This window comes from Tamandua tetradactyla, chromosome 7 (genome assembly GCF_023851605.1).
Source record: "Tamandua tetradactyla isolate mTamTet1 chromosome 7, mTamTet1.pri, whole genome shotgun sequence".
Classification (NCBI taxonomy): Eukaryota; Metazoa; Chordata; class Mammalia; order Pilosa; family Myrmecophagidae; genus Tamandua; species Tamandua tetradactyla.
In genome coordinates, this window is record NC_135333.1 from 64,761,198 (window position 1) to 64,996,559 (window position 235,362).

At 41.5% G+C, this 235,362-nt stretch overlaps 4 protein-coding genes, 1 long non-coding RNA gene and 3 pseudogenes across 17 annotated transcripts; 4 read left to right on the top strand and 4 right to left on the bottom strand.

Moving 5' to 3' along the window:
• Window positions 1-3,750: 3,750 nt before the first annotated feature.
• Window positions 3,751-184,608, bottom strand: LOC143691340 (maestro heat-like repeat-containing protein family member 1). Of its 10 annotated transcripts, none has more exons than XM_077169664.1 (42): window positions 184,376-184,608; window positions 181,849-181,994; window positions 94,377-94,511; window positions 93,990-94,112; window positions 92,894-93,056; window positions 91,829-91,921; window positions 91,257-91,411; window positions 90,836-90,976; window positions 80,374-80,472; window positions 79,802-79,880; window positions 79,141-79,251; window positions 77,620-77,693; window positions 76,560-76,676; window positions 76,310-76,354; window positions 75,322-75,466; window positions 74,676-74,719; window positions 73,774-73,933; window positions 73,221-73,273; window positions 72,554-72,661; window positions 70,489-70,605; window positions 63,392-63,514; window positions 62,888-63,040; window positions 61,982-62,104; window positions 61,569-61,648; window positions 60,766-60,901; window positions 60,162-60,251; window positions 30,227-30,331; window positions 29,678-29,813; window positions 29,114-29,211; window positions 28,413-28,562; window positions 27,182-27,336; window positions 26,782-26,917; window positions 25,877-26,115; window positions 24,877-25,014; window positions 24,565-24,712; window positions 24,029-24,169; window positions 23,499-23,672; window positions 13,576-13,734; window positions 13,076-13,198; window positions 11,908-12,013; window positions 10,686-10,751; window positions 3,751-4,397 (listed from the first exon to the last, which is right to left on the bottom strand). In XM_077169664.1, exons 3-42 carry the CDS (start codon window positions 94,500-94,502, stop codon window positions 4,033-4,035), a joined length of 5,097 nt encoding a protein of 1,698 aa, XP_077025779.1. In that variant the 5' UTR covers window positions 94,503-94,511; window positions 181,849-181,994; window positions 184,376-184,608; the 3' UTR covers window positions 3,751-4,032. The 10 variants fall into 10 exon arrangements, with proteins under 10 accessions (XP_077025779.1, XP_077025781.1, XP_077025780.1 ...); XM_077169671.1 differs by lacking the exons at window positions 181,849-181,994; window positions 184,376-184,608 and adding exons at window positions 6,000-6,091; window positions 166,279-166,717 and having other exon boundaries at window positions 4,270-4,397; XM_077169666.1 differs by lacking the exons at window positions 181,849-181,994; window positions 184,376-184,608 and adding an exon at window positions 166,279-166,717 and having other exon boundaries at window positions 25,877-26,070.
• LOC143689782 (GTP:AMP phosphotransferase AK3, mitochondrial pseudogene) lies at window positions 6,417-7,047 on the top strand (annotated as a pseudogene).
• LOC143690473 (protein SET-like) lies at window positions 99,803-100,687 on the top strand (annotated as a pseudogene).
• Window positions 121,263-122,968, bottom strand: LOC143691339 (elongation factor 1-alpha 1 pseudogene; annotated as a pseudogene).
• On the top strand, window positions 183,556-191,957 carry FKBP4 (FKBP prolyl isomerase 4). The gene is made up of 10 exons (XM_077169680.1): window positions 183,556-183,883; window positions 185,873-186,017; window positions 186,431-186,573; window positions 187,371-187,491; window positions 187,782-187,938; window positions 188,537-188,627; window positions 188,731-188,814; window positions 189,044-189,229; window positions 189,789-190,028; window positions 191,736-191,957. Exons 1-10 carry the CDS (start codon window positions 183,779-183,781, stop codon window positions 191,838-191,840), a joined length of 1,377 nt encoding a protein of 458 aa, XP_077025795.1. The 5' UTR covers window positions 183,556-183,778; the 3' UTR covers window positions 191,841-191,957.
• Window positions 191,958-194,014: 2,057 nt separating this feature from the next.
• Window positions 194,015-196,959, bottom strand: LOC143691348 (uncharacterized). Of its 2 annotated transcripts, none has more exons than XR_013179474.1 (3): window positions 196,814-196,959; window positions 195,389-195,516; window positions 194,015-194,278 (listed from the first exon to the last, which is right to left on the bottom strand). It is a non-coding gene; the product is annotated as an uncharacterized LOC143691348 (long non-coding RNA). The 2 variants fall into 2 exon arrangements; XR_013179473.1 differs by lacking the exon at window positions 196,814-196,959 and adding an exon at window positions 196,089-196,202.
• ITFG2 (integrin alpha FG-GAP repeat containing 2) lies at window positions 195,694-217,357 on the top strand. 3 transcript variants are annotated; one of them, XM_077169682.1, is made up of 12 exons: window positions 195,836-196,089; window positions 206,048-206,143; window positions 206,734-206,775; window positions 206,952-207,123; window positions 207,842-207,981; window positions 208,399-208,547; window positions 208,908-209,008; window positions 209,141-209,194; window positions 209,310-209,401; window positions 210,095-210,212; window positions 211,068-211,241; window positions 216,784-217,357. In XM_077169682.1, the coding sequence occupies exons 1-12, from the start codon at window positions 195,994-195,996 to the stop codon at window positions 216,831-216,833; spliced, it is 1,284 nt and encodes a 427-aa protein (XP_077025797.1). In that variant the 5' UTR covers window positions 195,836-195,993; the 3' UTR covers window positions 216,834-217,357. The 3 variants fall into 3 exon arrangements, with proteins under 3 accessions (XP_077025798.1, XP_077025797.1, XP_077025796.1); XM_077169681.1 differs by lacking the exon at window positions 216,784-217,357 and adding an exon at window positions 211,319-215,146 and having other exon boundaries at window positions 195,853-196,089; XM_077169683.1 differs by lacking the exons at window positions 206,048-206,143; window positions 216,784-217,357 and adding an exon at window positions 211,319-215,150 and having other exon boundaries at window positions 195,694-196,089.
• Window positions 212,911-220,869, bottom strand: NRIP2 (nuclear receptor interacting protein 2). The gene is given in 6 exon segments (XM_077169692.1): window positions 212,911-214,266; window positions 214,619-214,682; window positions 214,942-215,057; window positions 215,370-215,449; window positions 216,658-216,810; window positions 220,370-220,869. Coding segments are annotated over 6 exon segments (798 nt in total). The 5' UTR covers window positions 220,661-220,869; the 3' UTR covers window positions 212,911-214,172.
• Window positions 220,870-235,362: the final 14,493 nt, after the last annotated feature.

Here is a 235,362-nt window from a genome sequence, read left to right on the forward strand (position 1 = left end):
GCGTGAACACTAATTTCACGTACATGTCAGTGAATTCATTTATAAAGGAGCTGGTTCAAGTGTCTCTACCTGCTTGGGAAACCAAATGTGAATTGGAATATTGCTTGGTGAGCATAAGAATCACAACAAGGAAAACAGGAATTAGAATGAGACATGGGGGTTGGAAAATTCCATGAAATGTGCATGTCCTATAAAACACCTCCCTAGACACCAGATTGCTCCTTTCTCAGGACCCCATGTGCCTCTCCCTGAACAGCTCAGGATGCACCCTAATAATATTTGTTTCTCTGAACTCTATTTTCTTTGATTACCAGGTCCTCCCTATATCTAGATATATTACCATTGCTCATTGAGGCACAATCTAGTGAGCCTGGGATACATTCTGTTTCCTCAAAAGGTTGATGTAGTTAGTCAAGCCTGAAAATTCACTAGCCTGAAAATTGAATAACTACAAGCCGAATTTTACAGGCTTGCTGTGGCCTCTCTAAGCCAACTCAGCAGATGAACTCACTGCCCTCTCCTCTGCATGGTACATGACTCCTAGGAGTGTAAATCTCCCTGGCAATGTGGGACAGAACTCCTGGGATGAGCTGGTACCTGGCATCATGGGATTGAGAAAGCCTTGATCAAAAGGGGGAAGAGTGAAATGAGACAAAGTTTCAATGGCTGAGAGATTTCAAACAGAGTCAAGAGGTTAGTCATCCTGGAGGTTATTCTTATGCATTATGCGATATCCCTGTCTTGTTCATGGTGTATTGGAGTGGTGGAGGGAAGTACCTGATACTGTTGAGTTGTATTCCAGTGGCCTTGATTCTTGAAGATGATTTTATAAAGATATATCCTTTACAGTGTGTCTGTGGGATTGGGAAAACCTTGGGTCTGATGCTCCTTTTATCCAGGGTATGGACAGATGAGTAAAAAAATGTGGATGAAAATAAGTAGTGGGGGATAATCTGTTTAAATCAATGTTTGAGTTTATTCCCCCCCCCCATAATTATTCCCCCATTAACGAAGTTTGAATGTAAGTAGTCCAAAGCCGGCAAACAGCTCTCCTATCATACGTGGTTATAGATGCCTTCCAACTTCTTCCTCTGCCATCTTCAATAGAGTGCTTCCTCATGATGGTCCAAGATATGTATTAAAGTTCCAGCTATCATGTCCACATTCTTGTCACCAGGAAGATGGGTAGGACAAAAATGCACATGTTCCTGCCCTATAAGAACACTCCCTGGAAGACTCATATGCCATTTTCTCATGCACCTACTCGGTTAGAGTTTAGTTACATGGCCGCACCTAGCTGCAAGGGAGGCTAGAAAACATTTTTTATTCTGGGAAGCCAAACACACTGTTAAAAATGGGGGGTTCTCAAATGTCCACCAACAGATGAATGGCTAAATAAGCTGTGGTATATACATACAATGGAATATTATGCAGCTGTAAGACAGAATAAAGTTATGAAGCATATAACAACATGGATGGAGCTTGAGGACATTATGCTGAGTGAGATTAGCCAAAACCAAAAAGACAAATACTGTGTGGTCTCATTGATATGAACTAACATTAGTGAATGAACTTGGAGAATTCAAGCTAAGAACATAGACCATCAGGAGATAGAAATAAGATAGATATTGGATAATTGGCTCTGAAGGGATACTACCTAACCACACCGCACAATACTACCTAACCATAACACAATAATGTTAATACACTGAATGAAGGTGAATGTAAGAAATGCAAGAGGGAGGAGGCCTGAGGGCACAAATGAAATCAGAAGGAAAGATAGACAATAAAGACTAAGATGGTATAAGCTCAGAATGCCTAGAGTGTACAATGATAGTGACTAAATGTACAAATTAAAAAAATGTTTTTAAATGAAGAAGAACAAAGGAATCTCAATATTGCAGGATGTTGAAAATAGATGGTAATTCATATTTTAAAACTTTAACTTATGTTTAAGACTAAAGCAAAAAATGTTTATTTGGTACAAAATTTATAATTTGACTAGTGCATTTCCTAATATAACTTATGTGGACAGTTTAATTGAACACCATAAGTACATGGAACCCTGAGGAGGGCATAAGATTTTGTAGGTTTGTCCAGAGTGATTCCCCGATAAATCCCAGAGTGATTTGAATAGTGAATAAAAAAGTATTTGCAAAGTCCCCTTCGGGGAATAACAAGAAAGGGGGAAAATTAAATTTCCCCAGGTGGAGAATTCCTGATATTTTCACAGCAGTGGGGACAACCACAGCGATAGGCTGATCCTCAGTCTTGGAGTTTGTTCAGATGAAATTTATCACCACAAAGGATAGGCTAAGCCTACTTAAAATTAGGCCTAAGTGTCACCCCAGTAAACCTCTTTTGTTGCTCAGATGTGGCCTCTCTCTCTCAGGCAATATGACAAGCAAACTCACTGCCCTCCCTTTCTCTATGTGGGACATGACTCCAGGGGTGTAAACCTTCCTGGCAACCTGGGACAGAAATCCTAGAATGAGCTGGGACTCAGCATCAAGGAAATGAGAAAACCTTCTCTACCAAAAGGGGGAAGAGTGAAATGAGACAAAATTAAGTGTCAGTGGCTGAGAGATTTCAAACAGAGTCGAGGAGGTTATCCTGGAGGTTATTCTTATGCATTATATAGATATCACCTTTTTAGTTAAGGTATATTGGAGAGGCTAGAGGGAAGTGCCCGAAAATGTAGAGCTGTGTTTCAGTAGCCATGTTTCTTGAAGATGATTGTCTAATGATATAGCTTTCATAATGTGACTGTGTGATTGTGAAAATTTTGTGTCTGATGTGCCTTTTATCCACCTTATCGACAGACGAGTAAAACATTCGGATTAAAAATAAATAAATAATAGGGGTTACAAATGTTAAAACAAATTTATTAGATTGAAATGCTAGTGATCAATGAAAGGGAGAGATAAAGGGTATAAAAAAATAGGGGAAACAAAGACTCAAATATATTGGGTAGATGGAAATACTAGCAATCAATGAGAGGGAGGGGTAAGGGGTAGGGTATGTATGAGTTGTTTCCTTTTTTCCTTTTATTTCTTTTTCTGAATAGAAGCAAATGTTCTAAGAAATGATCATGGTGATGAATATACAACTATGTGATGATACTGTGAATTACTGATTATATACCAAGAATGGAATGATCATATGGTAATGTTCGTGTTTGTATGTTGTTATAAAAATTATTTTTAAAAGGGGGGGGGGTTCTGTTACAAAAGAAGAAGGGGAGAATGGTATGTTGGAGGACATCAACACAGGAGGTATTATAATTGCCATTTTGTAGATGAGGAATCAGGCACAGGGAAGCTAAGCACAGAGCTGTGCAGTGGCATACAAAGTTTTAGAATGATATTATTAAATAAATTAGAATGGACTCAAAATTTACCCCAACCATAATGTCAATCACTCTATGGCAATCTGACTTGCTTTCTTAAGTAGAGAGATAGGGCTGGAGCTCCATTGTATGTAACCCACAACCCACTTTTATTATGCTTTAACTGCTCTAATTTGTAACCTGAATACATCCACAGTAGTATGCCAAGCATGTGAATTTCACCCAACACCGCAGAAGAAAAGAAAAAAAAAAAAACAGGCACTATGCTACTCTGCTACCCTATTTCTCCCCTTTGTCATGTGAAACTTTCCTGCAAGTTGAAGGAGATGCTTCCAGAACTGTTACAGTCACTTGGACTTTATCCCCAATCCCCAGTAACTGGGACAGATGCCTGTGGCCTTAGAATGAGAAAAATAAGTTTTATTGACAAAAGGATATGCTGATGGATGACAGTCCCCTAGGGAGAAAAAGGACAAGAAACATACCGTGTCATAAAAAGTGAAAATTGCCTGCTTAGGTTTAATCCAAAGTAGCTCAGGCAGCTGAATGAAAGCCAAAAGAGATTACTGTGGAGTAGAGCCCTGACTTCTGAACAAACAACATGAAAAAGATTTCACCCCTAGTTCTAAATATTTGAGGTGAATCAGGAGTAACTTATGTTTTCAGACAGTTGCAACTTCTTTCTATATATTTTCAGTCCTTGATGGTTGTGAGCTTGCTGGCCTTTCAGGTAAATTACCTAACACAAGTGGAGTATTTTTCACTTTCCCCTGGTGCCAGGTGGACAATGAATTTACATGGAATTGGAGACAATTCCGGGGTTTCTTTTCCTTATAGTCATCAACTTCTTCTAGTTTGCCAATCTTGAAAAGTCGCTTCTTGCCTGCTGAGGTTTTGATGCCAGAGAATTTTAAGAAGTTACTGCTCAATCGGCTCAGCCTGGAACTATGGGAAGATTCAGGGTGAATATATGCTTCAATCTTTTTCAGGACAGTGTTGACCAAAGACTGGATCTGTTCCACAGGATCATTCCTCAGAGATTCAAGAACTGAAACAAGAAAGGACGTCAGCACAGATTCTGGTGGTTTCATTATTTTCTACTTTACAGGCCAGATCATTATCATATAATCTAATTCAGGGCAATTTTTGTCACTGTAATTGTAATCATTGTTTCGTTGCAGAAAAAATATTAAATATAAATTATTTTTTACAAAAGGAAATGAAGAAAAAAAAATCACTCATAACCCCATCCCCAGAGATAATACTGTTAATATTGTAGTCTCCATCCTTGCAGTATTTTTTAAAAATACGTAGAATGGACACAAATTTTTTTACAAAAGAATAACATTTTATCATTCCATAAAATATTCCTCTATACATATACTACCCCTTGTGTGATTTTATTACAATTTCTTTGATGAACCCCATTTGTGAATAATTAGATGTAATGTTTTTACTGTTATAAACAGTAATCATTCATTAATTCATTCAACAATATTTAAAGGAGTCTGCAGCAACCTTTCCTTTAACTTGCAGGAAAGGTTTCATATGACAAAGGGGAGAAATAGGGTAGCAGAGTAGCATGGTGCCTGTTTTTTTTTTTTTTTTCTTTTGCGTCACACACGTTGAAATTCACCCAACAATAAATAATAAGAAATAAAAACCATATTTAATAAATAAAAAAAGAAATAAAAACCATATTTATTGTGCACTTACTATCACGCGGCACTGAGCCAGGTGCTGGGATACAGTGGTGAACAAGAAAGACAAACTCCCCACCCTCAAGGAGTTACCATTCTTGGGAGAAAGGCAACATTTAAAAAGTGGACCCATATTAAATGCGAAGGAGGAAATGTGACGGAGTGGTGAGAGACGTAGTTGGGAAGAACTCCATTGACAGGCCGCTCCGGGACTGCCTCTCTGAGTTGGCATTTCTGCAAACATCCTCAGGGTAAGAGCCCACCGGAGAGCCTGCCCAGGAGCCTTCCCAGCAGTAGGGGGCGCCTGTTCTTGTAGAAAGTAGCCAGCATGGCAGAAGTTTCTAGCGTGTGGGGGCTGGAAAAATTGTTCTGGGGGCTAAGATTGGAAAGGTTGGCAGAATCCAGATGATGCAGGGCCTCGTGGACCAATGAAAGAGACCAAACTTTAACCCCAAGTGCAGTAGAAAATCGTTGAACGGCTTTAAGCAAAGGAGTAACATAATCTAATGTACAGGTTTTAAAGAGCATCCGTTTGCTGTATGGAGAATAGTACAGAGAGGAGTGGATATAGGGAGATGATGGTGTTGGGGGGAAAGTGGTCCAGCTAGGGGATGGTGGGAGCTTGGATTAGGGTGGGACAGAGGGGATGGAAACAGGAAATTCCTTAGCATGCAAAGGATAGGGAGAACAGGTGGAGTCTTGGAAAGACAGGCTCAACAAAATCAAAAGGGCCATCAAACCCAACTAAGTCTGCAGCAGTCATGCTGATCTCATCAAGTGTACTTGATAAAAGAGCTGGAATTAAGCTATAACAGAAAAGATGTTAATTATTTGAGGAAGCATTTCTTGACCATGAGGTTTATTAAGTATCAGATGAGTATGAGTGCAACTAGAATTACCTTCCCTGGGGAAAGTGTCATCCTCTCTAGGTAAGTTAGGTATTGTCCTACCTGGAGGCTGGGTGGGATGAGGAAGACAAGGTGAACTCTCAGAGACCTGGTAGATTGACGAGTCTTGGATCTCCATTCTAGATATAATTTCCCTGAACCCCACAGGGGGTGATTGGGATGGAAAGGGAGGGAAGCATTATTACAAACTAGAGACCTTAGTTGTAAAAACAAAGGGAAGGCAGCAGAGGTACAAAATGTCAGGGTCAGAACCGAAACCAGGGCTAGAGCCCTAAGTAGACAGGTACTACTGCCCAATTTGAGAAGCAAGCAACAAATTCATCTTTCTTTGACCATGGCTATAAATATATTTCCCACCTGCCACTCTTACTATCATCCCATGCCCCAGCCCAGAAGCCTGAATCAATTCAGCAAAAAAATGTATCATGGAACATCTTTGTGCCAAGCTAAGCATTTTTATTTAATACTTAAAACAACCTTTAATATAAGGATTATTTTCATCATGATACAGATGAAGAAACTGAGGTATGGAGTTTAAGTAACTTGCCCAAAGTCACAAGACAGCCAGGGTGTGAGCAATGGCCTGGCTGTTGAAATATCTCAGCCAGTGTAGCTGGCTGTTGGACAGTTTTCCAAGGACCCTTCCACAAGCCGAAGCCCTGGTCAGAATTTTTGGATAGACGTGATTAACCTGAACATACCCCTTGAGGTCATTAAACAACACCTCACTGCTTGCTGGATTCATCCATCCAGGGCGGTGTCTACAACATCGAATTCAACCCTCCCAAAACCGTGGGCCATGGTGATCTGACTAAAGAGCCTCTGGTTCAGTGTGTGGATGTTAGAGAGAGAGGGAAGGATTAGGAAGCCCCAAGGAACCAGTCCTGGAATATTACCAGAAAGAGGGGGTATTGGAAACATTCTCTGAAACAGAACCAATAAAATCTGACCCTATGTATATGCTTTCCTACAAACAAAAGTTCCACAAACAAACTAGAAAGCATCAGTTATTCCAGGAGGAAAAATGTGTATAATTAGTAAAATGATCAGAATCCTCCTCCTCCTTTCATTTAGAAGCTCCTTGTCCTAAGACTCTGGCATGTATGAATTCTTTGAAACCTAGTTTTATTTCCACTGATTTTATTCCAGATGCTAAGGATGAGCCAAATGAGTCAGATATTAAGATTTATTTTTTGAAATTGTCCGGTGTGTTTCAGCCAGTTATCCTCTATGACTGTGCAATTCAAAAACATCAGAGTTGTCTAAATTTAAAAAAATCTTTTAAGGCAAAATTAAAAGAGCAGGATTTCCAGGAAGATGGCAGAATAGGACAGGCTGAGTTCCCTGCTCCGTGGAACAACTAGAGAAATGACAGAAAAATGACTGGGACAATAGTTCCAGGGTGCAAGTGACCTGAGAGGGTCTTCTATAGTATAAAGGGAGGTCCTGGAAGAAAAAGCAGAGAAATTGGGGTGGAGAGAATGGAATGAGTTTAAATTCACCCTTTAAACTAAGAAACCTAAAAGCTGGCCATATACACTGTATTTATTTTGTCATTAAACATATGTTCAGTTTACACACAATTTTCATTTTGCTATAAAAATGAATCTAATAGCACCTAGGAAAATATTACTTTAATGTGACTCATTTTCTTTTCAAAGTACATGTGTACTGAAGGATATGATTTATGTCAGAAATTGACTTTATAAGAGATTGGATAAGCCCAATGTCAAATGAGTTTTCTTCAATGGGAAGTGCTATTAAAGCCTTAATATTTTCAGATGTTGAAAAAGGCAATAGTATAAAGTAACATGCATATAATGTATTGTTGGGCATATATATAACATATAGAAATTCATATATGTGTAATATATTTGCCAATGGCAGCATAAAGGTGTGCAAAGGAGCAAAGCTGTATTAAGCTAAGGAAATGACTACAGAAAGTAAAGTAATAATTATGACAATGTATCATTGGGTTTGTTATTAATTGATGTAATATATATATATATATAATACTATAGAAAAGAAGGAAAGAAAATAGAGCCATGTAAGATACAATGTTTCTATTTATCACTGGAAATAAGCTAGGATAAAAATGAAACTGATTATGATAAGTTAAGAGGTTTATAGTAAACCCCATGGGAACTACCAAAAAAAAAAAAAACCTCAAAAATGTAATAGTGAACAAATCACTAGAAAAATGTAAATGCTACATCATCGAATCATGAGAACCTTAAAGAAATAAAACTATTATAAAGAAAGCATGAACAACTGCTTGCCAATAATTTAGATAACTTGGATGAGATGGACAAATTCCTAAAAACACACAAACTACCAAAACTGATCCAAAAAGAAATAGACAATTGGAATCAACCATAACCAGTGAAGAGATTGAATTGGTGATTCAGAGAAGGAAAAAGAAAAAAACAAAAAATAACAAAGACTAGCCCAGGCCCAGATGGTTTCACGGCTGAAGACTACCAAACATTTAAAGAAAAATCAGTACCTAGGGCCACGGTGGCTCAACAGGTAAGAATGTTCGCCTGCCATGCCAGAGGACCTGAGTTCAGTTCCCGGTGCCTGCCCATGTAAAAAAAAACAAAAACAAAAACAAAACAAAACAAAAAAACAGAAAAGGAAGGAATACTTCCCAACTCATTTTACAAGACCAGTATTATCCAGATACAAAAAACATTATAAAGACATTACAAGAAAAGACAGAACAATATTTCTTATGAATACAGATGTAAAAATCCTCAAGAAAATACTAACAAACTAATCCAGCAACGTATAAAAAAGAATCATATGCCATGATCAAGCGGAATTTATCTCAAGCATGCAAAGATGGTTTAATATCCGAAAATCAATTTATGTAGTACCTAATATTTAAAAAAATAAAAATGCCAAATCAAATGATCAGTAGACACAGAAAAAGCATTTGACAAATCCAGCAACTTTTCCTGATAAAAACACTCAATAAAGTAGGATCAGAAGGAAACTTCCTCAACTTGATAAAGGGCATCGATGAAAAACATGCAACATCATGATTAATAGTGAATAACTGGATATTTTCCCACAAAGATCAGGAAAAAGAAAAAAGATGTTCTCCATTGCGATTTCTATTCAGTATTGTACTGGAGGCTCTAGCCAGAACAATTAGGCAAGAAAAAGAAATAAAAGGCATCCAGTTGGAAAGGAAGAAACAAATATCTACCTCTACTTACAGATGACATGATCTTCTACATAAACAAATCCTAAGGAGGCTACTAAAAAACTATTAGAATAAACATGGTTAGCAAGATTGCAGGATACAAGATCAATATACAAAAATCACTTATATGTCTATACATTTGCAGTATAAATGTGTAGTGTATATGCATAGTGTAAATGTATAGTACATACTGGGCATTTGCAGATTGTTCATTTGCAGAACAATCTGATATGAAATAAAGAAAACAACTCTATTTACTATAACACCAAAATAATGAAACAAAAATAAATTCAACCAAAAAGTACAAAACTTATCATTTGGAAACTACAAAATATCATTGAAAGAAAATCAAATAATTGGAAAAATGTCCCATATTCATGAACTGGAAGACAACATTCTTAAATGGCAATAATTCCCAAACTGGTCTACAGATTCAGTGCAACCCCTATCAGAATCCCAGCTGACTTCTTTTTGAAATTTGCAAGCTAATTCTAAAATGTATATGGAATTGCAAAGGAACCAGAATAGCCAACACAATCTAAAAGTAGGAGGACTCACTTACTTATTTCAAAGCTCACTACAAAGCAACAGTAATCAAGACACAAAAATACAGGTGCATGGAACAGAGGTAAGGGTCCAGAAATAACCCATTTGTTCTATGATCAACTGATTTTCGACAAGTGTGCCAAGACTATCCAATGGAGAAAGAACAGTTTTTTTCAACAAACGAAGCTGAAAGAATTCATAGATAAAGAGCACAAGCAACAAAAGAAAAATAGATAATTAGATCTTCACTGTACTTAAAAAAACGTATGTGTGCTTCAAAGGACACTATCAAGAAAGTAAAAGAAAAACCTACACAATGGAAGAAAATATTTGCAATTCATATACTGGATAAGGGTCTAGGATGAAGACTATATAAAGAACTCTTTCAACTCAATAATAAAAAATCAAAATAACCCAATTTTAAAAAGGCAAAAAGGCGAGGTGGTGGGATGTAAGGGTAGTTCAGTAGTAGAATCCTTGCTGCCATGCAGGAGACCCAGGCTCGGTTCTCAGCCCATGCACTTCCCAAAAAACAAACAAGTAAACAAAGAAAGAAAAACAAAACAAACAAAAATTCAACAAATGGCACTATAATAACGGGATATTCACATGGAAAAAGAATGAAATGTGACCCCCGCCACACAACATACAAAAAAAGGGGGAGAGGAGGAAAATCCTGCACGTCTTTTGGGAGGGAGGACCGTACGTCTCTTGAACACCACTGCAGCGTAAGTATCTGGGGCACATAATGTTCAGTGACTAGAATGTCAGCAGGTTTCTATCTAACTAGTAGGACAATGGATAAATTGCTTTCTTCTTCCTACTCTTCTCCTTTTCTACTTCTATGTAGTACATTTATAACAGGAAAAATAAACCTAACTTAAAATAATTAACCATTTCTTAAGGAATATCCCCATATCTTACCTGGCCCCCTGCATAACCCAGAACCCAGTTCCAAGGCCTGGACTCACCTTTCTGTAAGATGTCCACATCATCCTCATGTATCTGACTCAGGCTTAGCCTCTTAGCTGTTAATCCTAAAGGTAAGACAGATGTAAAGTCCTTCCACAATTCCTGGACCTTTGGCCCATCCCTCTCCCCAAGCCCAGTAGTGAACAAGGACCAGTTCCAGCAAGGAATGAATCTAGGAGGTGCCTTGCAGCCTAGATAATGGTGTCTAAGTAAAAGAGCAACTCTCAGAGCAGCTGTGAGCCAGAAATATATTGCTGGTAGGTGACAAATAGAGCATGAGCTGATGTTAAACTTCATGGGGTTCCTACACCAATTAGAAAGATGGGCGAATATTACCCAGGGTTGGCAAGTGTCTGGAGTATGGATATTCTCACACAGTACTGGTGAGAGGAAGAAAACGATTCAGCTATTTTAGAGGGCAGTTTGGCAATAAGCATAAAAATCCTTAACATTTTACATGCCCATTGGGCCCAGCAATTCCATTTAATTATCTTAACAAAATAATCATAATGGTGTATAGAGATTTAACCACTTGCGTCCCTGCTTATAAAAAAAGAACACAGTCTCAATGTTAAAAAATATGGAATGGTTAAATTCCATGAAATGGAATTAATATTATGCAGCCATTATAAATAAATGTTGAAGAATATGTAATGACATGAGACAGAAAGATGTCTTTTATGTCTTGCATTTTTGAAAATGCACATGTATGCATGTTGTATGTGTGTGTATATATATGTATGTGTGTCTAGTATATTTTTAGGAAAAGGACTCCAGAATATTAGCAGAGATTATATCCAAATGGTAGAATTGTTTCTAGTGATTTTTAATTTCTTCTTTTTTCCAATCTGAAATTTTCAAATTTTCTAACATTAACACATACTATTATTGCAATTAGAAACAAAAATGTTTTGGAAAATCCATAGGGTTCCAGTGAAAACTATACTTTTGTTCCCCATTCAGATGCAGATGGTTCTCTTCCATAAGTCCTGGCCACAGAAGGTTGAGGCAAAGAAACACAGCCTACTCTTCCTCCCCTGGCTTTCTAAAGCAGAATTTGAGGCCCAGTCACAGGGCAAACTCTCTAATCATGTCAAAGCTAGGAAAGGAGGTGACCTGCTTCTTATCACCATGGTCCCAGCTTAGCCCTTTAGCAGAAGGTCAACAGAGACACTCCTGCTGGAAGAAGGAGGGATGGGTCACCTGGAGGGCCAGCTTTACCTATGAAAGTGACTGAGGCTGCCCTTACGAAGGGCTGAGGGCTCTTCAGGAAGCCAAAGCTCTGGAACAGTAACTCCCCAACAAGCTGTGTTCTGCTGGTGCTCACCTGCAAAGCCAAAGAGGGTGGCACTTACCAGAGAGGTGGGGTCCTGGGAACTTTGTTGTATTACAGACCTCACAGCTGTGGCCCTCTCACCTGTCCACAGAAGCAGCATCTGTCCTCAACCTGCTTAAATTGCTTGAACCTGAAGACTCAGACACTTCAGCCTACACTACCCCACCCCTGGCAATAGTGTAGGCTCTGTAAGAAGTTCATAAAGAAACTTTTATTCCTTGGGATCAACTAGATAAGGCAGAAAACAACTGATATGGAGCCAAGAGACCCAAGTCTGAATACTGGCTCAGACACTTATCGGCTTCAATTTTCTCAACTGTAGAGTTGAAATAAAACCTGCCACTTCCCAACCCCTCCCTCATCCAAAAAAAAATAGAAAACCCACCCAATTTCCCTCATACAGTTGTAAGGCTCCAGTGAGATGTGAAAATGCTTTCTGAACTTTGACCTGTTAAGGGATTCATAAACTAGGATTACTGGGTTCTCATCCACACATTCTCATTTCCAATGACATAACTGGCCCAACATGTTGGATTCCTAACATGTGACTTATTTCTGATTTCTGAAGTTAAGATGCACCGAAATGTGGATCACTTAATGGCACTCCAGAACTCATGTCATTCTTAATCTCCTTGCTTAGCCTTTAATTTGTTACTTTTTTACAAGGGTTCCTGCTCTCTGGCTTTTCTTGACTTCACAGAAGCCATGATCTCAACACCATAACTATGTGCACAGTCCTGAAGGCTCCTGCCTACATCTCTTCCTACCAGCTCTAGCAAGAAGACCTCAGTCCTACTGCCATCTACTAGCCTGACATGACCTCCCTGGTCTCTGAAGGCAGAGATCGGGATCCTAGGAGGATCAAATATGGAAAGAAGCATGGATTGGCATCCCAAATGTGGGTTCTCAGAACTTGCTGATGATAAAGAATGAGAATCAAGGAATTAAAGGAATATATTCTCTGTTAGCCCTCCCTTCCTTGCCTACCTAGCCTACTGTTGAGTCTCTAGCATCAATATTGTGACCTGGCTTCCCCCAGAGACTCTCACTCACCAGGTGCTTGCATGTTTCTTCCAACACCTGGATATGATCGCTAAGGGTAGTATGCCGGAAGGTCTGTGTGAGCGACGACCAGCCAATCACATTAGTCCATTCAGTCAGGGCCCCTCCACAGGCCTATGGAATGGAGAAAAGGGAGTCCCCAAACCTTACTCCTATAACTCTTCAGAGCTAGGCCAGGAGGCTAAGTGAAGGATAATGAAACTAGTCCCCAAGGGGCTTGGTTGGGGTGTAGTGGCCAGGGTCAAGTGAAACAGGGGCCCTTATTCATGGTAAGGGACAAATATGGCTTCAAGAGCAGAAACATCAGGATGAGACAATGGCACCAAAGAGAAGGTAAAAGTGCTCAGAACCAACCCCAAAAGTTAGGTATAAAATGTACATCCAAGGGTGACAGCATGAAAAAACAATTAAAAAAAGAACCGAAGAGAAGGGGGCCTCGCAGAAAGGGAGGGGTGAAGGCCTGAGGCTGGCGGGACAGAGGTCATCAGTACCTTGACCACCTCAGTATTGTTGTCTTGAATGCTGAGCAACAGTGGGACTAGGAAAGTGTAGATCTCTCTTCGGACGGAGGGCCCAGGCTTGAATTTATCAATTCGACGTAGCATGTGGCCCAGGGCAGAGGTGGCCGAGATCCTCACCTGGTCCCTCTCCTGCCGTGAAGAGCAAAAGAGTGATGGGGAGGCTGTGGGTTCCCTCTGGCCCTGCCTGGCTGGCTTCCATCTCCCACATCTCATTTTCCATGTCAAAAGTACACTGATTGCGTTGTTTACATATGTAAAGACAACACAATTTGTGTATCTGAGTAATTCTTCCCTTTAGACCCCTAGAGCTAATCATCTTGTTAAGGCTTGGCACTAATGAAACCAAGGTCAGAGTTTCATTTTTGTCATGAGCCATATCTTCAGCTTATAATTTTATTGAAGAATGACAAATTTAAAAAGAATACATAACAGTTATCCTAGTGGTACTATAAATAAAATTGTTTAAAACTATTATTAGCTTGTGGTGATTAACAATGGTCACAAACAGCTAAACTTCGTACACTTTCAGGAGTATATTATATATTAATGCAACATATATTTATTGAGCACCTGTCGTGAGCTCAGCACAGTGCCAAATAATAGACAAAGTGTGACAAGACAGATAGTCCCTGCAAATGCCTGTAGGATATGGGAAACAGACATTTTAACATGTTGAATTAACACATTATTTTTTGCACAATGAGCACAATGGCTAAATTGATGATTCAGTGTCGGTGCTTTCATTTAAAAAACAAATGGAGGGGCAGTGCAATGGTGGCTCAGTGGCATAATTCTTGCCTGCCATGCTGGAGACCTGGGTTTGGTTCCTGGTGCCTGCCCATGTGAAAAAAAGAAAAAAGAAAAAAAACACAAATAGAAAACGTATCACATGCAGATTAGCTCAAGATGGGTCACTGAGCACTGCTCCAGCCATCACTTCTTGCTCCAGATTTCTAGAAGAAATTGTAGAGATAGATTTTTTTAAATCCATAATGACTCTAAAATATTAGAAAAGAGGATTAGGGTATCCCTGAAAGACAAACAGCAGATAGCACTGGCATTAACATAGAAACAACAGCCCAAAGTGTGGGCAAGAAAGAACTCTTGCAGAAGGTAGGGGTGCTTCCAAGGCTGCACCGTAAAAGAGAGCAGAAGAGGACTCTGGGCAACTTACATGGTGGTCCTTTGTGGTGTTGGAGTAGGAAGAGCCACACAGCTCAATTTCTCCCTGCACCCTGCTCTCCTAACATCCCCCTTACAAGTGGCAAGCAGCAGACACATGTACCTCCCAAACTGAGCAGGCCATGTGAGTGTTAAGCATAGGGAGCTATGACAGTGCCTTGAGTGTTTGGATATCACCCAAGAAGATTAGGGAGCCCTATACTCAAAAGACTGGCTACTGGCATATCCAGCTGTCCACAGATTTCTTGATAAGTACCCCCTTCCTCACCATTACTAAAGTCAGGCTGCAGTAATAGGCATAGCTTTCATGGAGGGCCAGCAGATAATCTCTAATCAAAAATTGCTACCAACAATCACCAAACATCTCAGAAAATCAGCAGCACAAAAGAGAGGAAGCACATTCAAGAAACAAATGAAAAACTCAGCATTCGTGTACACAGTTAATAATACAATCTGAACAAAACTTTAAAGACAGTACAACCAAACCCTTAGAAATGTTTTTAAAGATATTGAATACAATTTTTTAAATGCTTAGAAATTCAAACTTTGAAACCATAAATGAATGAATGAATGAAAGCAGGCAAAGATAGGGCAGTATTCACTTGCAATAATGTAATAGCTATTGAGATATCACACCATAAACCAAAAGAAAAAAAATAAAAAGCATGTGCTTCATAAAAACAATTAAAGTGCAAGGGATGGGTTGAGTAGCAGCTAACAGTGAGTTAGTAGGAGGAAAATCAGTCCAGGAATTCTTCCAAAGTGGATTATAAAAGAACAAAGAAATGGAAAGAAAAGTTAAGAAATATGGAAGATAAATCCAAAGACGTTCCAAAAGAATAGAACAGAAAGGAGAGAAAGGAGGGCATGCTAAACAAAATAACAGAAGACAATTTTACAAGTGACAAAGTCACAGAGGATAAAATTAGAGAGCTTAAGTAAACTGCAAAAGGTCATATGACCATATGATTAGTAAGGCAGCTCATGGAACAGGATCTTCTGTCCTCTGCTTCGGTGCTCTTTTCATGTCACTAGGCTCCCACTGTACAGATGATGACAATTTAATATCTCTTAATTACACTATAAATTCTGAGTTTCACTTCCAGGAATATGGTAGCCTAGATAACCTACAATCTTCTCACTACAAACAACTTCAGTGCTAGATAAATTATTTTAAAAAAATTTTTTTTCAAATATGTAGCTGAGCTTTCAAGAAAATAAGGAAAATTCCCAAGGGCCCAAAATGAAGAGATTGTTGATGCTTTGGCTACCTTGGGGAGAAAGGAGGTTACTGGTCTCAAGAAACCTCGGGGCAAGGGTTTTCATATATACCTTTATCCTCAGCCTGCATGCCTGTCGGCCAGAAACCCAGACATGAGCACTGAGGCACAGACAGAGAGAGCCCCTAGAGAAGCCCCCCACTCGTGGCTCAAGGAGTCAGATAGGGAATTCAAATGCTCAAAGAGTGGAGAAATCCCCCAATTCTTTTTCTTTTCTCCATCCTTCAATGTTGCAGCCCCCAAGCAGGCCCCAACAGGTGCATAGAGGAGCCAAAACTCAGAGACGGAGGTTTTGGGGTATGGCATGTACGAGTTCTTTTTATTTTTTTATGATTTCTTTTTCTGGAGTGATGCAAATGTTTTTAAAATGATCACGGTGAAGAATACACAACTATGTGATAATATTGTGAGCCATTGATTGTATGATATGGTTGGGCTGTACATGTGTGGATGTTTCTCAATAAAAATATAAATACTAAAAAAGAGGGGAAAATGCACAATAGAATACCATACAATATTTAAATATCCAATAAAGAGTTTTAAAAATAAATAGATGAATAAACAAATAAATAAATAAAGCAAGCCCGAGTTTTCTGGCCAGAACACCAGAAAAAGGGAGCCCCAGGGAGCTATAAAGTACTAGGGAGGCTGAGGAGAGGAAGACGCCCAGGAAATGATCCTATAAAGTATTTTATGAATTCCTGGGATCGCCCAAGCTGTGGATGCCTAAAGCTGGCCCTAACCAGCATAACAGAAACTTTGAGCACTAACCTACAAGATAGACAACTGTGCTGGTCCCAGACTGACCACTGAGTGCCACAACTCCAGAATAGCGAAGGCATTGATCTTGGAATTGACATTGAATCACAACTCATAAAAGGCTAGTCAGAAATTACAGCCTGAATTTAAGCAGGGCAATTATATGCTAAAATGAAATGTATAGGATTTAAATAAGACCTAGAGTCTCATAACATAATATTATTAATGCCCATGTACAACTCAAAATTACTCAGAATGCAAAGAAGCAGGAAAATCTCAGCTCACATGAGAAAAGATAATCGATATGCCAACAAGAGTACAGATGTTGAAACTATCTGATAAAACCTTTAAAGTAATTATTTTATAAAATGTTCCAAAAAGCAACGAGAAACACTCTGGAAATGAATACAAAACTAAAAAGTCTTAGGAAAGAGATAGAAGGCATAAAGAAGAACTACAGAAAATTTTAGAACCAAGAAGTACAAAATTGGATAGACTCAGTAGCAGAGTGTAGATGTCAGAGGAAAGAGTCAGTGAACATGAAGACAGATCAATAAAAATTATCCAATATGAATGTTGTGGGTTGAATTGTGTCCCCCAAAAATATACGTTGAAGCTTTTAACTCCAGTACTTCAGAATGTGACCTTATTTGGAAATAAGGTTGTTACAGATAGAATTGGTTAAGACAAGATGATCCTGGAGTGGGGTGGGCCCTTCATCCAATATGACAGGTGTCCTTACAAGAAGAGACAGCCACACAAAGGGAGAAGGCCACGTAAAGACGGGGGCAGAGACTGAAGTGCTGCGGCTGCAAACCAAGGAGCAGCAAGAATTACCAGCAAACCACCAGAAGCCAGAAGAGGCAAGGAAGGGTTCTCCCCTATAAGTATCATAGGAACAGGGCCCTGTAGACACCTCGATTTCAGACTTCTACCCTCCAGACCTGTGAGACAATAAATTTCTGTTGTTTTAAGCCACCGAGTCCACGGTGTTTTGTTACGACAGCCCCAAGAAATGAAGACACTGAACAACAGAGTGAAAAATGACTGAAGATGAACACAACTTCAGGATCTATGGGACAATAAAAGATCTAACATTTGTGTCATTGGAGTCCCAGAAAGAGAGGAGAAAGAATGTGGTTCTGAAAAAAATGCTTGAAGAAATAATGGCTAGAAATATTCCAAGTTTGGCGACAAATTTAGAGATCCAAGAAGCTCAGCAAAGCCCAAGTAGGTTAAACCCAAAGAAATTCATGCCCAGACACTTCATAAACTACTGAAAATTAGAGAACTATGACTGGGCAGAGTAAAGACATTTTCAAAGACTGAAACTGCTTGCTACTAACAGACCCTCACCGAAGGAAATATTATAAGAAGGGGGAAAATGAATCTAGAAGGGAGGAAAGAGCCACAGGAAGGAAAGGTGAGCAAAGAAACTTGCAAGCATATGGGAAACATAAGTATTGACTAAAGAATTATGATGGTTATTATGATATAAAGGCTAAATTTGAGAATTGAAAAAGAAGGTGGGAGATCAGCACACGGCAGGGCCCCATACCCCAGACCCTTGCATCTGCACAGTCACATCCTCCCTGCTGGGGCGTGCCCACGCTCACAGGTACCAACGTAGCATCACCAACCTGCGCCTATACCTGCGCTGCAATGCATCAGCGCTCTGTTATACCCCACCCCATGCCCTGCACCCTGCTCCACATCCATCCTGCAAACACAAGGCTTTAGACCACTGAAGGAAATCAACTTCCAAAGTAAACCAATCAAGATATTTACATGCCATGAAAGCAAGAGAAGATCACTAAGCATATCACAATGCAGACAGATACAGCCCTGCCTAATGACTAAATTAAAACACCAGAGACACAGACGTTGGAATAACTAATCAAAGATGTTCATACAACTCTACTAAATAAAATAAATGGCTAATGACATAAAGGAGATCAAGAAGACACTAGAAGAACATAAAGAGGAATTTGAAAGAATAAATAGAAAAATAGCAGATATCACAGAGATTAAAGATGCTGTAGAGCAAATAAAAAACATACTAGAGACACACAACAGCAGATTTGAAGAGGCAGAAGAAGGAATGAGTAAACTAAGGGACAGGACAACTGATTTCAAGCACTCAAAACAGCAAATGGCAAAAAAGATGGAAAAGTTTGAATTGGACCTCAGGGAAATGATGGACAAAACAAAGCGCACAAATATAAGAATCACTGGTGTCCCAGAAGGAGAAGAGAGGAGCAAAGGGCTAGGAAGAGTAGTTGAGGATACAATGGGGGGAAACTTCCCAACCCTTATAAAGGGTATAAAGGTACAAGTCAAAGAAGCTCTATGAACTCCAAATAGAACAAATCCAAATAAGCCTTCCCCAAGACACATAGTAATCAATCTGTCAAATATTAACGAGAAGCAGAAAATCCTGAAAATGGCAAGAGAAAAACAATCTTCTACATACAAGGGAAACCACATAAGACTAAATTCAGACGACTCAACTGGTGCTATGGAGGCGAGAAGGCAGTGATATGATATATTTAAGACCCTGAAAGAGAAAAACTTCCAGCAAAGAATTCTGTAACCAGCCAAATTGTCCTTCAAAACTGAGGGAGAGATTAAAATTTTCACAGACAAACAAATCCTGAAATAATTTGTCAACAAGAAATTAGCCTACAAGAAATACTAAAGGGAGTTCTGCCAGTTGGAAAAAAAAAAGATAGGAGGGGGAGGCCTGGAGGAGGGCACAGAACTGAAGATACCAGTAAGGGTAACTTAAAGGGTAAAAAGAGGAAGAGGGAAAAGAATATATAGATCTGACAAATAAAATCCAAAAGATAAGATGGTAGATTCAAGAAATGCCTTATTAGTAATGGACTAAACTTAGCAATTAAAAGATACAGATTGGCAGAAAGGAGTAAGAAATATAATCCAGCTATATGCTGTTTACAAGAGACTCATCTTAGACACAAGGATACAAATAGATTGAAAGTGAAAAGATGTTCCACGCAAGTTGTAATCAAAAGAAAGCAGGAGTAGCTATACTAATAGCAGACAAAATAGAATTTAAATGTAAAGACATCATAAGAGACAAAGAGGGACACTGCATATTAATTAAAGGAACAATTCACCAAGAAGATATAATAATCATAAATGTTTATGCTCCCAATCAAGGAGCTCCAAAGTACATGAGACAGACATTGGCAAAACTGAAGGGAGTGATAGATGTTTCAACAATAGTAGGAGACTTCAATATACCACTCTCCTCTATAGATAGAACAACCAGACAGTGGATCAACAAGGAAATAGAGAAGTTAAACAACTTAATAAATGAATTAGATCTAACAGACATATATAGGTCTTTACACCCCAAAACAGCAGGATATACATTCTTCTCTAGTGCTCATGGAACGTTCTCCAGGATATGCTGGGGCACAAAACAGGTCTTTAGAAATTTAAAAACATTGAAATTATTCAAATCACTTTCTCTGATCACAATGGAATAAAGCTGGATCTCAAAAACCACCAAAGAATGAGAACATTCACAAATATATGGAGATTAAACAACATACTCTTAACCAATGGGTCAAAGAAGAAATTGCGAGAGAAATCAGCAGCTATCTGGAGATGAATGAGAATGAGAATACAACATATCAGAACTTATGGGATGTGGCAAAGGCTGTGCTGAGAGGGGAATTTATTGCCCTAAATGCCTATATTAAAAAAATAATAAAGGGGGGTGTGAAGGTAGTTCAATGGTAGAATTCTCGCCTTCCATATGGGAGACCTGAGTTTGATTCCTGGCCATGCGCTTTCCAAAAAACAATCAATGAAGCCAACAAAAACAAACAATTCAAGAGGATGTGGAGAAAGAGGCACACTTATCCACTGTTGGTGGAAATGTCAAATGGTACAACCACTGTGGAAGGCAGTTTGGTGGTTCCTCAAAAAGCTAAATATGGAATTGCCATATGACCCGGCAACACCATTGCTAGGTATTTACTCAGAGGACGTGAGGGCAAGGACACAAACAGACATTTGTACACCAATGTTTATAGCAGCATTATTTACAATTGCCAAGAGATGGAAACAGCCGAAATGTACCTCAACAGATGAGTAGATAAACAAACTGTGGTATATACATGCAATGGAATATTATGCAGCTGTAAGACAGAATAAAATTATGAAGTATGTAACAACATGGATGGACCTTAAGAACATATTGCTGAGTGAGATTAGGCAGAAGCAAAAGGACAAATGCTGTGTCTCACTGATATGAACTGACATTAGTGAATGAACTTGAGAATTTCGTTGGTAACAGAGACCATCAGGAGATAGAAATAGGATAAGATATTGGGTAATTGGAGCTGAAGGGATACAGATTGTGCAACAGGACTGAATGTAAAAATTCAGAAATGGACAGCACAATACTACCTAACCGTAATACAATTATGTTAGAATGAAGCTGAATGTGAGAATGATGAGGGAGGAAGGCTGGGGGCACAAATGAAAGCAGAAAGAAAGATAGACGATAAAGATTGAGATGGTATAATCTAGGAATGCCTAGAGTGTATAATGATAGTGACTAAATATACAAATTTCAAAAATGTTTTTGCATGAGGAAGAACAAAGGAATGTCATTACTGCAGGTAATAATAGAAAATAGACAGTAATTCATATTTTAAAATTTCAACTTATGTGTGAGACTAAAGCAAAAAATATTTATTTGGTACAAAATTTATATTTTGACTAGAGCATTTCCTAATATAACTTATGTAGATAGTTTGATTGAACACCATAAGTACTTGGAATCTCAGGTAGGACATGAGATTTTGTTGGGTTGTCCAGAGTGATGCCCCGATGAATCCCAGAGTGATTTGATCACTGAGTGGAAAAGTATTTGCAAAGCCCCCTTCGGGGAATGGTGAGAACGGGGAGAAATTCAACTTTCCCAAGTTGAATTCTTGATATTCTCACAAGCAGTGTGGGCAACCAAAGCTATAGACTGAGCCCCCAGTCTTGGGGTTTGTTCATATGAAACTTAACCCCACAAAGGATAGGTCAAGTCTACTTAAAATTTAGGCCTAAGAGTCAACCCCAAGAGAGCCTCTTTTGTTGCTCAGATGTGGCCTCTCTCTCCAGGCAACACAACAAGCAATCTCACCACCCTCCCCCTGTCTACGTGGGATGTGACTCCCAGGGGTGTGGACCTTCCTGGCAATGTGGGACAGAAATCCTAGAATGAGCTGAGACTCAGCATCAAGGGATTGAGAAAAACCCTAGAATGAGCTGAGACTTAGCATCAAGGGATTGAGAAAACCTTCTTGACCAAAAGGGGGAAGAGTGAAATGAGACAAAATGTCAATGTCTGAAAGATTCCAGAGTTGAGAGGTTATCCTGGAGGTTATTCCTATGCATTAAGTAGATATCATCTTGTTATTCAAGATGTAATGGAGAGGCTGGAGGAAACTGCCTGAAAATGTAGAACTGTGTTCCAGTAGCCATGTTTCTTGAGGATGATTGAATAATGATACAGCTTTCACAATGCGACTGTGTGATTGTGAAAACCTTATGTCTGATGCTCCTTTTATCTACCTTGTCAACAAACGAGTAGAACACATGGAATAAAAATAAATAATAGGGGGAACAAATGCTAAAATAAATTTAGTTTGAAATGCTAGTGATCAATGAAAGCGAGGAGTAAGGGGTATCATAGGTATAATCTTTTTTTTCTTTTGTTTTCATTTTATTTCTTTTTCTATTGTCTTTTTATTTCTTTTTCTGAATTGATGCAAATGTTTTAAGAAATGATGAATATGCAACTAAGTGATGACATTGTGAATTACTGATCATATATTTTGATGTTTTAAAAAAATAAAAAATAAATAAAAAAAGAGACTGTGGAAAACTAAAAGGGGAATGTGTAAGGAAGAACTATGGAGGAATTTGCTTAACAATTATAACACTTGAAGTCCTTTTAGAGAAGAAATGAAAAAACAAAAGAACAATAACAAGGGAATTTACCAAATTAGTCTTTTTAAAAGGTGATGGGAAATTTTGCTTTCATGTTTTCTTTCAAAAAGAATTAAAACAGAAACGATGCTGTTAAAAAAAAATGAGAAAGCTATAAATGCCAGAATAGGTGTACTACAGGTATGTGTGGTGGTAACACCATGCCCCTTCCAGCTCTAAAAATCTACAATCTGTAAGGAGGATGAGATCTTGAGTACACTGGTACTGGTCTGGGAAATTCAAATTTCTGAGTCTTTGGGTTCTTGCCCCACAGTCCTAGCATTCTAAGACCCTTGTATTGTTTGGGAGGAGGGTGGAGTCATTAGTTCTCTTCTCACTCTTCACTAAGAGTTAGAACCAATGTCATATCAACACATCACCTCTTTTCCCAGTGGCCCCCTGAGGGGACTTCCGGTGAGAGATTAAGACAATGAAAGTGTGCTGCACATGCATGAAAGTGGTTAGACATTTGGGACATGGCTTAGGCACTACTTCAAGTAGCCAGGTATCCTTTTCTCTGCCCCTTCAGTTTCTTCAGCTTCAACCACAGTCTCTTAGTCCTATCATAATGCCTCTAGTTCAGCTTCCGCGGTTCATCTTCAGCCCCAGCCCACAGTGGTCCCAACTCATCCCAGGGATTCAGGCCCATACATCGTTGATGAGTGGACGCAGTTGCTTGGAGATGCCACAGAAGACCACCTTAATGTCCTGTCCCTGTCCGTGGCAGATGATGTTTCGCAGACTCTTCACTGCCTGCACGGTCACTCGCACCTCGTCCTTCAGGAAGACTTGCAAGAGTGGAACCAGGCTCTTAAGAATCTCTGACTATTTGGAAGAAGGCAGAAATCACTCACCACCCTGCAGATCACTCAGCACTCTGGGGAGAGGGGTCTGATAGGTGATAGGCGGTGCCTGAGAGAAACTGAGCATGGCGAATCTGGGGGCTGGACACACGAAGGAAGTAAAAGACTGGTGCTCAGGAGGTTTGAAGAGACTCATGAGAACAAGTCTATACAGTCCTAGAAACTGGATGTTGTAAAGCCTTGGGGTGGGGAGCTAGGGAATATACTAAGGCCCAGATGACTAAGAGACCCAAGAGAAGTAGAGTAAATGGTTCATCAGTGAACACTTAATACACATTCGGCCCTCACCTTCCCTGCACTGCCCCTCCCCACTCTTACTTGTCCTGGGTGTAGTGCCAGGTTACTGATTCCTCGAAGCCCGACTTCATTCATGATGAGGTTGGGTTCCTTGATCCACTTGATTAGATTTCCCAGAAAGTCTTGCCCCAAGGTCTGAGCCACTGATCGGTGCCAGAGGAGCTGTAGGGGCAAGGAAGATTATGGCTATGGATGGAGAAAAGGTCATGGGTACCCAAGTCCCCACCGCAGTCTTCCTTTAGGCCCCCCACACAGGTAAGAACTGTGCCCCATTGAGAACAGTGGTAAATCTGCACACCTGGAGTGGAGACTAAAGGTAAGGAGTTGGGTTGTAACACTGAGAAGGCTTGAATTTTTATCCAGGTGCTGGAATCCATGGATCATTCTGGGAAGACTAGAGTCACTATCCCCTCCCTAGGGTTTCCCTGACTCTTATAACCCTAGGATGGACATTTTAGATTACTTCATACTATTTTTTCTTTTCTTCTTTCTGGGACAAGTTCCTCTGCTACAAGAAATGATTGACTAGGGCTGCTGAGCACTCTTGAGGCATTCACCTGTGCATAGAAGGTCCTGGCCAGGATCTTCTGATGATCATCCAAGCTGTAGAGCAGGTTCCTGACATGGTTCAGGATTCGATGCAGAATGTAGGGTTCACAGTTCTTCACAATGCCACTGGGATGGGATATAGGAGGCCAGGGGTTGCTGGGGGAAAGTGGGAATCAGGAGACCAGAGGGAATCAGGAGATCAGAGAGCTGGGAGGTAGGGAAGGGAGGGTTGAAGGCGTCTATATTTGAGGGCTGGGACTTGGGAGATTTGGGGTCAGGCAGCTAGAGTGTTTCCAGGGGTGCCAGAGAAATGGTCCTACCTTGTCAGCTCCATGATCCCTATGTAGTAAAACTTGGGGCAGGACAGAAGGTCCCAGCAGCGATGCTCGTTTGCATAGGACACCACTTTATTATACTCAGCAGCCAATATCACCAGCTTCACTGCCTCCAGGGCACAGCTGAAGGTCACCACCATTGAGTTTGTGAGAAGAAAAGGATAGAAGGATGGGCACAGCATTACACCCTCGTTTGCACCCCTATGCTGGCAAACCAGGAGATAATGCCCCATTCTGTTAGCTGCGTTCTGCTTTTCTGCTAACAACAAGCCATGGCTCTATGGAACCCAGGTCTGAGTGCACATCCACTTGCCCCTTCAACCTGACCCTTGTACAACCACAGAATCCCCTGCAAGGACAAAATTTGGTTTCCAAATTCTGGTCTCAGAGGTACAAAAGCAGAATTAGGATCTCTATTCACCTTTATACCCATCAAATCAGAATCTCTCTGCTTGATTGATTTTATTTGTTTTCATTTTCATAGAAGATTGCAGTTGAATAAAGTGATCTGAGGTTAAAAAAATAAGAATATTGGTGATCACTTATTTGAAAGTCCAACCTCCATTTTACAGACAAGGACACTGAATTCCAGCAGTGACATACACAAGATGACACAAAGACAAAGCAGGACCAGAGGCCAGACTGATTGAAATGCCAAAATTGCAACTGAGAGAAGGACATGGACATGATCCTGTCCTTGTCATTGACCTTCTAATTGACCTTCTTTGTGTCTGGAGTCATGAACATGGATACAAGCAGGTGTGTGAGTCAGCATACAGCTGTGTGCACTACAAAGATTAGCAAAAAAACTATCATCATGAAAAAGTGAAAATATCCTAGAGCACAGTGCTGCGGCACCCACACCTGCATCCTATCCCTCCTCTTCCACTGTTCTCTTTCTCAGCATCCCCCTACAGCATGTAGTTGTCCAGGGACCTCAAGAATTGATTAATTTTGTTACTCTATCACCTGGAGATAGGCTTACCTAGTGGGGTCAAAGGGCTTGCTCTTGCTGCCTGGGACCCCCTCCTTACTGTATACCACCATCTTCTGGGGAGCATTCTGCTCAGTCACCCAGTAGAGATGACACAGCACAGATATCAGCAGCCGGGGGTAGAGTTCCTGGACAGCCTCTTGGCACAGGGACCCTGACAGCATCTCACACAAGGCACACGTCACCTGGGAGAGGACACAATGGAACGGGGGAAGCAGTATTGACTGAGCCTGGGAAAAGACAGAAAGCAACTCCAGGATCCCTCACTGAAAGACAGAGGCTGGAGTCCCCACCACAGTCCTTCCCTGTCACTGCCTGAAGGGCACAGTACACTCTAATTCAAGCTCGTGAGACATACCCAGAGACTGAAAACCCACAGCTCATCCCTAGGGAAGCGAGAAGGCCACACAAACATGTAAACTGCTTTCTCTTCTACTCCCCTGACATCAAAAATGAAAAGGGCATTGATTCTAAATCTTCAGCAGAGAGTGCTTTTTGGTGTACTTTATGTACCACAATTCCAGGCCACCAAATCTCCTTTTCCATCCTCCTTGCCACACACCCGACTCCTTCTTTTATAGAAAAATGAGTGCCAGTACCAGAATTGGGAGTTAGAGAAAGCTGATTAACTGCACATCAATTTCCTTGTCCATAAGACATAAAATTGATATCTGCCCTTGCTACATCATGCAGTTCTTGGGTATAAAAGTGCAAAAAAAAAAAAGAGATTAAAGTGCCCATCTAATGTACAGGGTAACTATGATTCTAGTGTTAACCCAATCCCCTTGGTCCCTCCTCAAAGCTTGCTCCCACCCCTCAGATACTCTTGATCTTCAGCTCTGGCCCCAAATTCCCAGAATGCTAAGTTCTCGGGACCCCTCCTCCCTGGTACTGACCGCCACAGGCTGGGAGGCCATTTCCTGGGATTCCAGTGTGGGGTGGTACTTTTCCAGGATGCCGATGAGCAGCTGCAGGACTTTGAGTGTGGTCTCTCGCTGGGTGCCAAAAGCCCTCCACAGGGCCAGATTGGTTCTGCAGGACCCAGGAACAGCTAAGGTCATAGACCCTGTGAGCATGCTCCCTAGGGCTAGTCTGATCTCTGGCCCATGAAAAGCCAGTTCTCAGGGGCTAGAGGGAATAAGACCAAGAGGAATTGGCCAGAGTTGGAGATGAAACTTGATTTGGACGAGGCCAGGGAGAGAAAGATACAGTATTCCCAGGCAGTGGTTTCTATGCTGGGCATGGGGTGGGTAGGGGGAAGGTTGAATGGGCTGGAGGACTGCTCCTGAGTGGCACCTATTCCATGGCAGAGGCCTGTTGAGCAGCATGGGCACCACAATTTCGGAGTTGTTGCCTGCCAGCGAGCACATGGCCTGCAGGGTCTCCTCCTTAGTGCTGGGCTCCAGCTGTGAGTTGAGCCGCTCAAGGATACCCTCCACAACTTCCTCGATCTACAAGGCAGAGCCAGAAGAAGCCTCAGTAACTTGTTCTCTGCTTCCTTTCCCTCCACTGCTCTCCTGACAACTCCCTACACCCAGGGGGCTGAGCTGCAATCCTGCCAGTGACTCCTCTATCAAGCCAAATTCTGAAGTGTCAGAAGCCAGACCCGTGGGGGCCATGGAAGGAACTCCAGAAGTTGGTGCCAAGGTTTCCTGCTCAAATGCCTTCCCACAACCCAAAAGTCTAGAGAGGAGTTCTTGGGCCAATCAGTAGGCATAGCACCCTCCGGGAGTGAAGAAAAAAGCCCTGGGGACAACTCAGGTCTTCTCTCCACTGGGATCAGCTTTCAATTCCTGAAACTACAGGGTCAGTTGGCATTGGATGCAGAGTACTTTAGGCTCTGCCTTCCCTGGGAAGTCCATTTAGGTGAAGTACCATTTCTGGTACCTGAGCCAGGCAAGTTACATAAATGAGTGAAGGTAATGAGTATTGGGGGATTCACATGGAGTGGGAGGATACAGAGAGTCCATGTCCCATGGGAAAAGGAAAATGACCACTCAGAGAGTTGTCCTAGGTGATCCCATTTAAAATTTTTTCCAGTGAAGTAGGAAATGTCAATTTTTATGCCAACTTTCCCATTTTTCATGTTAGCCTAAATTTAAAGCAAAAAACCAAAAAAAACTACCCAAAGGTCAGAGTCATTCCACAAGCTTGCTGGTTTGCTACCCACAGCCTTACCTTTCCCAGAGGTCTAAGCCCCCTGACACCCAGGGAAGCAGGGTGAGTCCCCCCAACAATGTTTCCTTGGGCTCTGGCTACTAGACCCTCCAACTACCTACACCCATGCTCATGGCTGTTGTCAACTAAGGAGCCAACCCTTAAAAGAGGAGGCATTGCAGTTATGAGCTCAGGTCTGCAAACCTCAGAGCTCAGGAGAACCACAGAGGAAGGCTAGCACAACCTGCATGTTAGAAGTGAGTAAGTCAAGGTCAACAGAGGAGAAGGAACTTGCCCAGGCAACCGCCTACCTACCACTGGTTAGTAATAGACCCAAGGCTCCTGGGCTGTTGTCACAACTACACTCTACCTTTATCATGTCCCTGCCCCGTTCTTTCATGACAGCACTCATCAGCTGGGCTGCAGCCAGGGACACCTTGGCCCTGCTGTCGGTCAAGCCTTCCATGGCTGTCAGCACCAGGGTGCTGACCTGGATCTGGGTGAAGTACTCTGCAAACGCCTGTAACGGGGTGGGATCAATTGGACATGCCCAGGTTCCTTCCCACCACCCCCAATCCCACCTGAGTAAGCCTGTGTCAGTCTTCCCGGTTAGGGCAGAGGACAGAGAGCATCTCTGGGGAGCCTACATTTGTCCTAGGCCTGGGCTGTCTGCTTCACTCCTAGAGGACACTTGAAATGGGAACAGATGGGAGGAAAGAACACTGATTCCAGGCGTCAGAGGAGAGCTGGGAGAGAAGGGCATGGGCTAACATCCTTCGTGACATCTCTGAGGCCTGGATTGAGTCTACACATGACTTATGAAGAATGATTAGCATGAAACAAATGCTCCTGGGGGAACGGGTGATAGGAAAGGATTAGGACTCATGCTATTCAAGGGGGAGCATGTGGCAGCTTCCTGGACTATGACTTCATCAGGCAGGATGTGACAAAGAAAACTGGCATGTCTTGCTATGGAGGGGGAAGAGATTTGGGATGGAAGAGTTCCACCCAAGGAGACTATAATCTTGAGGCCCTGGCTCTCCCCTCTTTCTCTCTGGCCCTACTTCTCACCTTGGCAATCTCGAAGGTGTTATTATAGAACACATTGGCACTGTAGACTTCACTCTTGCCCTCTTCTTCCCACAAGCCCTGTTTTTTCCTTCCCATCTCTGAAACAAAGACAATGATCCCATCTCTCAGATGTAGAAGGTTTCTTAGGCTCCCCTTTCCCACTTCCAGCAACCCTGTCCAAATCCAACACACCTGCTGAACTAAGCCCACTGGAGGAGATGTGCATCCCATAGGGTTAGGAATAGAGGAATGGACAGAAAGATAAGGAATGGTAAGATAATGTAGAAGGAGCTCCTACTTTGCCTGCCCCAGAGTGGAAAAAGAATTGGGCAAGAGTGTGGGGCTTAGCCAGAATGCAAGAAACAATTCAAAAGAGCTGTTTCCTGAGTCTGGTTTTTGTCCTATGAGGCTGTCAGTAGATGTCTGGGGGCAGGTTCCTCAATAGAAATGAGATGCTCAGGTGACTTTTTAGCTTTCACTTTTTTGGAATGGATGAAATGGGAGGGGATAGCCAGGCCTAAGTGCGAGGTTGGAGAGAGAGTGAGGAGAGAGGTTTCTCCATACTCTTTTGCAGCAGGAGGATGCAGTAGAGGTTGTAGACAGCCTGGGAAGACAGGAAGCAGATGTTGTCCACTGGGTCCTGGCAGCGTATGGCCAGGAGCCTTACCAGGCGTCCCAGCCGGGTGAACTCAATTTCTTTCTGGGGAGGAAAGTTGGAAGTCACATGTTATTCCAGCCATTCCCTTAGACTGTATTATCACAGGAAAAGAATGAGGAGGGGTTACATGTGTCAGAGGCATGCAGGGTGGTACTGGGTAAGGTTAATGAGAATGGAATTGTGCAGGTGAGTTGTGGACTGTAAAGGACATATGGGATCAGAGTTTGGGATTGACCTCAGTGAGTATTTATTGAGATAAACTGAATCAAATGGAACCATATAGGATGGAATTGAATTGGTGGGTGGAGAAAAGGATGGAACAGAGGTGGGGTAAGGGAGGAAGAAAAAGCCAAGGAGATATTGGGTGGTACTGAGTGATGAGATTGGGATAAAGGTATGGATGAGGACTGCCAGAGAGGGATCTGGCCCCAGATCCAAGGCAGGCTCCCGCTCACATGGAAGTTGTTCATTTTCACAGTGAAGCCAAGAATCCGGGCAGTACACCACATGGCCCGTTCCCGCTCATGGTCCTTCTGGGAATTCAGCCATGTGTCCAGATACTGGAGGAAGAAGAGAATGAAAGCAGAGGCCAGTTCAGCTGCTTCCCAGGGGGCAGTAAGATAACCTTGAACTTGGCTTCTGCAATGTATCAATGTCAGACTTCTGAGAATAGGATTTCTTTGGTCGAGAGGCAGGTTGTATATGGGTCTGGCACCAGAAGCTTGGCATTTTTATATGCTAGGAATCCTCCCATGCGTACTTCCTTCTTTCTATTGAAGGCAGTTGCTCTCAAACTGACTATGGTCTAGGCAGGCGGGCTGGGGTCAAATACCCCACAGTCCTCCTACACACCTCTTCCCACTCCTTTCTAGAAAGAGAACCTGTTGATAAGAAAGAAGCGTCACTCTATTTATAAATTCAAGGGTGAGTTATATATAAATGTGATTGAGAAATATACCTTATGATGATTCTATTTGAAAACCAAAGCATAAATTCCTCACAATTGGTAAATGACAGGCCCTAAATACCACCCATCCAAATATGCGTCACTGCAGGTCAACCTACAGAGCCCAATCTGCCAATGATGCAGTTAAACAAATAGCAAAATAGAATTGAAAAGGAAGAACAGAAGCAGGTGAAAAATCCATAACCAAACCAAAAAGAAAGTACTGATTCTGCATTGGTAAGCAAAAGCACTCTTCCTAAAGTTTGGGAATTCCAATTGTGCACACATGTGCTCTACATTTGACACTCAGACTCTGATTAAATGCCCCAGCACCAAAGCTGAGGTCTCTAAATTCCATTTTCTACCAAAAGGAAGCTGAGCTCCTCAGAGAAATGGTTCATTCCAGGACTCAGACAAGAAATATGAAAAATGAGCTGCATCTGTTTGTTATACTGAAGCTATTGGAGACTTTTGGGCTCATGTTAAAAGAATTCAGGTGCTGATGTGCAGAGACTCCCATTTGACAAAAGATGGAACAATTACATATCAATAAGAATAATAGTTGTAATTATTTAAAACAGATAAAATATCTTTAAATTCACTTTAAGTTCAAATTCTTTGAGAGAAATAACCCTCACTGGTCACCTTTGAAGGATGCTAGGAAATAATTCATTACTTTGAAAAATGGTAAAGGGAAAGGATCAAGTATTTTTATGTATCTTGTCTTTACTATATAAGCTCTACCTCAAGGCAACCAAATAGACAATGAAGTCAACTTCTTTTGTATAAGAATTTCAGCTAAAAACAAAGAAGTAATGACAGAATTACAATATCATTGTTTTGGATAAATACATTGAGATATGTTCATTCAATAGAATACATATCAATAAAAAAGAATGATCAAATGCTGCATGCAACAACATGGGTGGATATCAGAGATATAATGTTGAGTGATACTATATAATTCCATTCATGTGAAGTTCACAAACAGGCTAAATGAATCTGTGGTGATAGAAGTCATAACAGTGGTGACCATGGAGGGTGACATTCACTGGGAGAAGATACAAACAGAACATTTTGGAGTATTGAGAATGTTTTATATTCTGATATGACTGGTATTTACACAGATGCATATATATGTAAAAATGTATCTAAGTGTACACTTAAGATTTGCACACTTAATTGTAGCAAGTTATATCTCAACAAAAGGTAAAAAAAAAAAAAAAGAATACCACCAATTTGTGACCACGAATGAATTAATCAATCCAAGCAACCATCATCAAAGCCTCTGAACATCACAAATACAGAGACAACCAGACACTTTATGCTTCTTGGTATAGGAAGACAAGACTACCTATGAAGTAACCTTGCCAAAAATCGAACCTGAATCTAATCAATAGATATAACTATTAACTGACCTCAAAAGGATACAATAGCCACAATGTAGAACATGGGAATTTTACAGGACAAATGACTTGGTTACTTCAACATATAAAGTATAAGGGAAAAAAAATACAGAGAGGGAATATTTAGATTAAAAGAGACTCAAGAGAGAACTTTTAGTCAATGAATATGGTAGAGTAAGATGCTCCAGTGTGCCATTCCCACATAGAATCTTTGAACAACTAGCAAAAATGACAGTCATCTTCTTCAAAACTCCAGAAAATAGAAAAAGGATTGCAGTAACTTGATAAATGAATCAAGAAAGTGCAACTTTAAAAATGGTAGAAGCTAGTGGCAGCCTTTCTGGCCCCTCCCTCAGGCTTTCCCTAGCACAGGGCAGAGCCAGCCTGTGCTCCCATTGGGGGTCCCTGGCCCTATTCTGGTGGAAGCAGAGTAACCTCTACGTGCATACCGGGGTCCCTATATGTCACTGCCAATCTGTCTGGTGGTAACCAAAAGACCAAAATAGGAAATATGTCTCTGGCTCTCCCTCCCAGAACTTGCCCCACTAGCAGAAGCAGCTTGTGGACCACCAAAGCAGTGTAAGAGACAATTAAGCTGAGGCAGCCTGAGGCAAAGGATTACCTGCTACATGATATATGATAGTGCATGCTGGAGTGATGGAAAATCTACTGCATAAGGAGCAGAGAGGACATTCAGATTCCTACAAATAGGAGAATTCTTAAGGCCATGAATGAACCCAGGACAAGGCACAGATTCAGAAGACAGAGAGGACCTTGCATTTCACTATTGTTTCAGGCTGATCTTCATGAACAGGGCTAAACTCAGAAGGAAAGCACCAGCCAACACAGGGCCAATGTGTAAAGCCTGTGAAAGACCTTTCTGGTGTTGCTGGGTTTTTGTTTGGTTTTTTTAGCTCCTGGCGCTCAAGGATGGCTCTTCTCGTATCATTACCTGGATACAAATTTAGGAAGGGACAGGTCAGGGGCAAAATTCCAGATTTAACACATTAAAGTATTAAACTGTACAGTGTACAACAAAAAATTATAATATGAAGAAACGTGAAATGAAGGCCAATCGAATGGAACCAGATAAAAGTTCAAAAACCATTAATGAAGAAGATCAGATATTGATCATGCTGGACAAAGACTTTTAAAAAATGATCTTCAATATGCTCACAGATGTAAAACATAAAGAAAGAACAATAGGGTATCTGAGAAGCAATGAATGGACAATATGAGAATCTCAAAAAAGAGTGGAAATTTTTTAAGAAATCAAACAGAATACTGGAGCTAAAGACCACAATAATTGAAAAGAAAACCCCTATGGGGTTTCAACAGCTTCTGAAGAACTCTTGAGAGTTCTGACAGCTGAAGGAGAAAAGCAATGACTGTACAAGAGAATCCCAATAAGTTAAGTTCCAATTTTTCATGAGAAATCATGGAGGCAAAAAGGCAATAGGAGGAAATATTTAAGGTTCTGAAAAAAAATTGCCAAGCAAGAATTTTACATCCAGCAAGACTTTTCTTTTAAAAATGGGGTAGAGATGAAAACAATCCCAGATAAACTAAGGGGGTTCATTACCACTAGGCCTTCCCTACGAGCCATGCCAAAGGGGGTTCTTCAGACTGAAAGGAAATGATACCTAGACACTGAATCAAAGCAGCACAATGAAATAAAGGCCCCCAGTAAAGGCAACCATATGGGTAATTATAAATGCCAGTACTATCCTACTGTATTTGTTTGGGTATGTAGCTCTACTTCTTACTCCATTCAGGCACTGAAATGCAAATGCACAAAAGTAATGATAAATTGATGGTTCTTGATATACAATGTACCAAGACTTAAGTGATAACAAGTACAAAAAAGGGGAGAGGAAGAGGTAGAAGAACAGAGTATGTTTATGCTATTGAAGATAAGTTATTATCACATCAAATAGGAGTGTTATACATTTAGGATGTTAAATTTAAGCCCCATAGTAACCCATAAAAAAACACATTAAAATACATTCAGAAAGAAATGAGAGGAAACTCAAAATGGTATAACACACACACACAAAGAGAGGAAGAACTGAGGGTCAAAAATAGGTACAAGGCTTACAGAGGCAAAATAGCAAAATGGCAGAAGAAAGTCCTGCGTTATCAGTAGTGCCTTCAAATGAAAATGGATTAAACTGTCCACTCAAAAGGCAAATATTGGGCGGGCCGCGGTGGCTCAGCGGGCAAAGTGCTTGCCTGCTATGCCGGAGGACCTCGGTTCGATTCCCGGCCCCAGCCCATGTAACAAAAACGGAGAAACAGAATACAATAAAACAAGAAAATGTTTAAAAGATGTTTCCCTTTCTTCCTTCCTTCCTTCCTTCCTTCTCTCTGTCTTTCCTTTAAAAAAAAAAAAAAAAAAAGGCAAATATTGGCATGATACAACTTTATGCTGTTTACAGGAGACTCATCTTAGATTGAAAAACATAAGTAGGTTGAAAGTGAAATGATGGAAAAAGATACATCATATAAGTAGCAACCAAAAGAGAGCTGGAGTATTTATATGAATATCAGATAAAATAGACTTTAAGTTTAAAAAGTTCCTAGGGATAAAGAAGATCACCACATACTGACAAAAGGGCCAATTAAATAAGAAGAAATAACAATGAAAAATCTATATGAATTTAACAGCAGAACCCTCTGTTCTAGTTTGCAAGCTGCTGGAATGCATTATACCAGAAACAGAATGGCTTTTAAAAAGAGGAATTTATTAAGTTGCAAGTTTACAGTTCTAAGGCTGCGAAAATGTCCAAACTAAGGCAAGGCTTTCTCAGTTGGAAAGGCACATGGCAATGTCTGCTAGCTTCTCTCCAGAAATCTTGTTTCATGAAGCTCCCCCAAGGGCATTTTCCTTCTTCATCCCTAAAGGTCTCTGGCTCTATGGGCTCTCGTGGCTCTCTCCAAAATGATTCCCTTTTAAAGGGCTCCAGAAAGAAACCCCACCTTGAATGGGTGGAGACACATCTCCATGGAAACTATCTAATCAAAAGTTACCATCCACAATTGAGTGGGTCACATTTCCATGGAAACAATAAAAAAGGTCCCACCAGCAATACTGAACGAAGATTAAAGAACTTGGCTTTTCTGGGGTACACAACAGATTCAAACCATACATATCCAAACAGTTTGAAGCAAATATTGACAGTATTGAAGGGAGAAATAGATGGCTCTACATTAAAACAGGAGACTTTAATCTACAACTGTCAATAACGGATAAAGAGAAGTGGGGCAAGATGGTGGCACAGAGAGGTGTGGGATTTGGTATGTACTCTAGGACAGCTACTAAATAGCTAGGAACTGTCTGGAACAACTGTTGGAGGGACTCCATGACTGATACTCATCATACACCAGTCTGGGATGGCTGGAACGGCTGAGATCACAGCACAGAACTGTAAGTCTCCCAAGCCATGGAGGCTGGTGCCCCTTTCCCACTGGCATGGTGAGCTGTTTTACTTCCCCATGGGAAAAAGATGCAGTTTCTTCCAGGAGCAAGGACGGTAGCTCAACTAAGCTCCAACTGAAGAATTAATTAACAAATTCAGACTGCTGAATACAAACTCTGAGCACAGATATACTTGGAGCAAGCATGAAAGAAAACGGAGCTTTCTCCCCAGGAGAGAGGAGGGAGGGCTGACAAAAACAAAAACAAAGAAAAGGGTGGGCCGCGGTGGCTCAGCGGGCAAAGTGCTTGCCTGCTATGCCGGAGGACCTCGGTTCGATTCCCGGCCCCAGCCCATGTAACAAAAACGGAGAAACAGAATACAATAAAACAAGAAAATGTTTAAAAATGTTTCCCTTTCTTCCTTCCTTCCTTCCTTCTATCCTTCCTTCCTTCTCTCTGTCTTTCCTTTAAAAAAAAAAAAAAAAAAAACAAAGAAAAAAGAGGCTTTGGAGTTGACCAAGCTCACAAAACTGGAAAAGGGCTGTGCCCCAAGAAAAGGGGCACATAAAGCCTGGTGCCAACTCCAGCTCTTGGTTGGCAAACCCAGAGGACTTGAAAAATGATTTTTCCCCTTTCTTTTGTTCACTTTTAGCTGCCTGTTTTTAAGCTGTAGGCTTCAGCACTACCCCAGGCAAGGGCGGAGTTAAGGAATAGCTGAGAGGTAAAGTCAGGTAAAGAAGATAATCCCCTAAAGGGGGATATCTTCCCCCAAGAAAATGGGAGGTAGGGCAGGGTCCAGAACAAGTGGCAGCTCTCATTTAGAGAATTCAGACCCCAGGGCCTGGAAAACAGAAACAGTTTAGGCCAGCCTTCTGACTCACCTTCTGCACAACTATACCCCTGGCAGGGATAGGGTCTGCTGAGAACTAAAGACACTGCATCACTTTACACTGATGGGAGCTGTGGGCTGACACTCTACCTGCTGGACAGGACAGGAATAACACAGATTCAAGAGGAAAGACTGGAAGCCTACTGGGTCTTGTCCTCAAGGAAACTTAATACTGATTACACCCTCATCTTGAGTCCTGGACCTGTCTTGTCTGGGAAAATCTGATTAGGGTAGATCCTATCTGGCAGGGCAAGATCCAGAAAAACAAGAGGTGTAGAATTCTGATCAGTCAAACAGAAGCTAACCTAGAGGTCTAGAGTACATTGAACTGAATGTCAAAGAACAGATATGGAAGAAAGCCAACCAACAAGAAAACTCTAGGTAAGAGACAGAAAACAACCTCCAAAATAAACTAATTAAGGAAATCAGATGCCCAGACACCAACAAAATATCATGAGTCATACTAGGAAGAAAGAAGATATGGTCCAGTTAAAGGAACAAACTAACACTTCAAATGAGATGCAGGAGGTGAAACAATTAATTAACAATGTCCAAACAAATCTTCTAAATCAAATCAATGAGTTGAAGGAAGATATAGGATACAAAGATATAAAGAAGACATTGGATGATGATAAAGAAGAACTTGAGAGCTTGAAAAAACAAATGGCAGAACTTATGGGAATGAAAGGCACAATTTAAGAGATGAAAACCACAATGGAGGCAACAGCAGATTGAAGAGGAAGAAGAAAGGATTAGTGAACTAGAGGACAGGAAATGTGAAATCCTACATACAAAAGAACAGACAAGGAAAAATATGAGCAGAGTCTCAGGAAATTGAATGACAACATGAAGCACATTAATATACATGTTATGGGTGTCCCAGAAGGAGAAGAGAAAGAAAAAGGGGCAGAAAGACTAACGGAAGAAATAGTCACTGAAAATTTTGCATCTCTTATGAAAGACATAAAATTACAGATCCGAGAAGCACAGTGTAGCTCAAACAGACATTTTGTCAAATGTCAAAGACAAAGAGATAATCCTGGAAGCAGCAAAAGAAATGCAATCCACCACATACAAGGGAAGCTTGATAAGACTGTATGTTGATTTCTCAGCAGAAACCAGGAAGGCGAGAAGACAGTGGTATGAAAGAGAAAAACTGCCAATCAAGAATTCTATATCTAATTCTCACAAGCAGTGTGGACAACCAAAGCTATAGGCTGAGTCCCCAGTCTTGGGGTTTGTTCATATGAAACTTAACCCCACAAAGGATAGGTCAAGTCTACTTAAAATCTAGGCCTAAGAGTCACTCCCAAGAGAGCCTCTTTAGTTGCTCAGATGTGGCCTCTCTCTCCAGCCAACACGACGAGCAATCTCACCACCCTCCCCTTCTCTGCGTGGGACATGACTCGCAGGGATGTGGACCTTCCTGGCAACGTGGGACAGAGATCCTGGAATGAGCTGAGACTCAGCATCAAGGGATTGAGAAAAACCCTAGAATGAGCTGAGAATTAACATCAAGGGATTGAGAGAACCTTCTCGACCAAAGGGGGAAGAGTGAAATGAGACAAAGTGTCAATGGCTGAGAGATTCCAAACAGAGTCCAGAGGTTATCCTGGAGGTTATTCTTACGCATTAAATAGATATCACCTTGTTGTTCAAGATGTAGTGGAGAGGCTAGAGGGAACTGCCTGAAAATGTAGAGCTGTGTTCCAGTAGCCATGTTTCTTGATGATGATTGAACAATGATATAGCTCTTACAATGTGACTCTGTGATTGTGAAAACCTTGTGTCTGATGCTCCTTTTATCTACCTTGTTGACAGATAAGTAGAACATATGGAATAAAAATAAATAATAGGGGGAACAAATGTTAAAATAAATTTAGTTTGAAATGCTAGTGATCAATGAAAGCAAGGGGTAAGGGGTATGGTATGTATAATCTTTTTTTGTTCTGTTATCGTTTTATTTCTTTTTCTGTTGTCTTTTTATTTCTTTTTCTAAATCTATGCAAATGTTCTAAGAAATAATGAATATGCAACTATGTGATGGTATTGAGAATTGCTGATGGTATATGTAGAATGGAATGATATGTTAATATTTTTGTTTGTTGTTAATTTTTTAAATTAATAAATAAAAAAATTAAAAAAGAAAGAATTCTATATCTAGCAAAACTCCTTCAAAAGTGAGGGAGAGGGGCGGGCCACAGTGGATCAGCAGGCAGGTAGGGGTCTCGCCTGCCATGCTGGAGACCCAAGTTCGATTCCCGGTGCCTCTCCCCATGCAAAAAAAAAAAAGTGAGGGAGAGTTTAAAATATTTTCAGACATACAGACACCAAGAGAGTTTGTGAAAAAGAGACCCGCTCTGCAAGAAATACTAAAAGGAGTACTACAGGCAGATACACAGGGAAAGATAGGAAAGAGAGGATCTGGAGAAGAGTGTGAAAATGATGACTATCAGTAAGGGTAAAAGGAGAGAAAAATATTGTAAGGGTAATGAACAAAGCTCAGTATAAATGTGGTTGAAGGAGGAAGGCTGAGAACATGTATGACACCAGAAGGAAAGATAAAGGATAAAAACTGGGACTATATAACTTAGTGAAATCTAGAGTGGACAATCAAGGTGATTAAATGTTCAAATATAAGAAAGTTTTTACATGAGGGAGAACAAATGAATGGTAACATTGCAAGGTGTTGAAAATGGGATGGCATATGGAAAAAATACAATCAAGGCAAACTAGGGTCTATAGTGAACAGTAACATTGTAATATGCTTCCATTAATTGTAACAAGGCAATATAGCAAAGCTAAATGTCAATAAGAGGGGGATATAAGGGAGGGGTATGGGATTCTTGGTACCTTTGTGGTTTCTCCTTTATTTTTAAAATTTTTATCCTTCTTTGTCTTTTCTACTTGTCTTTCTTTGTGGGAGAAATGGAAATGTTTTCACATAGATTGTGGTGGTGAATGTGTGATTATGTGATTATACTGAGCCATTGAGCGTTTACTTAGGATGGATTGCATGGTATATGAACTAAACTGTTTAAAAAATAAAATGAAAGATACAGTGCTGGAGAAAATGTGGGGAGAGAGAGGTACCTATTCATTGTTGGTAGGGAAGCAGAATGGTGCAGCCCCTCTGGAGGGCACAGTGGTTCCACAGGAGGCTAGGTATAGGGTTGACATATGATACTGCAACCCCATTATTAGGTATATACTAATAATGAATTGAAAGCAGGGTCATGAGTGGACACTTGCACACTGGTGTTTATGGCTGTAGTATTCATGATTTATAATGGATAGAGGTGCCTAAGGGTACATCAACTGATGAACAGAAGAGTGAACTGTGATGTATACACACAATGGAATATTGCATGGCTTCAAGAAGGAATGAAGTTGTGAGGCAAGCAACTAGATGAATGAATCTTGAGGATATTATGTTGAGTGAGATAAACCAGAAATGAAAAGGTCTTACTGATGGGGACTGACTCTAATGTGCAAACTCTGAGAATTGAATGAGCATAGATTATCAGGCACTGGAACATGGGCATAAGTTGTATAATTGATGATTACGGAGTACAGAATGTTCAATATTGTAAACATTCCTAGATTGTAAGCTCTTACAGCAGTCACATCTAGTCTGGAGTTATAACTGTTATTTCCAAATTCTGAGATGCTGAGTTCTTTGTATATAACTTGGTCAATCCCTGAAACCTTGGGTATCTGTGTGACACCTGAGACTCAGAGTTCTGCAGCTCTAAAGGTCAGCATTATCTCATACAGCAACTGTTGAAGAAGCTGAAAAAGAGATCAAACTTCAATCAGAGATATGAATGAAGCTGATCTGTTTCAGGGAATTGTAACAAATGTACCACACTAATGCAAGGTGTTAATAATTGGGTGGTGTGCCAGTTTGAAGCCATGTTCTTTAATCCTCATTCAACATTGCTGGGTGGGATCTTTTTTATTGTTTCCATGTTGTGACCCATCCAATTGTGGGTGCTAACTTTTGATTAGATGGTTTCCATGGAGATGTGTCTCCACCCATTAAAGGTAGGGTTGCTCACTGGAGCCCTTTAAGAGAGAACTATTTTGGAAAAAACTTTAGTGCTGACAGAGCCCACACAAAGATCCAGAGATCTTTGGAGTTGCAGAAGGAAAACGCCCCAGGAAAGCCTTATGAAATGAGGAGAGAAAGCTATCAGAAGTTGCCATGTACCCTCCCATCTGACAGAAGTGTCCAGAAGCCAAAGACCCCAGCAGACACCAGCCAGGTGCCTTCCCAACTGACTGAGGTATTCCAGACACCATCAGCCTTTCTTGAGTGAAGGTACCTGTTGTTGGTGCCTTAATTTGGATATTTTCATGTCCTTAGAACTGTAAACTTGCAGCTTAATAAATTCCCTTGTTTAAAGCCATTCCATTTCTGGTGTATTGCATTCTGGCAGCTTAACAAACTAAAACAGGTGGTATATGGAAACTCTATAATTTATCCATGATTTTTTACAAAGCTACAACTTCTCTAATTAAAAAAAGTAATGATAAACAGACAACATTGTGAATGTAATCAACACTACTGAAGTATATATTTGAATGTGGTTAAAATGGGAAAATTTATGTTGTATACGTTATCACAATAAATCTTAAGAAGCAAACAGAACTATACAACACAAAGAGTGAACCCTAATGTAAACTATGGACTTTAATTAATAATATAATTATAAGTATATTGGTTCACAAATTGTAACAATTTTGTCACACTAATACAAAATGTTAATAATATGGAAAATTGTGTGCTTGAGGGGTGGTATATGGGAATTCTATACTTTCTGTATGATATTTCTGTAAACACACAATTGTTCTACAAAATAAAATCAGAATTAACAAAATGTTGTATATACATAAGATGGAATGTTATACAGCAATAAGACAAAATGATGTCCTGAAACACATGACAAGATGGGTGAGCATTGAGGACATAATGCTGAGTGAAATAAGCCAGACACAAAAGGATAGATACTGTATGATTCCACTTTTATGACCATGGTAAAGGTACAATCAGAGGCTTATAATACAGAATATAGGGGACTTAGAGATACATAGAAGCTAGAGATGGGTGAACGGTTAGCTAATGAGGTTGAACTCCAATGTAAGGCAATAGATACAAGTGAAGGCGGTTCACTAGTGAGTCTACAAGTAATATTATTATATTGAAGTGAACACGATTGAAAGGGGTTCTATAGACCTATGTGTCCCACTGATTAACTCTAGAAATATAAATTAATTCTTGTAAGATCGACTTCAAAGATATGATTTGTGTACAAAGAATGTTTAAGTCCAGGGTAAGGGGGAAAACTGCTATTGCATGCAATGGGCTATGTTTAAAAGGAAAATATCAGCACTACCACGGAAACAGCAGATGTAAATAATTGGGGGAGGGACAAGAGTTAAGAGGAGGTTTAGATTTCTTGTTTGCTGAGGGTGTGTTTATTGGTTATCTTTATCTTGGGAACAATGAAATTATCTAAAATTGAGAGTATTGCTGGACTGTGGACTTTGGGCACTTTACATGTTGCTCAATGAATGCAGGCAGCTGAAAGATGTACTGACTGAGAAGCAGATAGGTGAATGATAGTGTATACATACGAGCAAATGTGCTGCTACAAAAAGGAATGAAGTCGTGAGGCATGCAACCAGGTGAATGAAAGTGTGAAACATTTGGTGAGGCAAAATAAGCCAGAAATGAAAGAACAACTATGGTATGGTCTCCTTTAGAAAATGCTTATAAGAAAACAGGGGCCGAAATTGTAAGCTTTTATAGCAAATACCAGTCTGGACTGGTAATTATTACTTCTGGATTTCAAGAGGCTGATATATATATATATATATATATAACCTGGTTTTTAGAGATTACAACAAAGTCAGTCAGGTCAGGGATAAAGTAACTCAGAACACAGGGGTAACAAAGACATTGTCTATAGTTTAGAACCATACATACTCTTTGGGACTAAAAGAAGAAAGGTTTATTTGGTCTGGAATCTAAATTTTCTATAGCACATAATCTAACTCAACCTATCTGTATAGCTCATTTGAACAACTGAAACACAGGGGGCCAGAATAAGAACGAGGTCCTTTAATCCTGTATCGTTTAATGTAATGCGTGGATACATCCTAGAGTATATTAAGAAGATAATCAAAAAGTATTGGCAAAGCTCCTTGAGGGATGGGAGAAAAAATATGGAACTATTAAACTGTACCATCAAGGACTCTCCTGATTCTGTGTCAAACTTTAGGGAAACCCAAATCAATAGGCCAAGCCCTTGATCTTGAGGCTTACTCTTGTGAAGCTTATGTAGGTAGCAGAGAAGCTTAGCCTACCTATAGGTATGCCTAAGAGTGACTTCTGGAGGACTTCTGTTATTGCTCAGATGTGGCCTCACTCTCTCTAAGCCCAATTCTGAAAGTGAAATCATTGCCCTCCCCACTACATGGGACATGACATCCAGGGGTGAAAGTCTCCCTGGAGGCTTAGGAGATAACTTCCAGGGATGAGCCCAGCCCTGGAACCATGAGATCAACAATTTCATCCTGACCAAAAGGGGGAAAAGAAGTGTAACATACAGTATCAGTGGCAGAGAGAGTTCAAATAAAGCGAGTGGCTACTCTGGAACTTGGTCTTATGCAAGCTTCAGTTACTCATTGCTGCCTATCATAACCTGCCGAACACCAACCAGGACCATTCCAGCCAATCCTATAGAACACCCAGGGCAGTATAGGTGTTCCACAAGGGTTCCATGCACTAGAGTGGGTTTCTAGAAACCTATAACCTTCAGATGGGTCCCTGGACCAGATAAGTCCCTAAACCTAGAGGGCCCAGCCTCTCCAGGACATCAGATAGTTCCATCTCCCTACCCTATATTGTTGACAAACCCTTCCAACATGAAAAAGTTAGACTGGACATAGCCCAAACACCCCTAAAGAGAGGGACAAAAAGATCAAAGGTGATGAAGAATTATACAGAGAAGACAGGATTCAACAAATGAATATGCTTGCTGAGTCATTAAATTGATATCTCTTTTAGTCTCCAGAATCTTAGAACAGCTAGAGGTAAAAACCTAAAATTGTGGAATTACAACCCATACCAAACTCTGAAATATGTTCTACAATTAATTGTGTTGCTGTGTTTTGAAATTTATTGCTTTTTTTGTATAAATGTTATTTCACATTTTCACAGAAAAGAAAAAAAGAAAAGTCGATTGTGATGATGAATTATTTAAGCCCTCTAGCCTCCTATATTCTGGAGCAGCTAGAAGGGAAAATCTGAGAGGACTGTATGGTAGCCCATGACAAACTCTGGGATCTGTCCTGTAACTATTTATTGAAGAGTGCTTTGAAAACTATTGCTTTTTCCTTTCTTTGCTTTGTACATATGTTATGTTACACAATAAAATAGTTCAAAAAATATAAATGAAATCAGAATTTTTTAAGAACTCTGACACTATTTGAAAGGAAAAACTGAAAAACCAAAAATCATAGTTGGAGACCTCAACAATTGCTAGAACTAGACAAAAATAAATCAACAAGGTTACAGAAAACTCAACAACACCATCAACCAATAGCATCTAACGAACATGTATAGAACACCCCACTCAACAACAATAGAAAACAAGTGTCTGTAGAACATATTACAAGATAGACCATATCAAGAGTCATAAAGCAAATCTTAACAATTTAAAAGGCTTGAAATAATAGAATATGTCCTCTGACCAAAATGGAATTCGAGTAGAAATCAATAACTCAATGATGGTAGGAAATTCTCCAAAAACACTTGGCAATTAAACAACACACTTAATAATCCTTAGATCAAAAATAAATTCTTAAAAGAAATTATAAAATACTTTGAATTGAATTAAAATTAAAATACAACTTATCAGCATTTATAGTATGCTGCTAAAGCAGTGCTTAGACAGAAAGTTATAGGACTAAATGTTTGTACGAGAAAATAAATCACAAACTGTCTCCAACAAAAAGAGCAAAATAAATCCAAAGCTAGCAGAAAGAGATACTAGCAGAAAACAATGAAATTGAAAACAGAGAAACAATAGAGAAAAACAATGAAACAAAAAACTGTTATTTTTAAAAGACCAATAAAATTGATAAACCTCTAGCAAGTTTGACAAAGAAAAAAGAGAAATGACACAAATAACCAATACAAGGACTAAAAGAGGATTCATGCAAACATTCAAAGCATAATAAGGAAATAATAATATAAATTGCTTGCAAACTTTATGCATATAAATTCAACACTTTAAATGAAATGGACCAATTCTTGAAAAACCACAAACTGCCAAAACTCACCCAACATAAAACAGATAGCCTAAATAGTCCTATAACTATTTTAAAAATTGAATTTGTAGTTAAAAACCTTCCAAAAGACTTCTGGGTCAAGATGGCAGCTTAACAATGTGCGCATTTTAGTTCATCCTCCAGAACAACTACTAAATAACCAGAAACAGTACAGAACAGCTCCTGTGGCCACGTCAGTGACCGGACACACAGTGTACCCCAGTCTGGACCAGCTGGACCAGGTGTGAGCCTTGCCAGAACTGTGAGTTCCCCAAGCCACAGTAGCCGGAGCCCCCTCCCCACAGGCTGCTTCCCAGAGGGGAAAGGAAAGAGACTTTAACAGCAGCAGGGGCTGAGTCCAACCAAACACCAATTGTGGCATTAATTAACAAATTCTGACTACTAAAAATAGGCCCCCAGCTTAGGTGAACCTGGTCAAAGCAGAGGTAGCTCATTTTGCCCTGGCACCAAGGGGGCAGGGCTGATGGAAAAGGGGGGGGGGGGGGGAAGAGAAGGAAACAGAGGTTTTTGTGGCTGTGTTTCTACAAAGGTTTGACTGCCTTTGGAAATAGCAGCAGGACTTCTCAGGCTACAACTACCCCGGTCATAGGCAGAAGTGAGCTCTTTGGGGGGCTTGTCTGGAGCCTGCACCCTCCCCAGGGTGAAACCCAACTTAAGTGGAATCCCTCCCTCAAGGAATTCAGAGGGAAGTCATTAAAACCAGCCTGCAACCTCTCCTCAGTCTCCATCACTCCCCCAGCAGGGAGAGTGTGCCAAAGTTAAAGGTACCACATCATCTTACACTGGTGGGACCTGCAGGCAGACAGGCACCACATACTGTGCAGGATAAGAAAAACAGAGTCCAGTGACTTCACAGGAAAGTCTTTCAACCTGCTGGGTCTCACCCTCAGGGAAAACCGATGTAGGTGACTCTTTCCTCCTGATAGAAGGGTAGTTTGGTCTGGGAAAATCCGGCTGGGGTCTATAATACCTAAGTAGACCCTCCTAAGGGTGGGGGGAAAAGGCATCACACAAGCAGGGCAAGAAACAAGAAAGCAAGAACTAAAAAACTCTCCTCTGTTGAACAAAACTTAAGCTAGAGGTCCAGATAAAGCTGAACTGAATGTCAAAGAGCAGATAGACAAATTCATCCAGCAAGAAAACCCTAGAGGAGCTTCCTGGAAGATGGCGGCTTAGTAAGACGCGCGGATCTTAGTTTCTTCTCCAGGACACCTACTAGGGGAGTAGAAACGATACAGAAAGCGCCCAAAGCCACAACAGAGATAAAAAAGACAGCGTACCCCATCCTGGAACGGCTGGCTGGCTGAGAGAAGCAGCTCGGGTGAGATCGCCGAGGCGCGCGGGCCTTACCGGGCGGGGTGGCAAGCGGCCGGAGTTACTCCCTTCCCCCTTCCCGGGCCGGCTGGGAGAATTGGAGAGGTGGTCCCCTGAAACCAAGGCGACTGGCGCCAACACCACGCGCAGCCCCCGGACCAACTGAGAGAATTGGATCGGAAACCCCCAGGCCGCGGAGAACGGTGACCCCGTGACTCCCAGGGAACGTGCACTCTCTCGGGCGGGCCGCTGCCGCTGGCGCCCTCCCGCCACGCTTGTTGCCCAGGGCCGACTAGGAAATTCGGACGGGCTCTTTCCCTGGCTGCGGCGACCAGCAACCCTCCCTGCGTTCGGACACCCTCCCTGCGTTTGGACCCCGGGCCGGCTCAAGCCGCTTCGGCTAGCGAACCCCCAGGACAGCGAGAGTTTTCCAAAGTTTAAGGTCCCACAGCACCTTTTACTGGTGGGACCCGCAGACAAACGTGTGCCACGAGCGCCACCTACTGGGCAGGATAAGAAAAACAGAACCCAAAGATTTCACAGAAAAATATTACAACCTTGCTGGGTCCAACACCAAGAGAAATCTGAATAAATGCCCAGACACCAGCAGCAGAAGATAACTGTCCACGCTCAAAAGATTGAGAATATGGCTCAGTCAAAGGAACAAACCAATAGCTCAAATGAGACACAAGAGCTGAGACAACTAATCCTGAATATACGAACAGAAATGGAAAACCTCTTCAAAAATGAAATCGATAAATTGAGGGAGGACATGAAGAGGACATGGGCTGAACATAAAGAAGAAATAGAAAAACTGAAAAAACAAATCGCAGAACTTATGGAAGTGAAGGATAAAGTAGCAAACATAGAAAAAATAATGGATAGTTACAATGATAGATTTAAAGAGACAGAAGATAGAATTAGTGATTTGGAGGATGGAACATCTGAATTCCAAAAAGAAACAGAAACTATAGGGAAAAGAATGGAGAAATTTGAACAGGGTATCAGGGAACTCAAGGACAATATGAACCGCACAAATATACGTGTTGTGGGTGTCCCAGAAGGAGAAGAGAAGGGAAAAGGAGGAGAAAAACTAATGGAAGAAATTTTCACTGAAAATTTCCCAACTCTTATGAAAGACCTAAAATTACAGATCCAAGAAGTGCAGCGCACCCCAAAGAGATTAGACCCAAATAGGCGTTCTCCAAGACACTTACTAGTTAGAATGTCATAGGTCAAAGAGAAAGAGAAGTCCTTGAAAGCAGCAAGAGAAAAACAATCCATCACATACAAGGGAAACCCAATAAGACTTTGTGTAGATTTCTCAGCAGAAACCATGGAAGCTAGAAGACAGTGGGATGATATATTTAAAATACTAAAAGAGAAAAACTGCCAACCAAGACTCCTATATCCAGCAAAATTATCCTTCAAAAATGAGGGAGAAATTAAAACATTCTCAGACAAAAAGTCACTGAAAGAATTTGTGACCAAGAGACCAGCTCTGCAAGAAATACTAAAGGGAGCACTAGAGTCAGATACAAAAAGACAGAAGAGAGAGATATGGAAAAGAGTGTAGAAAGAAGAAAAATCAGATATGATATATATAATACAAAAGGCAGAATGTTAGAGGAAAATATTATCCAAACAGTAATAACACTAAATGTCAATGGACTGAATTCCCCAATCAAAAGACATAGATTGGCAGAATGGATTAAAAAACAGGATCCTTCGATATGCTGTCTACAGGAAACACATCTTAGACCCAAAGATAAACATAGGTTGAAAGTGAAAGGTTGGGAAAAGATATTTCATGCAAATAACAACCAGAAAAGAGCAGGAGTGGCTATACTAATATCCAACAAATTAGACTTCAAATGTAAAACAGTTAAAAGAGACAAAGAAGGACACTATATACTAATAAAAGGAACAATTAAACAAGAAGACATAACAATCATAAATATTTACGCACCGAATCAGAATGCCCCAAAATACGTGAGGAATATACTGCAAACACTGAAAAGGGAAATAGACTCATATACCATAATAGTTGGAGACTTCAATTCACCACTCTCATCAAGGGACAGAACATCTAGACAGAGGATCAACAAAGAAATAGAGAATCTGAATATTACTATAAATGAGCTAGACTTAACAGACATTTATAGGACATTACATCCCACAACAGCAGGATACACCTTTTTCTCAAGTGCTCATGGATCATTCTCAAAGATAGACCATATGCTGGGTCACAAAGCAAGTCTCAACAAATTTAAAAAGATTGAAATCTTACACAACACTTTCTCGGACCATAAAGGAATGATGTTGGAAATCAATAATAGGCAGAGTGCCAGAAAATTCACAAATACGTGGAGGCTCAACAACACACTCCTAAACAACGACTGGGTCAAAGAAGAAATTGCAAGAGAAATTAGCAAATACCTCGAGGCGAATGAAAATGAAGACACAACATATCAAAACTTATGGGACGCAGCAAAGGCAGTGCTAAGAGGGAAATTTATTGCTCTAAATGCCTATATCAGAAAAGAAGAAAAGGCAAAAATTCAGGAATTAACTATCCATTTGGAAGAACAGGAGAAAGAACAGCAAGCTAACCCCAAAGCAAGCAAAAGGAAAGAAATAACAAAGATTAGAGCAGAAATAAATGAAATTGAAAACATGAAAACAATAGAGAAAATCAATAAGGCCAGAAGTTGGTTCTATGAGAAAATCAATAAGATTGATGGGCCCTTAGCAAGATTGACAAAAAGAAGAAGAGAGAGGATGCAAATAAATAAGATCAGAAATGGAAGAGGAGACATAACTACTGACCTCACAGAAATAAAGGAGGTAATAACAGGATACTATGAACAACTTTACGCTAATAAATACAACAATTTAGAGGAAATGGACGGGTTCCTGGAAAGACATGAACAACCAACTTTGACTCAAGAAGACATAGATGACCTCAACAAACCAATCACAAGTAAAGAAATTGAATTAGTCATTCAAAAGCTTCCTAAAAAGAAAAGTCCAGGACCAGATGGCTTCACATGTGAATTCTACCAAACGTTCCAGAAAGAATTAGTACCAATTCTCTTCAAACTCTTCAAAAAAATCGAAGTGGAGGGAAAACTACCTAATTCATTCTATGAAGCCAACATCACCCTCATACCAAAACCAGGCAAAGATATTACAAAAAAAGAAAACTACAGACCAATCTCTCTAATGAATACAGATGCAAAAATCCTCAATAAAATTCTAGCAAATCGTATCCAACAACACATTAAAAGAATTATACATCATGACCAAGTAGGATTCATCCCAGGTATGCAAGGATGGTTCAACATAAGAAAATCAATTAATGTAATACACCATATCAACAAATCAAAGCAGAAAAATCACATGATCATCTCAATTGATGCAGAGAAGGCATTTGACAAGATTCAACATCCTTTCCTGTTGAAAACACTTCAAAAGATAGGAATACAAGGGAACTTCCTTACAATGATAGAGGGAATATATGAAAAACCCACAGCTAATATCATCCTCAATGGGGAAAAATTGAAAACTTTCCCCCTAAGATCAGGAACAAGACAAGGATGTCCACTATCACCACTATTATTCAACATTGTGTTGGAGGTTCTAGCCAGAGCAATTAGACAAGAAAAAGAAATACAAGGCATCAAAATTGGAAAGGAAGAAGTAAAACTATCACTGTTTGCAGACGATATGATACTATACGTCGAAAACCCGGAAAAATCCACAACAAAACTACTAGAGCTAATAAATGAGTACAGCAAAGTAGCAGGTTACAAGATCAACATTCAAAAATCTGTAGCATTTCTATACACTAGTAATGAACAAGCTGAGGGGGAAATCAAGAAACGAATCCCATTTACAATTGCAACTAAAAGAATAAAATACCTGGGAATAAATTTAACTAAAGAGACAAAAAACCTATATAAAGAAAACTACAAAAAACTGCTAAAAGAAATCACAGAAGACCTAAATAGATGGAAGGGCATACCGTGTTCATGGATTGGAAGACTAAATATAGTTAAGATGTCAATCCTACCTAAATTGATTTACAGATTCAATGCAATACCAATCAAAATCCCAACAACTTATTTTTCAGAAATAGAAAAACCAATAAGCAAATTTATCTGGAAGGGCAGGGTGCCCCGAATTGCTAAAAACATCTTGAGGAAAAAAAACGAAGCTGGAGGTCTCGCGCTGCCTGACTTTAAGGCATATTATGAAGCCACAGTGGTCAAAACAGCATGGTATTGGCATAAAGATAGATATATCGACCAATGGAATCGAATAGAGTGCTCAGATATAGACCCTCTCATCTATGGACATTTGATCTTTGATAAGGCAGTCAAGCCAACTCACCTGGGACAGAGCAGTCTCTTCAATAAATGGTGCCTAGAGAACTGGATATCCATATGCAAAAGAATGAAAGAAGACCCATCTCTCACACCCTATACAAAAGTTAACTCAAAATGGATCAAAGATCTAAACATTAGGTCTAAGACCATAAAACAGTTAGAGGAAAATGTTGGGAGATATCTTACGGATCTTACAACTGGAGGCGGTTTTATGGACCTTAAACCTAAAGCAAGAGCACTGAAGAAGGAAATAAATAAATGGGAACTCCTCAAAATTAAACACTTTTGTGCATCAAAGAACTTCATCAAGAAAGTAGAAAGACAGCCTTCACAATGGGAGACAATATTTGGAAATGATATATCAGATAAAGGTCTAGTATCCAGAATTTATAAAGAGATTGTTCATCTCAACAACAAAAAGACAGCCAACCCAATTACAAAATGGGAAAAAGACTTGAACAGACACCTCTCAGAAGAGGAAATACGGATGGCCAAGAGGCATATGAAGAGATGCTCAATGTCCCTGGCCATTAGAGAAATGCAAATCAAAACCACAATGAGATATCATCTCACACCCACCAGAATGGCCATTATCAACAAAACAGAAAATGACAAGTGCTGGAGAGGATGCGGAGAAAGAGGCACACTTATCCACTGTTGGTGGGAATGTCAAAGGGTGCAACCACTGTGGAAGGCAGTTTGGCGGTTCCTCAAAAAGCTGAATATAGAATTGCCATACGACCCAGCAATACCATTGCTAGGTATCTACTCAAAGGACTTAAGGGCAAAGACACAAACGGACATTTGCACACCAATGTTTATAGCAGCATTATTTACAATTGCAAAGAGATGGAAAGAGCCAAAATCTCCATCAACAGAAGAGTGGCTAAACAAACTGTGGTATATACATACGATGGAATATTATGCAGCTTTAAGACAAGATAAACTTATGAACCATGTAATAACATGGATGGACCTAGAGAACATTATGCTGAGTGAGTCTAGCCAAAAACTAAAGGACAAATACTGTATGGTCCCACTGATGTGAACGGACATTCGAGAATAAACTTGAAATATGTCATTGGTAACAGAGTTCAGCAGGAGTTAGAAACAGGGTAAGACAATGGGTAATTGAAGCTGAAGGGATACAGACTGTGCAACAGGACTAGATACAAAAACTCAAAAATGGACAGCACAATAATACCTAATTGTAAAGTAATCATGTTAAAACACTGAATGAAGCTGCATCTGAGCTATAGGTTTTTGTTTTGTTTTGTGTTGTTTTGTTTTGATTTTACTATTATTACTTTTATTTTTTTCTCTATATTAACATTCTATATCTTTTTCGGTTATGTTGCTAGTTCTTCTAAACCAATGCAAATGTACTAAGAAATGATGATCATGCATCTATGTGATGATGTTAAGAATTAATGATTGCATGTGTAGAATGGTATGATCTCTAAATGTTGGGTTAATTTCTTTTTTTCCGTTAATTAAAAAAAAAAAAAAGAGAAGGGATAATTGGAGCTGAAGGGATACAGACTGTACAACGGGACTGGATATAAAAACTCAGAAATGGACAGCACAATACTACCCAATTGTAATGCAATTATGTTAAAACACTGAATGAAGCTGCATGTGAGGTATAGGTTTTTTGCTTTTGTTTTTTTTGTTTTTTTTCTTTCTATTATTGTTTTAATTCTTATTCTGTTGTCTTTTTATTTCTTTTTCTAAATCGATGCAAATGTACTAAGAAATGATGAATATGCAACTATGTGATGTTATTAAGAATTACTGATTGTACATGTAGATTGGAATGATTTCTAATTGTTTTGTTAATTCTTTTTTTAATTAATAAAAAAAAAAAAAAAGAAAACCCTAGGTAAAAGAAGTGAAAGCAATCTTCAGAATAAACTAATTAAGGTAATTAAATGCCTGAACATCAGCAAAAAATAACAAACCACACTAGGAAAATTGAAGATATGGCCCAGTCAAAGGAAAAAACCAACAATTCAAATGACATACAGGAGCTGAAACAATTAATTCAGAATATATGAACAGACATGGAAAACCTCATCAAAAACCAAATCAATGAATTGAGGGAGGATATAAAGAAGGCAAGGAAGGAACAAAAAGAAGAAATAAAAATCTGAAAAAACAAATCACAGAACTCATGGGAATGAAAGGCAAGGTAGAAGAGATGAAAAAAACAGTGGAAACCTACAATGGTAGATTTCGAGAGACAGAACATAGGATTAGTGAACTGGAGGGCGGAACATCTGAAAGCCAGCAAGAAAAAGAAAATATAGGGAAAAAATGGAAAAATACGAGCAGAGACTCAGGGAATTGAATGACAATATGAAGCGCATGAATATACGTGTTGTGGGTGTCCCAGAAGGAGAAGAGAAGGGAAAAAGAGGAGAAAAACTAATGGAGGAAATTATCACTGAAAATTTCCCAACTCTTATGAAAGACCTAAAATTACAGATCCAAAAAGCACAGCGTACCCCAAAGAGAATAGATCCAAATAGATGTTCTCCAAGACACTTACTAATCAGAATGTCAGAGGTCAAAGAGAAAGAGAGAATCTTGAAAGCAGCAAGAGAAAAGCAATTCATCACATAGCCCAATAAGACTATGCGCAGATCTCTCAGCAGAAACCATGGAGGCGAGAAGACAGTGGGATGATATATTTAAATTATTAAAAGAGAAAAACTGGGCGGGCCGCGGTGGCTCAGCGGGCAAAGTGCTTGCCTGCTATGCCGGAGGACCTCGGTTCGATTCCCGGCCCCAGCCCATGTAACAAAAAACGGAAAAACAAAATACAATAAAACAAGAAAATGTTTAAAGATGTTTCCCTTTCTTCCTTCCTTCCTTCCTTCTATCCTTCCTTCCTTCTCTCTGTCTTTCCTTTAAAAAAAAAAAAAAAAAAAAAAAAAAAAAAAAAAAAAAGAGAAAAACTGCCAACCAAGAATTCTATATCCAGCAAAATTGTCCTTCAAAATGAGGGAGAAATTAAAACATTTTCAGAGAAAAAAATCACTGAGAGAATTTGTGACTGAGAGACCAGCTCTGCAAGAAATACTAAAGGGAGCACTAGAGACAGATACGAAGACAGAAGAGAGAGGTGTGGAGAAGAGTGTAGAAAGGAAGACTATGAGTAAAGGTGAAAAGAAGGAACATTAGATATGACGTATAAAATCCAGAAGGCAAAATAGTAGAAGAAATTACTACCCATGCAGTAATAACACTGAATGCTAATGGATTAAGCTCCCCAATCAAAAGACATAGTCTGGCAGAATGGATTAAAAAACAGGACCCATTTATATGCTGTCTCTACTCAAAGGACATGAGGGCAAGGACACAAATGGACATTTACACACCAATGTTTATAGCAGCATTATTTACAATTACCAAGAGATAGAAGCAGCCAAAATGTCCATCAACAGACGGTTGGCTAAACAAACTGTGGCATTTACATAAGATGGAATATTATGCAGCTGTAAGACAGAATAAAGTTATGAAGTATGTAACAACATGAATGGACCTTAAAGACATTATGCTGAGTGTGATTAGCCAGAAACAAAAGGACAAATACATATGGTCTCACTGATACGAACTGACATTAGTGAATAAATTTGGAATATTTTGTTGGTAATGGAGACTATCAGGAGATAGAAATAGGGTAAGATATTGGGTAATTGGAGCTGAAGGGATACAGATTGTGCAACAGGACTGAATATAAAAATTCGTAAATGGACAGCACAATATTACCTAACTGTAATACAATTATGTTAAAACACTGAATGAAGCTGCATATGAGAATGATAGAGGGAAGAGGGCTGGGGCATAAACGAAATCACAAAGAAAGATAGATGATAAAGACTGAGATGGAATAATCTAGGAATGCCTAGAGTGTATAATGATAGTGACTAAATACAAATTTAAAAAATTGTTTTTGCATGAGGAAGAACAAAAGAATGTCATTACTGCAGTGTGCTGAAAATAGACGTTAATTCATATTTTAAAATTTCAACTTATGTGTGAGACTAAAGTAAAAAATGTTCATTTGGTACAAATTTATACTTTGATTAGTGCACCTCCTAATATAACTTATGTAGATAGTTGGTTGAACACCTTAAGTACATGGAACTTTGTATAGGACCTGAGATTTGTTGGTTTGTCCAGGTGATGCCCTGATGAATCCCAGAGTGATTTGATCAGTGAGTGGAAAAGTATTCGCAAAGGCCCCTTTCGGGGAACGGTGAGAATGGGGAGAAATTCAACTTTCCCCAAGTTGAATTCTTGATAGCCTCACAAGCAGTGTGGGCAATCAAATCTATAGGCTGAGCCCCCAGTCTTGGGGTTTGTTCATATGAAACTTAACCCCACAGAGGATAAGTCAAGCCTCCTTAAAATTAGGCCTAAGAGTCACCCTCAAGAGAACCTCTTTTGTTGCTCAGATGTGGCCTCTCTCTCCAGCCAACACAGCAAGCAAACTCACCACCCTCCCCCTATCTACATGGGACATGACTCCCAGGTGTGTGGATCTTCCTGGCAACATGGGACAGAAATCCCAGAATGAGCTGAGACTCAGCATCAAGGGACTGAGAAAAACCCTAGAATGAGCTGAGACACAGCATCAAGGGATCAAGAAAACCTTCTCAACCAAAAGGTGGAACAGTGAAATCAGACAAAGTGTCAACGGCTGAGAGATTCCAAACAGAGTCGAGAGGTTATCCTGGAGGTTACTCTTACACATTAAGGAGATATCACCTTATTAACCAAGATGTAATGGAGAGGCTGGAGGGAACTGCCTGAAAATGTAGAGCTGTGTTCTAGTAGTCATGTTCCTTGATGATGATTGTATAATGATATAGCTTTCACAATGTGACTGTGTGATTGTGAAAACCTTGTGTCTGATGCTCCTTTTATCTACCTTGTCAACAAATCAGTAGAATATATGGAATAAAAATAAATAATAGGGGGAACAAATGCTAAAATAAATTTAGTTTGAAAAAAAAAAAAAACTTCCAAAAAAAGAAATCTCCAGGTCAATGTAGCTTCAATGGCTAATTCTACAAAACACTTACATAATAAACAATATCAATTTTACTCAATCTCTTTCATGAAATAGTAGAGTAAGGAGAATTTCCCAGCTCACTTTAAGAGACCATTACTCATCTGTTATCAGTTTCAGACAAAAGACAGAATTAAAAAAAGAGAAAACTACAAATCAATATCCCTCGTGAGCACAGACACAAAATAAAATAATAGTAAATCAAATTCAGCAATATATAAAAAGAAGAATATACCATGACTAGCTGAGGTTCCCTTGGGAGGGATAAAAAAGGGTTCATAGGGGCGGGCCGCGGTGGCTCAGCGGGCAAAGTGCTTGCCTGCTATGCCGGAGGACCTCGGTTCGATTCCCGGCCCCAGCCCATGTAACAAAAACGGAGAAACAGAATACAATAAAACAAGAAAATGTTTAAAAATGTTTCCCTTTCTTCCTTCCTTCCTTCCTTCTATCCTTCCTTCCTTCTCTCTGTCTTTCCTTTAAAAAAAAAAAAAAAAAAAAAAAAAAAAAAAAAAAAAAAAGGGTTCATAGATTCCAAGCATGTCTGAAACCCAACAGAGCAAACTCCATTAGAGTCCAAGGTCTGGAAGTCATTTATAGATCTGTTTTGTTCTCTGGGTCTGCTGGAGCAGTAGCCCCATCCTTTCCAAGTGCTGGAGCAATGACCACACTCTCCTGAAAAACCTAGGGTCTAGGCCCAAACCTCTTAGGGCACCAGGATGTGGCCACACTCTCCCTGAATATCAGGGACAGGAGACCCTCCAGTGCTGGGGTAGAAGGCCTGCCCTCTCCAAACACTGTGGTAGCAGTCCCTCTGTTATCCCAAGACTTCTGCTTCCATGGTTCTGCCTTTGGTGTCATTCTTCCTTCATTTTGTATTCTATTCTGCACAAATAGAATTCTCAAAAGCCTTGTCAGTTTTCCTTGCAATTCAAGGGAGTACAAGGGATTTCCCACAGATCCTTCCTCATAATTACTTCTCCAATCCTGACTTCCTCTGAGATGGATGACGGGATCCATGAGTTATATGCCTAATCTCCTTAACAAAGATCTTTCAGTCTTTCACACTGAGTCCTGTTCTCCTAGAACTCTCCTAGAAACCCAAGGAGGTCTCTGTTAGGGCACCCTTCTGGCCATAGGCTCAGAGCATGCTATCTGGATAGGCTGAGAATTTTCAAAAGCATCCATTGCTTAACAGTTCAGCCCTGAACTTATCTCTTTCCTTTCCCATTTTACTACATGCAGTAAAGCGAAACCAGGCTGCACCTTGCACATTTTGCTTGTTGCTTTCCATCTCCTCCTCTGGGTTTCTACTCCTGCTCGGTCATTTCCTTGTAATGAATGACTCAGTCATACTGAACTAATGCCACCCTCATTCAGTGGCCCTCACCTTAGCTAACAACACACTCAAAGATCCTTTTCACAAATGGGTTCACATCCACAAGACCAGGGTTTGGGACTTGCATATGTCTCTTGTGAGGGGGCATGATTCAGTCCCCAACAATTCCAGATAAATAGCATCTCAAAATGACAAAACTATAGAAATGGAGAACAGATTAGTGATTGTCAGAGGACAGAGATGAGAGTGCCGGCATGTGTGACTATAAAGGGGTGGTCCAAGGGGGTTCCTCTGGTGAATAGTGATGGTTACACGAATCTATACATGAAGTCACATTGCATAGAACAAAAAAGGAATGAAGTACTGATGCATGCTGCAATGTGGATGAACCTTGAAGACATTATGCTGAGTGAAAGAAGACAGACACAAAAGACCACATATTGTATGATTCCATTCATATGACATGTCCGGAATAGACAAATCTATAGTGACAGAAAGTATTTTCGTGGTTGTCTAGGGCTGGGAAGCAATTAGGTGTGACAGCTAAAGAGTAAAGGATTTCTTGGCGGGCTGATGAAAATGTTCTAAAATTGATCTGTACTGATGGTTGCACAACTCTGTGATATACTAAAAACCATTGAATTATATACTTTAAATGGGTCAATTGTATGATATATGAATTATATCTCAAAGTTGCTTAAGATTTTTTAATTTGCATAGAACACATGCACAGATGAGTAGGTATGAAAACTAATTAAGGTCCATAGTCTAAATAACAGTATTGTACTCATGCCATTTCCTTGACTTTACACTTTACCATGGTGAAATAAACATCAGCATTAAAAAGTCATGGATGATGGTGATGGTAGCACAACATTGTGAATGTAATCAACAGCACATTACAAATATGCTTAAAATGGGGAAATTTGGGGTTGTATATAGGTAAGTAGAATAAATTTTTTTAAAAAATTAGGACTCAGGCGGGCCACAGTGGCTCAGTGGCAGAGTTCTCACCTGCCATGCCAGAGACCTGGGTTTGATTCCTGGTGCCTGCCCATGCCAAAACAAAACAAAAAATTAGGACTCTACAACATGAAACAGTGGGCCCTAATGTAACTATGGACTACAATCAATAGTACAGCTAGAACAATAATGTTTCATCAGTTGTACCAAAGGAACCACAGTAATGCAAAGCATTAATAAGAGGGGGTTTAGGAGAACCCTGTATTTTCTGTATGATTTGTCTACAAAACTGCAATTTCTGTAATTATTTTTGTTTAAGGCTGCTATAATAAACTATATTACAAATGTCAAAAAATATTACCACAAACACAGTGGCTTAGAATGACACAAATTTAGTTTTTCACAATTCTGGAGTTCAGAAGTCCAAAATGCATCACACTGAGCTAAAAGGAAGGCGTCATCAGGACTGAGTTCTTTCTACAGGCCTTAAATGAGCATCTGTTCTCTTGCCTTTTGCAGCTTCTAGAGGCTGCCCGCATTCCCTGACTTGTGGCCCCGTTTCACCTTCAAAGTCAGCAATGGTCTGTCAAGTCTTTTCCATCTCACGTCACCCTGACGTTGACATTCCTGCCTTCTTGTGCATTTAAGGACCCTTATGATTATACTGGACCTATCTGGAAAATTCAGGATAATCTCCCCATCTCAAGGTCAGTTAATAAAAAGCTTAATTCCACATACAACCTTAACTGAACATAACATATTCAGGTTCCAGAGCTTAGGACATCTTTGAGGGGAATTATGTTCTCTACCACACCTGCATTCTACAGGTAAGGCAATGACAGAGCTAAGGAACCCGCCAAGTGTTAGAGCTGGGGCTCAAACTCAGAAACACCTTTCGAATTGGATGCTTAGTGGTTCTTGCAATGCTCCTTATCAGTGACTAGCAAAGGAGAGAGAGGACACAGCAAGAAAATGAGAAGGAGTCAGTGTGACCAAAAGCTGAAAAGAAACAAATAGAAAACAGGAGGAAAAACTAGAATGACTGTGGGTCTTTCTCCATGGGTTGTTCCTTGTCCCACCCTACCCAGCAGCCTCCCTTTGTGTTTTCAGCAACTCCCTGTGAATCTACAATCATTTCAAAATTAATAAGAAAACTAGCAGCCAAAAGATTGGAAACATTCCAAATGCTCATCAATAAGAGCCTGACTGAATAAGCTGTAGCACATCCACCCAAAGGATAATATGCAGCCATAAAAATATCTATAAGGAATATATCTGTGAACTGATGAGGAGAAGTGAAAAATAACGAGGTCTAAAGGACCGGATAGAATGTGCTAACTATGGTGGAAAAGGAACAGGAAATAAAAATATACCATAAATACATATTTGCTTATTTCTACAATCAGAAAAACAGAAAGGACAAATCAGAATCTAATGAAAATGATCATTTCTAAGGGGTAACTGGGAATGAGGTTAAGAAGATAGGGATGAGAGCAAGACTTCTTTCTGAGTACAATTTTATATAGCTTTAAATAAAAGGCTAAATATTAACAATAATTAATATATAATTGAATAATAGAAAGAAGAAAGGAAAGTCAAAACATTTATTGCAAACAGAAAGATAAAGCTCTAAATTATATCAAATGAATAATATAACTACACAGAAAAAATAATTATTTCAAGTAACTTTCTGACTATACTCCTGAGTGGCCTATATTCTGACAACAAAAAGAACTACAAAGAAATCTTAAACTTCATGAGATAATTGGGATTACCTCAAGATTCTCAGGAGAAGGCCAAAGCACCACAATTAGCATAAAGTAAAGAACTTCATCAAATCCATTAAAAAAAGGCAAACAGCCCACTTTTCAAATTGGTATATTATTAGAAACTGTATTTCACTGCTTGGAACCAAGTGCCTTGTAAACATTATCCGGGAGAAATGTCAGCCCCGCTTTCCAGGACAAAACTGGGCTTAGCGAAGTTAATTATCCAAGACCACACAGCTGCTGGCAGAGCCAGGCTCTGGAACCAGAAAATGAATGGAAGTCTAGAGTCATATTTTTTACCCACTATGCAGGAGAAGAGGGATGCTGAGAGGAGCGGCTACAGCAATGGGTACAGGAAGAAGGAAGAAACCCTCCTCCAAAGGGAAGACCAATGTGATTTGGATCCTGGCACTTAACACCCTACACTAAAAACTCTGCAACCAACTTTCAACATCAGATCCTCAGATCTTGCCCCCCAACTTCTATTCCCAATTTTCATGGGTTCCTTCTCACTGACCTCCAAGCAGTTCTGGACCCGAGTGGGCATCTCAATGATAAGTGCCTCCATTAGTATCCGGAGAGATTGTAGGGTCTCCTTGAGCAGTTCCTGAGGAGGGAAGAGGGACTTAAAGTATTGCCAAGATATCAGCCCCATCTCTCCTAGACTCTGCTCAGCTCTGGTTCTCCCAGGAAGCCTACCTTGCTAAATTCTGCCCTGCAAGCTCTCCCCTACATTTCAAAGTACCCTTTGCCTGCTATTAACTTGAATGAATCTATCATTTTCATAAGAGAATTTATGTCTGCTTAGAGCTCTAGTGGAGTGGGAGTTCCCCAACAATATAGTTTCCCTGAACCCCCTCTGTTCCCCACTTCTTAAGCCATGGTGGGTTTGGGGCTCTACTCTAGGAGTTAAATAAGTGACCCTAGGAAAAAAGCAAATCTCACGAGCAGAGCTCAGATTACATAATCCAATAGCCCCTTCATCATAGGCAATCTTCCTTCCAATTATTTTGTTTTTTTTCCCAGAAGATGGAAGAGATTTACATAAAATTGTCAAATCTATACCTCTTACCCTTCCAAAAATAAAAAATTACAGAGACAACTATCAAAGAGTTAATTACCACATTTGTTTGGGCATCCTTGGGACTGGATGCTTCCCTCTGCAGAACTTCTGCGGGTGGCAGGCAGAGCACGCTTTTATAGCACGTTCGAAGTAGTTCTGCTCTTTCTTCTGGCTCTAAGAGGGGTGTGAGCTGACTAGGATCCGGGAAGAAGCAGAAGTGTAATCAAAAACAGGCAGGCAGAAATAACAGCTGAGAACGGGAAGAAAGGATAGTAGAGAGAGAGATGATGGAGACAGAGGAATAGGTGGGAGAAAGAAAGGGAGATGCCAGAAGAAAAGTTAATTAAAAGAGAAAAGGGAGGGAACAGTGTGAAGTGGTAAAAGGGGCCAGGAAGATAAGAAGAAAGGAATAAGGGGAAATAGGGGAGGTCTAACTCTTTGGGGGAGGGTGGTATTTTTATTGCGGTAACAGAGGTACAACTATCACAGGCAAAGATACCTAATACTTTGGGATGATATATTACTTTTTGGTTCCCCAGATGTTTGAGGAATGTAGGGGTCAGAGATGAAGATGGAGTTGTCTGGTCAGGGACAGGGCTGAAAGCAGAGGGAAGCCTGAGGCAACAGAGACAGCAAGTGCCTGCAGATGTGGAAGAGGCAGTCTCTGCCAGGTGCTCTGAAAATTCCAGCCAAAACGTCTTGGCAAAAGGAAGTGGGAGACCTTATCCAGTAGATGTCCACTACTGCCTAGAGAACCTACCCTAGAAGCAAAAGCAGAAAATGCGAGGTGGGGAAGGATGAGGGGATAAGGAATTGAAAAAAGTCAGAACAAGGAAGATACAGTGGATGCCACAAGGTTACCTGAAGTTAGTGATGATGTTCATCGCCTTCTGTCTAAGGCAGCTGGAGATAGAATTCATTGGCTCCTCCTTGATCAGCTCCTATGACCGCCCCCAAGGCCAAGAGGATTGTGAACCCATTTTTCTTTCCTTCCCCTCCCCCCTCTTGAGCCTGCATTCACAAGAAGGCAGCATGAAGTAGCTTCAGGAATTTCCAAAGACCAGACTCTCAAGGACAGCACTTTCTCCTACACCCAACCATCACTGCCCCATAGCATTCACTTCTACCTTGAAGATGGGGAAAGGAAAAGGAAACTGGAAAATCTGGACTTCTATGTACCAGTACTAGCCAAGGAGCCCTACCAATGGTTTCCATGGTGACCCATCCTCCCTCATCCCTTCATCTGTACCTCCATCCTCCTGAGCGTTACATACCATCATGAAGGCTACCATTTTTTGTTTGTGGGGGCAGTGCAATTGGCAGGTGATGGACAGGCTGCTCAGGATGTCTGTCAGGTTGGCCAGAGAGTTCAGGTAATCCAGCTTCAAGTTCTTATCCTGTACCAAGCAGTATGCTCAGAGACCTCCAAGGAGGATCGGGGCCAGGGAGACCTACCTACACATGACCTGAAGGATGGGGAGCTAAACCTCCTATAGTGTGAGACCCAGCATCTTCCCTCTGAGGGCAGCCAAGAGAAAGGAAAGCCTATGGCATCCCTAGAGGGGGAAAAGGGCCATCCTTCTCGTCAACTCCATTCTGGAACTTCCCCTTCACACAACTCTTAAAATTAGGATAGGTCTAGCTTTCTTAGCTCTCAAGACATTGTCTTTCCAGCAAATAAGTTCTACCCTAAGGACGTACAGTGCTGGCAGATGGCCAAGTAGGAGAAGGGCTTGTTTTCTCTATGCTGGAGACAGCCATGTGGTAGGAAAGAATTATCCGTTAGCCCAGCCCTGGGCAAATAACAAAGGTAGGAAAGTAGTTTGGGGCTCCCTCTACCTCCCTTGGCTGCTTCTACATATAAGTGTGTTTAAAAATTTTAGGCATCACCCTTCCCTTCATCGGAAAGGGCTGTGAAGAGCCTAAAGGCGTTTTAGGTAGCATGCCAGTAGGAAAGGAGGCATTTTTCTGAAGACCAAAATTTACTGCTCTTGCCTCAGGCCGGTCAGAGTTTCAAAGTATCAGAGTAAGTGACAGGATTAAAATAGGGGTTGGGGGGGGAAGCAACTGTAACAGCCCCACCTCCTGAGTGCCATTCAAGGCAGAGCATCTTTTCCTCTGAGGTGGGGGAGACAAGGAGAGCAGGGATGGAACATGGGAGAAGAGTAAGTAGAAAGTACCTTTTCCACAATGCAGTCTTGATAGTGTTGTAGAACTAAGGCCAGCATAGCTTCTAAATGCACGGAGATGGCTTCCTTGGTCTCTAAAATTATCTTGCTATAGCTTAAGTAGATGGTGTTACAGACCAGCCCCCACTCCCCTTGCTGATGTTCCTATAGAGGGAAGGGGGAAACTTGCATCTCCGCACATTCCCCTTGCTTGATGGGGAAACAGAGGATTGGAGAGGGAAATGAAAACAGAGCTGTGGGCTAGTAGCTGGGATAGTACTGAGGTCAGGAGACAGAGGGAGCAAATGACACCAGGGTCTGGAGCATGGGCACGAGGGAGTAAGTGAAAGGAAAGAGATGTTGAAACCTCCTCCTGGTTGATCAGAGAGAGAGAGGAGGCCTTAAGGATCTAGAGATGAACCATGAGACTTCAGAGAGAGGAGGAGGCTGCAGTGATGGGGATGCCTTATAAGGCATTGAGTGGGAGGCTGGCAAAGCCCCTGGGAAAGCCATCACCTTCATCAGTTTGAGGATGGATGATGTGTCCTTGTTGGTGAGTATCGTGCTGTATTCTTTCAGCTCATCCAGGGCTATCTTCAGGTGTTTCAGGGACACGATGCTGAATGCCATAGCAATGCCCTGTAATGTGGACAGCCTCAAGCCCATGCCACAGCTCAGGAGAGCCCAGCATCTGCTGTGCTCCCCAAGAGCCAGGGATTTAGAGAAGAAAGGGAAGGTAAAGAAAGGGAAGGGAAATTTGGTCTTCTGGACATGAACTGTTTAAAATCCAGATGGAGAACCAAACATCTTTGCAAAAAGGAATTTAAGAGTCAAGTAATTACTGATTATGAAAAATAAGAGTCACAGAATTGATCATCTCAATTCCTATGAGTTCTACGCTATAGAATAGAGAGTGCTTACATATACTAGGAATTCAGAGAAGGGCTGTTTTGAGGTGGGAATGGAGGGAAAGAACAAACCTGAGGTACATTAAGGACAGGATTGGAAGCTAATTAAAGAGGGGGGAAGATAGGAGATCTACAGATAATGCCAATATTTCTAATCTAGAAGAACAAGAAATAGCAGTAACTCTGGTCAAAACGGGCAGGTGGCAAAGGTAATCAGTCTGGGGCGGCAGAGAGGAGGAAGGAGTGAGTTCCTGAATGTGTCACATATAATGTAATGATAGGACATCTAAGTGAAAATGTTGTAACTTGGTGATGGGTCTGAATGTTGGGGCTAGAAGTGTGGATCTGGGAATTGAAAACCGAGCAGGAGCTAGAAGAGCAAGCTTGGGGATTCTCTAACCCCTGCCAGAAACTGTCTTTAACCTAAATCCCTTTACCTCACAACAGGTTTTCTCGATTTGTTTGTCAGCCAACCCTCTTCCTAGAAGCCACTCAACAAGGCAAACTGAATACAGAGCTGTGTTAGTTAGATTCAGTCGTCAACTTGGCCAGGTGAGCATACCTAGTCTTGCTGCTGCGGACACAAGTCAATGGTACGTGAACCTCATCTGTTGCTAATTACATCTGCAGACGGCTAGGAGGCGTGTCTGCTGCAATGAGTGACGTTTGACTTAATTGGCTGGTTCTTAAATGAGAGAACACAATGTAGCACAGCCAAGCAGCTCGGCATTCCTCATCTCAGCACTCGCAGCTCAGCCCAGGCCTTTGGAGATGCAGAAAGAAGCCACCCTGAGGAAAGTTGTTGGAACCCAGGGGCCTGGAGAGAAGACCAGCAGAGACCATCCTGTGCCTTCCATGTAAGAAAGAACCTCAGTGGCAAGTTAGCTGCCTTTCCTCTGAAGAACCAACAAAATAAATCCCCTTTTATTAAAAGCCAATCTGTCTCTGGTGTGTTGCATTCCGGCAGCTAGCAAACCAGAACAAGAGCTAAAGGAATACACCAAGATGCAAATGTCAACTGTGTGCCACCTGCTCATTAATGATTCTCCCTGAAGGAGGGACCACCATTAAGACTTTGCAGCAAGAGAACGCAGAGCGGAGGGGAGCAGAGGACAGTAGACCAGGGAAGAGATGAGACATTGGGAGACTTGTAGACTTATGGCCTTCACATAGGTGAAGGGAAATTTTGCCTAGCTAGAAAACAGGGACTAGTAAAGAAAGCATCATAAGGGGCTTCTGTTCTGTTCCTTTCCTCACGCCCTACCTTAGTTATGGGTGCCAGCTTATGGCAGCCACCATCATCATAATTTACCATTAGTTTGATCCTCATACTGAAGCTCTGAGGTAGATATGATCATCCCCATTTGACAGACAGGGGAAGTAAAATTCCTAAATCTAGGTATCCAGCCCAGAGCTGGGTTGCAGGTCTACAAGGCTTCTAAACATCTCCACCTGGATATATAAAAGCACCCTGAACTCTCGATGTCCAAAACGGAATGCATCCTTTTCCTCCCTTCTTTTCTCCTGCATTTCCTGGTCAGTGAAGAGTATCATTATCCTCCCATCTGAGCATGCCAGAAAACAGGAACCAACCTGTCCAGGATCCAGACTGGACATCCCCCTCCCTTATTATCTTCTTTCCTCATATCCAGTCCATCCCCAACTGCTGGTAGAGGAGTAAACTTTACTTCTCTGTCAAAGAACTCTGTATCCCAGTCAAACCAGACCACTGATTGCTCTGTAGACATGCCCCCAAAGTTCTTGCTCATGAATCACGGCTCAGTATGTTATGTCTAGTGGGTATAACAACCTGCGTCACAAAGTTTTCTAAGCTAGGCATTTGCAGCTCACATCCCAACCATATCAGAAAGCCATTATATGTCATAGTGACCTCACATAGCATTTAGTAAGGCTCTTCTATGTAGTTAGCTCATTTCTTCCTGTACATGTCTAGTCTCCCAATGATACTGGCTTTGCAGTGTGAGCCCAAGAGGCATGCCTTTTATTTATTTGGGCTTGGTAACAACTTGATGATAGCCATGGTGGCTTTCATGGATGCTTTGAGAATCTGGCAGGGAAGAGTCCCTGGGGAGGAGAGGTATGATGACATTGATGCCAGCTTCTCAGTATTCAGCACATATAGAGTGCAGCATGCCAGACATTGTTCTAAATGCTTTTACAACTTTAAGCCTCAAAACCACTCTATGCCACAATATCACTTTCATGGTATTTCTGCCAAAAATACATGTATCCATGAGGTACGCTGAATTGTGTCTCCCATAAAGACATGCTCAAGTCCTAACCCACTGCCCTGTAGATGTGGATTCACATCTCTCAGATAAGGCAAAATCGAATCAGGTTGGTGAGCAGTCAAAATAGTGGTTAAAACAGCATGATAGGGTGGGCCATGGTGGCGCAGCAGGTAAGAATGCTTGCCTGCCAAGCCCGAGGACCCGGGTTTGATTCCCGGTGCCTGCCCATGTAAAAAAAAACCAGCATGATAATGGCATAAAGATAGATATACTGACCAATGGAATCTAATAGAGTGTTCAGAATTAGACCCTCTCTTCTACGGACAATTCATCTTTTTTTTTTTTTTTTTTTGGCAGGGGGAGGTGTGTGGTCCGGGAAGCAAACCCGGGTCTTTCATATGGCAAGCAAGAATTCTACCGCTGAACTACCCTTGCACTGCCCGACAACTGATCTTTGATAAAGCAGTCAAGCCAATCCCCTAGGGACAGAGTAACCTTTTCAATAAATGGTGTTTGGAAAACTGGATATCCATATATAAAAGAATGCAAGAGGATCCATATCTTACATTCAATAAAAAAATTAACTCAAAATGGATCAAAGACCTAAATATTAGAGCTAAGATCATAAAACTCTTAGAAGAAAATGTAGGGAAATATCTTTTAAATCTTGTAATAGGAGGTGGTTTCCTAGACCTTACACCCAAAGCACAAAATAGATAAATGAGATCTCCTCAAATTTTTTTTTGATGCACACTTTTGTGTATCAAAGAACTTTGTTGGGAAAGTAAAAAGGCAGCCTATGAGGGTGCCTCATTGGTTCAGTGGTAGAATGCTTGCCTTCCATACCAGAAGCCTTGGTTTGATTCCTGGACCATCCACCAAAAGAGAAAAAGAAGGCAGCCTATGCAATGGGAGACAATATTTGGAAACCACATATCAGATAAGGGTTTAGTATCCAGAATATATAAAGAGGTTCTTCAACTCAACAACACAAAGAAACCCAATTGAAAAATGGGCATAAGACACGAACAGACACTTCTAGGAAGAGTAAATACAAATGGCTAAAAGTCACATGAAAAGATGTGCAACTTTACTGGCTATTAGGGAAATGCCAATCAAAACCACAATGAGATATCATCTCACACCCACTAGAACGGCCATCATAAAAAAAAAATAGAAAATGACAAGTGCTGGAGAGGATGTAGAGAAAGAGGCACACTTAGCCACTGTTGGTGGGAATGTAAAATAGTACAACTGCTCTGGAAGGCAGTTTGGCAGTTCCTTAGGAAGCTAAATATAGAATTGCTATATGGTCCAGCAATCACATTACTAGGTACATATTCAGAGGAACTGAAGGCAAGGATGCAAATGGACACTTTCACACTGATATTTATAGCAGCATTATTGATGATTGCCAAGAGATGGAAACAGCCCAAATGTCTATCAACAAACGAGTGGCTAAACAACATACGATAGAATGTTATGCAGCTGTAAGACAGAATAAAGTCATGAAGCATGTAACTATGTGGATGAACCCTGAGGACATTATGCTGACTGAAAGTAGCCAGAAACAAAAGGATAAATACTGTATGGTCTTACCAATATGAACTAACATTAATTAATGAGCTTGGAGAGTTAAAGTTAATGACACAGGTTATTGAGAGATAGAAATAGGATAGAGATTGGGCATTTGGCGCTGAAGGGATACAGACTGTGCAACAGGACTGATTGTAAAAATTCAAAAATGAATAAAACAATACTACCTGATTATAGCACAATAATATAAGTACATTGAATGAAGCTGAATGTGAGTATTATTGAGGGAGAAGGCCTGGGGGCACGTAAGACACTAGAAGGAAAGATAGAGGATAAAGACTGAGAAGGTATAATTTAGGAATGCCTAGAGTGGACAATGATGGTGATTAAATGTACAAATACAAAAACATTTTAGCATGAGGGAGAACAAATGAATATCAACATTGCAAGGTGTTGAAAAAAGTACAATCAATACAAGCTAGGGTCTGTAGTCAACAGCAACATTGTAATATACCTCCACTGTATGTAACAAAGGCATTACACCAAAACTAAAGGTCAAAAAGCAGGGAGGATGGGGGAGGGGTATGGATTATTTGGATAAGAAAAGGAAATGTCTTCAGATAGATTGTGGTGGTGAAGTCATGTCTATTTACTTAGGTTGGATAGTATGATGCATGAATAAAACTGCTTAAGAATGAACACAGAAACAAGTGCTAGAGAAAATGTGGAGAAAGAGATGTACCTAGCCACTGCTGGTAGGAAGCTGAGACATGTAACCCGTCTGGAAGGCAGTGTGGTGGTTCCACAGGAGGCTAGGGGTAGAACTGTCATTGATACTGCAACCCTGTTGCTCAGTATATACCTGGAGGAACCGAGTGTGGGGATATGAATGGACATTGGCCCACTGGAGTTTATGGTAGCAGTGTTCACAATTCTCAATGGATGGAGGTGGCCTAAGGGTAAAATGACTAAGGGAAGGAAGGGGGAACTATGGTGTATACATACAATGGACTACTGAGCAGCTACAAGAAGGAATGAAGTTGTGAGGCATGCTACTAGGTGAATGAACCATAAGGACAATATGTTGAATAAAATGGCAGAAACAAATAGACAAATATTACACCATGCCTCACTCAATGGAATAACTATAATGTACAAACTCAGTGAACTGAAGTCAAGAGCATGGGTTAACAGGTTGCGGCCTATTGTAAAGGGTCTTAGATTGTAAGCTCTTATAGCAGTCACATATATTCATAAGAGTTGTAACTGTTATTTCTAAATTCTGGGATACTGAACTGTTTGTATAACATGATCATTCTTAGAAACTTTGGGTAATGATGTATCACCTGAGACTCAAGAGTTAGGACTCTGAAGTGATGAAAGTCAGCACTACCTCATACAGCAACTGTTGAAAAAGTAATCAGACTTCTAATAGAGATATGAATGAAGCTGATATGGATAGCTAAGGTAAATCAGAATACAGAGTAAAGGATGATATCATCCATATTTTAAAACTTCAACTTCTGTGTGAGACTAAAGGAAGAGAAGTTTATTTGGTGCAAAATTTATGTTTTGGGCAGCACATTACCTAATTTAACTTGTATAGTGAGTTTAGTCAAACACCATAAGTATATGGAAACTTGAATAGAGAGTGAGATTTTGTTGGTTTGTCCAGGATAGTCTGATGCCCCAAATTATCCAGAGTAATTTGGGCAGTGAATAAAGAAGTATCTGCAAAGTCCCCTTTGGAGACTGGGGAGAAAGGAGGCAACATTCAACTTCCACATTTGGAGAATTTGTGACATTCTCACAAGCAGTGGGGACACCAATACAAACAGGCACAGCCCTTGATCTAGGGATTCGCCCCTCTGAAACTTATTCCTCAAAGGATAAGCTAAGCCTACTTATAATATGCCTAAGAGTCACCCCCACAGAACCTCTTTTGTGGCTCAGATGTGGCCTCTCTCTCTAAGCCAGCTCAGCAGTGAACTCACTGCCCTCTCCCCTACGTGGGACATGACTTCTAGGGGTGTAAATCTCCCTGCCAACTTGAGACAGAACTCCTGGGATGAACCAGGAGCCAGCATCATCGGATTGAGAAAGACTTCTTGACCAAAAGAGGGAAGAGAAAAATGAGACAAAATAAAGTTTCATCAGCTAAGAGATTTCAAACAGAGTCAAGAGTTTATCCTGGAGGCTCTTCTTACATATTATATAGATAACCCTTTTTAATTTATGGTGTATTTCAGTGGCTGGAAGGAAATACCTGAAACTGTTGTGCTGTATTCCAGTAGCTTTGACTCCTGAAAATGATTATATAACTATATAGCTTTTACAATGTGACTGTGTGATTGTGAAAACCTTGTGTCTCATGCTCCTTTCATCCAGCACATGGACAGATGAGTAAAAAAAATAAGGATAAAAAATAAATAAATAATGGGGATGTGTGGGTTAAGGGTAAAAAGTTGGGTAGATTGAAAAACTGGGAGTTAATGAGAGGGAGGGGTAAGGGGTATGGGATATATGAGTTTTTTCTTTTTTTTTTCTTTTTTCTGGAGTGATGCAAATGTCCTAAAAATGATCATGGTGATGAATACACAACTATGTGATGATACTGTGAGCCTTGATTTTACACCATGTATGGTCTGTATGTATATGAAGATTTCTCAATAAAAATATATTTTTAGAGACTTTTAAGAAAGCTTCCTATGAGTTAGGTACCATAGCTTCATTTTACAGAGGGGGAAACTGAGGCACAGCAAGAAAGCTTCTATAACTGGCCCAAGCACACACAGCTAGTAAATGGCAGAGCCAAATTTTAAACTAATGGTCTGGCTGTGAGGTTCAAGCCCTAACCAACTTGCCATCCTGCCTCTCAAACTAAATGCTCCCTCTTTTTCAAAGCCCTCTGCCTCACCTCCCTCTCCAGCAGCTCCTCGTGGGCAGTTTTTAGGATGGAGGAGAGCATCCTCTTCACCAGATTTTGATTCCTCGAGGTCCGCAGGGTGAAGCCAAAAAATTTATACAGGAAGGCCTAGGGGTGGTGGGAGGGCAGGGTCAAGCATAACTCGGTATTGGGAACCGAATCATGTCCCCACAAAGGGCATGTTCAGGTCCCAACCCTGCTCCTGTGGGTGTGAACCCTTTTGTAAGGAGGACCTTTGAAGATGGCATTAATTTAGGTGTGTCCAACTGAATGAGGTTGGGCCTTCAGCCAAGAGGGCTGAAGTCCTTATTAAGCAAAGGAAATTGGACACAGATTGGAGAAGCCATGGGAAGCAGCCCAAAGCTGGAAGTCAACCAGCTTCTTTCAACCTAGAGGAGAAAGAAGATGCAGCCATGTGCATTGTAATGTGACAGAAAATCAAGGAACCCCAAGATTGCCGGCCAGTCAGAGGATACCACCTAGAGAGGGAGCAAGCCTTCTAGCCTCAGAAACTGTATGCAATGAAATCCTGTTGATAGAGCAACCCATTGTATGATATTTGTTTCAGCATCTAGGAAACTAAAACACTTGGAATGAGGTTAGGGCTGCCTTTCAGAGACTAGTTTTATAACTGAGCCCTACCACCTCCCCCCCCCCCCCCCATCCTCCACATAGGCCTTCCCTGGCCTCTGTAGGGTTCTGGATAATGCAGCAATCTGATAGGACAGGGGCTCAAGCTAGAAGGAAGAGAAAGCTGCATTTCTCATTTCTCAGCCTCTTAGGGTATTGCTCATCTTTTAGAAACTTTTCCTGGCACATATACTTCCCACTCCAGCTGGGAAATAACAGTTCCTTAAATTTGCATAAGCTTTACAGTTAAAAAGTACTTTTATCTCATCTTTATCTTTCTCTCTTCTAAATTTTGATGGGCTTTATCCTCACTTTCACACAGTTGCACTGTCTACCTTGTACTGCCCATTTATATACTCACTGCCTGCTTTCCCACCTCAGGGTCCTTGCATTTCCCATTTGCTCTGCCTGGTACACTCCCCTCCCGGCCTCCCGACTCTTCAAAGAGCTGTCTCATTCTTATCTTTCAGATCTTGTCTCAGGTAGCCTTCCATGACCGCCCAAGCTCACAGTACTGTTTCCCTTAGAATCTCTTCACAATCACTCATTGTCTTGTTTAAGTATTTGCTTGGTTAGTTTCTAATTCTCCAACCTGTCAATCTCTAGCCAGAATATAGCTGAGGGTGGGCCACAGTGGCTCAGCAGGCAAGAATGCTCACCTGCCATGCCAGAGGACCCGGGTTCAATTCCCGGTGCCTGCCCATGTTAAAAAAAAAAAAGAGAATATAGCTGAGGCAGTGTCCATCAAGTTCATAATCCCATCCCCACTGCCTGTCCCCATGCCAGATACAATAGGTAAATGGAGACACTAGTTATTGAATGATTTTCCTATCTGGTTCCAACTCACCCCCTAAATCTTTTTTCTACAGCATTTTTTCTCCCTGTAGCAAACACTGTGGGTACGTTGTCCAAATCCTAGAACTCCTTGCTTTTCTTGTCTGCAGGCAGTGTTTTGAAGGGTTCCCACAGTACCTTCTCCTGAAGATTGCCCTTTTCCACTCACTTCTATATCCCCAATACCAAGCACATCAATAACCCGAGGTATGTCTCAGCTATTATTTGAATTACATTGCTGGAATCTGACACTAAGGTCAATAATCTTTCCACTATACTCAAGCACCAATTCCACTCTGTTACAGAATAGCTGGGAGATTCAATTAAGACAATGGAGAGCAAACTGCATGATAAAGCCTAAAATACTAAGCAAAGATAAGACACTTGATATTCTTGTGGTTCTTGGCTGGCCACCTACCTCCTTGTCCTCTCTGTCCCTCAATTCCTCAGGACACAGGAATACTGGTTTGCTCTTGCCGCCTACACCTTCACTTTTTGAACATTTCTACAATCCTTCCCTACCAGCCTCCACCCCAACGTCCCCCCTTGAAACCACCATCCACCTCCTACTCCTGCACACACATAGACACACCTTCTCTTCATCATCCTCATTGTAAAAACTTATGTTCTCCAAGATGACTTGGGTGAGTTGCTCCAGCCAGCTGTCATCATTAATGGCCAGCAGTGACTGACTTGAAAACTGAGTGGAGGGAAGAACAAGACAACAAAGAACAGTGGCGGGAATTTTCTGCCCAGCAGAAGTGGGGTAAGAAGGCAATAAGAGACAGTCTGTAAATATGGATGTAGAAAGGGCTCAAGAAATGGGAAACAGCTGAAATACATGGGTGGAGGGTGGTCAGGACTAGAGAATGACAATGCAAGGATGATGCCAGTAATGCATACAAAGCCTTTTCCCATTTACACAGCACGATCCTACATTACCCTATTTAATACTGGGAGATAGGAGTCATTGTTCCCATTAAACAGATGAAAATGCTGAGGGCTGGAAAGGCTAAATAACTCCCAAGAACACTCAGCTGGGGCTCAATCTTTTACTATTCTTGGAGGTGGGACATTAGGGGTCTGAAAGGTGGGTTGAGGTTTAGGGGGGCCAGGAAGCCAAGGTGCTGCAAAGAGAGGTTCCCATGGCAGGGAGCTTCCTTGTTCCTGGCCTTAGCCTCCCAGGAAATCCTGAAGGGGGAAAGGGGACAAGAGGAAGCAATGTTGGTGGAGGGAGGTCTCTCTTGGGGAGCACTCACATTAAGCAGCGTGTTCTCCCAATCCTTAGGATTCAGGTTCTTCTCAGTGTGATCTGGGAAAGGAGAGAGAGCATGGGACCTGCCAAGTCTGCAGGCCCCACCAAAGGAATAGAACCAACATTTGAACACTACGCCAGGATCTGTATACCCATCCTCTCATTTAATTCTCATAGCAATCCTAAAGGATAACTATTATCCCACTTTACAGAGACTCCTAGAGATGAGTGACTTTCCAAGGGATGAACACATACAGCTAGTCAGTGTCAGAAAAAGGACTGAAACCTGGGTTTATCTGGCTCCAAACCCCATGCTTTTCCCTGATCCTCCACCCACAGGACGGGGCAGCAGTAGCCTGGGAACTCTGGAACCACAGTTTAGCCCAGGCAGAACACGGGCTAAATAAGAAGACTCATCAAAATGACATTTTATAGAGACAGAGAGGCTGGTCGCTGGTCTCCTCATCTCAAGGAGGGTTCATCCAACACCTCAGGACTCCATCTGGAGGCTGCCTTACTTCCCAGCTCCATTCCTCCCCTGCCAACTGGCCCCTCACCATTCAGGAACTTCAACATCTGGGGAATCATCTTCATCCACAGCACACCCACATTTGAGTGGATGATGGGGTGCAGGGAGGTAATAGGATGCAGGGCAGATAATAGCCTTAGGGAGCTTTCACCAAACTCCTTTTCTCTATAGGGCTTCAGGGAAAACAACTGAGAAACAAGAGAAATAAATAGGAGGCAGATAAAAGGATTTAAGAGAAGGGAGTGGGGAAAATTAGAACAAGCCCATAGAATAGTAGAGCTTAGGCCCTCCCCATTATTTTCCACCTGTTAGCTCCTATACATCCTCCAAGATGCTCTCAAAACATCCCCACCTCTGTGATGCCTTCCTTGACTCTCAGAGGCCAAGTTAGCCCATTGCTCTTTTAAGATCCCATCGCAGCCCATATATTACTCTATTGGTACATTTTTCATATTCAATTACGGGTCATTATTCCCATGTTTGTCTCCTCCACAAGACTGTGAACATGACAATGTCATAACCATACCTAGTCTGTCCTTCAAGTTTTCATAATGTCCCCAGAATAAACAGAGAAACTCTAAACATTCTGTGAAAATGTGGTCCAGAAAGTTAACAGAGAAAAGCTTACATTGACGCCATATGAGAGAGAGACTAAGTCCTCCCCTCCCCTACTCCTTCCCCATATCCCAGGTCCCATCCCTGGGCCCCAGTTCCCTCCTCCTCCAAGTTCTATAACCTGGACCATTTCTCTCCTGGGCCTCCTGATCCTTGGCCTCATCTCCTTACTCCATGTGCAGCATAACACCTGGCACAGAAGAGTGCTCAGTATTTGAGGAATGATTGGATGGATAGATGGATGGATGGATGGATGGATGGATGGATGGATGGATGGATGGATGGAGACATAATTCTCATCCCAGTATCACTTACCACCAGATGAGTTAGGAGTTTCTGTGGAGAGACGAACTCGTTGGCTATGATAAAGAGAGGATAAAGAAAGATGAAAGAGTCAGTACAAGCTCCAGGGTGCCCAAATTCCAGCCCCACTAGGAGCCCACCCTCAGGACTTGAGAACAGGGGCAAAAGCAAAGCAGAGAGGGAAGATTCATGCTATGGGGAGCTGTGATGTTTTGACTCAACCTAAATAAACAAACCATTACATTTTTGATTTAAAAACATTTAAAAATCACCAAGAAATGTGCTGGACACACATCCGTAGCCACTGGGGTTAAAGGTCAGGGAAGGGGTGAGTATAGAGTGAGTCTCTCAGTCAGGACAAAGTAGGGACTAAGGGTCTGCATGACCATGACTTTGTAATTAACAACATTTTTAGTGGAGACCCCTTTTCATCCATGGTGAGAGACCCAGTGGCCTCTGTACCCCTAACCCTAATCCTGTCCCAACCCTCAGCCTCTCCCTCCACTCCACATCTGCACCCTTCTCCTCACCCCTGCAGGATCTCAGCCTACCCCCACACCACCACCCCAAACCCATGGCAGCCTGAGTTTCATGGCTTGTCCCCCAGCCTGAGTTTCATGGCTGGTCCCCACAACAGACTACCCACCCCCATACTTACGCCTGAGATGAAAGTTGCTGAGGTAGGGGGCCTGGCCCAAAGCCCGAGCCTTCAGAGCCATTTCTGTGGCTGTCTTAGTCAGGACCACGAAAGCCAAAGTATTGCTGGGCTGACACACCAAGTTTATCAGTTTGGGGAGAGACACCTGGCAGGGGGCATGGCAAGGGCTTCAAGGCCAACCTCCAGAACGGTCCCATTAAACCTCTCCTGGAGGAGCAATTGAGCCTGGCATATATCACCACCACCCCCTTCTCACTTGCCCTTTCTCTCCTCTCTCCCACCACCCCCCACTTTCTCTTTCTCTCTCTCTCCCACACACACACTCACACATGTGCACATGTCCTCCCACCCCATATTGGTAAAATACAACCAAGGTCTTGATTAAAATTACAGCAAGAAGGATCTGATCGGATAGACAGAGGAGCTTCCTGAAATGTGGAAGTGTGTGACTTGTAATGGCCTTCATTAGGGAATATTCCAGAGGCAAAAGAAATGCTAAAGGTCAGGAGACAGAGTTTGCTGGGAGGGGGAACAGCTGCAAGTTCAAAAAGAAGGAGAATATATCACAGCAGTCCTTTCCCTCCTCCTCAGAGCCTTTACTCAACTCTGACCCAGTCATTGGCTCAGTTGAGCCACCAAGAATACTGAAAGGGCAAATAATCACCCTTGTTTTATAGAAGGGGAAACTGCAGTTCAGAGAGCAATCTGCTTCAAGATTTTACTGCTAGAAACTGGCAGAACAGGACTCAAGCTCAGGCCTCCAGAATCCCCATCCAGTGACCCCATTGTGATCCACTGAGTCATCTTTCAGAGGAGGTCAAGGCACTTGAGCAGGAACAGACAGAGAAGGGGAGGGGTGGGAGAGCCAGTACAAGGGATCAGAAGGAAGGAAAGGGGAAGACAAAGGCAGTCTGGGGGATGAGGATATTGACTAGGGAGACAGGAGGGGAAGCAATAGGGTGGCCTTTTTGACCCTGGCTGTCTGTACCAGTTGTAGGATTTTCGAACACATTGCTCTAACATTCTCTTCATTCTGGAGGAAGAAAAGGAAAAATAAATATCTGACACCAATGCTAGTTGAGTCACCTGGTTCAAGGCATCTGCCAGCCTCCTGCTCAGGGTTTTAGACGCCAAAGGCCCCTTCCCATCATGCCAGCACCCCCTCCTCTTCCCTTCCTCCTCCCAACACTTCTTTTTTTCCTACTCCCTCTCCTCCTTCATGCGTGGCCCCTGCTCACTGAGGAGTTCGACTCGCTGAGCTTGATAATATAGTTGATGATGACATTCCCCTGTGGCAGGGTCAAGTAGTCATACTTGCCCAGCTTCTCCAGGAAGTTCAGAAGAGCCATCCGTACCTGTGGGATCATACATCATCACATGGCAGGACAGGAAGAGACCTGAAGGCCTGCAAGTGGGACCCCTCATGTTCCAGGTGAGCACACAGAGATCTAGAGTGGGTCCTCCTTGATGGATCACCAGTTGCTGGACCTGGCCATGTCTGTACTCCACCCTGGAATCTAACCCTCCTCACCTCCTACAAAACTCCTGAGTACTCAGAGCACTTGGTTTGCCCACTTTCTAGGTCCCCAGAGATATTAAAATTGGAAAGAGTGTTGGGTGAGGGGAGATTCTGAGTCCAGGAAGTTTCCATGTCCTGCTTTCATCAGTAAAGCTAGAAACAAATTCCACAGGTCCCAAGAGCCCATCCTTCAAGCTCCCAGGCTTTGCATTCATCTTCTGAGAATTTAGGAATTTGCTTTTAGGGAGAATGCCCATTTCTTCCATGAGATCCTCCAAACCACTCCACCTCTGCCCTCTGCCCCAGCCATCTCAATGCCTATCCTGGGATCCAGAGCTGACAGTCATCTCTGCTTTCCCCAATTCTGAGGAATCCACATCATCATCTGAAGAACTTCCTAAAAATATGGCTTTGCAGACCCTTCCCCAGACCTAATATTTGAATCTCCCCTCCCCAGACAGACTGTGAGTTCTCAGGGGCAAAATTAATGTCTTAGAGATCCATGTCCTTATAAGGCCCATCATCATGCTGCCCCCCACCCCCCCAAAAATGCTCAGAAGTGGGTAGGGACCATCTGTCTCCTAAAAAAATCCGTCCAAGCCTCTGAAGAACCAAAATGCAACCCAAGAGCAGGGATCTAGAGCTAAAATTGGCTTGATTAGTGTGCCCTACCTCTCCTCCTTATCTAACAACACCCTTCCCCTCTCCATTTTCTATGGCTTTAACGTCTCAAGAAAGCAACTGTTCTTCCAACCCCCATACCCAGCCTTTCTGCTCACTGGTTTGAGGTCGTCCTGAATCACAAGGATGACTGAATTCATCACCTCACCCTTGAGTTTTGCTGTCTGGGGCACTAGAAAAGAAACAGACACACAGTTGGAGGTCAACCTCGCCCCACCTCCTCTATTACTTTGACACATAAGAAGACAAGCAGGTGAGAAAAATTCTAGATAAGGTCCTGATCTTCAGAGGCTTGGTGGACTTTCCAGAGTTTATCTCAGCCATTCTTCTGCTTCAAGACACAGTGATATTGTCCCAGCATGGGCTGAAAAGTGGCCTAAACTCTACCATCATCAGGTAACATTGATCCCTAGTCCTCCCCATGGCTGCTGTTTTGTGTTGAACTGTGTCCCCCAAAAAGTCCTAACCCCCAGAACCTCTGAAAGTGACCTTATTTGGAAATAAAGTCATTATAAATGGAATTAGTTAAGTTCAAATGAGGTCATACTAGAGTAGGGTGGGCCCTTAATCCCACATGACTGGTGTCCTTCTAAGAAGGGGGAGGAGACAGACGGGGGGAAAGACGGCCACATGATGGCTGAGGCAGAGACTGAAGTGCTGCAGCTGCATGTCGAAGAACACCAAGGACTGGCAGCAAACTACCAGAGACTAGAAAAGGCAAGGAAGGGTAATCCCCTACAGGCTTCAGAGGGAGCATAGCCCTGCCTGTACCTTGATATCAGACATCTAGCCTCCAGACCTTTGTGGCAATAAACTTCTGTTATTTTAAACCCACCCAGTTTGCAATAATTTGTTACAGCAGCCCCCAAAAATACAGCTGCCCACACAAATGCACTTCTCCAACCAAGCTGTTCTCCCCATGCTACATACATCTCAACCTTTAGAACTTTGGCTGTTGTTTTTCGACATAATTCACAGTCCAAACCCTGTTACAATTTCCTCCCTGCTCTTGGTCCCATTTCCTACATAAAGGCCCATCTCAGCTCCCCAAATGAGCCTCTCTCTCTATTCCTACTGCACATGGCTATGCTCACATTTAAGCCACTTGTTATTTGTCTTGCATCATGATATGAGCACAAAGATGAACAGCCTCATCTTCCCCACTCAATAACAAGCTCTTTGAAAGCAAGAACTATGTTTTATTCTATGTCTTCTCATTGCCTAGCACTGTGGTAGGCACACAGCAACAGCTTTAGAAACATTTGGAGTTGAAGCCTATTCTTCAGAATAATTACAGCAGATAAACCACTATGAAACTTACTGCAAGGTAGTCCTGCTCAAGTTTTTCAGATATGCTATCTCATTCAATCCTCACTAAAATACCCTAAATGTTGGTATTTCTCTTGCCTCCATTGTTCAGATGAGTAAATAAAGGCACAGACGGAAAGTAATTTGCCCAATGTTGCACAGCTAGTAAGAGACCAACCCAAGATTTGAACCCACAGAATTTATTTCTACAAACCGTACTTTTAACTACTACGGTCTCCCAAAGAAAGGAGATCTCCTGAGAAAGAAGATCTGGTCCTAGAGCCCCAGGACCAGGCCCCATTCCCACTCACCTTCTTGGAACACATCCTTGAAGACTTCAAGGGCTGACACGATCTCATTGGTATCATTGGATTCCAAAGTCTTTCTTAGTAAGAGTACCACCTGATCATTATACAACTTGGCTATCAGAAGGATGTGAATACAAGAGAGTCAGGGAAATGTTTAAGTGGTGGGGCACAGGTAGAGGTAAATCATGCTCCTGGCAAACCACCATGGCATGCTCCATGAAGATGAAGAAAAGGAAGGAGGAAGAAAGAGACCCAGTGTTGGTCCATCATTTGCCCTGTGCAAAGCATGTTGCCAGGTGCTTTGCAGGAGCTGGGGCTGTACCTCCCCTGCCCTATCACATGCCCTCTCACTGTGACCAATGGGATACACTTCCCATGATTATCACCTTCATAGGAGCCAGGGACCACCCCAGAAGAAAGGTAACCCAATCCCAGGTTAAGAGAATAGGAACAAAGCAGATGGCATGGAGATTCCCATGAACTTTGAGATTTGCTTCATTTCAGGCAAGTCTCACATAAATTACTTCACATCTTGTCTAGAAGGATAGAAGCCCCCACAGGAACCTACACACTCTATCCAGACCAGAGATAGATACAAGTGGTCCTGAGTTCTTCCCCCATCCCACTTCCAGGGTCCTGGGGCTTGAGAGCTGTGTTAACTTACTCAGGAGGTAGAAAGATCTCAGGGCAAAGTTGTGGTTCTGCACAGATTGAGTATCTGAACTGTTGACTTTTTCACTCACCTGTGGGGAGACCAACCCCATCAACCTGGGAGGACTGAGACCAGAGCTCCAAGTGTGATGGGGAAACCAAGGCATGGAGCCATGAAAAGTGCTTGGCCATAAGAAGAACAGGAAAATAACACCCAGGAATCCACATTCCCAGCCCCAAAGGGAGGACTGTGGTCAGGAAACTAAATATCTAGAAGGTATCAGCCTTTTGACAAATGGTCAATTATCTTCTTCCTACTCTAGGCTGCAGCAGGAAGGCCCACAGCCCTCTTCCCAGAGTTCAGGGGAGCAGCAAAGGCCTGCTACCCCAGTAAATATATAGGGATGCGTTCAATTTCCCTCAAAGGGAATCCAGGCAGTTGCATATTCCCTGGAAGCCTGAGGTGTATATGGTTAGAGTAACCATGTGAAAGACACCTGTGCTGTGTGCATGTTGGGACTCGGGCTAGGAAAGCCAAAGAAAAAGAAAGAACAAGCCAGGGTGCTTCTCGCCCATAGCACTCACCTGCTTGAACAACATGTTTGCAATATTTTCCAGCTGGGATGCCAAATTTACACCTCCACAGCCACTGATAGTCAGAGCATCCAAGAGTTGGCAAATACACTGAGGGCAGAAGGACAGAGTCAGGACAAGTCCCCTCAGCGGTTTCCAGACCTCAAGAATTCACATCTTGGCGGGCCGCGGTGGCTCAGCGGGCAAAGTGCTTGCCTGCTATGCCGGAGGACCTCGGTTCGATTCCCGGCCCCAGCCCATGTAACAAAAACGGAGAAACAGAATACAATAAAACAAGAAAATGTTTAAAAATGTTTCCCTTTCTTCCTTCCTTCCTTCCTTCTATCCTTCCTTCCTTCTCTCTGTCTTTCCTTTAAAAAAAAAAAAAAAAAAAAAAAAGAATTCACATCTTCTTCTCAAGGATGGTCCAAGCCATCAATGCTGATTGTCTAATTATTCTATAGCTAAATACAGCCATGGCTATAGCCCTTTCACCGCACCAAGGAAGCATTTATTTTCAGATAGCACCCAAATTCTGAGGAAACTTTTAGTGCAATTCAACAAGCAAGTGTTGGTTGATTTCAAAGAAGCAGGATAAATGAATCAGACCAAAGCAAGAACTTTTTAGTTCTACTGTCCTCTGACTTTCAAAATTCTGAAAATCAATTCTAAAAGCCTGAAATCTTCCTTCCATCTAACAGATTCTATGTTTTTTTTAGATTGTTCTTATCCCTGTTTCCACATGGGAACATTCTACCAGACTTTTTTTTTTTTTTTTTTAATTAAAAAAAATTAACTAACACAACATTTAGAAATCATTCCATTCTACGTATGCAATCAGTAATTCTTAATATCATCACATAGGTGTATGGTCATCATTTCTCAGTACATATGCATCGATTTAGAGAAAGAAATAGCAAGACAATAGAAAAAGAAATAAAATGCTAACACAGAGAGAAAACAAAAATAAAAATAAAAAGTACAAAAATATATAAGAAAAAAAAAAAACTATAGCTCAGATGCAGCTTCATTCAGCATTCCAACATAATTACATTACAATTAGGCAGTATTGTGCTGACCATTTTTTTTCTTTTTTTTTTTTAGAAATCATACCATTCTACATATGCAATCAGTAATTCTTAACATCATCACATAGAAGTATGATCATCGTTTCTTAGTACATTTGCATTGGTTTAGAAGAACTAGCAATATAACCGAAAAAGATATAGAATGTTAATATAGAGAAAAAAATATAAAAGTAATAATAGTAAGAACAAAACAAAACAAAACAAAACAAAACAAAAACCTATAGCTCGGATGCAGCTTCATTCAGTGTTTTAACATGATTACTTTACAATTAGGTATTATTGTGCTGTCCATTTTTGAGTTTTTGTATCTAGTCCTATTGCACAGTCTGTATCCCATCAGCTCCAATTACCCATTATCTTACCCTGTTTCTAACTCCTGCTGAACTCTGTTACCAATGACATATTCCAAGTTTATTCTCGAGTGTCGATTCACATCATTGGGACCATACAGTATTTGTCCTTTAGTTTTTGGCTAGACTCACTCAGCATAATGTTCTCTAGGTCCATCCATGTTATTTCATGCTTCATAAGTTTATCCTGCCTTAAAGCTGCATAATATTCCATCGTATGTATATACCACAGTTTGTTTAGCCACTCGTCTGTTGATGGACATTTTGGCTGTTTCCTTCTCTTTGCAATTGTAAATAACGCTGCTATAAACATTGGTGTGCAAATGTCCGTTTGAGTTTTTGCCCTTAATTCCTATGAGTATATTCCCAGCAATGGTATTGCTGGGTCGTATGGCAATTCTATGCTCAGCTTTTTGAGGAACCGCCAAACTGCCTTCCACAGTGGTTGCACCATTTGACATTCCCACCAACAGTGGATAAGTGTGCCTCTTTCACCGCATCCTCTCCAGCACTTGTCATTTTCTGTTTTGTTGATAATGGCAATTCTGGTGGGTGTGAGATGATATCTCATTGTGGTTTTGATTTGCATTTCTCTAATGGCCAGGGACATTGAGCATCTCTTCATGTGTCTTTTGGCCATTTGTATTTCCTCCTCTGAGAGGTGTCTATTCAAGTCTTTTTCCCATTTTGTAATTGGGTTGGTTGTCGTTTTGTTGTTGAGTTGAACAATCTCTTTATAAATTCTGGATACTAGACCTTTATCTGATATGTCGTTTCCAAATATTGATTCCCATTGTGTAGGCTGTCTTTCTACTTTCTTGATGAAGTTCTTTGATGCACAAAACTGTTTAATTTTGAGGAGCTCCCATTTATTCATTTCCTTCTTCAGTGCTCTTGCTTTAGGTGTAAGGTCCATAAAACTGCCTCCAATTGTAAGATTCATAAGATATCTCCCTACATTTTCCTCTAACTGTTTTATGGTCTTAGACCTAATGTTTAGATCTTTGATCCATTTTGATTTAACTTTTGTGTAGGGTGTGAGAGATGGGTCTTCTTTCATTCTTTTGCATATGGATATCCAGTTCTCTAGGCACCATTTATTGAAGAGACTGTTCTGTCCCAGGTGAGTTGGCTTGACTGCCTTATCAAAGATCAAATGTCCATAGATGAGAGGGTCTATATCCAAGCACTCTATTCGATTCCATTGGTTGATATATCTATCTTTATGCCAATACCATGCTGTTTTGACCACTGTGGCTTCATAATATGCCTTAAAGTCAGGCAGTGCAAGACCTCCAGCTTCGTTTTTTTCCTCAAGATGTTTTTAGCAATTCGGGGCACCCTGCCCTTCCAAATAAATTTGCTTATTGGTTTTTCTATTTCTGAAAAATAAGTTATTGGGATTTTGATTGGTATTGCATTGAATCTGTAAATCAATTTAGGTAAGATTGACATCTTAACTATATTTAGTCTTCCAATCCATGAACACGGTATGCCCTTCCATCTGTTTAGGTCTTCTGTGATTTCTTTTAGCAGTTTTTTGTAGTTTTCTTTATATAGGTTTTTTGTCTCTTTAGTTAAATTTATTCCTAGATATTTTATTCTTTTAGTTGCAATTGTAAATGGGATTCGTTTCTTGATTTCCCCCTCCGCTTGTTCATTGCTAGTGTATAGAAATGCTACAGATTTTTGAATGTTGATCTTGTAACCTGCTACTTTGCTGTACTCATTTATTAGCTCTAGTAGTTTTGTTGTGGATTTTTCCGGGTTTTCGACATATAGTATCATATCGTCTGCAAACAGTGATAGTTTTACTTCTTCCTTTCCAATTTTGATGCCTTATATTCCTTTTTCTTGTCTAATTGCTCTGGCTAGAACCTCCAACACAATGTTGAATAATAGTGGTGATAGTGGACATCCTTGTCTTGTTCCTGATCTTAGGGGGAAAGTTTTCAATTTTTCCCCATTGAGGATGATATTAGCTGTGGGTTTTTCATATATTCCCTCTATCATTTTAAGGAAGTTCCCTTGTATTCCTATCCTTTGAAGTGTTTTCAACAGGAAAGGATGTTGAATCTTGTCGAATGCCTTCTCTGCATCAATTGAGATGATCATGTGATTTTTCTGCTTTGATTTGTTGATATGGTGTATTACATTAATTGATTTTCTTATGTTGAACCATCCTTGCATACCTGGGATGAATCCTACTTGGTCATGATGAATAATTCTTTTAATGTGTTGTTGGATACGATTTGCTAGAATTTTATTGAGGATTTTTGCATCTATATTCATTAGAGAGATCGGCCTGTAGTTTTCTTTTCTTGTAATATCTTTGCCTGGTTTTGGTATGAGGGTAATGTTGGCTTCATAGAATGAATTAGGTAGTTTTCCCTCCGCTTCGATTTTTTTGAAGAGTTTGAGGAGAGTTGGTACTAATTCTTTCTGGAATGTTTGATAGAATTCACATGTGAAGCCGTCTGGTCCTGGACTTTTCTTTTCAGGAAGTTTTTGAATGACTGATTCGATTTCTTTACTTGTGATTGGTTTGTTAAGGTCATCTATGTCTTCCTGAGTCAAAGTTGGTTGTTCATGTCTTTCCAGGAACCCGTCCATTTCCCCTAAATTGTTGTATTTATTAGCGTAAAGTTGTTCATAGTATCCTGTTATTACCTCCTTTATTTCTGTGAGGTCAGTAGTTATGTCTCCTCTTCCATTTCTGATCTTATTTATTTGCATCCTCTCTCTTCTTCTTTTTGTCAATCTTGCTAAGGGTCCATCAATCTTATTGTTTTTCTCATAGAACCAACTTCTGGCCTTATTGATTTTCTCTATTGTTTTCATGTTTTCAATTTCATTTATTTGTGCTCTAATCTTTGTTATTTCTTTCCTTTTACTTGCTTTGGGGTTAGCTTGCTATTCTTTCTCCAGTTCTTCCAAATGGATAGTTAATTCCTGAACTTTTGCCTTTTCTTCTTTTCTGATATAGGCATTTAGAGCAATAAATTTCCCTCTTAGCACTGCCTTTGCTGCGTCCCATAAGTTTTGATATGTTGTGTTTTCATTTTTATTCGCCTCGAGGTATTTGCTAATTTCTCTAGCAATTTCTTCTTTGACCCACTCATTGTTTAGGAGTGTGTTGTTGAGCCTCCACATATTTGTGAATTTTCTGGCACTCTGCCTATTATTGATTACCAACTTCATTCCTTTATGATCTGAGACAGTGTTGTGTATGATTTCAATCTTTTTAAATTTGTTAAGACTTGCTTTGTGACCCAGCATATGGTCTATCTTTGAGAATGATCCATGAGCACTTGAGAAAAAGGTGTATGCTGCTGTTGTGGGATGTAATGTCCTATAAATGTCTGTTAAGTCTAGCTCATTTATAGTAATATTCAGATTCTCTATTTCTTTATGGATCCTCTGTCTAGATGTTCTGTCCATTGATGAGAGTGGTGAATTGAAGTCTCCAACTATTATGGTATATGAGTCTATTTCCCTTTTCAGTGTTTGCAGTGTATTCCTCACGTATTTTGGGGCATTCTGGTTCGGTGCGTAAATATTTATGATTGTTATGTCTTCTTGTTTAATTGTTCCTTTTATTAGTATATAGTGTCCTTCTTTGTCTCTTTTAACTGTTTTACATTTGAAGTCTAATTTGTTGGATATTAGTATAGCCACTCCTGCTCTTTTCTGGTTGTTATTTGCATGAAATATCTTTTCCCAACCTTTCACTTTCAACCTATGTTTATCTTTGGGTCTAAGATGTGTTTCCTGTAGACAGCATATAGAAGGATCCTGTTTTTTAATCCATTCTGCCAATCTATGTCTTTTGATTGGGGAATTCAGTCCATTGACATTTAGTGTTATTACTGTTTGGATAATATTTTCCTCTACCATTTTGGCTTTTGTATTATATATATCATATCTGACTTTCCTTCTTTCTACACTCTTCTCCATACCTCTCTCTTCTGTCTTTTTGTATCTGACTCTAGTGCTCCCTTTAGTATTTCTTGCAGAGCTGGTCTCTTGCTCACAAATTCTCTCAGTGACTTTTTGTCTGAGAATGTTTTAATTTCTCCCTCATTTTCGAAGGACAATTTTGCTGGATATAGGAGTCTTGGTTGGCAGTTTTTCTCTTTTAGTATTTTAAATATATCATCCCACTGTCTTCTAGCTTCCATGGTTTCTGCTGAGAAATCTACACATAGTCTTATTGGGTTTCCCTTGTATGTGATGTATTGTTTTTCTCTTGCTGCTTTCAAGATCCTCTCTTTCTCTTTGACCTCTGACATTCTAACTAGTAAGTGTCTTGGAGAACGCCCTTTTGGGTCTATTGTCTTTGGGGTGTGCTGCACTTCTTGGATCTGTAATTTTAGGTCTTTCATAAGAGTTGGGAAATTTTCAGTGATAATTTCTTCCATTAGTTTTTCTCCTCCTTTTCCCTTCTCTTCTCCTTCTGGGACACCCACAACACGTATATTTGTGCGGTTCATATTGTCCTTGAGTTCCCTGATACCCTGTTCAAATTTTTCCATTCTTTTCCTGATAGTTTCTGTTTCTTTTTGGAATTCAGATGTTCCATCCTCCAAATCACTAATTCTATCTTCTGTCTCTTTAAATCTATCATTGTAGGTATCCATTATTTTTTCCATCTTTACTACTTTATCCTTCACTTCCATAAGTTCTGCGATTTGTTTTTTCAGTTTTTCTATTTCTTCTTTATGTTCAGCCCATGTCCTCTTCATGTCCTCCCTCAATTTATCGATTTCATTTTTGAAGAGGTTTTCCATTTCTGTTCGTATATTCAGCATTAGTTGTCTCAGCTCTTGTATCTCATTTGAGCTATTGGTTTGTTCCTTTGACTGGGCCATATTCTCAATCTTTTGAGCATAGACAGTTATCTTCTGCTGCTGGCATCTGGGCATTTATTCAGATTTCTCTGGGTGTCGGACCCAGCAAGGTTGTAAGATTTTTCTGTGAAATCTCTGGGATCTGTTTTTCTTATCTTGCCCAGTAGGTGGCGCACGTGGCACACGTTTGTCTCAAGTGTTTGGAATGGGTCTCCCCCGGTCACCGATCTCCGCGGTCTGGGGATTTCAGATCCAATTCTCTCCGTTGGTTCAGGGGCCGTGCGTGGTGGGGGTGTCAGCTGCCGCGGCTTGAGGGGACCCTGTGGCTGGTCGTGGGCTGCAGCGGGCCTGGGGGATTCCCCACCGGACCAGGAAGCCTCCTGCCGGGGGTGGGGGGGGCCACTGCGGCTTGGATAGCCCTCTGATCTGAGACTCGTAGCCGCCCGCAAAAGAGGGGCGCCGGCCGCCTCGGCTTGGGAAACTTGCCTCTCCTAGACTTTCAGCTGGCCCGGGAAGGAGGGAGGGAGTAGCTCCGACCGCCGCAGCTGCTGCTGCTTGGGAAATCGCACGCCGCTCGGGGGTCTCACCGTAGCCGAGTCTCGCAGTCAGACTAGCCAGTCCAGACTTTGGATAGCCCTCTGATCTGAGACTCGTAGCCGCGGACTCGAAGCCGAGACTCGAAGCCGCCCGCAAAAGAGGGGCGCCGGCTGCCTCGGCTTGGGAAACTTGCCTCTCCGATACTCTCAGCCGGCCCGGGAAGGAGGGAGGAAGTAGCTCCGACCGCCGCAGCTGCGGCTGCTCGGGAAATCGCATGCCGCTCGGGGGTCTCACCGCAGCCGAGTCTCGCAGTCAGACTAGCCAGTCCAGACTGGGTTACGCTGTGTGTCCATTCCCTGCCGTAGCCCCAGGAGCTGTTCTATACTGTTTCTGTTCACCTATTAGTTGATTTGGAGTCAGAGGAACTAAGACGCATGTACCTTACTAAGCCGCCATCTTGGATCCCCCCTCTACCAGACTTTTAAAAACTGCTTTATTGTGGCATAAATGACACATAATAAACTGTGCATATTTAAAGTGTGTGATTTAATACATTTTGATAAGCATATATACCCATGAAGCCATTACACAATTAATATGATGAACATACTCATCACTCTCCAAAATTTCCTCTTGTCTCTTTGCTTCTCTCCTCCCAGTCCTCTTCCCTTCCCAGGAAAACACTGATCTTCCTTCTGTCACTATAGATATGTCACTTAACTTTTAAAGAAACTGCCAAACTGTTTTCCAAAGCGGGTTAGCCAATTTACATTCTAATAAATGTGTAGTGATAGCTCACTCGGATTTTAAACTAATGTCTAAATGATGTTTAGAAATTTTTCATGTGCTGATTTGCCATCTGTACATTTTCATTGGTGAAGTATTCTTTCAAAATTTTTTGCCTATATCTTAAAAATTATTTTGGGGTGGGTCATGGTGGCTCAGCAGGCAGAGTTCTCGCCTGCCATGCCAGAGACCTGGGTTCTATTTCTGGTGCCTGCCCATGCAAAAAAAAGATTGTTTTTATCAAGCTTTTAGAATGTTTTATATATTCTGGATATATATGTGATTTGCAAACACTGTCTCTTGGTCTGAGGCTTTCCTTTTTATTCTCTTGGCAGTATCTTTCAAAGAGCAAAAGAAGTCCAATTTACACATTTTTTTCTTCCATGGATTGCATTTTCTAGTGTTAGAGCTAAGACATCTTTGTCTAACCCAAGTTCACATAAAGTTCTTCCAATTTTTCATCTAGAACTTTCATAGTTTTAGGGTTTACATTTATGTGTATCATCCATTTTAAGTTTTTATATATGGTGTGAAATATGGATCAAAGTTCATCTTTTTGCAAATGGCTATCCAAATATCTCAGCACCATTTGTTCACTAGACTATCTTTCTCCAAAGAATTGTCTTTGCACCTTTGTCAAAAATGAATAGGCAGTAGAATATGTAAATTCACATAAGAAATTAGAATACAGGTTACCAGCAGCAGAGGCTGCTGTGAGGAATGTAGTGGATACAGAGTTTCTGGTTGGAGTGACGGAAAAGTTTTGGTAATGGATGGTGGTGATGGTAGCACAACATTGTGAATGCAGTTAACACCACTGAATTGTATATTTGAAAGTGATTAAAATGGCAAATTTTAGTGTATATTTATGTTAACAGAAAAAAACAACTTCTAAAAACCCATAGGACTGTTTTCTAAATACAGAGTGAACACTAATGTAAATTATACATGCACTATAGTTAATGGTATAATTATAATATTGTCCATCAGTTGTAACAAGGCACCACACTAACGCAATGCCAATAATAGGAGAAAATGTGTGTGTGTATGTTGAGGGGGGGAGTGATGGCTAAGTTTATGTGTCAACTTGACTAGGTTATGGTGTCCAGTTGTTTGATCAAGCAAGCCCTGGCCTGATTATTAGTGTGAGGATATTTTATGCATTTAAATCATCAGTAAATTGATTGCAGCTATGGATGATTACATCTACAATCTACTGAGAAGATTGCCTCCAGCAATGAGAGAAGTCACATCCAATTCAGCTGAAGGCCTTAAAAGGAGAAGTATTAATTTCAACAGTCAGAAAAGAGAATTTCCATCTCTTCTTCAGCTAGCCAGCTTCTCCTGGGGAATTCACCAAAAACCTTCATCGGAATTCCTACTTTTTTGTTTTCCCAGTGGGATTTGGACTTGCTCATCCTCACAGTCTTGTGAGCCAATTCCTATACATCTGATAATATTTACATTATAATACACATATAACGTCTAATATATATATATATATCCTGTCAGTTCTGATTCCCTGAAGAATCCTAGCAGCAGGTATATGGAAACTCTGTACTTTCTGCATGACTTTTTTGTAAATCTATCATTGTCCTAATTTAAAAAAAATTGTAATTAATTGACAGCATATGCTCAGGTCTATTTATGGATTCTCTATTCAGCTTCATTGATCTGTATGTTTATCTTGATACCTATACCTCTGGGCAGCTGGAAAGTTCACCCAAAGTGCTTCTGGGTTACGCTGACCCATTGGCTGCTGCTTTCCTTTCCTCAGGAATACCTGCTCACTCCTCAGCCCTGCCTTCCCCAGAAACCTATTGCCCTCTGCACCATCTGGCAGAGACTCTTAGATCCTCCTTTCTCGTAAGACGTAAATTACAACAGCTTAAAGAACGAGTTCATCCAACAACCAGAGCTGAACTCCAGAGGGTCTGTGACTCCCTAGAATTGTATATCAGATTGGCATAAATGAGCCTCACATCCCAGACTCAGAGCAACTCGGTTTGAGAACCACTGGATACAAGGTTCACCCAATATGGGCTCTTTGATAATTCTGCCTCATAAAATGTGTCCTTATCTTAGCCCCTGGGCCAGCAGTCTAGAAGGGCTGAGGATGCTCCATTCATGGGAGCACTTCCAGGGGATGAGAAGTATTTCTTCTGCCCCTCGAGCTCAGTCCTTGGCAGAAGGACCTTCTCATCTCCCCAGAAGACTGTCCCAGCCCCTGGATTCTGAAAGGAAAGGCCCTTTGTTCATGCTGTTTCCACTGCCTTGAATCACTCCCCCAACTTTGTCAGCCCAAAGAATATTCACTCATTCTTCAAGGTCCAACTCAAATGGCATCTTGAACTAATCACTTCTTTCTCTCCTCTCCAACAGCCCTTTATACAGCCCCTTATTTGTAAGGCATCTGTAATGGTGGCACACTTCACACTGAACTGGGGTTCTTAGAAATGACTCTTCCCTCGCAGAGAGAGGACAGTGCCAAGATCAGCACAGTGGCTTATACATTTCCATTTTCCTGGCCAGACATACAGTAGGTACTCAACAAATATGGAATACATTAAGTCAAGGGTCAACAAACTTTCCTGTAAAGGGCCACACAGGAAATATTTTGGGCTTTGCAGGTCATACAGCCTCTGTAGCAACTGCTCAACAATTCCCATGGGCCACAAAGGCAACCATCAACATATGTAGATAAAATAGAAAAGAATTGGGCATGGCTGAGTTCCAGTAAACCTAATTTCCAGCAGATATCAGACTGCATGTGGCCTGTGGGCGCTGCTTTACCAACCCTTCCATTAACTACTCAATAAATATGGACTCGTTAAATCGCCTTCTCGCCCCCATCCCCAATCACCTGGGAAATGTAGAAGGAGTTCAGTTTCTCTGCCATCAAAGTCATTAACCATCGGATTAACCAGTTCACTTGGTTCTTGAGTTTGGGTGGTGGCATGAGGAAAAAGAGGTGGCCAATGATAACCAGAACTTGCTCCGTCACCTGTGCCCGGGGAACACAACTGGTTTGTCTCAGCTCAGTGATGGAGGCAGGCCAAGCCCACAGAGAGCTTTGCTTCACTCTTGGTATTCGCAGGGCCTAGCACAGTGCCTGGCAAATAGAAGGGACTCGGCATATGAAAATTGCACCATTTCCTGGTTAAGAAGTAAGTAAATGGACAAGGAAGTGTTTTCAGACCCAACCCTCTCCTGGATCCCTGTGCCCTTCCAGAAGGGCCTGGTGAGTCAGCCTCCACCCCAGCCCGGCCATCTCCCTCTCCCACCTTGCTCTTGCTCTTTAGTGGCCAGCGATTGTAGAAGATCCGGAGGGTCTGGTAGGCTTTGATAGATACTAACTCGGGGGGGATGTCCATCTTTTCTTCATCCTTACTGCCCAGATCCAGACACTTACGAGCATTGGTGGCCAGTCCTCTGAGCACTAGGAGGGCACCCAGGAGTTGAAGCTGCCCCTCACCTTTCCCTTCCCCCAAAGGGAGACATGTGCACATGGCACGGTCTTCCCAGCCCAGCCCTATAATGGTCGCTGAGTCCTGTGCTGGGAGAGCCTAGCCCGTTCAGCATCTCCCCAACCACCCTTCCTTCTGGCTGCACCTGGCCCACCCAGCAGGGCGTGGACAGCAGCTGAGGCTGCACACACCCTCGTCAGGCTTGGTCCTTGCCACAAACAGGCACAGAAAAAGGCACATGAAGCAGAGTATCTGCTCACACCCTGCCCTGCTCTCAGCCATCTCCTGTCCCTTCCCCAGCCTTTTGGATCCACTTTCAGAGGCACCTGGCCTTTGCCTGTGTCATCACTCCCCACCTGCCACCCCCATCAGACCCTCCTGACCCTCACCAAGACATATTGCCAGTCTGTCCTCCTCCTTCTGGGCCTTCCTCAGAAGACGTAGGATATATTCCCATGTGGCACCAATGTAGGTGGCCGTACCTGGGAGGGAGAGGGCAAGAAAGATATCCCTATCTCAAGGCGGGGAACCTTCCAGCCACGTGCAGAAACCCCTATTGATCCAGGGCCAGAGGGCCTGGGCTCTCACCCTGGCTCTGCCTCCAAAGCATCTGGGCAACTGGGAGCAAGCTATTAATTTATTAGGGCTTCAGTTTCCTCAACTGTTAAATAGGATGGCAGTTCTAGATTTAACTACCTCAGAGGGCTGCTGGCAAGATAAAACTCAATCATGGATGTTAGCAGGCATACAAATGCAAGGCATTGTCAGAACCTACATACACATAAGAATGCTTGCTCACATCAGGAGACCAGTTTCCTGCTTCTGTGGCTGAGCTGGCTGCATGGCCCAACCCACACTCCTACTCATGCTGAACCCAATGTCCACAAGGCCAGCTAACTTCCCCCTGCCTCTCTTTGGCCCCAGCTTCAAGTGGTAGATAAAGGACAGGTATTGTCATTTGCCCTGGACTGTTTCTTTTTTTTTAACCCCTCATGATTGAGGGAGGGGAATGGAGGGAGCAAGGAAGACTGCTGTCAGCAACAGCCACAGGGAGGGAGGGGGTATGGAGATCCTCTGCCTCATCCTACTCCACTATTACCCTTTCCTTAAGCAAGGCACTCCCACTTCCTCCTTTCCTCCTCCCCACTACAGTTGAATAGGGGCTTACTAGTTTGCCTTCTCTCTCTATTTTGGTGCCTAGGTCTTCTCCCCAGCCCCACAGCCTCCCATGCCTTAATACATTTCTAACTTATTGTCAGTGCTGGTCTCCAAGAACTCCCTTCTGAGTTCCTGTCAGCCCTTTAGGGATCCTGGTTTTCTCCCACACCCATGATTGACACAGTGAGCTGTCCGGTGAGAAGAGTCAGAAGGATAAAGACAGTCCAGAGTCCCAATAGTAGCCTTTGCTGCCCCTGTCCTTTTCTTAGACTAATTCCCACCACAGGGATCCATACCCTGGGAGAGGCTGAGTTCCCCCACTGCCAGCAGGAGACTCCTTGGGGGCAGGGTGTTCTGATGCATTTGGTCCCATAACTTGATGATGGCTATTCCTGGGCAGTAGGAACCCAGAGCCAATAGAACCATGGTGCATGCCTCCTCCAGTTCTCCCTCTGGCTTCTGGAAAGAGAAAAAAGAACTCTGTCCCAAAGCTAACCCTGAGAATGAACTTTGGTGAATAAGTGATTCTCTCTAGACAGTAGGAACTCACCTACCTATGCTTCCCACCCCATTCTACATACAACTTTCCATGAATGAACGGCAAGATCTTCTTAGCGTGTGCAAGAGGATAAGGAGACAGGAGTGGACAAGTTCTTAGTCTGTAAGGCCTCTGACTTGTGTGTTCTGGGGTGGGGATAATGGTCAGGAGGCCAATGTTTCCAGTGCACAGAGCTTCCTTGTAGTAAGTGAGCAATTAGGAAGGTGGCAGACAGTGGAAGCAACTTGAGAAAGTTCCTCATCGGCCAGGGGTCTAGGTCAGAAGAATGGTGTGCTGAGGAAAGTAGGTCAGCTGGAAGAAGAACACCTCAGAGGTAAGTAATTAACCAAGAAACTGGCAGATTAATCCAGTGCCAGGAAAGAAAATACAAAAGAATAGGGACAAATAGATAGGTAGATGTGCATTTTCAGTCTAAAAGTGGGTGGGTAGAGAGTAGATAGACTTAAATAGGATAGTAAAATAGACAGATTGATATGACTAGTTGAATTGCAATAACAAAGCTGACTATCAAAAGCATCCTAGGAGGAGAGTTAGGACACAGTACGAGGACAAAGATTTGAGCCTCAAATCCTTCCCCCTCTCCCATCTCACCTCTCCTGTTCTCACCCCTTCAATTCATTACTGAATCTTCCCTTCTGTCAAGGTCACAGTTCTTGAGACAGGTTTGGGCACAAATTATGGGCTCTAGAAAACCGTTTAGAAGCATGGGGTATTCATATCTCAGGCTCCATGTAGTTTCCAAGGGTCAGTGACCACCAGAAGAGAACTTCTGGCCCTAGACTTGGGACCCTTTCTTTCCCTGAAGCCTCCATTCCAGAAGGATGGGTTCTTACCACTGTCGTCAGGAAGTTGAAGATGAGGGCTGTTATCTTCTGGCATAATGGAGTTGTCAGCTTGCGATTTACAATTCTAAGTTCCAGCAACTTGAGGTTATGTAAGACCATATCCCACGGCAACTGTAGGAGAAGGGACTCAAGAAGACTAGAAAGTTGAGGGGTGGAGATACCTAAAAGATTGATGATCCCTGGTAGAGAATGGAAGAGGAGGAGTGAATGTAGGAAGGGGATTGGAGTTGGACCAGGGTGGAAATATGGAGAAGACATAGGTCAGGCTAGGGACCTGGCTTCCAGACCTTGGGCTGTGGATGGACAGGGCTAAGGAGTGGCCTGTTGATTTTAAATTCCTACCACTCTTCTAGCACAGTAGCTCTGTGCCCACACCTTGACTGATGTCTGAGATGTCCTCACATGACCAGCACTCTGGAATGATTCTATAAAGTCCTCGATGCTCCTTCCCAAGGTCTCCCATTCCGAGGCCCCTTCACAGGTCTCTGAGGAGTCTACCATTATTGTACTCTGTAAAAAATAAAGGGAGAGTGGAGCTGTTTGTCTCCTGCTGGAGGTGGGTGTTTTCTAAGGGATGGCAATCATGGTACGATGAAAATGTGCAAAGAACAATGCTGAAGACTCAGACAACATAAGTTTGGCTCCTAACTGACTGGCCCTTACTAGCAATAAGTCCTTAGGCAATTCACTTGCCTAAGTTATTCAATAAGAATAATAATAATAAATTAATGTATGCCTATAATTTCCAATATTTCTAATTGGTTCTTTTTCATATCTGTTAATTCTCATTTCATTCTGTATTTGTTTTAAAATATCTTGCTTTAAAAACTGTTGGAGCCTCTCTTTCTTCATATATGAAGTAAGTATAATGAAAATTAAGTTGAGAATCAGAATAGTTAAGATATGTGTTATTAGGTATCAAATTTGAGACCTTAAACCTGCCCTTTGGATCAATTTTTTCCCCTGAGATCATAGAGTGCCTTTTATGGGTGGTAGACAATTGAGGGGTCAGTGTTGTTTTGTCCACCAATAAAAAATTGATTACTTTAACTACAAACTGGTCTCCCAGCCCTGTGAGTTGAGAACTCTGAAGAAGGTTTTGAATTCCCAAAAAGAAGCTGGCTGTGTGAGGTAGAGATAGAAATTCTTCTAACTGCTGAAATCATCAGTCTCCTTTTAAAGCCTTCAGTTGGTTAGAGGTGATTTCTCTCATTGCTGAAGGCAATCTCTATTGTTAATTGTAGATGCAGTCAATTGACTAATGATTTAGATCCACAAAACATCCTCAGAGTAACAATCAGGCCAGGGCTTGTTTGATCCAACCTGGACATCATCACCTAGCCAAGTTGATACATGAACTTAATGATGACAAACCACCCCTTGCCAACTTGGCACCCATAGACAATCTCCTTAAAACATTCTTAATCTCTACATAAAACAGTAACAGCCATACTCTCACCTAACATAATTCAACTATCCTGAGAACAGCTAGAAACACACTCTTTCCCCAGAAGAGGGTGCAAGTCCTTGGGTAATATAGCTTTTAAACTTGCTATCCTATAACTCAAATACTATGACATAAAATTAACACAACCTATGTTCTATGATAAAGAGATAAGGAAGAAAAATATTTGCTCTATGTATATACACAAACATATTCATAACAAAATAAGGAAGATATATTTATAATCACTATTGTCCTCCCTTCTGTAACTGGTCATGTGGTCATAGCTCACATTTATAACTGCCGTCTTCTGCTACTCATTCCATGTTCCCTTCTACTATTCGTTCATGTTCCCTTTGCCCTCAGCAAGTACCTCACTGGCTATGGTTCTTTGCCTGATGGGGTGATCCAAACCTTCATTCTTGAAGGATCTGGGCCATTAGTAGTCCTGCCTGGATCAGTTGCTGCAGTTTTCCATTGACATTAATCATAGGGCATGGTAGTACTAAGAGATGCCTTAGGGGATCTCCTATATTCCAAGAAAACTCTTCTCTACCTCCATTGCAGTGTTGCAGTCCTATTTCTCCTAGACAATTGGTATCTAGCATCCCAGTTAGTACCATAATTCCCTTCTTTGCCTATTGATTAAGAGGTATGAGGATACAATAGACAACTAAGCAGCTGCAAGAAGGAATGAAGTTGTGAGACATGCAACTAGGTGAATGAAACTGAATGACTGTATGTTAAATGAGATGGCAGAAACAAAAAGACAAATATTATTATGCCTCACTCATAGGGACTAAGTATAATATACAAACTCGGAGAATTGAAGTCGAGAGCATGGGCTATCAGGCTGGGGCCTGTTGTAAAGAATACTAGATTGTAAGCTCTTACAGCAGTCACATCTATTCTGGTGTTATAACTGTTATTTCTAAATTCTTAAATGCTGAACTGTTTGTGTATAATCTAGAATTTTGGGTATTTGTGTGACACCTGAGATGCAGAGTTAGAGCTCTGAAGCTATGAAAGTCAGCATTACCCCATTCAGCACCTGTTTAAAAAGTTGAGAAAATGATCAGACCCCAACTGTAGATATGAAGTCAATCTGGATAGGACTAAGGTAAATCAGAATACAAAGTAAAGGATGGTATGGTCGTATTTTAAAACTTCAACTTCTGTGTGAAACCAAAAGAGATGTTTATTTGGTACAAAATTTATATTTTTGGTAGCACTGTCTAATCTAACTTGTGTGGTCAGTTTATTCGAACACCTTAATTACATGGAATCTTGAATAGGGAGTGAGATCCTATTGGTTTAGACAGGATAGTGTGGTGCCCCAATATATCCCAGAGTAATTTGGGAAGAGAATAAAAAAGTATTTGCAAAGTCCCATTAGACTACTGGGGGAAAAGAAGGAAATCCCTGATATTCTCATAAGCAGTGGGGACAACTAATTCAATAGGCTGACCCTTGATCTTGAGGCTTGACCCTATGAAATTTATTCCTGCAGAGGAGAAGCTGAATCTACTTATAATTATGACTAAGAGCCACCCCCAGAGAACCTCTTTTGCTGCTCACATGTGGCCTCCCTCTCTAAATCAACTAAGCAAGTGTACACACTGTCCTTCCCTTTATGTGAGACATGACTCCCAGAGGTGTAAATCTCCCTGGTAGTGTGGGACATGAGTCTTGAGGATGAGCTGTGACCCAGCATCATGGGATTGAGAAAGACTTCTTAAACAAAAGGGGGAGGAGATGAGAGATTTCAAACAGAGTTGAGAGGTTATCCTGGAGGTTATTCTTATGCATTATATAGATATCCCTTTTCAGTTTATGGTGTATTTGAGTGGCTAGAGGGAAGTACCTGAACCTGTAGAGCTGTGTTCCAATAGCCTTGTTTCTTGAAGATGATTATATGAAAATGTAACATTTACAGCATGACTGTGTGATTGTGAAAACCTTGTTTCTAATGCTCCCTTTATTTAGGGTACGGACAGATGAGTAAAAAATATGAATTAAAAAATAAACAAATAATATGGGGAACAAAGGTTAAAATATATTGAGTAGATGGAAATACTAGTGGTCAATGGAGGGAGTAAGGGGTATGGTATGTATGAGTTTTATCTTTTTTTAAAATTTCTTTTTCTGGAGTGATGCAAATGTTCTAAAAATTGATCATGGTGGGGAATATACAACTATGTGATAACTTTGTGAGCTATTGACTGTACACTATGTATGGAATGTTTTTATGCTAAGAATGTTTGTGTTTGTATGTTGTTTTCTCATTAAAAATATTTTTTTTAATGTCAAAAAAAGGGGGGAGAGGAGAGAAATGAGACAAAGTTTCAGTGGCTGAAAATTTCAAACAGAGTCGAAAGATTATCCTGGAGGTTGTTCTTATACATCATACAGATATCTCTTTTTAGTTTATGGTGCATTGGAGCGACTAGAGGGAAGTACCTGAAACTGCTGAACTGTATTCTAGTAGCTTTGATTCTTTTTTTTTTCATCTTAACTCCATTTAATTACAACATCAAGGAAACTAGTTAGTTGCAGGAGAAATGAGACTGGAGGGAAACACAGAGATTAAGCCACTCACAATGTCATTGTTTTATACCATCCTACAGGGGTATAAGAGTCACCTCCAAGAGAATCTCTTTTGTTGCTCAGATGTGGCCTCTCTCTCTCTGCCAACACAACAAGCAAGCTCACTGCCCTCCCCCTCTCCATATAGGACATGACTCCCAGGGGTGTAGACCTTCCTGGCAATGTGGGACAGAAATCCTAGAATGAGCTGGGACTCAGCACCAAGGGATTGAGAAAACTTTCTCAACCAAAAGAAGGAAGAGCAAAATAAGATAAAATAAAATGAGAGATTCCAAATAGAGTTGAGAAGTTATCCTGGAGCTATTCTTACACATTAAACAGATGCCACATTTTTAGTTAAGGTGTAACAGAGAGGCTGGAAGTGCCTGAAAATGTAGAGCTGTGTTCCAGTAGCCATGTTTCTTGAAGATGATTGCATAATGATACAGCTTTCGCAATGTGACTGTGTGATTGTGAAAACCTTGTGTCTGATGCTTCTTTATCTACCTTATGGACAGATGAGTAAAACATATGAATTAAAAATAAATAAATAATAGGGAGAACAAATGTTAGAATAAAAAAAAAAAAGAATTTTGCCACTGAGCCACCATGGTCCACCTGGGTCACACTTTTTACCTCACCTTTCAGTGTCTGTTGGAACTTCAGTCTAGTTAAAGGTCTGGACAAAAATGGAGGTGGTGGAAGTGGATTATGAGAGGAATTAGCAGTGTCTTTCAGCCAAGTAACATTACTGTTTCATCTGGTGAAACAGGGTTAATCTCTTCACATGCATGTGTGAGGGCTGTTCCCTCAGGGGAGGCAGTTACAGGTTTATCAACCACAGCAAATTTACTCTCTTCAGGTAGAGGCTGGATGGCTATTTCTCAGGGCAGATTGGAGGCCAAGTGGCTGATGGTTCAGGGCAGACCATTACAGGTTTATCTAGCAAAGGAGACTCCACAGAATCTAGGGTTTCAATGTTTCCACCATCATCTTATCAGCCCACTTGCCCCTGTTCCAACTTTCAGGATCCCATTCCTTCCCAATCAATGCCCTCACCCTGTAAGATGGGAATCAATTTATGATGCTGTAATGTTTTTACCGTGAAATATAACATATATACAAAGAAAAGAAAGAAAAAGCAATAACTTTCAAAGTACACTTCAACTGGTAGTTACAGACTAGATTTCTGAGTTTGTTTTGGGTTACCATTCTTCTAGTTCAGATTTTTCCTTCTAGCTGCTCCAAAACACTGGAGGCTAAAAGAAATACCAATATAGTGAATCAGCAGTCATAATCATTTGTTAAATACAATTTTATCTGTTATGACTCCTCCTTCTCCTTTGATCCTACTTCTAATCTATAGAGATCTTTGGACAATGCCTGTTCTGACTTTTTCATGTTGAGAAGGAATGTTGACACTAAAGGACACAGGATGCAATTAGCTGATAATCTCAGAGAGGTTTGTACCTCTGGGTTTCAGGATTTATCTGGCCTAGGAAATCTCTGAAAATTATAAGTTCCAGGAAAGCAAATACACTGCATGAAAGTTTTATATAGTCTCACTTCAAGCTTTTAAAGGTCAACAGAAGAGGGTTGACTATTTGTGATTTTTTTCCTACTCCCTCTTAAGATGTGATTCCAAACTCCCCTGAATGGCTTTTTTTTTTTTAATTTTTTTTTAAAGTATTTTGTTTATTTTATTATTTTTTGTTTGTTTGTTTGTTTTTTACATGGGCTGGGGCCGGGAATCGAACCGGGGTCCTCCTGCATGGCAGGCAAGCACTCTTGCCCGCTGAGCCACCGCGGCCCGCCCCCCCTGAATGGCTTTTGACATAAGAAAAGGAATAGCAGGAAGGGATTGAACACATTGTTGAAGTACAAAATGAAATAGACAGACTTAATGAACAAGCCAGTGAGGAGATTTTGAAAGTAGAACAGAAATACAATAAACCCCACCAGCCTTTCTTTCTGAAGTGGTCAGAATTTATTGCCAAAATCCCCAAGTTTGGGGTAACAATATTAGTCAATGATCCACAAGTGTCTGCATTGCTTGAAGAGGAGGATGAAGAGGCACTGCATTATTTGACAAGAGTTGAAGTGACAGAATTTGAAGATATTAAATCAGGTTACAGAACAGATATTTATTTTGATGAAAAGCCTAACTTTGAAAATAAAGTTCTCTCCAAAGAGTTGCATCTGAATGAGAGTGGTGAGCCATCCTCAAAGTTGACTGAAATCAAATGGAAATCTGTAAGGGATTTGACAAAATGTTCAAGTCAAATACAGAATAAAGCCAGCAGGGAGAGGCAGCATGAAGAACCAGAGAGCTTCTTTACCTGGTTTACTGACCATTCTGATGCAGGTGCAGACGAGTTAGGAGAGGGCATCAGAGATGGTCTTTGGCCAAATCCATTACAGTGCGATGTGGTTCTTGATAAGGATGATTAAGAAGGGGAAGGAGAAGATGAGGAGAAGGAGGAGGAGGAGGAGGAGGAGGAGGAGGAGGAGGAACAGGAAGAAGAAGAAGGAGAAAAGGAGGAAAAGGAGAAGGAGGAGGGTTGGAAGATGTTGATGAAGAGGGGATGAGGATGAAGGGGAAGAGGAGGAGGAGGAGGAGGAGGAAGGAGAGGAGGGTGAAGGAGGTGAGGACTAACAGAACACTGATGGAGTCCAACCTTCCTCTCTAAATTTTCTCCAGTCCCTGGGAGCAAGTTGCAGTCTTTTCTTTTCCCCCTTCTTGTGCTCAGTTGCCCTATTTTTGAGGTCTCTTTTCTCTCCTGACACCATGATTTTCATCTTATTTTGGGGGAAAATACCTTGTGCAGAATACATGGTGTGCTGGTTTGAAAGGATGTATGTCCCCTAGAAAAGCCATGTTTTCATCTAAATCCCATTTCATAAAGGCAGAATAATCCCTATTCAGTACTGTATGTTTGAAACTGTAATCATATCCTCTCCCTGGAGATGTGATTTAATCATGAGTGGTTGTTAAACTGGATTAGGTGACGACATGTCTCCACTCTTTCGGGTGGACCTTAATAAGTTTCTGGAGTCCTATAAAAGAGGAAACATTTTGGAAAGGAGATTCGGAGAGAGCAGAGAATGCTGCAGCACCATGAAGTGGAGAGTCCACAAGCCAGCGACCTTTGGAGATGAAGAAGATAAACACCTCCCAGGGAGCTTCATGAAACTGGAAGCCAGGAGAGAAAGGTAGCAGATGACGCCCTGCTCGCCATGTGCCCTTCCAGGCTAGAGAGAAACTGTGACTGTGTTCGCCATGTGCCTTCTCACTTGAGAGAGAAACCCTGAACTTCATCGGCCTTCTTGAACCAAGGTATCTTTCCCTGGATGCCTTAGATTGGACATTTCTATAGACTTGTTTTAATTGTGACATTTTCTCAGCCTTAGAACTGTAAACTAGCAACTTATTAAATTCCCCTTTTAATAGCCATTCTGTTTCTGGTATATTGCATTCCGGCAGCTCGCAAACTAGAACACATGGGAAAAGAATCTCTACTGTTTCTGTTCCAAATTTATTTTTATCCCTTCCAGTCTCAACAAAAAACTTTATGGAATCAACATACCACGGTGCTCTGTGGGAAAAAACAAAAACCTTCTGCTCCCTTCACTCTGCTGAAAGCTGGAGGATGCTAGGCCCTGGTGTAGTTGTGCATAGAAATCTAGCTTTTTCCTCCTTTCTCTGTAAATTGGGCTCAGAGATTACACTGTGTATCCATTGACCAACATGTATCTGTCTACTTTCTCTTGTTTAAAAAAAGAAGCAAAAAACTTTTAAAAAATGAGATTATAAAAGGTCAGCAAGGCATGGGTTTCAGATGTTTAGGTGGGTTAAATGGGCATTTTGACAACATGGCTTCTCCTTTGGTATGTTTTAAATGTGATGTTCAACAGACAACCTTGCAGTTTAAGATGACATTTTTAAAATAAAATTCTCTCCTATTGATGACTTAAGCCCTGCCATTCGATGGGAGAATCAGCAGAACCTGTAGGATCTTAATTGGAATTGATATTCTCTATTGTAATTTTGTTCCTGTTTATTTTTAAATTTTCTTTTTGTTTCACTGGAAGGAAAAAATTATGCTCAATTTTAAATGTTAAAAGTGTACAAGTTGCTTTGTTGCAATAAAATTAAATGTGTATACACATGCACACACACACACACACACACACACATACACACAAGTCAACAAGAGTGGTGTTGGCTGGGGTTTAGCAAACCATGGCAATGAGCATTGTTTAGCTGAAACTTGCATAACAGTATCCTCCAGGACAGCCTCTTGACTCTATTTGATCTCTGTTAGCCACTGATCCTTATTTTATTACACTTTTTCCCCCCATTTTGGTCAGGAAGGCATTGTCAATCCCACAATGCCAGGATAGACATCCCTGGGAGTCGTGTCCCACATTATCAGGGAGACTTTTACCCCTGAATGTCATGTCACACGTAAGGGGAGGGTAATGCTTCTCCTTGCAGAGTTGGGCTTAGAAAAAGAGAGGGAGGCCACATCTGAGCAACAAAAGGGGTTTCCTGGAAGCAACTCTTAGGCTTTGTTATAGGTAGTCTTAGCTTCTCCACTGCAGAAAAAAAATTCATAAGTGCAAGGCTCAAAATTAAGGGCTTAGCCTATTTTCTTGGGAGCCCTCAGTGGTTCGGAGGGCACCTGGGATTTTCAAGATAGGAAAGTTTAATAGTTTCATTTTTTTTCAGACCCTGAAAAGACTCTACCAGTATTTTTTAATTACCAGCCCACTGCAGTCTGAGATGTATTCAGGTATTACATTAGGCTATACAGAATTATAAGGCCTCATTCCTGTCCTGTACTCCAGGAGTTTGAGTTGTTAAAAAGAGCTATCCATACAGGTTCATTTAGACCGTGTGTTACAGAAAATTTAGGTTCTACATATACTGAACCTCTCTGCCTTTGGCTCATATAATAGATGAAGATCTAGAGTACATACGCTACCATCTTTTACCCTGTATTCTGATTTATCTTAGTCCCAGCCTGATTGGCTTCATTTTTATCTCTAATTGAGGCCTGATCTCTTTTTTCTGTTATTGAAAGTAGTTTTGCTAACTTTCTGGGTTTTGGGGTCACAGAATTACTGAAAGTTCCAGGGAAATAGCAGCTGATACACATATACTTCAGTATCTTGGAATCTAGAAATACATTTATGATTTCAGACTAAGTGTGGCCACAATAGGGGCTTACAATCTAGCCTCCAAGTCTCTTTCGTATTAGTATTTTCTGGAAGAGAACTTAACATATTTGTTTTTTGTTTGTTTGTTTTCTTGTTTGTTTCTGGCTTATTTGGCATAACACATTGTCTCCAGGCTTTATTCAGTTCTTTGTGTGCCTCTCAACATCCTTCATTTTTGTAGCCACACCATATTCTATCATATAAATGTATCACAGCTCACCATTCTGCTTCTCAGACATTGTACCCTTCAGCTCTCTCCATCTACTAGATATCATTATGGATAATGTCCAAAATAAACAAACCATCTTACAGTATCCTCACTTGGTTGTACAATCAGCAGCACTCTTAATTTTAGACTATTTTCATTGTCCATAATGTCAAAGAACTGTCAAGCACAGCCTCACCAAATATCAAATCAAAACTATCCCTTAGGGAAGAGAGAAGTGAGACAAAATAAAGTTTCAGTGGCTGAGAGATTTCAAACAGAGAGATTACCCTGGAGGCTACTCTTATGCATTATATAGATATTCCTTTTTAGTTTATGGTGTATTGGAGTGACTGGGGGAAGTACGTGAAACTGTTGAACTGTATTCCAACAGCCCAATTTGTAAAGATGATTGTATAACTATACAGCTTTCACAAGGTGACCATGTGATTGTGAAAACCTTATATCTGAGGCTCTTTTTATGCAGGGACTGGAAGATGAGTAAAAAAATAAGGGTAAAAAATAAATAAATAAAAAAGGGGATAAGGGGTTAAAAAGATTAGGTAGATTGAAATACTAGTAGTAATGAGAGGGTGGGGTAAGAGGTATGGGATGTATGAGTTTTTTCTTTTTTCTTTTTATTTCTTTTTCTGGAATGGCGTAAATGTCCCAAAAAGGACCATGATGATGAATACACAATTATGCGATGATATTGTGAGCTATTGACTGTATACTTTGGATGGACTGTATGTGTGTTAAGATATCTCAATAAAATATACATATATTTAAAAAACTACCCCTTAGTGGGACAACCAATTCAATAGGCTGAGATTTCAATCTTTGGGCTTAGCCCTATGAAACTTATTTCTGCAAAGGAGAAGCTAAGCCTACTTATAATTATGACTTAGAGTCATCTCCAGAGAACATCCTTTTTTGTATACATACGGCCTCTCTTTCTAAGCCAACTCAGGAAGTGAACTCACTGCCCTCCCCACTATGTGGAACATGACTCCCAGGGGTGTAAATCTCCCTGGCAACATGGAACAGAACTCTCAGGATAAGCCAGGAGCCAGCATCATGGGAATGAGAAAGTCTTCTTGACCAAAAGGGGGAAGAGAGAATTGAGACAAAATGAAGTTTCAGTGGCTGAGAGATTTCAGAGAGTCGAGAATTATTCTGGAGGTTATTCTAATGCATTATACAGATTTCTCTTTTTAGTTTATGGTGTATTGGAGTGGCTGAAGGGAAGTAGTTGAAACTATTGAACTGTGTTCCAGTAGCCTTGATTCTTGAAGAAGACTGTATAACTATATAGCTTGCTTTTTTTTTTTTTTTTTTGGTATGCTGTATGGCAGGCTCACATTTCATTATTTTTCCATGTGAGCATCCCATTATTGCAGCACCATTTGTTAAATATTTGTTTGTTTTCTTGTTTGTTTTGGGGGGAAGTGCATGGACTAGGAATTGAACCCGGGTCTCCCATATGGCAGGCGAGAATTCTACCACTGAACCACCTTTGCACCCCCTAAGTATATAGTGTTTACAATGGTACTGTGTGATTGTGAAAACTTTGTGGCTGATGCTCCCTTTATCTCAGGTATGAACAGATGAGTAAAAATAAGGACAAAAAAGAAATAAATAATAGTGGGGGGATAAGGGGTAAAAAAAGATGTGTATATTGCAATACTAGAGGTCAATGAGAGGGAGGAGTAAGGGGTATGGGATGTATGGATTTTTTTTTCTTTTTTTCTTTTTCTTTCTGTTTTTGGAGAGATATAAATGTTCTAAAAATGATCATGATCATGATGATGAATCAACTATGCAATGATATTGTGGGCCACTAATTGTGTATTTTGGATGGACTGTATGGTGCATGAAGATATCTCAATAAAAATACTTTTAAAAAACTACCCCTTATCTCTTGCCCCTCCCCTTAATTAGTTGCGCCCAGTAGTACTGCGGAACTGTTGATAACTTCCTGTTAACTATTGGTCATAGCATGCAATTTTAGTTTCCTCTTTACCCCTCTACTACTGACTCTTTGTCCAATATCAAAACTTTGAAATAGTTCATGCGAGAGTTTCTTTAAAGTTGTACATTTAATCAGTGGGATACATGGCACTCTACATCCCCTTTCTATCATATTCACCCTCAATATGGCAATGCTACTTATAATCCCACTAATTAGTTACTGTCACTTCTATCTGTTCCCTTGCATTTAGGTTCAACCTCATTGGGTAGCCTGTCCCCCAACTCTAGCTTCTGTGAACTTCTAGGTGTGCTATATTCCACAGTGTAACCTCTAAGATTACCTTTACCAGAGCCATAATAGTGAAATCACACAGCAGGTGTCCTTTTACATCTGATTTATTTCATTCAGCATTATGTCCTCAAGGTTCATCCACATTGTCACATGCTTCAGGACCTCATTTTGTCTCACTACTGCACAATATTCCATCGGATGTATATACCACATTTTGTGTATTCACTGATCTGTTGATGGGCACGTAGATTGTTTCCATCTTTTAGCAATTGTAAATAGTGCCATTATGAACACTGGTGTGCAAATGTCTGTTCTTGTTACTGCTTTCAGCTCTTTTGGTATATACCAAGTATTGGTATTGCTGGGTCATAGGGCAACTCAATATATAGTTTTCTGAGGAATTGCCAAACTGTTTCCCACAGCTGCTACGCCATTATATGTTCCCACCAATAGTGAATATGTGCTCCAATTTCTCCACATCCTCTCCAACATTTGTAATTTTCTGTTGGTTTAATTAGTATGAGGTGATATCCCATTGTAGTCTTGATTTGCATTTCCCTTATAGCTAATGAATATTAGCATCTCTTCATCTGCTTTTTAGCCATTTATATGTGCTCTTTAGAAAAGTGTATTTATATCATCTGCCCATTTTATAAATGGGTTGTTTGTTCTTTTGCTGTTGAGCTGAATAATTTCTTTATGTACACAGGATATCAAGCCTTTATCCAATTGTGGTTTCCAAATATTTTCTCCCACTGAGTTGGCTGCTTCTTCCCCTTTCTGACAAAGTCTTTTGAGGCATAGAAGCTTTTTATTTTAATGAGTTCCCATTTATCTATTTTTCTTTTCTTACACTGCTTGTGTTTTAGGTGTAAAGTTTGATAAGCTACCTCTTATTACTTGATTTGAAGATGTTTCCCTCTATTTCCTTCTAGAAGTTTTATGGTATTGGATCTTATATTTAGGTCTTTAATCTATTTTTAATTAATTTTTGTATTAATTAAATGAAAGAGTCCTCTTTCGTTCTTTTGGCTATTGATATCCAATTCTCCCATGCTTAATTATTAAAAAGACTATTCTGTCCCAGTTCTGTAGATTTGGGGCCTTATCAAAGATCAATTGTCCATAGATTTGGTGGTTTCTCTCTGCATCCTTAATTCAATTACATTGGTTGATAATTCTATCTTTGTGCCAGTACCATGCTGTTTTAACCACTGTGGCTTTATACTAAGTTTTTTTTCTTCTTCTTTTTTTTTTTTTTTTCAGATGGGCAGTGTTCGGAAATCAAACCTGGGTCTCCAGCATGGCAGGCAAGAACTCTGCCACTGACCCACCATTGCCCACCCTATATGAAGTTTTAAAGTCAGAAAGTGTTATTCTTCTTACTTAATCCTTCTTTTTTAGGATATCATTAGCTATTTAGGGTCTCTTTCTCTCCCAAATACATTTGATAACTAGCTTTTCCAACTTTTTAAGTAGATTTTTGGGATTTTGATTGGTATTGCATTGATTCTGTAGATCAGTTAACTACATTAAACCTTCCTATCCATGAGCATGGAATGTCTTTCCATCTATTTAGGTCATTTTTTATTCTTTTAGCAATACTTTGTAGTTTTCTGATACAAGTCCTTGACATCCCTGGTTAGGCTTATTCCTAGATACCTGATTCTTTCGGTCACTATTTTGAATGGAAGTTCTTCTTTAATTGTCTCCTCAGACAGGTCATTACTTGGGTATAGAAACATTACTAGATTTTCATACATTAATTTTGTATCCCACCTGGATTGGTTTGTAAAAGCTGCCAGAATAAGTTATACCAGAAATGGAATGCCTTTTTAAAAAAGGAATTTATTCAGTTGATAATCTACAGTTCTAAGGGTATGAAAATGTCCAAACTAAGGCATCCAGGAAAAGATACCTAGAATCAAGAATGGTGAATGTAGGAGGTGGGGCAAGATGGCAGCTTAGTGAGGTGTGGAATTTAGTTCATCCTCAGAGCAGCTAGTAAATAGCCAGGAACAGTACAGAACAACTGCTGGGGAACATCAGTGACCAGACATGCAGTATACACCAGTCTGGACCAGGTGGAACAGCTGAGACCCCACACAGAACTGTAAGTCCCCCAAGCCATGGAAGCTGGAGTCCCTCACCCATGGGCATGGCAGGCTGGTTCCCCAAAGGAAAGGAAACAAATTTTACTAGCAGGAAGGGTTACCTCAAGCAAGCTCCAATTGTGGAACTAATTAACAAATTTTGACAACTAAAAATAGGCCTCCAGCAGAGATAAACCTGGACTAAGCACTAAAGATTCTAGGAGCTTTTGCCCCAGCAGAGAGGAGGCAGGGCTAATGAAAAAAAAAAAAGGAAAGAAAAGAAACAGAGGGTTTTTCAGCTAGCACAAAATACTGGAAAATGGCTGCACCCCAAGAAAAGGGGGCACATAGAGCCTGAAGATACATAGAGCCATGAACCAACTTAAGCTCTTTTTTTTTAAATTTTTTTTTATTAATTAAAAAAATTAACAAACAAAACATTTAGATATCATTCCATTCTACATATACAATCAGTAATTCTTAATATCATCACATAGTTGCATATTCATCATTTCTTAGTACATTTGCATCGATTTAGAAAAAGAAATAAAAAGACAAGAGAAAAAGAAATGAAACTATAATAGAGGAAAAAAGATTGTACATACCATACCCCTTACCTGTCGCTTTCATTTACCACTAACATTTCAAACTAAATTTATTTTAACATTTGTTCCCCCTATTATTTATTTTTATTCCATATGTTCCACTCTTCTGTTGATATAGTAGCTAAAAGGAGCATCAGACACAAGGTTTTCACATTCACAGAGTCTCATTGTGAAAGCTATATCATTGGTCAATCATCAAGAAACATGGCTACTGGAACACAGCACTACATTTTCAGGCAATTTCCTCCAGCCTCTCCACTACATCTTGAACAACAAGGTGATAATTTTTTTTTTTTTTTTTTTTTTACATGGGCAGGCACTGGGAATCAAACCAGGGTCCTCTGGCATGGCAAGCGAGCATTCTTGCCTGCTGAGCCACCGTGGCCCCCAACTTAAGCTCTTGATTGACAAACCTGAGGAACAGGGGTCTGGGTCTGAAAAGACTTTTATTTTTTTTTGCCTTTTTCTCGTTCCTTAACAGCTCATTAAATAGAATTGGAAGACCTCTCACACTCCAGCACTGCCCCAGCAGGGGCCGAATTAAGTTGGTTTGAGAGACAAAGTAACTAAAGTCAAGTGGAAGGAGTTAATTCGCTAAAGGGTGCATCTTCCCCAAGAGAAAGGAGGGGCCTGCTCAAGGAGAATCCCTCCTTCAAGGAGTTCAGGCCTCAGGGACTGGAAAACTTGAGCAAATAAAACCATTGTATTACCTCACCTCTGTCTCAACCGTGCCCCGGCAGGGAAAGTCTGCTCAAGTTCAAGGCACCACATCACTTTACGCTGGTGGGAGGCTGATGGCAGATGAGTGCCACACACTGGGCAGAATAGAAAAAGCACAGTCTACAGGCTTCATAGGAAAGTCTGTCAACCTGCTGGGTCTCACCCTCAGGGGAAACTGATGCTGGCTGCAATTTCCTCCAGAGAAGTGGCCTGTCTGGTCAGGGAAAATCTGACTGGGGTCTAGAATATTTGAGGAGACACACCCTCAAAGAAAAAGGCTCCCTACAGACAGGGCAATAAAAAACAAAACAAGAACTAAAATATTCTGATCAGTTAAACAGAACCTATGGTAGAGGTCTAGAATAAGTTGAACTGACTGTCAAAGAATAGATAGAGAACAAAGCCATCCAGCAAGAAAATCCTAGGTAAAAGAGTGAAAACAACCTCCAGAATAAAGTAAGTAAATAAAATGTCTAGACACCAGCAAAATAATAATAACAATAATAATAATGAGTCATAATAGGAAAATCAAAGATCTGACCTAGTCAAGGGAACAAACCAACACTTCAAACGAGATACGGGAGTTGAAACAACTAATTCAGGATGTTCAAACAGACATGGAAAATGTCATCAAAAATCAAATCAATAAATTAAGGGAAGATATAAAAATCGAGGAATTGAATTTTCACTTGAAAGAACTAGAGAAAGAACAGCAAACTAATCCCAAAGCAAACAAAATGAAAGAAATAACAAAGATTAGAGTGAAAATAAATGAAATTGAGAAATGAGAAAACTATCAAGAAAATCAACAGAACCAGAAGTTAGTTGTTTGAGAAAAATCAATAAAATTGATGGACCCTTACCTAGGTTGACGAAAAAAATGAGAGAGGATGCAAATAAATAAAATCAGAAATGGAAGAGGAGACATACCATTGACACTCCAGAAATAAAGGAGCTAATGAGAGGATACTATGAGCCACTATATGCTAATAAGATAGACAACATAGATGAAATGGACAACTTTCTAGAAAGGCATGAACAACCAATATTGACTCAAGAAGAAACAACTGAACTCAACAAAGCAATCACAAGTAAAGAGATTCAATCAGTCATCAAGAAGCTCTCAAAAAAGAAAAGTCCAGGGCCAGATGGCTACACATATGAACTCACCAAACATTCAAGAAAGAATTAGTACGAATCCTGCTCAAACTCTTCAAAAAAATTGAAGAGAAAGAAAAGCTACCTAACTCATTCTATGAAGCCAACATCACCCTAATACCAAAGCCAGACAAAGATACTACAAGAAAAGAAAATACAGACCAATCTCTCTTATGAATATAGATGCAAAAATCCTCAACAAAATACTTACAAATAGAATCCAGCAGCACATTAAAAGAATTGTACACCATGACCAGGTGGGGTTTATTCCAGGTATGTAAGGATGGTTCAACAACAACAAAAAAAAACAGTTAATGTAATACATCATTTAAAACAATCAAAGCAGAAAAACCATATGTTCATCTCAATTGATGGAGAAAAGGCATTTGACAAAATTCAACATCCTTTCCTGATGACAACACGCCAAAGGATAGCAATAGAAGAAAATTCCTCAAGATGATAAAGGAAATATATCAAAAACCCACAACTAACATCATCCTCAATGAGGAAAGACTGAAAGCTTTCCCCCTAAATCAGGAACAAGACAGGGATGCCCACTGTCACCATCGTTATCAGTTTTGTGCTGGAAGTTCTAGTCAGAGCAATTAGACAAGAAAAGGAAATAAAAGGCATCCAAATCGGAAAGAAAGAAATAAAACTCTCACTCTTTGCAGATGACATGTTACTATATGTCAAAAATCCCAAAAAATCTACTAACAAGCTACTAGGGCTAATAAATGAGTATAGCAAAGTGGCAGGATACAAGAACAATACCCCAAAATCAGTAGTGCATCTATCCACTAGGGGTGAGCAATAGAGGAGGATATCAAGGAAAAAATCCATTTACAATAGCAACCAAAAGAATCAAACATTTAGGAAAAACTTTAAGTAAGGATACAAAAGACCTATACACAGAAAACTATAAGAAATTGCTAAAAGAAATCATGTAAGACCTAAATAAATGGAAGGGCATAAGGTACACACGGATTGGAAGACTAAATATAGTTAAGATGTCAATTCTGCTCAAATTAATTTATAAATTCAATACACTACCAATTAAAATCCCAACAACTAAATTTGCAGAAAGAAAAAACTAATGCCAAATATATTTGGAAGAGAAGGGTGCCCTGAATAGCTAAATATATCTTGAGAAAGAAAAATGAAGTGGTGGTGGGGGGTGTCTCACATAACCCAACTTAAAACATATTATGAAGCTACAGTGGTCAAAACATCATGGCACTCCATTTCCCTACCCCATATTATTGACAGCCCCTTCCAACTTGATAAAGTCAGAATGGGCATAGCCAAATACCCCTAAAGAGGGGGGAAAAGATCAAAGATGATGGTGGAATTATACAGAGAAGGTAGTATTTAACAAACAAATATGATTGCTGAATCATTATATTGATATTTCTTTTAGTCTCTAGTATTATCCATACCAAACTCTGTCCTACAACTAATTGTTGCAATGTGCTTTGAAATTTATTGCTTTTTTTGTATATACATTATTTTTCACAGAAAAAGAAGAAAAGTCTATTGTGATGATAAAAAATATATATATCCCTTCTAGCCTCCAGGTTCTGGAGCAGCTAGAAGGAAAAATCTGAGACAATGGTATTGTAGCCCATGATAAACCCTGGCATCCATCCTGTAACTACTTATTGAAGAGTACTTTGAAAATTACTGCTTTTTCCTTTCTTTCCTTTGTTATATATGTTACATTATACAATAAAAAAAGTTTAAAGAAAAACCGCATGGTACTTCATAAAGATAAATATATTGAACAATGGAATTGAAAAGAGTGTCTAGATATAGACCCTCTCATCTATGGACAATTGATCTTTAATAAGGCAGTCAAGCCAATCCACCTGAGACAGAGCAGCCTCTTCTATAAATGGTACTTGAAGAACAGGATATCCATACGAAAAAGGATCCATATCCCACACCCATACAAAAATTAACTCAAAATGGATCAAAGACCTAAACATTAGAGCTAAGACCATAAAACTTTTAGGAAAAAGATGTGGAGAAATATCTTATAAAACTTGTAATAGGAGGTGGTTTCCTAGACCTTACACCCAGAGCATGACCATTGAAAAAAGAAATAGATAAATGGGAGCACCTCAAAATTAAACATTTTTTGTGCATCAAAGAAATTTGTCAGGAAAGTAAAAAGGCAGCCTATGTAATGGGAGACAATATTTGGAAACCACATATCAGATAAGGGTTTAGTATCCAGAATATATAAAGAGAATCCTCGGTTCAACGACAAAAAGACAAACAACCCAATCAAAAAATGGGCAAAAGATATGAACAGACATTTCTCAGAAGAGGAAATACAAATGGATAAAAGGCACATGAAAAAATGATTGATTTCACTGGCTACTAGGGAAATGCAAATCAAAACCACAATGAGATATCATCTATCATGGCAGGTTCATGTGTCAACTTGGCCAGGTGGTGGGGCCTGTTTGTCTGGTTGGGCAAGTCCTGGCCTGTCTGTTGCAATGAGGACATTTCATAGAATTAGATCATGATCACGTCAGTTGCATCCACAGCTGATTCTATTTGTAATCAGCCAAGGGGAGTGTCTGCATTGAGTGATGCTTAATCTAATCACTGGAAGCCTTTTAAGGAGGATTCAGAAGAGACAGACTCTCTTCCTGCTCCAGCCAGTGAGCCTCTCCTGTGGAGTTCCTCCAGACCCTCCATCAGAATGGTCAGCTTCACAGCCTGCCCTACAGATTTTGACTCTACGCTCCCACGGTTATGTGAGACACTTTTATAAATTTTATATTTATGAATATTTCCTGTTGATTCTGTTTCTCTAGAGAACCCTAACTAATACATCATCTGACACACACCAGAATGGCCATGATAAAAAAAAAAGAAAGAAAATGAGAAGTGCTGGAGACAATGTGGGAAAAAAAGGCGTACATATCCACTGTTAGTGGGGATGTAAAATAGTACAACTGCTGTAGGAGGCAATTTGGCAGTTCCTCAGGAAGCTAAGTATAGAATTGCCATATGATCCAGTTATTAGGTATATATTCAGAGGACCTGAGGGCAAGGACACAAATTTGCACACCAATGTCTATAGTAGCATTATGTACAATTGCCAGGAGATGGAAAGCGCCCAAATGTACGTCAATAGATGAGTGGCTAAACAAGCCATGGTATATACATATAGTGGAATATTACATAGCTGTAAGACAGAATAGAGTCATGAAGCATGCAACAATGTGGATGGACCTTGAGGACATTATGCTGAGTGAGATTAGCCAGAAACAAAAGGACAATTACTCTATGGTCTCACTAATATAAACTAACATTAATGAGTGAACTTTGAGAATTAAAGTTAAGAATGTAGGTTATCAGGAGATAAAAAATAGGGTAGAGATAGAGCAGTTGGTGCTGAAGGAGTACAGATTGTGCAACAGGACTTACTATAAAAATTCAGAAATGATTAGCACAATACTACCTGATTGTAGCACAATAATATAACTACACTGAATGAAGCTAAATGTGAGTATGATTAAGGGAGAAGGGCTGGGGGCACATATGAAACCAAAAAGGATAAAGACTGAGATGGTATAATTTAGGAATGTGTAGAGTGAACAATGATGGTGATTAAATGTGCAAATAAAAAATGCTTTTGCAAGAGGGAGAACAAATGAATGTCAAAATTGCAGGGTGCTGAAAATAGACGGTATATGGGAAAAAAGTAAAATCAATGCAAAGTAGGGTCTATAGTCAACAGAAACATTGCAATATGCTTCCATTGTATGTAACAAAGGCTTTATGCCAAAACTAAGTGGCAACAGGTGGGCTTAGGGAAGAGGTATGGATTCTTTGTGGAAGAAAAGGAAATGTAGATTATGGTGGCCAAGGCATATCTATACACTTAGGTTGGATTGTGTACACTGTGTGAATAAAATTGTTTAAAAATGAACAGAGAGAAACAAGTGCTAATGATAATGTGGAGAAAGAGATGTACCTATTCACTCTATGTTAGTAGGTAAACTGAGAGGTGCAGACCCTTGGATGGCAGTGCAGTCATTCCAAAGGAGGCTAGGGATGGGGTTGCCATATGATCCTGCACCCCTGTTGCTTGGTTGAGAACATGGTTTTCAGGTAGGGGCCTATTGTAAAGGATCCTAGATTGTAAGCTCTTACAGCAGTCACAATATTCATGAGTTGTAACTGTTATTTCTGAATTCTGAGATACTAAGCTGATTGTTTATAACCTGGTCATTCCCAGAAACTTGAGGTATTTATGTGACACATGTGAATCAGAGTTAGAGCTCTGCAGCTAATGAGGCTGATCTGGATAGGCCTCCAAATAAATAAAAAAATACAGGGTAAAGGATGATGTAGTTCGTATTTTAAAACTTCAACTTCTGTGTGAGAACAAAGGGAGAGTTTTTTTTTTTTGGTTCAAAATTTATATTTTGGGTAGTGCATTTCCTAATTTAACTGGTAAGGTCAGTTTAGTTGAACACTGTAAGTACGTAGAATCTTAAGTAGGATGTGAGATCTTCTTGGTTTGTCCAGGTTAGTGTGATGCCCCAACATATCTCAGAGTAATTTGGGCAGTAAATAAAGAAGTATTTTCAAAGTCCCCTTGGGGGAACGGGGAGACAGGAGGAAATATTCAACTTCCCCATTTGAGGAATTTCTGATATTCTGTCAAGCAGTGGGGACAACCAAATAAATAGGCAGAGCCCTCGATCTTGTTGTTCGCCCCTATGAAACTTATTTCTGCAAAGGATAGGCTAAGCCTACTTAAAATTAGGTCTAAGAGTCACCCCCAGAAACCCCTCTTTTGTTGCTCAGATGTGACATCTCTCTCAAGCCAAATCAGCAGGTGAACTCACTGCCCTCCCCCAATACGTGAGACATGACTCCCTGGTGTGTAAATCTCCCTGGCAATGTGGGACAGAACTCCTGGGATGAGCCAGGACCCAGCATCAAGGGATTTTGAAAGCCTTCTTGACTAAGAGGGGGAAGAGAGAAATGAGACAAAGTTTCAGTGGCTGAGAGATCTCAAACAGAGTTGAGAAGTTATCCTGCGAGGTTATTCGTATGCATTATATAGATATTCCTTTTTGGTTTACGGTGTGTGAGGGTGGCTGGACGGAAGTACCTGAAACTGTTGAGCTGTGTTTCTGTAGCCTTGATTCTTGAAGATGACTGTATAAAGATATAACTTTTACAGTGTGACTGTGGAATTGTGAAAACCTTATGTCCTTTGCTCCTTTATCCAGTGTATGGACAGATGAGTAAAAACTATGGATAAAGAATAAACAAATAATAGGGGGGAGAAGGGGTAAAATAAATTGTGTAGATGGAAATAGTGGTCAATGAATGGGATGAGTAATGAGTATGGCATGTATGAGTTTTTTCTTTTTTCTTTTTACTTCTTTTTCTGGAGTAATTTAAATGCACTAAAAATTCTCATGGTGATGAATATACAACTATGTGGTGATATTGTGAGCCATTGATTGTATACCATGTATGGAATGTTTGTACATTAACATTTATCAATAAAACTATTCTAAAAACAATAATAATCTGACTCACAGAGACTTATAGTATTGACTAGTAGATCATGGTGTATCTAGAAGTAAAATAGAAGATCAGTCTGCTAAATTCTTGTTTGAGATGTTTATAAGCAGAAGAATTCTAGTCAAACTAAATTCTTGTTTGAGATGTTTATAAGCAGAAGAATTCTAGTCAAGTGAACAGAAGTCCAACTTGAATGACAAAAATAGAGAATCACAGCCCCTTAATCCATTTCCAGACTTGAGACAGTTTATAGACCCAGAGCCCCTAGAATGAGGGGAGGGCTGGGTATTTTTGAAGAAGGGCCCTTTTACACTGCCCAAAATTTACACTGTTTACCTTCCTCTCAGCCTTCTCCAAGGAGACCTACAGCCTTTTACCAGGATGACTTGCACCAGGGGAAAGGAAATAATTAGATATTTGCGGGATTATTGGACACTGGCTCAGAAGTGACACTAATTCCAGGAGACCCAAAACATCATTCTGGTTCATTAGTCAGAGGAGGGGCTTATGGAAGTCAGGTGATTGATAGAGTTTTAGCTCAGGTCTGTCTCACAGTGGGTCCAGTGGGTCCTGGACCTATTCTGTGGTCATTTCCCCAGTTCCAGAACGCATAATTAGCATTGATATACTCTGCAACTGGCAGAATCCCCACATTGGTTCTCTGACTCATGGTGTGAGGCCTATTATGGTCGGAAAGACCAAGTGGAGGCCACTAGAACTGCCCCCACCTAGCAAAATAGTGAATCAGAGGCAATACCGTATTCCTGGAGGGGTTGCAGAGATTACTGCCATTCTTAAGGACTTGAAGAATGCAGTGCTGTTAATTACTACGACATCCCCATTCAACTCTTCTATTGGTCTGTGCAGAAAACATGTAGGATGTGGAGGATGACAGTGGATTATTGCTAACTTAACCAGGTGATGACTGATGTTCCAGATGAGGTATCATTGCTTGAGCAAATCAACACATCCCCTGATACCTGGTATGCAGGTAAATGCTTTTTTTTTTTTTCTTTTCTCAATAGCTGTCAGTAAGGAGCACCAGAAACAGTTTGCATTCAGCTGACAAGGCCAGTAGTATACTTTCACTGTCTTCCTCAAAAGTATACAAGTTCTCCAGCCCTATGTCACAATTTTGTCCTCAGGGACATTGATCATTTCTCCCTCCTAACAAGATACCACATTGACCCATTATATTGATGATATCATGCTGATTGGATTTAGTGAGCAAGAAGTAGCAACTTCTCTAGACTATTGGTAAGACATTTGCATGTCAGGGGGTGGGAGATAAATCGAACAAAAATACAGGGCCTTCCACCTCAGTGTAATTTCTAGGTGTCCAGTGGTGTGAGGCATGTCAAGATATTCCTTTTAAGGTGAAAGATAAGCTGTTGCATCTGGCCGCTCCTACAACCAAAAAAGTGGCCCAGTGCCTAGTTGGCCTCTTTGGATTTGGGAGACAACATATTCCTCATTTGGGTGTGCTACTATGCCCCATTTATTGAGTGGCCAGAAAAGTTGCTAGTTTTGAGTAGGGACCAGAACAAGAGGAAGCTCTGTAACATGTCCAGGCTGCTGTGCAAACTGCTCTGCCACTTGGGCCAAATGATCCAGCAGATCCAATGGCACTGGAAGTGTCAGTGACAAACAGGGATGCTGTCTGCAGCCTTTGGCAAACCCCTATAGGAGAATCACAATGCGGACCCTTAGGATTTTGGAGCAAAGCCTTACCATCCTCTGCAGACAACTACTCTCCTCTTGAGAAACAGCTTTTAGCCTGCTACTCGGACTTAGTAGAGACTGAACACTTAACCATGGGCCACCAAGTTACGATGAGACCTGGGTTGCCTATCATGAGCTGGATGTTGTCTGACCCACCAAGCCAGAAAGCTGGGTTGCACAGCAGTACTCTATCATAAAATGGAAAAGGTATATTAGAGATAGAGTTAGAGCAGGTCCTGAAGGCACAAGTAAGTTACATGAGGAAGTGGCCCAAATGCCCATGGCCCCCACTTCTGCCACATTACCTTCTCTTTCCCAGACCAGAGCTATGGCCTCTCGGGGAGTTCCTTACAGTCAGCTGAGCTGAAGAAAACCCCGGCCTGGTTTACAAATGGTTCTGCATGATATGCAGGGACCACCCAGAAGTGGACAGCTGCAGCACGACAACCTCATTCTGGGATGTCCTTAAAGGACAGTGGTAAGGGAAAATCCTCCCAGTGGGCAGAATTTTGAGCAGTTCCCCTGCTTGTTCATTTTGCTTGGATGGAGAACTGGCCAGAATGTGTTTGTATACTGACTCATGGGTTGTTGCTAATGGTTTGACTGGATAGTCAGGGATTTGGAAGGAGTATGATTGGAAAATTGGTGCCAAAGAGGTCTGGGAAAGAGATATGTGGATAGACCTTTCTGAATGGGCAAAGAACATGAAGATATTTGTGTCCCATGTGAATTCTCACCAGAGGGTGACTTCAGCAAAAGCAGGTTTTAAAACCAAGTGGATGGGCGGGCCATGGTGGCTCAGCAGGCAAGGATGCTTGCCTGCCATGCCAGAGGACCTGGGTTTGATTCCTGGTGCCTGCCCATGTGAAAAAAAAAAAAAAAAAAAAACCAAGTGGATGAGATGACCCATCCTGTGGCTACAAGTCATTTTCCTTAGACACTCCTGCCATTGCGCAATGGGCTCATGAGCAAAGTGGACATGGTGATAGGGATGGAGGTTATGTATGGGCTCAGCAACGTGGACTTCCACTCACCAATGCCAACCTGGCTATGTCCACTGCTGAGTACCCAATCTGCCAGCAACAGAGACCAACACTCAGCCCCCAATATGGCACCAATTTTTAAGGTAATCAGCCTGCTACCTGGTGGCAGATTGATTATATTGGACCACCTTCATCAAGAAAGGACAGCAATTTTTTTCTAACTGAAACAGACACATACTCTGGATACTGCATTCCCTGCATGCAATGCTTCCACAAAAGCTACCATCCCTGGACTTACAGAATGTCTTATCCACCATCATGGTATTCCACACAGAACTGCTTCTGATCAAGAAATCCACTTCACAGCCAGTGAAGTGTGGGAATGGGCACATTCTCATGGAATTCTCTGGTCTTACCATGTTTCCCATCATTGAGAGGCAGCCAGGTTGCTAGAACAGTGGAATGGCTTTTTGAAGACCCAATTATGGTGCCAACTAGGTAGCAACACCTTGCAGGCCTGGGGCAGTGTTCTCCAGGAGGCTGTGTATGCTCTGAATCAGGTCCACTCTATGGTGCTGTTTCTCCCGTAGCCAGGACTCACGGGTTCAGGAATCGAGAGGTGGAAATGAGAGTGGCACCACTCACTATCACCCCTAGTGATTCACTCGGAAAATTTTTGCTTCCTGTCCCTGAAACCTTAAGCTTTACTGGTCTACAAGTCTTAGTTCCAAAAGGAGGAGTGTTCTTATCCAGAGACACAATAAGGATTCAATTGAACTGGAAGTTAAAACTGCCACCTGTCCACCTTGGCTTTCTCATGCCACTGAATCAACAGACACAAAAGGGGATTCCTGTTCTGTCTGGGCTGTGGATCCTGACTATCAAGGGGAAATAAGATTGCAACTACAGAATGGAGGTAAAGAAGAGTTTTACCTAAGAGATCCCCTAGAGTGTCTCTTTTGTGTATATATATTATATAGATATAAATATACATATTTTATAATTGAGAAATCTTTACACACATATATTCTATACATGGTGTACAATCAATGGCTCACAAAATCATCGCATAATTGTGTATTCATCACCATGATCATTTTTTAGAACATTTGCATCACTACAGAAAAAAACATAAAAAGAAAAAACTCATACATATCATACCCCTTAACCCTCCCACTCATTGACCACTAGTATTTCCATCTACCCAGTTTATTTTACCCTTTGCCCCCCAATTACTTATTTATTTAATCCATATTTTTTTACTCATCTGTCCATACCCCGGGGTGTCTCTTAATACTACCATGCCCTGTGATTAAAGTCAGTGGAAAGCTGCAACAACCCAATCCAGGCAGGACTACCAATGGCTCAAGAAACTTTAGGAATGAAGATTTGGGATCACCTGACCTGGAAAAGAACCACAGCCAGCTGAAGTGCTTGCTGAGGGTAAAGAGAACATGGAATGGGTAGTAGAAGAAGGTAGTGATAAATATGAGCCACGACCATGTGACCAGTTACAGAAATGAGGACTGTGATTGTATGAATATTTCCTCCCTGTTCTTTATGGATATGTTTGCATTTGTACATAAGCAAATATCTTGTTTTCCTCTTATCATGTGACATAAATTGCACTGTTCATGTTACAATATTTAACTTCATAGGATCTGAAGTTTAAGAGTGAATGTTACCTAAGGACTTGCACCCTATTCTGGAGATATATAATCAATTTCTGGTAGCAAGCAGGGCAGCTGAGCATTATTAGGTGAAATACATATTTGTTGTTGTGTTCTATTTGGAAATTAAGTGTGTTTCAAGGTGATGTGTATAGCTACCGGGTCGACGAGGGGTTGACTGTAATGGTTAGGTTCTGGTGCCAACTTGGTTAAGCGATTATGCCCAGTTGTCTAGTCAGGAAAGCACTGGCCTGAATGCTGCTGCAAGGATATTTTACAGCTGGTTAATAAACCAGAAGGCTGGTATATTAATCATCAGTCAGTTGTGTGCATCTGTGGCTGATTACATCTGTGGTCAAATAAGGCACATCTCCCACAATGAGATAATCCAATCAATAGAAGGCTTTTTAGGAAGAGGAGAGACTTTCACTGCTTCTTCAGCCAACAGGCCTCTCCTGCGGAGTTCATCCAGATCATTCATTGGAGCTTCCAGCTTCACAACCTGCCATATGGATTTTGGACTCTTCCATCCCCACAGTTATATGAAACACCTTTATAAATATCATATTTACAGATATCTCTTGCTGGTTCTGTTTCTCTAGAGAACACTGACTAACACTTAACCTTGTTCTAAGATGCATTTCTCGTAAACAGAGTATAGATGGACTATATTTTTAAATCCATTCTGCCAACTGGTATCTTTTTTTTTTTTCTATATCCAACACATGGTCTTTATTACAGAAGTTGGCCTAAGGAAGCTTATAAACATTACAAATTACCCTCTGCTTTTCCATACTAACCAAGGCTGCAACCAACAAAACACTGCATTTTAGTAAATGCTTAAAACAGCTTAAGTCACGTCCTGATCCCTTCCCCTTAGAGGCGGAAAAAAAAAACCTTAGATTTTTGTCCCAACAAAACTTTACCCTGAACCATCAAATTTCCGCAGATGGAATATCAAGAATAGGTTAAGTCTTTTGCCTAAGCAATTCAAGGCTGATCTTTCAAAAGAAGACACAGGTTTCTCATTAAACTTTGTTTTAATGGGTCTCAAAATTCTGTGACAGATTTTTGGTCGTTGTTTCCATTTAAAAAGTACTGATTTTAAAAACTAATAACTTAAAACTGCCACATGAAAACAAATGGTCCACAAAACATTCCTTTCCTTCTGAAGGTTTTACGATGCATTGTTATCATTAACCAGTCTTTTACTATTAAACTTATATGGCCAATTGAGACAAACAGTTCTGAGACCGTTCTTCCACCACTGATTAAGACTGGGGTGGCAGGTGTTATGGGTAATATTCATTTAGCTTTCTGAGCTTTCTGGGCAGACTTGGTGACCTTGCCAGCTCCAGCAGCCTTCTTGTCCACTGCCTTGATCACACCCACAGCAACTGTCTGTCTCATATCACGAACAGCAAAACGACCCAGAGGAGGATAGTCAGAGAAACTCTCAACACACATGGGCTTGCCAGGAACCATATCAACGATGGCAGCATCACCAGACTTGAGGAATTTGGGACCATCTTCCAACTTCTTGCCAGAACGGCTATCAATCTTCTCCTTCAGCTCGGCAAACTTGCAAGCAATATGAGCTGTGTGACAATCCAGCACAGGTGCATAGCCAGCACTGATTTGACCTGGATGGTTCAGGATAATCACCTGAGCAGTGAAGCCAGCTTCATTTTTGCTGTCACCAGCCACATTGCCACGACGAACATCTTTTACAGACACGTTCTTGACATTGAAGCCCACATTGTCCCCAGGAAGAGCTTCACTCAAAGCTTCATGGTGCATTTCAACAGACTTGACTTCAGTTGTAACGTTTACTGGAGCAAAGGTGACCACCATGCCTGGTTTGAGAACACCAGTCTCCACTCGACCCACAGGTACAGTACCAATACCACCAATTTTGTAGACATCCTGAAGAGGCAGACGCAAGGGCTTGTCAGTTGGACGAGTGGGTGGCAGGATGCAATCCAGAGCTTCAAGCAGCGTGGTTCCACTGGCATTGCAATCCTGATGGGTGACTTTCCATCCCTTGAACCAAGGCATATTAGCACTTGGCTCCAGCATGTTGTCACCATTCCAACCAGAAGTTGGCACAAATGCTACTGTGTCAGGGTTGTAGCCAATTTTCTTAATGTAGGTGCTGACTTCTTTAACAATTTCCTCGTATCTCTTCTGACTGTAAGGTGGTTCGGTGGAATCCATTTTGTTAACACCAACTATTAGTTGTTTCACACCCGGAGTGTAAGCCAGAAGGGCATGCTCTCGTGTCTGCCCGTTCTTAGATATACCAGCTTCAAATTCACCAACACCAGCAGCAACAATCAGGACAGCACAGTCAGCCTGAGATGTGCCTGTAATCATGTTTTTAATAAAGTCTCTGTGTCCTGGGGCATCAATGATGGGCACATAGTACTTGCTGGTCTCAAACTTCCACAGGGAGATATCAATGGTGATACCACGCTCACGTTCAGCTTTTAGTTTATCCAAGACCCAGGCATACTTGAAGGCCCCCTTACCCATCTCAGCAGCCTCCTTTTCAAATTTTTCAATGGTTCTTTTGTCGATTCCACCACATTTGTAGATCAGATGGCCAGTTGTGGTGGACTTGCCCGAATCTACGTGTCCAATAACGACAATGTTGATATGAGTCTTTTCCTTTCCCATTTTGGCTTAAGATGTAGTGATGGCTTTCATGACACCTGTGTTCTGGTGGCAAACCCGTTGCGAAAAAGCCAACTGGTATCTTTTAATTGGTAAATTTAGTCTGTTAACTTTCAAAGTTATTGAATTAAAAGCAGTCCTTGAATCTACCATCTTATCCTTTAGTTTTTATTTTTCAGATCTATATATTCTTTTCCCTTTCTCTTTTTCTACTCTTTTAATTACCCTTTGTTCTAGTTTGCTAGCTGCTGGAATGCAAAACACCAGAGACAGACTGGCTTTAATAAAAGGGGATTTACTTTGTTAGTTCTTCAGAGGAAAGGCAGTTAACTTTCAACTGAGGTGCTTTCTTACGTGGGAAGGCACAGGGTGATCTCTGCTGGCCTTCTCTCCAGGCCTCTGGGTTCCAACAACTTTCCCCAGGGTGATTTCTTTCTGCATCTCCAAAGGCCTGGGCAGAGCTGCGAGTGCTGAGATGAGGTATGCTGAGCTGCTTGGGCTGTGCTACGTTGAGTTCTCTCATTTAAGCACCAGCCAATTAAGTCAAACGTCATTCACTGCAGCAGGCATGCCTCCTAGCTGACTGAAGATGTAATGAGCACAGATGAGATTCTCATACCATTGGCTCATGTCCACAGCGACAGAACTAGACCCCTTCACCTGGCCAAGTTGACACCTGAACCTAACTACCACACCCCTACTGGTAGTCTTCGATTCTTTGCCCTCCTCCAGACCTCCCTCTCCTGTCTTTTTTTTTCAGCTGACAGGACCGCCTTTAGTGTTTATTGTAGGGCAGATATCTTAGTGACTAGTTCACTTAGTCTTTGTTTTTGAAGATTTTAATCTCTCCCTCAATTTTGAAGGACTTCTTTGCTGGAAGCTTTTCTCATTCAGGATCTTAAATATATCATATCACTGCCTTCTGGCCTCTCTGGTGCTGTTTGAGTAGTCTTAACTCAGTCTTATGTGTTTTTTCTTGTACGTAGTACATCATTTTTTTCTCGTGCTGCTTTCAGGACTTTCTACTTCTTTCCAATATTTGACAGTTTGATTAGTATGTGTCTTGGAGTATGCCTATTTGGATTTATTCTAGTTGAGGTTTGGTAGGCATCTTTGATTTGCATATTTTAGTCTTTTATAAGGGTGGGGATGTTTTCCCTGATTATATATCTTCAATTAACCTCCCCAGCCCTTTACTCTTCTCTCCTTCTGGGACACCAGTGGTTTTTATATTTGTGTGCCTTTTATTGTCAGTCATTCCCCTAAGATCCATTTCTACTTTTTCCATCTTTCTTGACAATCATACTTTTGTGTGCTCTAGTTCAATTGTTCTATTTTCTAGCTAATTCTTCCTTCTGCTTCTTTAAATCTGCTATCATGTGTCTCCAGTATATTTCTAATTTGGGCTACTGTATCTTTTAGCTCTGTGAGATCTGCTATTTTTTAATTTAATCTTTCAACTTCTTCTTTATGTTCTTCTTGTGTCTTCCTGATATCCTTTATTTCTTTATAAATATCCTCGAGTAGTTGTTCTGTATTCTGTGTCCCCACCAATGTTGTAATTTGGTCATTTGGCTGGACCATTTCTGCCTGGATATTCACATGCTTTGTGATTTTCTGTTTTGTTCAGGGAATTTAATAATCTTAATAAGATTATTTTGCAAGTTGGTTTCCTTCAGTCATCTAAAATTTGTATTTACTTGGTTTTGCATGAAGGCTCCCTTTTGTACTTGCTTTGTCAGTAATTCCCCACCAAACCAAGGTCTGGATCTCATATAGGGGGTACAATTCTACTTGAGGGTCTATTAAAAGCTGGACAGGGATGCACTGGTAGTTCAGTAGCAGAACACCCACCCGCCATGCAGGATACCCAGGCTCAACTCCCGGCCCATGCACCAACCTCAGAAATAAACCTCAGAAGTAGGCGCTGAAGTCAGAAGGAGATAAGCCAAGATATATCGTAAATAAAAAATAATAATATAATTTTTTTTAAACTAGGCAGATATGGAGTTTGCCAGACTGCACTTACCACTTCTTTCCAGCAGGTGGCACCCCTAAGGTATCTCCTCCTCTCAGGCTGTCCCTTCCCAACAAAGCAGTGACCAGCTAGCTGGAAAGATGGCATGCATGGTGGGGGGCTGCTTCTGGCATGCAGCAGTGGGGTAGCTAGTCCCAGGGTGGGGGACAAGGTAGCTGATCCCAGTACCTGGTAGAGCGTCTGATTGCAGCTCCCAGGGGATCTGACATTCACCACACCTGATGGAATAGCTATTTGTAGCATGCCTGGTGGAACAGCTATTCAGGGCACAGCTTTTCACAATGGACAGCTAGGCATACCTCTGAGCTCCCCACAGGTGCTGCCAGCTGCAAAGCCACACGGGGAGCTTTCTCCAGCCAGTAGGTGAAGCAGGCTGCAGCGGAGGGACAGTTCACTCCCTCAGATCCACACTTCCTGGCACACCACTGCCTGCCCCCAGTGGGGGTCACAGCTGAACAGAACCACCCTACTCTCCCTGTCCTGACCTCCCCACATGTCTCTTCCCTATAAAATATTGAACACCTTCTTCAGTCACTCACCTTCTGGGCAGCTGGTCATTTTTTTCCTTTCCCTTATCTTGTACTATGGAGCAGAAGTGAACCCAGCCTACATTACTCTGCCATCTTCCCAGAAGTCTTCAATTGATGTTTTAATTCAGCCACTCACACAGTGAGACTCTAGGTCTGGTTTTTAGAAATCTCAAGTCTGTGACTACACAAAATAATAGTTTTGTTCAGGACACACATAGAAATTTTCATGTCTTTCATGTAGTGCCTGAGCTGGGAAATTAAACTTTTTTCCTTCCTTTCTTTAACAACTGTATCCAGTGTGTTTAAAAACTATCTCCCAACACATTATGCATTTTTTTATTAATTAAAGAAAAAAAAGAAATTAACACGACATTTAGAACTCATTCCATTCTACATATGCAATCAGTAATTCTTAACATCATCACATAGATGAATGATCATCATTTCTTAGTACATTTGCATCGATTTAGGAAAAGAACTAGTAAAACAACAGAAAAAGATATAGAATGTTAATATAGAGAAAAAAATAAAAAAAAATAATAATAATAACAAAAAGGCACAAACAAACAACAACAAAAAAACTATAGCTCAGATGCAGCTTCATTCAGTGTTTTAACATAATTACATTACAATTAGGTATTATTGTGCTGTCCATTTTTGAGTTTTTGTATCTAGTCCTGTTGCACAGTCTGTATCCCTTCAGCTCCAGTTACCCATTATCTTACCCTGTTTCTAACTCCTGCTGGTCTCTGTTACCAATGACATTCCAAGTTTATTCTCAAATGTCGGTTCACATCAGTGGGACCATACAGTATTTGTCCTTTAGTTTTTGGCTAGACTCACTCAGCATAATGTTCTCTAGGTCCATCCATGTTATTACATGCTTCATAAGTTTATCTTGTCTTAAAGCTGCATAATATTCCATCGTATGTATATACCACAGTTTGTTTAGCCACTCGTCTGTTGATGGACATTTTGGCTGTTTCCATATCTTTGCAATTGTAAATAATGCTGCTATAAACATTGGTGTGCAAGTGTCCATTTGTGTCTTTGCCCTTAAATCCTCTGAGTAGATACCTAGCAGTGGTATTGCTGGGTCATATGGCAATTCTATATTCAGTTTTTTGAGGAACCGCCAAACTGCCTTCCACAGTGGTTGCACCATTTGACATTCCCACCAACAGTGGATAAGTGTGCCTCTTTCTCCGCATCCTCTCCAGCACTTGTCATTTTCTGTTTTGTTGATAATGGCCATTCTGGTGGGTGTGAGATGATATTTCATTGTGGTTTTGATTTGCATTTCTCTAATGGCCAGGGACATTGAGCATCTCTTCATGTGCCTTTTGGCCATTTGTATTTTCTCTTCTGAGAGGTGTCTGTTCAAGTCTTTTTCCCATTTTGTAATTGGGTTGGCTGTTTTTGTTGATGAGTTGAACAATCTCTTTATAAATTCTGGATACTAAACCTTTATCTGATATGTCGTTTCCAAATATTGTCTCCCATTGTGTAGGCTGTCTTTCTACTTTCTTGATGAAGTTCTTTGATGCACAAAAGTGTTTAATTTTGAGGAGCTCCCATTTATTTATTTATTTCTTCAGTGCTCTTGCTTTAGGTTTAAGGTCCATAAAACCACCTCCAATTGTAAGATTCATAAGATATCTCCCTACATTTTCCTCTAACTGTTTTATGATCTTAGACCTAATGTTTAGATCTTTGATCCATTTTGATTTAACTTTTGTATAGGGTGTGAGATACGGGTCTTCTTTCATTCTTTTGCATATGGATATCCAGTTCTCTAGGCACCATTTATTGAAGAGACTGTTCTGTCCCAGGTGAGTTGGCTTGACTGCCTTATCAAAGATCAAATGTCCATAGATGAGAGGGTCTATATCTGAGCACTCTATTCGATTCTATTGGTCGATATATCTATCTTTATGCCAACACCATGCTGTTTTGACCACTGTGGCTTCATAATATGCCTTAAAGTCTGGCAGCGCGAGACCTCCAGCTTCGTTTTTTTTCCTCAAGATGTTTTTAGCAATTCGGGGCACCCTGCCCTTCCAGATAAATTTGCTTATTGGTTTTTCTATTTCCGAAAAATAAGTTGTTGGGATTTTGATTGGTATTGCATTGAATCTGTAAATCAATTTAGGTAGGATTGACATCTTAACTATATTTAGTCTTCCAATCCATGAACACGGTATGCCCTTCCATCTATTTAGGTCTGTGATTTCTTTTCACAGTTTTTTGTAGTTTTCTTTGTATAGGTTTTTTGTCTCTTTAGTTAAATTTATTCCTAGGTATTTTATTCTTTTAGTTGCAATTGTAAATGGAATTCGTTTCTTGATTTCCCCCTCAGCTTGTTCATTGCTAGTGTATAGAAATGCTACAGATTTTTGAATGTTGATCTTGTAACCTGCTACTTTGCTGTACTCATTTATTAGCTCTAGTAGTTTTGTTGTGGATTTTTCCAGGTTTTCGATGTATAGTATCATATCGTCTGCAAACAGTGATGGTTTTACTTCTTCCTTTCCAATTTTGATGCCCTGTATTTCTTTTTCTTGTCTAATTGCTCTGGCTAGAACCTCCAACACAATGTTGAATAATAGTGGTGATAGTGGACATCCTTGTCTTGTTCCTGATCTTAGGGGGAAAGTTTTCAATTTTTCCCCATTGAGGATGATATTAGCTGTGGGTTTTTCATATATTCCCTCTATCATTTTAAGGAAGTTCCCTTGTTTTCCTATCTTTTGAAGTGTTTTCAACAGGAAAGGATGTTGAATCTTGTCAAATGCCTTCTCTGCATCAATTGAGATGATCATGTGATTTTTCTGCTTTGATTTGTTGATATGGTGTATTACATTAATTGATTTTCTTATGTTGAACCATCCTTGCATACCTGGGATGAATCCTACCTGGTCATGATGTATAATTCTTTTAATGTGTTGTTGGATTCGATTTGCTAGAATTTTGTTGAGGATTTTTGCATCTATATTCATTAGAGAGATTGGTCTGTAGTTTTCTTTTTTTGTAATATCTTTGCCTGGTTTTGGTATGAGGGTGATGTTGGCTTCATAGAATGAATTAGGTAGCTTTCCCTCCACTTCGATTTTTTTTGAAGAGTTTGAGGAGAGTTGTACTAATTCTTTCTGGAGTGTTTAGTAGAATTCACATGTGAAGCCGTCTGGTCCTGGACTTTTCTTTTTAGGAAGCTTTTGAATGACTGATTCAATTTCTTTACTTGTGATTGGTTTGTTGAGGTCATCTATTTCTTCTTGAGTCAAAGTTGGTTGTTCATGTCTTTCCAGGAACCCGTCCATTTCATCTACATTGTTTTATTTATTAGCGTAAAGTTGTTCATAGTATCCTGTTATTACCTCCTTTATTTCTGTGAGGTCAGTGGTTATGTCTCCTCTTCCCTTTCTGATCTTATTTATTTGCATCCTCTCTCTTCTTCTTTTTGTCAATCTGGCTAAGGGCCCATCAATCTTATTGATTTTCTCATAGAACCAACTTCTGGCCTTATTGATTTTCTCTATTGTTTTCATGTTTTCAATTTCATTTATTTCTGCTCTAATCTTTGTTATTTCTTTCCTTTTGCTTGCTTTGGGATTAGTTTGCTGTTCTTTCTCCAGTTCTTCCCAGTGGACAGTTAATTCCTGCATTTTTGCCTTTTCTTCTTTTCTGATATAGGCATTTAGGGCAATAAATTTTCCTCTTAGCACTGCCTTTGCTGCGTCCCATAGGTCTTGATATGTTGTGTTTTCGTTTTCATTCGCCTCGAGATATTTACTAATTTCTCTTGCAATTTCTTTCTTGACCCACTCATTGTTTAAGAGTGTGTTGTTGAGCCTCCACATATTTGTGAATTTTCTGGCATTCTGCCTATTATTGATTTCCAACTTCATTCCTTTATGATCCGAGAAAGTGTTGTGTATGATTTCAATCTTTTTAAATTTGTTAAGACTTGCTTTGTGACCCAGCATATGGTCTATCTTTGAGAATGATCCATGAGCACTTGAGAAAAAGGTGTATCCTGCTGTTGTGGGGTGTAATGTCCTATAAATGTCTGTTAAGTCTAGCTCATTTATAGTAATATTCAGATTCTCTATTTCTTTATTGATCCTCTGTCTAGATGTTCTGTCCATTGATGAGAGTGGTGAATTGAAGTCTCCAACTATTATGGTATATGTGTCTATTTCCCTTTTCAGTGTTTGCAGTGTATTCCTCACATATTTTGGGGCATTCTGGTTCGGTGCATAAATGTTTATGATTGTTATGTCTTCTTGTTTAATTGTTCCTTTTATTAGTAGATAGTGTCCTTCTTTGTCTCTTTTAACTGTTTTACATTTGAAGTCTAATTTGTTGGATATTGGTATAGCTACTCCTGCTCTTTTCTCGTTGTTATTTGCATGAAATATCTTTTCCCAACCTTTCGCTTTCAACCTATGTTTATCTTTGGGTCTAAGATGTGTTTCCTGTAGACAGCATATAGAAGGATCCTGTTTTTTAATCCATTCTGCCAATCTATGTCTTTTGATTGGGGAATTCAGTCCATTAACATTTAGTATTATTACTGTTTGGATAATATTTTCCTCTACCATTTTGCCTTTTGTGTTATATATATCATATCTGACTTTCCTTCTTTCTACACTCTTTTCCATACCTCTCTCTTCTGTCTTTTCATATCGGACTCTAGTGCTCCCTTTAGTATTTCTTGCAGAGCTGGTCTCTTGGTCATAAATTCTCTCAGTGACTTTTTGTCTGAGAATGTTTTAATTTCTCCCTCATTTTCGAAGGACAATTTTGCTGGATATAGGAGTCTTGGTTGGCAGTTTTTCTCTTTTAGTATTTTAAATATATCATCCCACTGTCTTCTAGCTTCCATGGTTTCTGCTGAGAAATCTACACAAAGTCTTATTGGGTTTCCCTTGTATGTGATGGATTGTTTTTCTCTTGCTGCTTTCAAGATCCTCTCTTTCTCTTTGACCTCTGACATTCTAACTAGTAAGTGTCTTGGAGAACGCCTATTTGGGTCTATTGTCTTTGGGGTGTGCTGCACTTCTTGGATCTGTAATTTTAGGTCTTTCATAAGAGTTGGGAAATTTTCAGTGATAATTTCTTCCATTAGTTTTTCTCCTCCTTTTCCCTTCTCTTCTCCTTCTGGGACACCCACAACACGTATATTTGTGCGCTTCATATTGTCATTCAGTTCCCCGATCCCCTGTTCAAATTTTTCCATTCTTTTCCCTATAGTTTCTGTTTCTTTTTGGAATTCAGATGTTCCACCCTCCAAATCACTAATTCTATCTTCTGTCTCTTTAAATCTATCATTGTAGGTATCCATTGTTTTTTCCATCTTTTCTACTTTGTCCTTCACTTCCATAAGTTCTGTGATTCGTTTTTTCTGTTTTTCTGTTTCTTCTTTTTGTTCAGCCCATGTCTTCTTCATGTCCTCCCTCAATTTATCGATTTCGTTTTTGAAGAGGTTTTCCATTTCTGTTCGTATATTCAGCATTAATTGTCTCAGCCCCTGTATCTCATTTGAACTATTGGTTTGTTCCTTTGACTGGGCCATATCTTCAATTTTCCGAGCGTGATCTGTTATCTTCTGTTGGTGTCTGGGCATTTAATCAGATTTCCCTGGGTGTGGGACCCAGCAGGTTGAAAGGTTTTTCTGTGAAATCTCTGGGCTCTGTTTTTCTTATCCTGTCCAGTAGGTGGCGCTCGTGGCACTCGTCTGTCTGCGGGTCCCACCAGTAAAAGATGCTGTGGCTCCTTTAACTTTGGAAAACTCTCGGTGTAGGGGAGGGTCGCCAGCCGAAGCGGCTTGGGGGAGTGCTGATCCGAATCTCCCAGCCGGCCTGGAAATCTGCGCGTGGGGAGGGTCGCCGGCCTCCATGGCTTGGGGGAGCGCCTGTCCAAATTTCCCAGTCGGCCCAGGGCGCCAAGCGTGGTGGGGGGCGCCAGCCTCCTCGGCTTGGGGGAGCGCCTGTCCAAATTTCCCAGCCGGCCCGGGGTGCCAAGCGTGGCAGGGGGGCGCCGGCCGCCGCGGCTTGGGTGAGTGCCTACCCATCGTTCCCAGTTGGACCGGGAAGCCACGTGTTTGGAAAGGACCCCGGTCGCCGGTCTCGTGGCTTAGGGATCTCCGATACAATTCTCCCAGCTGGTCCGGGGGGCTGTGCGTGGGTGGGGGCGCCAGCCGCCGTGTCTTGAGGGGATCGCCTGTCCAATTCTCCCAGCCGGCCCAGGAAGGAGGGAGGGAGGGACTCCAGCCGCCTGCCGCCCCGGCCCGGGGAAGCTCGCGCCCCTCGGTGATCTCACCGCAGCGGGTTCTCACAGCCAGTCAGCCATTCCAGAATGGGGTATGCTGTCTTCTTGGTCTCTCATGGCTCTCGGAGCTGTTCTGTACCGTTTCTACTTCCCTAGTAGGTGTTCTGGAGGAGGAACTAAGACCCGCGCGTCTTACTAAGCCGCCATCTTCTCCGGAAGTCACATTATGCATTTTAACTCCACAAAACTCTGCTAAGGTATCAAACACACTGTCACCCAGAGTATTGCCTCCTATTAGCATTTGAGTAACAGAATTCAAAGGTGGTATTTTGTGTATCTCTATTGTCAAGTACCATCATGGACTATAAGTGTCATCTTGTCCAGTATAAATAGAGTCATTAGTGGCTTTTAATCTAATCAGATTAGAGAACCAATTACAAAAATCCCACAGTCAATTCAGAAATCTCATCTTTAAGATTCTGTTTCTCAAGAACCATTCTTGGTACCAAAATATGTATTAGTCAGAGCTCTCAAGAGAAGCAGGACAGAATGTGTGTGAGTAAACATCATGAGATTTATTATAGGAATTGGCTCACACAACCATGGGTATTGACAAGGACAGATTTTAGGGCAGGCCATAAGTTGGAACTCCAATGAAGGTTCCAAGGCATTCTCCCAGGAGAAACTGACTGGCTGAGGCAGAGGTAGAAAGTCTTCCTTCTGACTGCTGAAATCATGAGTTCTCCCTTTAAGACCTTGAGTTTATTAGATGAGATTTTTATTATTGTTAAATGCAATCCCTTTAGTTGATAGTAGATGTAATCAGCCATAGATGCAATCAACTAACTGATAATTTAAATCTATGAAATACCCTCACAGTAACAATGAGGCCAGTGCTTGTTTGACCAATGAACTGGACACCTTAACCTAGCCATTTTGACACATGAACTGAACTAGTCATGTAGATGGAATCATTCAATAATTAGTATTATTGGTATAATAATATTGGTATATTTTACTAAAACTATCATATGAATATTATGTTTTTAGCCTAAAAGGAGATATAAGTAAAATATATATATATATATATATATATATATATATATATATATATTTTAAAAAACTTGTATAATGTTAAATTTCTTGAACTTGATAACTATACTTAAGGTAGATATATAAGCTTGTTTGAAATGATTTATGCACCCTAGAAAAGCCACGTTTTAATCCTAATCCCAATTTGTAAAGGCAGTCATTTCTTCTAATCCCTATTCAGTATTGTATGTTTGAAACTGTAATTAGATCATCTTCCTGGAGATGTGACTCAATCAAGAGTGGTTGTTAAGCTGGATTAGTTGTCTCCATTCATTCAGGTGGGTCTTGATTAGTTTACTGGAATCCTATAAAAAAGGAAACATTTTGTAGAATGAGAGAGAGTCAGAGAGAGCAAAATAGAATGACATAGCCACAAGAAGCAGAGAGTCCACCAGCCAGCGACCTTTGGAGATGAAGAAGGAAAACACCTTTCCAGGAGCTTCATGAAACAGGAAGCCAGGAGAGAAAGCTAGCGGATGACACCATATTCTCCATGTGCCCTTCCAGTCAAGAGAGAAACCCTGTGTTCACCATGTGCCTTCTCAATTGAGAGAGAAACCCTGAACTTCATCAGCCTTCTTGAACCAAGGTATCTTTTCCTGGATGCCTTTGTTTGGACATTTCTATAGACTTGCTTAAATTGGGACATTCTATTGGCCTTAGAACTGTAAACTAGCAACTTATTAAATTCCCCTTTTAAAAAGCCATTCCATTCTTGGTATACTGCATTCCAGCAGCTAGCAAAATAGAACTATACATAAGTGAATATCCTCGTTCTTATGAACTGTACATGGCGTATGAAGTGTTCAAGGAGCATGACATATGCAACCTACAGTCCTATATTCAAAAATGGATGGATGGATGGATGATAGAAGAAAGAAAGGAAGGGAGGAAGACATGGCAAATGTGGCAAAATATTAAAATTGGTGGACCTGGGCACCTGGAATAATATGAGTATGACGGAGTTCTCCACATTTGTTTTAATTTCTTAACTTTCCTGTAAGTTTGAAAGTATTTCAAAATAAAAAGATTTTTTTAAGTTATGTTTAACATTGTTTTACACATATCCAACTATATATGGGCAAATATGCATATATGTGTATATTCTAATAGTATCTGTATACACATACACACACACGAATGCACAGAAATAAACCTCTGAAGATAAACATCAAAATGCTAACATCTCCAGGTAATAGATTTATAAGTAATTCTTATTCTCTTCTAAGTGCTTCTCTATATATTCCATGTGGGCTACAATAATCATGTTACCTTATCATCCAAAAAATTTTTTTTAAATACATTCTCTCTAAAAATGTGTTTAAACTGCTTGGCAAATTAGAAAATTTTCTATTAAAATCAAGCTGGTTTATGGAAAAGGGGGGAAATAAGTGAAATAAAATAGGGCATCTGTGGCTAAGAGAGATCAAATAGAGTGGAGAGGCTATTTTGGAGGCTACTCTTATGCAAACTTCAGTAGATATTGCTAATTGCCATGGTTCGTCAATCCCCAACCAACATCACTTCTCTTAACTCTTAAGAGAACCTAGGGCCCTAACTGAGATGCTACAGAAGTTTTGTGCACAAGTTTACTTTTCTGGAACCTATGACTTCCAGAGGGTTCCTAAGCCAAATAAATCTTGAAGCCCAGAGGGACCAGCCTCTCCAGGATTATCAACTAGTTACATCCCCGTCGTTTATGGTTGACAACCCTTCTCAATATGAAAAAGTCATAATGGGCATTGACCAAAGATCCCTATAGATTGGGAGAATATATTATTTTATATATTATCAAAGGAGAGGGAGATGGAGGAGTTATAATAGAGAAAATAAAATTCAACATACGATTATGACTACTAACTTACTATATTGTTATTTCTTTTAGCCTCCAATGTTTTGGAGCAGTTATAAAGAAAAATCTGAAATAGTGGAATGGTAGCCCAGGACAAACTCTGAAATCTGTTCTGTAATTACTTGTTGAAGTGTACTTTGAAGATTATTGCTTTTTCTTTCTTTTTTATGTATACATGTTGTATTTCACATAAAAACATTTTTAAAAATCAAGCAGGCTTAGGGCAGGCAATGGTGGTGCAGTGGCAGAATTCTTGCCTGCCATGCTGGGGACCTGGATTTGATTCCCGGTGCCTGCCCATGTAAAAAAAAGAAAAAAAAAAAATCAAGCAGGCTTAGATTTCATCAGAGAAAATGATGAGCAGTACAGGACTTTGGGAGATGAGCAGAGAGAGTGCTGCTTTCCTGCAGAACCTACCTCAGAATCTAGTTGGCCCCTCACTGTTTCCTACAGTTTCAATTCTGTGCTTGGGCTGTTTGTGACTGAAAAAACAGAAGAAGAGATTTGGCTTTGGAACTATTAACAATGTGACCATTGGAATCAGTGACCCTCAATGATGTGGTTATAGTTCACCAGGAAGAGTGGACTTTGAAAGCAGTTCAAAGATGTCATGCTGGAGAATATCAATCACCTGGCATTCATAGTGTGCCCGGGACTTGACGATCATACACTGGTACAAGCACAGAACTAAAAAAATCCACATAAACAGGGTATCAGCTCTGAAAATCAGATACGATTTCCCAGTTGGAACAAGGAGAGAAACTGTGGAGAGAAGTATTAGGATTTTCTCAAGGACCAAATTCAGGCAGAGAAAATAACCATAGAAAACCAGATATGATAGTCATGCAACATATTTTCCCAAAGGACATATCCACCACCCATTCGAAGCAAATCTCTTACCCTGGAGAGGATCCCTTTGAAAGTAATGATTTGGGAGAAGATTTAATTCACAGATCCACACTGACTCAATATATGCTAACTGACATGGGAAAGAAATCATATGTGAGCAAACAATTTCAAAAAACCCTTAATGATGAGTCATTCTTTAGTTGACATAAGTAAATTCATACTAGAAGAAAGTCATATGACTGCCATATATGTGGAAAAGCTTTCAAAAGTAATTCTGTCTCAGACAACATGAGAAAACTCATCCCAAAGAGAAGACATGTGATTGCCATCTATGTGGGAAAGACTTCAGTCAACTTTCCTACCTTTGACAACATGAGGGAACTCACACTGGAGAAAAACCATATAGTTGCCATCTGTTTGGGAGAAACTTCAGTAACAGGGCTGTTGTGAGATGACAGGAGAGCATTCACACTGAAGAGAAATCATGTGGTTGCCATCTATGTGTGAATGCCTTAAGTCAATCTTCTTATCTTAGAAAACTTGAGAGAACTCACACTGGAAAGAAACCAAATAGATGCCAACTATTTGGTAAAGACTTCAATAATAGTGCTAATTTTAGACAACATGAGTTAATTCAAGCTGTAGAGAAACCATATGAAGGTCTTCTATGTAGGAATGCTTACATTCAATGCTCTTCATTTAGGAAACACGAGAGAACTCACAGTGGAGAGAAAATGTATGAATGTCAAATCCATGAGAAAGCCCTTAAATATCATTCTGTCATTAGATGATATGAGAGAACTCACACTATGTGATGAATATGGAACAATCTTCAGCCAGAGCCCTAACCTTTAAACATATGAAAGAACCTAAACAGGAGTGTAATTCTAAGTCAGTGTAATCAATGTAAATGCTTTTATTGATAATGTATCCTCAAACAACATGATTATACGACACTGAAAGGAACCCTATGTCTGTAGTTACCTGCAGTAGATTTCAGCTGAGCTCCAGCCTTGGCATGCCAAGATTAGTTCAGAGTAGGAATAACTCCTAAACCGGGAAACCAGACAGAAAAGTCATTACCAGGAGGAGGAAACTCTAGGGGAACAACAGATAACTTTTGCTGGAGTAGTTATTCAATGAAAAATGTAAAAAGAAATCCTTCACTTAAAGAGCAACACTTATAATAGATGTGCAGTTTCACATCGAACAAAACACTCTGTGTGCACAGCATAAAAGAGTCTTTGGGGGTTTTTAATTCCTTAATCAATTTTAATGAGAAAATGTCAAACCTAACATCAAAGTAAAAAAGTTTTCAGCTGGAGCTCACATCAAGAAAATAAGACTGGAGGGCAGGCCACAGTGGCTCAGCAGGCAGAATTCTCGCCTGCCATGCCAGAGACCTGGGTTCGATTCCCGGTGCCTGCCCATGCAAAAATAAAAAATAAATTAAAAAAATAAGACTGGGAAAGCATCTCACAAGAATGCTTTACCACAAAATTCAACTATGAATTCAGAATTTTGCCTAATGACCTATTCATGAAAAAAATAAACAGGTTGAGAGGTTATCCTGGATGGTGTAGGATGGTATAGGATGGTATAGTGACCTGGAACCATCAAAAGCAAAACTTTATAATGAGTCAGAGGCAAGGATATTCAAGTTCAATATATTAGTACTTGCAAATATCTATGAAGTAAAAGCTGTGGCTGAAAATTCTATCACGTTGGTCAAGTTCTATTTTTATATAACTTTAAACATAATTATGAGGACTAGTTTGAAACAGAAAATAAGTGTGAATGTTAACATGCACAACCCAAGATGATGTGTCATATTCTTATATAATGTAAAACATGTATGCAAATTGCAGGGATGAATGGAACATAAATAGAAGACTTGGGAGTAAAAAGAAAAAATCAATCAGGTTTATTTTAAAAATAGCCTAAGTTAGGTAAACTAACAAATATTTTTTAGCTCTTCCTATATGCTGGGATTCTATGAGGGTATTCAAGATAAATTGAATATGAATGGTGACTTCAAACAACTTATAATAGAGTGAGGGTAAAGAACATAGGACAAATAATTATAATACAGGGCAATACTCACAATATTATAGGTATGTACAATGTTCTGAAAAAAATAAAGAGTTGGGCATACTCTCTCTCCAGCCAACAAGCAACCTCACCATCCTCCTCCGTCTACGTGGGACATGACTCCCAGGGGTGTGGATCTTCCTGGCAACGTGGGACAGAAATCCTGGAATGAGCTGAGACTCAGCATCAAGGGATTGAGAAAAACCCTAGAATGAGCTGAGACTCAGCATCAGGGGATTGAGAAAACCTTCTCTACCAAAAGGGGGATGAGTGAAATGAGACAAAATAAAGGGTCAATGGCTGAGAGATTCCAAAAAGAGTTGAGAGGTTATCCTGGAGGTCATTCTTACTCATTAAATAGATATCACCTTGTTAGTCAAGATGTAGTGGAGAGGCTGGAGGGAACTGCCTGAAAATGTAGAGCTGTGTTCCAGTAGCCATGTTTCTTGAAGATGACTGTATAATGATATAGCTTTCACAATGTGACTGTGTGATCGTGAAAACCTTTGTCTATGCTACTTTCATCTACCTTATCAACAGATGAGTAAAACATATGGAATAAAGATGAATAATAGGGGAACAAATGTTAAAATAAATTTAGAGTGAAATGCTGGTGATCAGTGAGGGGGAGGGGTGGGGGTTATGGTACGTATGAATTTTTTTCTGTTTTCTTTTTATTTCTTTTTCTGAATAGATGCAAATGTTCCAAGAAATGATCATGATGATGAATATGCAACTATGTGATGATATTGTGAATTACTGATTATATATGTAGAATGGAATGATAAAAAATTACGAATGCTTGCATTTGTTTGGTGTTTTTTGGTATTTAAAAAAAATTAATTAATTAAAAAAAAAAGCTGGGCATAATTAACTCAGGAAGAGTTAGGATAGATTTCATGGCCATGGAGGAGGTAATAGTGTGTTCAAGGGGCTTGATAGAATGATATGGCATATGTGCAAAAATGTTAAAATTGGAGGATCTGGGTACTTGGGAGGATGGGGATGTGCTGGAGTTTCCTGTATGGGGTTTGCACTACTTTTGTAACTTTCCTGTAAATTTGAAAGTACTTCAAGATTTAAAAAAAGTTATAAAGAAATATTTGTGGATGACAATTGAAAAAAATCATAGCAACATAATTTATAATAGCCAAAAGCTGGAAACAACCAAAATGCCCTTCAATAGGTGAATGGCTCCAAACTATCGTACATCCATAGCATGGAATACCACATACCAATTGATGAGTAATTAAGCAAACTATCGATACATGTAACAACTTCAATGGATCTTAAGGGTTTATGCTCACTAAAGAGTCAAAGTCAAAAGGTTACCTGCTATTATGGTTTCATTCTATTGAGATAACATTCTTAAAATAACAAAAATAAAGAGATGGAGAACAGATTAGAGGTTGCCAGGAACTAAGGCTGGTGGTGGGGAGGTGGGTGAAGGGTGATCATATAACTAAAGATCTTTGTGGTGATGGAATAGTTCTCTTGATTGTGGTTGTGCTGGTTTGAAAGTATTATGAACTCCAGAAAAGCCATGTTTTAATCATGTGGGAGCAGCCCTTTCTTTCAATCCTGATTCAGTAACACAGTTTGGAATTTTTTATTAGATTATCCCATGGAGATGTGACATGCCCAATTGTGGGTATTAACTTTTGATTAGATGGAGATGTGACTCCACCCATTCCAGGTGGGTCTTGAGTAGACTACCAGAGTCTAAAAGGGGGAACATTTTGGAGAAATGACAGAGGCTAGAGAAACAACAGAAGCTTTGAGCTGACAGAAACTTCACAGCAGAACTGACGCAGAGGCAAACATGGAGAACAGAGAACGGATGTTTGGAGAAGCTTGGAGCCCAGCACACATTGCCGCCAGATGTTAACCAAGTCAGAACCTGGAGACAGCCAAGGGAAGCCAAGAGGTGAAAGCCAGCCCGGAGAAGTAAAGTCAGGAACCTCCACGGGAACAGAGGCTTAAAGCAACAGAGCCCAGGAGCAAAGGACCAGAGGATGCCAGTTACGTGTCTTCCAGCTGACAGAGGTGTTCCTGATCCATCAGCCTTTCCTGAGTGAAGGCAACCTCTTGTTGGTGCCTTAATTTGGACACTTTTACTTCCTTAGAACTGTGAACTTGAAACTTATTAAATTCCCCCTTTTAAAAGGTGTTCCATTTCTGGTGTATCATTCTGGCAGCTTGAAAACTAACGGTGTTAATTACACAAATTTACACGTAGGATAAAATGACAGAATTAGACACACACATTGCACTGGTGCCCATTTCCTGGTTTAAATTCTGCAATATAGTTGTGTAATACATAGCCCTTGGGGGAACTGGGTGAAGGGACCTCTGTGTATTGTTTTTGCAACTTCATGCAAATCTATAACTAATTCAAATTTAAAAGGTTAAAAACAATGAGATATGTAATCATTGAAATGTATACAGGTACACTGAATATAGAAAACTCCATGAGTTAATGATACTATAAAAATAGTGAACTCAGTTTTCACCATTGGAGGTTGGCAAATCATCACTCTGAAAATTGATAAATGAAAAGAGAGCACTTTCTCCTACCTCTCCTGTACAAATAAAGTTACTGGGCAACCAAAAAGTTGTTTGTTTGTTTGTTTTTAAGGCTTACTAGTTTATTGAGAAAGAGAAACAGTTTGAGAGCAAAGGGAGAGCAGGCAGGTGGGAGCCAGCAAAACCTGATAGCAAAAGGGAAGAAAAAATGGCTCCTCCTCTCTTTCTGACAGCTTGTGGTTTAAAAGGAAAAATCACGCCAAGAGGGGTGTGGGTGATGTATGGCAGCAGGCATCACTGGGAGGTATCAGGCTGGTGCAGATCATGACTTCATGCTCATGGTTATCTGGTCTAGCCTCTGGTGGGTGGGGTGTCAGCATATCCACGTTCATCTATCTTGCCAGCACAACAGGTCCTGACAGAGAAGCCGCTGAGGGAGGGAAACTGAAGGGGCCCCCTTGCCACAGGAACTATTTTGTATGCCAAGTTTTATTTCCTGATATCTGACAGTCCTGCCTTTTTATTTTAACAAAATTGATTGGAGTTGGAATTAGATTTGGGGGATGCCTTTTCTTAGCTTGAAGCAATTTTTGGAGGGAGTAGGGACGTTGTGTTCTCTTTTTGGCTACTTCCTTCTGTGTTCAGGTGAAGTTGGAGGAAAAATTGCTTTGAGCCAGGCAGAGGCATCATTAATTGGGTGCGCTAGGAGCAGGTTTTAAATTTTTGTTGTAGCAGGAATACGTTTTTAGAATTTGGCTGGTTAGTCATGGCTACTATTGACCTGTGAACAAACTTAGAAAGACATTGTAAGAGGCAGGAGTTTAGGAGGAAAATTAATAGGAGGATAATTATAGAAGAGTAAGTTGTTAATAAGATTTAAGGGGCAAGGGGATGAATTTATGAAATCATCATTATTTTTGGAGAATTTAACAGCTTCAGATTTCAGAGCTTCTTTGGCATTGGTATAATTTGGAGGTTATAAGTTTCTGAAAAACAAACTTAATAAGTACATTAGACATTTTTTAGGGTTTCTAGGAACATTGTTGGTTAGGATTTGCCATATTGTGGCAGTTTGTAATATTTGGCTGAAGTTTGCATAAGAGTAACCTCCAGAATAACAATTTGAAATTTCTTAGCAATTGAAACTCGATTTCTTTTCCCCTTTTTGGTCAGTTCATCCATGTCATGATCAGGCTATCTTTGGAGCTTATGTCTCACAGTGCCAGGGCCAGCCATGTTCTGTGATGATAAGGTCAGTTGTATTTCACGCTTTATATTCCTGGAAATTATGTCCCACGTTGGGGGGAAGCTCAGAGTTTGGCTTAGAGAGAGACCACATTTGAGCAACAGCAGAGATCTTTTGGAGATGGCTCAGGCACTAATTTTAAGTAGGTTTAGTTTACCATTATAGAAATAAGTTTTATAAGGGCAAGCCTTAAAATTGAGACCTTGGCTTTCTGAGGAATTTCTAATAGTTTATTTTTTCCCAGTTCATTAAGGGACTTTATAGACACTTTTCATTTTTGCCCCAAGCATTCTGAAATGTAGAGTATAAAACATTAACTTGTACGAAACATTAAGATTTTGTTCCTTATTCCAGGTTTTATATTAAATAAAGTTGAATTAGGTTGTTTAATTTACTAAATAGATTAAATTAGATAGTGCAGATTTTGGACAAAATAAACATTTTTTTTATCTCACATGAAAGTTAAAGCTTTAAAATACAGACAATATTATTTTTTATTTTTATATTGATTTATTTTGGTTTTAACTATATCAGTTTCATATTTTTAATTGGAGTTTGAGGGTGATATAAAGAGTAAAGTACCTCAGAATTTAATAATAGTTAATGCTTAATAATTTGAGCTTTAATGTTGATAAGTATTTTTAAATGAAGCTTTTCTAGAAATAAAAACATTAGACAGTTGTTTTATATTAAGAAATTATAGCAGAGGTTTTGTTCTATTATATTTTACACATCTACTAGAGTTATGTTATTTAACAGATAAAATATAATATACATACTTGTTTAACTTTTTTTTTAAGTTGAGTACATATACTTTTAGAGAAGTATTAGAGCAGTGCAACTGACAATTGGCTGTTGGTATGATTTGTAGCCTTTTAAAGATAATTAAAACCATGATTAATAACACAATACCATTGCTTAACATCATATAGATTAGTATTAGGATGTAACATTGATAGTGAGAATATCATTAAATTTTAGGAATATATACAATGTTTAAATGTATGAATATTTTATTTAAGTTTAATTAGTAACAAGATAGAAAATTTTTTTAAGCATTGTAATATATTTTAAATACTTTTTATGCAATAGGTTAAGTTATTTTAGTAACTTAGCACTTTATTTAGATAAGGTGAAAGAACAAATTATTTCTAAGAGTTTTTTTCCTAAGAGTGAGAAGACTTGTTTTTTGAAATAAAGGGTAATGCCAGCATTAAAACATTATAATTTTAATAATAATATATAATAAATATTATATATAATTATATAAATAATTCTTATAATATATAATAAAAATTATATTAAAACATTAATAAGGATATTATTTTGAGATAAATATTTTAGACACAATATTTGGATGATTAAGGAAAAATGTTTTTCAAAATACTTTATCTTAAGAGCATGGTAACAATCCATGTTAATAGGACACAGAGAAAACTTAACCCTAGTTTTATATGAGTACTCAGCATAACATAAAAGTGTTCCCTTTTTTTTAAAAATATGATAAACAAATTTATTAAATTTTGGTTAGTACTGATGACAGAATTTGCTTTCATAAACTTTTTAAATAATTTTTTACAATCATTTTATGACAGACAAAATTCATTTTTATAAACTTTCTCTTTATAAGTTTTTATAATCATTTAGAACTTATAATAAAAAATGACTAATAAATAAAATCCATCTCCTCCAACTCTCTATTACTTTATTTATTTAGGGCTTGTAGTTTACAATGACTATAACAAATAAAATTCATTTTTTTAAAACTTTTTATCACCTTTTGTATTTATTTTACCTATAGTTCTCATTTACAAGTAAACTGCATATAATTAGAAATAAATTTGATAATACATTTATAAAGCTTTTGAACCTGTACGTATTTTTTAATAATAGTATTTATTAAGGGAAGAAGAGCCAGAGATCTATAAAATAATGTTGGAAGGGAAAAAATTCTAAACTGGGCTTAGAACATGGCAGGTATTTATATACTTTATATTCAGAACACAAATTATTATTTTATAATATATTTAAAATATTTTAGTTTAATTCAGCAAAAACTTAAATTTTTCTTAATAATATTTTTAACTGCTAAATAATTCCAGGAAGGTGTTCATTTACAGAATTAAGTTACAGTTTTTAAAAACTGGTTCAGAGTTCTGTTTGTTTGAATGCTACTTTCTCATTTAAAGGTTTTACATGTGATATCTTTTTTTTTTTGCTTTGATTTCCAGACCATGCACCCCACCAAAAAAATTACGTTTGATGTAGAGAACTAAATAACTATGTTGTTGAAATCCAAAGTCATGTACCAACCTAAGTAGGCCAAACCTGTCAAGTTTTAATCAAAAGCTCAGAATATAAAGTATTCATCCATTTTAGTATGCCTCATCAACCCAAAGGATCACTGACACAGTATCAGATCCTAAGATGTGGTGTTCTAGAATACTTCATGTTCGCAGGCTAACCATTTAATATTAATCATGTTTTACTTGATTGGATTTTCACGTTTCTGTGACTTACAAACAATCTGGTTCCTAACTCTTTGCAGACAGGGATCTTTTCTAATGTGTTTGAGTTTCCTCACAGGAGCAAGTACAAGACAGTGAAGTGGTGATATCTTTATGAGGACATTTTAGGTTATTTTTTATTTCTTTGCTTTTTCAATTTTTTCAGCATTTTTATTCTTTTGTTATCACTGTTATATATAAAGCCTTAATAGGTGTAAATTTTAACTAAAATATAAACCTTTAGATGCTAAGATTTATGTCTTTTTATTCATGACAGACTGACATTAATAACGTTCTTAATTATTATATTATACAAAGTTATTATAACTCCAAATTCTGATACATATTGAGGTAACAAGTAAGAAAAGTTAGATTTTCCAAAATTCAGGTAATTAAAGTTATAAAAAATCCATTTATATTTTTATTAAACATAATTAATTTTTAAGTAGAATATACCTAAAGCAGGATAAAATTGCATTTGTTTCATTATTTAATTCCTTCTATTGTTTTTATAATATTTTAAAATTATGAGGAACTTTAAAAGTACATTGGCTATTAAGTTTTTGGAAATATTCTGAGCTCATTGAATTTGTCCCAAGTTTAAATTTAGGAAAACTTCTTAATTGGTTGTACAGACAGAAAGATATTAGGCTTAGAGCTCATTAAGAATTTTCTTATTAATTTGCTGTTACTATCCAGAGGTATGAGACTATACATTAAAAACATACAGACATAAATAGGAAACTTATTACTTGAAAAAAAAAACAGAAACAGAAATATTTTTCAGAGGGATAAGTAAAGGATTGAATATGCCATCTCATCTCATCTTCATTTTGGCACAAATTGTATGAAATAACACTTAATTTTTCACTTGCATTAGGATTTTCATTTAAATTATAATTTCATGTTATAGAAATAAAACCTTTTTATGGACTCATAACTAAAACACTTTTAATTTTTAATAAAGCTAAAAGGTTCCCCTTTTAAAATAACTTTTGTAATTAGTAACCAGTTATGAACATTGGATTAATATAAATGTAGGACCATACCAATTAATAATTAGATTGAACACATTAGCTAACAAACAGGCATTAAACAGTTAACATACTAAATATATTAGTTAACAATTAAACAGACATGAAACACTTACGCGATAAGATAGTACAGATGAATAAAGTTGCTAAGTTTGGGGGAGGAACTTTCAGACCACTTGTTAATCGAGAGTGCCATGTTGTGAGGCAACGTTTTTGTTGTTTTAAAAGGTATTGTGGCCAAGCTGAATTGCAGAGAAAAAAAAACTTTTTTTTTTTTTTTGTCTGTTTTATATTCTTTTTAATTGGAGTCTACCGAGATTATGAAGTAAATGTCCAAGAGGGATAGAATCAGGAATTGTTAGGGTGTTACCCATGATTATTCGCTAATTTTTAATATGGAGGGGGAGGTTTGCTGCGTGCTAGGGATTTTGCTTGCAGGAAGCTTATGGAGCTTTGCTAATGGAGACCTACGTTTAACTGCTCCTTTCGAGGCTGATGGTTACCAGCTCTGTTGAAGGCTTACCGGCTCCCTAGGGACTTGCCTCTCGTGGGGCCCTGTGGACCGGAGGTTTATGAAAGTTACCAGCTTCATTGGTGGTTTGTGGGCCAGTGTAGCTTTAAGTGAGGGTAATTTACGCAGATCCAAGATCCAATCGCAAAGCAGGCGTCCCGGTTTGTTGTCGGCGATTAGAAAAGTGTGCAGTCTTTCACTCAGGTTGTCCCCCAAGTTATTTTTTGACCACTACATAGGAAAATGCTCATAAAGCTGGAGAGTTTAGACGGAGCTCAGGCTTTGGGCCAGGCGCACTGAGGCTGGCCAAGGTGTCGCGAGAACACCAAACAAAACTCTCATGGGGATCTGGGCAGAAAGGCGTCACTTACCTAGGACCAAATCAGTTGTAGTCATTTGAATGCCATGGATGTAAGCTGACATCACATTAAGATGGTCTGAGTCAGAAACTCAAGCCATCAATCACATTGAAACCTTAGGGGTGGTGCTGGCTCAGCAGACAGGGTGACTGAAGGCTGCTCCCGCAGCTCCCAGGGGCCTGAAACTCAAGCCTCAGTCCTAGCTCCAAACTGAGAGGATGGGGAGGTGGTCCCATAACCCCGAGGGCCAGAAAGCTAAGCCTTAAGTCAGATCTCCGCCCCAGGTTTTTGGCAACATTTATGTTAGGCACAGGGTCGTTAAAGGATTCCACATGAGACAGCGAGTTAAAGCTTACGAGTTTAGTGAGAAAGAGAGAGAAACAGATTGAGAGCAAAGGGAGAGCAGGCAGGTGGTAGCCAGCAAACCTGCTAGCAAAAGGAAAGGAAAAATGGCTGCCCCAAAAAGTTTTTGAGAGAGGGGTTCTTAACAGATGAGAGAATCAGAAAGTCATCATTTTCCAACCCTAACTGAAATTACAGATTTAACAGTGATCGTCAATAGATGGTGACATCATTGATACGAAAGGCTGATGGGGAACTTTACCATGAATGAATCAAGCTGACAATTTATGAATCCCCTGAACGTGAGGTAGCCAGGCATTATATGCCACCTGATGTGAACGCACACAGCACCAACTAAGAAATATTCCTGATGATTTTCATTTTCAAAATTAAATAGGTTACAGAACAGTTCCAGAGAAGATGGCGGCTTAGTAAGACGCGCGGGTCTTAGTTCCTCCTCCAGAAAAGCAACTAAAGAAACAGAAACAATACGAAACAGCTCCCGGAGTCACGACAGAGACCAAAAAGACAGCGTACCCCATTCTGGAACAGCTGAACGGGCAGGGAGAATCTGCTGCGGTGAGATACCCGAGGGGCACGCGTTTTCCCGGCCGGGCGGCTGGCGACTGGGGTCCCCTCCACGCACGTGGCTCCCCGGTCTGACTGGGAACGTTGGATAGCGGGGCCCTCCCGTCACGCTTGGCGTTTCGGGCCAGCTGGGCAATTAGGACCGGCACTCTCCCAAGCCGCGGCAGCCAGCGACCCCCGCCTCCACGCGCGGTTTCCCGGCCGACTGCCGTGCAGACAGACGAGCGCCACGAGCGCCACCTACTGGGCAGGAAAAGAAAAACAGAGCCCAGAGATTTCACAGAAAAAGCTTTCAACCAGCTGGGTCCCACACCCAGGGAAATCTGATCAAATGGCCAGACACCAGCAGAAAATAATGGATGACGCTCGGAAAATTGAAGATATGGCCCAGTCAAAGGAACAAACCAATAGTTCAAATGAGATACAGGAGCTGAGACAACTAATGCTGAATATACAAACAGAAATGGAAAACCTCTTCAAAAACGAAATCGATAAATTGAGGGAGGACATGAAGAAGACATGGGCTGAACAAAAAGAAGAAATAGAAAATCTGAAAAAACAAATCACAGAACTTACGGGAGTGAAGGACAAAGAAGAAAAAATGGAAAAAACAATGGATACCTACAATGGTAGATCTAAAGAGACAGAAGCTACAATTAGTGAACTGGAGGATGGAACATCTGAATTCTAAAAAGAAACAGAAACTATAGGGAAAAGAATGGAAAAACTTGAGCAGGGGATCAGGGAACTGAATGACAATATGAAGCACACAAATATACGTGTTGTGGGTGTCCCAGAAGGAGAAGAGAAGGGAAAAGGAGGAGAAAAACTAATGGAAGAAATTATCACTGAAAATTTCCCAACTCTTATGAAAGACCTAAATTTGCAGATCCAAGAAGTCCAGCGCACCCCAAAGAGAATAAACCCAAATAGGCATTCTCCAAGACACTTACTAGTTAGAATGTCAGAGGTCAAAGAGAAAGAGAGGATCTTGAAAGCAGCAAGAGAAAAACAATACATCACATACAAGGGAAATCCAATAAGACTATGTGTAGATTTCTCAGCAGAAACCATGGAAGCTAGAAGACAGTGGGATGATATATTTAAATTACTAAAAGAGAAAAACTGCCAACCAAGACTCCTATATCCAGCAAAATTGTCCTTCAAAAATGAAGGAGAAATTAAAACATTTATAGACAAAAAGTCACTGAGAGAATTTGTGACCAAGAGACCAGCTCTGCAAGAAATACTAAAGGGAGCACTAGAGTCAGATACGAAAAGACAGAAGAGAGAGGTATGGAGTAAAGTGTAGAAAGAAGGAAAATCAGATATGATATATATAATACAAAAGCCAAAATGGTAGAGGAAAATATTATCCAAACAGTAATAATACTAAAAGTTAATGGACTGAATTTCCCAATCAAAAGACATAGAATGGCAGAATGGATTACGACCCAGCAATACCACTGCTAGGTATCTACTCAAGGGACTTAAGAGCAAAGACACAGACGGACATTTGCACACCAGTGTTTATAGCAGCATTATCTACAATTGCAAAGAGATGGAAACAGCCAAAATGTTCATCAACAGACGAGTGGCTAAACAAACTGTGGTGTATACCTACGATGGAATATTATGCAGCTTTAAGACAGACTAAACTTATGAAGCATGTAATAACATGGATGGACCTAGAGAACATTATGCTGAGTGAGTCTAGCCCAAAACTAAAGGACAAATACTGTAAGGTCCCACTGATGTGAACCGACATTCGAGAATCAGCTTGGAATATATCATTGGTAACAGACCAGCAGGAGTTAGAAACAGGGTAAGATAATGGGTAATTGGAGCTGAAGGGATACAGACTGTGCAACAGGACTAGATACAAAAACTCAAAAATGGACAGCACAATAATACCTAAGTGTAATGTAACTAGGTTGGAACACTGAATGAAGCTGCACCTGAAATATGGTTTTTTGTTTGTTTGTTTGTGTGTTTGTATCTTTTGTTTTTGTTTTTTTTCTTTTTCCTTTTTATATATTTATATATATTATTAGTATTATTATTTTAATTCTCTTCTCTATATTAACATTCTATATCTTTTTCTGCTGTTTTGCTAGTTCTTTTCCTAAATCGATGCAAATGTACTAAGAAATGATGATCATACATCTATGTGATGATACTAAGAATTACTGAGTGCATTTGTAGAATGGAATGATTTCTAAATGTTGTGTTAATTTCATTTCTTTTTTTTGATTAATAAAAAAATTTAAAAAAAAATTAAATAGGTTACAATATAGAGATATGCAAAGTGTGGTTCCTGTACAATCAACTGTTACCTGTCAGTGACAAGGTAAATATAGACACCGAGATTAAGGATTTAGAAATTTAGTAACAGTTTGCTAGAGTAATTTTATATCTGTTGAATCTAATAATAAAAGTTGTGTCCTGTAAAAAAAAAAAGAAATATTCCTGATGAAAGAAGGAAAATATGAACATAATCAAACCTCTGTATCTATCAATTTTTTAAAAAATACATGGGGTAAAGCAACATTTAATCAGCCATATCCAGAGGATTGGATAATGGCATGAAAAAAGGGGAAAGTGGGGGTAGGTTTAGCTTGCATATATGATACAAGAATAAAAAAAAATTTTTTAAACCCATAGGGCTGTACAACACAACGAACCCTAACATGAACTATGCACAGTATTATTCATCAGCTGTAACAAAGATACTGCACTAACGCAAAGCGTTAATAATACAGGAACTCTGTATTTGCTACATGATTTTTCTATAAACCTACAACTTCTCTAATTAAAAAATATATTTTGAGCAGGCCACGGTGGCTCAGTGCCATGCCAGAGACCCCAGTTCAATTCCCAGTGCCTGCCCATGCAAAAAAATAATAATAAATTTTATGTATATTATATAACATATAAATATTTTTTTTTAAGAAGGGGGTAAGTAGGGGTGATTATAAATAAATGTACAATAGAACCTTGTTTGGATTTTCATTCAAGCAAACCAACTGAAAAGACATTTCTGAGAAAATTAAAGAAATTTAAATACGAACCGTATGTTTACTAAGAATGTAATGGTAATTTACTAGGATTATGTATGTATTTTAAGTCTATCTGTTAGAGATACATGCTCAGTTTTTTCAGATGAAATTATAGGTGCCTGGAATTTATTGTTTTTTGTTTTGTTTTGTTTTTACATGGGCAGGCACCGGGAAACGAACCCGGGTCCTCTGGCATGGCAGGCAAGCATGCTTGCCTGCTGAGCCACCGTGGCCCGCCCGGTGCCTGGAATTTAAAAAATACTCCAGCCCCTGCCCACTCCCCCCCAAAATGAAGTGGAATAGATGAAACAGGATTAGCAAAATGTTGATAAGTTTTTAAAGTGAGTGATGTGTAAATCGAAGATAACTATGCCAACTACCTCTCCTTTTGTGTCTGTGTGAAATTTTCCATAAGTTTAAAAGTACATTTATCAGAAAAAAACTGAAAAATCAATTAACTAATAAACATCTATAAAGTTGGGGGGGGGGACAGCAAATTTAACCCAATGAAAATAGAAGGAAACAGAAACCGTCTAACATGCCCCTTTCCAAACAGAAGACTGGAGCCCTCAGGAGTGCATGGGCAGGGGAGACGCACTAAGAAGTAAGCCAGGCTACCTTCCTTGAAAGCACTACCTTCCTGGGCACAACACCGCGATGTACAACTCACCTGCAACTCACCGACACCTCATGCACCTGAACCCCATCACCCCTCCGCAACTCCCATCCACCCCTCATGTGGCCGCCCCACACCCCCCACAGCGCATACACGCTTGCCCCAGCCCAACCCACCTCTTGTGCGCAAGCTCAGTACCACCCCACCCCTCCCAAGACCCACCTCCCACTCCCTGCCCCCTGCAGGCTTACCTTCATACACAGTCCACACCCACCCCCAGCCCATTGGGTGTGTAACCCCACTCCGCCCACCCTGAGCTCTAAGCATGTGATTATCAGTTTACCTCCTCCCAGCCACACAAGTTTATGGCACCCAGTCATGCCTCCCGGCTCTGGTCAAGTGCTGACTGGCTGAGTCAGGCCACACCCCTCTCCAGCCCACACAGAGACAACCGGCCTGCTGCCCCTGAGCTCTGCACTTGAGCACACAAGAGCCCCACCCTCTAGACCAGCACACACCAGGGTCCCAACCCCCAGACCTGCTCAACCGCACAGCCAAATCCTCCCCTCCACTGGGTACCCACGCACTGACTTTTTGACCCCTGCACCTCATCTCCTGCCCCACAAATGTGCCCACTTGCTCCACCTCCCAGCACACGTGCCCAACTACCACACCTGGTTGGTGCTCACGGGTGAACCTGCCCAGCACATGCGTGCACAGCTACTCCAACCCCCTTCATATCTGCGAACCCACACCAGAGCACTGCCCACCCAACTCCATCACCCCCCAAACCCACCACATCCTGCAAACACCAGTGCCCGCCCATACACACTCCCACATTCATATCCAGGGCCCTCTGGACCTTTACCCATGAGCAAGGACACACCTGCACCTTGCCCCCCCATACCCCAACCTCTGTGTCCCCTACCCTACGCCCTATATCCATGAACCCCATGCTTCACACACACACCCACATCCTACCTGCACACCAGCCCCCGGGCATGCACACAGCCTCTCCATCTGCCTTCCACCGCACTCTACCTCTGTGTCCCACACACTGCACCCTGCTCCTACACTCCAAGGTCTGCCTGAGCTGCACCCCATGCCCTCAGCTCTGGCACTGCACCTCCACAACCCTGTGACCCACACCCCATGCTCACAGGTAACAGCACAGCATCCCCACCTGTACCTTTAACAGTGCTGCAATGCATTACAACACTGTTGTGCCCCACCCCACACCCTGCATCCTGCTCCACGTACATCATGCAAATACAAAGCTTTAAACTACTGAAGGAAACCAATCAAGATATTTACATGCCTCAAAAACAACAGAAGATCACTAAGCATGTCATGATGCAGACAGATAAAGCCCAGCCTAACAACCAAATTAAAACACCAGAGGAGACACAGACATTGGAACAACTAGTCAAAAATGTTCATATAACTCTACTAAATAAAATATATGGGATGGCTAAGGACATAAAGAAAATAAAGAAGACACTAGAAGAGCATAAAGAGGAATTTGAAAGAATAAATAGAAAAATAGAAAATATCACAGAAATTAAAGATGCTATAAACCAAATAAAATATATACTTGAGTTACACAACAGCAGATTTGAGGAGGCAGAAGAAAGAATAAGCAAACTTGAGGACAGGACAACTGATTTCAAACACTCAAAACAGAAAATGGCAAAAAAAGATGGAAAAATTTGAATTGGATCTCAGGAAAATGATGGACAAAACAAAGCACGCAAATACAAGAAGCACTGCTGACCCAGAAGGAGAAGAAAAGAGTAAAGGGCTAGGAAGATTAGTTGAGGATATAATGGGGGAAAACTTCCCAACCATTATAAAGGACATAAATATGCAATCAAAGAATCCCAACAAACTCCAAATAGAATAAATTCAAATAGGCCTTCCACAAGACACATACTAATCAATCTGTCAAATGTTGAAGAGAAGGAGAAAATCCTGAAAGCAGCAAGAGAAAAACAGTCTACTACATACAAGGAAAACCACATAAGACTGAGTTCAGATGACTCAACTGGCACCATGGAGGTGAGAAGGAAGCCATATGATATATTTAAGATCCTGAAAGAGAAAAATTTTCAGCCAAGAATTCTGTACCCAGACAAATTGTCCTTCAAAACTGAGGGAGACATTGAAAATTTCACAAACAAACCCTGAAAGAATCTGTCAACAAGAGACCGGCCCTACAACAAATATTAAAGGGAGTTCTGCCAGTTGAAAAAAAAAAAAAAAGACAGGAGAGGGAGGTCTGGAGGATGGCACAAAATTGAAGAGTGCCAATAAAGATAACTTAAAGGATAAAAAGAGGAAGAGGGAAAAGAATGTATAGATCTGACAAATAAAACCCAAAAGATAAGATTGTGGATTCAAGAAATGCCTTTTGATAGGCTAAGCCTACTTAAAATTAGGCCTAAGAGTCACCCCTAAGAGAACCTCTTTTGTTGCTCAGATGTGGCCTCTCTCTCTCAGCCAACATGACAAGCAAATTCATTGCCCTCCACTCTCTACATGGGCCATGACTCCCAGGGGTGTGGGCCTTCCTGGCAACATGGGACAGAAATCCTAGAATGAACTGGGGTTCAGCATCAAGGGATTGAGAAAACCTTCTCAACCAAAAGGGAGAAGAGTGAAATGAGACAAAATAAAATGTCAATTGCTGAGAGATTCCAAACAGAGTCGAGAGGTTATCCTGGAGGTTATTCTTACACATTAAATAGACATCACCTTTTTAGTTAAGGCATAACAGAGAGGTTGGAGGGAAGAGCCTGAAAATGTGGAGCTGTGTTCCAGTAGCCATGTTTCTTGAAGATGATTGTATAATGATAGAGCTTTTGCAATGTGACTGCGTGATTGTGAAAACCTGTGTCTGATGCTCCTTTTATCTACCTTATGGACAGACGAGTAAAACATATGGATTAAAAATAAATAAATAATAGGGGGAACAAATGTTAAAATAAATGTAGTAGATTGAAATGCTAGTGATTAATGAAAGGGAGGGGTAAGAGGTATGATATGTATGAATTTTTTTCTGTTTTCTTTTTCTGAATTGATGCAAATGTTCTAAGAAATGATCATGATGATGAATATACAACTATGTGATGATATTGTGAGTTACTGATTATATAACAAGAATGGAATGATCATATGGTAAGAATGCTTGTGTTTGTATGTGGTTATGTTTCATAAATAAATAAATCAAATTTTAAAAAAAGAAATGCCTTTTCAGTAATAAATTTGAAAGTTAATAGATGAAATTTACCAATTAAAACATAAAGATTGGAAGAATGGATTAAGAAATAAAATCCAACTATATGCTGCACCACTATATACAAGAGAATAATCTTAGACACAAGGATATAAATATATGGAAAGTATAAGGATGGAACAATATGTTTCATGCAAGTTGTAACTAAAAGAAAGCAGGAGTAGCTATACTAATATCAGACAAAATAGCCTTTAAATGGAAAGAAACCATAAGACACAAAGAAGGACACTATATACTAATGAAAGGGACAATTCACCAAAAGAAATAACCATCATAAATATTTATGCTCCCAACCAAGGAGGTCCAACATACATGAGACAGATATTAGTAAAACTGAAGGGAGTGATGGGTGTTTCAACAATAATAGTAGCAGACTTCAACACACCACTCTCTTCTATAGATTTACAACCAGACAGAGGATCAATGAGGAAACAGAGAAGTTAAACAACTTGTTAAATGAATTAGACCTAATAGACATATACAGGTCATTAGATCCCAAAACACCACGCAGGATATACTATCTTCTCTAGTACTCCTGTAACATCCTCCAGGATAGATCATATGCTGGGGCACAAAACAGGTGTTTATAAATTTAAAAACACTGAAATTATTCAAAACACTTTCTCTGATCACAATGGAATGAAGCTGGAAGTCAACAACCACCAAAGAACAAGAACTTTCACAAATATATAGAGATTAAATAGCACACTCTTAAATAACCAGTGGGTCAAAGAAGAAAGTGCTAGAGAAATCAGAGGCTATTTGGAGATGAATAAAAATGAGAATACAACATATCTGAACTTACGGAGTGAAGCAAAGGCTGTGCTGAGAGGGAAATGTTTTGCCCTGAGTGCCTATAATAAAAAAAACAAGAAACAGCAAAAAATTGAGGACTTAACTGCTCACCTGGAGGAACTTGAGAAAGAACAGCAAACTAACCCCAAAGCAAATAGAAGAAGAGAAATAACAAAGATTAAAGCAGAGATAAATGAATAGGAGAACAAAAGAAAACAGAAAGAATCAATAAAACCAAAAGTTAGTTCTTTCAGAAAATCAATAAAATCAATGGGTCACCAGCAAAGCTGACAAAGAAAAAAGGAGAGAGGATGCAAATAAACAAAATCAGAAATGAGAAGTGGTGTGTTACCACAGACCCCAAGGAAATAAAAGAAATCACAACAGAATACCATGAATAATTATATGCCAACAATCCAGACAACTTAAAAGAAATGGACAAATTCCTGGAAACACACATATAAGTTACACTGACTCAGGAAGAAATAGAAGATCTTCACTAACCAATCACAAGTAAAGAGATTCAATCAGTCATTAAAAATCTTCCTAAAAAGAAAAACCCAGGGCAAGATGGCTTCACAGGGGAACTTTTAAAAAATTTTTATTAATAAACCCAATTAACATACAATATGAACATTCTTTTTTTTTCATCATATAATTGTATATTCACCATGATGATCATTTCTTAGAACATTTGCATCAATTCAGAAAAAGAAAACAAAAAATTCATACATACCATACCCCTTACCTCTTCCTTTCATTGATCACTAGCATTTCAATCTACTAAATTTATTTTAACATTTGTCCCCCTATTATTTATTTATTTTTAATCTATATGTTTTACTCATCTGTCCATAAGGTAGATAAAAGAAGCATCAGACACAAGGTTTTCACAATCACACAGTCACATTGCAAAAGCTCTATCATTATATAATCATCTTCAAGAAACATGGCTACTGGAACACACCTCTACATTTTCAGGCTGTTCCCTCCAGCCTCTCTGTTATGCCTTAACTAAAAAGGTGGCATCTATTTAATGCATAAGAATAACCTCCAGGATAACCTCTTGATTATGTTTGGAATCTCTCAGCCATTGACACTTCATTTTGTCTCATTTCTCTCTTCCCCCGTTTGATTGAGAAGGTTTTCTCAAACCCTTTGCTGAGTCCCAGCTCATTCTAGGATTTCTGTCCCACGTTGCCAGGAAGGTGCACACCCCTGGGCGTCATGTCCCACGGAGACAGGGGGAAGACAGTGAGTTTGTTTATCGTGTTGGCTGAGAGAGAGAGGGAACATCTGAGCAACAAAAGAGGTTCTCTTGGGAATGACTCTTAGGCCTAATTTTAAATAGGCTTAGCCTATCCTTTGCAGGGTTAAGTTTCATATGAATAAACCCCAAGATTGGGGGCTCAGTATATTGCTTTGGTTGTCCCCACTGCTTGTGAGAATATCAAGAATTCTCTACTTGGGGAAGTTGAATTTTCCCCCTTTCTTACCATTCCCACAAGGGACTCTGCAAATACTTTTTTATTCACTGTACAAATCCTTCTGGGATTTATTGAGGCATCACTCTGGACAAACCAACAAAATCTCATGCCCTACCCAAGGTTCCATGTACTTATGGTGTTCAATTAAGCTGTCCACATAAGTTATATTAGGAAATGCACTAGTTGAAATATAAATTTTGTACCAAATAAGCATTTTTTGGTTTAGTCTCACACATAAGTTAAAATTTTAAAATACTAATTACCATCTATTTTCAACACCCTGCAGAACTAAGGAATGTCAAGAATCACAGGGGAGGGCGGGCCGCGGTGGCTCAGCGGGCAAAGTGCTTGCCTGCTATGCCGGAGGACCTCGGTTCGATTCCCGGCCCCAGCCCATGTAACAAAAACAAAAAAAACAAAATACAATAAAACAAGAAAATGTTTAAAGATGTTTCCCTTTCTTCCTTCCTTCCTTCCTTCTATCCTTCCTTCCTTCTCTCTGTCTTTCCTTTAGAAAAAAAAAAAAAAAAAAAAAAAAAAAGAATCACAGGGGAATTTTATCAAACATTCCAAATACAACACCAGTCCTGCTCAAAAAATTGAGGAAAAAGGAACATTACCTACTTCATTTTATGAAGCTAACATCATTTTAATACAAAACCCAATTAAAGATGCTATGAGAGGGTGGGCAATGGTGGTTCAGCGGCAGAGTTCTTACCCGGGTTCGATCCTCAGTACCTGCTCATGTTAAAAAAAAAAAGATCCTATAAGAAAGCAAATCTACAGACCAATCTCCCTAATGAACACAGATGCAAAAATTCTCAACAACATACTAGAAAATCAAATCCAACAACATATTAAAAGAATTATACACCACAATAAAAGTGGGGTTTATACCAGGAATACAAGTTTGGTTCAACAAAAGAAAACCAATTAATGTAATACAGCACATTAACAAATTGAAAGGGAAAAAAAATCAACTCGATTGATGCTGAAAAAGCATTTGACAAAATTCAACAATCTTTCCTGAAGGAAAAAAGAAAAACACTTCAAAAGGTAGGAATCAAAGTTAACCTCTTCAATATGATAAAGGGCACATGTGAAAATCCATAGCCAGTATTGTACCCAATGGAGAGAGACTGAAAGCTTTCCCCCCAAGATCTGAAAAGGGACAAGGATGCCCTCTGTCACTAGAATTATTCAACACTGTACTGGAAGTTCTAGCTAGAGCAATCAGGCAGGAAAAAGAAATAAAAGGCATTCAAATTGGAAAGGAAGAAGAAAATGTTCATTATTTGCAGATGACATGCTATTCCACTTGGAAAATACTTGGAAATCTACAACAAAATTAAATGAGCTAATAAATTCAGCAAGGTGACAGAATACAAAATTAATGTGCAAAATCAGTAACATTTCTATACACAAGCAATGACCTAACTGAGGAGTCAGTTAAGGAAAAAAATCGATTCAAAATAGCAACTAAAAGAATCAACTACTTAGGCCAGAATCACATTTTTAGGTTTTGTTTGTTTGTTTGTTGTTTTTTTGCATGGGCAGGCACCAGGAATTGAACCCAAGTCTCCAGCACGGCAGGTGAGAACTCTGCCTCCTAAGGCACCGTGGCCTGCAGAATCAAGTACTTAGGAATAAACTTAACTAGGGCTATAAAGGAGTTGTACACAGAAAACTACATAATATTGCTAAAAGAAATCAAAGAAGGTCTAAATAGGTAGAAAGACATTTCCCTGTCATGGATAGGAAGATTAAATATAGTTAAGATGTCAATTCTACTCAAATTGATCTACAGATTCAATGCAGTACCAACCAAAATTCCAACAATCTACTTTGAAGACCTGGAAAAGATAGTTACCAAATTCATTTGGAAGAGACAGCTAAAAACATCCTAAAAAAGAAGAACAAAGTGGGAGGATTAACACTCCTGACTTTAAAACTTATTATAAACCACAATGGTCAAAACAGCATGGTACTGGCACAAAGCTAGAAATACTGACCAATGGACTCTAATTGAGAGTGTAAAAATAAACCACCAAGTCTATGGTCAACTGATTTTTGACAGGGTCCCCTAAATCCACTGACCTGGGACAAAATAATCTTTTCAATAAATGGGCATGGGAGAACTGGATATCAATAGCCAAAAGAATAAAAGAGGACCCTTACCTAACACCCTATACAAAAGTTAACTCAAAGTGGATCAAACACCTAAATATAACAACTATCACCATAAAGCTTCCAGAAGAAAATGCAGAGAAACATCTTCAAGACCTAGTAATAGGAAGTAGCTTCCTAAACTTTACACCAAAGCACAAGCAACAACACAACAAAATAGACATATGGGAACTCCTCAAAATCAAAGGTTTCTGCACCTCAAAAGACTCTGTCAAAAAGGTGAAGAGGCAGCCAACTCAATGGGAAAAAATATTTGGAAGTCACATATTGGACAAAGGTTTGATATCCTGTATACACAAAGAAATCATACAACTCAACAACACTCCAGCAGTGAAAACCTCCCTGGCAACATGGGACAGAAATTCTAGAATGAGCTGGGACTTGGCACCAGGAGACTGAGAAAAACTTCTTGACCAAAAGGGGGAAGAGAGAAATGAGACGAAATAAAGTATCAGTGGCTGAGAAATTTCAAACACAGTCAAGAGGTTATTCTGGAGGTTATTCTTACATATTATATAGATATCCCCTTTTTAGTTTATGGTATATTAGAGTGGCTAGAGGGAAGGACCTGAAAATGTAGGGCTGTGTTCCAGTAGCCATGTTTCTTGAAGATGATTGTATAATGATATAGCTTTTGCAATGTGACAGTTAGATTGTGAAAACCTTGCGTCTGATGCTCCCTTTATCTATGGTATGGACAAATGAGTAAAAAATATGTGTAAGAAATAAACAAATAATAGGGGGAACAAAGGTTAAAATGAGTAGATTGAAATATTAGTGGTGAATAGAGGGAGGGGTAAGGGATATGACAAGTATGAGTTTTGTCTTTCTTTCGCTGGAGAGACGCAAATGTTCAAAAAAATGACCATGGTGATTAATACACAACTATGTGATGATATCATAAGCCATTGACTGTAACCATGTCAAGAATATTTGTATGTAAAGAATGTTTCAATGTTTGCTGTTCATAATAAAAATATATTTTAAAAAGATTTTTTAAAAAGGTGAAGAGGCAGCCAACTCAATGGGAGAAAATATTTGGAAATCACATGTCGGACAAAGGTTTGATATCCTGTACACACAAAGAAATCACACACCTCAACAACAAAAGAACAAACAACCCAATTATAAAATGGGCTAAAGATATGATTAGGCATTTTTCTGAAGAACATATTCAGATGGCTCAAAAGCACGTAAAAGACATGCTCATTTTCATTAGCTATAAGGGAAATGCAGATCAAGACTCGAATGAGATACCATCTCACATCTATAAGAATGGCTGCTAGTAGACAAACAGGAAACTATAAATGTTGGGGAGGATCTGGAGAAATTGGGACACTTTTGCACTGCTGGTGAGAATGTGTAATGGTTCAACTGCTACGGAAGACATAATGTTTCCTTAGGAAACTAAGTATCGACTTGCCCTATGACCCAGCAATAGCACTACTTGATATATACCGAAAAGAGCTGAAAACAGTGACATAAACAGACATTTGCACATTGATGTTCATAGCAGCATTATTCACAATTGTCAAAAGATGGAAACAATCCAAGTGCCCATCAACAGACAAGTGGATTGACAAAGTACAGTATACACATATGATGGAATACTATGCAGCAGTAACATGAAATAACATCCTGAAGCACATGACAAGATGGATGATCCCTGAGGACATAATGCTGAGTGAAATAAACCAGACACAAAAGGACAGAGACTGTATGATACCACTTTTATGACCATGGTAAAGGTAAAATCAGAGGCTGATAATACAGAATATAGGGGACCTAGAAATACACGGAAACTAGAGATGGGTGAAACGTTAGCTAATGAGGTTGAACTTAAATGTAAGGTACTACATAGAAGTGAAGGCAGTTCACTAGCAGGTCTATAAGTTCTATTACCATATTGAAGGTGAACATGATTGAAAGGAGTTGTATAGATCCATGTGTCCCACTGAATAACACTACAAATATAAATAAGTTCTTTCATGAACTTCTGCAGAGGTGTGAATCTTGCACAAAGAGTGCATAAATTCTGGGTATGGGGGAACTGCTATTGTATGCTATGGGCTATGTTTACAGGAAAACCTCAACAGTGCCACAGCAATAACAGGGTAAATAATGGGGAGAGGGACAAAAAGACTTAAGGGGAGGTTTCAATGTTCTACTTGGTGAGGGTGTGCCTACCAGTTATCTTTCTCTTGGGAACAATGAAATTATCTAAAATAGAGACTGTTGAAGGACTGTGGACTTTGGGCATTATACATGATGCCTGTGAATGCAGGTGGCTGAAGGATGCACTGACTGAGAAGTAGATTGGCGAACTATGGTGTATACATACGATTGAATATAGTGCTGCTACAAAAAGGAATGTTGTTGTGAGGCATGCAACATTGTGAACGAACCTGCAGGACACTGGGTGAGGCAAAATAAGCCAGAAACAAAAGAGCAGCTATTGTATGGACTCATTTAGAAAATGCTTATAAGAAAACAGGGGTCTAGTTTATAAGCTGTTATAGCAGTCACATTTAGTCCAGAGTGGTAACTTTTATTTCTGGATTTTGAGAGGCTGTTTAATATATGTATAAAGCGGTATTTAGAGATAAGAACAAAGCTGATCAGGTCAGGATTAAGGTAAAAGAAGACACTATATTTTATAACCTTATCTACTCCTTGAGACCAAAGGAAGAAAGATTGATTTGGCCAGAACCAAAATTTTCTATAGCATATAATCTAACTCAACCTGTCTGGATAGATCATTTGAACAATCAAAACACAGGAAGCCCAGAATAAGAATGAGGGCCTTTAATCCTGCATAGCTTAATGTAATGCCTGGAAACATCCTGGAGCATATTAAGCAGATAATCAAAAAGTGGTGGCAAAGTCCCTTGAGGAATGGAAGAAAAATTATGAAACCATTGAACTTCAACACCAGGGAACTATGTCAAATATTAAGGACAATCAACAGGCCAAGCCCTTGATCTTGAGGCTTGCTTTTGTGAAGCTTATATATGTAGTGGAGAAGTTTAGCCTACCTATAGGTATACCTAAGAGTTATTTCTGGGGGACCTCTTTTGATGCTCAGATGTGGCCTCTCTTGCTCTAAGCCCAACTCTGCAAGTGAAACCATGGCCCTCCCCATTACATGGGACATAACATCCAGGGGTGAAAGTCTACCTGGTGCATGGTAGATGACTCCCAAGGACAAATCTGGCCCTGGCACCATTGGATCAACAATGCCATCTGATCAAAAGGTGGAAAATAAGTATAACAAATAAGGTATCAGCGGCTGAGAGAGTTCATATAGAGTCGAGAGGCTACTCTGGAGGTCTCTCTTACACATGCTTCAGTTAGACATTGCTACCTTCATAACTTGCCAACCCCAACCAAAACCATTCCAGCCAATCCTAAAAAATACCTAGGGTGTTACATAAGATTCTACAAAGGTTCCATGCACTAGGGTAACTTTCCAGAAACGTACAAATTCCAGATGGGTCCCTTGACCAGATAAGTCCTGAAATGCAGAGGGGCCAGCATCTCCAGAACATCAACTATTTCCATCCCCCATCCCATATTATCAACAGCCCCTTACAACATGAAAATCAGAATGGCCATAACCCAAATACCCCTAAAGACTGGGAGAGAGATCAAAGGTGATGATGGAGTTATAAAAGAGAAGATAGGATTTAACAAATGAGTATGACTCCTGAATTATTATATTGACATTTCTTTTAGTCTCTACTGTCTCGAAGCAGCAGGAAGGAAAGAGCTAAAATTGTGGAACTGTAACACATACCAAACTCTGAAATCTGTTCTGTAACTAGTTGTTGTGCACTATGAAATTTACTGCTTTTTTGTATATATGTTATTTTTCAGAAAAATAAATAAATAAATAAAATAATAAAAATTTAAAAGACAACTGCATAAAGTGATAATCAGAAAACCACGTCAGTGGACTTATAATGTGTAAAGATGTAAATTGTATAATAATAGTAACAAAGATCTTTTAAAATTTCTTTCAGCAATGTTTTGTGGTTTTCAGAGTACAAGTCTTACATGTCTTTTGTTTAATTCATTCCTAAGTATTTTATTCTTAATGATGCTATTGTAGATGGAATTGTTTTTTTTATTTCATTTAGGATTGTTCATTGCTAGTATATAGACATACAATAGATTTTTGTATATTGATCTTGTATCCTGAAAAAAAAATTTAACAGTGAGAAAAAATCACATGTAAATGTTATAATAGGATATTTAAAGAAAAATATTTTAAATGCCTATTCATTGCTCCGATTATATTATCAGTTCTTCAAACTTCACATTTTTCTTCTTTTCTAAGTTTACTATAAACTCCTTTTATACCACATTTTCACTTTGCTTACCCCAGATATTTGAAGTAAAACTGCCCTGTCATCTTCAAGCAAAAAAAAAATTCTTCTAGTCATCAAACAACATCAAGTGAGTAAAAATGGCAAACCACAGAGTAAAAGAAGATATGTCAAACATAAGATCTACAAAGGACTCTTATCCAACATATATACCAATCTCCTACAAATCTATTTGCATAAGAAAAACACAAATAGAAAAATGGATAAGAAACTATGCCAGTTTGAAGCTGTTATGTACCCAAAAAATGCCATGTCCTTTTTCCAGATTCAGTCTTGTGTGGACAGTATTGTTTCTTTTAATCCTGATTCAAAATTGTGGGGTGGAAACTTTGGATTGTTTCCATGGAGATGAAACATACCCAGTTGTAGGTGGGACCATTGATTGGATAGTTTCCATGGAGATGTGCCACACCCAACTGTGGGAGTAACCTTTTGACTAGATGGAGATATGACTCTGCCTATTCAAGGTGGGCCTTGATTAGTTTCCTGGGGTCCTTTAAAAGAGGAGACATTTTGGAGAAACCTCAGAGCCAACAGAGTTGCAGATATTTCTTATTGGCTTGGAATGCCAACAGAGAAAGTAGATGCCTAGCCAGGGATAGTCTGTGGATACTGAGTCCAGCAGACAGCACCATGTGTCTTCCCATGAGAGGCTAAGCAAGCCAGAACCCTGAGTTGTGCCCCAGAAGAGCTAAGTGAAGGCCCACAGACACTTAGAGAGGAAACCACGGGCATCAGAAGCTGGAAGCAATGGAACTGGGAAAAAGGGCCAGCAGATGCTAGCCACATGCCTTCCAATGCAACAAACATTGGCTTTTCTTCAGTCAGAGATCTTTATCTGGATGCCTTAGTTTGGACATTTTTATGGCCTTAGGACTGTAAACTTGTAACTTAATAAATTCCCTTTTTAAAAGTCATTCCATTTCTAGTATTACATTCTGGCAACATTCAGCAAACCAAAACAGAAACTTAGCAGGAATTCACAAAAGTGAATATCCAACTGGTCCATAAACACTTCAGCCTCACTGGGAATTACAGAAGTGGAAAGTAGAACCATTTATGCACCAAAATGGCTAAAATTAAAAAGCTTACAATGACAAGTGTGGCAAGGATGTGGGCCAATGGGAATTTTCATATACTACTAATAGGAGTGTTAAACGATATAGCCACTTTGGAAAACAATTTGATATTATCTACTAGGATTTCAAGAGATGCATACTCTAAGACCTATTCCTAAGGATACACTAAGAGAAATGCATGCTTATTTGCACCAAAAGACACTTACGTGAATGTTAACAGGAATATTATTCATAGTATCTTCAAAGCAAAGCAACCCAAATGTCCAACATCATTTGAACGTGTAAATAAACTGTGACATATTTATATAATATTCATATGATTGAGTACTACACATCAATTGAAATGAACAAACTACAATTTCCTGCAACAATATGGATAAATCTTAACAAATATAAAATCGAGTGAAAGAAGCCAGCCATAAATAACACATACTTCATTATTGCACACATCAAAAGTTTAAAAACTCAGGCAGATATAAAGTAAGTTTTAGAGACGCAAACTTAGTTAATAAAACTTTAAAGAAAATCAGATAAGTAATTTTTATAACAAACTTAGTTAATAAAACTTCAAAGAAAATCAGATAAATGATTTTTATAAAAGTCAGTTTACTGGTTATCTTGCAAAGGAACAGTGACTAGGAGGAATCACAATAGAGGTTTCTGGGGTACTGGCGATATTCTGTTTTTTACCTAGATATAAAAAAATTTTTGCTTTATCACAATTCATTAAGTTCTACATATTTGTTTCATGCACTTTCCCTAAATATGTTTATTTAATAACAAAATATTTTAAAGGAAAAAAAGAAACTACAAGGAAATTCCGGATTTTATATAAAAGAAACAAGTAGCTATATTTTAAAATGATAGATCCAGAAAATAAAAATGTAGACATTGAATTAAATAACTCAGTAAATAGGATTCACTGTGGATTAGACACAGCTAAAAAGTGAACTCAGGAACTGAAAGTTAAAGTACCTGGAATGTAGCACAGGTAAACATAGAGATGAAAAAGATAAAAGACATTTAGAGAGATTGAGGATAGCACGAAACCCTCCAAAATATGTTCAACAGGAAAAAAAAGGATAGAGTGAAGTGATAATCACTGATAATTTTCCAGAATTAAGGACATGAATTCTCAGATTGAAAAAGCACACCAAGCTCTACACAAGATAAATAAAAATAAATCCATATCTAAATACATTGGGATGAAAGAGGAAAATGAGAGAAACCTAAAAGGTTCAGGGAAAAATGAAAGAACTGCAAAGGAAGGACTACCTGACCAACAACACAGAGAAGATGCCAGTAGACTATGGAATACTATCTTCCAAGTATTGATAGTGTTGCATTTGTAGCATACCCAACGACACTATCATTCAAGATTAAGGGCAAAATGAAGACATTTTCAGATCTATAAAGAAATTTCTTATTATTATTAGCCCGCACTGAAAGAAATATCAATGTACTAATACTAATATACCCCCTTCCTTCCTTCAGCAAGAAATAAAATAAACCTGGAAAGGAGGAGCAGGATCAAAAAATGCATTAATTATGTACCAAGAATTAGTCAAATGCTTTATATGCTGAATATATGCATTTGAACCTGCATGTCTTCCCTTTACCCTCCTCCATTCTATTAAAAGTCTCCCTTGTCCTCTGGCTTCCAATTGAGTTTAGCCAATGGCGATCCCAAATAATATCCTGGAGAGAGGGATGATGGTGAGTTTAGAGTATTTGTTCTCTTGGATCCCCCTGCAGGGTCATCCTTGTCTGAGTATATAACTCTGAGGTTACTGTTTTCTCAAGATGGTGCAATCTACACAACTCTTCTTTCAGGTGTCCGTGACTGTTCCCTCCCCAAATCCTTTCAGACCTAGGGATGGTAAAACTCTGAGAGTTATTAGTTCCAGCATATTACACTATTTCTTGTGCTTCCTACATCCTATACAAACCTTAATAAAGAGTTGGTTTATTAATTTTAATTAATTACACCTTCCTTGAATTATCCTAATTTGGGTGTGTAACTTGTTTCCTGCTAGGAACCTAACTGACAACTTGGTAACTCTAAAAGTACTGATGATTAAAATGTAATTAAAAAACTGAATAATTAGAAAACAATAAAATATAATAATAACTACCTTGAGGGAGTTAAAACCATGGTGGAACTAAAACATTAAATAACAGAATGCAAAAGATGAGTAGGGTGAATTTGTACAGAGATCAATAGAGTTTTAAATCCTTATCTTGTTCAGAAGGACTACAGAAAATTAGTGAACTTTAAACCTTGTTTTAAAAAAAGAGTCATAATGAATGTCTAAAAACTGCAGAGTAACCAACTCTCTATCCACAGGTCTCATTTGAGTTGCAAACCCTTATTTCTAAATTCTAGACTTCTCCATTTCTTCCAATACTTCAAACACAACACATCCATTATTGAATTTATCTTCTCCCCACTCAAATATAATCTGTATCTCTAGGAAATACTCAAGTTTTTAGTTTGAACACTGATTGCCTTTCCTATAACACCCATAGCCCTCCAGGCAAGAGGATTCTACTTATGAAATGTCTCTTGAATTCAGAGCATGGCTCCTGCTTTAGTTCTCTTCATGTTCAGACTCACCTCCTCTCTAGGCTTGACCCTCCTCCAATTGCTGTTTCAGGACTTCTCTCACCCACACCTGATGGGCAACAGCCCTAGAGGAAGACATCCAGATTCTATGAAACAGAGGAAGTGTCTGCTGGGAGCTGCTGAGAAATAATCACTTCTTAGCAACCAAGCCTGGAATGTTAGACCTGGAATTAACCTACTATCTCCAATTCTAAAGAACCCAAGGTGGAATGGAGCCATATCCCCAAGTATGATTACTAGGGAGAAATAACTTTATTAGAATTCCTTCAGTAATGTTCCTGCCTCATAATAGTTACAATAATATTTGCTGAGGGAATAAATGAGTGAATGAACTTTTTAAAAAACTTATATTCAGGGCTCTGTCCCAATCAAGATGGCAGAGTTTGAAACTTCAAGTCTTCAAACCCCCAATTCTTGTTGTATAATCAACAAAAACTGATTTCTTTGAGAAGAAACATCTTTCTCAAAGCTCCAGAACACAGCTAAGGGACAGCAGTAACAAAGCATTTCAGTTTGCTAGGCTGTCAGAATGCTATATACCAGAAATGAGTTGGCTTTTATAAGGAGACTTATTAAGTCGCAAGCTACAATTCTAAGGCCGTGAAAATGCCCTTAATGTGGCACCAACAGGAGGATACCTTCTCAGAGGAAAAGTAGCTGGCATCCACATCCGGGGTTTCTCTGTCAGCTGGGAAGACACATGATGACTTCTGCTGTCCTCTCCCAGCTTCTGGTTTCAAATGACTGTCTCAGCCCCTGTGGTGCCTTCTGGCTTCTTCTGGCTTCTACTGCCCACAGATCACTCATGGAAGGCCCATCCAAACCTGGAGCTTAGTCCCCCCCTTTGAAGATGCATACAGGCTCATGGCACACTCTCATACACACGTGAACAAGCTTAATGACTAACACAGATTTATAGGACTGATATGGACTTTAACTTTTGGATTCAAAGTACAGGAGGGTACCTTAACATCTCAGCACACAGAGATCAGGCCTAAACCACCCCTGAAAAAACTGCCTGCCACCATCTAGAAGTTGGAAATTTTTTCTGCGAATAGCCAGATAGTAAATGTTTTAGCCTTTGCAGCCATATGGTCTTTGTTGCAACTTCTCAACTCTGTCCTTCCAGGGTAAATGCAACCACTGACAATATTAAATGAAGGAGCATGACCGTGTTCCAATAAAACAGGATTTGGACTAGGGGGCTGTAGTTTGCCAATCCCTGACTTAGAATTTGGAGGCTCTCCCCAGAGCCTAGGTGGCCAATCCAGACACGAACCAGCTCTAATACCTTCCAGAGACCCAAACTTCCTCTGTCAAAGATGAGGCCTGCTTCTTAGGAAGTATAAGTCTTCCAGGTTTGAGGATCTATACATCCACTGGAGATTTCCTGGACCAAGTCTCTGTCTACATTTGTGGAGAGCTAAACTCATCAGGGCCCACACTGCCATTAGGTTACTTCTCACCAAAGATGCCATCCCTTCCAGGCACGTATTCTTTCCCACAGTCTCTTTACCTTTTCTGTCTCCTCTCTAGAGGAAACATACCTCCTATTCATTTAAATGTCACCTCTCAAGGCTTTCCCTGGTCCCCCAACCTAAAATAGCTCCTCCTCAGGCACTAACACATGCCCCTGTTTTCCATTCTTCATAGCACTTGTCACTATCTGAAATTATTTAGTACTGCATGTCTCCTCACCGTAAAATGTTAAATTCCATGAGATTGGGGATTTGTCTACCTTGTTCACTCTATTTCCAATCTAGAGTAGGTACTCAATACATACTTATTGATGAATGAATGAATTGCTCTGTGCTTTCTTCCTCTCCCTGACCTATCCCTCTACTCCAAATCTTCTCAAAGGTCTCCACTAGCCCTCTTGAAGGCCCCCACATTAGGCAAACATCCCTCTATCCTCAATTAGTCATTTAATGCCCTTTCCATCTCCTTTCTTTAATAGACACTTGAAGACATGGCTTCTCCCAGGTCCTCTGAAGTAGAGGCCATTTGTTTTCTCATAATCCTGCATATCTCAAGGCCAGGCACTGCACCCCACTGCCACTTCCAGAGTCTTGCTTAAAACACCTACTCCCTGGATATGCTCTTCTCCATCCTCAGCCCCATCCCTGCCCTACTGCCTCCCTGGGAGAGCCCCTATTCACCTAGTTGAGCTTAAATGTCACTGCTCTGAGAAATGTTCTCATTGTACCCAGTTCTTCACTCCTGAGGGCATTTCTTCACATTATATCCAACTACCAGCTTAATTATCTGTCTCTATGCTCAACCCCAATCCTCTCCACTGGACCATGAGTTCTGTGAGGGAAGAAACTTATCACAGGACCCACACATAATAGGCTGTCAATAAATATGTATTAAGGTAAAGTATTCATAATATATTCCAACATGAAGTAAGACTGAACACTGTGAAGCTCGACAGGAACCCTCTGTCACAGAACCAGTGAGAAGCAGCAAGGGTCTAGAGCAGGAAGTAGATTGGGAATGAAATGGAAGGCAGATGTGATGCCCATATTAGTCAATGACTCATAATCTCTCTCCCCAGATGGCCTCCTCCTCCTCTCTGTTTTCCATCTCATCAGCTGGAACCATCACTCTGGATTCAGAAACCTGGAAGACCTCTGCTCTCACCCCATCCTATCCAATCCAAGACCAAAACCTGCTATTGCAACCTCATGCCCAACTGCACTGCCCCCCACTTCCACCTCAGTTGAATTTACTGTTATCTCTCACTCTCCCTATTTCAATCAAACCCTCACTGACCATCAGCCTCCAGACCAGCCCTTCTTACCGCCCCACCACAATCCAACCTCCACACAGCTAGAAGAATAGACTTCATAAAAGGGAAACCTGATTGGGTTATTCTTCTAATTGAAACCCTTTGGTGGCTACCCATTTCTTTCAGGGTTCTAATCCTGACTCCACCATCATCTCCTGAGTCTCTTCTCCTACCCACCTCCCAAGCATCCTTCGTCAGGCCAGAGCCCACTCTGTAATGCGGTGCTTGCCCTGTTTCCCCAGCCTGGGTAAACCTTGCTGCCCTTGCCCACTGGGAAAACCCTTTCATCTTTCCAGACTCAGTTCAGGCATCTCCCTCCCCATGAGTCTCTTCCTAGTGCCTCTCCTCTCCTCACCGTTCTGAGACACCACAGTGCCCTGAAGAGCCTCCTGCCTTAGCACCTCACCCACGGTGGGCACTCTGCTTCCATGTCTATCTTGCCTTTTAGACCATGAGCTCCTCCAGAGTGGCCCCTTATCTCACCCAGCTTTGCATCCCGGGGCCCATCACAGGGTCTGGCACATATACGGCACATGCAGAAAGCTTTCCTGAATAGCTCTCAGGTAAAGCCTGTGTGATGGGGAAATGATCTACTGCCCTCTCCAGGTAATGTGATGATTATCTTAGTCACAGACTGGAAAAAAAAAGTGGGGGGTGGGGGGGATGGGGGAGGTGGGGAGGGTAGATAGCAAAAGGAGCTGAAAGGATGAGGTCAGGGGAGTTGATGAGCTGTCTAAAACGTCTAAAGGTTTGCAGTGTTGATGGGACACCTGAGTTAGCTCCCACACTGCCCCCAGACCCAAGCAAGCTAGGGTGTCAGAAGCAAGGTCAGTGCCTCAAAAGGAGGTATATCTTTAGAGAGGGTCTCTCTTCCACCACTGAACCGTAAGCCCTTTGGCTTATATCTTATTCGTATCTCACAGTATCTTGCTGTCATTTTTGTTGTTCCTATTACTACACGATCATTTAATTTAGTAGGTGATCACTAATTTTTCCTCCATTGTTGCAAAACACGTTTTTGTTAGTGTCTAGAAAGATTCTGAATTTTGACCACCAACTTCTCTTGATTTTAATTCAGCTTCCTACTGGTAGGAGGTTCTCTTCGATGTTCTGGATTTCTCTGCGTTCTGCCAAAATCCAAATACCATTTAGGATCCCTCCCAGCCCTGAACCCCCACTGCCCATTCAGCTCCTTCCCTTCACTTAAATAAATCATGGGATATCATGCACCCCTTCTGGCAAGGAGCAGAATTACTTCAGCTTCTCTACAGGTCTAACTGTGTCACCATCTGGGATGTGGTCTTAATACTGAACTTCAGAAATGGGTTTGGTGAAGGAGTTTGGAACAGGAGACAGAAATTTGTGAGTGGCATGCACAGAGACAGTCAGAGCTTCAGGAGCAGCTAAAATAGGCACCCGAAGAGAAAGAGGTCATGTTATTCATCTTGATTCTTTAATATCCATCATATACTGCACTCAGTAAAGTCAAAAGAGTGAAAGAAGAACACACAAAAGAAGCACAGGGGACTAGGAACCAGAGGCTCATCTTCCTATGGTGTAGAAAATTAGCTGCCTGAACAATTTGGTCCTAAATTTAGGATCCCACCTCAACAGACAAAGAGGATACCCTTTCCAAATAACATGTGAGCTCTCTGAGCTTCCAAAGAATTCCTCCTCTCCTTTTATTTAGCTCAAGTCCATGCATACTTTCCCTAAAGGGTTTACTGAACACTATTACAAGGACACAAACCCTGTTTTCATGCAAAACAAGACACATCCTCCAGTAGTTTATACTTGGTGAGACATTGGTACCAATGAAGAAGGGATACATTCCAGGCCAAGATGGTGGCTTAACAATGTGCATGTTTAGTTTGTCCTCCAGAACAACTACTAAATAACCAGAAACAGTACAGAACAGCTCCTGGGGACACATCAGTGAGCGGACACACAGCGTACCCCAGTCTGGACCAGCTGGACCGGCTGTGAGCACCCCCAGAACCGTGAGTTCCCCATGCCGTGGCAGGTGGCAACCCTCCCCCACAGGCTGCTTCCCAGAGGGGAAAGGAAGGAGACTTGACCAGCAGCAGGGGCTGAGCCCAACCAAACGCCATTTGTGGAATTAATTCACAAACTCTGACTACTAAAAATAGGCCCCCAGCTCAGGTGAACCTGGTCAAAGCAGAGGTCGTTCATTTTTGCCCCGGTGCCAAGGGGGCAGGGCTGACAGGAAAAGATAAAAAAAAAAAAGGAAACAGAGGTTTTTGTGGCTGTGTTTCTACAAAGGCTTGACTGCCTCTGGATACAGTGGCAGGGCTTCTCAGGCTGCAACTACCCCAGGCATAGGCAGAAACAAGCTCGTTTGAGGCTTGTCTGGAGCCTGTGCCTTCCCCAGGGGAGGGGTGAAGCCCAACTCAGGTGGAATCCCTCCCTCAAGGAATTCAGACACCAGGGCTTGGTAATTTGAAGCCATTAAAACCAGACTACAAACTCTCCTCTGTCTCCACCATGCCCCCAGCAGGGAGAGTCTGCCAAAGTTAAAGGTACCACATCATCTTATGCTGGTGGTACCTGCAGGCAGACAGGCGCCACATACTGGGCAGGATAAGAAAAACAGAGTCCAGAGACTTCACAGGAAAGTCTTTCAACCTGCTGAGTCTCACCCTCAGGGAAAACCGATGCAGGTGACTCTTTCCTCCTGATAGGAGGCCAGTTTGGCCTGGGAAAATCTGGCTGGGGTCTATAATACCTAATTGGACCCTTCTAAGGGTGGGGGGGGAAAGGCACCATACAAGCAGTGCAAGAAACAAGAAAACAAGAACTAAAAAACTCTCCTCTGTTAAACAAAACTTAAGCTAGAGGTCCAGATAAAGCTGAACTGAATGTCAAAGAGCAGATAGACAACAAATTCATCCAGCAAGAAAACCCTAGGTAAAAGAAGTGAAAGCAATCTCCAGAATAAACTAATTAAGGTAATTAAATGCCTAGAAGCCAGCAAAAAATAACAAACCACACTAGGAAAATTGAAGATATGGCCCAGTCAAAGGAACAAACCAACAATTCAAACGAGATACAGGAGCTGAAACAATTAATTCAGAATATATGAACAGACATGGAAAACCTCATCAAAAATCAAATCAATGAATTGAGGGAGGATATAAAGAAGGCAAGGAGGGAACAAAAAGAAGAAATTGAAAGTCTGAAAAAACAAATCACAGCATGTATGGGAATGAAAGGCACGGTAGAAGAGATGACAAAAATGGAAACCTACAATGGTAGATTTCAAGAGGCAGAACATAAGATTCTGCCTCTTGGAGGACGGAACATCCGAACTCTGACAAAAAAAAGAAAATATAGGGGAAAATATGAGCAGGGACTCAGGAAATTGAATGACAATATGAAGTGCATGAATATATGTGTTGTGGGTATCCCAGAAGGAGAACAGAAAGGAAAAGGAGGAGAAAAACTAATGGAGGAAATTATCACTGAAAATTTCCCAACTCTTATGAAAGACTTAAAATTACAGATCCAAGAAGTGCAGCGTACCCCAAAGAGAATAGATCTAAACAGACATACTCCAAGACATTTACTAATCAGAATGTCAGAGGTCAAAGAGAAAGAGAGATTATTGAAAGCAGCAAGAGAAAAACAATCCATCACATACAAGGGAAGTCCAATAAGACTATGCATAGATTTCTCAGCAGAAACCATGGAGGCGAGAAGACAGTGGGATGATATATTTAAATTATTAAAAGAGAAAAACTGCCAACCAAGAATTCTATATCCAGCAAAATTGTCCTTCAAAAATGAGGGAGAAATTAAAACATTTTCAGAGAAAAAAATCACTGAGAGAATTTGTCCAAGAGACCAGCTCTGCAAGAAATACTAAAGGGAGCACTAGGGACAGATATGAAAAGACAGAAGAGAGAGGTGTAGAGAAGAGTGTAGAAAGGAAGACTATGAGTAAAGGTAAAAAGAAGGAAAATTAGATATGACATATAAAATCCAAAAGGCAAAATCATAGAAGAAAGTACTACCCGTGCAGTAATAACACTAAATTTTAATGGATTAAACTCCCCAATCAAAGGACACAAACTGGCAGAATGGATTAAAAAACAGGACCCATCTATATGTTGTCTCTACTCAAAGGACATGAGGGCAAGGACAACAACGGACACTTGCACACCAATGTTTATAGCAGCATTATTTACAATTACCAAGAGATGGAAACAGCCAAAATGTCCATCAACAGACAGGTGGCTAAACAAACTGTGGTATATACATACGATGGAATGAATATTATGCATCTGTAAGACAGAATAAACTTATGAAGTATGTAACTACATGGATGGACCTTGAGGACATTATGCTGAGTGAGACTGGCCAGAAACAAAAGGACAAATACTGTATGGTCTCACTGATATGAACTGACATTAGTGAATAAACTTGGAATATTTTGTTTGTAACAGAGACCATCAGGAGATAGAAATAGGGTAAGATATTGGGTAATTGGAGCTAAAGGGATACAGATTGTGCAACAGGACTGAATATAAAAACTCAGAAATGGACAGCACAATACTACCTAATTGTAATACAATTATTTTAAAACACGGAATGAAGCTGAATGTGAGAATGATAGAGGGAGGAGGGCTGGGGGCATAAATGAAATCACAAAGAAAGATAGACGATAAAGATTGAGGTGGTGTGGTCTAGGAGTGCCTAGAGTGTATAATGATAGTGACTAAATGTACAAATTTAAAAAGTGTTTTTGAATGGGGAGGAACAGGGGAATGTCATTGCTGCGGGATGCTGAGAGTGGATGGTAAATAATGTCTTAAAATTTCAGCTTGTGTGTGGGGCTAAAGCAAAAAATGTTTATTTGGTACAAAATTTATATTTTGGCTGGTGCATCTCCTAATATAACTTATGTAGATAGTTGGCTGAACAACATGAGTGCATGGAACCTTGGGTAGGACATGAGATTTTGTTGGTTTGTCCGGAGTGATGTCCCAGTGAATCCCAGACTGATTTGATCAGTGAGTGGAAAGGTACTTGCAAAGTCCCCTTTGGGGAGCGGTGACAGCAGGGGAAAATTCAAGTTCCCCAGGTTGAGTTCTTGATATTCTCACAAGCAGCGTGGACAACCAAAGCTATAGGCTGAGCCCCCGGTCTTGGGGTTTGTTCATATGAAACTTAACCCCACAAAGGATAGGTCAAGCCTACTTAAAATTAGGCCTAAGGGTCACACCCAAGAGAACCATTTTTGTTGCTCAGATGTGGCCTCTCTCTCCAGTCAACACAACAAGCAAACTCACCACTCTCCCCCTGTCTACATGGGACATGACTCCCAGGGGGGTGGACCTTCCTGGCAACGTGGGACAGAAATCCTAGAATAAGCTGAGACTCAGCATCAAGGGATTGAGAAAAACTCTAGAATGAACTGAGACCCAGCATCAAAGGATTGAGAAATGCTTCTTGAACAAAAGGGGGAAGAGTGAAATGAGACAAAGTGTCAATGGCTGAGAGATTCCAAACAGAGTCGAGAGGTTATTCCTACACATTAAGTAGGTATCATCTTGTCATTCAAGATGTAATGGACAGGCTGGAGGGAACTGCTGAAAATGTAGAGCTGTGTTCCAGTAGCCATGTTTCTTGATGATGATTGAATAATGATATAGCTTTCACAATGTGACTGTGTGATTGTGAAAACCTTGTGTCTGATGCTCCTTTTATCTACCATGTCGACAGACAAGTAGAACATATGGAATAAAAATAAGTAATGGGGGGAACAAATGTTAAAATAAATTTAGTTTGAAATGCTAATGATCAATGAAAGGTAGGGGTAAGGGGTATGGTATGGATAATTTTTTTTTCTGTTTTCGTTTTATTTTTCTGTTGTCTTTTTATTTCTTTTTCTGAATTGATGCAAATGTTCTAAGAAATGATCATGATGATGAATATGCAACTATGTGATGATATTGTGAATTACTGATTATATATGTAGAACGGAATGAACATATGTTAGGAATGTTTGTGTTTCTTTCTTGTATTTTTGTAAAAGCAAATCAAAAAAAAAAAGATGCATCCTGTTCTCAAGAAGTTTATAATCTCACTGGCACACAAGGGATCCGACCCGCACTTACTTCTCCAGAACAATTAGAGAAGCACATAGTAAAATGCTAAATTGACGCTCACTTGGCACTGAAAATGTGCAGTGTGGAAAATAAGTGTTTTCAGTCAGATGGAGCTCTCAGAGAAAGCTTCTTGAAAGAGGTTGGATTTGAACTGCCTTAGGCTTGATGGAAGCAGGAAAGAGAAGGAAAAATTGATTATCCAACGGTCTGCAGGCATCCTGGATCCCAGGGTCAGGACTCTCAGTCAGAAATCCAGAGGTGGAGAGACGTAGGTGTGCAGTCAGCCCCCAGTCCCCATGCTCATCAGTGAGAGCTGCAGCCCTCAGGAGCAGTGAAGAAGACAACTACCGACCTTTCCAGCTCCCAGACAACAGTATACCTTGCTTACTGTGCAACCTCCTCCAACAATCCTCATGCCTTGTTAGGAAGCAGAATAAAAAGGTGGTGTGCCTGCTGCTAGCTGGGCTGACAATACTATCTCAAAACGTCATCAGTGACACCAGAGCCAATTTGGAAAATGTTGCGGGATGGGGTTTGCTGGGCAGTCCAAAGAGCCAAAGTCTTCCAGGGGAATGACAACACCTGGTCTCCAGGACTCCCCACCTTTCACTGACCAAACTGTGCAAAACTGTCCGAAAATCATAATGAACAGCATGTCAGATTTGCCTTCCCATCAGAAGTGGGTGAAAGGGCCTGGAAAGAGTTGTTTTCCTCAATGCTTATTTCTTCCCAGTCCAGCCACCGTCCGTAATTTTGATGAGAAACCCAAGCGTTCCAATATCTAAGTGGGTTCTTAGCATCTCAAGCCCAAATTCCTCTGCTGCCAAAATCTAGTAGTGGCCACTTAACAAACCTCACCTTCTGTTCCTGCCACACACCCTACACCACCGAAGACTCACCAATTCACTGTGCCACAAGTGCCCATGCCCACCTTGGGGCAGCCTTCTCACACTGCCTCCACTGAAAACAGTATGGCAGAAACAACACTGGGCTTTCTGTCCTAAAAGCTAACTTACCATCATTCAGTGAGCACTGAGAGCCTGTAAACCAGTGCTATAGCAAATTACCACAAACTTGGTGGCTTAAAACATACGTATTTCTTATCTTACAATGACTGAGATCAGACATTCAAAATCAGTCTCACTGGGCTAAAATCAAGCTGTCCCAGGGCTGCAATTCCATCTGGAGGCCCCTTGCCTTTTCCAGATTCTACTGGCTGTAGTTCGATATTCTGCCCTCTTATGTCATCACATCTCCATCTCTGACCTTGACCCTCCTGCCTCCCTCTTATGATGGCATTTGCAATTACAGTGCCCACCCCCAACCCCCCACCCCCGATAATTCAGGATGATTTCCCCATCTCAAGATCTTTAATTTAAGCACATCTGCAAAGTCCCTTTTGTCATGTAAGAAACAATATTCACATACTTAATGACCCATCTGCAGAGCCCACATGAAGAGTTAAACTCAGAAATGCTTTGTATACACATTTTGGGTAAATGCTGAAGGGATTAAAGCCAGTACTTGATGAAATTAAAGATATTATCAACACAGTATGAACATCTGAGATATAGAAGTTAGTAAACCATTTATGGAAATTTGACATTATACTGAAAGAACCGTAATTTTTTAAGCCTCCCATAATGATAGCTCCTGTGGTTCCCATGTTAAATATATGCTTACTTCCAACTGTTGGGGTGGGGTTGCCATATGATCCTGCAATCCCACTGCTCAGAATATACTTTGAGGAACTGAGTGTGGGGACATGAATGGACATTTGCATACTGGTGTTTATGGCAGCAGTGTTTGTGATCCACAATGAATGGAGGCAGGCTAAGGGTACAAAGACGAGAAATGGAAGGGGGACCAGCGGCATACACCACACCGTACAACAGACTATTGAGCAGTCAGCCACAAGAAGGCATGAGGAGGCATGCAACTAGGTGAATGAACCTTAAGGACTGTATGTTGAATGAAATGTCAGAAACAAAAAGACAAATATTATCATGCCTCACTCAAATGGACTAACTATGATATAAAACTTGGTGAACTGATGTCACGCACAGGGGTTGTCAGGTTCAGGCTTATTGTAAAGGGTCCTAAATTGTAAGATCTTACAGCAGTCACATATATTCAGGAATTATAGCTATTATTTCTAAATTTCAAGATACTCTGTTTGTATATAACCTGATTGTTTCCAGAAACTTTGGGGATTTATGTGACACCTGAGATTCAGAGTTAGAGCTCTGAAGCTATAAAAGTTCAGCATTACCCAATACAGCAACTGCTTAAAACGTTGGAAAAGTGATCAGATTTTGAGTGGGGATATGAATGAAGCTGATCTGGATAGTATTGGGGTAGATCAGAATACAGGGTTAAGGATGATATCATCCATATTTTAAAACTACAACTTCTGTGTGAGATCAAATTTATAATTTAGATAGCACATTACCTAATTTAACTTGTATGGTCAATTGACTTGAACACCATAAGTATATGTAATTTTGAATAGGGCATGAGATCTTGTTGGTTTGTCCAGGTTAGTGTGATGCTCAGATATATCCCAGACTAATTTGAGCAGTGAATAAAGAAGTATTTGCAAGGTCCCCTTGGGTGACAAAGGAGAAAAGAGGAAATATTCAATTTCCCTGTTTGGAGAATTTCTGATATTCTCACAAGAAGTGGGGACAGCAAAATCAATAGGCTGGGCTCTTGATCTTGGGGTTTGCCCCTGTAAAACTTATACCTGCAAAGGACAGGCTAAGCCTACTTAAAATTATACCTAAGAGTCACCCCCAGAGAACCTCTTCTGTTGCTCAGATGTGGCCTCTCTCTCTCAGCCAATTCAGCAGGTGAACACTCTGCTCTCCGCCTCCCCCTCCCCCAGACCCACACATAGGACATGACTCCCACTGATGTAAAACTCCCTGGCAATATGGGACAGAACTCCCAGGATTTACCAGGATCTAGCATCATGGAATTGAGAAAGCCTTCTTGACCAAAAGGGAGAAGAGAGAAATGAGACAAAATAAAAGTTTCAATGGCTGAGAGATTTCAAATGGAGTCAAGAGGTTATCCTGGAGGTTACTGTTATACATTATACAGATATCCCTTTTTAGTTTATGGTGTATTGGAGTGGCTGGGGGGAAGTACCTGAAACTATTGAGCCGTGTTCCAGTAGCCTTGATTCTTGAAGACAATTGTATGATGATGTAATTTTTACAGTGTGACTGCGTGATTGTGAAAACCTTGTTCCTGATGCTCCTTTTATCCAGGATAAGGACAAAGATTGGGGAAGCCAAAAATAACACTAAAGTAGCCATTTGGCTACTTTAATGAACAAGACCAAAGCCAAATTTCAATGCATCCATAGATATAAGAAGAGGGTCAACTACTTTCCTTTTATTTATTTTTTTTTTCTTTACATGGGCAGGCACTGGGAATCGAACCCGGGTCCTCTGGCATGGCAGGCGAGCACTCTTGCCTGCTGAGCCACGGTGGCCCACCCATGGGTCAACTACTTTTTATCTTCCCTGAGAGGAAAACAAGAAAATATATTTATCTGAACCAGGAAATAAGATTTTTTAAAAAGAAGAAAAAGTTCTGGGCAGCAGGAAAACCACCAAAAATCCCATTCTCCTCCTTCCAGATAATGGTGGGGCCTCAGGAAGTGTTAAAACCAAGCCCCTATGCAAAAGACCAGGGTTTGATTCCTAGTCCATGAACTTCCCAAAAAACAAACAAGCAAAACAAATGAAAAACAAACAAACAAAAATTCAACAAATGGTGCTGCAGTACAGGAACTCACATGGAAAAATAATAAAATGTGACCCTGCCATACAGCCTACAAAACAAACAACAACAACAACAAAACAAGCCCTTACCTTCAAAGGGCTCCCAGTCTTGTTGGAATGATAATATCAGTACACAAAACAAAATGAATTATATTAGTCAAGCTCATGTTCAAGTGTTAAAGAATAAAGTATGGGATTTGTTTAAGAGGAGTTGAGAAACCCTCCTCTAGAACTAATGGACCAAAGCCTCCAGTAGTCCAGGGGTAGAAAACCCAAGGCTGGAGGTTCCTTGGATCCTCTAAGTCTTCAAGTCAACATACCAGCAATGGACAGGCTGAATAAATCAAATGTGGTTCCCATACTGATTACTACATAAAAGTAACCATGTCTCATGCACTGCTGTAAGTATCTCCCACACAGCAACTCATTTGATCCTCAAGAAATCCTCTGATTTAGGGACTATTGTGACTCCCAGTTCAGGGATAAAGAAAACCTATCCCAGGTCTCACAGCGAGTTTAATGATGAAGCTGAGATCTGAATGCAGGTAAACCCAATTCAGAGCCTGTGCTGGCATTTGAACCCAGGTGAATCCAATGCAGAGTCCATGCTCTTAACCTTTATACTTTACAGTCTCCCACAAGGAAGTCCAATATTGCTCAAGTGTATGAAGATGGAACTGCAATCATGTTTTATAAAATATGTAGTAGCTTTTTTGATTAATATACTTTCCGCTTTCCCAATCAATAGAAACAAAAATACCAAGAAATTATGTGAGAAGACTTAATTTTTGGTATTCCATTTCTTTTTTTTTTTTTTTGACAGAGAGAAGGAAGGAAGGATGGAAGGAAGGAAGGGAGGAAGAAAGGGAGACATCTTTAAACATTTTTCTTGTTTTTATTATATTTTGTTTGTTTGTTTGTTTCTTACATGGGCTGGGGCCGGGAATCGAACCGGGGTCCTCCGGCATAGCAGGCAAGCACTCTTGCCCGCTGAGCCACCGCGGCCCGCCCGGTATTCCATTTCTTACCACAAGGCAAATTGGTAATGTTCTAATTCTTAGATTGGGTGGTATATTCCCAAGTCTCACACTGAAAACTTGGGAATATATGCATATGCTATATTGGTATGCTATATAACATATGTGGGCACATGTATACGCATATACAGCTTTTCATCTCACATTCTTTTGAATCATTCAAACACGGCATAATAAAAAATAATTTAAGTGCACTGGCAGCCTAAGGTCAAAATAACAACTTTAACAAACAAGTCTAAAGGATAGGCCTAGAGCTCGGGAGATAAACCAGGGGAGCTGAGGAAGGCTCATTTTAGCAATAAAGCTTCTAACCCCAATGTCGCCATTGATTCTTGCACAGAGTAGGCAGATGATAAAAAAGTGTCCTCTTCTCTAGTAAAAAAGGAGATATTCTGGAAAGATTTTGAATGATTGATACCAGTAAAAAGAACTACACTTTTGGCACTGTAACCCATACCAAACTTTAAAATCTGTTCTATAACCCACTTGTTAAAAAGTACTCGGAAATTTATTATTTTTGTATATATGCTATATCGCACAATAGAAAATGTTAAAAGATAAAAATACAAATAAAAAAATTTTTAAAGTCTAAAAAAAAAAAAGAATACACTGTTAAACATCTTGTTGGAGAGTTTAATGGTGTGATAGTTAGGTTCTTGTGTCAATTCAGCCAGGTGACAGTACCCAGTTGTCTGGCCAGGCAAATACTGGCCTAACCGTTGCCAGAAGGATATTTCATGGTTGGTTGATAAATCCGAAGGCTGGCTTATTAAATCATCAGTCAGGTGATTGCAGCTGTGGCTGATAACATCAATGCTCAACTAAGGGCATGTCTCCCGCAAATGAGATAACCCAATCGGTGGAAGATTTTTTTTTTTTTTTCAGGGAGAAGAGATGTTTCACTATTTCTTCAGCCAGCGAGTGTCTCCTGTGGAGTTTGTAGAGACTCTTCATGAGAGATGCCAGCTTCACAGCCTACCCTACGGATTTTGGACTTTTTCATTCCCACAGTTGCATGAGACCCCTTTATAAATCTCTTATTTACAGATATCTCCTGTTGGTTCTGTTTCTCTAGAGAACCCTGACTGATACAAATGGGAATATTAATTTAAATGGACTGGAGAAAGAAAGAAGGAGCAAAGAGCAAGATGCGTTTGTAGAAGCAGAAATTTTACGATCAATTTCTACAAGTAGAATTCCTACAATAAGAAAAATATAATGCAAATAACTCAAAAGAATTATTGAAATAAAGTCCTGATTTGAGATTCAAGCAAGCAAATTCTCGGGGAGGTGGGTGGGGTCTCTCCTCCTCCCTTCCATCCCCCAGCTCTCATTCACTCAAAGAGGGCACAGCTTTCGCACTAGAAACCTTTCCCTCACTTCCTTCTCCTTTCTGTTCCATCCCAGCCTTCCTCTTTCACTTCCTGGTCTCTGTTTCCTTGGTACTCTGTCCCCATCTCCACCATGGCCCTTATCTCCTTAGAAGGACCATTATTTATCAACTACCACTTGAAGATGGGCTTTGTGCCAGATACCCTGGCACACAGTCCCTCTTTTAGATCCATCACAACCACCCTCCTGCACAGAAGTTAGCATCCCCACTCTACAGACAAGAAATTGAGGCAAAGATTTAAGAACTTGCCCCCAAACAGCTGGTAAGGGGCACTCCAGCTCTTTCTTTACTCTGAGGCACATGCTCTTTCGACTGTGTTGTATTGTAAGAGCTCAATGGATATGTGTAGAACAGATTTGAGAGTCACTTCAGCACTCTCAGCTTCCAATGAAGAAAAAATACAGAGAAACATTACCTTAAAGGTGAACTCTTTCTTCCATCCTAATTTATTCTGCCAGATTAAATCCAATAGCCCTCGGATTAAATGAAACCCACAGGGAGGGCCACAGTGGCTCAGGAGGCAGAGTTCTCACCTGCCGACCCGGGTTTGATTCCTGGTGCCTGCCCATGCAAAAGAAAGAAAACCACAACTGAGAATCAGGAATCAGCAGGGCAGGTGAGCTAAATACCCTACAGCAAGCCAGTACCCACCAGCCTGTCTCCTGGAATTTTGAAAAGCCCCTAGCACTGTTACTCCTGTATCCTATTAGAAAAGTGCAGAAAAAAAATAGCTTTTATCCCTACCAGTCAACCTCCCCCCAATATCCACCCCCCAACCCGACTCCTGTCTTCTGAGGTTTCTCCCGTAGTTGAATGAAAAATTTCTTCACCGTGGTTCAATTTATCTAGTCGGTAAATTGCTGGAGGGAACGATTTTACCTATTTCTTCTGTGACCTCTTCCGGTCAAGTTCCATCAAAAGGGGTTACAATGAATTATCGAATTATGTTATTGTACAGAAATTTCACCAGATACAGCTCTTTTAATTGCCCATGTGGAATATTCTGTGTGCAGCAGCATAGTGCCAGCACACAGTAAGAATTCAAAAAATTATTCTTCTCTGAATAAAGAGTTATACAGCCAATACATGTTTATTGATACTAACTACTTTACCAAGCACTATGCTCAACTGGGGTAAGTGCTGAGCAAAACCAGGAGCCTCTCTGGGCTAATTGGGTAATGAGGTGCTCCAAAGTCACCACACAAACGGCTAGGCACTCCACTCCACTCGGAAGCCAAACATTGAGAACGTAAAAAATACCCTTTCCCATGAACCTTTAGTAAAACAGAATGATTTTTAAAATAAGTTGAAATCGGCTTTGTTAGTATTAACCAAAACGGCCGTTTCATTATAGTCCCTTCAAAGGGACTATAGAGGGTCTCTGTAATAGGCGCCCCATTGGAAGAGTCCTTGGGTCAGCGGGTCATTTCTTGCAAATGGGCAGCTCCCAGCATTTTACAGAGCCGAAGGCTGCATATCCGGCGTAGCTGAGTCTTCCTGCCTCGGGGAAATCTAGGTCACTTGCCCCCAGTTCTGTGCACTGGGGTGACCGCTATTCCTTTCCCTTCTCTCCAACTCGGAAAGTGTAAACGCAGAGTGAAGGTGGCGCAGCCACGCCGTCTGTGTTTAAGTTGGCTTCTATGAAAACGCGCGCTTCGGGTCCCGAGGAGCCCAACTAGTCCGCACGACATTCGGCCGCGCGCTCTAAACACACCACGCCGGGGCTACACTGTATAAGGCGGATCTGAGGCAGCTGGCAAACTCGGCTCTGGAGGGGTGTGGGGGGATCGAAAAGGATCTGAAAGAAGCCGGTTAGACGGGCAGACGGCCGGGGTAGGGCCAGGGAGAGCGCGGAGGGGTGGGGGTGGAGGTGTATTCTGAGTCCAACGGTGCCAGGAGTTGCGGGGGGGTGGGGGGTGGGAACCAGGCAGCCAGCGGGAGGAAGGAATCAGAAGATTAAAAAAAAAAAAAAATCGTAAATGTGCCCTTAGCACCAAGGGCCCGGACCGGCCGAGCCGCCTCCGTCTCTAGAAAGTTCTCCGCCCCCACCCCCTGGGCGCCTCGCTCCCGCTCCAGCTCCTCCCAGCCCCTCCCTCCGGTCGCGGGGTGGGACCAATCGCTCCCCTGGCCACTCTTCACCCACCTCCTCCCGCTCCCGCGCCCGGCTCCGCTGCGGGCCGTGAGTGCGCGGGCAGTCAGAGGTGCTCGAGCCTCCCGCCGGTTTGCAGCTCAGCCGCCGCGCCAGCGCCCTCCCACCGCACCTAGAGCAGGCAGCCCCGGCGGCTCACAGGGCTAGGCGCGCGCCCGGGGCCCGGCTCCCGAAGTAAACGGCGCACCGGGCGGCGATGACCGCAGAAGAGATGAAGGCGGCGGAGAGCGAGGCGCAGTCGGCGCCGCAGTCCAGGGAGGGAGTGGACATCAGCCCCAAGCAGGACGAAGGCGTGCTGAAGGTAAGAACCGGGGCGGGGCGTGCGCCCGCCGGGCCAAGGGCCCAGGGGCACCCGAGGGCCCGCTCGAAGCGTCCGAGCCCCGAGTGCCGATGGCAGCTGCTCTTCCGCCGGACCGGGGAGCCCGCGGGCCCCGGGCGGGTGGAGGACTGCTGCCTCTGCAGCCTCCCGTCCATTCGCCCGGTGCATCCCCTTCCTGGACCAGGTTGCGTTGTTTGGGGGGTGGGAGGCCCGCGCCCGCTCCGAAGTGGGGTGGCTTAGGTACGCGGGTCTTAACACGGCCTTTTGGCCGGCACCGTGGAAGCCTGTTGTCTGGGCTGAGGCCCGCGGGCACCCCCAAACCTGCAGCGCCTGGGTTCGGGTAGGGGGCCGAGGCTGCAGCGCCAACTCCGGCGTGCACGGTGCAGCGGGAGGGAGGGGCGGGGCTGGCGCTGTGCACGCGAGCTGCAGCTAGGGGGCCCGGGGCGGCGTGCTCTGAGCCCGCCCATCCCTCACCTCTTCCCGACCCTTCGGCCGGGGTCAGGCTGCCAGCTCGTTCCCTGCCAGCCGCCTTCGTCGGTGATGGCTGAAAGCTCTCCCACTCATGTTAGTTAAATATTAGCTAGGACGTGAAGCGCCAAAAAGAGTACTTTCCTGGACCAGAGACCGTTGTGGAACCTGACGCCTTCTCATTCCCCCTTTCCTAAAGCTGGGACCCATCTAGGTCACCCGCTCAGCCATGCTTTCCCCCCCTCCCCCAAGGCCCTGCAAGACGATGGAGAAGTGCATGCCGGGACCTGTAGTTCCCTTCCTACCTCTTCTCCAGTCCCCCCCACCCCGTATCTTCAGGAGTTGGGGCTGTGGGGCGTGGGGCGGGGAGGAGGTGCTTTGCTTTAGAGCCTGCTGCTTACTAACCTGCTGCCTGCAAATAGTTCGAGGACCTGCGGGGGCGGGGTCTAGGACTCTGGGGGGCAGGGCATCTTGACCTGTGTCAGGACAACCCCGGGCGCTTCGGAGCAGGTTGTGCGGAGAGTACAGGATGGTGAAATCTTCGCCCAGGTTTCATGCCCTCTCCCCAGGCTGTTTCATCTCACCCTGGCTTCCTACAGCTCAGATCCAACGCGTGTGTGTGACTTGAACAAAGCCAGAAACCTCAGGGAGGTCAAGCCCCTTCTCCAGCTCTTCTCCCAGAGGGCTGCCATTTCCCCTTCTCTCCCTAGCGTCCTTGTGACTTTTACAAGGTTCTAATTCCAGGAAGGGGTATTTCCCCTTTATTCTTCCCTTACACCTTTTCAAGTCCCCAGTCCATTCTTCCCTTGGAGGTCTGTGGGTTCACCTTTTATAAATACTAAAGACAAGTAGAGGCCTTTAAGTTCCTGAGAAATATTAGTCTTGAAATAAAGAAATAAATTCCTGATTAGGAATACTTATGCCCCAGGTCAGAATTTAGGGTTTGATTTGAGAACCTCTGTGCTTATCTATAACCTGGTATTTATTTTTCTTTTACCCTTTCTGGACGTTCCTATTCTCTTCATTACTCATTTCCTCTCTTCTCATTTCTTCTCCTAGTTCCAAACCAGACCTTGATGGCCACTGCATTTAGGAAGGACAGAGATATGTAACATAAGTACTTCCCTCTCCTCTGATCAAAGTGATAATCTGTTAGTCAATCTTTTATAGATTTAATCCTCCAACAACTCTAGGAGATACGGATTATTGACCCCATTTTACAAATAAGGTTTAGAGAGTTTAAGTGACTTAGACTTCAAGATCATATGGCAAAAACTTGAACTCAGGTTTTCAAACCATTTCATTCTGCATATTAAGAAAGGTGGGGGAGGTTGGTTGGTCCTCTCTAAGCTACTTGTTTCAGAATCATTTGAGGATTGGTCCTTTGAATCTGCTTACAAGTAGGCAGTGGGCAAGTATGTTCCCTTCAGAGGCATGCTGGCCTTTTAGGTGCCTCTTTCTGCTCTATCCCTGGGGTATGGACTTTCTCCCCCTTCTTCCCAGGTGCTCAAGCGAGAGGGCACAGGCACAGAGACACCCATGATTGGGGACCGGGTCTTTGTCCACTACACTGGCTGGCTGTTAGATGGCACCAAGTTTGACTCCAGTCTGGACCGCAAGGACAAATTCTCCTTTGACCTGGGAAAAGGTAGGCATGGCAGATGGGTTGGTAGGCTAGGCTTTGAGGGGGCTATAGGTAAAACAGAAACCATATTCTCAGAACTAAGTTCAAGAGAAGCTGTTTACCTCAGTTTGAGTATCCTTTTTTTTTTTGATAAACTTTTTCCTCCACTGTCCTGTGCCTGATTAGTTTCTACCCCACTTTCCTCATCACCTCTCAACACTTCATTCCTTCAGAAGTCGACTGCTTTGTTTCTTGAGCACCTTTATCCCAGGGGCGAGTGATCTTTTAGAGTTCTAAGACCAGACAGCACTGTGTGACCAGGTTTTTCCTTGGGCTGTTTCCATTTAGAGGCTGTCTAGCTTCCCCTTGGGTGCTACAGTAAGGCTCTCTGGTCAGACCCCAACTAAGGAGGTCCCATTTGCCTTCTGTACGTGCAGGGGAGGTCATCAAGGCTTGGGATATCGCTGTAGCTACCATGAAGGTCGGGGAGGTGTGCCATATAACCTGCAAACCAGAATATGCCTATGGTTCATCAGGCAGCCCTCCAAAGATCCCCCCCAATGCCACGCTTGTGTTTGAGGTGAGTGTCCAGCCACAGAGAAAAAGGCAAGGAGCCAGGCCTTATCTCAGTCTGGGGACTGGCTGCCCTTCAGCCCTTCCTGCCTTTTGGAGACAATGTAGCCAAGGCCAAGGGCCTGGCCTTAGGGGAGGAAGAGAAATGGAGAGGGCAGCTGGATCTACTGTGCACAAAGCCTGCTGCTGCCAGCAAGTGGCCACTGATAGAGGCTTCAGGTGGGACAGTGGCCACAAGCCCCTCTTCACACTCAAAGCTGGGTAACCGAGGCTGAGGCATCTTTATCTCTAGAGTTGTGCCTGGAGGAAATGGGTTGCAACTTCAGCTAAAAGGAGTCAGGAGGTTAGAATCTATATTCAGTTATAAACATTAACACAGAATGTTGGTGCTCTAGAGATGAGAAGGGGAAGAGAGGTGCCTCCTCCATGGGCAAGGCAGTGAGGAAAGATTTCAATGAGGAGGTACCACAGTATATTGTGCAAATGGCTGAGTCAATCAGAGGATACTGGGAAACTGTTCAGAAGACGACTGATAGCTTCTCGAGTAGCCGAATAAGGGTTGGCTGGAACATGTCCCTGTTTTGTAGAGCAAATATATTATTTCCTGGGGCTAACTGGAATCCGGGTGGCTTGCCTACCTCTACCAAACGTGAGACTAGAACAGCTCCCACGATCTTAGCAAACGTGACTGCGCTTGTCTCATCTGGTCTGGCAGTTGCTAGAACTCTTCAAGATGAGGGTATTTGACACTATTGAGGACCCAGTGATAATAGGAGCTGTGTCCCTTCACATCTTGTTCTGCAGGTGGAGTTGTTTGAGTTCAAGGGAGAAGACCTGACAGAAGAAGAAGATGGCGGAATCATCCGCAGAATACGAACTCGGGGTGAAGGCTATGCCAGGCCCAACGACAGGGCTATGGTGGAGGGTGAGGCAGTGCAGTCTGGGGTTGTAGGGTAGAGTCTGGGTTTTCGGTTCTCATTCTGATACTTTGGCCCTGAGTGGCTTTAGGCAAGTCCGTTCCCTTCTCTGAGTGTACATTATATTCTTCCCTGCAAAATGAGGGGTTGGGTCAAACTCTTAAAAGCCCTCCAGGACCGAGAAGGCAACAGAGGGGCATCTTGGGGCAGGAAGCGATGGGGTGACACAGCGGGTAGTGGTGTCCTTGTTCTGTTACCTACCCTCACACCACTGTGCCTGGCCTCTCCTCTACATTAGTTGCACTGGAAGGGTACTACAAGGACCGGATCTTTGACCGGCGGGAGCTCCACTTTGAGATAGGCGAGGGGGATAGCCTGGACCTGCCTTTTGGGCTGGAGAAAGCCATTCTGCGCATGGAGAAAGGAGAACATTCCATCGTGTACCTCAAGCCCAGGTGAGGGACGAGCACATCTAGATGTTCACCAGGAATTGAGCTGTTTGGCCATTTTGCCCTTTTCCCCATGTGCTCACTGGTCCTACAGCCTGATAGACCGCCAGCTCCTGCAAGTTCCCTGGATTCTGGGCACATGAGTGTTAAAATCTCAGCGTCGCATTCAGAAGTAGGACCACAGTCTTCTATATCTCAAATCAGTCTTGGTTGCTACAGGTTCTCTTCTCTACCAACGTCAAGATTTTCATTCATTTCCTATTATTTCCAACATTAACCAACAGTTTACTGAAACACACTTAGTATGTGCCAGACATAGTGCAAAAAATGCACAGAGGTTCAAAGATTAATGGAACATTGTGCCTTCCTTTCAGTGAGATGTTACTTAAATAATCATACAAGTTATCAAAAGGATACATAAGATGCAAAGGGACTGCTCTGTTGTCAGAAGAGATCAGGGAATATTAGCTAAACAAGAAACGCTTGAAGCAGGTCTCAAAGGACAGGGAAGTACTTTGCAGGAAATGGTCAGGATACCTTTTCAGCCTGGAGGAGGAAAGGGCTGTTGAGATGACCTCAAGTCTTCCACCCCACTCCCCCACAGCTATGCTTTTGGCAGTGTTGGGAAGAAGAAATTCCAGATCCCACCAGAGGCCACACTGAAATATGAGGTGCACCTAAAGAGTTTCGAGAAGGTGAGATTGCTGGAGATCTTCCCTATCCTGGAATCAGTCCCCCACCCTGTACGTGATCCTCCAGGGAAGCTGACAACTCTGTTTCCCCTCTGGGGTGCGGCAGGCCAAAGAATCCTGGGAGATGAGTTCGGAGGAGAAGCTGGAGCAGAGCGCCATTGTGAAAGAGCGGGGCACGGTGTACTTCAAGGTGAGCCAACACTCCCAGAGAGGCCTTTCTGTGCCCACCCTACCCCTGATGGCTACGGTCATTTTTCTCCAAGGAGTGGGCAGGTCAGCACCTGCAGCCTTCACCTCATATGTCTGAGCTCACTGGTCTTGACTTGGTGTGAGGCAGAGGGGGATCTCTGGAGCCTGTGGGCCACTGATGTCTACCTGGTGAAGCAGCCCAGTGCCCCTGAGCCTCCCTCCCCTTCTAGGAAGGCAAGTACAAGCAAGCTTTACTGCAGTACAAGAAAATTGTGTCCTGGCTGGAGTATGAGTCAGGTTTCTCCAGTGAGGAATTGCAGAAAGCACAGGCCCTTCGACTGGCCTCCCACCTCAACCTAGCCATGTGTCATCTGAAACTACAGGCCTTCCCTGCTGCCACAGAAAGCTGCAACAAGGTGAGGCCCCTTCGAGAGGGCATGAGGTGCCGTTCACAGGCAGGTTGGTTGAGCCACCAGTGTGTGTGAAACATGCCTTCAGTGAGTGGGGCAGGGGCAGGACAATGAACCAGTGGGAGATCTAAGACTATGGGTCCAGGCAAAGAGAGTGGTAGAAGTGGGAAGCCCTGGCTTAAGTGGAGGGAGGCTGTTGGTACAGAAGTAGGAAATACTGGCTGGGAGGAACTAAAGAGTTTTCTCCTGTCGTGGTTCTTGTCCTCTTCTTACCTGCCTGCCTTATTTAAAGAGAATGAAAATCTTGTCAGAAGTTCTTTTCTTTTATCAAAGACCTGCTGTCTTCACCTAAAAAGATTCCTCTTTGCCTCTTAAATGAACAGAGTTCCTTCCTAGACTTTGGTCCTTTCCACTTAATGCCCCAAGACATGTCCTCTGTGGGATGGAGCCAGCCATTTCCCTTCTTCCTCTTCCTGTTGAGGGTACCTTTGGAACCTAGTCTCAGCCAGGTAAGCAGCAGTATCTGAGTCTCCCTCTTATTATTGCTTCCTCTCTGCATCCATAGGCCCTGGAACTGGATAGCAATAATGAGAAGGGCCTTTTCCGCCGGGGAGAAGCCCACCTGGCAGTGAATGACTTTGAACTGGCACGGTCTGACTTCCAGAAGGTCCTGCAGCTGTACCCCAGCAACAAGGCCGCCAAGGCCCAGCTGGTTATCTGCCAGCAGCGGATCCGCAAGCAGCTGGCAAGGGAGAAGAAACTCTATGCCAACATGTTTGAGAGGCTGGCTGAGGAAGAAGGCAAGGTGAGGGTTGATAGGGAACAGTGAGAATGCGCAGAATAAAATAGGAGGCATTGCGTTGTGGGCAGTGTCTGTGCCAGATCTGGAATCTAGAAGTTGCCCTCTTCCCTGGAGCAATCATGTGTGTTCCTTCAGTAATAGGCCTTGCCATTGGTGCCATCTTCTATGAGAGGACTGAAAACCCACCGAGAAGTTCTAGGGGTTAGGAGTTGGTCATTATAAGCATATTCCCCAACTTAGGTTCTCTTCTGTGCCTAGAGCCTTTGAAAGGAGCCAGATAAACATGGCTTGTGTTTTGGGTTGTTTTGTAAATGGGTGCCTTCGTTTCCAAGGGCTGCTGTAACAAAACAAACTGGGTGGCTTAAAACCAGAAAGAAATTAACTTCTCACAAGTTTAAGAATCCACAAGTCTGAAATCAAGATGTCAGTAGTGTTGGCTTCTTTTTAAAGGCTCTGAGGGAGAAACAATCCCATACTTCTCTTTAGCCTCTGGTGGTTGCTGGCAGTCCTTTGTGTTTCTTGGCTTACAGATACATCACTCCAATCTCTGCCTCCATCTTCACCTCACCTTCTCTGTGCCTTTGTGTGTCTGCTCCTCTTCTTATAAAGATACGATTCGTTGGATTTAGGGCCCATCCTAATCCGGTGTGACCTCATCTGAATTTCATTACATCTGTAAAGTCCCTGTTTCCAAATAAGGTCTCATTCTGAGTTTCTGGGGTGGGGTGGAGGGGCACTTTATTCAACCCACTAAAATAGATGATATGTTTACATAGTTACATTCAAACTACACAAAGACAACTGTAGTAAAAAAAATTTCTCTCCCACACAACCAGCTGATATTGCAAATTCTTGTATCTTTCAAGTATATTGCATATATCCACAAGCAAGTACATTTTATACTGTTTTCTCTCTCTTCTATCATAGAAGAGACAACATGATGTAGAGACAACATGCTGTATCTGTTATTTTGCATATCATGCTTTTTTCATATCATATCTGGTAGCTCATTTCACATCAGTATATAAAAGCGCTTTTATGTTCTTATGCGTGTGTAGTATTACATTGTGCAACTATATCATACAGTATTTAATTAGTCTCTTAGCCTTTCACTGTTCTGCGCCAGTGCTGTCAAACAGAAATACAATATGAAGCACATGTATAATTTAAAATTTTCTATCCATGTTTTGAAAAGGTTAAAAAAAGGTCATTATTTTAATGCATTTTAGTTGACCCAGGGTATCTTAAAACATGACATCAACATAAAAGTTACATTGGCTTTTTTCAAACTGAATCTTCAACTCCCATGTGTATCTGGCACTTGAAGCACATTAATCTGAACTAGCCTTATTTCAGGTGCTCAGCATCTCTGGCAGTGGCTGGTGGCTACTGTATGAGATGAGCATGGTTCCAAACCATATTGCAATGACCTTTTGCATATATGTAGGTATATCTTTAGGATGACTCTAGAAGGGAAATTTCTATATATGTATACTTTTGATGAAAATTAATAGGCACATTTTTGTACTCGAGGGACAAGTGTTTGTGAGAATAGACCATGCACAGTGTCAGCATGCAGCATGCCATTAGATCAGTTAGGGACAGGCAGACAAGAGTTGGGGACATGGGGGAAAGGTCACCTTCCCCATCAGAGGGACTGGGCCTAGGGAGAGATGAATTTAAGCCCTTCCCCTCCCTTTCTTCTTGCAGGCCAAGGCAGGCATAGCCGCAGGAGACCATCATGCAGACACAGAGATGGACGAGCAGAAGAACAATGTGGCAGGGAGCCAGTCCCAGGTGAAGACAGAAGCATAGCCTCTCCCCAGCCTTCTTCCTGTGGCTGCCTGTGTCCTGGGCTCCCAGCCCTCCTCCACCCTGTTAGTTTTGCAAAAACTGAAGAATTTTGAGTGAATTAGACCTCTATTTTTATAACTGGTTGGATGGTGGCTTTGGGGGAAGGAGGAAAGGAGTAGGCTGGAGAGATGGAGGTGGGGGATAGTTTTGAAGGGTGTCTTCCCAGCTTCCCTTCCCCCATTCCGCCATATAAACAGATGTCCACCCACACAGTCATCAGAAAGTTAGTTTATTTTGCTTCCTCTGCTAGGTTAATTTTTCAAATGGTAGGAGCAAGTGAGTGGTAGAGTTGGGGTCTGATGTGAGACCAGAGTGGAGAGGGAGACTCCTGGGCAAACTTGTCCTCCTAGTTCCTTTCCAAAGCAATGCTGTGTCCATTCCTTCTCTCATCCCCTTCCTCACCCCAGATGGTGTAACTGATGATGTCCTCTGGTATCATGGTGACCAACCCCCCTTCCGCCTTCCAGTGTTTCCCCTCCTGTCAGTGTCCCTTCTTGGCCAGGCTGTGTCCCCACCCCACCTTCTTCAGTCTCTTCTCTGCACTTTGCTGAAGGTCCAGGCTCTCCTCAAGTTCCATGCTTGAGCAATAAAGTAGAAACAATAAAAGGCACCCTTTACTATTCAGCCTGTGACAGTAGGAATGGGTGGGTATGCAAAGGGCAGGGGACAGAAGTAAGACAATGTCCCGCCTAGGTTGGAGTCTGGCTTAAACTACAGTATCTAACTGCAGAAAACCCTCCTGGGCAGGAAGAGCACCACTGCAGGGCCCCCTTGGCACCACACGGTCCACAGCCTGGGGCCTCACCAGAGCTTCCCAGTGCTCCCTCTCCGTGACAGCCTGGCATTTTCTAGTAGTTCTGGCATTCTTCCCTAATACCTAGGAAGAGGAAGGTCTAAACATCTAAAGGCTGGGGACATGCTTGTATGTTTTGAGGTTATATTCTGCTTAACTTGTCCAGTAGAGGCATCTCTGTGGACATTTGGTTTCTTAGCAATGTAAAATCCCTGGTGCTGTTAATACGTCAGACACCTTTTACACAGTTAAGGTAAGGGTGAAGAACAGTGGTCACAGCCAGGGAACAGGACTCATTCAAGATAACTTTTCAAAACCTTCTCAGCCTTAATAGGATTTTTTTTAAAGGTGCATGATGTTTTTTTCCAACTATTGTGTGAACAGAAAATTTTTCCAGGTCACATGACATGGGCTGGTGCTGGAGCAGGACTAAAATGTGGGCGTTCTGGTCTCCCCCTGTAACTGCTGTGTCCCTTGCTGGGTTCATAGCTGGGCCTTTTGGATATTTCAAGATTCAACACTAATTCAACTGTTTGGCCCAGTGATAACAGCTAACCCTCATTAAAAACACATAGGAGATAAACCTAGCACTGTCCCAAGAGCCTTCTGTGGATTAATCTTAATCCTCACAAGTATACTAAAGAGGAGTGTTACCCCATTTTACAGATGAGGAAACCAAGGCTCAGATGTTTAATGGAAAGGTCTGCCTGAAAGGCAACATCTCTGAACTAGCCTAATCTCTGGCATGAAGTTCTTGTGACTCTAGCTGGTCCTAGCCTCTTTCCTTGTCTGCAAAATAGAGCCACAGACAAAAAACACTTCCAGGGTCCCTTCCAGCTCTTCTATAGGAGTGCTACTATAAGATTCCAAGAATTTAAAACTTAACTGCCCTTAATGCAAAACACTAAAGACAGATAAAACCCATGAGTGAAGTTTCATTAAACTCCTTGCCACCACTTAGATCTTCCCTATGTAGAGAGAACGTTTTTGAATACGGAAAGCTAGTAGAATAGCAACCAGGACTGGTAGCCATTACTGCAGATTTAAAAGTCAGCACCCTGGGAAAATTAAGATAGGGCTCATTTTGTCCCAATGTTGATCCCTCTATCACTACCACCTACAGCCTGATTTGCCAAAGGTTCCTATCTTACATTCCTTCTCATCCCACCTGCAGTTCACTCTGCAATGCATCCAAGTCGTGCTTCTAGCTGCTTAAAGACCCTTCCAGTAGCTTCCCCTCTCATGCAGGCTGAATATCAGAACCCCAACTTTATTCTACTAGCTTCAGTGCACTTGACTCTTCCTTCCCCCGTTACACATAAACATAATGTCCATTCACACATAATCATCAGAATGTTTATTTTGCTTCTTCTGTTTGCTACGTCCATTTTTCAAATGGTAAAAGGGAGAGAGGTAAGTTTATTTGGCTCTTGACAAAAGCCAAAGGCATGGTATCCCTATTGTAACCATAATGACATGACCTTTGTTACAAACACACTACAAATAAAAACAATCAGCCCTTGGCACAGAACAGGAACAAAAAGCTCAAGTAATGAAGTAGATAAAAACTATGGCATTGCAGAAGTACTGGGTCAGGCCAAGGCACCTGGTGAAAGAAGAAAGGTGGTGCTCATCAGTTTTGCCCTGAGTTATATTTATTTATTTGATATACAGTTTCAGAAAGCTGAAGAAAAAAAATTCAGTGAAACAGCACATAATTCAAAGTGATGTAACTATACTTAGAGGCAAACCTTTTGAATCTTTTCTGTTTTCCTACCTCTTAAAACCTAATATGAATCTTAGCGAGGCTGAGTGTGGAATGAGGATGTGGTAGAGCAGAGTCAGGTCGCATACAAACCCTCCTCTGTAAAAGGGATAATATATACAAAGCAATAGTTCATTGTGACCCAGGGCCTTTGAATGGACCTGGCCAACCCCACAGGGTGTCACTAGAAGTAGGGATTTGTAACAGCTCAGCTTCAGTATCTGCAGTGCCCAGTATTTGTCTAGAGTGCTTCCTATTTGCTGTCCTGACCTGCTGTTTCTTCTTCTTTCTTTATCTGGCTGTCACATCCCTTGACTATTTCAGGCCGTCTAAGATAATACTTGGCACGCCCCAACTGAAAAAAAAAAAAAAAGCCTTTCCTCCAAACTTCTCCCACCAGTTCAAACTTAGAAAGTAGAGCCAGCTCCAGGTCCAACATCCCCAGGAAGGATAGGTTAACTTTATTTTTATATCAACTACTGTAGGACCAAGTGTAATTCAGCTTCTGTAAGATTTCATAAATCATACTTTTGATGCTCTGATGAGGTGCACCCAAGGAAAGGCTTTAAGTGGGTTAAGGATGAAAAGTAGCTGTGAGGCCAGGTGGTCCGATTTACACTAAGGGGTAAGGCCACTGAGGCAGAGAGACTATAGCCCTCCTCTGGGGAAGCCACAGGGAAGAGCAAATCCAGAGCTTTGGACTCTACCGTCCAGACAAAGGTCTTTGTTAGGAACTATGACAGCCAGTGATGGAAAGGACCTGGGGTGTTAGATCCAACTCTTCTGGTTTGGTCCCTCCGCCAGCACCACCGCTTTCTACCATGTTACTCAATCTTGCTGAACCGTTTTTCAAACCCTTGACCACACAGCGTACAAATTGTAAATAAATGATCCAGTATATACATTTAAATATATACAATTGAAACAAATTTCACAAAAACAAATATTTACCTTACTAATTGAGAGTCGCTTGGTATTTTCTATTATTATTAATATGGTTCTCAGGGAACGGGCCATGGTGGCTCAGCAGGCGAAGTTCTCGCCTGCCAGGCTGCAGGCCGGGGTTCAAGTCCCGGTGTCTGCCCATGCAAAAAAAGAGAGAGAGAGGGAAAAAAAAGTTCTTCATTGTCAGCCGCTGATTGTACATTATGAATGGAACGTATGTTTATGTGTCAATAAAAGTACTTTAAATATATATATATATATGGTTCTCGGGGATGGTCTGATGGCTGAAAGTCTTCATTGCCAGGGCAACATATGAAGAGCTCAAGGTTCTTAGGTGAAGCCCTAAAAAAACCCTGTTGCCAAGGGAGCAGCTCGGCACAACAGGGTTGGTCTATCCTTGAGCGCTAACCCTCGGGAAGAAAGGAGAGGCCTATTTCCCTGTCACTCACACCTAAGCCCGCCTCACCAGGAGTACTCGGAAGACCCGCCCCTTGCTGTTAAGCGAGGAAGGCTGGGATTGGAAGATCGGCGGTTAGGTCACTCCCCTTTAGGTGGCCTTCCGCTCGGACGGCCGTAGGGAGGGGCCGGGTCCCTCTGCCCACGACAGTGCAATGAGATCGGTTAGCTATGTGCAGCGGGTGGCCCTGGAGTTTAGTGGGAGTCTCTTCCCTCATGCAATCTGCCTTGGAGACGTGGATAACGATACCGTAAGTGCATGCGCACTGCAGGAGACGCAGCCGGGTCTGTGCAGAGGCGTGGCGTGGCAAGGAAGTGGGAGAAGCTGCGGCGTGTGCCACGTGAGCAGGGAGCATGCGCGCTGGTCCGCACGGGGGCTCTGTACCTAGTCACCCAATTAGTTGGTCTGACACCCTGGGAATATTTTTTTAAGGCTATGAATAGTGACCCCTCTGCTTAATTTAGTAACTAGCTCACAGTAGGAACCTAGTAAACTCCGGTGGCTAAATTTCCTTGGCTCATCGGTTCCGTAGTTAAGCCTTGCGTCACCCATCAGACAAATCACTTTTACCTTTGAGAAGCTCAGATCTTTTTTTGAGCTGTTAATCGGAAATGGTAATATCGCTCTACCTATAGCTCTGCTCCGAAGATTTCTCTGACCCTCCAGTTAGTCACTCCCTTGATGCTTAACATCGGTTTAAAATGCCCCTCTGCCGCTCGTACACTCGGCACATGACGGTAGAATAGATGGGACGCCTTTCCCTCGCCTCCGGACTAGTGGGTGCTCGGCGTCCCGGCCTAGGGTAGCAGTTGCCCCCACCACCCCACACTTAGTAATGTCGGGTTTCGACGATGCCAACAAATGAAGAGGTCAAGGTTAATAGGTCAAGCCCTAAAAAAGCCTTTATCTGCACAGGTGTGTGGCAATTTAAAAGCATTGCACCTTTGTTAACTTGCAGAACGAGCTCCAGCTACCTTTTCGTTCCTCAACGGTCATTCCTTTTCTCACTGTTTAAATGAACTAATACTGGTAAAGCTGAACAATGCCTGGCACGCAGCTAAGGCTCAGTAGTGTTGGTTCTTGTGTTGTCGTTAGTATTTGATTCTAAAGTTCCTGCGAATGTTTATTGACTACCCATTATGTGGCAAGGATTCTGTTACGTTCTGGGAATTCAAAGATGAAGAAGACAACCTCGGTCCTAAGGAAGCTCATAATTTAGTTGAATAATAGTCATGAGAATAAAAAAAAAGTAACTGAGGTGCACTGTTTAAAGTATATAAAGGGTCCTGAGGTGGAGTATCAAATGGTTATGGTGCTGTTGATGGTGTCGGTGACTCTTGTTTCTGATCTTTATTTTTCAGTCGTTACCACTGACTTTTTTCATATTTTTAATGCAGAGCACCTTATTCCCCTTTCCTACCCTCTGCTCCATCTATCTATTCCGCTTCCTACTTCTCATCCCCACCTCCCTAACTGTTCAGTACTCTCTTTTCCCTAAAAGTCAAGGACTAAAGCATCCTTTTTTTCCCCTCCCTAAATCTGTAATGTAAAAGACATTTATGAGGGCTGTTTTGGCTCTACCTACTCTAGGGAGGAAAAGTTATTCTCGTAAATTTGTATTATGTGTTGGGGGGCTTTCATATATATGTCAAACACTAAAATTTTATGAGAAAATTGAGGGAGGCATGTCACACTTTCAAGTAACAAATTAGCAAAGTGGCTTTGGATGTGCATTCTTTCCCATTTTATCCTATTGCCTTCTTTGTTTAAAGGGAAAGAATACCTAATACTTTTTTCATAGTACCAACTCTTGGAATTGTACTTTTCTAAGTGAATTGCATTATTACACACTCAGTTTTGCGACATTAGGCATATTATACTACCTTCCCCCACCCCTTCCCACCCAGTCAGAGTTATAACCTCCATCACAACAAGCTCTGTAAGAGCAGGCATTTTTAATCTTTTTTTCACTGCCATGGGGCTTAGCATGGGGTGCCTCTGTGTTGGGCCTACTAGATTTTATTTATCAAAACCTGTTGCCTACATTTCTTTAACTGATTTCCTGCTGAGTCAGTGGGAGGAACCAACCATAGGAACACACACCCTTTAGGACTGCCTACGGAACTCTGGCCGCAAGGCAGAGAGAAAGCCTATGGAAGCTTGAAATAGATCACAGAAGGAGCCCTTTAGGGTTTTTGAGCCGGTGAAGTACTCTGCAGCTGGGGTTCATTGTTACTGAGTGCCCTCTAGAGGCCAGAGTCAGGCTCAGCCCCGGGGAAGCACAGCTGTGGGGAGAGCCTCATCTGCCTGAAAGCAGATGGGCTACCCCTGAAATGCCTGGCTAACATCCACTTAACTCAAAGAGCTTACCACCCCGTTTTATGATTTTAATCCTGGGTCTATGCTCCTGTAAAACTGTGAGATCCTCTTCAGCAACACGTCTGTGGCATTTATCTTTGTATCTCCAATTGCTTGGCGAGCCTTTCATTCTGATTGTTCTTGTTTCTTAAAAAAAATTTTGTTTGCTATTTGTTCATTAAATAAGCGTTTAATAAGGGCCTGCTTTGTGCTGTGGCATTTGTTGAATGAATGTATTAGAAACTAGAATGAATTGTATGAAAGAGGCCAAATTACCCAGCCTTGGAGGTGTCAAACCAAGGAGGCTGAAAAAACACCTGATATTAGTACTCAGCATAAGCCGATCATTGTTCTGAGTACTTCCCTCTATTACCTGGGTTCTCACAATTTTATTCAAAAGATACTCTCATGAGCTTTGGTTTAAAGATGAAAAAATTTAGGTGGAGAGCACTAGATTCAAATCCAGGCATTTACACTTCGATCCCTTCTGTTTTAGTTTGCTAATGCTGCCAGAAACGTAGTATACCAAAAATGGGTTGGCTTTTATAAAAGGAATTTATTAAGTCACTAGTTTACAGTTCTAAGGCCATGAAAATGTCCAAGCTAAGGCAGTCAGAAAAGATACCTTAACTCAAGAAAAAGGGCCAATGATGTTTGGGGTTTCTCTGTCAGCTGGGAAGGCACATGCTAGCTTTCTTTCCTGGCTTCTCCTTGCAAATGGCTTCCCCAGGGGCATTTACTTTCTGCATCCCCAAAGATCTCTCTCTGTGTCAGTTCTGAAACTCTTTCTGAAATTGTTCCCTCTTAAAGAATTCCAGTAAGCGGCCCACCTTGAATAGATGGAGACACAGCTCCATGGAAACAACTTAAAAAAGATCCTACCCAACAATATTGAATCAGGATTATTCAATATTCCTGAATATTGAATAATTCAGGAATTATTCACAACAGTTTCAAACCAGTGCGCCTTGCAATGTGTACACTCTCCTGTGTACATAGAGGTCCAGGGCAGTCAAAATGGAAACATCGGGTATAGGGAGTTTGATGTTTTGTGTGTGTGTTTTCAGTTCTAAACTTTTTATTTTGAAATGTTTTCGAACTTACAGGACAATTACAAAAACAGTACAACCCTGCACAGAGAACTCCGACATATCTACCTTACCCCCAGGTATCCATATCCACCAGTGTGTTGGTTTGAAATGATGTATGTACCCTAGAAAAAGCCATGTATTAATCCTAATCCCATTTTGTAAAGGCAGCCGTTTCTTCTAATCCCTATTCAGTATTGTATGTTTGAAACTGTACTTAGATCATCTCCCTGGAGATGTGATTTAATCAAGAGTGGTTGTTAAACTGGATTAGTTAGAGGTGTGTCTCCACACATTTGGCTGGGTTTTGATTAGTTTCTGGAGTCCTATAAAAGAGGAAACATTTTGAAGAAAGAAGGAGATTCAGAGAGCAGAGAATGCTGCAGCACCACGAAGCAAAGAATCCACTAGCCAGTGCTTTGGAGATGAAGAAGGAAAACACCTCCCGGGGAGCTTCATGAAACTGGAAGCCAGGAAAGAAAGCTAGCAGATGACGCCGTGCTCGCCATGTGCCCTTCCAGCCTAGAGAGAAACTGTGACTGTGTTCACCATTTGCCTTCTCACTTGAGAGAAACCCTGAACTTCATCGGCCTTCTTGAACCAGGGTATCTTACCCTGGATGCCTTAGATTGGACATTTCTATAGACTTGTTTTAATTGTGACATTTTCTCAGCCTTAGAACTGTAAACTAGCAACTTATTAAATTCCCCTTTTTAAAAGTCATTCCGTTTCTGGTATATTGCATTCTGGCAGCTAGCAAACTAGAACAACAGTTTTAATGATTTTGTCATATTTGCTGCATCATTCTATTTATCTTTCAATCAATCCATTTATCTGTCCATGTATCACTCCATTTTCTGAACACTGGAGTATAGGTTATATACAACAGGCTTCTTGAACACTCAACACTGCCATGTACATTTCCTAATAACAGTGATGTCACTTACGTAACCACCGTAAGTACAGTGTTCTAGTTTACCAAAGCTGCCAGAATGCAGCACACCAGAGATGGATTGGCTCTTAATAAAAGGGGATTTATTTAGTTAAAAACGTATAGTTCTTCAGAGGAAAGGCAGCTAACTGAGGTTCTCTCTTATACGGGAAAGCACAAGGTGATCTCTGCTGGCCTTCTCTCCAGGCCTCTGGGTTCCAACAGCTATCCCCAGGGTGATTCCTTTCTGCATCTCAAAGGCCAGGGCTGAGCTGTGAGTGCTGAGATGAGGTATGCTGAGCTGCTTGTGCTGTGATGTGTTAAGCTCTCTGATCCAGCCAATTAAACATCATTCATTGCAGCAGGTACGCCTCCTAGCCGACTGCAGGTGTAATCAGCAACAAATAAGCTTCACATGCTATTGGCTCATGTCCGCAGCAACAGAACTAGTAACCTTCACCTGGCCAAGTTGACACCTGAGCCTACCTACCACATAAAATTATCAAGTTCAAGAAATTTCATACTGATATAATGCTTACAGTCTATAGTCCAGTTTTTTCATATTTTTCCAACAACGTCCTTTTGAGGCTTTTCTCCTCTCTTGTTAGATCCCATCCAAGATAACCTATTACCTTTAATGGTCAGCATCTCTTTAGTTGCTCTTTCCCCCTTCCCTTTATTTTTTTATTGTAGGAATGTATATGCAACTTAAACATTACCATCTCAGCCATCCCCAAGCATACCACTCAGTGGAATTAATCACATTCGCTATGTTGCTGGACCATCACCACCTTCCATTATTAAAACTTTCCCAGCTCCCCAAACAGAAACCTTATGCCCATTATCAGTTAACTCCCCATTACCCCTGTTCCCGGATCCAGGCAACTTGAATTCTAATTTTTCTCTCTCTGAGATTGAATATTCTCCGATATTTTCTTTGAGGTTACCATGGGACTTAAGTTTAACATCCTAAGTCTTTAACAATCTTGTTTAATAACAACTTAACTTCAGAAGTATATACAAGCTATGTTCCTATACCCCAAGCACCTCCACCTTTATGAAGTTCATGTCATAGATTATATGATTTATGCATTTGCCTTTTACATTAGGCAGTAAAAAAGCGAAGTTAAAAACGAGAAATAAAATACTGATGGCATTTTTACTTACCTACATTGTTCCCCTTACCAGAGATGTTTATTTCTTCATGCAATTTCCATATATTGTCTATTTTTGTCCTTCCTTTTCAACCTGCAGAACTCTTTAGCATCTCTAATAGGGCTGGACTAGTGGTGACAGACTTCCTTAGCTTTTGTTTATCTGGGAATGTCTTAATCTCTCCCTCAATTTTGAAAGACAGTTTTGCCATATATAGAATTCTTGGGTGGAAATTTCTTGCTTTCAGCACTAAAAATATCTCATCCCTGTGCCTGCTCCATAGTTTCTAATGAAAAATCAGCACTTAATCTTGTTTAAGCTCCCTTTTAGATGACATATTACTTCTGTCTTACAACTTTCTGAATTCATCCTTTATCTCTGACATTTGGCAGGTTTTTTTTTTTTTACATGGGCAGGCACCAGGAATCGAACCCGGGTCCTCTGGCATGGCAGGCAAGAATGCTTGCCTGGCCCGGCACTGTGGCCCGGCAGTTTTATTATAATATGCTGTGACATTGGATCTATTTGTGTTTTTCCTGTTGGGAATTCACTGAACATCTTGGATGTGTATATTTATGTCTTTCATTAAATTTGGGAAGTTGTCAGCCATTATTTCTTTGAAGATTCTCTCTACCCCTATCTCTTTTCTCCTGGGACTCCCCCAGTGTGTATGTTGTAACAATTAGAGGTGCCCCACAGGTTTCTCAGGCCCCGTTCACTTTCACTCACTTTCTCTTCCTTCTGCTCCTCAGAAGGATGATTTCAGTTATCTTTTCTTCAAGTTAACTGATTCGCTCTGCTAGTCCCCATCTGCTGTTGAACCCCTCTGGGGAACTTTAGATTTCTGTTACTGTGGTCTTTAGCTTTAGGTTTGGTTCCTTTTCACAGTTTCCACCTCTCTCTGGGTAGTCTCTTTTGTTCATCTTATCATTTTCCAGATTTCCTTTAGTTCTTTGTCCATGTTTTCCATTAGCTCTTTGAGCATATATAGGATCCTTTTTTTAAAGGCTTTTGTTATGTCACAGGTTTGATCTTCGTTGGTGTTGCTAATGCTTTAATTATATCTCTCCCTGGACCATCACTTCCTGTTTCTTGTTATGTGTCGTAATCTTTTGTTGAAACCTGGATATTTTGATATTTTAATGTGTTATCACTGGATTTAGATTCTGAGGCATCTGTTTCTTAAACTGGTCATAGCTAAAAAATAACATAAAAAATTTTAAAAGGGTGAAAAGAAAACCCCTTGTCCAGGCTTTGCAGACTGACCTGAGTGAGTGCTGCTCTTCAGGGCTGTCCATATGTTGCGTTAGGGAATATCCTGAAGCCAAAGTGAAGGGACCTCCCTGATCCTTTCGGTGCGTGTGTCTTGCCTTGGGCATGTGCATGTGATGCTGGGAATTCCTCCATTGACACAGATATGGGCACAGTTTCGTCATGGTCCCAGGCATTGCCCTGTATGTCCAGCAGCCAGCAATCCCTTGTCCCAGGCAGCCGCTTCACTGCTCTCCCACAGTGTGTGGTTAGGAGAGCTTAGTGAGCTGCCTTCTACTTGCAAGGCACGTCCTGGGACGAGTCACCACCAGGCACTGTGGGCCAGACAGACACGCTCCCAGTCGGTGCATGAGGAATTTTCTGCTCCAGACCAGGAACTCCCATGCTGGGAGTGCGGGTAACTCCACGTGCAGTATGGAGGAGGGTGGGCACTACAAGGTCCTACCACTTTTTTTTTTTCCTACCACTTTTAAGTAGCCTTTTTCTTCATCCGGTGCGCGCCCTGTACCTGCAGTCCTTTCATTGCTTTGAGAAAGATGTTCCTGTCTGCTCTCACTGGTTATTCAAAGCTTCTGTGATGGGGTGGAGACTTATCTCATTCCAGCCTCTTGACCCAGGCAGGGAGAGGTAAGGTTGACATTTGAAATAAATAAACCTCTGTGATCTAATCCTCCCAGCAAAAACTCTCATAACTTTAAAAAAACAAATCTAATGTTCAAATAAAGTAAATCATTATTAATAAATCCCGATTTGCTCCTAACTTTTCCTTACTATGGTTGATTATCTCTTTGTTGCTTTTGAATTAAATCTCTTGAGAGTCTAAAATTAGTCTATCCTCTTTGGGGGACAGAAAGGAGGTATTGACTGTCCCCCCAAGGGGAAATCATGAAGCTGCTTGTAGAAATAGGGTTTGAAGCCACTTCATTATTATTATTATTAGCCCCTGGAGAGGCAGTAGCCTTTGGGGAGCCCCCAGGCAGTGGAATATCCAGATGCAGAATGGTGGAGAAGACTCTAGGGGTGGGGAGCCTCCCTCCTGGGGCCTTATCCACAACTTGAGGGCACCAGAAGCCCAGAGCAAGGATGCTGCCTCCTGGCACCCCATTCCTTCACTGGCCCTGCCTGTACCCCACCCCCTACACTTTCCCTCATACACTTCAAGACCAAAAGGTTGTGCTAGAGAAGGGAGGGTCGCAAGGCCTGGCATTGTCTCTATTTGGCCTCTGGTTAAACACAAGGTCTAAAGTTAGATTCTCTACAAATTATATATCTTGGGCTATTGTCAAAAGTTATCCAATTTGTAATGGACACATTAGAAGAGCCAAAGTCAAGCATGTGCAGTGTTGAGCTGCTGAGGTGTCAGGTTTTCTGGATGGCGTATCGATTCTGTATTGCACCCATTCCTTGTCCCTCTCATACTCCAACACCATACACACTAAATAGAAATAAAGAAGCTCCAGGAAACTGTGATTGCATTGGTCCCAATAGATTTTTCTGGAGGGTGGGGGTGAAGCAATGAGAATTTCTTGTCTTGAGAGATTGTGGGGCTAGAAGGCTGGCTTCTTTTGGGGGCTAGCAGCATCCTGGTGTTGGCTGGCTGCAGTCCTTGGGGTCCTTGGCTTGCCGCTCTGTCTTATGTCACATGATGAGACCTCCTCTTTAGCTTCTGTGACTTTCTGTTTCTCTTATAGGGCCTAAGTAAACTGGATTAAGACCCACCCTCATTCAGTTGGCTGCACTTTAACCAAAAATAACATTTTCAGGAGGTCCTAACTGCAATAGAGTCACACCCACTGGAAAACAGCTTGAGCTTAAGAACATGTATGTGTTCGGGTACATAATGCAGTCTGCCACGATCACTAAAAGAATATAAATTGAAACACGAATATCAGGGGGTGCAAGAGTAGTTCAGTAGTAGAGTTCTCACTGCCATGTGGGAGACTTGGGTTCGATTTCTGGCCCATGCACTCCACACCCTGCCCCCTCCAAAAAAATCAACAAATGGTGCTACAGGAACGAAATAGTCACATGGGAAAAAGAATGAAATGTGACCCCTGCCGTACAGCAATACAAACAAACGCAAATATCACATTTTTTCACCTGCTATATTATCATGGACTAAGAAGTTTAGTAATACGAAAGGTGGATGAGGCTGCAAGCAGATGGAAATAATCACAATTAGTGAATGTAACTTGGTACAATCTTTTTGAATTGCTATTGCACAATATTTTTAAATTTTAAATGTACATTTTTCCCTAGAAATTCTGCTTTTAGAATATATTTACATATATAGTCTCTTAAACAATTTGCTATTGGCAAAACAAACTGACCATCAAACTAAAAAGAATCTAAATGGTTATCAGCATGGGAATGGAACTGATTGGTAAATTTTGACAGATCCATGTAAGGCATACTGATAAGCCTAGCTAGCAATATCTTGTATTCACCGTAATGATCACCCAGTCATGGGGAATAGAGAATGGAGAAAGCACGAGGTTTAGTGTTTGAAGACAAGAAGAGACCATGGTGTTAGCGTCAAGAGGGTTTTGTGTTGGGCAATTACATGAGCTTCATTCACCAAATGCTTCAGTCAGGGAAGACCAGTTTCCCAAAGGAAAGAGAAATAGATATTAACAGAGGAGGTGAACATGAGTATTGAATATGCAAACAGAGCAGCTGTTGATGACAGCATCAGCTGGAGGTCCCATGCAGTTTCCCGTCTTGTCTTCATAGTGATGGTAATAAGTGCTCCACATTTGTTGAGAGACACCCAATAGCTTTTTTTTTTTAAGCAATTTTTTGAGATATATTCACACACCATACAATCCATCCGAAGTATACGATCAGTGGCTCGAATAGTTGTGCATTCATCACCACAGTCGATTTTAGAACATTCTCACTACTCTACAAAAAAAAAAAGAGGGAGAGAAAGCCCAAAACGTGCCTTACCCTTTATCCCCCTCTATAATTGACCCCTAGTATTGGTGTGGTACATTTGTTACTGTTGATGAAAGAGCATTAAGATATTACTGTTAACTATAGTCCATAGTTTGCAATAGGTACATTTTTTCCCCGTAAACCCCTCTATTATTAATTCCTTATAATAGTGTCATACATTTGTTTTAGTTCATGTAAGAAATTTTTTATATCTGTACAGTTAATCACACAGTCATTATCTACCACAAGATTTACTGTGTTATTCAGTCCCATGTTTTAACCTTTGGCTTTCCTTCTGTTGACATACGGGACTCTAAACTTGCCCTGTCAACCACACCCATAGATTTTTGATCTTGGTGAAGATAAAAGTTGAGGTCTTGTGATTTCCTAGGATGGGCTGAGTAGGAAAGCACTGGCAGCAGTTCACAGGGTCCCATCCTAACTCTTCCTTCTTTCTCCATTTGAAGTTAAACGAACTGGTGGTGGGAGACACCAGCGGAAAGCTGTACATATATAAGAATGATGAGAGCCGGCCGTGGCTCACCTGTTCCTGCCAGGGAATGGTCAGTATTCAAGTTTTGGGTCTTGAGGGGAGAAGGATCCTTTCTTTCCAGGGACTTCCAAAGGCGAGTCCCATATAGGAGCTCACCAGCATATCCTGACTCACCAGCTACTCAGCCCAACCTCTGGCTCCAGGCTTAATTTAATTCAGGGAGAGGAGTTCCCCCAGACAGTGCCCTCCCAGCTGCTTGTCCTGGCTGGGTTTTGGGGTTTGTTTGATTTTTTTATATATATATATTATGGATCGTCTCCTTCAGTGCTTTTTGAAAACTGCCTACTGTGGTCTGATCCTACGAAGTATAGTAGAAAATAGTTTGAGTAAGTCCAGAAATACGATGGCCTGACAGTATTAGTCATGGGGTTGTTTTGTTTGGTCTTGTTTTTTTAATCCCCAGTTGGCTGTTGTCTGAGTAAACCGAACCTGCAGCGTGAGAATTTGATTAATGCACACTATCAGCATAGGTCATGTGGGACAGATTTTCAGCAGATGGTGGTACTTAGCCTACCCTTTCCATTCTGTCTTCTCCAAGATCAGGGAATACTGACCTCTTTCCATGTGTCTCACTCAGCCTCTCCCTTTCTTTTCTTGCAGCTGACCTGCGTTGGGGTTGGAGATGTATGTAATAAAGGCAAGGTATGAACTCCAGGGGACCTTGGGACTTTGCTAGAACTCAAGGCCTTATTTGAATCCTGCCTTGGGGTAGAATTCTGTGACGAGTTAGAGGCCTCAGCTCTGACATTTGTGGTCTGTCAGAGTTGGACCCAAACTTTCTTCCCCACCCATGGCACCTGTACCTCTGTACCCCTCAGAACCTGGTGGTGGCAGTGAGTGCTGAAGGCTGGTTTCACTTGTTTGACCTGACCCCCGCCAAGGTCCTGGATACGTCTGGACATCATGAGACCCTCATGGGAGAGGAGCAGCGTCCAGTCTTCAAGCAGCACATCCCTGCCAACACCAAGGTCATGCTGATCAGCGACATCGGTAGGCGTGGCTCCCACGCAGGCAGCTGGGGGGCGGGTAGGGATCGTGGGCCATAGAGCAGGTGCCAGAGGCTGGGGTGCAGGGGAGGGAGGAGGGCTAGCAGGATCGGCATTCACTTCTGAGTTAGTAACGTATTTAATGTGGAGTTGCTGAGCTCCTGACAAAAATCACTGCCCTGTTGGAGCTTACAAAAAAGAGACAGGAAATCAGTAATAAATTCTGGAAGAAAATTAAATAGTATATCCAAAGGTAGTTAGTGCTATGAAAAGAAAAGAAAATGCAGAACAAGGCTAGAGAGTGCCAATGTGGAGGTTGGGGGACAGTTTTAAGTGGAGCTGAGAAGGGGGCATTTTGTCAAAGATAGAAGGAGGTAAGGGAAGAGTCGTCCAGATACAGGGCTAATGTTTTGGCCAGAAGCCATCGCAAAGGTGGTGATAGATGTATGGGATGAATCTAAGAGAAGATGTACTAGAAGTGACAGGACCTGCAGAAAAGATAGATGGGTGGGAGTTTGAAGCACCAGGAAGGGAAGAGGAGCAGGTACCAGGCTCATATCGTGGAAGGTGGGTAGCCCAGCAGATCAGCCATAAACTTCCATTGGATGGAAGGTGCTAGTCATGGCGAATTGGCAGGGGTGTCGTGGGGGTCAGTGCTTATGGCGTTCAGGCTGATGGATGTAGATTCAGCTGCAAACCAGCCTTGCTTTTTGTACACACAGATGGAGATGGGTGTTGTGAGCTGGTGGTGGGCTACACAGACCGTGTGGTGCGGGCTTTCCGCTGGGAAGATCTGGGCGATGGCGCTGAGCATCTGACGGGGAAGCTGGTATTGCTCAAGAAATGGATGCTAGAGGGTCAGGTGAGAGGCCGAGGCTTCTGGAGGGGCTCATGGGAGAGCCGCCTTGGAGGAGGGCACAGGCTGGGAAAGGGAAACTGACCTCATCAAGAGAGACCCAAGGAAGGCACTATCGAATCAGGGTCTTAGGCCAAAGAGGGCAGAACACTGCGTTGAGAATTAGAAGTGTGAAGATGTCATAGGGTATGGTTTGGACTGTGTCAGGATGTGGCCCCACTATGGGGGCCTGTGCAGTGGACAGTAAGTGGCCTCGGTGGAGAGGGTGGCACAGAGCAGCAGCCCTGTGAATCTTAGACTTTTTCTTCCGCCGGTGACCCTCAGAGCCTGAAGGTACCGCTGCAGGCAGTACCCCTGCCCTGTCTCGCTCCCCTGTTCTCTTCAGGGTCCCACGTCCTTTTCTATCTCCATTTCCTGGTGCAGGTGGACAGTCTCTCAGTGACACCTGGGCCCCTGGGTGTTCCTGAACTGATGGTGTCCCAGCCAGGCTGTGCTTATGCAATTCTGCTGTGTACCTGGATCAAGGATGCTGAGTGTGCCCCTGCCTCCGAGGACGTCAAGCAGGGCAGCCGGTAAGGGACAACAGGCCACAGGTAGGCTGGAGGCTCTGGGATGGTACACAGCAGTGAGATGGGTCTGTAGTGGACAGAGCTGCTTCATCCAGGCCCATACCCAAGCACCTGTACCTCATTAAGGAAGATTATTTGGGGCCCCGGGGGATTCTGGGCTTCAGCCTTATAGCACCTAGAAAAGTTTCTAAAGTTCTCACCTGGCCGCTCTGCCCCTCTTTGCTCCTTACCACATGGGATCAGTGATAGGCTTCCAAGCTGAATCAAATCCTGGAAGCTGTACGGGGGTCAGGGGCCGCAGAGGTCCTGGACAACCGAGCTCACCAGGTCTCTCACTTAGCCTTTGCGCCCTCCTGCCCACAGGGAGACCCCCACTGCCCCCCGAGATGTGGTGCTGCACCAGACGTCTGGACGCATCCACAACAAGAACGTCTCCACCCACCTCATAGGTAGCATCAAACAAGGTAAGGCTGGAGGTTGACGAGGAATGGAAGTCAGTTCTGGGGAGGGGAGACACAGGGCCTTGCCCTCCTTCTGGACTTGTCCTTCTGCCAACTAACCGTTTTCTCCTTCTGATCCTTCTGTCCCACCCACAGGCCACGGCCCTGAGAGTGGTGGCTCTGGCCTCTTTGCTCTCTGTACCCTGGATGGTGAGTTCCAGACTAGCCCGAGGGTTAGGCTGGGATGGGGTGGGAGCTTCTATACCCATGGGGTCTGCTCAGGGCTCTGCCCCCGCCACGCCCAGCCTGCTTCTCCCCTCTGCAGGCACGCTGAAGCTTATGGAGGAAGCCGACAAGCTTCTGTGGTCAGTGCAGGTGGATCACCAGCTCTTCGCCCTAGAGAAGTTAGATGTGACGGTGAGCAGGGGGCCTGGGGGAAGTGCTTTCTTGCCTTTCCACATGGACAGTTTTGATTTATGGCAGCCATTGTCACATTGCCGTTAATCCTCAACCTTTTTCTTAAGTCACTTTGAACAGGTCAAAATCAACATGAAGTATTTGTTTCCCCTTACTCCACATTTCTTAACACTATTCTCTATGATACTGCTGGAAAAAATATGATTTCGATATTTTTCAGCAGGAGTAATAGCCCCAAAGACAGAGAAGTTACTATAAGGGTCAAGAAACGAGTGATTAGTTCCAATTCCAGATGTACATCTTTTCTGTATATGAGTCTCTTTTTGGTAGGGCTGTGCCCTGTGAATTGGCAGATGGGTGTAGGAGAAAGGCGTGAGCTTTGAAGCCAGGTGGAGCCGGACCTGATGTTGTCTACTTCCTAGCCCAGTGACCGTGGTTTCTAGAAGTTCCCTTGGTGTGAAGTCCCTTCATCATTAGACTGTTGGGAGCATTATGGCAGATGGCTTATTTGGTGGCCCCATTTGGGGTCCAGCCCCTGGGATAAGTTAAATAGAGGGTTGTCTTCCTTTCCAGCTCGCTGTTTGCATCTCACAGTCAAGTCCATGGCCCTGTATGTTTCCTCTGACCTCCAAATAGGTCCCTTTCTAAAACAGCTCTCGTCATAGCTACTTCCTTGTCCCTGGCTTTTTTCAGGGCAATGGATGTGAGGAGGTGGTGGCATGTGCCTGGGATGGACAGACGTATATTATTGATCATAACCGCACCGTTGTCCGCTTCCAGGTGGATGAAAACATCCGCGCCTTCTGTGCAGGTGGGACCCTCTGCCCCAGACCTCTCCCTAACCACACTTGTTGGCCTCTCATTTCCACCCTCAAAACTATCCCTAATTTAAATTTTCACAGCTAAATTAGTTCTTTAGTTCTTTCATTAGAGGGCGAAGGGTAAGTACAAAATTGCCATCTTTACAGTTTTAAATAAATATAAGACAGTGAGATCTCCATCTCTGAGTATTTCAACACATGAATTGGGTTCTCATCAAGGTCTGTAATGTGTGACAGTCTCAGAAAGTTGAGCGTGCCAGAACTCTATAAAGAAAATTCTCCTACAGCATTCTCACTAGTTCAAAATCAAGGACCCTGGGAAAACAGCATTCAGTTTTGGGGGTGACCAGCAGACATCTTTGGTTAGTAAAATAACGCCCAGAACAGTTCTCTGTGGTACGTACTCCAGTGACCTGAAAGGTTGATATGCCTTTGAAGAAGGGGTTGGCACCAATAAGAAGCCAGTCGTGCAAGGACTGTTCTTATATTGCCTTAATTTCTGGTCACATTTTGCTCATCTGTCCCTTGGGCTAGCAGAACTGCCCTCCATTTATCCCAGGGATATCTCTAAGATGGGAAAAACCAGCAGCTGTCGCCCCTGTGGATACTGGTCTGCCTGGTTTTTGTTGCTGTAGTTTTCCACATCTGGATAACTGGATAGATACCAGGCTGTTTTACCTGTTGAGTTCCCAACAGAGAAGAAATTGAAAGGGGACCTTTTGTTTTTGGCTTGACCTCTGTGTGAGGGTAGGAACTACTGACGCCAGTGCCCACATCTTGCTTTCTACTCTTCCACGCTGGGCCTGAGACGCCCTGATCTTTGTCTCCCTTCCCACATCGCCCAGGCTTGTACGCCTGCAAAGAGGGCCGCAACAGCCCCTGCCTCGTGTACGTCACTTTCAACCAGAAGATCTACGTGTACTGGGAGGTGCAGCTGGAGCGGATGGAGTCAACCAACCTGCTGAAACTGCTGGAGGCTGAGCCAGAATACCAGAGCCTGCTGCTCGAGCTGGGTGTGGGTAAGTCCCAGGAGAGCCAAGGGATCCCAGGGACCGAGACCGCCACGGCCTCTCACCAGCCCCCTTCGCACCTCCAGATCCTGATGACCTCCCTGCGGTCCGTGCCCTGCTTCACCAAACCTTCTACCACCCTGACCGGCCCCCGCTGTGTGCTCCCTCCAGCCTGCAGGACCCCACCTAGTTGGACTCCCCTGCCGAGCTGATGAGGGATCTTCGTGAAGTCCCTCTCCCCGAGGTATCCATGGAATTGGCAGGACAGGGCCCGGGCATGACAGGGCACCAGTCTTTGACTCTGGGCCTGGAAGAATGGTGGCCTCCCTAGAGTGACGGGGAACTGTTTAGACCTCATGGCCTTTCGGTGGAAGACAGACGAGTTCACCCTCATCCATCTCCCTGTGCACGGCACGATCACAGTGGAGTTGTAGGATCCTGGCCTTGTTCCAAACCATCTGTGCCTGCCCCACCCTTGCCCCCATCCCCCCAGGACCCCCAACTCTTGTGTGGAGAACAGAGACTTGTTTGTGAGGAGGGTGTACAAATACTTTGCATGGCCCCAACACACATCAGGAAAGCAGGCTTCAGGGCTGAGGGAGCAGAGGGGGTGAGGGCTGTACCCCCTGCCAAGCTCCGCCTTCCCAGACTCAGCTCCAGGGCACTGATGCTGTAACAGTATATGAATGGCAGACAGTGGACAGTGTCTTTGGCCACTTTTGCTTTGCTTTGTTCAGCTTTTGAGGGTCTTTCAGGACGTTTTACAGTCTGGGTCTTACTCTGTCCTTAGCAACCCTGAGATGATTTTCCTCAGTTTAGTGAAAGATCCTAGGTCAGTATTGTTTTGTTTTTAACTTTGCCATATATTCCAAGTATTAGGAGCTTTATAATCCTTACCCCCACTCCCGACCACCCACAGCCCCCCCCCAACACCTTATTGTCAATAAGACAATAGACATTTAAAATCTGGTCTAGTGTATGACTCAGACCACAGTGAGAATTCTAGCTTGGCCATTTATGTTCTTTTTGACCTTGATTCTCTGCACTCTAAATTACTGTTTTTCACATTATAGGTTACAATCCTTTGGTGAGTTGTGGCCAGCCTTTTTTTTTTTTTAATAATAGAAACAGAATAGAATAAAGTAGAATAGAAAATATCCGAGTACGTTGCTCACAGCGTGGGTAAGTGTGCTGTTGTCCCAACGGTGTTTATGTCGGCGTGTACCAAGCACAATGTAAAATATATTTTCTACTGTGAGTTGTGGTAAAAAGAGTTTGAGAACCATTGTTCTAAATCACACTGACCCCGGGCAGAATCCATATTTCACATTTCCTTTCTGTGAGAGAATAGGGAATGATTTATCATTCAGCTCCTGATAGGCAAAGAATAAGACCAGAGAAGGACATGAGCGTAGGGAAATGTGTTTATTCAAATGGAGAAGCAGCCGCCCTGAGGGCCTGCCACTGGGCCTGGTATTTGCAACTACAGAAGCAGCAGGAGGCAGACTGGGGAAGGAAAGTGGGGGATGCCCATAAAGCAGAGGTTATGGAGAAAGACAGTGAAGGAGAGGGAATCCTTTAGGATTTGGAGAGCAGGAAAATACTGAACATGTGTTAACAGGGCCCCTGTCCTTTCCGTTTGAGGGCAGGGGAGGCAGCTGATAAAGGTAAAGCCAAGTGCTTTGGGCAGTCTTGGTTCTTCTCTGATCTCCCCCAGGCTCAAGATTTTGTTTACAGCCCAAGGATCCCAGCTCCTGGCCTGGGGTTCCTGTTCAATTACAAATACATAGCGATATATTTTTGTCATCACTATCTTCCTCCACCCTCAATCCATGATTTGAGAGACTGAGACCTCCCAGAATGACACTCATGGGTCTGGCTTCTAGAGGTTTGGTTCCCTCGTTCCACGGCAAAGTCAAGAGAGCCTCCTTGCCCTTTTGCTTTGACTCAGAGCCTGGCAGGTAGATGGGAAGCACTGACCCCAGGACAGGAAAAATTCAAGCTCAGAAGACCAGGAATGAGAATGGGAAGGAAACCTGACAAGGTGGCTGGCTCTCGAAATAAGAAAGAACTGGCAAGTTTAAGTCTAACGTGCTACTGCCAACCCCACTCTCCTTTCCATCTCGTAGGGGTAGTTCTCTGAAGGGCTCCTCCACACACACCTGCAGTGCTCAGGGGCCCAGTGGTTGCATAAAGCAGATGGAAAAGGATAAATACCTGGGGTGAATGATAGCAGTATATTCAGGTTTTTTCCCAGGGTGATCAATGGCTGACTTCAAAAGCATTCATACCTCCAGCAAAGGAAGCCAATAAAAGTGTTTCCTTGTGAGCTGGACCTTCCTCTACCATCCCACCATCTTGTTGTATTGGAATTACTGTTTCCCATTTCTTCCCCCACTCAACTGTAAACAAATGTGCACAGCGTTGGAAAGAGAGGCACCACTGGGTCAGGATGGGGAGTCATGGCAGTCCAGTTCGGGAGGCAGTGAGCCCCAGCAGGTGAGGCAGGAGACATGAGAGGAAGGGCAGCCTAGTGGTGTCCGGGGTGAAGTTAGGGGACGGGCAGGAAGGACAGTGGTCACCTGGAGCTTGTGACTTGGGCACTTCCTGCCACGCAGAGGCCAAACCTGGAACCCCATTCCTCAATAGTGTCTTTCTACCGTCCTGATCTGGCTTTGCTCTTTTTGGGAAGGGAGTGAGAGAGGACAAGGAAGCCAGAAACCTGGAGCCATGGGGATTCTCTAATGAAAACTCCTCCCGGGGGGAGTAGGGCAGTTGCTGTAGAAGCAGAGAGGCATGGGGCCATAGAGAGGAAATGGCACAGCAGGGTCAGGGTAGTGATAAAAGGGACAGACACAGTAGTGTCCAGAGACCTGGCTCGTGCAGTGCCCATTCCCCTAAAGCAAGGTATTGCCCCCTAGGGCCTGACTGGGCCAGGGGTCACTGTTCAGGCTCTTGGTACAAAGGCAGGAAGGGCAGCTCCAGGAACGAGGCTTTCACCCACACCGTGCCACGGTCCAGGTCAATCCAGCACCTTGGGGCTGGGGGGTGGGGGCGGAGGGTAACGTGAGGTGACCGCAGCAGCAGTCTCTCCCAGCCAGCCTGTTCCTTCTGTCCCCGCTCCCACTTTCCACAGCTGCCACCTGCTCTTTGCTCTTCCCCTTCCACCCAGCCACCTGGACCTCTGGTCCAGTTCTCTTTATTTTTTATTTGTGGGCAAATAAGTAACATCTAAGGAAGCAAGGGTGAAAGGGGAAGCTAGGATGTATGACTACCACCTCCAAGTCTTTCTCATCAGAACCTGCTCTGTGCTTCCACACCTGTGCCTTCTGCCTTTTTTTCCCAGCACTTTGAGACAGGCCCCAGGTGTGGGTGCAGGGGCTGGCATTCTCCTTACCTTGAGAGAAAGCAGAATCTGCAGTCCAAGGTGGAATTCAGGACTCTCAACATCTGCAGGAATCATTTGAAAATGGAAGAGGCTGGAGGGTACCCCGTGTCCACTGCTGCTCTCTCAGTGCTCACCCCTTCTCTGCCTAGCCCATGCTCTGGCCTGAGAATAGTAGCTTACAGATTGGGGGTAGTCCAGCTATCCATGGGAGCACTTGTCTGATGCTGACAGAGGCTCAAAGGTCTAGTCTCTGCCTCTGCCCCACCCCAGAAGAGAAAGGGAGGAGTGAGAAACTGGGATGCAGATGAAGGGAGGACTTACCCACCACCCTCGCCGAGCACGCCACTGTCTTCTGCCCTAGCTGTTGCTCCAGCCGCTCCACCTGGGGCCGAGGAGCCGGATCCCCACTCGGAGCTTTGAGGACCCTCTTGCCTGGCCTGTGGTTGGAAAGCAAGGGTTATGGCCACCGCAGGCCCTCCCCACCACCCCACCACACTTTGGGTTCTCGTCCAATCCCTGGCTCTCCATGAGCCCTAAATCCTGTCTTCTCTGCCAGGGCTTCCCATCTACTTTTTAAAGTAATGGCTTTATAGCAATATAATTCATGTACCTTAAAATTCACTGTCTTAAAATGTACAATTCAGTGTTTTTAAGGATATTCCTAGAGTTATTATACAGCCATCACCAGAACATGTTCAACACCGCCCCCCCCCCAACAAACCCATACCCCATCCTCTCTTGGGCCATACTCTTAACCCAGGTGGCTTAGGCATTCCATGGCCATTGGATTGGGCTGCATGCCAGTCTCTATGAGCAGCTGGTCCAGGCACTGAGAAAGAGGGCTTATGGTGGGGTCGGTGAGGCCCCAAGAGAATGGACTGAGGTTGAATCCTTCAACTTGCCCAGCTCTTTGCAATTCCCATTTAAAAGTGAGTGGATGGAATGAACTGCGTCTCTAAAGGGATTTTTATGGGACTTCTACAGTTGGGGAAAAACTGCCTCTGAGATGAAGCAACCCTAAAAAGAAGGGGAAGCAACACATGGTGAGTCTATATTTGGGGGAAATGTGGCCAAAAAAGGAGGTCTGTTTATCTAAAGGAATTCTTGGGAGGCTGAGAGGGAGCCCCCAAGTTAGGAATGGAAGAGGGGCAAGAAGCCAGGGGTCCCTTGTTAGGAAATTCGGATGCGGGTAACCACCTGAAACAAAGGAAGACAAGCTCACCTTTTGGACATGTATAGAGACATTTTGGTTTACACTTGGATACACAAACACATGTGGTTTCCTCATTCCATGAACATTCATTGAGCGTCTACGATGCATAAGGTATGTTGCTGAAAGCGACATCAGTTAATTGTGTTCCTGAAGAGTCTAAGGTGAGTTAAATGTTACTCTATTATATGGTAGAAAGTTATTAAGGTCTATGAAAGAGTTGTTAGTAAAGTGCTAGAGATGCTGAGAGGGAAAAGGGAGTCCATTTGCTATTGTGGAAATCAGAAAAGGTTTCAAGGATAAGGCAAGATCAGAACTGGGCCACAAAAGACTGGAGGATGTGACATACAGCGATTGCAGAGCAGTCAGAGACCCTCAGGAAACAAAAGAAACACTGAACAAAGGTAGTGGCAGAAGAACCGTGGTCTTCACTGGGAGCAGTTCAGTGGTGGGTGGGTGGTTAAATGGCTCCCACTATGATGAGGCCACCACCTTGAAATCTTGAGATCTTTTCCCAAGGAAGTTGCATTATCCTTATAGGCACACACCATTTGTATACCAAGAATAGACTGAAGAGATTTTGCATATTTGCATTGAAATATTATACTTTGATACAAGAAGGGACATGTGATGGTAGTTACATGGAGAGTTGCACGGAGACATGGGTTGAGACAGCACAGGTAGTGGACTCACCTTTAGGTCGAGGCTTAGCGGAGAGATACCTTTCTCCCCTCTCATCACCCCGAGAAGACAGGAGAGTGGGTGAAGAGAGCATATCGCAGGCGGGGTTGCTAATGAAACTGGGAGTGCCCTGGGAGTCCTCTCACCTTGCACTTGATGAGAAGAGGTGGAATCTCAGTCCTGCTGGTCTTCATGCTGCCCTCCTGGATATGAATCGGGGTCTGCACCAGGGGAGACTGCCCCTGAAGTTGACTCTGGTTTCCCTCCATCAGGCGCCTTTGGATCACGCTGTGCGGCTGCTGGCTCCATCACAAAACAATGAGGGCAGACAAGGCTAAGCCCACGGGTCCGGGCTGCTCAGTCCTCCCACTTTAGTTATTCCAGGAAGCTCTTTCCAACCCACCCCCCAACTCCTGAGTCTTGCAGGTAAGAAAGGGACATGAGGCTGCAGACACAAAGAGGGGAAGGAGCTCACCAGAGGGACCCAGCTATTAGATTATTAAAGTGGGGGGAAACCCCAGTCTCAAGTCATGCTGTTTTTCTGTGACGCGAGTAGATTACCAAGCAATGAAAAAATAGGAAGAGAATAGTCTGTTCTATGTTAGACTGACCTACTGACTGAAAAGGCATTTCAGGAATTAGTATTAGGCTTAGAGGAAATCTTATCTCAAATCTACAACACAATTTTTGACTAGGAGTTTTTTTGTTTTTTGTTTTTTTTCCCTCCCTCCTCTGACCTCGTACTTTAGTGGGCTGCAGATCCCAGGGTTGATGACGTGATGGAAAGAGCTGACCTTCAAGACTAAAATCCTGGGAGTCTTCCTTGACCTTGTCCTCTCTCCCAACCACCCCCACTCTGTCCAATCCCTTCCTAAAGTCTGCCAGTTTTGCCTCCTGGATTTATAGAGCCCACCCCTCCTTTCTGTGACTGCCTTGATTCAAGTCTTCCCACAGCTCCCCTGCATCATTGCAACAGCTGCTTTGAAGTGGTCTTGCCCTCCCTGTGCTTTTTTTTTTTTGTATGCTGTAGTGGGAGTCATATTTCATTCTTATTTTATGTTACTGCCCCATTGCAGCACTATATGTTGAATTGGAGGGGAGGGGCGGGAGGTACATAGGCCAGGCATTGAACCCAGGTCTCCGGCATGGCAGGCAGGAATTCTATCACCAAATTACCCTTGCACGCCTCCCTCTTTGAACTAGCTGTCAAATACACCTGCTCCAAGCCTCCAGTAGGAAAGACCCAAAACCCTTACTCTTCAAAGTGTGGTCCTCAGGTCAGCAGCTTGCACATCATTCGGAAGGCTGATGGAAGTGCCCAATCTCTGCCGTCACCAGCTGATTCCGAATTTTCATTTTAATAAGATCCCCGGGTCACTCATACACACACCAAGGTTTAAGAAGCACCCAAGACAAAACTAACCCGGTTACTCCCCGGTTTAGACTCCATCAAAAGCCCTCCCACTGCTCACATGATAGAGCCCAAACTTTTTAAAGCACCCCAAAACCCAGAAGCCCTGGCCACCGCCGCCTGACTTTCAGCCTGGCTTCACACCCCTCTGCACCCCGCCCGGCTGGCACTGCGGGAACCACTGCAGGCAAGCCCAGGCCGCGTCCTTCCTCTGTGCCTTTGCTCCTGCTTTCCCCTCTCGCAGAAACTCCTCTTTCGTACTGTGCTCTAGGACAATCTGGATAACTGGCTCAACAAATCTTATTCAGGAACTGTCCTTTATTCGCAAGAATGATTTTTATCTTAAATTGGGGGTTCTACATGCATCCTGTAACAAACGCAGGATTTTACCTACTCCAGGAAACCCTCTCTGACCTCTTCATGTTCCTCCCTCCCAGCACACGCCAAGCTGGGTTGGTGGCCCTTTGCTTCTTTTCACCACCTTGGTCACGCTTCCCACAGATGTTACTTGTGGCCTTCATTCCCCCATTAGCTTGGAGAGCCCTCGAAGTCAGGTCTGAATCTCAGTTGTCCACATATACCAGGGCCTAGCTCAGCATCTAACAGGCCCTCAGAGAATGTTACTGAAAGATGAATGTATCCCTCCCAGCTCTTGCCCATGCTTCTCTTCACCTGCCTCCTCTCCTGGGGAGTCCCGGATTGTTTTTCTACTTTTCGCTTTAATGAGGCCCCTGCGGCTGCTCCCTGGCAGCGAAGTTGTGAGCAGGAGACCCAGCCCTCGGAAAAGGAGAGTGAGTTCTGGGACTGACTGGAAAGAGCAGTTCTCCAGTTCCCATCTCTCCTCCCTCCTTTTCCATGATGGAAACAGGCAGGCCTCCTCTCACCTCTGCAGTTTGCTCCAGAGCTATCCCAGGGAAAGAGACTAATGGAGTCCTCCCAACCTGTCTTCCTTCCCAAAGCCGCAGGAGGTAACTGTTAGGGATCAATTTGAGAAGCCTGGAGGCAGAGGGGAGAGGTGAAAAGTCCAGGAGTCTCTCTTCAGAAGCTTGGACCTTCTCCCTCTTTATGCCACTCTGGAATAGTAGTGTCGATAGAGCTTTTTCTCCAGAGCCAAATAACAGGATGGAGGGTGGTCCCCCCAAGGAGTCCTGGCCATTAGGAGCCAACGAACCTGCTTCCCTGCCCCATCCCTGTTTCTCAGCTGTGCTTGCTCTTTGCAAGGAGAAACATGCCCTGAGAAGTTTTGGGGATTAAGATCTCAGATCCTTTTCCTCTTGTAGGGCTGCTGGGAGAGGGGTGGGCAATTGACTGCCTGGACTCGGCTGGGTTCCTGGAGGTGGGTCCATTGGCTAGGAGAAATAGGAAAGGTATGGCTAGATCAGGAAGAACAATGAGAGGCTGAGTTTGCCTACAGGTTCCCAGGAATAAGTGGCAGCTGGAGGTTCCTCAGGCCCCCAGACACAGTCTCATGCCTCTTGGATTTGGGGCCCTGCCCAACCTCCTCCTTCTAGGCCCCTGACTAGGAGATGGGGAGGAAATGTGGGGGGGGGGGGGGGGGGGGCGTGCTGTCTTCAATGGATCAGAAGCCAGATCTCATTCCATATTCTCTGGGCCCTACAGGGCTTGCTTGACCAGGCTAAACAGAATAGTAGCTGGAGAAATAAAAATTCACCCATATAGGGTGCTTTCCATTAGCAGGCGCTAATGTGCGGTAACTCCTATAACTCACAACAGCCCTAGAATGTAGATATTGTTGAGCTATCCTAATTTAACAGATGAAGTAACAAGGCACAGAGACATAAACTAACTCGCCCGATTCAGTAAGTGGCAGAGCCAGGATCTGAACCTGACCCACTCAACTGCCCCATTCCTCTAGAGGCCAAAGCTGCTGCAGAGGGCTGGAAGGAAAGGAGGGAGACAGTGGGACAGGCCAGGAGACCAGGCAGGAGCCATGTGAAACCCTGATGCTCTGACAGGGACGCAGGCCTTTGATGCTTGGATTCTGTGAGGGAAAAGACACATGAGGGGACAGATCGGGTCTGAGGGATCTGTGGTTTGGGGAGAGAAGGGAAACCACAACCCTGAACAGCCCAGTCCTCCAGGCCCCCCCCCCCCCCCCGGAGGACTCCCAGGCTCCTCCAAGCCTCTCTTCCTAAATAGCCTCTCTCCTCACCACCCCAAAGGTAAGTCCTGACCGTGCCGAGAATAGGGTCCAGAGCCACCAGACCTTGGCAGCCTCCCCAGGGAAGAGCCTGGGAATGCTCAAAGGGAAGCCCCTCAAGTTGTTGGGACTCTCTCTCTCCCCCTCTTCTCAGCCAGGGCCAGGGGAATCTGGAAGTTAGGGGCTACAGTTTATGATCCTCCCACTCTGCTCCTCAGGGTCTGGGGAAGTCAAGAGAAAGGGCCAGGGACTCTCTTGGGGGCAGGGAGGGGCGAGGACAGCTCACCAAGTCCTTGGAGGTGCCGAGCCTCTTGAGGCTGTCCAGGGGGAGCAGGTCAGCCGAGTCCTTGTGCAGGAACTGGGTGGCCTGTTTGAGCCGGCGCTGCTGGCTCAGGTGGGCTGTGTCCCGAGGCTCTGCCTCCTGTCCCCTCCTCCTGGTGTCTCCCTCATCCCTCCTGGCCTCCTGCCTGGTGCTCCTGGCCCCTCCGGGGGTGAGTGGAGTGAGGGGCTTCTGAGTGCTCCCCCCCTCCATCCTCTCTGCTCCCGTGGGTCCCCGTGGCTGCCTGCCTGTGTCCATTCCCCAGACTGCAGCTCTGTCCAACTGGAGGGTCTCGGCGGGAGGAAAAGAGGAAATAAATAAATAATGTGCAGGAGCAGCCGCGTCAGACACCACAATTTCCTGAGATTGCAGTAGAGGGGGTGAAACTCCGGCTGGAAAAACCCAGCACTGGAAGACAGGGAGGATGGCAGGGCCTGCAGCTGGCAGGCTCTGCAGCGTCTCCAATGCTGGGGTTCTGGTGGGAGTGGGAGGTGGAAGGAAGGGGGGCGTGTGCGTGCGCGCGGGCTCGAATGTGCTTGTGTAACAGTGTTGTAAACTGTTGGGGCTTGCGTGCCAGTTGTTTGAAAGGCAGCATCTGTGTCTGTGTGGGGGCGTCAGCCTCTGTGCTTTCTGTACTCGTGGGATGCAGGCACTTGTGTCCATGTGCGTGAGCGTCTGGCTCTGTTCTTTGTCCCTCCGGGCTCCTGGGCTGTCCAGCTGTTTCCATCATCGGCGGTTCTCTGCCCAGCAACTGGCCTTCAGAACACAGAGGGGCCTCATCCAAGGGGCCTTCCCTCCTCTCCCCGACACCCCTGAACAGGAGAGACTTGGCTTGTCCTGTTCTCAGGTGTCAGACGAGTCCTTAGCTTATGGCTCTGGGTTTTTGATTTCCAGGGCTGGCAAGAGCAACTCTGATTCCCTTTGGGGTGATGGAAAACGTTTTGGGGATGGTGGTGGTGGTAGCACAACATTGTAAATGTGATTAATGCCACTGAATTATACACTTAAAAATGATTGAAATGGCAACTTTTATGTTATAATTTTTAAAACATAGCAGCTCTGAATCTCCCTATATGTAGGAGAGCCCCAGCTTCACTGTCTCCTTTATGTAAAGTTCCTCAATGCCTAGGTCCTTAGAAAAGTTATTGCATTTTTAAACATGCAGAAAGTTATAAAGAATAATATACATTTAATTCCCAGCCCATGCACACCCCCAACCCCCATCCCCCCCAAAAAATAAGAATATATACCCTTCGGTTACTTCCCAGTTTAAAGATGAAGTGCCACCAGTATGGTTGAAGTTCCCTGGGTACTTCTCCCTCTCTCCAGATGGCAACCCCTCCTAAATTTGGTACTTATCATTCCCATACTCCTGGTTATACTCTTTAGAATATGTGTATATGTATATCCTAAGCAATGCCTCATTTAATTTTGCCTGAGCCTAGCATATATATTCTTCTGCGATTTGCTCCTATTTGCTGGGTATTTTATTAGTGAGATTTATCCATGAGTTATACATGACTCTAACTAATTCTCTTTACTGCTGCTTAGTATCTCACTGCATGCATACATAGCACTTAGGAAATTTAGGTGATTTTTTTCATTGATGACTCTTAAAACCATACTGCTAAGAATATTTTTGAACATATGTCCTGGGACCCATGTGTAAATGCTTCTCTAGAGATACACCTATGAGGGGAATTGCTGGGACATCAGATATGCATTTTCACCTTTTGGCGATATTGCCAGATAGCTCTCCAAAGTAGCTGGACCAGTGTGCACTCCAGTCAGCAGTGCGGGAGGGTTTCTTGGACTCCACACCTCCCTCAACACTTGTTATTATCAGATGACTTATAACCCTGCCTCATCCTTCATCAGACTTTTTTCTCCCCAACCTTTTGATTTCACCATCATCAAACTGCATTTAAGTATCAGCTCCCAGGTGCTGGGCACTCACCCAAGCCCTGCTCCCTAGGATAACTCTCTGGTCACAACAGCACCAAGATGCATAATTCTGAAAGACAACGCAGACATTTACTGAGCTTCTGTGTTTTAGAGGCACTTTCACAACCACTACAACTATATGAGGTAGTATTGTTATTATGATACTGTTTACAGCTAAGGAAACTCAAGTTTCAGGAAACTTTTGCCTAAGAGTCACAGTTATCATAGAACAGAGCCAAGAATCAAACCCACGTTTTCTGACTCCCAGCTCCTGTGCAATTTCCCCTACACTAGAGGAGAAAACTGATGGAGATACAAAATGAAATGAAAACCAAACTATGGTATGATTCCATTTACCTAGCTCTGTCCCAGATCCTGTACCAAAATACATTCACCTGGAATAGAGTTTGAAGACTCTCCACTCGTTATACACGGTTCTTGCAGCTATTTTTGTGTTGTTCTGGGTTCTGTGTCACCGTTGCTAACCGGTGCACTGGCCCGTCAGGGAGTGTCCTACCCATCCTAATGCTGGGTAGGCTCCAATGGTCAAGAATTTCTCCTCCAACTTTATTCTTAGTGCTTTGTTCCTTAGGTTTGAAGATTCTTCAATATCTTAAGGATCCTTTCATCGATACGTTGTTAGTAATGCTAGGTTGTCAGTTGACAAGGAGGAAGTGGTCTAGGCCACTTTGCAAAGTTGCCTTGTGCCAGTCCAACAACATGGAGGGTATGTCACAGGACCCCCCCCCCCCAGGAGCATTTAGGTCTGTGCCCTGCACCCCAGGGAGACCCTGGAGTTTAAGATTTGGATGGGATGAGCGTGGGGACCCCGGTTCCTCTTTTGTTGTTGTTCTGATAAGGCCTTTGTGGCTTGGCCCAGGGAAGCCACTCATGCTCAGGAAATGCCATTCTCTTGGAATGTAGCCCTGGAGTAGGTGTCAAGTTGGTCGCTGTGTGCTGTGACCCAAACTAAGACTATCTCACTGCCACCTTGGGGTAGGTCTCAGGGCAAGGAGAATATCCTGTGCCTTTTTCTGTTCCATAGTTTTCTTATTAATGTGAGGTATGGTCTTTGTCCTTTCCCAAGTTACAGGAAGAATGGGAATGCCCTAGCAATAAAAAGTTCTTCTTTATTAGGAGCTAAAGAAATCTCTTTGATATAATGGTGGAGAATGCCAGTGAGTGGTTTGAGGCCAGTGCGTATCCTCAGCTGGTGGTTGCATCTTTGTTAGTAACTCATCTGCCATCATTTCTGTTCTACCCCATCATTTTTTAACCTGATTCAGAAAACCAATGCATTAGCAAGGGGTTTCTGTATTCATCTCTAATGATGAGACATAGGGGCAAGGTGGGGGAGGGAGAAAAACTTCCAGAAACGCTATTCAGGAAGATTAAACCAATCTGGATTGTTGGGAATGGAAGAAGTGGAGGTTAAATCACTTCCAAGAAACTTGGAAAATATCTGTTATTTTTCTCATTCACCACATCTTATGGTTCACATGGATACTGAAGTGAATAGATCTAAATTCAGTAGAGTTGCAGAAATTTTGAGAGAAAAAACAATGGAAGTGTGAAATATGACTCCTGCATGGCATGGGTTTCTCCTCTGAATTATAAGTAGTGTTCCTTTCATTCAGCCAACAAATCTTTACTGAGCACCTACTACATGGCAGGCACTGAGCTGTGTTCTAATGATACCAGGGAGAACCAGATGAATTTTCTGCCCTCACGGAGTTCAGAGTTGACATTCAAATGGGAAAGGCATTTATGATCTCGGGTGCTGGGAAGTGCTGAAGAAAAAAAGCAGGGTAAGAGAAGAGAGAGGGATGGAGATGGGGCGGTAGGGAGAGCCTTGTTGAGGAGATGACATTGTGTTGAGACCAGAACAAGGTGAGGGAGAGGGCCAGGCAGACCCCTGGAGGGAGGGTACCTCAGACGAAGGGAAGACTGCAGGTAAGATGCACTAGGCTGGGACAGACCTACCGCAACACCCACCCCAGATCTGTCCTTCCCCGCATCCAGCCTGGTTCCCCCTCTGACTAGGCATTCACACCAGCAGGACAACTGGTTGGCTGGGGGAAAGAGCCTCATCTCTTGCTCTGGAGAGAATAGAGCTAGCCCATCTACACCAGGATAGAACCCTTTCACTTGTGGTCCTTGGCACACTGCTCCTGCTCCTCCCGACTGGGTTAACGCACCACCAAATCCTGGATCTGACAGACCTGTCCCTGTATGAAACAGAGAACACAGAACACCTCTGAGTGTGTTCTGAGAGTTGCCGGAAGGCTGTGGGTCTTTGTGTTTCTGGCAGTGAGGACAGCTGAGAAGAGCTCAGTTAGGTAAGATTTCCTTAGTCTTCCAGCCTCCCCAGCCCTCAGGCTTGAAGGTATTCTAGAAAACTTCCACCTTTACATAAAAACAGGCAGGTGGCTGACCTGGGAGAGCCTTCTGCACCACAGGTGGCAGCCCTGGTTGCAGAGGCTGAGGAACTGAGAGGCAGAAAGCTGGAGCGTGGCACAGAGGCGCGGAGTCATGGAGCCCACAGAAGTGAACGGACTGGAGCACGGGACTAGGAAGTAAGCCAGGCTGTGTTCTTGGGCACGCTACCCTCACCAGTGCAGCCCCCTGATGGGCGACTCACCCCACACCCCATGCACCTGAACCCTGTCACCCTTTCCCATTCCCCATGCTCCAGGCGCCCCCACCCCACCAGCCCCCAGTGCACAGACCTGCCCCCCAACCCGCACCCTAAGTGCAGCCCAACTCACCTCTTCTGCACCCCTCCCAAGCACTACCTCCCCCTCCCTGATCCCTGTAGGCTGTTGCCAGTGCATAAAGATTGTGGGCACCAACTTCCATACCTAGGCTCCCCCGAAACCCCCCACACACAGTGTCGCACAGCCTCACCCCACCTTCCCTGAGCTCAGCGCATCCTTTTACGGCACTCACAGGCCCACGCATGTGCACAGGTCCCCAATCACATGATTCAGCTCTGAGCACAGCACTTTACAGCCGTCCTAAAACCACACATGCGCACAGGCCTTAGCCTCACTTCCCAGCCCTGAGAAAGTGCTGACTTGTGCAGCCAGGTCACATCTGCCCCCAGTCCACGAAGGCGTAACACCGACCTGCTGTCATAGCTCTGTGCATGTGCACAAAGGGCCCTGTTCCTTAGACCAGCACACACCAGTGTTATGCCCCCCAGACCGGTGCACCTGCCAGCTACATCCTCCCTGGCTCCTGGGCACCCATGTTCAGCATAACATCCCCAACTTGTGCCCATACCGGCCCTGAAGCATATCACTGCACTGAATGCTCCATGTCGAGCCCTGCTCCCTGCCATACAACCATCCTGCAAACACAAGGCCTTAGACTACTGAAAAAAATCAACTCCCAAAGTAAATCAATCAAGATATTTACATTGTCAAATGGTACAACCGCTGTGGAAGGCAGTTTGGCAGTTCCTCAAAAAGCTAAATATAGAATTGCCATATGACCCAGCAATACCATTGCTAGGTATCTACTCAGAGGACATGAGGGCAAGGACACAAATGGACATTTACACACCAATGTTTATAGCAGCATTATTTACAATTGTGAAGAGATGGAAATAGCCAACATGCCCATCACCAGAGGAGGGGCTATACAAACTGTGATATATACATACGATGGAATATTATGCAGCTGTAAGACAGAATAAAGTTATGAAGTATGTAACAACATGGATGGACCTTCAGGACATTATGCTGAGTGAGATAAGCCAGAAACAAAAGGACAAATACTGTATGGTCTCACTGATATGAACTGACATTAGTGAATAAACTTGGAGAATTTCATTAGTAACAGAGACCATCAGAAGATAGAAACAGGGTAAGATATTGGGTAATTGGAGCTGAATGGATACAGATTGTGCAACAGGACTGAATGTAAAAACTCAGAAATGGACAGCACGATACTACCTAACTGTAATACAATTATGTTAAAACACTGAATGAAGCTACATGCGAGAATGATAGAGGGAGGAGGGCTGGGGGCAGAAATGAAAGCAGAAAGAAAGACAGACGATAAAGACTGAGATGGTATAATCTAGGAATGCCTAGACTGTATAATGATAGTGGCTAAATATACAAATTTAAAAAATGTTTTTGCATGAGGAAGAACAAAGGAATGTCATTACTGCAGTGTACTGAAAATAGATGGTAATTAATATTTTAAAATTTTACCTTATGTGTAAGACTAAAGCAAAAAATGTTTATTTGGTACAAAATTTATATTTTAACTAGTGCATTTCCTAACATAACTTATGTAGACAGCTTAATTGAATGCTGTAAGTACGTGGAACCTTGAGTAGGGCATGAGATTTTGTTGGTTTGTCCAGAGTGATGCCCCAATAAATCCCAGAGTGATTTGAACAGTGAATAAAAAAGTATTTGCAAAGTCCCCTTTGGAGAATGATGAGAACGAGGGAAAATTCAACTTCCCCAAGTTGAATTCTTGATATTCTCACAAGAAGTGTGGACAATAAAAGCTATAGGCTGAGCCCCCAATTTGGGGAGTTGTTCATATGAAACTTAACCCCACAAAAGATAGGTCAAGCCTACTTAAAATTAGGCCTAAGAGTCACCCCCAAGAGAACCTCTTTTGTTGCTCAGATGTGGCCTCTCTCTCTAGCCAACACAACAAGCAAACTCACCACCCTCCCCCTGTCTACATGGGACGTGACTCCCAGGGGTGTGGACCTTCCTGGCAATGTGGGACAGAAATCCTGGAATGAGCTGAGGCTCAGCATCAAGGGATTGAGAAAACCCCTAGAATGAGCTAAGACTCAGCATCAGGGGATTGAGAAAACCTTCTCGACCAAAAGGGGGAAGAGTGAAATGAGACAAAATAAGTGTCAGTGACTGAGAGATTCCAATCAGAGTCGAGAGGTTATCCTGGAGGTTATTCTTACGCATTAAATAGATATCACCTTGTTAGTCAAGATGGAGAGGCTGGGGGGAAGTGCCTGAAAATGTAGAGCTGTGTTCCAGTAGCTATGTTTCTTGAAGATGATTCTATAATGATATAGCTTTCACAGTGTGGCTGTGTGATTGTGAAAACCATGTGTCTGATGCTCCTTTTATCTACCTTATCAGCAGATGAGTAAAACATATGGAATAAAGATGAATAATAGGGGAACAAATGTTAAAATAAATTTAGAGTGAAATGCCGGTGATCAGTGAGGGGGAGGGGGAGGGGTATGGTATGTATGATTTTTTTCTGTTTTCTTTTTATTTCTTTTTCTGAATAGATGCAAATGTTCCAAGAAATGATTATGATGATGAATATGCAACTATGTGATGATATTGTGAATTACTGATTATATATGTAGAACAGAATGATCAAAAATTTTTTTAAAAATTAAAAAAAAGATATTTACATGCCATGAAGACAGCAGAAGATCACAAAGCATATCGCAATTCAGACAGATATAGCCCTACCTAATGACCAAATTAAAACACCAGAGAAGACACAGACGTTGGAACAACTAATCAAAGATGTTCATATGACTCTACTTAATAAGTGGGATGGCAAACGACGTAAAGGAGATCAAGAAGACAATAGAAGAGCATAAAGAGGAATTTGGAAGAATAAATAGAAAAATAGCAGATATCACAGATATTAAAGACTGAAATAAAAAACATTCAAAAGGCATACAAGACCAGATTTGAAGAGACAGAAGAAAGAATAAGTGCTATAGAGGACGGGATGATTGACTTCAAAGATTCAAAATAGCAAATGGCAAAAAAGGATGGAAAAAATTGAGTGGGAATTCAGGGAAATGATGGACAAAACAAAGCACACAAATGTAAGAATCATTGGTGTCCCAGAAGAAAGAAGAGAGGAGTAAAGGGCTTGTTAGGATATAATGGGGGAGAACTTCTCAACCCTCATAAAGGACATAAATACACAAGTCAAAGAAGCCCAAAATACTCCAAACAGAATAAATCCAAATAGGCCTTCCCCAAGGCACATACTAATCAGTCTGTCAAATGTTGAAGAGAAACAGAAAATCCTGGAAGTGGTAAGAGAAAAAAAAAATCTGCATACAAGGGAAATCAAATAAGACTGACTTCAGACTACTCAACTAGCACCCTGGAGGCAAGAAGGCAGTGGTATGATATATTCAAAATCCTGAAAGAGAAAAACTTCCAGCGAAGAATTCTGTACCCACAGTAGCCATGTTTCTTGATGATGATTGAACAATGATATAGCTTTCACAATGTGACTCTGTGATTGTGAAAACCTTGTGTCTGATGCTCCTTTTATCTACCATATCAACAGATGAGTAGAACATATGGAATAAAAATAAATAATAGGGGGAACAAATGTTAAAATAAATTTAGTTTGAAATGCTAGTGATAAATGAAAGCAAGGGGTAAGGGGTATGGTATGTATAATCTTTTTTTTTCTGTTATTGTTTTATTTCTTTTTCTGTTGTCTTTTATTTCTTTTTCTGAATCGATGCAAATGTTCTAAGAGATGATGAATATGCAACTATGTGATGATATTAAGAATTACTGATTATGTATGTAGAATGGAATGATATGTTAAAGTTTTTGTTTGTTTGTTGTTAATTTTTTTAATTAGTAAATTTTAAAAAATCAAAAAAAAGAAAGAAAGAAAGAATTCTGTACCCAGCCAAATTGTCCTTCAAAATTGAGGGAGAGAGTAAAGTTTTCACAGACAAAGAAATCCTGAAATAATTTGTTGACAAGAGACTGGTCCTATAAAAAATACTAAAAGGAGTTCTGCTGATTGAAAAAAAAAAATACAGGAGAGGGAGGTCTGGAGGAGGGCACAGAATTGAAGAGTACCACCAAGGGTAATTTAAATAATACAAGGAGAAACAGGGGAAAGACTATATAGATCTGAGAAATAAAATAAAAAAGATAAGATGGTGGAATCAAGAAATGCCTTTTCAGTGATAACTTTGAATGTTAACAGACTAGGCTTACCAATTGAAAGATACAGATGGCAGAATGGATTAAGAAACATAGTCCAGCTCTGTGCTGCTTACAAGAGACTCATCTTACACACAAGGATACAAATAGATGGAAAGTGAAAGAATGGAAAAAGATTTCCCACACAAGTTGTAACCAAAAGAAAGCAGGAGTAGCTGTACTAATAGCAGATAAAATAGACTTTAAATGTAAAGACATCATAGGAGACAAAGAAGGACACTATATACCAATTAAAGAGTCAGTTCACCAAGAAGAAATAACAATCTTAAATGTTTATGCCCCTAATCAAGGAGCTCCAAAGTACATGAGACAGACATTGGCAAAACTGAAGGGAATGATAGATATTGCAACAATCATAGCAGAAGACTTCAATACACCACTCTCCTCTATAGATAGAACAACCAGACAGAAAATCAACAAGGAAATAAAGAATTTAAATAACTTGATAAATGAACTAGGCCTAACAGACATATATAGGTCATTGCACCCCAAAGCACAAGGTTATACATTCTTCTCTAGTCCTCATGGAACATTCTCCAGGGTAGATCATATGCTGGGGCACAAAACAGGTCTTTATAAATTTTAAAATATTGAAATTATTCAAAGCACTTTCTCCGATCACAATGGGATGAAGCTGGATCTCAATAACCACCGAAGAATGAGAACATTCACAAATATATGGAGATTAAATAACACACTCTTAAACAGCCAGTAGGTCAAAGAATAAATTGCTAGAGAAATCAGTAGCTATCTGGAGATGAATGAAAATGAGAATACAACATATCGGAACTTATGGGATGGGGCAAAGGCTGTTCTGAGGAGAAATTTATAGCCTTAAATGTCTATATTAAAAAACAAGAAAGAACAAAAATCGAGGACTTAACAGCAAACCTGGAAGAACTTGAGAAAGAACAGCAAACTAACCCCAAAGCAAATAGGAGAAGAGAAATAACAAAGATTAAAGCAGAAATAAATGAATGGAAGAACAATAGAAAGAATCAATAAAACCAAAAGTTGGTTCTTTGGGAAAATCATTAAAATTGATGGGCCATTAGCAAGACTGACAAAGGAAAAAAGAGAGAGGATGCAAATAAACAAAATCAGAAAAGAGAATGCATTACCACAGACCCTGAACAAATAAAAGAAATCATAAGAGGATACTATGAACAACTATGTGCCAAAAAACTAGACAACTTAGATGAAATGGACAAATTCCTGGAGACACACAAATAAGCTACACTGTTGTCTACTCAGGAAAAAATAGAAGATCTCAACAAGCCAGTCACAAGTAAAGAGATTTAATTAGTCATCAAAAATTTTCCTACAAAGAATAGCCCAGGGCCAGATGGCTTCTCAGGGGAATTTTATCAAACATTCCAGAAAGAACTAACACCAGTCCTTTTCCAAAAAATTGAGGAAAAAGGAACTCTACCTAACTCATTTTGTGAAGCTAATATCATTTTAATACCCAAACCGGGTAAAGATGCTATAAGAAAGGAAAACTATAGGCCAATCTCCATAATGAGCATAGATGCAAAAATTATCAATAAAATATTAACAAATCGAATCCAACAGCACATTAAAAGAATTATACACCATGACCAAGTGGAGTTTATATTAGGAATGAAAGGATGGTTCAACACAAGAAAATCAATTAATGTAATATAGCACATTAACAAATCAAAATGGAAAAATCACATGATCATCTCGATTGATGCTGAAAAAGCATTCGACAAAATTTAGCATCCTTTTCTGATAAAAACACTCCAAAAGACAGGAATCAAAAGTAACTATCTCAATATGATAAAGGGAATATATGAAAAACCGATAGCCAGCATCGTACTCAATGGAGAGAGACTGAAAGCCTTCCCCCTAAGATCAGGTACAAGACGTGGGTGGCCACTGTCACCACTATTATTCAACATTGTGCTAGAAGTTCTAGGTAGAGCAATCTTGCAGGACAAAGAAATAAAAGGCATACAAATTGGAAAGGAAGAAGTAAAACTCTCATTATTTGCAGATGATATGATACTATACTTGGAAGATTCTGAGAAATCTACAGCAAAGTTACTTGAGCTAATAAATTCAGCAAAGGGGCGGGATATAAAATTAAAGTGCAAAAATCAGTAACATTTTGATACACAAGCAATGATCTAGCTGAGGAGTCAGCTAAGGAAAAAAATTCCATTCAAAATAACAACTAAAAGAATCAAATACATAGGAATGAGCTTAACTAGGGATGTAAAGGACTTGTACACAGAAAACTACATAACATTGCTAAAAGAAATCAAAGGAGATCTAAATAGGTAGAAAAACATTCTCTGCTCATGGATAGGAAGGCTAAATATAGTTAAGATGTCAATTCTTCCCAAATTGATCTACAGATTCAACACAGAACCAATCAAAATTCCAACAACCTACTTTGAAGATTTGGAAAAGCTAACTACCAATTTTATCTGTAAGAGAAAGAGACCCAGAATAGCTAAAAGCATCCTAAAGAGAAGAACAAAGTGGGAGGATTAACATTCCCTGACTTTAAAACCTATTATAAAGCCACAGTGGTCAAAGCAGCATGGTACTGGCACAAAGACAGAAGCACTGACCAATGGAATTGAATCAAGAGTGGAGAAATAGACCATCAAATACATGGTCAACTGATTTTTGACAAGGCCTCCAAATCCTCTGACCTGGGACAAACTAGTCTTTTCTTTCTTTTTTTTTTTTATTAATTAAAAAAAATTAACAAAACATTTAGAAATCATTCCATTCTACATATACAATCAGTAATTCTTAATATCATCACATAGTTGCAATTCATCATTTCTTAGTACATTTGCATCGATTTAGAAAAAGAAATAAAAAGACAACAGAATAAGAAATAAAATGATAATAGAGAGAAAAAAAAACCTATACCTCACATGCAGCTTCATTCAATGTTTTAACATAATTACATTACAATTAGGTAGGATTGTGCTGTCCATTTCTGAGTTTTTGTATCCAGTCCTGTTGCACAGTCTGTATCCCTTCAGCTCCAATTACCCATTATCTTACCCTATTTCTATCTCCTGATGGTCTCTGTTACCAATGACATATTCCAAGTTTATTCACTAATGTCGGTTCATATCAGTGAGACCATACAGTATTTGTCCTTTTGTTTCTGGCTTATCTCACTCAGCATAATGTCCTGAATGTCCATCCATGTTGTTACATACTTCATAACTTTATTCTGTCTTACAGCTGCATAATATTCCATCGTATGTATATATCACAGTTTGTTTAGCCACTCCTCTGTTGATGGACATTTTGGCTGTTTCCATCTCTTTGCAATTGTAAATAATGCTGCTATAAACATTGGTGTGCAAATGTCCGTTTGAGTCTTTGCCCTTAAGTCCTCTGAGTAGATACCTAGCAATGGTATTGCTGGGTCATATGGCAATTCTATATTCAGCTTTTTGAGGAACCGCCAAACTGCCTTCCACAATGGTTGCACCTTTTGACATTCCCACCAACAGAGGATGAGTGTGCCTCTTTATCCACATCCTCTCCAGCACTTGTCATTTTCTGTTTTGTTGATAATGGCCATTCCGGTGGGTGTGAGATGATATCTCATTGTGGTTTTGATTTGCATTTCTCTAATGGCCAGGGACATTGAGCATCTCTTCATGTGCCTTTTGGCCATTTGTATTTCCTCTTCTGAGAAGTGTCTGTTCAAGTCTTTTTCCCATTTTGTAATTGGATTGGCTGTCTTTTTGTTGTTGAGCTGAACAGTCTCTTTATAAATTCTGGATACTAGACCTTTATCTGATATGTCATTTCCAAATATTGATTCCCATTGTGTAGGCTGTCTTTCTACTTTCTTGATGAAGTTCTTTGATGCACAAAACTGTTTAATTTTGAGGAGCTCCCATTTATTTATTTCTTTCTTCAGTGCTCTTGCTTTAGGTGTAAGGTCCATAAAACCGCCTCCAATTATAAGATTCATAAGATATCTCCCTACATTTTCCTCTAACTGTTTTATGGTCTTAGACCTAATGTTTAGATCTTTGATCCATTTTGAGTTAACTTTTGTATAGGGTGTGAGATACGGGTCCTCTATCATTCTTTTGCATATGGATATCCAGTTCTCTAGGCACCATTTATTGAAGAGACTGTTCTGTCCCAGGTGAGTTGGCTTGACTGCCTTATCAAAGATCAAATGTCCATAGATGAGAGGGTCTATATCTGAGCACTCTATTCGATTCCATTGGTCGATATATCTATCTTTATGCCAGTACCAAGCTGTTTTGACCACTGTGGCTTCATAATATGCCTTAAAGTCAGGCAGCGTGAGACCTCCAGCTTCGTTTTTTTTCCTCAAGATGTTTTTAGCAATTCGGGGCACCCTGCCCTTCCAGATAAATTGGCTTATTGGTTTTTCTATTTCTGAAAAATAAGTTGTTGGGATTTTGATTGTTATTGCGTTGAATTTGTAAATCAATTTAGGTAGAATTGACATCTTAACTATATTTAGTCTTCCAATCCATGAACATGGTATGCCGTTCCGTCTATTTAGGTCTTCTGTGATTTCTTTTAACAGTTTTTTGTAGTTTTCTTTGTATAGGTCTTTTGTCTCCTTAGTTAAATTTATTCCTAAGTATTTTATTCTTTTAGTTGCAATTGTAAATGGAATTCGTTTCTTGAGTTCCCCCTCAGCTTGTTTATTGCTAGTGTATAGGAACACTGCAGATTTTTGAATGTTGATCTTGTACCCTGCCATTTTGCTGTACTCGTTTATTAGCTCTAGTAGTTTTGCTGTGGATTTTTGAGGGTTTTCGACGTATAGTATCATATCATCTGCAAACAGTGATAGTTTTACTTCTTCCTTTCCAATTTTGATGCCTTGTGTTTCTTTTTCTTGTCTAATTGCTCTGGCTAGAACTTCCAACGCAATGTTGAATAACAGTGGTGATAGTGGACATCCTTGTCTTGTTCTTGATCTTAGGGGGAAAGTTTTCAATTTTTCCCCATTGAGGATGATATTAGCTGTGGGTTTTTCATATATTCCCTTTATCATTTTAAGGAAATTCCTTTGTATTCCAATCTTTGAAGTGTTTTCAACAGGAAAGGATGTTGAATCTTGTCAAATGCCTTCTCTGCATCAATTGAGATGATCATGCGATTTTTCTGCTTTGATTTGTTGGTATGGTGTATTACATTAATTGATTTTCTTATGTTGAACCATCCTTGCATACCTGGGATGAATCTTACTTGGTCATGATGTATAATTCTTTTATATGTTGCTGGATTCGATTTGCTAGAATTTTGTTGAGGATTTTTGCATCTATATTCATTAGAGAGATTGGTCTGTAGTTTTCTTTTTTTGTGATATCTTTGCCTGGTTTTGGTATGAGGGTGATGTTGCCTTCATAGAATGAATTAGGTAGCTTTCCCTCCACTTCAATTTTTTTGAAGAGTTTGAGCAGGGTTGGTACTAATTCCTTCTGGAATGTTTGGTAGAATTCACATGTGAAGCCGTCTGGTCCTGGACTTTTCTTTTTGGGAAGCTTTTGAATGACTGATTCAATTTCTTTACTTGTGATTGGTTTGTTGAGGTCATCTATTTCTTCTTGAGTCAAAGTCAGTTGTTCATGCCTTTCTAGGAACTTGTCCATTTCATCTACATTGTTGTATTTATTAGCATAAAGTTGTTCATAGTATCCTGTTATTATCTCCTTTATTTCTGTGGGGTCAGTGGTTATGTCTCCTCTTCCATTTCTGATCTATTTATTTGCGTCCTCTCTCTTCTTCTTTTTGTCAATCTTGCTAAGGGCCCATCAATCTTATTGATTTTCTCATAGAACCAACTTCTGGTCTTATTGATTTTCTCTATTGTTTTCATGTTCTCAATTTCATTTATTTCTGCTCTAATCTTTGTTAAAAATAGTTGTTTCAATAATTTGGCATGGCAGAACTGGATATCAATAGCCAAGAGAATGAAAGAGGACCCCTACCTTACACCCTATGCAAAAATTA

Excerpts from the sequence above, each read along its gene's own strand:
- LOC143691340 (XM_077169664.1), bottom strand. The coding sequence starts at position 94,502 with ATGGTAGACTCCTCAGAGACCTGTGAAGGGGCCTCGGAATGGGAGACC. Across the intron at positions 93,057-93,989 it reads TCAACTTCCTGACGACAGTG|AAGCCAGAGGGAGAACTGGA; the intron begins GTAAGAACCCAT and ends TTCTCTTTCCAG. Across the intron at positions 29,212-29,677 it reads CATCCTCCTGCTGCAAAAGA|AGATGGGAAGGAAAAAACAG; the intron begins GTATGGAGAAAC and ends TCTTTGTTTCAG.
- FKBP4 (XM_077169680.1), top strand. The coding sequence starts at position 183,779 with ATGACCGCAGAAGAGATGAAGGCGGCGGAGAGCGAGGCGCAGTCGGCG. Across the intron at positions 186,574-187,370 it reads ATGCCACGCTTGTGTTTGAG|GTGGAGTTGTTTGAGTTCAA; the intron begins GTGAGTGTCCAG and ends CTTGTTCTGCAG. Across the intron at positions 187,939-188,536 it reads ATCGTGTACCTCAAGCCCAG|CTATGCTTTTGGCAGTGTTG; the intron begins GTGAGGGACGAG and ends ACTCCCCCACAG.
- ITFG2 (XM_077169681.1), top strand. The coding sequence starts at position 195,994 with ATGAGATCGGTTAGCTATGTGCAGCGGGTGGCCCTGGAGTTTAGTGGG. Across the intron at positions 196,090-206,047 it reads GAGACGTGGATAACGATACC|TTAAACGAACTGGTGGTGGG; the intron begins GTAAGTGCATGC and ends CTCCATTTGAAG. Across the intron at positions 211,242-211,318 it reads GCTGCTCGAGCTGGGTGTGG|ATCCTGATGACCTCCCTGCG; the intron begins GTAAGTCCCAGG and ends TCGCACCTCCAG.